This window comes from Botrytis cinerea, chromosome 1 (assembly GCF_000143535.2).
Source record: "Botrytis cinerea B05.10 chromosome 1, complete sequence".
Classification (NCBI taxonomy): domain Eukaryota; kingdom Fungi; phylum Ascomycota; class Leotiomycetes; order Helotiales; family Sclerotiniaceae; genus Botrytis; species Botrytis cinerea.
The window spans coordinates 602,542-857,098 of record NC_037310.1 but is presented as its reverse complement, the minus strand read 5'-3'; the positions used below and the strand labels follow the sequence as shown (position 1 = coordinate 857,098).

Here is a 254,557-nt window from a genome sequence, read left to right as displayed (position 1 = left end):
AAGCTCTCTCGATTGCCAAATCCAGCTCACCGAGTAGAGATTATCACGCTTCTTGCTGCAATGTAACGCCGAGTATGCAGTTAAAATATGCACTTCTACGGAAGCGGTTGAATTTTTCGCTTCTCTCGTTGGTTCTTTCGAAATTTCCCTATCGCCTGCAGCGCTTTCGTGGGCTTCTCTCGACATATAAAATAGATGAAAATGGGTATTTATACCAAAAATAAAATTGTCATTTCAAGTTTGTTTGTCTATCTCTCCAATGGCCCCATCAGCGGCCTTTCGATACTTCTTCTACGGAGTACTCGTCGTATCTAGATACCTTCCTCACAGAGCCTAATCATTTGCCCTTAATCACGTGTTTGGGGTTAGCATCATGTAGGTGCAAGGATTCATATCAGAACCGTCAGGATAAAAGTACCGATTTTGATTACGCCCCAAGTGAAGTGTTTCGAGTGCGTGTATCGAGATGCCCTTGTATTGTAGGATAAAATGAAAGGTTAAATGTAAATAGCGCCATCTGATCATATCACGTCACAACCAAAAACCAGAAAATATGTCTCTCAATATCATCGTCAGCTCTTTTTCGTTCTCGCCCTTCACGCTTTTCCCAGATCCGCCCCAATCATCTTTCACAACCCAGAAACTGCCCCAAGTGGAGATAAACGCCCCAGATCATCGACCGGGATACTAGGATTCTTGTTGAGCCTCATGCATCTCATTCTTAAGCTTATTGTATGCTTGAAATATTGAGATTGCCTAATAGTTTTGTGACAAGCGAGAAGGCTCGACTCTTGGTCCTTGGCCATGGCCCGAGCCATTCAACCCCGAGAGGCGTCCTTGAGTGGGTTCATCACGGTAAGATTCTTCATCATCATCACCTTCCTCGATCAACCGTCTTGTTTCTGCCCTGTTGTCTTCTTCTGGCGCTTCCGTATCACCACTCGTTACGCCGTGAATGGATCGAGACCAGTGCGAGCGTCTCCAGAAGGAGGTGGTAAGCAGATTTGTGATAGAAATCACCTGTATTTTGATGTTAGAAAATGAATGATACCTTTTATTTGCCACAGTCTAGACTCTAGAATGGGTTTCGTTGCCAGCGAAATAATCCTGTCTAACCTGTGCATAAACAACTTTTTATGCATGCTGAAAGTTTTGAGAATATTCGAGAACATTGGTAAACCATGTGGAACTCTCTCGCCACTCGTAACATACAAGTGCGACTAATAGATGAGACTATCGTATGTAGCATAAATCTAAAGGGTAGGCATCTTAACACAATAGAAAGGAAACGTACCTTGATGGTGAAAATAACGATGGCTACAAGCAAAAGTAGGCCAGCATTTATCTGCTCCGCTTGTCTCCAGGGGCCTAAACAGCTTCTGTGAGAGCTGTTAGATTGATATCTTGAATATGTCATCGTTTGAGAGTGGAGCAATGAACTCACTGCGAGCGATTCGTCAAAGCCGCACAACTCCCAGGGCCCTTGGGATTCTTGATCGGCGAGGCCATGTCAGCCAGAGAACGAAGACCGCAACAATTCAACGCGTCTTGAATTGCGCTTATCTTTCTATCGTCTTTTGAACTGAACAGACTATGCCATGCATCTTCCAACCCACAATGTAACGATTTTGGTGGTATCATATATGTCAGGGCGAGAGTAGCGACAATAGTTTCGTAGACCAACTGGAAACCAATAACAGCAATTAGGGGCAGCGTGAGTTGATTTTGCTCCTTCTTGTTCGCTCGCTGGATCAATCCAACGGCACCTTGTGTAGATATTCCAGTGACGAGCGGCAGAACGACGGTGAACAGCGCGAGAGCTTGGGAAATAGGAAGGGAGAGGGCGCGGATTTGGGAGTAGGCATAGCTAGCGAGTATGTATCAGTCCAAGACCATTGACAAATATACTTTGGAGCTCTCTACCCAGCTACAGCAGTCAAAATAACTAGAAGCTAGATAGAATTAGTTCTGCTTTGAACATTCAAATTGGTCGTGATGGTGCTCACAAGTGGCATCGCCCACGGTATCAACTTCTTAGCAACGTCCATGGCGGATATCAATCAATGACTATCGAGGAGAAGCAAGCTCAACAATTCACCGAGGAAAATCACAAAGGCTGATCAAGAGTGCGCTCGCACAGTGAAATATAATGGAAAAGCTAGAGAGGCTAGAAAAGCAACAAGATAAGATTGATGTTGGAATGGTAGGTAGGGCTGTTTATGTTTATAAACACGGCTTGATATATTCTACGAGAAAATAGAATCGAGAGCCAAACAGAACAAAACAAAACAAACAAAATGGTTAGATCGACTGTTTTGGTGTTAGCAGAAGATTACTTGTTTACTTGCTTGTTCTTGTTGTTGATAAGGAGGGGTTACTGGAGTTGCATTATACCGACGTATGATTGGATTGTCCTCCCTCTCTCCTCTCTCCTCTCTCCTCTCTCCTCTCTCCTCTCCCCTCTCCTGTCATCCCCCTCCCCTCTCCTCTCCTCCCCTCCCCTCCTCTCTGCTTCCTGCCTCCTCCTTCGTCTCTTGACTGTAAAAGAGGGGAAATCCAATGAAAATCCAATGAAAATTCCAAAATCCCAAAATCCAAAGCTCCAAAGCTTCAAAGCCAATAATTTGCCCCACCACCACCACCATTACCACCAGAAACCCTAACCAAAAGAGAAGACGCCTCTCTCAATCCTGATGGGCCCCTTCCAATAATCGATTGTTACTTTGAACTATTACTATTACTTACTATCACTATCACTATCACTATCATTATTGCCTTCACTACGCGTATTACTTTCACCATTGCCGCTATAAACTTCCGCGCGTTTACCCAAAGACACACTCCAGATGGACGCATGTGCGAGAAGTGCATAACCTTATTTACCAGCCTACATAACACAACTACCTAGGTAATAGTAATAAAGAGTCGACAAGTTAAATTCGTCCACAAAAACATATCACGTCACATCAAGCCAAGATCAAACTCAGTCATCATATCCTCCATCCATTTCTCTGCACGCAACCAAATATCCAGACTCGTTCACATTATCGCAACTCAAATACCCTTCAAAAATGGCGGAGTCTACACAATCGCCCGTCGCAGGCCAAACCTCCCCGAAAAGTCCTACATCTCCAGGAAGATCGAGCATACCATCTGCCATGCAGGCGATGCCCGATTCCCGTCAACAAAGCTTCGAAGAAATCTACGGACCTCCCGAAAATTTTCTGGAAATAGAAGTATGCTATCGCAGTCCCATTCTATGCTATGCTGCACTATACCTGCATCCCAACCCCCTCCCCTCTCTCCTCATCCCAACCCCCTCCCCTCTCTCCTCATCCCAACCCCCTCCCCTCTCTCCTCATCCAACCTCCCCTCACAAACAAACAAACAACCAACTCACCCCTCCCCCCTAGGTCCGCGATCCCCAAACCCACGGCATCGGCCGCAGCATGTACACCGACTACGAAATCAACTGCAGCACCAACATCCCCGCCTTCAAGCTGCGCAATTCAACCGTCCGACGCCGCTACAGCGATTTCGAATACTTCCGCGACCTCCTGGAGCGCGAGAGTGCGCGCGTGACCATCCCCCCTCTGCCCGGAAAGGTCTTCACCAACAGATTTAGCGATGATGTGATTGAGCATCGCAGAGGGGGCTTGGAGCGATTCTTGCAGATTGTCGTTGGTCACCCGCTCTTGCAGACGGGTAGTAAGGTTTTGGCTGGCTTTGTACAGGGTGAGTGGCTCTCGTCCTTTTGACACATTGTGCTATTCTATCTCCGGAGTCTCGGACTCGGAAATGGGGTCGCTTTATAATGAAGGAGCTATGTTAATCTATGAGTGGCAGATCCAAACTGGGATCGGAATGCCTGGTGAAGTCGTTGGGAGGATGCGGAAGTGAAGACTCAACATGTTCCACGAAAACTCAAGAAACGACGTCCGAATACCATGGGAAAGACGATATCAATGGTACAAACAATGTCCTAAGCTCAAGCTCCAATGCAGGAAACCTGAAATATGATAAGATAGCTTACAAAGATGGGAGTATGGTAATTTCATACTCAAAATGGGGTGGGGGAAGGGGGGTGTTAGCCGTAGTTTTATTTCGATTTTCTCACATATACCAAGGGCGTTTAGCTGGTGGGTGGCTGCATTTCGACCATCTTGGGGAAATGGTTGCTTGCACAATTTAATTGCAGGTTCTGTTATATCAGCTACATCAGAATCAAGCAAATTGAAAATATCTGATATCATAGACCCATCTTTATTGCCTGTGCAACATTGCTCTGGTCTATATGAGTCTTTGGAGCGGAATGTCCTCCCTACTATGGCCTATGTATATGCAGATACAATATGCTGATGATCTATCAACCCACATCCGTTTCCACAAAGCGCCATAGATTTCATAATGTACATTGTATGTAGCCGATCCTGCCTGAAGTGGAATACCATAAGTCCTGATAGTCGTCATGTGCCGCTTTTTTGATACAAACGCCATCGTAAAACCCTATTCATGTGTTGTACATCTACCCAGTTCATCCGTGTCTTCCTTAAGATGAAGCTGGCTTTTCCAGTAGTTTCAATATTCCCTCATACATACCGAACATGATGGCAGCACTCGGCACTGTTCGTAATAGATGCGGCGTTAAGCCTCCATATAAAGCAACCATTCCCTCTTCTTTCCAAACGAGGTTAAAGCATTGAACGAGTCCAGTGTATTTGGGGCGTCCATGGTCTAAAGGAGCTTGTCTTAGGCGTGTTCGTAGAACCTACGTGCATTGTTAGCATATCATTTACCAAGAGGTATAAACTCGAGCTCACCTCATGAGGATAAGTCGCAAGTGCTGCCACAAGTTTTGCAAATCCCGCTGCTCCTAGGCTTCCAGTCCATTGTATTGAGTGGTCCAAGAGATTCCTGGGCTTCCCACTCAAGGTTATTCTCTCCTCTCTCTTCTCCAAACTCTTCTTCATTTGTTCATACAAGACCCATTGTAACGTACTTTCCGTAACACCCAAATAACTCGCACTCATTCCCTTATATAAACCCCGTATTCCCTCTCCCTTAACAACCTGCTTGATACAATCCCAGCTGTTCTTGTACTGTCTCTTGCCGACATCACCTGCTCTCTCAGCCACATTCTTATCTAGTTGCAATCGGGTTTTGATTAACCAAATAGGATTCGTAACCGTACTCGTCGTGATTCCAGCAGCGGCTGCCGCGAGACAAACTACCCAAGCTGATTCCACCCCACCATTATACCCCGCCAATATTCGCTTTCCGTTACCCACGACGAAAAAGTTGATTGACCTCGCAGGAACCACACCTACAAGATTTGGCCCCAATCCCTTGAAGAGCGCACGATATCCTTCAAGTCTATGTACCGACCCGAGTATCTGAAAAGTTTCACGGAAATGTAAGAGTCCGCTACGTAAGGGCGAGAGATGTGCATGTGGAGAAATCCCCTTGGCCAGACGACTCTGCGCCAGTTGTGCTTGGTAGAAATCGGATTGCAAGCGCGTTTTTAGGACATCGAGAGGTGCTGTGAGAGCTGCGGCTGTCATTCCCCCCACGCTGTAGTCAAAATTATGTTAGTGTTGGATCTTGAAGCATCAATTGTTAAAAATGATGGAGGGGCAAATCTTACCCTCCAGCAACGAAATGCGCCCATGACTTAGCAACTGGAACTGGTTTTACTGCTACTTTTGATACAAATCCTGATTGTGAAGGACCTAGATCTCCATTCTCTCTAGATTGTGTCAAATGCAGCTCGTGCAGTGCGCGTTTGCTGCGATCCTCTGTGGTGTTCATGAATGTATCTGTGGAGAGAACTTTCCCAGTTCTCTCTTCTCTCTAGCCTGTGGCGGATTTTTTAATTTTGGGGAGCTGGTTATATTATGTAGATGATATCATGTTAAACAAAAATACAATGGCAGCGAATTAAAAGTAATTGACCAAAGTTTGCTTAATTAAAATAAATGATTTGTAGTCCCTATGGCAAAGTTGATAATTCTATGATGTCTTTGGAAATATTTCTCTAAAGGCGGTGGATAGAAATCGGCATTAAAATCTCGATTAGATAGGCGGGCTGGCTTCGGCTCGGCTGCATGCAATCTAATTGCTAATAGTGCATTCTCACTCGATTAGACGTTTTCTTTTCACTGCTCAAAGATAGGTGAAACAAAATTGAAGAAAAAATCCCGAAAGTTGATGTTGAGGAACTATTAGAAGATATTCATACAAAAAGAAGCCATACGCCTGTCGTTGAAGATTTAGCCATGCCAGCAGCCCAAATAAGATAAAAGTCCGTGTACCCATTCCGATCCTAGCAGCCCCCTTCGCCCCGAGCGCAGCAACACCCCCTAACAATGCAGCCAAAATTTGTGTATATCGTGGTTACAGGTCCCTCATTTAATCTTCTTCTTCGTCTTCGTCTTCGTCTTCGTCTTCGTCTTCGTCTTCGTCTTCGTCTTCGTCTTCTTCTTCTTCTTCTTCTTCTTCTTCTTCAAAGTTAGTGACCACTCGAATCGTACTCTCATTGGCATCATCAGACACGCTGGATCGTCTAGTAGAACGCCTACTTCGTGCTATACTTTTCGATACACTTTCTCTCCTCGTTTCTTTACCCCTGTGAATTTTCTCGGGCGAAACGAAAGTCAAACTTGCGCTGCTCGAAGAGAGCTTCATCTGCTTCTTTCCGTATGTTTTAAGTGAGCCTGATGTGGATTGGCTAACGTTAACTGTTTTCTTGGTAGAGCCAACCATATGACGAGCGGTCGAAAGTCGCGAAGAGACTGTTTTTTTGACTGTTTTTGCAACATTTGTGGTAGCTGTAGATATAGATGATTTGACTCCTGTAGCTGTCTTCGTCTTTCGCTTCTTTTGAACCTGGGCATCTTCGTCGTCTTCGTCATCACCAATCATCTGTTGAAGCTTTCGCTTACCGGCCTTAAGACCAGCTTTAACAACATCTTTAATGGTGGTGGCCTTGATGACCTTTTGGTCCTTTGGTCGAGGTCCCAATACACCGCGGCAATTGTCACTACCACAGCGACATGCTTGAACATTTTTGGCCGAAAATGGGTCAAAATTGTAATCGTAGGTGAGCTCATCACCAGTCATAATAGGATTGTCGCCAGCGAACAGAGCCATACGCGGCTTGCCCTCCACAATCCACTTCACCATTCTGCAGTTTGGTCTGCAGGAATGGTTAACAAATCTAGCAATGCTACCTCTGGTCGCATCAATGATCATGTTCTGATCAAATGACATTAGATAATAACACTATTGAATGATAGTTAGTCAACTGATTTTGTACTGGAAAGTGGAATGGGGTAATTACATCATTATCTTTATAATCCTCATTCATGCGTCTGTCACATTCATCTTCGGTGATAATCTCCCCTGTATACTCAACGATAATCTGGTTTGCGTTGAAGCAGCGATTACTTCGAACTCCATAACCACGATCAGCTGTTTTGATAACTTCAACGCCAATCTCATATTTGTTGCCACCTTTTCGGAACGAATTGCCTTTGCGACGATTAACGAGCTCGGCGAATGCACGGTTGGTACAACTATCTCGTCCTGCGCCACAATTGGTATCGTCGCACTCGTAAAGCATGATTTTATTTTGGCAATCTTCATCACAACCCGCATCGGGTTTACAGATACACTTAGAGAAGAAACTATCAAACAAGCTTGACTTCTTCCACATTGAACCGGCTTCTCCAATGAATCGATCTATATGAAGAATTAGCATATACACGAGAGCAGTTAAATCCATAAAGCTTACTATGAGAAGTCTTGTACCACTCCGTAGGTTTAGGTTGTCCTGGTGGGAGTGGAGCACAAATATCGAAAGGCAATTTGAAATCTCTTCCAACGTGTAGTAATCTTTGGCCATTCCACAAGGGTAATGGCAGGGCTTTGTTTGGCTTTCCAGTCCACCTGAAAGGGGACTTTGTATTTCCAGAAGAACTGAACCAATCGAGATTGGCTGGATCCTGTCCCGCGTAGAGCCCCTTGGTTAGCCAAGCTTTCTCTTTCCTGCCTTGCGCTACTTTCTTTGCTGGGGTCTTGGTAGGCTCCGGCTCGGAGACTTGAGATTGGGGCTCCTCTGCCTTCTTCTTCTTCCTTGTCGACTCCTTTTTTACAAGCTTTCCATTGCTCCAGACTTCTAATACGACAGGCTCTGTTTCGATTTTTGCAAATTCCTTCGTGTCTGCGAGGTTTCTGAGCTCCCGCTTTGCCTTCTGAAGACCGCCTCCCATTTCCTTTCGATCCCTCTTTCCTAGTATGCTGATCTTCTTCGTGAGCCCTTCCGCCTTCTCGCCAGGTGTTGATCGTAAAGATTTTCGTCGAGAAAGATCCTCCTTCTTAGCAGCAGTACTTTTAGAACTTTTGAGATTGGTCTTGCTGGCTGACTTGGGCAGTTTCTTGACTGACCAAGACAAGTCCAGAGCATCAATTCCCTCACTAACTAACTTTTGTGCATTCTTTCCTACAGTGTTTGCAGACGCATTTGCCGGACCCAATGCATCAGCCAATTCACCTCCTGATATAGTTTGTCGCCGTGCTTCATTGTTCAGAGCGCTCTTCTCCTTCAAAAATTTCTTAGGGGTGTGTACGGCTGTGCCGGCAAGAATCTTAGCATTGTAGGTTCCGACCTTTGCGCGGGCTCGCTGACTTCGTCTATCTGTATGTTCGGGTGCGATTGATGCCTCGTCGGCAATGGGCTCAGGCTTGCCGGTGGCAGAAGTGACACTGACATTGTCCCCAATGCTGGTTGGAGGTGTAGATGTAGAGGAATTTAAGTTCGAGGAGTCGTCGACAGTGATTGAAGTATCGATTGATTCCGATGAAGGGGCACGCGTTATTTCGTGCTTACTAGAAGAGCGAGACGATGCGCCCATTCTATCCAGTAAATTGGAAAACATATTGATCAAATTGTGTCGCGTTATTGTTGTAGCATTAATGTATGTTATGGAGAAGACGCGAAAGTTGACGAGTAGGATCCACCAGGCTGTGGCTTGCTCTCTCTCTAACTCACAGCGAAAACTGATGAGTAAGAAATGCAAGGTTCTTAGTGACAAAATTATTGACTAGATATTGGAGACATCAAAGAATTATGAGGGTACAATCGCGACGTTGTTGGATATAACGAAGTAAGAGTACGATTTGTGGTGTTGTGGTGTGGTGGTGGTGGCTAAAAGGTTGTATTGAAGAAGTGGAAGAGAGAGAGAGAGAGAGAGAGAAGAGAGAGGGGACAAGAGGTATTTTGTGGCTGGGCCTAAATGAAGACCACTCGGAAGTGCCAATTATATGTACAAGGGGCAACATTCCAAAAACGATATAACATAAACTAATCACCTAATGCAAGGGAATATACTATTATCCTAGAGTATTTACTTTATCATCATTATCTAACTTATATTCTAACTGTCTAAAAGTCTTCCTTTCCTTTCAACTACTTTCAATGCTTCGGTCAAGACCTTTTTAGCTGAGTGGTTTCTTTGCTGTGGAAGATATGGTAGCCAAGTCCGTGTGATATTACATTGACATACACTTCAACACGTATTGAACCATTTTCCCGTGTAGTGTCGCATTGTTAATGTCTTCTGTTTCATTGGTTTCCATTGAAGTCACAGTCAGGGACTACCACTTTGATGCTATGTCGCTAGCCTTTCACAACGCCTTAATGAATGTTCGTCTACATCAATTAGATCCGGAATTATGTGAGTCTGTTCCTCATGTTCTATTTTCTATCGTAGTTTCATTAAGTAAATGTTGGAGGACTGCGAAGTGTCTAGGTCAAGTATATGGTCGGATTAGCGAGGGCTTCCCGATTGTGGTTTGTGAAGGTAGTCAACACTTAACAATTTCAGGAACATCGACTAATTTTGAGATTTTTAAAGTTGACCATTCCATTGATACTTTTTGAGGCTTTGTATATATGCAATATAAACTTTCTTTATCACAATGGTCCAAAAGAAGATTTGTATCACAAAATTACTGTGCAAAGTACTACCCATACGAACCCGGATACATTGCATTACCACTACCTGCTCAACGTGGCCACCTGTATATTTCCACGGGCCGTAGGAACAATCATCTTCCTTCGGGAATGCCATTGCATGAGCGTAATGAGATTATGACGCTGTAAATCATTCAGGAGATCTTGGTAGCACTTTTAACACTCCGGAGAGTGGCCCGACCTCGGGATCGCAAACTTATTCGTGCACCTCTTACTACATATTCAATCCTCTCAGGATGCTTTCTCAATCCTCCCGTGCAATTAAGTCACGGAAATTCCAGCGCTTGCTTGGGACTCTAAAACTGTGGTATTGGGATTGCTTGGCATGTTATTTTACCTCACGTCGATATGAACATTTCATGGCTTTCAAAAATCCAACTGCAAATCGACAGCAAGCGTATTCGGGAGCCACGGAGTCATTAACACATCTCCAATACTCAATTCGGATGTATGAAGGAGTTTATCTGCATTTAGATGATCTCTTTACCTTTCACATCTGAACTGCAGCCTCGGTCATTGAAAGACTTGAAGTGTTTGAACCGCAACACAAACGCCTATTACAGGACTAGACTTCCTGCCTGAGATGAAGGACACTAGAAGATACAGTGGAATGACTGCACGGAGAGGAGGTAGGGTAGAGAAGGACGTTTATGTCTGTTTATTTGACGGTCATATCAGGGCGCTTGTCAATATCCTCCAGAGAAATACTTGGCGAAGCAATGAGAATGAATGTTTTTGGGTAGTAGCAGACTAGGTGAGTATGGCATCTCAAGTATGTTAAAATGTGCTCTCTAAATAAAGCTACTTTTGTCATTCCTTCTGCTCCGTTGTATTTTCACGGGTTCGTCTTGGTTTATTGGGTGTTCTTCTCGTTTATGGAGGAAAGAGCAGGGCTGAAATGAAGCTCTACCTTCTCTACAAGTGCTGAGTAGTATTCTCCGTAGTCGGATCTAGAGTCTTGCTAGGAGAGACTTCAAATTAGTCCGGGTACGATATTCAAAATGACTCAATCGGTTGAATTCAATCCTAACATTGGCTTGCTAATTCGAATTGTCGGAGACTCCAATATCGAGAAAGTAGAGTATCTTTCAACCTCCACCATCAACACCCTTATTATGACGCTCTGATCTCTTATAGAAAGAGCTTCGATTATCATTTTTCGCACCCTCAGTCATAGTCTCCCTATGTCTGCTTTGAGTTTCCCACGCCAGGGTACCGAATCGCATGAGGTCTCTGCTGTCAGTGTAAATCGACCAGGTAGATCACTTATGAGAATTCCCATCTATCTCCAACACTCACGCATGTCTTCTCGTAGCTTGCTAGTAAGATTATTGGAACTATTATCATACCTTTGGGTTCCTCTTCGCATAATACTAGAGGTAGTGGTCGATTATCCCAGCCCATTTTTGATACTGAATGCCTCACTTCACAACATTCCCGAAATGAGTGGGAGTATACAAATTAAACCATATGACAACATAGTGAGGGGTGAAAATATTTTCCCAACAAAGAAATAAAGCAGCATTGCTACCCAAGCTCATAAGGGACACGTAAGGAAATTCGAAACGTGACTGCCAAGTAGTCACTCGGTGAATGTAGATTCAGTAGAACGAGTTCATATACGGTATGAGTATCACTGGACTTTGTCAGATGATATATCCTCCATGACTAGAAGTCTTTGGGCAGCGGTCATATAATCGACTTAGCATTGTTGAGATGTATTGTGAAAAGTGCACATTGTAGTATGAAATAACATATTCTAATCAGCTCGCATACAGCATTTGGTGGTAGAGACGAGGATGAAGGGGTGGAATTCGGATGCCAAAATATCTTTCCGGTTGTGAACGCACATATTTCCTTTGCTCTAAAGGATCAGAGCTACTCGCTTTGAGATCTTCTACGTTGGAAATTTGACTTTGCCACCACATTTTTCCCCCAACAAGTCCATTCCCTTCAATATCTTTCCAATCATCTATTGGAGTCCAGACACTGGCATCATAAACACTCACACTATATCTCGAAGGTTTTCCAACCCTATATATTCCCATCATCTCACCCAATTCACACATAGCATTTGCTCGAACCCAGAACGACTTTGAATCTCACAGCTGAATACCATTCCACCAGACCATCAGATCACCAACCTCAACCACACTGTCGTCCTCGACCCCGCAAGATGTTGCGTGAAAAGAATGTGGAGCTTAATCCTCCAGAAGCTCAACAGTGCAATTCCTCCATATCTCCCGATTTCTCAGTATATCATACAAATAAATCATCACATACGCAACTGCTCTGAACTCACCTTAATCGATAAGTTGCAATTTTCCCATGGAAACACAAGGAGCACAGCAAATTGGCTATTGTTGTTCAGCCAAGAACTACTTCGATTATATCTTTCACCAACCAGCACCGCCAAAACTAGCATATTCCTACTATATCTACGATATTGAAGCTATTCCCAACTCTCCACCTAACTCCACAACAGCGCCATCGCCCACAGCACCCAGTATCACAAACGAAGCTCAACGCAACCATGGACCATTATTCCCGAGCCCACCTATTATTTGCCGACCCTGTCTTGTCCCTCTCAACATCTCCCCAGCACCCCAAGCATACCTACACAGACAAATGCACATCCAGTCCCCCCTGCACGCACACGAGCCTCCAACTCACCGACTCACCAACTCTCATCAATCTACTTCATCCATCGTCTCCCCAAACCCACCCACCACATAAACACAACCCCGTCTCCAAAATCCCCTCATCAGCCCATCATCCATTTCTATCCCACAACTACCAAATAGATGACCAATTTACACGTATACTACCACACCTACCACACCTATCACATCTACCACATCCGCCGCACCCACAATACTCATATCATCAGCACATCTCATCGCACCACCTTTCAAGCCAGCAAGTCCGCAAACACATACACACACACACACACACACATACACAATACACACGAAATTTCAACATCGCCAGATACACCAACCACACTTAAATAAAAAGCCAATACATATCACATCCCGTCCTGAAACTAAACCAAACCAAACCAATCCAACCTGGCTCAATCCAACCCACAAAAAAATCAAGGATGGCCTATCCAAGTTGTCCTTTATACAAACCACATCACATCACATCGCATCACACCCCATCCAAGCACAAACCGACAAATACCATCTACAAACATTCAATCCCAGAGGAAAACCACCTTTCAGATGCATCACCTCATCACCTCATCACCTCATCATCCCATCACCCCGACTCTCTCGCCTGCGTCAAGACCCAGAAGCAAAATCCAAAGAAAAAGTCAAGTAGCAAGATATCACACATAAGTATACAGTACACGATATCACAAGTAAAGCAAAGTAAAGCAAAGTAAAGCGAGAGAACAATTGCCTATTAGGCATTTATGTATGTGCTTTACTCTCGTCCGCCTGTGGAAATACCACGATGAAGATGGCTCCCACCAATGCGACCAAAGAATGTGCAATACCAATGACAACGAGTAGGAATGATATGCAGGCAGCTGCTGAACACTCAGTAGCTGTATAAATATTAATTCATAATTTACATAAAACATACCCCATCCTCAAGCCGGAACACCATGCTCCTATGTTTTGAAATCCTTCCGTTAAGACGTACGCATACAATTTGAGAAAAAGATCTATCTCCACGAGTCAATCACTTTCATACTAGCGTGGAGTTCCTCCTCGTGCTCAGTTCAACCATTAACCTATTTTTTATCCCCAAATTTCTGGTGAATCGCCCGAATTTGCTCCTCTACATTCACATTCTGCATCATTTCATATCGTGCTCTGTCTGCTTTGTCCACCGGAGTACCATCATAACCATTCGCTGCCTTCTTTCTTCGAGCGGCTTCTTCTTCTGTTATATGTTGCCCTGTAGCTCCATCAAAAATATCACTTCTTTGACTCGCTAAACGTTTGAGATTATTAGCGACATCTTGCGTTGAGAGATTAGTTGTTGCATAGCGGCTCTCTGCCTTCGCTTTCTGTTCCTTCCACCTAGGATCCAGTAATTCAACTATAAAAGTGTTAGCCGGTTGAGTTCATCACAAGATTTAGAGTGTTATCTTACTTCTCATATGAGCATCAAGCTCATCATAAGGAATTTGTTGATTACAATTAGGACAAAGAGCCATTTGTTGCTTATTAGCAGCTCTTGCGGCAGCTCTAGGAACGTAGTTCTCTTTGATTCTCATAGGTGCAGCGCCACCCTTAGCTTCAGCCTGTGCTTGTTGAGCACGAGCTCTAGCCTCAGTTCGCTCTCGTATCCTCTGTTCTTCTTCATCCTCATCTTCGTTATTCTTCTGGCGTGGGTCTTGGTATTGTGGCTGATATGATGGTTGAGGCACTGGTGGTGGAGCCATGTTATATTGTGGTTGGGCATATGATCCATCGAATATTCCATCGTCTCCAGGCATGGCTTCTTCAATGCGCATGTGTGTCGAGTTGATAGACATTTGTGCCTTTTGGTCCAGAGAGGCAAATTGAAGTTCGTTCAGTGATGTTGGTGGAGGTAAGTTCGTCTGATCATCAGCCTCCGTGAACATAACAGTCTCTACCACGACAAAGTCGTGCCAATCGATTTGTGCATATGTAAGCTTCTCCTTCTCAACCGCCTCCTCCTTCTTCTGTTTTTGCTCGTCTTGGAATTTGAACCACTCTGCTCTTTGCTTAGCTCTACCCAAAACGTGAAATTTATCGTCTACATTCGCCTGCAACTCTGTGATTCTCTCCTGCTGCATCTTCCCGCCTTCTCCGTCCATACCGCTAGCTCGCAACAACATAGTATATTGATCAATCAATCGCTGGAAGAAGTTATGTAAACTGTGATTAGGCCTCAAGAAGTCGAACTGATAATTCCCCGTTTCTCTCTGGGATAGTGTTGTCATAAATTGTCTACCGTTTTTCGCAACGAACAGAGCGGTTAGTCGGACCACTTCGAGATCCTGTGCACTGATATTGGGCATGCGCGCAGAGAAATGGAACTCGGGTGGTTCAGGTGGTCCTTTAGGCTTCTCTGCTTCCGCCGGCGCCTCTCCAGCCCTCCCTGCCGCAACTGCGGTTCCCCTGCCTTCTTTAATCTCGCTGAGTCGCCATAAGTAGTATGCATTGTATGCATCATTGGTGCTAAGGAAGGAGAATTTGGGGTTGGTTCTTTCTTTTTCCCTGATACGATCTGAGATTGTTAGTCTGGTGTTGGTACAATGTATTCAGCTCAAGAATGCCTCACCTTCGAAATTAATTCCATTTCGCGCAACATAGCCTGCTGTCTTCTCGAGAATAGCTATTACAATGTTAGATAATACTCTCTCGATGCTGATCTCATCGCGTACCTTTGATTTCTTTTGGTGGTAATACAACACCTTGAGGTGGTTTTATTTCATCAAGAGCTGCAACAGCATCTGCGACTGAAGGGGCCATATTGATTACTGCGACTAGTTGTAGATGCGGCTTTTGTTTCTGTTGTTGTTATTTCAATTGGTGGTTGACTTCTGCATCTACAAGAAATGCGACCAGCAGCCTTACACAACAAATCTAGCCCTGCAACAGCCCCGAACAAAAGCTCAAGACGGAATTTAGTTTGACCGGCATCCGAGGTTTATCCTGGCACCACACATTCCTACCCCACGATTGGTTGGCGCCCTCAGATGAGGAAGACTTGGGATTACACATTCGTTTTAGACATTGGAAAAGTACTTCCTACAGTGCTTACCCACTAAACCCTGATCAGATTAGAATGCGTGCATATCTTGGAGAGTCTTGGAAATATATTGATTTTCGATTTTCGAACTTTTACTCTGTGAAATGACAACTAATCGAGAAGCCATTTCTTCAATCTCTACATCCAGTGCTTTAGTGGCCAGCGAACCTATTCCATGCTACTTTACTCGCTCACTTCGGTCCACAGCTGATCACCGATAATCACAATTAAAACAGGATTGGGCCAAAATGTTTACACAAGAAGCATATCATATGTCTTCTATTATCCCATAGCATTAATCTTATTTTATTCCATAGCACCCATAGCAATTGTGGCATCATACATGCCGACAACCCAGCCATTGCTATTGTCCCCCTCGTAATCCATTATTATGTACAATAAGCAAGGTATAGTATGTACCGCCGATTAACCCATGCAAAATAACGCCAATGCATTTCAACCGGCAATGAGCCATTAGAACCATGTAGAATTCCATCCCTCCTTTTGCCAAACTCCAAAAAGACTCAAACCCAACAATTATTAATCATAACATGATACTGAATGCCAACTCGAATTGGGCTATTAAAAAGCTCCAGGTATGGCGATTGAAAGCTTTTCTGTGTCGTCACTGCTTGCGATAGACTCCTCATTGTGTAATGAGGGCTCGGATTGTGCCGTTTCTACGGTTGCGTTGTGAACATCTTCCGTGTTCCCTGTTTTTTCTGGTTCAATGTGTTCCACTTCATTTGCATCATGAAAATCTTCTGCATTGCTGATTTGTTCCGTGTCTTGGTCTTCGTCTTCGTCTTCCACTTCAGTTTCATTTTCGGGAATCACAACACTAGAATCCTCTGCAACTTCCGATTCCAATTGTTGTTTGGGTACCGTCGCCGGTGCTGCTTCCTCCTCTGCTTCCCGATCCTCCAACTCAGAATCGACTGTTGGAACAACAGACCTCTCTACTTCCTCCCGAAGGGGACTAGGGAGGATCTCTCCATCACCTGACCTTCTCCCAAAACCGGTTACGTTGACGGGCGAGAGCTCACTGGTTGGTGTAATGTCCCTGGGTATTATTTCGATAGACCTGTCCGATTCTCCACTGATCTTGCGTCTTCTTTCCTCGTCACTTAAGCGAGGACTCCTAGATGACTCTTGATTCCAAGATTGTACACATGGAATGACCCCGCCGCCAACACGGCACCAGAACATCCGTTCTCTTAACCTAACACTCTCTTCCCAGGCGGATTTGTCAGACTCCTCATCCTCACCTCTCCAGTGACCTTCTTTAAGAACACGTAAAAAGCTCATAAACCCGCAAGTTGAACGAACGCGTCCAAGACAATATAGGCATAGGGGGTACCTTTGCGCATTGTCGCTCTCGCTCGTTCGGAATCTATGGCTTCTGATATGTTCTGGGCCTTTTCGGGCTTCGCCACAAAGAGAGCAGGGGAATGCATATGGCTTTATAGATGAAGGCATCGGTTCAACAACAAGCGACCCTTCACATACTGCATTTAGGACTGTCCTTCGAGCGAGCCAAGAAAGTCCTGGGGCATTATCGAGACGAAGCGTGGGCTCGATATCTTCAGCGAGAGCTCGTTTATAAAATTTCGTTTCCTTCAATGGGGTCAGAGAATTGGGACCATCTCTTGAGCTCGAGCTCACATTTGAGGCTGGTGTAGTTGGTGTTGCGGGGGAGGATCCAAATGTGCCCAATGTTGAGATGGAAGATGTTGACCCGTTGTTTGGCGCATGTGTTGAGGATCCAGTGTATGCTCCCAATCCTAACCCTAAACCAATTCCTCCATAAGATCCACTAGAAACGCGACTCCCAACCACATTCCTTGACATACGCAGTAGAGAGATAAAATCATCGTAAGCTCCAAGGTCAGTTCGAAGGACTGGTTGAATTAGGTGCAAGAAGCTCGTGGGATATGAAGGCGAGACCGGTTCTGGAATGGAAGAAGATTGTATTGAGTCCGAGTTGTGCATATTCTCTTCTTTGCGATCGGTTTGATTTAAAGCTGGAGTTGATGGCGCAGTGCCATTTGTTTGGTTTGTTTGATCATCCTGTTCCTCGGTCATGTGTTCCATAACTTGCTTCAATTCTGCCAACTGTTCTTGTTGTGACTTTAGTAAATTCTCTGCCTCTTGAAGTTGTGCTTTTAATTGATCGTTCTTCTTGTTTACGATATCATATTCCTTCTGTGCTTGCTCTCGAGCCGTGATGACCATCTGTCCATGTCAGCTTTTATTACATCAAAACAGCATACTCAGACCAACCTTGTTCGCCTCCTCAAATAAAGCCGTGGTGAGGTTCTCCAATTCTAGCTCGATACTCTTCTTTTCTTTCTCGACTTCCCTTCTTTTATTCCTCTCTTCCGTCAGGGTCGCATTGAGTTTAGCCTTCTCGGCTTCAGCTATTGAGCTCCGTATTAGTACTCTATTCGACACTAAGGCTTTGTGCTCTCGATTTTCCCGTTCAAGCTGTTTCGTTCGTTCTCTTGAAGTCTCCAGCTCATGGCGAGTGGCGCTTAGACTATCGTCGAGAGTTGTCTGTTGATTTATGGCGTTTATAAGCTTTTTGCTCAGGGTTGTAACCTCGTCGCTCAAATGTGCATTGCTCAGCTCTTGATACTGTTCTTGGTTCGCGACGGGGCCGTCGATTGTGGGTGACGAGACTCTACTCCGAGGGTCCGGAAGAGTGCTCAAATTCTCCTCATGATCCATATAGGGAGCGAAATTCCTCGGCGTAGGTATTCCAGGGGCGTTTGATACTGTCGCCATCGTAGGCAGGGTGGTCGTCGATATGGATTTCGTTATCGTCTTGGTAGAAGAACCCGAGAGAGAGCGTATATGTTGCAAGGACCGGCGATGATTATATTGAGTCCATCCAGCAATGTGGATGAAGCTGTACGATTGATTGCATTGTTAGTTGGTGTTGATGTTGAGCATGATTTAATAATTAAATTTTTCTCTTGCCCACATGAATGAATGATGTTGATCCAACCAATATGGGAGAGTCAAGTCCAGCGTGATGTGTATAATATAGCAAACTTACTCGGACATTTGATTCTTTGAAGAGGCTTAGAGCCTCGTTCCCGATTAGAGAGCCACCAAAGAAATCCGAGTTGACGATTATTACGTAGTCGATTAGCGGCAGTAAATGTGCCTAACGACCTAAACCAGGAAGGTACTTTGGGATTTCGGAATCTTTGCTGATGCTTTTACGTATTGGCTCGACGAAAGGTGGGAAAGACGCAGCAAGAAAGGGATTGACGCTTGATAAAGTACAGTACAGGAAGAATAAAAATTGGGTGAAAGGGATGTGAGAAGGAAAAGAAAGAAGAAAAGGCGAAAAGGAGAGCGAGAAAAAAGAAAAGGAAAAAAAGCAAAGTACTTAGATTGAATAAATTATTGTTACTCCGTGGAAGGGAAGGGAAGGGAAGGGATGGGAGAGGGAGAGGGAGAGGGAGAGGGAGAGGGAGAAGCAGAGCGAGCGTGGAGAGAAAATCAAAAGTTGGGAGAAGGCATAGCAAGTGCTCGCACCGTATTATCGAGGCATGGTATAGGTAGGTAGTATGGTCTGGTGTATTTGATCGGGCTGTGAATTTCCGATAATCCAGACAATAATAAATCTCTTAGATTTGCCAGGAAAGGAAAACGGCAAACGACGCGGCGTCATACGTCTAAACGCTGGACGATACGACCCAATCAAATCCGCACTCGGATGGGGGAAGCAAGAAAAGGGCAAAGTTAAAAGAGGAAAAGCAGGGAAAAGGGAAAAGGGAACAGAGGACACCGAGGACGCAGAGGACGAGGAGAAATATAATAGTGTCATGGAATGATCAAAGTACGATTATGCGCGTGAATGTGTATGTGTGGAGGGCGAGGTTTTAATTATCGTGCAATTACCTGGTATGATTACGATAGGGGGCAGCAGAGAGAAGCATTCATCTCCTGGCATTCGATTTCAAAGGGTCCGTCTGTCTGTCTGTCTTGGTATCTATCTATCTATCTATGTATCCATCCATCAACTAATCAATCAATCAATCAATCAATCAATCAATCAATCAATCAATCAATCAATCAATCAATCAATCAATCAATCAATCCATCAATCAATCCATCCATCAATCAATCCATCAACCTATCAATCAATCCATCCATCCATCCATCCATCCATCCATCTCTCTATCGATGATTCGACCCTGGGGTTCTCCAACGAATGGTATGCATATTTGACTTCTTTGACTTCTTCAGACTTACTGCATGCATGCAAGTGGTGCGCATCGTACATCGTACATCGTACATCGTACTCCGCACTTCTTATTAGGGGTTGCTGCAGAGGGGGGACAGTCGGTACGAGGGAGATAGGCAGGTGGTGCAGTCACCCTATCTAATGAATCAATAGAATAATAAGAACAAGCCAGTGGTATCAATAGATAGATAGATAGATATCAATAGATGTCAATATCACTCGCTACCCTCCCTCCCCTACCTGGTATCTCAACAATTGCAATCAGTCAATCAATCCATCAGTCAATCAATCCATCGATCAATAAATCATCATCCCTGACGCTTCCAAGACTTTTGTGAACCTTCCTGTATCACATTTTCCATCCGCCATGCTTACCTGTGTCAGGCTGTCAGCTCATCACTCATCAGATGGAGAGAAGGAAGGCTCGGAAGGCACGCGGTCCCTAGCATCCGCTATCTACCACCTCAGGGATTAGCTTTATGAGGAAGGTCTGAACTCAGAACTCCCGAATAGTTTGGTCTCGCATTTCTTCTTTTGCCGGCTTTTCCTCACGCTACTCCCGCAAGTCAAAGCAACATCTTGCTTTCTGCTATCCTTCCCTTCAGCCTTCAACTCTGAAATGGGCAGGCCGAGATTCTCGAGCGCTTGATCCTTGAGGGCTGAGGGCTCGATCCTCGCTACCACTGTCTTTGCCAGAATGATCAAAACCTCGCGCAGGTTCCTTTTCCATACTTATTATGTGATGAAACACATATAAATACGCGCCTCCCTTCAAATTATTACCGTGGCTATGCAGTACCCCCCCCCGCAAATTCGTGCACCAAGAAGGTTAAGTTGTACGCGGCTGAAGCTCTCGCCTCCTCGGTCGGTACCCATCTCGTTTGGTGCATTGTCATGACAGGTGCAAGGTGTAGATCATCCACCACCGATGTGTGGAGTACAGCTCTTTAGATGATACACATATCCAGGGAATTACATTGTTAGTTGAATTCTACTGCCGGTATGCTGTCGGCATTACTATTCTCACGCAAATCACATTTATTTGAAGCCCAAGCCAGGGAACAAGAAAAGTGGTGGTATAATTTTCATTCTCTCAACACCTAAACTAGGCTATGAACCATCATGTAAAACTGTACCAATCTAGACTCTACATTGTGAGACAAGTATAGGGAACTCAGAGTAGATCTGGTTAATGGCGTGCATCATAGAAAGAAAGGAAAAGGGTAGGGGGGATTGTAATGTATTCAAATGAGGCTGCATCCAGAACAGAGGAGACTCTGGATGATCAAACGCCAAACTCGACTGGGGTTGTTCTTGGAACACTTGTGAGGGCTTCGGAGAAGTGGGAAATCTTCTACCTAAGCGTGACAAATACGGCTCCGGAGGAATAGAGAGATGGGGGAAGAAGACATAGAAAAAATTGTTGTTCACTGTAATTTGCTGCAAACACATGACCATGCGTAACATCGAATGCTGTTGGAAACCTTTCAGATTCTTGAAGGTATTGCACATATGTAATTTTTATCATGCAACGCTAGAAGCCTCTGACCCTCATTGTATCATATCCCGCAAAGAAACCCAAACAAACCCCAGCCCAGAGCTTAGATAGTCGTCTCGTATGCGATTGGTACAATTGTCTCTGGTACGTTATCCTTCATCGAAATGGTTCTGGCCTCTCTTGGCATGGCTGGCTGTCTCTTCAAGTGAACGTGGGTACCGTCGGTCTTCGATTGCTTCTTCAACTCGGCGTTCTTCTTGACTCTGCGGACGAACTCCTCTCTTGAGCGGGAGAGGGAGACGTGCTCGATTCTGAGGTTGACACGCTTCTCGATGTATCTGTGCTTAACCTTCTTGTAGATAATAACACCAACGGCGCTCTTGGTGACGTTGTAGACGACACCAGTCTTTCCGTGGTAAACCTTGTGTGGCATACTGAACAGAAGTCAGTACACGAATTCGTCCTCCAAAATCTTCCACCATCTTCTCGCAAATCTCTATGTCGACTCTCCCCAGGGATTTTAAGTATGATTGATGATTTTGACTAACCCCTTTTGAACGGCACCGTTTGCCTTGATATCAACAATGTCACCGACCCTGAGAAATAATTAGTATTTTGCGACATTTCGAAATTGCGTAGAAATGGACTTCTACATACTTGTATTGTCTCAAGTAGGTCGACAACTTGATCATACCATGATCCTTGAAGTTTCTGCTGAATGCATACTGAAAATGAGTTAGTTATTGCTCTCGAATCCAAAATTGTCGTCGTCGCATCGAGTTCAAAGCCGTGGCCGTAGCAATCCTCTCCAAATGCTACAATTCAATGAAAAATAATCAACTCACCCGAGTACCGGCGCGGAGACCTGCTGGGTGACCCATTTTGTCGATGTAGGATGGGTATTCGGAGGGAGGTCGAAGTTATTCAGAAATTGTCGATAATCTTTCTATTGCAAATTGACGCTGGTATCGGCAACTCCAACTTTCAAAATTCTTCGCTTAATTTTGCGCCTTCCCACTTTGGTGGTAGCTCGGGTCAAATGCCCTAATTGAAATTCCGGAACATCGAAAAATTACAGGAACAAAATTTACAGCCAGCGATCAACAACCTCACGACGACAATCGACTCGACGTATCAGCAAAAATGGCTCCGTACGTATTGTCCATATTCTGAAGCTTCAGGTTTACTTCGATTGATTTCGAAATTATCTGGAGTTTTTTTTGGCCTTTAATCGAATTGCTTTGGAAATATCATTCCAATCGCAACAAGGCCAATTTGAATTTACTTGCTAATATTTTTGAACAGACGTTCATACTCCAAGACCTACAAGGTCCCACGTCGTCCGTAAGTACTCCGTCAATTACCTGTGTGCGCTTTGTAATTTATGCTGACAATTTTATAGCTTCGAGAGTGCTCGTTTGTAAGTGGACCACTGTTCTAGAGCTTGCTCTGTTCATGTCACTGATTATTCCCTAGGGACTCCGAATTGAAGATTGTCGGAGAGTATGGTCTCCGCAACAAGCGTGAGGTCTGGCGTGTCCAGTTGACTCTCTCCAAGATTCGTCGTGCTGCCCGGTATGCGAAGTTCTTCCATTCGAGATGGTTTCCATGTGCTAATGTATTCTATACAGTCAATTGCTCACCCTTGACGAGAAGGACCCAAAGAGACTTTTCGAAGGTAACGCCCTCATTCGTCGTCTCGTCCGTGTCGGTGTCCTCGACGAGTCCCGCATGAAGCTCGATTACGTTTTGGCCTTGAAGATTGAGGATTTCATGGAGCGTCGTCTTCAAACCTGTGTCTACAAGCTCGGTCTTGCCAAGTCCATCCACCACGCTCGTGTCCTCATCCGTCAAAGACACATCCGTGTTGGTAAGCAAATTGTCAACGTTCCATCCTTCGTTGTCCGTCTCGACTCCCAAAAGCACATCGACTTCGCATTGAGCTCGCCATTCGGAGGTGGACGTCCAGGACGTGTCCGCAGAAAGAAGGCCAAGGCTTCCGAGAAGAAGGATGATGATGCCGAGGAAGAGGATGAGGAATAGAGGAACATTTTGATACCAAAATCTTTCCTATTTACATCATGAGGGTTACAATCTAGCAGGGGTTAGGGCCGGTTACACATGTAAAGCAGACATCTCAGCGTCGAGCTACAAAATGAAAGCCGTATTCCATGATGAATTATTAATGATCACTTTTTTTTAATGACTTTGTTGTTTGAGCAATATACGATTCAGGGAACCAATTATGACTTGAATAAAAAAACAAATATTGGTGTACGTTTAACACTGCTACACAATGGTTTATTCAAGTACCAAAGGCTATCTTTCGATTTGTACTTCATCCAGCAGATTTGTTTTAAAAGGTGAGAACGATTTGAGATTAGATGGCAAGTGATGATTTCCATATTCGAATAAAATGTCTAATTATTTATTATTAAATCTGCTGATCAAACTAAGTCATCTTTCCCTATGAAAGCATTCATTGGGTCGTCGGCTGCTATACGCTTCTTCTTCCATGCATCCATATCCTCCTCAGAAACACCAGAGTGCATCTCTTCCGCAGTACGTTTTTTCGTCTGTTGTGTGATAGCGGTAGGCTTTTCCACCTCGCTCTTTACTGTTTCGACCTCTTCTGTGTCCTCATCCATCAGGATACCTCCTATTCGAGCACGCTCTGCATCTTGAAAGGCACTTTTACCTGCCTCTCCAACACAGTAACTGTTCTTGACCAGCGAATGGCAACAAGAATAACCCCATTTGAAGTTAGACCACCAACTTCCCCATACAGATGTGTGATTGTTGGGGAAAACGTCCTCTGGGTATTTAGACTTCGCAGAGGCCTTTGGTGCTCCCTTGATACCACCCGTCTCATCATATTCCACATATTTTTCAGACTCCATAACTGCTGCATCCCTAAGTTTTGCAGCCATGGGATTGCTGTCTCCGCCGTATTTCTCCAAAAGCATTTTCTTGTGCGCCTGTCGTTTAGCCTCAGCTTCTTCCTTCTCCTTCCTTCTATAGTACTCGCCAGAAGTAGGGTTTGCTTGCAAATGTTGCTTTGTATCACCAGCCTTTTCCTGAGACTCCCAGGCGTACTTCTGTGCCTTTTCAAATTCGGCGGCATCCCCAGAAGCTTTCAAGAATCCTTCTTCCGCAACCAGCGCCGCAGCAGTATCAGCAGTCGCTCCACTGTCCACCATAGATCTAGTCTTTGGGTCGTACTTCGCCGAGTCTAGATCCAAATTCAACAGATATTTTGCCGTATCCTCGCGTATTCTCAACTGCCTTGTCGATGTACTTTGATGCCTGCCCATATCTGATTCCTCGGCGTATTTTGCGCCATCATCGTCGCCATCCTCATCAACTTCTTCTCCATCCTTGCTATGACTACTCTGTAGTTGCTTCTTCAGTTCTTCTAGCTGCGCATATTCATCTGTGACGGTCTTGTACTCTTTCGCATCGTATCCATTCCATCGATCTCTCTTCGCATCCCATCCCAAATCGACGTCCTGAACAACTTCATCTGCCTGTATATCCTTTCCAGTCCATTTGGCACCTTTTGCTCTAGGTCTGTTCAAACAATCTTTAGCCTTGTGTGTCATTGCTCCGCAATTTTCGCATGCGCCTTTTCGAAACTTGGTGGCTGCAGGACCTAATTTCTTTCCACGATCATACCATTTTGACTGATCTAATTGGGCCTTTTGAAGACGCTGATGCTCGAGGTAATCGGTGTTATCATCGTCGCCGATATAAAATGGCTTCTTTGCAATAAAAGCTGGGATATACTCGTTCTGGTCCTTGTTTGCCGCAGATTGTTCAGGCTTTCGAGGTTGTGTACCTGCGGGAGGCATTTTGAAGGTTTTGCTATATCTCAAAAAGAGGTCTGTTGTACCAATTCTTGGTATTTCAGTAACAGTAGGTATAAAAGTCGATGATATGGTCGAAAATGTATATTAAGACGATTAAGTATCATGCAATAATTTGGTCTTGGACTAAAGAGAATAATAGGTAGGTGGATGTAGGAAAGAAGGGATGTGAATCGATTGATAAACACCATTGAGTATCTGCGATAAGGTGTGTTCTGTCAGCACTTTGGATCCAAGCCTCTAATCACATGACTTGGCGTAGCTTTGTGATCGCGTTCGTGTTTGCGCCACTCAGTTGTGGTATGGGAAAGAGAATGAAGAGAACAGGAACGGCACTTCCTACGGTTTTCCTTTTTGTATTTGAAGGTATAATGAGAAACGCGAAGTCATGAAAACTGACAACATCGACTCTCGCTGGGTGCCTCCATTCTAACACGTCCATGGTTGCCATGGACCTCTTTCGAGTACGTCTCAATTGCATTGATCATTATCAAGCTATACCTTCTCAATTTGACCCTCGATTGAAACGAAATATCGAACCTTCCGATCTTTATAAAGAGCCCAAAGTGCCTGTTATTAGGGTATTCGGCTCGACGGAGACAGGTCAGAAGGTCTGCGCACATATTCATGGAGCATTTCCTTACTTATATATTGAGTATGAAGGCTCCCTCGATCCCCATGAAGGTTTGTCTCTATTAAATTCTGAATGCTGTATTGGTGACTGATAAGTTTGTAGTTGGAAGTTATATCCACAGACTTCATCTTTCAATCGATTATGCCCTGGCTGTGAGCTATCGTCGCAATGCATATGATGGAAATGCCAAATTTGTCGCACGTATTACCTTAGTAAAGGCGGTTCCATTCTACGGCTTCCATGTTGGGTACCGCTTCTATCTTAAGATTTACATGTTGAATCCCGTGGTAATGACGCGTCTCGCGGACATTTTGCGTCAGGGTACTGTTATGAAGCGGGTATTTCAACCATATGAAGCCCATCTTCAATTTCTTCTTCAGTGGATGGCGGACTACAATCTTTATGGATGTGGATACATCGATTCTAGTAAGGCTACGTTTCGAGGTCCAGTGCCTCTATATAATGAAACTTCCTCATCAATGCACCTTTGGCATGACCGCTCAATACCTGATCAACTCATTACGAATGACGTGTATCTCCCCAGGGTCAGCCATTGTTCCTTAGAAGTTGATATATGTGTTCAAAATATTCTCAATAGGCGGGATGTCAAGCCACGTCCGCTCCACCATGACTTCGCTCAAAACCTTGGTCCTTTTGCTCCCGACGAGAAGTTAGTGCAAAGCATGGCAGGTCTTTGGAAAGATGAAACCCGTCGTCGAAAGTCTAAGATTCCAAATGCAACGGCTGGTAGTAGCCCATTCCCAGCTGAGGTAATGTTTTCAATGTCAGCAGACCCTCGAAATTCTCAGGGTGGTGGATGGATGCATGAAGGCGAGTATAGGGAATTGGTTAAGACGCTCATTAAAGAAGAACGGAAGAGAAGCGGCCATTCAAAACCAACTTTCAACAATTTTGTCAAACCAAAGCCCTTCGAGAGTTCTGTGAAAACTAGCCTTGAGTCGGTGGAAGACTTGTACCCGGATAACCTTCGGCTTGCTTTTCAATCGGTGTATGATGAACAGGGCCATGGCAATTTGCATAGTCATCATGGAGAAAGAGAGGTGGACGACACCCTTATCATTGAACTTGCAAACGACCAAGAAGGAATTGAAGACGATTACGATTCTGATGAGGATATCATGAGAGAGATTGAGCTTTCCCAGAAACGGAAAGGGGATCACATTGACGAACACATACCCAGATCTCAAACAGATACAATGTTTGGTGACGAAGCTTGTTCCAATGCTGCTTCATCAGATGAATTACAAGCAATTCAGCAGCTTAAGGAAGGCAAAGACCATCAAAATTCTGTACACTCCCAAACAGCCTCTATCGTAGCAGATGCTTTGGCCTTCAAGTCTGCACAAATCAGTCAGCTGGCTAGTGAGATTGATTCTGATCATGAGAGCAGTCACAATTACATGGGTCAAGACATTAATCCTGAATGGAAGAGGTCACAGTTAAAACAAGAATTTCCGGACGCGAAACGGCGTAAAATCAGTAAAATGGCTCAACCCTCATTACAGTTATCTCCTAAATCTCCTCTGGGACCAAGGAATGAGCATTTAAAGCAACGAACCAGCTTCGAGCTTAGGCCGCCTGGTGCTAAGTCTTCCTCTCAAGATTCGCTCAATTTCCCCGTGACGAAAGACTCGCACGACTCGAGCACAATACTGAAACTCAGTCAAAACTTCGGAGATGTAGGTACTTCTACAGCAAAGAAGCACGTTTCTTTTCTTCCCAATCCAGCATCGACTCCAAACAATTTCGTAAAGACTGTAAGCATACCAAACTCCACAACGATACCAAGACCGATACAAAAGCTAGGTTCCTCTGTTCAAGATAAACTGTTCAAGGGAATCAAAGACAGCTTTGGAACTAGTAACGATTCATTACTGCTGGCACATCACCAATCTCCTCCATCAGCCCATTCTGTTTTTACAACGATGTCAAATTTCAATCTACCCCTGATTCTCCATCAAGATGCTTTTTATAGCAGGGAAGAAGATGTCCCTGAGCGACCTAGGGAATGGGCGGGTAGAGAATTCAAACTTGGAAGTACGAGTGTGCCATTCCTTCCTGACTTTGATTCGTCTGCAACCTCAGATGCAACTTTTGGGCTTGGATCTGTTGTTCTCCCCGACAGAATCAAAGACGAAGAATTGTATCATCATCGGCGTCGCGAGTGCAGTCTTCGAGCTTGGACTTTCACAGAAACGCCGCCTAGTTATGCGAAAGTGCACATCTGGGCTCGTGATGAGGATTCTAAGACTAATAATAGTACACCCGAAAAGCCGAAGAGGGGCGCACCATCCAAGTCGGCCAGCAAGCACCGAAAGGAGGCGAAGCTTTCACAAATTGACGGCCCAACTCAAAAGAACCCGCATGGCTTCAAATATACACAAAACGGAAAGACTATTAACGTTCAACGTGAGGCTCAATACATGAGCGTCATGAGTCTAGAGGTTCATGTTAACACACGAGGGGGTTTTGTGCCCAATCCCGAAGAGGATGAAATTCAATGTATTTTCTTCTGCTTTCAAGCGGACGATAATGGTATTGAAGGTAGCCCCTCAAAGTTGGGGATCGCTGTCTTGTCCGCTGATGAAAACAACGTTGCCGAGAAGATCTCCAATCAAGTTCCATTCGAGGTGCACGCAGAAACTTCTGAACTTGATCTGCTTGTTCGTATTGTCGAAATTGTGCGGGAGTGCGATCCAGACATCCTGACAGGTTTCGAGGTTCACGGTGGATCTTGGGGGTATCTTATTGAACGCGCAAGAACGAAATACGACTACGATCTTTGTGATGAGTTCTCGCGTATGAAAGATCAATCTTATGGACGTTTTGGCAAGGATAACGACAAATGGGGTTTTGATAATACATCCACGATTCGTGTTACAGGCCGACATATAATCAACATCTGGAGGGCGATGCGAGCCGAGCTGAACCTCCTCCAACATACATTGGAAAATGTGGCTTTCCATTTACTTCACCGGCGGATTCCGCACTATTCATGGGCCGATCTAAGGAACTGGTATACCAATGGGACGGCCCGAGATTTGTCTAAAGTGCTCGCATACTATGTGTCCCATGTAGAACTCAATCTAGAAATACTTGAGCAGACCGAATTGATCCCGCGTACAAGCGAACAAGCACGGCTTTTGGGTGTTGATTTCTTCTCGGTTTTCTCTCGTGGTTCACAATTTAAGGTAGAGTCTCTGATGTTTCGTATTGCAAAACCAGAGAACTTCATCTTAATATCTCCTAGCCGAAAACAAGTGGGTGGCCAAAATGCTTTGGAATGTCTTCCCCTTGTCATGGAGCCTCAAAGTGCTTTTTACAGTAGTCCATTACTTGTTCTTGATTTTCAAAGTTTGTATCCTAGTGTTATGATTGCTTATAATTATTGCTATTCGACGTATCTAGGACGAGTCGTAAATTGGCGAGGCACTAATAAAATGGGTTTCACTGAATATACAAGGGAGGATAGGCTGTTGGAGTTACTAAAAGACCACATTAACATTGCTCCCAATGGAATGATGTATGCAAAGCCAAACATTCGGAAGAGTCTCCTAGCCAAAATGTTGGGGGAAATCCTCGAAACTCGTGTTATGGTGAAGAGTGGGATGAAGCTTGACAAGGAGGACAAAGCGCTACAGCGGTTATTAAATAATAGGCAGCTTGCCCTGAAACTTATTGCCAACGTTACATACGGATATACATCTGCATCGTTTTCTGGTCGCATGCCATGCTCAGAGATTGCTGACAGTATTGTTCAAACCGGGCGAGAAACACTTGAAAAGGCCATTGCACTTATTCACTCGGTCAAGCGATGGGGTGCAGAGGTGGTTTACGGAGATACCGATAGCTTATTTGTCTACCTGAAAGGTCGCAGCAAAGATGAAGCATTCGATATTGGAAATGAGATTGCAAAAACGGTCACCAACATGAATCCACGTCCCGTCAAGCTCAAATTCGAGAAGGTGTATCATCCTTGCGTGCTTCTGGCTAAGAAGCGATATGTGGGCTTTAAGTACGAGAGCAAGTCACAAATCGATCCTGAGTTCGACGCGAAAGGCATCGAGACCGTACGACGTGATGGCACTCCAGCTGAGCAAAAAATCGAAGAAAAAGCTCTCAAGATACTCTTTCGCACAGCTGATCTTAGTCAAGTAAAATCCTATTTTCAAGAACAATGCGACAAAATCATGAAAGGCTCTGTATCTATTCAAGACTTTTGCTTTGCGAGAGAAGTCAAGCTTGGAACGTATAGTAACAAAGGTCCACCACCTGCAGGAGCTCTTATTAGCACCAAAAAAATGTTAGAAGATGCACGAACAGAGCCACAGTATGGTGAACGAGTTCCATATGTGGTCGTCACGGGCGCTCCGGGAGCTCGATTAATTGATCGTTGTGTCGCGCCTGAAGAACTTCTTAATAGCGATCACAGCGAGCTAGATGCGGAATACTACATCTCTAAAAATCTGATTCCACCACTAGAACGAATCTTCAACCTTATGGGTGCCAACGTCAGAAGTTGGTATGATGAAACGCCCAAAGTTCAGCGCGTTCGCCGACTCGAGGTTAATCTGGATCAAGGACAACTTGGAGAGCTGGCAATAAACAAGAAAACGCTCGAGTCATACATGAAATCATCATCATGTCTCGTTTGCAAGGATAAACTTGAGACCGAAGGATTTCTCTGCCCTGAGTGTCAGTCCAATGCTCCTGAGTCGATGCTTTCTCTACAGACTAGACTCAACATTGAGGAAAAGAAGTTTCTAGACATCCAGAGCGTTTGCCAGGGCTGTTCTGGTTTATCTCCACTAGAGGAAGTGAAATGCGATAGTATGGACTGTCCTGTATTTTATACAAGGACGAGACAGAGGGCGAGACTGAAAACGGAAAGGGCCTTCATGGTGCCAGCTATGCAAGCTCTATCAGCAACTTTGGAAACGGAGGTAGATTTCACAAACCTTGAGTGGTAATTAGCAGTTTTTTTGTTTATTTTTGCAATCAGAAGACTTTCAATGATCTCGTATTATAATTGCAGAGGCATGATCTTAGAAATATGATATTTTAAAACTACCAAAGCAAATGAATGCTATGAATGATGGATATTGATTGGTGTTGTAACTTGAGAGGTTGGCCGGCCTGCTTCTACTTCTTTCTTTCCTGCTCTTGGATATACATAGAAAGAGTTGGTGTAAGACAGGATAAGGATAGTTTACGAAATTTAGAATGAAAATTTTGCAGTATAAAAAGCGAACGTGGGTGAACTACAATTATGAAAGTGTAATCAATATATAGCACTGAAAATATCTTGTTGGCATCACCATATGATAAGAATGACTTCATATGTACTTGCTATAGGTATCAAGATAATGCATGTTCAAATGCAAATGTAATCACAGACAACTGACTATCATCGGTATCATATTATGTAGGTACTTTTTAAATCTGACGATTCTCAGACAGTTGTTGTAGCTAATGTTTTGGAGAGGTGGATGAAAACACAACCCCCGGTGAGCATTGATAATGGATTAAATCAAACTTTTTGTCCAAGCTCTACAATATTCCCCTCCTTCACTTATTATTGTTAGCTTGCTACCAATCTAGTCCTCTCAAACCTACTTAATAAGTTATCTTTCGATTTGCATGCCGGATGTGAGACATTGCATGAATGAGAGAAACAGCCTTTATCACCACTAGGAAAATCATAACTTTTCAGTTATTTCTTTTTATAATCAAATTCACTGTCCACAATTCTCTAGAAAGGTAACCCAAGGATTGTCCGGCGTTTACAGGTCTGACGTCGCCACATGTTTTAGATGCCTTGCTTTCTTTGAATTGTTAAACATCATTAACTTCCCAAATGCTGTTTCCTCCCACACTACACCCGAATTTACCTATTTGATCTCATGGAGATGGTCCGTTAATTACAACCCTTCCGTCTCTATACATGAAGGCGACATCATAATGGGAGGTTTAACATGGTTTCTTTTCATCTATTGCTTAGGTGGTCTCACATTTCTTCCTCTCGTCGTAACAGCCGTATTACTTCACGCATACTTGACCTTTCCAGTTCGCGACGACGCCGAATCACGAAAAGATTACGACCCAATATCTCGACCTGGTGATGATGTTGATGCTATCAAATCCGCACAGAAATCCCTGGGTGAGAAGTTTCAACTTCACAACAACCATGAAGCGGATGTAGCTGCTGGATATTTTGCTATTTGCAGGGAATACTCACCAGGCGGAGTGAATGGGAAGCCGCCGGAACGAACAACACCCACTGGATCGACTACAGTCTCTGCGCCCAGTCCCAGCGTTTATCAGAGCATGTATAGAAGCCTGTTTGAGAGAAAGACAAGTAATGGTCCATTAGATAATAAGACAGCGGGGAAACCACAGAAAAAGGGCGGCAACGTGTTCTACGTGGTCTTGAGGTAATTCCCGCGGAAGATCTCAATTTCTCCGACTATTTAGGGCATACTGACGATTATGCTAGGCATGGGCATTTAATGCTGTTTGATGATGATGAGCAACTCGAAGTTCGTTACGTAGTGTCTTTGGCACATCACGATGTTAGCATATACTCGGGACTAAATGATATTACACCAGAAGGAGAACTGTTCATTAAGAGAAATGCCATTTGCTTGTCAAGGAAGCAAGGTGTTGGAGAGATGACTGCCGATGGCAAACCATCTCAACCCTTCTATTTATTTTCCGAGAATTGTTCTGATAAGGAAGATTTCTATTTCGCGCTTCTGCGGAACCAAGAGTCGGACTCGAGCCCAAAACCACCGGTCCCGTTGCAGTATGATGTGAAAGATATCATCACTCTTGTCCAGAGGCTGCACTCATCCGAAGAACACCTTCAGACCAGATGGATTAATGCTCTAGTTGGCCGGATATTTCTTGCGCTTTACAAGACACCAGAAATTGAGGATTTCCTTCGCGCAAAGATCACCAAGAAGATATCAAGAGTCAAAACCCCTAACTTTTTAAGGCAAATTACTCTTCGCAATGTTGATATGGGAGAGGCAGCACCAGTGATCACGAATCCACGTTTGAAGGATTTGACCGTAGATGGACAGCTTATTGTGGAGGCTGATATTCGCTATACAGGTAACTTTCGTCTCGAAGTTGCTGCCATAGCTCGTCTTGAGCTTGGCGCCCGCTTTAAAGCTCGAGAAGTAGAACTACTGTTAGCAGTTGTTTTGAAGAAGATTGAGGGGCACATTCTCCTCCGAATTAAGCCGCCTCCCTCAAATAGGCTATGGATTACATTTGAAACAATGCCAAAGATAGACATGTCAATAGAGCCCATTGTAAGCTCACGGCAGATTACATATACTTTGATTCTTCGCCAGATCGAGAATAGGATCAAGGAAGTCATCGCTGAGAGTTTAGTCTTCCCCAATTGGGATGATTCGCCATTTGCCAGTACTGTAGACAAGCTATGGAGAGGTGGCATCTGGGCAGATGACCGACGCGCGGAACGTTCTCAAGATGCCGAAACTCTTGCCGCTGAGGATGGAGACGTAGAAGAGGTAGAAACTCTAGAAGCCGAGAACGACGAATCTACAACACCTGCGCCACAGATAGAAAAGAGCTATAGCGCTCCTGTGCTTGATACCAACCTTTCTAGTACGATGCATTCACGCAAAGGCATAAAATCCACTTCGAATCTTGTCAGCCCATTGTCTGGTAGCTCTTCTACTGGGGTTGATGTGCGACCTTCGACGGGCGACAAGCCACGAGCCCTTCGTTCGGGATCCTTCGCTAACGCCTCTTCTCCGGTGGTCACTACTGACATAACTAACGCGGACGCATTCAAGCCTTCGAGCCCTCCCAACGGAGATCACGCGGCAATTTCTATGGCTAAATTATCCGCAAAAACAGAACCCGCTGCACAAATTCCTACCGAGTCTCCCAGTCGACCGAAAAATGTTAAACTGAGTAGCAGCCATTCCTCATCATCTTCGAGGGGCTCCTCACATTCGGAGAAAGCGTCTATGAGCAATTCGATACCGCAAGCTTCTTTGGAGCCATCATTGCTCACTGATAAGTCCAGCATAAATTCTTACCCCTCGAGTCCTGCGAGTTTGAGTACTGCATCAATAAAGTCAGAATTTTCGACTCCTACAGGGTTGGGTCCTCCGAAGCGTGAGAATACCACATCTTCAGCAAAATCATCAACGTCGGAAACTAAACGATTGTCTCTTGCCGCTGTTACCAACGCAGCGGCAACAGCTAAAACCTGGGGTGTAAGTTTATCATGATTTCCCCTCTGATCATTGCTTAGCTAGTGCATCTACTTTATGACACTACATATCGTCCATCCTAAGTATGCTTATGTTCCTTGAGTGCAGGCTAACATTGGCTTTACAGTGGAACGCTCTCCAACGACGTAATGAGCATAGGGGAGGCAACTCATCAGAGTCAACGGAGCCAGCCCAGCCGCGCGTCATGGGCCGTGGACAACCGCTACCTCCTCCCGGAGTTCCTTTACCTCTACCAGACAAGAAGACAAAAACAGCCCCTATCCCCGTGCCTAAGCGGAAGCCAATGCCTCCTCCTGTTTTGCAGCAAAGACACCAAACAGAATCACCTACCAGACGTCAGCATCACACTACTCCGCCACCTCCTTTACCCAGACGCAATTCTCGGAAGAATGTTGATACTGGAGACGATGGTCTCCTAGTTGTGTCGGCACCATCAGAACCAACGACGCCGGTAACTGAAGATTCACCTCAATATATGCAGCCATGGGTAGATGACGTGGACGAGACGCTGGAAGAACACCAACAACCTAAGACTGATGTTCCTTCGCCCGCTACTTCCGTTGCTCGTGAGCCACCCCAACTTCCAAAGAGGCGGTACCCACGTCGGGTCGCCTCAACTAGCCCTGAGGAAGATGGGCATAAGTTACCCTCGTGGATGGCAGCACAGGAGCGAGAGGCTCGGACTAAAAGCACTTTTGTTGATGAAGACGTAGGTCTTTGAGTATGATATTGGGGGTTTGGCTTTTACCTTGATCTTTCGAATAAGTCTGGCGCATGAGTGGCGCAGTATAAGTACAAATTTGTTGGGTTCATATAGGAAATGAGGACTTGGTTATCCTACATTTGGCACGGCGTTGTATGGTTCATAGAAATGACATGTAGGGACTGGACGGACATATGCAACGAATGATGAGATACCAGTAGCAAAGTAATCTCATAAATACAAGCATAAATACAAGATTACATCACGACAATTCAGTTCTAGTAGTAATACCTTTTATTATCATGAGATGAGATTGCATTAATATAAGATTATTGACTTTGCAAGAACATTAGGGCGTTTCCTGGGCGTGCATCATTCATTCGTATGCAACACTGCACAGCCACAGAGAGCTCCATGGCATAAAATTGACCGCCCCATTACGCAGCTCCACTAAAACTTACCCCCGTACAAGCAAGCTGCCGGCCAGTACCAGAACAGTATTCATTATCAATATCTCGGTACAACACCTTCATCTTATTAATCTTTTGGTGTTTCCGACACTTCAACCTAGATAATTCTTTTCATATTTACCCTCTCTACTATTGTACATTTTGCGCTCTAGACGCTCCCAACCATGTCGTACGCGACATCTGCCAGAAACGTGGATCATACCAAGTAAGTTTGCGGGAATTTCGGGCTTCTCAGGCTTTCTATCCCCTATTATTGGCAAACTATGAACTGTACTGACTTTGTTACATTCGATCAGATCCGAGGCAGAACTTGCGATCAACATTCGAAAAGCTACAAGCATCGAGGAGACCGCGCCGAAACGCAAACATGTTCGTAGCTGTATTGTTTACACATGGGACCATAACAGCTCGGGTGCCTTCTGGGCTGGTATGAAAGTGTCAGTCTAAAACCCTTTTGTATATGCATTGCAAAGGCACCATACCGTGCATCAGAACTTCATGAGACTCCAATTATATGAAGAAATGGAAGAAGACGGAAATGACTAACTTCAACCCGTTTTCACAGACAACCCATTCTTGCAGATGAGGTCCAAACATTCAAGGCGTTGATCACCGTCCACAAGGTTCTACAAGAGGGTCACCCATCGACTCTGCGTGAAGCCATGGCGAATCGAAGTTGGCTCGACAGTTTGAACAGAGGCATGTCTGGCGAAGGTATGCGGGGTTATGGACCTCTGATAAAAGAATATGTCAACTTTTTGATGTCCAAATTGAATTTCCACCAACAGCATCCTGACTTTAATGGAACATTTGAATACGAGGAGTACATCAGCTTAAAGGGGATCAATGACCCAAATGAAGGTTACGAAACCATTTCAGATCTTATGACTTTACAGGACAAGATCGAAAGGTTCCAGAAACTAATATTTGCGCATTTTCGAAATGGAGGTCACAACGAATGCAGAATATCGGCCTTGGTTCCATTGGTCCAAGAGAGTTATGGAATCTACAAGTTCATCACGAGCATGTTACGGGCTATGCACACAAGTATGTTAGGAAGCTCACATCTAAATATCGTATTCTGACGTGACATGCAGCAACCGGTGACGAAGATGCTCTTGCGCCCTTGAGAGAAAAGTACGATTCCCAACATCATCGCCTTGTAAAGTTTTACTACGAATGCTCTAACCTTCGATACCTCACAAGCTTGATCACTGTGCCAAAGCTACCGCAAGACCCACCCAATCTCCTTTCCGAAGATGATTCGGCTCCCAGATTACCCCAGCGACCGAAACAAGAGATTGAGAGACCAATCTCGCCTCCAAAACCAACTAGGACAGAGGAACCCGATGAAATCGGCGAGTTCTGGAAGAGTGAACAGGATCGACAGAACAGGGAGTATGAGGAACAACAGAGAGTGCTAGCGGAGCAGCAGAGACAACAAATGCTAGCGCAACAGCAAGCACAACAGCAAGCGCAACAGAACTATGAGGAACAGCTGCGTCAACTGGCTGAACAGCAAAGACGAGAGCAAGAACAATTGATGTTGCAACAATCTCAACAACAAACTTTTGGTCGTATGGCGGAACTCGAACGGGAGAACTTCGAGGCTCGAGCACAGTATGCAAACAATCAACTTCTGCTACAACAATATGACCAGAAGTTAAAAGCACTAGAGAATGAACTTGCACAGCTGCAAAACAGCTATGGGCAACAGATTGGAAGTAAGGAGGACCAAATCAAAGCTTTACAAGAGCAAGTCAACACTTGGAGGACTAAATACGAAGCACTTGCGAAGCTATACTCACAATTGCGACACGAACATCTCGATTTACTTCAGAGATTTAAGAGTGTTCAGCTGAAAGCAGCTTCAGCTCAGGAAGCAATCGACAAGCGGGAAAAGTTGGAGCGAGAGATCAAGACCAAGAATCTTGAGCTCGCTGATATGATCAGAGAAAGAGACAGAGCTTTGCATGAGAAAGACCGTCTCACCGGTGGTAATCGGGAGGAAGTTGAGAAGCTTAAGCGCGAGCTTCGTATGGCTCTCGATCGTGCCGACAATTTGGAGCGAAGTAAGGGCAACGAATTGTCCACGATGCTTTCCAAGTACAATCGTGAAATGGCAGATCTCGAGGAGGCTCTTCGCAACAAAACCCGAGCATTACAGGATGTCCATGCCAAATACAGTGAAGGTGGCTCAGATGCCGAAAGACTGCTCAAGGACAAAGAAGACGAATTGGAGGTTTACAAGCAAAGTTTGGACGACGCACTGATCAGACTCAATGAGCTCGAGATGTCGAAAGGCGACACTGATCAGGCCTTGGATGGAGAGATTGATGCTATGCTCCTCTCAAATATTGACAAGATCAACGACATCATCGATTCAGTACTTCAGAGTGGAGTCCAGCGTGTTGATGACGCTCTTTACGAGCTTGATTCTACTATGCAAGCTGGTAACCAGAATGCAACCCCATCTTATGTCCTTTCGCAAATCGAAAAAGCTTCAGCAAGTGCTACCGAATTTGCCACGGCATTCAACAATTTTATAGCGGATGGTCCAAACAGTACTCATGCTGAAATCATTCGAACTATCAACGTTTTTGCCAGCTCCATTTCCGACGTACTTAGTAATACCAAGGGTCTCACAAGGCTTGCGACAGATGACAAGAAGGCCGACCAGCTTACCAGTGGTGCACGCCAATCAGCGCAGTCTACAGTTACATTTTTCCGTGCCCTACAAAGTTTCCGACTTGATGGCATGGATCCAATGCAGCGAACTGAGGTTGTCATCAATAGCAACAATGAGGTACAGATCCATTTGCAACGCTTGAACAAACTTGTAGACACATTTGCGCCAAACAGCGGTAAACTTACAAACAATAAAGGCGACTTGGGAGACTTGGTTGACAATGAGCTTACCAAGGCCGCTGATGCAATTGCTGCTGCCGCTGCACGTCTAGCAAAGCTCAAATCCAAACCCAAGGATCAATACTCAACGTACAAACTTGAGATACACGATTCAATACTTGATGCTGCCATTGCCGTTACAAATGCCATTGCCAGATTAATCAAAGCGGCTACTGTTACTCAGCAAGAAATTGTTCAGGCTGGTCGTGGCTCATCATCCAAGACAGCTTTCTACAAGAAAAACAACCGATGGACTGAGGGTCTCATCTCTGCCGCCAAAGCAGTGGCTACATCAACCAACACATTGATTGAGACTGCAGATGGAGTTCTTTCTGGGCGCAACAGTCCGGAACAACTCATTGTAGCTTCCAATGATGTTGCAGCCTCCACAGCTCAGTTGGTCGCTGCTAGCAGAGTCAAGGCCGGTTTCATGAGCAAGAGCCAAGAGAGCCTGGAGCAAGCTAGTAAAGCTGTTGGCGCAGCTTGCAGGACTCTTGTCAGACAAGTGCAAAGCATGATCAAAGATCGGGATCAAGATATTGAAGGAGAAGATTACGCCAAGCTTGGGGCGCATGAATTCAAAGTCAGAGAAATGGAACAGCAGGTAAGTTTCCCCGTATGGAACTTTTTTTGTATTACTAACATTTATGCTCACAGGTTGAAATTTTACAACTCGAAAACAATTTGTCGGCGGCGAGGAAGAGGTTGGGTGAGATGCGAAAGATATCTTATTTGGAAGAGTAGATATTATGGCAGTGGTCGACGATGGCTCCCTATAGGCCGGCTGAGCATATCCGCTTTGGCGGAAGGAAGCAAAAAGGGTGTATAGTTATTCTTTTAATAAGCGTGTGATATCCAGATTTCGTAGCAGTCCATTCATGGAAGATGATGGCACTTGTAGGGAAGAAAGACATTCGTGAGAACACTTTTGTTACAGAAGCAAAATGAATCCTCTGGGTTTTTTACATCGCCTTCTTCACCTAATTATCTTTTCTGGGGATATCAGAACCTGAAGAGATTTGGCCTACTATCAATTATCTAGTACGTGATTTAGAAACTTGACTTAAGAGTAATGGAATGGTAAGTTCGCAAGTTTAATGGAAGGCATGTATTTTAAATATCCAAGATAATATCGTTGTACCAGCAGGAAGTTTGCAAGGATCTGATTGGCTCACGATGCGTGTTGCTTGTTAGACACTATCATTTCCACCCATTCAGCTTGAAATGCCCCTGATTCGGTGCCAGGGTTGCGGGATAACAGCAGACGAGTGTTCGAACTCGGGCTTGAAGATTGGCATTCTACACTTAATTTTGTGATAAGTGAGGTTTGGAATATTTTAGACTGGATGAGAATTGACACCCAGACTTTCTGCATGTTAAGATGAGAATTCCCAAAACATCATGAGATTACCAAACATCGAGAGGTAAATTTGCACGACATCAGGCGTGAGTAAATAATCAATGCTCTCGTAACATTAAGTGACTGTTCATCTCTTATCATCTCGGTTCCTAGTATGTACCCCTATCATTAAAAAAAAGCACAAGCGGTTGCAATTCAGTTCATCTCAAACCTCATCTCAAATCACGTACTCGTATTTCATCCTTGTCACTACCAAGTTTTAACTCCCCACACTTTGAAAGAGACTAATGTCTACGAAAGGTAAGCACAAGGTTACATACTCGCATTAGTGGAACGCTGATTTAGTAATTGGTGCTTGAGTCTCCACATGCTTATTTTCACGACATGTAATTCTTGGATGTGACAATAAATAAAATGTGGGAGAAATACACCCACCTAACATCGCCAACTATCAAGACTCATCACATATCTCATTGCACATGTTTCACAGAGAGGGAGAGAATTTGTTTAAGCAGAAGAAGTATGATAATCCATCTCCAAGTTCTTTCAAAGTTCTAACAAAAGATAACTCTTTGTAAAGTTCAAACAAGCCTTTTGAGAAAGAACCCCCAAATTTAATGCGATGTTAATGGACCAACCGAAACCTTTAGCCATTTTGGAAATATACAAGACCGGCGAGCTTGATGCTTGATAGGTCAATTTAGGAGTATATGCCATTTCCAACCTATAAACAAATCGAAATGAAAACTATGCACTGAAACCGAAAACTATATACTGAGAATGAGAACTACATATTCAGAATGAAACGAAGAGGCTTGAAGCGTAATAAGAGCTTTAACTTCTGCCATCAAAGTAATTGAAGAACCCGGGGAAAATGCACCGAGTACCTTATCTAAAGACGTGCTGCGCCAGCGAGTATAAACGTCCATCCAACTCCTTAATTATTGAGGTAGCTCCATGCTGGAGTGTGTTGATCGTGGAGCCGAGATAATTAACATCGGTGCCACGAAAGTTCGAACAAATATACAAAGAATTAGAAGTCGGCAAAGACTAAAACAGTCAGTATGGTAAATTTAAGTGCTTGATAGAATTGGCTCACGTGGTGGTGAAGGGACATCTTCAGGCATGTAGAGACCGCCTGCGTCAGTGAGAGAGGTGGGGTTGAATTGATCGAATTGAGTGTGAAGTGCACTGAGGTCGATAGTACCACTGTCGTGACCCCAGTATCCAGCCATCATACCAGTGGACCAAGGAGGAGGTGGTGGCAGTGAGCCAGTTAGTGATGCTGTTGCACCTGGCACTAGAGCGGGAGGAGTGTAAGCAATAGGCTGGTCGAAAGCCGGCTTGGGGGGTGGAGCAACTATGACACCTGAAGGCATCTCCCAGGCACCATATGCATTCTGAGTGGAAGCAATGTGCTGTGTAACAGGGAGAGTGCCTTGAATAGCCATGTTGGCCATTGGATGCACACGGTTCCAACCTTGAACAATGCTGGCAGCGGTCGCAACTGGCAAGTAGCCTTGAGTGCCACAAAAGGTGATGATGTCCAAATCTGTTAAGAGAGTTCTGGCGATGTGTGCTGGAAACGAACCGATCTCTGGTGGAGAAGTCTGGCGAAGACAGACAGTCCCTTCTTCATTGGTTTCGAATGTCCAGTTGAGGTCGGAAAGGTAATCGTCGACAGTTAGGATACCAATGTGGGGGCACACGAGAGCAAGGAACTCGGATACGGATCTCCTAACACCAGCATCTCTCATGAGGGTATAAGCGCGAGCAATGATGGACCATTTGGCGTGAAAAGGATCGCGACCCCACAAGACACTGAGGATAGCAGACTTGTACTTCTGCGGAATATTCCCAAGCACCGTCAAAATCATGTAGAAGGCTAAGCAGATGTTAGACCTTTGAAAAACAGTTATTGGTCGAGATACTTACTACGAAACAATATATATGAATTGACCGAGCGCCGAGGAGCCTCAACCCATGCGGTTTGTCTCTCATTCATTGCAACGTGTTGCATGCCACCCTCGGCCTCAGAAATGAACGGAGCTGAATGATATGTCAGTGACTGCATGGCATCGTTGGCTCTTCTGCATTTAGCTGCTGGTTTTGAAACACGGTATTGGGTAGTCGTTAACTTCTTTTGCTGTCGCTTGTAGGTGTGCTTCATCGTGGTTTTGAAGGGAGCCGTCATGATGTATGTGTGGTGGCCCTCAATTGAAGGGCAGTATGTGCAAAGAAATATAATCAAAGGGTCATCGAAGCTTTGTTCGAGAATCGATAAAAAATTGTTGTAAAGTTATAGAAATATTCCTGGGATATTGCTGCAGGAGATATCTTATATGGTTTCTGTGTGGCTGGAGTCGGCTAACAGATCTGTCTCAAAAAAAAAAAAAACTGATGTTAGTGAAAAGTGAAGAAACAAAGAATCTCTCATTCCTTTCACATTATGAACGCCGAGTATATATCACGTGTTCGCATAATTCAAGACATGCGAAGGTGAGGTGTTTTGTTTTAGAAATGTTGGAAGCATTTGGTTTTCATCGAACGAGCTAAGGAACTTCCTCATTCATTGTTTCTATCTTGTAGCCCATCATGAATCGATGGTAGGGTATATTTGCATTCCCGGTAATTACTGGATTTTCCTGCCATCTAAAGCTTCGTTGAACAGCTTCTGTTAACTTCTCAATCCTCAAAATCCCATTTTTGTCGGTCTCCGGCCTGTCTCCAGTCTTATACTGCACGTAGTTTACAGCCAGAGTTGAGAATCTTGAGTATTCCATATGCTCGAATGCTTCTCCAGGAGCAGGAAAATCATCCAAGGTGTCCTAGATGAAGTTTTAATGACACTTCTAGTTATCGAGGAGCACCTCACTATTAGACTTACGTTCACTTTGCTGTCAGTCAGTTTCTCCTGTGAAACATGCATTAGCGTTTCCACCTCCTTCATGCACACGACATATTTGATATACTCACAATTCTAAATTGCCTTTCGTAAAGTTCATACATGGTCGTGATCCTTCGAATGATATTGTCGCCAATATGTGGAATTTTCTGCTGAATTCCAACCCAGCCAGGGGGCATCACAGGTGAAGAATTCTCCAGCCATCTTGTCCAAGGGTGCTTTCCATCTGCTCGTCCTGGATAAAAGAAAGGTAGATCTTTGGAAAGTTCTTTCTCCTTCTTTCGCATTTTCTTTCGGGTGAGTTTACCTTCATTTTTCAAGACGATAACATCCCGTAGATGATCTACAATTTCTGCTATGCGACTCATCTTTGAAGTGAACTGACGCTCTTGTACCAAAGTTGAGAAGAGTTCGGGCGACTTTTTCAGTCTTCGACATTCGCCAAACACGGTGTTAAGATCATGGAAAATGTTGGCATACTTGGTGGGTAATGGATCGTCAATTGAGTCAAGATCTGTATGTCTGTAAAGACTGTGAAATTCCCAAATCAAAACGCAACAGTCTGTGACAAGGGCATCTAGAAATGCAGGGTCGCACGGTATTCCGGGGACATTAGCAGCTAGCACGATTAGAAAATTTCATACATTTGGCTACTCATATTGACTTACTTGCTTCAACTCCTGCATTGAAACGACTGTAAGTTAAAGATACTGAACTATCTCCCGTTCCCCTATCAGTCAACAGTTCGCCTTTCTCTAGTGCTGCAGCTAGCTCGATAAGTGTTGCGTCCAAAAAATTTGATGGATCCTGTGTGTTGATCTTATCACGCTTCCAGGTCCTAATAGCGTTGAGAGGAACTTCACGAGCAGATCGATGTTTGTTGCCCAATAAGATCCGTTTTCTTCTGCATGCTTCCCGTCGAATTTGTAGACGAGTTCTGACTTTCATGTCGGAGCTGTTGTACTTATCGTGAGGTGTCTAAATGTTGTGTTGCTGGGTTTCAACATGTCGAATTTATTGTTGGGAGATTCTCGCCAAACTACTTTATTGATCGCAAGGCGGCCAGAACTATCACGTGTCCAACAAGTATCTGCTGTCCAAGAAAAGAAATTCTAGAAACTCTACCACCAAGTAATTGACCCGTAGTCCACGAAATCGACATCTTCCACTATAAAGTTCCTACCCATATTCGAATTCCTACAGGGGGATATTGAGTCAAGTCGGTAGGACTTGATGTTCACATGAATCTTTCCAATGTGTCGTAGCATCGACTTTAACCTGAGCATTCTAGAATTTAATATGATGACCAGCCAATGGGTATGAACTTCGCACCAACAGAAGCTTGGCAAACGGTCCAGCAACAGGATCTCTACACCTTCTTTTCCCTTCAACAACAATACTAAGTATTCACTTCTCTAATCTCACGAACTCGTCGACTCTTCACGACGTGGCCTGTGTTTCACGACTTACGACTTATGGAAAGGAGCTGGAACTTGGACTTTGGTGTCCTATCATTACTGCGATCATTACTGCACTCATTACTTGTACATATTTTTCTTCATTCCTTTTTTTTTCATTCATGTTTATATAGTTTCTCAGGTCTATAAACTTCTTTATCGACTTGTTCCTCTGGAATTACGCCTGTGGAATGCACGGGAATGGAATCCAATTCATTGGATGGATTGTGAATACGGATTTGGTGAATGGTTGGAACTAAAAGCTGTACTTAGATCCTGCATACAGTTTATATGGTCTATACTATATATACAGAAAAGATTTTCTACATTTCATGATACTCTCTGGTTTCTTCCTACTCTGTGACAATGAATTGTACAGTTTTTTCTCTCGATGTGCCTTCGATGACACCATTCATCATTACGAAGATCTCATCATTTTCCTCTTCCTCTTTATGCTAGCCATCACCATTCACTTTGATTTTCCGCGAGTATTCAATTTGTGCGATTGTGCGTGAAATTTGAGAGAGCTGGTGAATATTTTTCGCTTGTCCTAATCCCGGTTCTCGTAACTAAGGAGGCTGGTATTTGAAGGGATGGATATCAGAGTGAATACTTATCCAAGCGAATGGCCATCAAAGCGAATTATTCCCAAAGTGAATTGGCAAAGTGAATTAGTATCAGGTGAGCTGGTATGATAGTGAATTATGATCTCAGTGAATTTGAGAAGCGAGAATTTTTCTTTCTAAAGGGGTGAAGACTCATCTCGGGAACTTCGTGCAAATGTCGAAAGCCTCACTCTTTGACAAGGCTAAGACATTAGATTTAAGAAAAAAGAAGATGCAAGTTGAAGTTGGCCTTGGGATATATAATGATGTGTGTGAGATTCGTGGTCTTTGATATGTATTCATGTTATATTATACAATGTCTACCTCTTGTTTCCCTTTATTGACTACTTATGAAATGTAGATACCAAAGTAGATCGGAATGTGTGTGTACATGGATATTCTGAAATTATGTTATTATGCTATTGGTATGACAGGTAAGGTAAATGTCTCCTTTTTCCCGCCACTTGTTCCTTCTGGCCTTCTGCGATGGTTCCAATCCAAAGTTTCCAGTCTTAAGTTTCCTTCCCATTCCACTCACTACTCCAAATGAATGTGTTACAGCGCCACTCTGTATTCTTCTCTTGTTGCCCTGATGGACCCAGAGGTCGAGGACACATGTAAAAAGATCTGCCACGGTTGATGCCTTGCTTCTTCGTTATGTGACTGATACATGGCTCCTTGTGTTCGCATTTAGGCGGAATGCGTTTAGTCAATAGCTTTGACCAAGATTCTTTCGCTACTATGGGGTCATGTACTTCTTTATCCTGTCGTGATTTACATGTCTTCTCAAATTCTTCGCCGTTATCTGTATCTTCCTCGGCCTTGAGGTGCGAGTCATTTTCTATAATACAGCCAGAAAGACACTCTCGATCTACCGATAGCGTCGAAGCTGCAGGCGTTGCTGTCGAAGAACTGCTCGTAGATAGGGAAGGAGAATTTGCTGTATGCGCTGTATGTGCTACTGGCAGCGTCTTAGGTTTAAAGAACCCCATCAGACTACTTTGTCCTTTTCCCAATTGTCCCTTATTCCCCTTTCCACTAGAAGGTCCGTTGTTTGTTTTGACATCTACCTTGCTGCGTTTCGATGGTTGTGATACTGATTGAATTGCATCGCTGGACCTTTTGACTGGCGATGATGTGAGAGACTTCGTCAGAGAAGTTGTTTTAGTAGGAGATGCTTTGGGCAGGCTACCATTATTGGATATGTTGAGTGACCCATCTGTTTGTGCTGACTCTAGTATGTTTCCAGCATTGGACAAATTCGAGGCCAAAGTAGCGGTCGTCAAGTTGGTAGGCTTTCTGGTGAACATATCGCGAATGCTCTGACGTCGATCAAATTCTGGAATAAGTTTGGCAGAGGTTGGCAGTAGATCCTTCATCGACCACTCCCTCACTCTCACTCCATTCTTAAACATATCCTTACTCATGACATCGCGGATATCAATCTCAACACCATCCGATTTCACCCTAGGCTTGAAGGTAGCGAAAACGGGACAATGATCCGAGCCCATGAGCCCCTCCTGAATATTTGAATCTTGAAACCAATCTTTCATATCCTCGCTGCAAAGGACGTAATCAATCCTCGAACCAAAGTTTCCAGGCCTAGCGTTCATCTTTTGATCCCAGCAGGTGAACATTCCCTTCCGTGTGGGATGAAAGCCGCGGCATATATCCCACATGACTTGTGGCTCTTTTCCTTCATCTCTATCTCCAATTACCTTTCCTCCGACGAGCAGATGATTAAATAGCCGGCGAGCAGGTGTTGATATGTATTGCTCCACTGTTAACCCTTCTTTCTTCAATTTCTCTTCTGCATTGGCCGTATCAATTTCTTCTCTAATAATGTTAAGATCCCCAGTCAGGAAAACACTTTTCCCTAGAGCTACAAGATTGCGTACTCGCGTATCAAGGGCATTCAAGAAGCCAATGCGAAACTCATCACGAGTTTCGTCACGGGTTGCAGGGCAATATACACCAATAAGAATGAACGCAGGGAATTCTAGGATAACGCATCTTCCCTCCGAATCCAGAGTTGCGGCATCGAGGAAGTAGTCCTGGAGTTGAGCGCCTGTGGGGTATCCCCCGATCTGCTGATCCTTGGGGAGGTCACGGAAGCTGGTTGTGGAGTTTGGAGGAGTTAAAACTCCGGTGATACCCTCCTCAGCACGTATTGGGGCGCACACTGAGTTTCTTGTATAGATGGCAACTCCGGAATATCCTAATGTCATGATGTGAGTACAAATCCAAAAAGTAAGGAAATCAGCATACCTTTCTTGTACTTCGGAAGACTAAAGTAGACGTCCCAACCTGGCACTAAGACCATGTCATCTCTGAGATCCTTCCGCTGAATTTTGGTCTCTTGCATCACTAAAATATCAGTCTCGAGGATATCGAACATTGCCTTGCACATTGATTAGAGTGCATTTCCACAATGGATATCATTTATGACTGCTCACAGAAAATGTCCTCTTCTCGCGCCATGGTTGATACCCGAATGGATTCCTGCACAGTTTTTAACGTCAGTTTACAGGACATAGTCAAGTGTTTTAGTAAATCAATCATTTTCGAAGCTGCAAATCACCAACCTGATGCCATTAACTGTCTCTTTGTCAGTGATACATAATCGTGATTGCTGTTACGCGCGCTTACCATTCCAAGTTGTAATCCTCAGCCCATGAATACTATCATTGATTTGGTCCATAATTGCTATCTATTGTTAGCATTAATCGTTTGTTTCCGTAGCAATATGATGGAGTTGAGGGAGCAATCTCCAGGGCCCAGATAGAGAATCTCGATACGGGATTCGCAAATGCATCTCCCAAGAATTGAAACAAATGTGATGATTCTCTGTGAACGATGCACAGGAAAGAGAAACACAAAGACTACCTAGTAATTTATTGACATTACTCCATCCTCACTTATCCAGGACTTCACGCAACAATAATTCGTACCTGCACAAGATTCACGTCTCCACGTGATAGCAGTCCAAAGCTATCTACCGAATCGGGCGATTTCCGATGACCAAATATATGCCTGAGGCATTCACGGTAAGTTCTCGTTTCCAAGGTGGAGATACTCAAATTGGCAGCAACATACGATAATTCTACAGCGTCGCGGCGCATAACTACACTACAACCTAGACACAATCGCAACCACCAAACAACAAACATGTTCTCTGCACGAGCAACCCGAGCAGCCGCCCAGCGCGTCGCCCGCCCTCAATCTATCCGAAACCCATTCCAAAGACGCTTTGCCAGCAGCGAGAGCACCTTCACTGGCGCCGAGAACAACGCTTTCAACCGTGAGCGTCAGGCTGTCAAGGACCATGCTGCTGCTACCAGTGGTACGTAGAAACTGTGCGGAATTCAATGGCGGCAATACTAACAAAAGCCGCAGATCTCTGGAGGAAGTTGTCAATCTAGTAAGCTATACACCATATGGACAAGTGCGGGGGTTAGGAGACTGGCTGGGAATGATATGGCAGGCAGGAGATTAAGGCTGATTATTGGGGCAGTGCTACGATTCCTTGCTTGATCATCGCAAGTGTCAATGCTAAGATCTTGTGGGATGAGCATTGGGCTCATTGGGATCACATGGAGCCTTTGGAGGAGAGACCTGAATACCCATATCAAAACATGAGAACTAAGAACTTCTTCTGGGGTGACGGAGACAAGGTAAGTTGACTTGCCCATTGTATTTTTGCGATATTCAGTACTGACCGTATTCGTAGACACTTTTGTAAGTTTTTAACTAAATATATTCCGAGAAAGCGAGATCTAGTGGACCTCATGATCGATTGTATGAGATCAATACTGACAAACAATGCGTGATAGCTGGAACGAGAAGGTCAACTACCACAAGAAGGAGTAGATTTAATGATCAGTGTGGAATTGGTGCCTGCTCTGTTACTTCACTGAACAATGGAGGGGAACTTCGGGAAGACGGGAGGTTGAATATAGAATGGCATTCATTAGATGTAGTCTAGTTTTTTGATCGTAACAATACTTCCCATCATCATTTGCATCATGACTTTTTCTACCTCAAGCTCTCACCTATCCACGCTTGACTTGATGATGTATGAGCTCAAATATTAGATATGCACCGCAGTTCTCTGTTGCTCTAGGTCCAAGAAAGACGAAGCATAATCATTTGCCAGTGTTTTGTCTCCCATAGCCATCATAACCATTGCCTTCTTAGCCCGTGACTCACATTGCCCATTGATATCCCCAATAGCACAGAATTCCTTGAAAGCTCTATCAAGGAACTCCAAGGATTTTGTTAGATTCTCCGTTCTTCTTGGATCACCTGCTGCTGCTTGTCCTGCCAATCCCATGAACGACTCTGCAAGACAAGAATAGAGCTGCGCGCTAAGTGAACAATTTTCGCATTCCAATGCTCGAGGAATGATGGCGGTGACGATTTGACAGGCAGCTTGAAATTCAGAAAGTGCGACTAAAATATTGGCCACAGCTCCCATTGCGGCCCAAAGCGCTGGCATCAAGCGTGCTCGCCATGCTATACTTGCTGCACGAACCGCAACAGAAAAGCCCTTTTCTGGGCGACCAGTCCTGCTTTGCAAAAAAGCTTTCATCGTCAGTATCTTAACTCGCAGGTTGATATCATCTCCGTGTTCCTTTAGCGAAGAGGCCAGTTGCTCCAATTTTGACAACGCGGCACCAAAGTCTGCTCGGCGAACAAGGTAGTCAATGTGAAGGGTGCTGATCTCGAAGGAGAGATCCGAGTCCGCTTCAAGACCATCGCATTGAAGTAGCTGAGTCAGAATGTGATCAGCTCCCTCTAGATTGTTGGTATGTAGATCATGCTTGAGACGTAAAATTCCACGATACCTCAGCCAGTACTGATTGGCCTTCCATGAACGCAAAGAGTTAGAATCCAAACCCTCTAGCCTCTCTGCCGCTTGGTCATATGATCCTCGTTCCATTAGGTAATGTGCTATCCGGCAAGTAAACCTCAATGTATCATCAAACAGGCCGTACTTAGCATGGCATCGGAGAAATATCTCACTATACTGCTTGGAGAGACAAACCAGTCCTAGGCGACCCCATAAGGAAGACTGCATAGCTGTTTGTGGCCCCATCATACTCTTCATACCTTTCTCCGTTACCAAATGGGAACTCTTAAGTATGCCTTCAAAAGCACTCGCCACACTCTCGCCATTCGACAGTGTCAACTTTGCCTCACTGAGCAGTGAGGAGCTCCAGAGTGTCCACATACCAGTCTCTTTAGCTTTAATCCGTAGGAACGCAAGCCCCTCTTTCTCAACACCTAGCATACTCGTTGAGCCAGAGCTTTCAATGATGTCTGGATGTGCCTTTCCAAAATGATATAACCAATTCAGAGCAAAATTCAGACATGCCATATCCTTGTTCTCTCTTGCGGTAGAGACAGTCTCCAGCATTGCAGCCACCGCCTCATCATAACATTCGAAATCAGCTTGAAGAACTGCAAGATTCATGAGAGCATATTGGTAGAACAACCGATCTCGATTTTGCATCGTGTAGTCAAAATAGCGATGAAGACTATCAAAAGACGAAGGGTAGTCGCCGGATCTCCAGGCATCTAGAAAGCTAATGGGCCATTAGCTTATGGTGAGCATTGGGGTTGTGTTATACTAACGTCAGGTAGTGAGATAAACTGGGCGTGATAATACTATCGTCAAGGAGGGATTTGAGCTTAGATTTCACCTCTATCGGCATCCTTGTACCCAGTTCTAAAAATTATTAGAAATACTCAGATAATGAATCCCAAAAACTCACTCTGCATCTGCTCCACGTGAAATTCGAGAAGCTTTTCCACATCATCAGTACTCACCGACCCAGCGGCGTTCTCCTCCTCCAGACCACCATAAGCTATGTGAGCCAAGGTTTCGGTCTCTTCAAGCCCCCAATCTTCCTCTCCTTGTGTAAGCACTTTATCGCCAGCCCAGATCCCAACCGCACGCCCTCTCCTAGCCCAGTACGCCTTTGACGGCTGTCTCCATCTCATGAAAGTCGTCCACAAGTGAAGCACATCGCCGAATTTTAATCGTTCAAATTCGATTTTAGCTTTTCGTAAAAAGCTTCCAAAGGGAGATATACGAGATAGTAATATCATATCACCTGAAGGTGGAGGAATCCCCATTTCACCATCCTTCTTAATGTCCTCCCGGGACTTGGCCAAGAGATTGTTCAGCCTCGCGAAAAATTCATGCAAGGCATCTAGACTGTCAACTTTCCATAGCTTTGCAAGAAAATGATCCCACAACGACCGCCCTGGATGCCCAGAAGCTGCGCTGTGTTGTTTGAGTAAAGTCTCGAAGGCTTCTAGGTCGAGGATTGGATATTGTGGGGTAGAGGCTTTCCCTGCTTGCTTGACCGAGCTTGATGGTAGCAACTGTGCAAGAACGAAAGACAGTATAGATATTGTGGAAGATGTTGAAACGATACCATCTGTATATAGCTCAATGAGTATGAGCAAACCGATTTTGGAGGGTGTCAAATAGCGTGTCATGGTCAAAATAATCCGTCGAATATTTTACACATTGAAGGGCCAATATCTGATGTTTACATGCCACTGGAAGTAGAAAATTGTTGTATCAAGTAAGTTTAAGAGAAGGGAGACCTGGATTTGGGGAGACCTGGATTTGGGGATATCTTTATTGTTACGGTTTGAGGAAGGAGGGAAGACGCGCCGAACGCGGTTGTCGCAAGGTGTTGCTGGGTGGGCTAGCCAGTGTAAATACTCCGAATGACTTACAGATAGCACAACTACTGTACGGTTCGTTGCTACGTGAAAATCATGTTCTTGAGTCAAGAATTTGGAAGGTCATTGAGAGATTTATTGAATAATTGAGTAGATTCAATTCACAACCTAGTAATACAACGCGCAAAGCAAAGACATTTGGGAGGGACGTCATTGCGTAGATGCAGCAGAAACTCTGGCTCCAATGGGTATAATGAGCCAGATCAATCTGAATTCGATCGAATCCATTGACTTGATTATGAAATTGGTCATGAAGTAGTCTTGTCAAATTTATCTTCACCCCATCTGATTTTCTCGCCATGTTTGCTCTTCAATTGACCTTCTTCCTTTCTGCCATCCTCTTCGAGATCCGCTTCACTCAATCCATTGGTGGCCCAAATCCTTTCCACACAAAGCTGGAAATCACCAGGAACTCTATCAATTAATCCTATCCCTACCGTCCGTACCTTTTGTCTCAACATTTCACCTTGCGGTTCTACGACAACACCATGGTTCGTCCGTACAAACTCATTCCACTTAATTAAAACTGTTTCCCACTCTCCGGGGCTTCGTGCGTATAGCCTATGTTGATGTATATCCGTAGGCACAATTGATTCCGTTTGTATGTTCACAAAATACTTCCTCCCGTCACTTTTGATGCGTAGGGCAAGCAGTCCATACGCATCTATGTTCCATAGTGATTTCCCGAATATCGTCGATGGCTGATCAAGAGTCCTCCAAGCCGCATAGCCACTTCGCTGTATTTGGGGCCTGTTCGGGGGTAGGTCTATTGAAATATTTCCATGGAACTTAACATGCCCATTCTTGTTTTCGGAAGGGCTAGGGTTTGGGTTATCGGAGGGGGGTACCCAGTCGAAATGCACTTTTGAAAAGCCTCCCGTATCAGCATCAGAGAAGACTTTACAGCGTTTCAGAGACTCGGGACTGTGGAAATTTGCGAGATGCAATGGAGATGTAGCTCTTCTTGTGCCTTCTGCAGTGAGTGCTAGAGGAAGTAAGTTAAGTAAGTTTGTCTATATTGAGAGTTGAGCTATCTGGAAGATTTACCACTTATTGACAAACGTTTAAACTCATCTACACTTCGGCCAAAGAAGCCCTTGGAAAGAGGGGGAGTGACCCTCATGATGAAGCGTTTTGATATTGTTTGTGTGTGATCAATGAAGAATAGGATTGTCAATTGTGCTTGAAGAACCCTATGTGTGTAGTGGTATACCGGGTGTTTGCAGTTGAAGTAAGTTGAGTAGTGTATCGCTGTGAATATGGCCTACATTTGGCAATTACCTAGGTAGTATAATAATAAAGCTTTGATATTTGCTCCCAAGCTCCCCTCCCGATGATCGGCCGTCTTTGAAAGTCTCTCATGGTTATTTTGGCTGTTGCTTCGAGTGCACGTGCTAGCTGTTTGTCCTACTCTGCTGCTTGTGCTCGGAGGAACCTCGGAACAGGAGGGGCATTTCAATAAAATTTATAAATGTGAATTGAGTCAGAACACTAGAAATACTTAGACTTTACATAACACAACTACATCATAACAAATCCTACAATACACAACACTACTCAAAATCACCCAACAATGACAGATTCAGCTCTTACCACATTGACCCTTGATGGTCTCACAAAGATCGCGGAAGGGAAAGTTCGAAACCTCTATGAAATTGATGAGAAGACCCTTCTGTTCGTTGCATCAGATCGCATTTCAGCTTATGACGTGATTATGGAAAATGTATACTTTCTTGTCTTGTACTAAAGGACCAGAGCTAATGATATATATAGGGTATCCCCTCCAAAGGCGCACTCCTCACTCTTCTTTCCGCGCATTGGTTTGAGGTCCTCACAGGTCTAATCCCCAATCTCAAAACTCACTTCCTGACTCTCTCCCTTCCCTCCTCCATCTCCTCATCCCAAAGCTCACTTCTCCGAAACCGATCTATGCAAGTACGTAAGCTCAAGATCTTCCCTATCGAGGCCATCGTACGCGGTTACATTACCGGTTCCGCCTGGAAAGAATATCAAAAGTCATCCACTGTTCATGGTATTCAAATACCTGCAGGCTTGCAAAATTCTCAAGCTTTCCCTCAAGGAGCTATCTATACACCTTCTACCAAAGCCGAAGCTGGCCAAAATGATGAGAACATCCATCCTTCAGAGGCAGCCAAGATTGTAGGTGAAAAGTATGCGCAGCGCATCGAAGATTTGGCAATCAAGCTATACACTACTGCTCGAGATTATGCTGCAGAACGAGGTATCATTATCGCGGATACCAAATTTGAGTTTGGATTGGACGAGGAAACCGACGAGGTCGTTCTTGTAGACGAGGTTTTGACACCCGACTCGAGTAGATTCTGGCCTGCATCCAAGTACGAAGTTGGAAAGGAACAAGAGAGCTATGATAAACAATTTTTGAGGAATTGGTTGACGACCGAGGGACTCAAGGGCAAACAGGGAGTTGCAATGCCAGAGGACATCAAGTCGCAAACAGCTGAGAAGTACCGCGAGGCATTTGAGAAATTGACTGGCAGAAAATGGGCAGATGCTCTCAAGGAAGGCGAGTCTAAATGAACGTACCTTGCATGAATAAATAGACAGCAATGAGGTATACCCCCCGGAAATGCTCTTAGATAACATGACTCTCTTAGCAATATCACGCTGATCTAAACACAAGTCTTGAATTACCTATACTCTGTTGTGATTTCTGCAAAGAGGACATGACAACTGTAGGAAGTCTACGGTCGTCGACTATTTCCAAAGGCAAATGCATATGAAGAAATCAATATCTACCAAGTAAGTACTAGGTACTTTGTAGATGATAAATCCAATATAATGCTAGGTAGATATCTCTCAAGAATGTTCAAGGTATCGTTCTTTTGCTGAGAGAGAGAAAACAAAAATCAACGTTCGCATTTTTCCTTTTTCTTCATTTTATTAAATGCAATTCCCGCGGTATCTACAGCCGCAAAGTGTTCTAATACAATTGAGTTGTTTTCCTTTTTTGGATGCCACAATTGACATGGCATGATCTTGAAATTTGTAGCCAGATTCGATGGCTTCATACATACCAGGTACTACTAGATACCCAATATTCAATCCACACCGGAGAGCTGTTGGCGGGGATCGATGAGGAGTTCAATGCTACCGATGGTAGTCTCGATTTCGATCTTGCTGCCTTTTTCCCCGCGGAATTGATTCCCGCATTTACGCGGAACCACCTCCCCCATGAAGATGAAGAGCCTCAATATTTTATGGTGTACATGCATTCACTACCTAGATAGATATGTATGAGTTCCATGTCAAGATGTACTGGTTGAATTGTTGTTCAATCGCCTTAGGTAGGTAAGGGGCTGGGGATAGAAAGAATGTTGGAAGATTAAGAACAGATTTCCTATGCAAGCTTCCATCTGTTTTACCAATATCACCATGGGGGGTCGATTGTGTGTCAAGGTATATGGTATGTCAGGTGACATGTGCTCATCAATTGGAGAAAGGAAAGAGCATTGGGAGCTGCACTCCCGGGTAGATATCTGTCTATAAGAGGTCTCCAGATGGCCATTGGACGGTCCTCTTTTGTAGAGCCTCGGGCTACTTTCGCCTGGGTACTACTCTATTGTTATTTACGGCGGGATCAGGACCAAAATCAAGATGAAGAACCATTTGATCAATGATCAGCCCAAGGAGTGGTGGAGGGAGTAGACACTTTGTGTTAAGTCTGAGTGTCTATGTGTCTATGTGTCTATGCGACTGTGGGTTTTGTGTTTATGTGTTTATATGTTTTTGTGCTTCTGTGTCTGCTTGGGTATGTGAACGTAGGCACTAGACTAGGTAGATACTGAGTCCTAGGTAGGTAGGTCCTGAATAGGTAATCACTCGCGCACTCACTCTTCACTCATCACTTTGCTCATATTTATTCCCGGTTGGTCGTCCCTTCCCCTTTCAAAGATTCCCTGGGGGAATATTTCCGTGCCATTCCCGCACTGCCCCTCTCTCTCACTCTCTTTCTCTCTCTCTCTCTCTCTCTCTCTCTCTCTCTCTCTTTCCTTCCATGCTAACTCGGGCCGTTATATCCACGATTGGTCTATCCAGGTACTTATGCCCGCTTAATTGTAGACCATCGCACTTTCGGGAAATCCATACAAATATAAATAGAGCTTCAAATGTGAATCTGTTGATACTTTCCTCTTCCCAAAAACAACACACCTTTTCACACCTACCACTGTTTCCCCCCCCCCCCCTTTCTCCTGTTTTCTCATTCATCTCGACTCTTTCCATACAATCTCTTCATCTCTTCTTCTCTTCTTCTCTCCGAAAATCTTCTTTCATCCTTTCTTCTCCTCTCTTTCCTCTTTCGCCGGTTTCTGTACACCTTCCACCCGCTCTGCTGTTCATAACAGAGCACAATTGTTAAGCTACATCTGCACAACGCTTGTCACACTTCTACTTTTTCAATTCACAATTCCTACCCTTTCTTCTTCTCTTCTCGGTATCCAAGCTCCATTCGATCATGTCGCCTGCTACTCCGTCCTCAACTGGCGGTGGTCATGCCCTTGGTATGCACTCAACCTCATCCACCTCCGGTTCAAGTTACGATGCTTCGGGTTCGCATTCTGCACTCTCTTCTCAGATTGAGCCATCGCCTGCCAGTACAAATGGTACTTCTGCTGCCAGTGATTCTGGTATTCCTTTGACTCCCGACAATGATGGTACGTGTTTCTTCTCCTCTCGCCTCCTTTCCTACTTTCCTCCCCCTTCATCAAACATATTCCTTCAATGTCACATCATGTATTTCTTTTTTCTTTTTTCACTTTTGCAAGACACCACCTCCCCTTCATGTTCTCATACCAAAATTCGCACCATTTTGAGAGCATTCAATATGTCTTTGCTCAAAAGGTCTGCCAAATTGTATGGATCATGTATGCGTTATATTTGCATGATTCTTTGTTATTTATATCTACGATTCCGGCTTCATCTCTCGTAATCACCAGAATCCTCTCGTCTTGGTTTAATCATTCACATACTCTTGCTAACATTTTCTCAAAGGAGCACTTCTTACCAACGTTGCTCATCTTAGCATTGATGATCAGAGTGATGTTGGAGACGATGTCAGATCTTCCGGTCACCACTCTACCAGTGTTTCCAGGAACTCCAATCTGTAGGTCCCTAAGCTCACATGCCTTCAGACTCTTCATCCACTAATATTTCCAGTTACTCGCCACCATTTGTTCGCAATGGCTCTCAGAGTAATGCTGATGATCCATTTCAATCACCAAGCAAGAATGGCTCAAAGTATCGCCACCATGAGCAGCATACTCCCAAGGCTCCAAGACATTCTCAGAGAGATATTCATGGCTCTTGGCGCTCAAGAAGCTCGAGCAACAGCTCCGAGATGTCTCCATCAAAGTCCAAGTCAAACCACGCTGGTACTGTTGACACCAACTACGGTGAAACCAAGCGCAAGCTCTCCTTTCATGTTCAAGAGCATATCTCAGAGGAAACCGACAATGCAGGCAATAGACTTAGTGGATATACAGTCGTCAAGGCTGAGGATGCACAAGCTGTCTACCCTCCTTCTTGTTGCGTCTTCGTTGCAAAGTAAGTTTTCTACCTCCCCTTCTTTGGTGCTTTCCTTTTTTTTTCTTCGCCATTTTCATAGATGATTTATACTGACATCTCACAGTCTTCTTCAATCCGAGAATGAAGACTCTCTTCAAATGGCTGTAACTCAAGTCTTCCGCGAATATGGTCCTGTCTACGTCAAGATTCGCCGTGATGGCAAGCATATGCCTTTCGCATTTTGCCAGTACACTGTGGGTTGCTACCAGGCCGTACTTCTTCTTTTTAGAGCTAACTATTACTAGAAGCAAGAACATGCCGAGAGAGCCATCAAGGAAGGCAGAGGTCGTTTGATCAAAGGTCGTCCATGTCGCTGCGAAAAGGCCAAGGCACATCGTAAGTCAGCCGTTCTCTACAATTTTGTTTGTACTGACGCTTCTCAGGTCTCTTCTTTATTGAACGCAAGTATGGCTCAGTCGTCACTCCGGGTGAAGTCAGAGACCTTCTTAAGGGCTTTGGCAAGATTGAACTTTGTTACACTGCTTCTCACGTAGAGCGTACTGCACTTAACCTCAACGAAGGCGTCATCGTTCAATTCGAAATGTATGATGAAGGTCAAGATGCTCAATCTGTAAGTTCAACTTTGATACTTCACACTCATGGTGCTCATGCTAACCTGTTCCTAGGCTTTCCGCAACCATGATCTTTACAAGCTGCAACCTATCGCAGGCCTTGCAACCCCTGCTCAGCAGTCACCACCTGCCGCAGAAGTTGATGCTACCAAGGCATACTTAGCAAGATATGACGTCGATCGTCGCTCGATTTTCGTTGGCAACCTTCCATTGGGCACTTCGGAGCAACAAATTCGAGGCATCTTCGAGCACTATGGTGACATTCAAGACATCAGTCTACGAGAGAGCGCATCTAAGTTTGAACGTGCGTTACCCCCTCTTTGCTGAATGTTCGCAGACTGACCCACCGCGTTTTTAGCAGAAGAGAAGTTTGCTTTCGCTTTTGTCGAGTTCAAGTCGCCAATGGCAGTTGTTAATGCTGTTAATGCAAAGGTAAGCAAGAGATATCTTTTAAATTTTTTGATACTCAACTAACATTGCCATAGAACGGTTTCACTTTCGGTGGAAAGTCTCTACGAGTTGCTCAAAAGGACTCTGAGAATGGTGGTAGCAGAGGCAGATCCTCCAGGTCACAGCCTTTGTCTTCCACCCGATCATTCCAGTCTCCTCGTGTTGATCGACTTGAAGAGCAACAAGTTTCCCCATCTGCTCAGATGTCTCCAATGGCTTATGCTTCTCCTTACGGTTACACTGCTTACAGTCCATACTATGGTTATGCTGCTCCCTCAACTGTCTTCACTGATGGTCAAGGCCATTACTACAGTAGTGCTACATCGTACTCGCCAGCACCAGCATACTACCCAGGCTATCCTGCTAGTCCTGGATATGGCATGCGAAATCCAGCAGTGGCAACTGACTTGACCGGCAGCCCTGCTGCTCCGTCACCATACTGCAGTTATGCTCCATACCAACAATATGCACCAGCTCCATACTGGGGTATGCAAAGCCCATCAGCTGATCAATTGGCTTCGTCTCAACAAGCATACTACCCGTATTCACCTGTTGATGTTGGTAACAAGGCTCACGATGATCGTTCGGCAACTCCCACTCCAAGTGGACATGCTGCGGTTGTTGAGTAATCATCCCACTATCAATAAAACCCCTCTATCAGAACTATTATTCGCAGTTACTGCCATGGTGGTACTCGTTCTTCTTCATGATATCTGGGTAGCGCGTTTCTTCATACTCTCTCGGTTTTATGGCATTAACACTGGTGGCAACCAGGTTGTGTCTTGATTTTTACAACTACTGATTCACGGAGTTGATGGTATTTCTTCATCTTTGCAGAGATTTGGCTTCATTTACTGTTGTACAGGATTCTTGTCTACGAGTCAATCATGAAAGAGCATTGTGGCTCCTGGTCTATCATTCATATGTTGGCCATCTCCCTATTGATTCTCTTGCTCCTTTGGACAAGATAGACATAGGATAGAGTCTTTTCGATTTGAACAAACTATGTACCATCAATCAGCTACATCTAAGCTTAGGTAGAGTGAAATAAAAGTATTACCATTGTGAGCGCAGTTCAATATTGTAGTGATGATATACATACGATAGTGATCAGTGAAAATTATATGATGATGCGGTATTAGACAAGTGCTTTGAGCATGATGCTACAGCGTGTAGATTCTCATTCATTTTAAAGCCTCAAATTTGTTTCCAAATGATTGCGGCATAGTTACATCTTGCTGCTGTGTGACTTTCGGCACAGTCTGCGTGAGTTGGCCTCTGAGACAGGCGACTAGGCTATGTACTCTTCATCTGTGCCCCGAGTCGAACCGTCAATTAGCGAAAACGTAGGCAGACTCATACGGAAAGCTGTTCAATTCCCGAGGCTATAAGCGTTTGACAAACCATCAGCAAATATAAGTGCTGAACGGATCAGTCCTTTTCAGTGTGTTGTAGTAGGGGATTAAACACGTGCCAATCTTGGGTTGTGAAATAGAAAAACCCATGTCACTCACCGAGAGAGAGAGAGAGAGAGAGAGAGAGAGAGAGAGAGATCTAGGGGCTGAAAGGCTGTGGAAGAGCATTGGAGGTTTGTGGTGGTAAAAGATGATTTTAGACGAAGAGGATGCGAGGATGTTGTTAGAGGATGATTGAAGGATATGAAAGGGGGGAGAGAGGCGGAAATGATAAGCGCATGTTCTGGAAGATGGAAGCCACTGGACCAGTCTCTGCTGTCACTAAAGTAATTTCCTATCTGTCCCGGGCTCAAAGCTGTCTACGTCTTAGATCTAGAGAACTGCTGTCTTGATTGTACTCCAGTTCGTCATGACAGCCTCTTTTGTGAGAGCAATATGCTTAGCCCCAAGTATCTTACACGTCCCTCCAGTAGACCGTTGCGGTGAGCCATGATATTTCATACTCACTCACGTCGAGTGAGGTTTTAAATATTTTAGTCGCTTGTAAGAACTTTGAAAGGGGGATTTATGTACAATACAAGTAGCTAACCCCCACCAATATTTTACACTGAGACAGACAGATGCATATTGTACAGCTCTGAAATCACCAACTCTCACTCCTAGGCCATCTTCTCCCATTCATCAAGATCCTTCAACGTAGTCCCCCTCGTTGTACCCCAGACCTGCCATTCTGGGTCTTGCCAATTTCTATAGATCTTCTGCACAACCACATACTCTACGACGTCCTTCTCAGTGCTCCCTGGCAGCTCCTTTCCTTTGTTATCCCTCAATGTCATCTTTTGTCTACTGGAAATTCTGACCACCGCTTGTCGTATCACATTGCCATCGCCTCCGGGTATCATGACGGCCTTGGTCGACATAATCTTAGGTCTTCGGTTCATCTTCACAAGGTTCCATGTCACCTTTTGCCCTCGTGGCCTCGAAGCTATGCGCTGCGCAAAACTCTCCAAAAGTCCATCGGCACACATTCTGCGCAAGCGTCCAATATCGCCAGCAGCAAAATTTTGGTACATTTCTCTGTACAGAGCTTCGGCTGCGGGTACTATCGAACCGCGCTTCAGTTGCACCTTTCTTCGTACACGCCCGGTTTTAGGAGACATCCATTTGAACGCAATAGTGGCAACGGTATCCCAGAATCGGATCTTGAGTCTCTGCCATTGGAATTTCAAAAGTCCTTTGGGGTGTCTAAACAGAGAGGGGCTGCTAGCTGCTATGAAAGTATCTTGGAATTTGTTAGATCGAGAGTTCAGGAGGCGCAGGGGTTAATTGAGACGGACGTACTAGGTAGAAGGCCAACGTCGGTTGCCATTCGCGTTCCCCCCATAGCTTGCATGCGCATTCTACGATCGGGGTGCTGCGCAGGATTGGCGGGAGATGCTTGTCGGGGGGTTATGACGGAGAAATATCGAGGGTTGGAGAGGGAGAAGGGACTCCGAGGGGTGGGGAAGACATGTCTGCGGAGAACTTGAGCCATCGAAGCCGTATCAATTCGAAGGGGGAGAGACAAAAAGCAGAAAACTGCGTGGGAGGTTTCTCGTAAAGATGGCACCCCTCATACCGTCAAAACGCTGTAACTTTTTTGATAACGAGAGAATATTCCGACAGCCTTGGTGGCTGAATGTGGCTGTGCGGCTTAGAAAGACAGATTGACGAGGCTGAACGAGAGATGGAATTGGGTGGCCTTGCTTGCCCGTTATACTTTCTTGGAAGAATCTACCTGGGTATACTTCCAACTACCATTGATTTTACATCGAATTTAGGCTATTCTGCCAATTGCTAATATTTGTCCCAATCGTCTTTGGAGTACGAGATTTTGATTTGTTCTGCCCAAACCAGCTGCGCACACCTTGTCTCATCTACTGACATAATATTCCAGTAGGAAACCCCTCACCCAAGTACCTCTTGCATTCCCAGCTATTGCAAAGCGGCAGCATATGCCGTAAACACTCCTCCTTCTGGCTTCCACCCGGCGTCGTTCGCACCAAGCCCCCTTTCCTGCGTCCCCCTCTGAAATCCCACCTACCACCATATCTACACCTCCCTACAAACCGAACCTGCACCCCGCCGACCCAGAAGGCAAAACTTCCGTCCTACACCCTCGTGTCGCCGTACTTCTTGGTGTAGCTAGAGTTTGGCATTTCCCGCTCCTCTTTTGTAGATTGCTTAGTATCGCTCCGGCGATCTGGTGGGGGTCACGATGTGCATTAACTTTTATGAGGGAGTTGCTGTGGGATGAAATGAACGCTGTAGAAGCAAGATGGACCATCGAAAAAAGATTTAGGGTTGTTGAAGTCTTTTTGGCTGTTCTGGTGAGCAAATGTTCTATCTTGCGGAAAGAAGGGTCTGGTGCCGTTGTCCTTTCAGTGCTAACTTTTGAAATCAGTGGGTATGGATGAATTTCTCAAGACAACTCGAAAGCCTCCCAATTTGTGACAGGAGACATCATACATATGCCGAGATAAAACAAATGCTAATACGCTCAAAAGTGTTTCTCATCCGCGTATCTTGCCTTCTTCTTTACGGATTGTTTAATGTCTAGATGGTATGTGCAATCTTTCAACACCGCTCATTTCCTAAAGGCACGACCTGAAGCTAGAACATATCATGTAACTAAATACTTAACATATCAGGTTACTTAACTACACTCCTCAAGGTATGGGCATTTTCATAGAAATGATGGAAAACTTGACTAACTATCACACAGCAACGATTGTCCGTCTACTCACCATCAACTTGATAAATGCATACACCACATCGTGGATTCTCTATCTATCAGGGGGTTCGGGCGATCCACGCTTACTGCTGCCGGCTTGGATTTGTATAGCTAGTGTACGTGCCGTCACTTGATACTCTTCCGCGTTTTCTGACCATAATACAGACACTAACATTTCTCTACCACTTGACTCATCCACGACTTGCGATACGGAAGGAGACTTCCTTGTCGATTTCTGTTTTTTCAATCGCAAGTTTCATTAGCATGGTCAGTTTACTATCTCAGTTGTACCTTTCAAGGACGGATCTTCCACCGCTACCCTTGATTCTGCATATGGAAGAGATCTGGGGGTATGTCAAGATAGGGATGAATTTGATAGTTACAGTATAAGACATTCAATAAATATGATAGTCACTATTCACAGGCATGCAACTCAAATGAAGAATGGAGACATGTAATGGGCCCATATGCCTTTATGAATTGATATCTTTACTACGCCAATGAGGCATATCGGATGAAATTTACAGCCAGGTGCACTGAGCATTCTGATCTGAATAGCGTGAAAAGAAAAAGAATGAAGACCCCGCTATGATAGAAATAGCAAAGTTGGAACATTCATATGCAAAGCCCTCCCTTATTACCGCCCAGCGCTTTCTGTGTTGAATGCGGGGGATGATTGGGAATATCTCGCCGACATGTTTATAGAGTCTTTCGCAGCGATGGTATAGATTGAGCATGCAAGCAACCACATATGGTGATGGGAGCTTACAAGGCCGCGATAGCTCGTAACGTGTGACTGACGATTTTAGAAACCGTGGACCTGAAGTAGAATTAGATTGGAAGGAACATGACAAGTCTTGTGACATTGTTATCTTACCTTGATGGTCTTGGCCTCAAGCTCTAAGCCATCTTTACCAGTAAGGAATTCTTGCACATCTTTGCGCTGGTCTCCTTGAAGCTGGATCACGTCACCCATGATGACATCGTTGACAATGGTGCCATTGCAAGCTGTTACACACGACATTAGTAATCGATACCTCGTTGTTTGTCTTGTATGAGACTTACCAAACTTCTTCTTGATAACCTTGAGAATCTTCTTCTGGTCAAATTTCTTGGGAAGTCCTTGAACGGTGGTCAAAGTCTTTCGTCCATTACGCTCTGTAATTAAGATTGTCAGTGATCAGTGTGCAAGCCTCGCTTTTATGTTTTTGGCCCAATTTTAAGGGGTGTGAAAAGAGTTGACATACGTTGGATACGAATATGGATATATTCTGCGGCCTTTTGGTCTCCGGGTTCTTCGTCGGCTTCGGCGAAAGGATCTATATTCGCGCCAATGTTAGAATATGTAATAGAGATTTATGTAACGAGAGACAACTCATGCCGAGATGTGATTGATTTAATCGACAGATGACAATGAGAATGTGCCACGATAACATAGATTGATTTCCTCACCAAAGACTTTCAAGTTCTCAATTTGAGTTCCACCAGGAGCGGCCTTTGCGGACTTTGCTGGCTTGGATGTTGCGATAGGGGAGGAACCGTTCGCGTTCAACGACGACTTTGTCTCCCCTGAGCCTTGGTCTGGTCCTGGATCTCCGGCGGCATCGGCTTCAGCGAAGGAGTCTATAGGAGATGGTTAGTGAAAGCACCAAAGGCGATGAAAGATGGACATGGGAATCATCAGTTGTAGGTATGTAGATGAAAGTGTATGCGCAAGAGTCTTCTCGTGATGTCTACTTCTTAAAGCTGAGAGTAAAAGGGGGAAGAGGGAGGGCGCGTACCGATCGTCTTGAGATTTTCGATGGACATAAACTCGAGTGTGCCTGGTATCTGTGGGACTGAGATACTATTTGATAAAGTTGATGGAAAGGATATAGACTTTGTAAAGGGATGTAAATGGATTTGATTTCGAGTTCGAGTTCGAGTTCGAGGTGGGGTGATTTAGATATTGGTGGTTTTGGAAGGGTTATGTAGTGTTGTAATGTAAGAAAGGCGGTCGGTTTTGTTGTTTAAATTAAACGGGGGGGTTTTGTGATTTGTGGCAAGAGAGGCGGGGCGAAGCTCAATGATCAAATTGGGTAAGTGTCGTACAAATACAGTTAAAGTGGCAAGTCTGGTGTAAAAAAGAGTCATCCAAATGACTCTTTTTCTCCAATGACTCCTTCCAGAATGATGAATAATTGGTACGTGACCACTGCCGCTTTAGAGGAGTATCAGGGGTCCAGTGATTAGTCAGCACCGCCGTTCGCTGTATTGTCTTCTCAAGTGGATGGATGGAGTGCGTCCCCGAGCCATCGTCAAGACAGTAGATAGAGAGAGATAAGCACCTGCAGTTGTGAAGCTACGAAAAGCCAAATGTAACCTGGTGAATACTTGATACAGTATCACCGTGTCAGCCATATAGCACGGAGTATCGATGTGTGCATCCAGTATGTACAGTATATGCTCGGTAAACTGGACATTCTTCGATGTTTCCTACATATTTCCATGCCACATAGCTATCGTCGATTTCCTGAAATTGATACTTTGTTGTCTCTGTTGCACTACCACCTAGGTATCCGTTGAACATTGTAAGATCTTACAGTTTCGCATACTGCTTCCTATCCAATATGCATATTGATTCGTCTTCATAAAAGCTTAATTCAATCACTTCCCTACAGACACTCCTACACACTTGCGAAAAGAAAATAGATTGCAATTAGTCCATGTCGATTATATGTACAAGCAAATGGTACACTTTGCTGATTTACCACCTACCAATGCTTCAACCCTTGCTCCAATACCAATATGTTAATTAATACTTGAAGAAGTCACCATTGACTACAATGTCAGGCTTTTCCCCTCACGCTCTTTCCTACCGATCTATCATCGCCTGATCCCCATTCATTACAGACATCACCGTTCTCATTTTCGTCTCCGCTCTTCGAATGCGCACTATATGCCATGAGTTCTCGATAGGGGCTCTACCCCATGAACACTTCTATCCGTGTAACCAGTTATCGTCCATACGGAAGTTGCTTCTGTGATCCATTCGTAATCTGCGACTATTATGCTGATTGGGCTACTGGGGCAGCGGGAGGTGGAGGGAGAAACATTGGAAGATAAGTCTGGGGAGCGTAAATTAGCCAAGTGTTACCTCCATGGTGGGTTTGTGAATGAACTTACAATAACAAGAGCCATCACTGCAGCACAAGGAGATTAGTATGGGTTGTCAATGCAAATGTGAGAAAACAAATATATCTTACGTGACATTCCCACCGAGAAGTATGCCGGCTGGGAGGAGGTCTTTCTCGTCTCTGGAGATTCACCTAACCAATTTTGAATGGCGAAAAGAACCGAAGCCCTGTTGTTAGTTAGCATATATAAGGATGGATACCAATCTTGTCCATTGAATCGACGCACCATCCGATGAGCTTGTTGCGAGTGAACATTGCTGCCATTGGTAGAGTGCTACCTAACGTGCCACTGAAATCGCTGGGAGATTCTTTTACAGCTGGAACTTGGTAGGGAATAACTTGAGGTGAGCTGTCAGTACTTGTGTGTAAGATCACATATTTATCAGATGTAGAGCAAGAATTGGCAATGAATAAACACATACTGAGATCACCTCTCCGCATGTCCTTTCCGGCCGCCATGTTTGTTGAATGGGGTGGTCGTGTGGTTGGTATGATTAACAATGTGCGATATATCTGGATGCTTCTTTGCACAACGTAATTGATGAAGTCTGGCAGATTTTGGGTTCGAGATAGTGTGAGAGACTGTGCTCTAGGTTTGTCATTTCATGTGAAGCTAGAGCTAGGCATGCACATGGGTTAATAAGATCTGACCTGTCCAGGTAGAATTGGCTCGACCAATCCGGGGTACCAAACTACGAACACGGACCGTACACGATCACTTTTTGACTTTTTGGGTCTCTGTACCTGTCTCTCTCACTCTGTTCCGCTCACACCCACCTCGCCTCATCTAAACACATTATTTCCGGCCATCCTTCTCTGCTGTATATCTTCATCCATACAATACCTATGCTATCCTGCAGTGTACGACGACATAGCTGAACATAATACCATAAAACGACAAGATACTTCTACACCCATCGTCGCTTTGACACGATTATAGCCTTAGCTTCTACCAAGAGAGAAACTGCGCCTGTGCGACGTACCAATACCCTATCATATCATCTAATCATCAAATCTCCTGCGGCGATTTTCGACCCAATTCAATCACTTTTGGGTCCTGATAACCCAAATATAATTGTAAAATCTCTCTGTACACACGGCACATCTCATACATCACTTGCGCAGCCTGTTCATTATTAGAATCTGATTACATTAAAGTCGCAGGTGTCGGCCACGGAATGGCGCAATCATGACCACAAAACCCCTCGTTGGGTCACAAGCCCAACGACAGTCGCAAAGGTCATTGAATTCAAATATTACCTCGAGGCCCTCTCCTCAGAGGAGCTTATCGTCTACTTCTCCAACTCGAAGGCACAATGAAGCGCTCATAGACTTAACGCTTGACGTGCCGGATTCTACATCGGCCCGTTATGGGCAAACCTCGAGAGCCGGAGGGTCGCGCTTGAAGCAGGAAATTTCAAATGATTCAAGAAGTTCTGTTCAGGCGGATGAATCAAGCTTGGCCCCTTCGAATTCGATATCAAATAGGCAGTCTTTGCCTTCGCGCGGTCGGCCGCAACTTCACTCCGATATACTTCGCATGAGAGCTTCAAAATCCATTTTACTATCCGATCAAACCCACAGCCAAACACCTGCAAAACCGTTTGCTTTTCCTGTTAGGCCCGGACAGCATCCTCCCCCTTCTCTTGGCAGGCCGAGCCCATCGATTGGGCCTACCGGAAAGAGAGATGCTCGCCCAAAGCCTTTTGTTTTAGAGGTTCCTTTGGCCGCACCTTCTTATTCACCGAATGGTATGCCCAGCCATGGATAGGCAATATCCCCATACTATGATATCTCTTTTAACTTTTCAATAGGCCATGCAGATTTCTTTCCGTGGAACGGCAATCATGCAGAAGATCAGTTCTCCGAGCCTGTCATCCGCCAAGGCTTCTTCGACAAGTCGCAAATGTCACAAAATGAGACAGGTTCCGCGAAAGCCTCCATATACCCATCTTTAAAACACAAAAGTGGCCTGCAAACATTATCCTCGTTATTTACAAGCGTTCTAGCTCAGCGAAGGGCCCATGGAAATATCACAGCCGACTCAACCTTCAAGCCTCCGCCGCGTGTAACGGTTACAGATACAAAGAGAGAGATATGGCTTAAAGATCTAGCTAACCCGACCATATCACTCCGTCGCCTCAGTCGATCGATTCCTCATGGAATTAGAGGCAAAGTACTCTTGGAACACGCCCTCAATAAGAACATTCCCATCGAGCGGGCTGTCTGGTTAGCCAAATGTGTTGGTGCAAATGAACTGCGGTCTTTCAAGAGAAAAGGTGCAGGTGGTGCCTTTGCTATGGGAGGAGAAGCGAAATGGGTGCGAGATTTCACGGTTTCTGTTGAACAAGTGTTGGAAAACATTATTGGGTCGTGTGGAGAAAAGGACTTTCGTCGCAGGATCTATTATGCGTAAGTATATCTCTCTCCAGTCCTTGCGCATTTACTTACGAACATGATAGGATTCGTTTGGCGGCCCATTTTCATGCTGAATGCCTTCTGGATCGCGAGCATTACATAGATTGGATATTATCTTCCCTAGAGACGACTTCTCAAGCAAAATTACCAATGTGGCTATTGATTGCCCAAATGTATTGGGAAGATATTTTGAAGTATCGGAGGTTCGGACGACGATTCACAACTGTTTTGTTGAATCGCTTTTCGGAGGTATGACATCAATATTCATTTGTCCCTCATACACAGCTGACAGCATTTCTCCTTAGACAATCAAACATCCAGATGCTGATATATTGGGACCTTTGATTGGTCGTCTACGCATACTTCTAACTAAATTGATGACTTTAAATCCGGACAACTTTGTCTCTCCCGAGATTTGGTCCAAGCACAGGGAGGTCCTACATGCTTACCTCAGCTACTCGGACGAGCTTCCCATATCTGTTTGGGACGAGATCAATCGCCGCAACATGCGACTTACTACTCTGGCTCCTGAAGCACAGCATCCTCCTCAACAACGCCTTTTTGATATACTAGACAAGTCACTTTTCGCCCTGTTCACACCCGAGATCATAGATATCTGCTGGCAACTTGATGATGACAAGACGGCCCTTGTTCATGCAATTTTGGATTGGTCGACATCATGTTACAGACCCGGGCATGCAAAAGTATTTATTGGTGCTCGTATTATACGGGCTTGGAGAAGACTAGGCACAGACACGACTGCGGTCACGCTATCGTTCCTTGATTCCAGTGCTTGCGAAATTGGGCGTAACAAGGCTTCGTTTTATCACCTTGTTTCCGAGCTAGTGAGATCGAACGACTTTTGTATCCCGACATATCTTCAGTGGTTGATTAGCCGTGGTGGTATACACGATCATTCCGACCTGGCACCAGACGGTCCTTGTGGAACGAGGCTTCTTGCAGAACTGCCAATCCAAAATTTGAGCGAAGAAATGGCTGGGTTGCGCAGGTCTTTACTTTATCGTGCCGAATACCCAATAGACACTGAGGACCGCAAGGTAGCGGCTAGCATTTCCAATATAAGCAACGCCTTTCGAATGATGCCAATAGCTTCAGAACGGCGATTGCCTCAAGTAGACCGGTACTTCAGAGACTTAGATGATATTCAATCGCTGAATCGCACAAGCAAATCCCACATTGGGTCTTGGCTTCTTCGAGAAGTTGAACTACAGATGCTGCCGTCAAGCAAACCATTAAATCAATGGGGCAATCCATCACCTGCAGCTCATGATGCTTGTGGACTCACGGCGGCTGCGTTTGTCATGGTGCGAGACTTCCTGGAATCTGTAGATGATTTCACTATTCTAGCCGAAGTGATAAAGATTGCCACGGCCTCAGCTGATCCTCAAACTATCTCGTCGTGCGCCGACACACTTAATTTACACGCCGAGGTATTTGCTGGGATTGGAGCAACCAAGGACCTATTTGATGTCCTCATTAATCGTGCACGCTCGTTTGCAGATGATCGTGACATTATGCCACGAGCTGTTTTAGGATCCTTGTTAGATCTTTCATTCAAAATGCCCGAGCATCAACTGCTTACCGCGCAACTCGCTCGCCAACTTGCTCTGAGCGATAGAAAGTGTGTCGCCGACGCTTGTTCTCCGGTATCAGATCATGTGGCAGGCGGTTCACAAAACAACGAGGTTGAATTCGTAGATGAAATCGAGAAGCTTCTTGCTAATGGTACAAGTATCGATCGAGGAACCATGGAACGGCTTTTCCAAAGAGTAACTCATCATTTATCGATCTCGTTGGATAAGTCACCAGAACAGCAGCGAAAGTGTGTATCATTGTTGACAACTTTAAGAGATTTCAATCCTCAGCCATTTGATTTATTGATGGCTAGCTGGCTGCCCTATATTCAGAAGTCGGAACAACGGCCCAGCATGGTGAAAATCTGGGGCCCGATGATAGGACTGGGTTGTTTTTCCATGAAAGATCTAGTTGATGCCAGCTTAAAGAGTGAAAAGGACGATTCCAACTCAAGCACGACAGTGTCCATGGAACTATTGGCTTTAATTGCGACCCCACTCAGCCTACCGGAGATCTTGACCTCAGACGAAGCATATCGCGTCCGGATTGTGCAAAGTCGTATGCCTATTGACAACCCTGAACTTACATTAACGGTTATCCGATCCGCAATCGAGGCATGCTCAGCAGCTGTCCACAATATGCAACCTATCACTTTTCAAACTTTGAATATCTTGGGTAGCTCAGCCATGCATGACTTGCTTCAGACACTAGTCTTGGTTGGCGGCGATATGATCGGCAGAATTATGGTACATCCTTTGTTATCAGGAACTGCCAACCAAGAAGCTTCGAAAGTATTGGGTGCCTCGATTAACAAGCTTCTTGTGCCTACGTATCATATAGAGACTTTCGATATTTCAGTGGGCGATGCATTGAAATCTGCGAATTATCTTAATCTTCCATTTTGCCAACTGAAGGTGGCCTCCACCTTTCGCTCGGGAAAGGTTCCCCAAGCCATCTCACGAAACATGGTCTCTCCTCATCTCGACGACCTTGACCGTGCCGTTGAGTCTGCTATAATGGCGGGAGGTACGACATGGGCTTGTATTGTACCATCATTGGATTTGACTGCCGTACACCATTTACGACGTGGTGCTGAAACCCAATTGCTTCGGCTCTTTCATGCTGCCAAAGCATCGGGCTATTATGATATTTTAGAGGAAGAGCACCAGTTGTCGAAAGCAGAAAGCTTGATGGTCATCCTCGATTTGACTATTGACAAGATATATACTGAGAAAATCAACACGTCACATAGTTCGCAAAGTTGCTTTCCAGAAGTTGTGACTTTACTTAACAACGCCTCGCAATGTTTTGCCAGCGCACAGCCAAACAGCTGTAAGGTTACGTACCTTACGAAGTGGCTACCATTGCTATTATCTTTCACAACCTCTCAAACAGTAGCATTAGAACCTTCAAAAGTCGGAAATGAACATCGGGGAAGAGCAATTCTATGTTTGACAGCAATCTTTTTGGATTTATATCGTTTCAAAGCTAATACAAAAACCCAACATCTACCATTACAGCAGTGCTTCGACCTTATTCTAAATATGGTAGATGTCCTCCCTGACGATATTCGTCAGCAATGCAGTCGAAACTTCCGAGATACAGCCTCGAACCCAATCACTAGCTATATTTATAGTATCATGGCACCGCCATCTGACTGGCTGCACATTTATCAATCCGGCACAAAAGCTACAGCTGCTGGAAGGAATATCAGTAATACAAACACAGATCACGCAAGGGATTCGAGCCGCCAGTCATTTCCTTTTACAATGAAACGTTGGGAGATGCTAGGAGAACCAAGTGCTAATATGGGAGAGAATGATACAAGTCTTAGTTTGACATTGTTTGCAAGCAGGAAAGGAGTCAACTAAGGGTCGGTTCTGTTTATAATTTTATCACAAATCGCCCTCGATTGAACCAAATGGTAGATACATGAAGAGCTTATTTTAAATCAATAATGTATTCAATTAGGACTGCCCCACACTGTTTTACATCTACAGTGGACTGAAAATGACGCCCTACATGATCTTTTCGTGATCCAAAATTAACGAGTATTGAAACCTTGGTACCCTTTTGATTCAATAGTTGCACCAATACTGGCATCAGAGCTGAGCACATGACCCTACAAAATCGATCGTGGTGTAGACCACCCCCTGACGTACACTCGCTTGATAGACCGTAAATATTTGTCAACAGGCCCGTGCCTTACAATAATAGTATTCGAAATACAGTGGCATGTACTTTCTTTAGAATGTCTTGTCGGCAAATAGAGGTCTGATGCTAGGAATTCCCTGCCCTTGTTTCTGTTCCAAAGGCAGGTTCATAATATGAGCAGCTATGGTATCTCGTTAAGAACTCTTCAAGTCAATCGACAATCTTCTTCGCCTCAGTCGTCGTCAAATATCTGATAAGTGTTTTTCAAAATAGTGTCAACGACACGAACCTGCCACCCAGCATCTGACATGTTCGGTCCTGAATTAGCACCCATGAGTGTAGGGCCAAATACTATGGCCAAGTTGCTTGCAGTCATCCTGTTAGATGCCGAACTCTCCTGTACTCTATTTAAATGTAAAGTCAAGGCTCGAAGAGTAGCGTAATTGGGATCAGGAAGGCCATTGATGATCGCATGTAGAGAGTCGCGACGGACTATTTCATCATCATGCTCTGTGCTTACGTTAGTAGGAAAACGGTCAAATGCGTAAATCTTAAAGATAACTTACTTGCAGCCTCGATAAATGCAGGATATTGCTCGATAGTCAATAAAGGGTCTGGGAGTTCGCGGAAGAACTGTTTGAGAAGACCAGCCACACTATTGACATCGTGAAAGAAGCTTTCCGGGTTACGGAAGTCCACCTTAGATGCGTCTGCGGATTGTTAGCAAGATTGCCTCAAAAAACCAACCAAATTGTCCAACTTGCCGTTATCGAACATTGCCTTGATCTTCATTATATGAGATGCGGTACCAGATAGCCGGTATATTCCTTCGACCTCGAGCCCAAAGAGGTCAACTGCTTGAATACACTGGTAGACAATCATTGGAACAGCAGAGCCATCTCTGTCAAAGAGTTCCTCGAGGCTGAGTCCAAACACTGGTTTCAAAGGTGCTAGATGAGTGCTGTTGCCTGGAGCTGGAGCCGATCCCGCTCCGAATAGTGGTGCCGAGGATGGGCCATGGGACACTGGTGCATGCGTTGTAGGGTTTTGTGGTGTCTGTTGTATTGGTGTCTCGTTTTGAGGTTGTGGCTGAAATGGCAAGGTTGATATCTGGGGGGGGCCATCTGCACGAGGTGACCAGGTATTGAAGTCGGGAGAGGTGGATATTGGGTTAGTGGGCGATACAACAGGTGCAACGATGTGTTGCGAAAGAGATGGGCCATGGCTAAAGCTTCTTTCGCGCTGGTGAGTTGGGGGACTGCTTTGATTAAAAGGTTGGCTCATATGAACTTGGTGAGATGGCTGTGGTGGTATTACGGGTCCTTGTCGAGCTTGGAGAGCGTTGGGATCCGATTGTCGCTGAGCGGTATTTTGTGCGGGTTGCAAAACCTGTATTAAAATTAGCCGGGCGTAAATAAATGCAATTAGGAATCTTCATAGCTAACCGGATTACGCTCATATTTGATTTCCGTGATCCGGGACTGCATGTTACCAGAGAAGCTACTGATGTAGTTGCTCAGGTCTTTAACATTATCAATTGCGTGAACAACTTCACGGAGACTGCGATTTAATGTCCCTTGCTCTTTTCCTTTGATAGGGCTTATATTCAAGCCATTGCTCAAAAGTAGCTTTTCGTTAAAGGATGCTGTTCAATACAATTAGTGTTATGCGTAGTGTTGCTGAGCTTTCATGCCTTACCAAACTTCTGCATCTGCAATGTCAATGCAGAGTCGCATTCTTGAATGAGATCTTCTAGAGCTTTCACAGCCTCAGGTCTTGATTTTGACCAGAGCTCGGTTCGTTGGCTTTGCGCAGCTTGTACCTTGGACGCATAATCTGCATCGGCAGCCTGGACTTTGCGAAGAAGGTCCTCTTCATGTTGCGCTGCCGATTTGGGGCCCTTGAGGCCAAAAATCTTTCCTGGTTGCCTGTCCCCAGTGCGAGCTCTATCATACTCGTCTGCCAGAGAGTCGTACTTCGCCTTCGACTTCTTCATGGCAGCTTCGGTATCAGCAGCACGTTGTTCTGCTGCCAACCCAGTATTCTTCCAATGCTTTCTGCCCTTCTCTATGTTCGAAGCCATTTCGATAAGATCCTCATGCATCTGATGTAGAGACACGCCAAATTGAGCCCCATTCTCGGCCATTCGCTCGTGTATAATGAGGACCTCTTCGTATGACTGTAGAAACGATCCGTGTCGATGCTCTGGTCTGCGAATATTATCCCCGGTTGCCTTACACAGCTTTTTTAAACCGTTCGAATGTTCCTCTTCCATGATGGACCGTTTCTTGAGGAAAAGTGCGAATTCCTGTTCCGCAAACGTCAGCTCCATATCCACGCAGGCATTGAAAGTCAGAGAAATACCTTTGCGGAAGCAATACTTTGTTTCAGTCGGGTTAACAAGGTTGATATTCCAATCTAACGTCATGGACACGGTTAGCTTTCCTACAACAAATGGAAGAACCTCTGGCAAGTCACTCACCTCCGAGCTTGTGACATCTTGAACTGCTTTTGCGGTTGCATCTTGAGGGGTGGCAGGTCTTCCAGTTGTCTCGCCCTGGTTGCCGCCATTACCAGCAGCATTGGACGACGATGTTGTATCGAGTCCGATGTCCCCTCCAAACGACATTTTGTAGATGAAAGATGCGAGTTGCGATCAAATGGCTATATGAGACTGTTGTATTTGGGTACCATGGAGTGTTTTCACTTGTAATGGTAGTAATTCTGTCGTCAATTCTGTTGTTGGGGGGATTTAAAGTTCCTTAGGTATGTAAAGGCAATACTCGGGAATCTACGAAATACCGATGTGGTTGCTGTTACGAGTGACCGGGACCAAATGCGACTGGATTCCGTGCAACAACGATAATTGTAATCAATCATAATTGACTTGCTTAGGTAGATAGAGATTCATTGAAGAGATTTGATTTTGTAAATATATCCTCAATAATCATTGATATCATAGGAATTTGACACTCTTCTGATCGAGAGACTTCAGGTAGGTAAAGATCGAGGAACTCGAGCTCCGGCTTCTATTGTTCGAGAATTCTAATTGTCTAATCGAGAATACTCGAGTAGGTTTATGTTTGTTTGTTTGTTTTTTTGTTTGTTTGTTTACCTATTTTATTTTATTTTATTTTATTTTATTTTATTTATTTATACATGTATGTATAATGATTTGCTCCGTACTAGAGTAGTGTGTAATCCTCATTGCCTCATTGAGAGCCTCTTTCAAAATTAGCACGCCTATTAGTATAGTGACTGCCTTCTTAGTACGGGATTCTTATATTGACTACCGGCATCTAACTATCGCTAGCAGTAAATATTGGATTGCTCAACTACCTCGACTACTACCTACTAGCTGCACTTCCGCCCTAGCTCCTATTTAGAACCAAGAAGAGCATGCTCACCTAGGTAGTCTCGTCGAGATGAACGTCAAAGAGCCCTCTTGGCTGCGCTCGATGCCGTCGAATGGATAAGCTGGGACCTGCTTGCATGAACAGATACCTGCTCTTACCCACTCTCAAGATGGCGTGCTTGGGCATTGAGTAACCCCAACATAAATACGACTGTCAGTCTGCATTTCATCTATAAGGGCAGACTGTGGGATTATGGGCCGTCTGAATGTCGTAGTCATTTAGGACACAGATCGAATCTTGTCTCTTCGGCAGCGAGAACATATTTGAATCTCCTCGCAAATTCAATGTTACGATCCGTTGCATTGCTTCATCGAAACGGCCCATCTACCGGTAGCTAACCCAACATCCTACGGACACTTGAAAACAAGTTTGATGGAAGTGCAGGTCAAAGTTAGAATTGTATCTCGGGAATCCGATGGTTCCGGTCATCTTTCAGTGTAGGTACAATCTTTAAAATGCCTCTCACGGACCTCAAACATATTAGGCGTGGTTCTGCCGTTGCATCAAGGATTGCGTCGCGAGCTACGTGAATATCACAAGGTTGATACCAAGAAGTCGGATTTCTCAGCTCCTGTGACTACTCCTGTGCATTGGATTCATCATATTATATCGAGGAATAATTGTACTCAGATCTACAGGCTCTCCGTTTCCGGTGAGCCCGAATAGTAAGGTACGTGATCATCCACGAACCCTTATATTCGATAGATGATGGACACTCAGCATGAAGATTATGCTTGTCGGACATCAAGTTCTGCACGAAAATTGTACAGTAGCCAGAGTTGTCATCGGTGCATATATCCAGGGTCGGATTTTGTCTCAAGGGGCGACTGGACGATTTGAAATCCTCGAACAGATGACGAGACAGGATCAGGAGGAGCGTCCATTCTTTTTGCTGAGATCAATGAGGAAATCAAATTACGACATGTTGGAAGAGAGTCTACTAACCAAGTAGAAGAGTCGACCGGCGTCGGCAAGATAAATCTCTCTGGAAACTGGCATATATTGTTGATGATCAGATTATTCATCTGTCATGCTCTGGGTGTTCTGTTCGTTGCAGATTCTACTGCAAGATATCACCGACATACCACACGGTCAAAATTGCTCCTGGATAGATGAGAGTACCCACACAGAAGCAAAGCATTAGTTGTGTCAGTGCCAATAGGTTATCTGGTTTGGCGTGACCGGATTGGGCCAAAGTGGCCGGATACTTGAAGGTGCAAAAGCCCCTTTTCGGCTTTGGCTCAAGTCCTTACACTTACCTACCAATTGAGGACGATACATATCACAAGCTTTTGTAGGTGCGTGACTTCCAACTACTTGTTTTCTCGCTAGTTTTATGTACAGAAGTATGGTTAACACCCGCATTTTCAACGACAGGCAATGATTTTCGAGTCAAGTCTGAGAATCTGCAGGCGACAGGAATGTGATCTCTCGATTGCGACAGAGATAATGGCGTATAGTCTGGCGTCTTCCAGTGGTGGAAAGTCATAGCATATCACTTGTCGTTGTGCCTTGGACTTATCTGTCGAATTTCAAGAAAAATTTGCCACTGGCTATAGATCATTCTATCTATCCTAAGAGTTCGAGTGATACTAAATCGAATGAATAGGAAGCACGTATGCGTGATATGATGACATAATTAATACGTCTTCAACAATTTCTAGGAGTGTTTATGGAAGTCGGATATTGTTGCTGACATGAATACCTCGGCCAGCTCACGCCGAGCTCGCCTTTACATGATGTGCAGAAGCGATACCTATATAAATGTTTGGAGGATGGCGATGCATCTACGCCGACTTTCCCCAATCTGGGCTCCTAAGATACATCAAAAGATCGATTTGGAAAGTATTAGTGGCTGAGAAAAGAATGGAGATGCCATTTAGTTAGAATAGGGCTTTTCTGTACTCAAGGATTAGATATGCAGCTAAATGGTTATAATTTCACATCTGGTGTCCCAACCATGACAAATACAGATGATTGATTTAAACCTTTTGTAGACACCTCTCAAAATTTGGAGAGCAAAGATAGCAGCAATCACATCTAAGATGTATCTCCTTCAGAACATGACTTTCACTGCGAGACAAGGACCACGAATCCATAGCTTTGGTAGCACATATGAACATGCTTGGAAAATGGAGTGCCGTGTGTATTTCAAGTCCATAGTATTAATCAAAACTAATTCACGCGAGCAGTAGAGCCTCATATCAAGCACATCTATGACATCTTATACACTCGAGACCATTGTTACAGATATTACCATCCCAACACCGCAGTTAGACACACAACTTTGACCAATATTTGGAAAGTTCGAAATCTAGTGTCAAATCAGAACTTTCTAAGCTTTCCCAGAAGCTTTTCGTGCGCTTATCTATCAATCATGAAGGATTATCTACATTATAGATTAGAAATTAGAAATTACTCTTTTGGTTATTCTGACATTGCGCAACGCATATCAATACGCAAAATCCATCGAACACATATATGTTATTCTGGTCGATCAAAAAGATGCTGTCAATCTCCTGCCCCAATACAGAAGTCCGGGGGAAGACAGTCCGAAACATACTCCTCATTCTGACAGTTGCATACGATTATATGCATGTAGTATTCAGCTACTCCGTCGACAATAGCAAAACCAATACCAAGAGGCTCCTTCTCCTTCTTCTTTGGTGCAGAATCCTGGAAGTTGTCAGCATGGTGTGTAGCTTCCTCGGCCAGAATGTGGCGAACAGGTTGCAGCAAAAACTGGGCGTTCACGATATGTGAGCATGTAAGGGTCTATATAAATACGACCTAGGTAACTCTCAACTTTCCGTCTCGTCGTCCCAGCTGGCTTTCAATCGACTTCATTCTCTATAACATTAAAGATTTTTACATCTTGAAAAATGGTGATTCACCCGGACGCTTTCCCAGACAATGTCTCGCCAGAAGTCAAGGCATTACTAGAAAAATATTTCCAGCTCTCCAACGCGTCGTCTTCGCACAATGATCACGAAGCAAGTATGTTACTCTTGATACATGTTACGCGTCTACTAAATAAAAGTGAAGATGAACAGGAATTCGCAGAGCTCTTTGTGAACGATGGCACGTATGAACTTGCAGAGGAGCAAAGCGTGGGGCGTGACGGTCGGTTCCTTGTCTTTAGTCATTCTGTTCATTGATTAACTAACCCAGCCATGTAGAAATTATCTCATTTCGCAAAAAGCTTTTTGCCAACATTCCACACCGTGAGCATCCAGTCGTGAGGATCTTCACTTTTGGGTCAGATGATATGAACCTGATGTGTTACGGGACCGTTGGGTATAAGATATCCGACGAACCGGTAAATATGCAAGAGTGGGCAGCGCGATACGAGATAGTCAGGACTGGACCCGGCGACTTGAGGTTCAAACATGTCCAAATCATAATCGTGAGTGTCTCTAGCCGTGACGAGAGCGTACAAGCAGAAATCGATAGATGACTGACAAGCTTTCACATAGAGCCCCGCCCGGGATTCTTGAGAGTCTTGAAAAGGAATGAAGGGATCCGGAAGACTGTGAGAATTGCTAGCCCAGTGAGATCTGCTTTCAGGAGAAGAAAAGAGCTTTTGGAATGTAGTCATTATTTTCGCCGTGCCTTACAGAATACTTTCTATAACCATGACCAACGAAATGCGCTGTGATAGAAGCATCATAAAACAAGACCAAGCAAACAAACTCTCGTATACTTTGGGCTTCGGTTCTCAGCTATGTCTTCGACTCGTAGCTTGAATATTATTATTATAACTACTAGCCAACTTATTATATTGCTTTAAGATCGTAGACCTGTAATGAAAAGTGATTGATATATATCTATCTGAGTAGGCCCTTCATTTGTATGTAAGCAGCTGTTATCTCTATTTGTGATTGAATTCAAAATGAAATCGTAGATAAGATCTATTGAATGTTTAAAATGAATTTTAAACGTATTTTTCCTTGAAACTTAATTAATTTTCTATGAATTAAGACACTATCATCATAATAGAAATACAGATCATATGGTATAACTTAATGAATTCATAAAATCAAACAAGATTAAGTTATAAGAGTTCCAATTACAGCTAATCGCACTCTTATAATAGATGTAATAGAATCCCTATAAAAACCAGATTTTCTCATACAAATAAAAAATAAAAAATATTTGTATTTTTATTACTTTTATCATTTTGGAAAAGTACGTACTGTGTATTGTACAATAATAAAACAGTATAATATCTCTATGTTTTATACTTTTAGTTTCAATTTTATTAAGATAAATCTTAATTTTTATTGAATCATTATAATCTATAAAACCCCTATATATTTTTTTAACAATAATATCAAAATTTATCTTAATTTCAATTTTAATCTAGAGTTATTATTCGAATCAGAAAGTTTCGAACAGACTTATTACAAATTATGAAAATCTAAATAAATCTTAAAAAAAAAACTTATGAGTTGTTAAACAGATTCTTTTAATAAATCAAATATTAAATTAGTTGTAATAGTCATATGTTTCTTATGTATAATATACTAGGATATTTTTTGAAACTTGAAATCTAAATGTAATAAATCTAAATTTGAATTCTGAAATGGAATTACATTTAAATATACAATCTATAATTTTCACTTATTACTTACTCTAAGCATAAACAAAAACTCGAAATCATTCTATTTGCTAAATTTGAAATTCATTAAATTTATAAATCTATTTGAAAAATCTTATAATTTTAAAATTAAAATCGGAATTTGTACACTTTTCTTGGTATGCATGTAAATTTCGATTAAAAACATTAGCGATATAATTAATAAAAAGCAATTCATTAAATCTAAAAATTATTAAAGTGGAAAATGTTCGGATATTTTTAATCAAGATCAAAAATTAAGCCAGATTCTGAGTTAAAATCTGTGTTCAAATTAATTTAATATATTAAAAGAAAATTTGTTTCATCTTTATCTTCAATAAAGATTTGTTGACAAATCTGGAATATTAATTAGAAAACTGTTAATAATCCTAGTTTTTTTTTAAAAATAATGAATAAATGAGGAATTATTGATCACAACAAATTATTTTGATATTCTTGAAAATGCATAATATTATTTTTGTATTGTTAAAATTGATTTAAATTCATTCTAATATTATTTAAATTTAAATTCTAATAGATTGAATTTTATAATATATTTTAACTTTTTATAAGTTCTAGTTTACTAAATAATTCTTTTGAATCTTAAGTTTTAACTTCCAATTCAAACTACAGAATCAAAATTCTCGTCATAGACTTTCTTAAAAAAAAACTCGAATTCAAATTTCGAATTATTAAGTTTAATTTATCGTATGATATTTTGTATTTAAATCTTGGAACATTCTTTGGAAATTTGAATAATACTTTTAAAATTGTAGTTATAAAATCTGAATAATGTGAAAGTAGATTTGGATTTATTTCAATAATCTAAGATTAATTAAACTTACTTTCAGTAATACATGAGTGATTTACTATAGAACTACGGAAATAGTAATATTTTATAATCACCGTATTTACATTCCACTTCTTGACTTTTAATTTTCTAATATTTGATATATAGAGCGTTTATATTTATGTTTTCGATTAATCAGTTTCTAAAGATAAAAAACCTTGGAATGTTCTAAAACCTGTTTATCATTGATTTTTAATAAATGATTATAGAGCTCCATAATATTGTGTTCAGTTTTTACAAACAAAATAAATTACAATCATTTTTAAACATCTAATTTATTTTAATCATTCAAAAATTCTAATTTTTTTATATAGGTATTCAATTTTTTTTCTATTTTTTCTTCAAATATCACTCATGTTTAACAAAAAATAATATTAAATCAAAATTTAATTTATAATGATTAAATGTCTGGTTAACTTTGTTATTATTTTGAGTTCTTTTCATACTTATATCTAATTTGATCTCTTTATTATTATTAGAATTATCTTATTGAAAATACTTACTATACTTATAAAAAAATTTGAGACTAATACTTGTTTTAACAAATTTATTAACCATGTATACAGTAAAATCCAAAATTAAATGAAATTTGTCATACATATTTCAATTGGATTTTTTCGTTTGAAGAAAGGATGTAAAGAAATCACATTTCTTTACATAAATTTTAGAATCTGAAATCAAACTTTGTTTTTAAACTATAACTACTTACGTGTTATGGATTGAATTATTATATGTATATAGTCTCTAATATCAATATTAGAATACTGGCCATATTATTAATATTTTAATTGTTTCAAAAGAACATTGTCATAAAGTCAAGGTTATTATTAAATATTGAAGCTGATTTTTTTATTAAAAAAAATAGGCTAATTTTATAGGATTTATAAATCGCTAAGTATCTATAAAAATTTAAAATAATTTGAATGCTTTCGTGTTTGAATTTGTGTATTTAAATTTACGGTTTTCTTTTGATATTATATTGAATTAGTAAGGAACTTGAAAATTGAATAAATGATAGCTTTTGGTGTATTTTTACTTAGTGTGTAGTGAGTGATGGTCCCAACTTTTACATTCTCAAAATTTGATCTCAATATTATATAAATCCTTGTATTTTTGTAGATACAGCTTTGAAAAAAAAGATTAATGACATCAAATCATAAAAACGTAAATTTAAACTTAAATAATATTTATATCAAATTGAGCGTTTCAAAATTCCGTAAATAATAATAATCATACATAATATTATGTTTATATTCTTAAAAATATTAAATGATTTTGAAAGTAATAGTCGACTTTTCAAGCAGCCAGCTAGTTCCTAGTTGAAAAAACGAATATCCCTAAAAAGCGAACTAATTCTATAGATTTTTGAATATGAAATCTATTAAAATTATTAGGTACATTTCACTACAAGTCAAGTCCATTTTTAATACACAGCGTTCAATTTTTGGACGATTTTAGAAAGATTTATATAGTTCTATACAACAAATCAATAACGATTCAACGATATTAAACCCTTTTGAGTTTTCCAAAAGTTTATAGTATTATTAGTGAGGTTCAGATATTTTTTTTTAATAAAAATCGTTAAATCAATCTACTACCAAATCTCACAAAGACAATTCGCTTTTCCCGATTAGAAACCAGTTAGTCATTTATAAAAGCCTACTATTATTTAAGATATTTTTCTTTCAATAGTCTCAATGATCATGCCAGAAGAAACTTATCCAGAAACTTCAATTTTGTGAACAACATTAAATTTGGTTTAGATACAAAATACAATGATTCTTATCTTCAACTTTGAATGAATCATAATAAAGAACGTTTTATAATAATGTTGAAAAAAATACTCGAAAAAATACAGAAAATAAAATTATCTTAATGAACGAGATAATCCATAAAATTTTTATATTAACTATATATATCAAAAACGAAATTGTTTATAAAAAAAGAAACTTCAACAATAATAATACTACCTACTGCTACACAAATGATTTCTAGAATGTTGAATATTATTTCTTAAATAATCGTAATAAATCTTTATTGAGAAATAAAAATGATAAATAACAGATCAAATCAATGATATCTAACTCTGATACGGAATATCTGATTTAATTTATATGAAAATAAAATTATAGAAAACATACTAGGAAATTCATTTAAGAATATATCTATCTTTATAAGATAAAAACCAATATATCAAAAACCATTTCAAATCCAGGATAATATATCAATCTCATTGATTACATGACCTTATTTTACTACAAGTAAAAACTTACAATTACAAGTCAAAATAGAATCCAGCTTATTAAAACTAAAATCTAAAATAGAAGCGGATTCATTGGAATTTAAATTTAAAAGTATAATAAGAACATTGTAGCTTAAATAGTAGAATAGTATGAACCTACTTGAACTTTAATTGTGTATTATTATATTAAAAAATGAAAAATGATTCAAAAAATATATTATATTGTTTTCATTTTTAACATTTTCAAGGACTTTAAAATGTCATTTTTTAAAATGTATTATATCCTAATGTGACATAGTAGTTATTTCCATTTGATAATTAAAATTCTTATATTAGTCCTGCTCAATAATATTAATGAAGACAATATTTGAGAGAATCAAGTTTATACTATATTTATCTAACCTTACAAATCAAGATATCAAATGTATATATAGACTCTCTTCTATCATTATTGGATAATAAACAAAATTCAAATTTTCATACCTAATTTACATTTAGAACTCAGACATATTGTATAGAATATTGAAATTGTTGTCAATTGAATAATGAATAAAAGATTAAAGAGCATAATACTGAGCTTGTTAATTTGTTTGAATCTAATAAGATAATACAGATCAAGAACATTATTATTGTTTACATTAATTTCAAGGGAATCTTCATTGTAAATGGAATATTGTCATTAAAACAAATACAGAGATCAATATCCTTGTATGCAGTAACTGTGAGTCGAATAACTTATAGTTTATAGATACATATAACGGCTATTTATTGGAGATTTGAGATTGTCCTGTTTCAGTGAGTGGATAAATTCTTTTTTCCCTTCAAAACTTCGAGATCTCTGAACGGCTTTGAATTAGATATAACCAAATTTAAATAAATGTTTTCAAAAATATCTATTGCCTTTATTACAATTATTTTATTTAATAAGTATATTTCTGTGATTATAGCGAAAAGATTTATGAACTTACAACAATTAAGAACTCATAGAAATTTTTTATTTCTTTATGATAGACTAAACTAATTGTTTGATTCATTTTAGAGAAAGATTTTCATATTTTTCGTTGACGTGATTGATTAAATTTGACTAGTAAATTACAGTTTTCCCTCAAATTCTGGATGTTTTTTTTTTTTCAAAAGAGACTCATTACTTTTATTGATTTTATATAACACAATACTTTAAAAGGAGATTCATACCTGTATGTAAGAATGAATTGAAAATATTAAACCAATTATATAAAGCCTGAATAAAGTATTTTATCATTGTTCAATTTGTTCTACGAAATCAAATTATAATATAAGTAGCTTATTTTAGAATAAGATTGAATGAAATGAAAACTGCTTTGTTTGAGTCATTTTAATTAAATAGATTAATTTTTAAAATAATGTTTTAATCTTTTAATATAAAATTCTAATAGTTTTTACATCTCTTTTGCAATGATATTATTCATATTTAATAAGCATGTTTTTAAGCTAGAATCTAATTTGTATTAATTGATAATTTAATAAGAGGCTTTGATTTTTTTGATTGTATTTATGATTCTCTTCTAATAATCATACTTTGCTTGTACGCAATGTTTTCCTATTAAAATATCTCATTTATTATAAGACTGATCTATTTAAAAGCACTAATACAACAAAACTCGGATTGATAATCCTTTAATGACAACTACGAGTACCTGATATTTTGTATTCTAAATCAGTTGTAAATAATCTTTTATATTTATATATTACTTTATTATCATTATTCTTTTAACAATACTAATTAATAATATCAAGTAGATTTCAAGCTATTTTTTTAGATTTTAACCTCTCATTTTAGGGTCTCAAAACTTTCGATTATCAATGAAATTATATAGTTTAAAAACCCCAGAAGAAATGAGATAAATTAAGATGATTTTTTTGTTTTATAATTAATAAAGATATATTTAGTTAAAAAATACATTTATTATTCATCATTTCAGAATAATAACATACAAATATCAATATAAAATTAAACAATTATGTATTATAATATTGTTATTAATACAACTTATCAACAATTTTATCGAATTTTATATTATACAGTCCTTTAAATATAAGACAGTATACCACTTGCTCTAAAAATTATTACTATTTTCAATAAGATTATTTTGTATTTACGTTAATTGAATTTTATAGTTTCATTTTAGTAATTATATCGAAAAGCAATAAAACATAATTCCGTGTAAGTTTATTTAAATTAATTAACTTTTAAAACCTATTGCGTTTAAAATCTTTAAAATTACAAAAATTGAATGCTTATATATTAAACAGAATCTTACTGTGAAGCCTGATAATTAATAATATGTTCTCCAGTTATTTATTTAATTATATGATTTTAATAAAATACGGCTCTTAAATCTTTCTAAATTATTTAGAAATCTTTTATTACAATAGACAATATATATTTTTGACAGTTTTTCTTTAAGAAAATATAAATATATTTTAAATAACGGCGTTTTAATGTAGAAAATAACTAACATGTAAGTTAATAAGATTATTTAGATTTTTTTTATTTTAAATTGAGAGATTCTTTTACTATTATTAATAAAAGGATAATAATTGTTTATTATAATTCTATTTTCTCGAACCATTATATTTTAATATTTGATTTATCAACTATTTATTATATAATCGAATAATAAAGAAGGGAAAATACTTTTAGCTACCGAAGCTATCGAAAAAGACAAAAAACTTCGAGTTCAATAAACTTTTAAGCTATATAACATTATATATTGAATATTTATTCAAAGAATAAATAAAACAACTTTTATAATTGAATTTCGATTATGAAATCTAAAACTTTTTAAATAAAAGAGCAAGTGATTATTTTATGTATTTTTGATATAGATTCGAAAGGTTTCTTTTCAAAATTTAAGAAGATGGAAGATATAATGAATTATATCTTTGAATCGAAAAAAGGAAACGCTATTGAAAAGCTTTGGATATATCGATTTATAGAGCAACATAAAAAATTGAAGATGTATTTTAATTACATTTATGATTTTCAAAAAGCTTTTTACAAGGATTTTAAGTTTTTTGAAAAATGGTTTCGATTAATTGCGAATATGTGAGTGAGATATAGCATTTTGAATAGAGATTTTGATAATTTCAATGAAATAGGTTTTATAATGAGGATTATATGTATAATAATGATTATTATTGATATTGAGAAATGTAGTAGAAGTAAATCAATATAATTAAACAATTGAAAATAAGCTATGATAATAATATATGAAAATAAAAAGAATAAAACAATTCCTTTACTTTTAATAATTCAAGTATAGATTAATTTTTCTTATTAGTTTATCAAAATTGGTCTTTTTATAGATTAGATTATTAAGTTTATATTTAATAAATGGATAAACAATGGAATAAATTTAAAATAATTGAAATATTTTAACAAGTATATTAAGAATCGAAGAAAGAGCAAATATCGAATACTAATATTGAATAGATATGAAAACCATAAATCAATAGTTTTCCAAATATATTATAAAGAGAATAATATTATGTATTGATTTTTTTTAGTAACCTGAGATGTTCATATAGTGATGAAATTGATAGATTTATCAATATATGTATTGATTCTATTTTGAAGGTTGAATTCTTTATAGCTTTTAAAATTGTATACAAAGAATCAATCATTTATTAGAATGTAAAATCAAAATTCCGGGGAATAAATTTAATATCATTTAATCTTGAAATTATGTTCTTGAAATTAGATATTCGAATTCGTGTACCTACTATTCCTTTTTGGAATCTAGATTAACAAATCTCTTCAAGCTTTTACAATTCAATTATTATTGATTAAATCTTAAATAACTTATTATCAATCAGTATTTTTTATATTTTTATTTGAAACTGTATTAGCTTTAATTAAAAATATGAAGCAATTAGTTTATAAAAACATATTTTTGAATACAAAAATTCGTATACTTCTAATAGTGAATAAAGCATTGCCTAAGTAAATATCGATGTATAAAAAAAACTCAATTATATTAAAGAGGAATATTTAATAAATAAAAAGCTTTTAATATAATATCTCAATATAAGATTGATATTCAGATTTAATACAATAAGTATCAAAATGAGGGTAGATTCAATAAGAGAGCATCTGTTATTCGATATTATAATAAATGCGGAAAGACAAATGACAAAATAAAAATTTATCAAAAAAATATAATATATTCTAAATTATTGAATTCTTAATATTTTTAATAAATCGATTCAATTGTTGTTGAATAATATGCATTTGAAAGTGTAAATTGAGGTAAAAGTGATACATACACTAATATAGTGCACACACTGATATACTACGTTATGTGATATCAGTTACATTACTAATCTTTTTCTGCGAATTATGTTAATTATTTTATTATTCCAAAATATAAGAATAATAGATGTAATGACTCTATTTCTAAAAAACTAGTATTGTTGAGAAGATTCTAATTTTTTTTTCAATCAAATATTAATACAATAGATAATATTCCAAGGTTTTAATTTAAGTAAATTAATTTGAAAATATATATGTTTAGTTTGACAAAAAAGCTCTTTAAATATTAAGTTAGTTTAACATTAGCATATGCAAGGTTTTAATTTATAATATTCTTAGATAAAAAAAAATTCAAAGATTGTATTATCAGATTTCTTTTAAAGGAAGTAGAATGATTCGTTTTAAATTTTATAAATAAAAATATTATAATTAGATTTCTTATTGATCTTAGGTTCTTTGCCGTTTTAAAATAGAATATTGTAAAACTTATAATAATTAATATAACGATAAATTTTTCTAATAATATGATTTTTAAATCGATTGAATAAATATGAATAAGAATGTTCTCAAACATGCTACATTATTTAAATTAAGATATTCAAATTCAATCAATGTTATTTATATAAAAGAAACTTGAAAAGAAATCAATAATAAAGCTGAAATCAATTTGTAATTCATTACTATGTAATAGTTGGTTTTTAGAATCTTTTCAATATTAACTTTTCTTTTTACTTTCACATATTTATTTGCAATGAATATTTATTATAAATTAATATAAATATTATAGTTCTATGTGCATATAGATAGCCTAGAATAAATAAAATCGTAAAATATATAATAAATTTGAATTTATAATCTATTATGATAACCAGTTGTATCCAAATATTGAAGAAATCAATTGGTCGAATAGATTGTATTTTAAATATAATTTTCTTTAATAAATATTTTGTTTATATAAATCTCCATTAAGAGGAATCTTAACATTGAATTAGATTATAAAATATAAATCAAAAACATATTAGATCAAGATTTTATTATGTCTAAGTAATGATATTATGAAATTCATAAAAAAATATAAATGAGATTTTCAGATCTTATTAATATTAAATTCATTAAATTCATTGATTTATAAGTTTTTCTCAATATAATAATTATTTATAGTAAAATTTATAAAAAACTACATTGATTTAAATTTTAGTTTTGAATGATTGCATATGTTTATTAATAATATCATAATAAATGATATAATGGATAAAGTGAAAGATCTACATCCTATAATTATAAATTACTTTAATTAATAATTCTATAATGAAATATAATAAAATTAAGATTATGAAGATTTTTAATATATTTTCGAGAATAAATGGAATTATTAGGTATATCATTTCTTGAAGTATATTGTCACGACGCCAACTACATGTTCTGTAGTTGCGTTAGGTACGGACTACTAGCGTGTCCTACTTCCTATAAGTAGGGCCTCCACTCTTTCATAGCTCTTTTACCCTTATGGTATAATATAAGTCTTTACTCGTACCTTCACATATATTAAAAGCCAATTAGCTTTAACGTGGTTTATCAGTGAGTGGGTCATATCAGTGAATGGGTCATTTGAAAATACATCAAAATTAGGCCTTTTTCAATATTCTTATTTTGATAATTAATCATTATTTTGAAAAAAGAAAAGAGCTTTCAATGATAATAAGTGATTAGCTTCTTATAAATCTAGTTTTTTATAAATATTTTTATTATATTCTAAAAAAAGTAGAAATTGTTACGATTTTCGTTATAAAAAAGTTATTCTTATAATAACTATTATAATAATTTGATTTTTCAATAAATAATTGATTTTTATAATATTTATATAATTAAATCTCAATATTTTTCGGATTTTTTCAAACTATATTATTAAATAAAGAAAGTGCATGGTTATGTACAGACGAATTTTGTATATAAAATGAGATGACTTATTCACTGATATGATCTGCTTACTGATAAACTATGTTATTATATATAGTTTATATAGTGAATAGATATCTTTCTCTTTTCTTTCTTTCATAAATTTAAAAGGTAACAATGATAAGTATACTTTTCAAAAAAAAGTAAAGAAGAGATATTCTTTATTTATTCCTAAAAATTTCTTATATTTATCTTTTATACATTTAGATAATTAGAATTTATAATTATATAAGAAAATGAGCAAATTTTATTAAACCCGTTTCGATGTTTAATATAGAAGTATTTCTTATAGAAAATATTTATCGATCTAATTAATAGTGTTATTTATAATATTAAGATGATAGTATTACAGACTTGAATTATTGTTATAATGATAATAAATATATAAAATGTTCTTAATATTCAATTCAAGTTTTTTTTTCTAAATAAAATAATTAAATAAAGATAGTCTCTATTTTTGTTCAAATTTAGAACCTCTTTTCTTATTGATGAATTAGTTAAAGTTCATTTTAAAGACTTTACAATATCCAATTATAAAATGCAGCAAATTACTCTCACATGCCTTAAAAATAATCTAATTTCTTTTATAATCGAAGTTTGAATATAAAATCAAAATTTCCCTTTAATTAAAACATTTGTCATATGAAATACATAACATTTAATTATTAATACAAAGGAAAAGATCATAAAATAATGGAAAGAATTAAAACAAAATTAGCGTTTCAATATAAAAATTCAGATTATATAAAAAACTTCGTATCATACTATAAAAAATAATAAAAAGGTGTATAAAAAGTTTAATGAAATAAAGAGATAGCAGGGAATGAAAAAAACGAAAGGTAAACAAAGAAACATAATTGCTATAAAATAATAGCAAATAACTATGACATTATATAAGAATAACAAATACAATAAAGAAAAAGAAATGTAAAAATTATAAGATCAGTACCTATATATGAATGGAATATGTATTATTAATTCACAAACTGGATATAAATCATTTTTTTATAATCGGGTTTGAAAATGAAAATATCACAAATTATAAATACTACAGTACTAACGCACTGCTACTAGCCGCTCATAAAAATCACAACTAAAATAATCGTTTTACTACTTTTGATTTATATAAAATCAGTTACTTTGAATAAATACCTAATTTTATTTGAATTTCGCCATAAACATTATGTCGCTATTAATATTTAATAAAATCAACTTCTCAAAGCTTTTTGAAATTATTTGAGCTGTTATTTATATTATTGCAAAATGGATTTATAAAAGTTCATAATTTTCGCTTATTTTACTAGTAAACTTAAGTCATTTTGATAACTTTTTCTTTTTCTAATTTCAGTTGTATATTATAAAGTATACAAAATTATTGAAAAATCAAATATAATATTTCTATATATTTCAATGAATTTTTAATTCAAATATATAAATTTGTATAAAACAAATTTAGTTTTAATATTATTAAAACAATAAGATAACAGTAGTGAAACGACTATTTTAGGTGCGATTTTTATGAGCGCCTAGTAGTAGTGCTCGGTGACTGTATACGAATACAATATGGAGAATTTGAAGAATTTGAAGAATATTTAGAGAAAAACATACCTATCGTTATATCTTTTTCAATTTACTTTAATCAATACAAATGAATTTAGTTTATTGATAGTTTAGCTTAGCTAGGTGAATCGATTCTGAATTTACTACTATTCATAGATAGGTACTTCGAAGAGATATAATATTATAATAGCAGTTTCAATTGCTAAATTGAATTTTATTCACTTTGTAAAAAGACTTCAAGAATGATAAATCGCAATTTTAAAGAATTTGAGATACGGGTTTTAAAACTGATATAAAATACAGTTTATATTATGAAGTTTCATAACTAATATATATGAACTGTTAAAAAGCTTTTATTATTACGAAAAGATATATATGAATACCTCGGTAAAAATGGATCTACATCCAAAACTTGTAAGAATAGTTCAGAATTATTATTATTAATTATATTATAATTACAATCTACTCATTTATTAAATACACAAAGGTTCATATTCATTCAATTAAAAATACACTTGTCATATTTAATAGGATACTGTGCACAAAGATATAATTATTCAATGCACATAACCCCTGGGATTAAAAAGTGATTATTGAATTTATAAAATACTTGTTTATTTAATTATCTAATGAAATAGATCTTTTCACATTATTATTGTTCCTATTCAACTTGAATTCAATATGAAAATTAAAAGTAAAAACAAACTCTATTATTGATATTAATTTCAAGGTAAGCTTTTTCATTATGAATTCAAATGATGAGTATTTTATCTCTGTATTTCACTAAAACTATTTGAACAAAAATTAAGCTGGTGTTATATTTATTTTTATAGAATATTCTATCAAAGTCTTATTTTCTTTACCTAGGTGTCTAGGTAGATAGCATTACATTTCTTCAAGACATCAAATTCTTAAATCAATTATAATGTAGATTTATGTAGATTGAAGATTGTTTTTCATTAAAATTTATCAACTTCGTTTTATAGAAATAGTGAATAATTTTTTATATTGTAAAAAAAAGGTGTTTTATATTCATACAAATAAAGCATTGCTAAATGATTCAGTGTTTCTCTTTTGAAATAATTTGATTACCTAACTTTTATTGATTTTCAATAACTCAATTAGAGCATCTGCATATTTCAAGAGAAATAGTTTAAATCTTGCGAATTTTCATGTACGAATTTTTTTAATATTCTGAAAGATTATTTTATATTAAATTATTCGAAACTTATTACTTTCTATTCTTTAACTTAATGATATCATGAAAGAAGAATACTTATACTTTTTACAAATATTCATTGGTTACCTATATTTACACAGGAATAAATTTTGGGGTTATATAAGGGTTCTTTCCACTAAACAGCTTGTTACAATTAACTCATAATAATACTATTATCATCACTTTATTATTACTATTGTTATACCATACTCTTTACATCACCCTTGAATAACATATTTATAATACGAAACTATAAACATTTAAAATTGACTAAGAAATTCATTATGCTTCATTTACGTGTTCTAATTAAAGGTTTTCAATACTATACGTAGTATTCAATACCTACCTAGGTAGGTATACAAAGTCATCTGTATACTAATTGTTCTTGAATTAAAATTTTATTGATATAATGATTTCTACAAATACAATTTGAAATATAACAATAAAATCAGTAATTGAAATTTCAAATTAGTCTTTGTCATACTTTAATACTTCTTTATTTTGAATAAACCTATAAGTTTGACTTCCACTTTATTATAATATTTATAAGCAAAAATATATGAATAAACATGTCCTTTCTTAAAAAACGGTTGATTCTCTAATGTATTGATATATCAATATTTTTATTTTAATATAAGTTAACAGAATACTCTTTCTTAAATATATGTTAATAATTTCTCAATAATTCACAATCGAAAAACACTATTCATCAATTCTATCAATCAAGAAAAAGAAATCCAAGTAATTGTCCTAAAACTTGTTATCAATCATAAAGATATATGTATATCCATGTAAACTTCAAAAGCTAATTATCGATAAGTCATAAGAAGAGGTTATTTAGAAAGGTAAGATCGTTTATAGCATAGCTATATACTATAAATATATCACATTTTCATATGATAAAATATTGAAGTAAAAAAAAACGATTGTAATAACTCTTCAGAACGCTACTTTGATGAATTATTGATATGTTAATAGATTTATGATTCTCGTATTTAAACTCAGTATTACATATTTTAGCATATGCATTGTAATCAAATCAATGATTCAATTCCATTACATGTCATGAGAAAAGGATTTAACATCTTCAAATACGACATGAAATATGAATATGTAATCATTAGAAATTCAACAGATTTTACAGATTTTCTCATATTGTTATATATAACTTTAACCAATATATGAGCTATAAATGAATTCATTAATATTAAATTTGGTACAATAATACCTATCTTTACAATTTGTTTCAGTATTACACAAACATTGATCATCAATGAGTTGTTTATACTTATGTTATTAATGTTCAATACCTAGGTAATGAGATTTAGTTTTTATTTAAAAATAACTACGATTAGTAGTTTTTCGATATGAAAAAAGATAACCGACATTTCTATGTTTTATATACTCATTTTTTTGAAACGATATTCTGAATTGAATGTAGGCATGATTGACGAATCATTTTATTTTATTGATAATTTAAATTAAGGAAAAAAATATCGTTCATCTTTATCGTCAAAATGAAAATACTAAAAATGCTAAGAATATTAGAATACCTATGAACTCGATAGTAAAAATATAGTTGTAATAAAATCACATGTTAAATTATTCAATAACATTAATGGAATTGTTGTTATTCCCTTTGACTAATTACAAGCTTCAAGATATTTAAATATATCAAGTGAGAAAATCAAGCATTTATTACAAAAAATGATATTATAGTGTTGTAATAAAAAGAATTTTATCATTAATCTTTTCCCTCAAAAAGCTGATTATAGATTAAATGTTTTATAATATGAAAAAGAAAAGTTAAGTATATGATAATGTTTGCTTATCACCTTCAAAGAAAAACGCATAATACCTAGGTATGTGTAAGATACTCATTGCATATATAAAATATTCTTGCACAAAATTATAAGGATTATCATGAAAGCGATATAGCTGTTTTATGATATTATCAAAAAGTCTATTTGTGAATATAATTTTACCTATATTATATCAATTTTTAATAATTTCTTATTCAAGATTGCTGAAAATTACGTCGAAAACCCAGTTCGTGATTTAAATAAATTATATTAAAATTAGATTCATGAAAACTTATGACTGAAAAACATATATGTATCTGAAAATTTAATCTGAGAGATAACAATAATTGAATTCTACATTATTACTATATCTTTTTAAACATAATCTAATTTTCTTTTATTGTTTAAAGCTTGATTTCAAAATATCTAATCTGAAAGTTAATCTTCGAATTTCAGTTATTTCAAAGAAAATTCTGGGAACCCTTAAATATTTTTTAAATCCTGCACAGATTCTGATTTTTGTATTTTTTTATCATTTAAACCATTTTTTTGACAATGATATCAATAAGATTCCAAGCGATCATCTTCAAATTTAAAAATAGACTTTAACATTTTGAAATGTTTTTATTTCAAATTCAATAACATTTCATTTTACGTCTCCAGATCTTTACCAACATTAATATACCTAATGAAAGAAGTTTCACAACAAAACTTTTGTCTAATGAATCTAATACCTAGGTAAAATAATCTCTAAAATCAATTACATTCACATTCACCTCATAAAAGTATCCGTCTATATATAATGATTGGTATAATCTTCTATTTTTAGCGAATTATTAAATATTAATGGTATTTAAATACAATTTAATAAACTTTCCAGAAGCAAACCAAGATTGAATCATAATTAATACATAAAAACAAATATTTTGATGTGTCATAATAATATTTAATTCGTCACAAAACCCCATTTGAGATTTATAGAGATCATGGTATTATATTCAATTTGGATTATTAATTCAATTCTATTGAATTAGTGACTTATATATAGTGATTCATTTGTTTCTTCAACAAATCACTTTCTTGCTATTAAGAGAGAATCCAATTACTTTTATATGACTAAAATTACCAGAATTTACTGTCGTACCTAGGTATCATTTATATTCTATAGTTAGAAACTTCAATTTTAGATCAAATCTAGAATTATAGATTTAAAATTGTTATTTGGATTCTTTAAGAGAACTTTTTACTTGAGAGATTCAAACAATATTTATAAATCTCCTCAAGAAAGAACAACACCTATCTACTTAATAGACTAAGATTCGTAATTGAAGACTAAAATCGAAAAAAAAAAAAACACTTTATTGAAAAACTGAAATCTTTAATTAAAAATGAAAACTTATTGTAAAATCCAATGCATCTGAATTAGAGTTAAATATTATAAAAATAAATTTAGATCGATTTTGATAACATCAGAGTAGTACATTATTGCTTCTTTTATCATTGAAGAGAAGTAGATTTCATCATTTAATAGCATACTCGATAAAATGTAGACGTCTTGACTTGAATATGAATGGAATAAAAGGAGTTTAATCTCATTTATTGACTTTGGTTAGCATTATTATCAGAAAAATCATGTAGGATAATTCGGAATACAAAACAAAAATGACTATTATTTTCAAGAAAAGTTTAATTTCATTGGAATAATATTCTTAAGACGTTCTAAGAACACAATTAAAAAGATTCATCGAAAAAAAAGAGGAATCAACAAATCTTTTCTTTCAACTTTCAACTTTTTGTTTACAGGAATATAATTGAAATAACGTGGTTTTATGAGTATGTGTACAACTTGAAAATTCACCAAAATTCACATTTTAATGACCAATTAAAAGAACGGATTCAAGAAGTTTGAAAAATGATATACTCAGAAGTCTAGTTTTTATTCGAATTATCTTATTGTTTATCGTAAAACATCAAAATTGTCACAATTTGCGTTATAAAAAACTTTTTTAACAATAACTCTTATATCAAACAGAATTTTGAAGTATTAATTCGATTTTTGTAATAGTTATATAATTATATTTTTTATTTTCAAATCCTGTAGAATTATATTATTGAAAAAAGTGCACGGTTATGCACAAGCAAATCTTATATGCAAAAATGAATAGCCCATATGCCACTAAACCACATTACATGTACTATAAAATTAAAAGAGAATTTACCTTTACATCTTTTAGCTTCTAATAATACATTTTATAATAGAATCTATACTTAAATAAATAGATTCTAGTCTTGTGAAACTAAATTCTATCTCCTCGTTATAAAATCTGTCTTCCCGCTATTTATTATAGAATCTAACAATTTCATCATAAAATCCATCTTCCTATCACTCATCATAAAATCTATTTTTACCTTTCTATTTCTCACTACAAAATCTAAATTTATCTTCCCGTTTGTTATTGACTATTGAATCTATCTACAATTGTAGAATTTAAGTGACAAGTAGTATTTTATTGAAAAAGTAACCTAGTTAATTATAGAAATAAGTTGGGTTTGAATAGAAAAATAATTACTGACAAAGCTGATCTCCTTTGTATTCACTCAGTATTATGATATAATAATAATTATTGCATTAAAATTATTTATTATAATCATACTTAAAAGTTACACTAAAATACTAAATTGAATTAAAGTTCTGAACTTTATAAAGGATCAAAAAACTTTTCTAGTAAGTTTAGAGATTCGAAACTATAATATGAGAGATAAAAATATTTAAGCTTTTAGATTCAATAGAAAACAATCAAAATAGAAATCAGAAGGAGAATCAGAAAAAGAGTTATGAAATATTAGATTTCTAAGATTTATGTGATTTACAAAATTTATAAGATCTATTAGAATGATGATATAATAAAATAATATTCTTATTCGTATTCTCCTTTATATTCTTATTTAACTTTCTATTATTAACTGAGGTACTTTTATACGTATATTCTGACTCAGATTTTAGTTCGGGTTATACTCGCATCGATCTTTTTTTTTTATGTAGCCAGGTATACTAGATACATTAGATTTAATATTGTATGTATCGAATATGATTTTGAGTTTAATGTAACATAGTTTATCAGTGCGTGCACCACTCATTTTACATACAAAATTAGTCTGTGCGTAACCGTACACTTTCTTTCTTTATTAATATAATTTAATCTTTCCTAAAAAACATTATAATTATTTATAACGTGGTTTAACACGGGATCGCCAATATCACCAGGTCGCCATTGATTTTTACATACAAAAAACGTCTGTGTGTAACCGTGCACTTTCTTTATTCTTGAATATAATTTTATAAAATCTAAAAGTGTAAGATTTAATTGTATAAATATTATAAAAATCTGATGATTTATTGGAAGTTTGAATTGATATAAGAGTTATTATTAAAACAATTTTTTTGTAACGAAAATCGTGACAATTTTGACTTTTTTCGAAATATAATAGAAATATTAATATAAAAGCTAGATTTTTCAACAAGTGATTTCTTATTATTATTTAATATTTTTTTTTAAAAAAACATAATGATTAGTTATTAAAATATGAATATTAAAAAAGACTTAGTTTTGGTATATTTTTGAAAGGCGACCCAGTGATATTGGCAACCCGGTGTTAAACCACGTTATAAGTAATAAGCATTTCTAATCAATCATTAGAAACTTGATTCAATATAATAGGTATTTTAAAAAAGGTTTTGTGTAACGAAAATAGTGACAAATTTAATCTTTTTTAAAATATAATGGAAATATGTTTGTATAAAAATTATGTTTCTGAATATTTAAATTAACATTAAATTCTTTTCACATATTTTCTTCTTTTCCAAAAATAATGATCAATTATTAAAATATAAATACTAAGAGAGCCCTGATTTTAGTATAATTTTGAAGTGGTGCACGCACTGATAAACTACGCTATAACTAATAATTTTCGACTTTCTTGTGATGAATATGATATAAAGCTTAATAAAATATTGAGTCTAATAAATTTGAAATAGTGAAAATATCAACTTTTTTGAATTTCTTTGTAGAATAATCAATAGTATTTAAAGACTAATACTGAGTTTTCTCCATAAACATAGGTAGATCCTAATTCAAGATCAAATTTAGATTTAGATTTTAAAAATTAGTTAAAGTAAATTTATTTAGAGTTATTATATACTTGCTTATGAATATATCCTTAAACTTACCTTCTGATTGATTTCATTGATTTGATTTATTGATGTTATTGATATAATAAAGCTTGTTTGAAGGATAAATACCTAGGTGTATGGTTTGAAAGCTCTTAATCGTTTTAATTTAATAATTATTTTTTCAATTCATTTATTAATTAATTTAAAATCAAAAATGAAATTGAGAGAAACTTATACAGTTTGTAATATATCGTTTATAATTGATTATAAAAATTCTTTGGTTATGGTGATGTATAATTATGTACTTCTATAGTAAAACTATTCTTGTAATCAAGCATTTGTAAAAAAAAAATCAATTTATCAAAAATAATATATTGATATTAGAGTAGAACTGTTTTGGTTTAATATAAATCTCAAATTAATTAATAAACTAATTGAAAACGCCATAATTAAATCAAAGCAATTTAAAACTTTCAAATTATATATAATTATTTTTAAAATAAGCTCTACTATATTAATAAGACTGATCTATTGAGAGAAATACTTGAGTATGTATATGTTTAAGACTATATTTGTTTGAAATTGGTGTCAATAAGAATAAAAATTAGAATATGTATATACTATTATTCGTACTAGATGTCTACGAAAAAGCATTCGAAGTTTATAATTTCGAAAGATTTCAAATTTACTATAATTAATAAGAAAAAGAATGTTCTACGAATTTGTAGTTTGATTTTTCTTCCCCAATGACTAGTAACTATAAATATTGAATAACTCATGTAGCAAATCAATCTCATATTTCTCAAACAGTGCCCATTCAGCTATTTTTAATTTCTCATTTATTTTCTAACATGTTAATAAAATCTATGTTCATTTAGAATGATTTTGAAAGACTATTTTATATGCTTAATAACATTATTATAACCAAGGATACTTGATTATATATATAATTATCATAAAATGAATAACTCTGTATTAAATAAAAGTTTTGATTTATAAAAAATGTACCAAGTATTTCTCTTTTATATTGAGTTTATTAGTATGTTTTCGATAAACTTGTTCTTTAAAATATTTTAAAATCTAGATATCATTTGTATTTTTCATAATTTTGATGAAATTTCAAAAAACCTCAATTTATAAACATTAATTTTTTAATTAATAATGTAGAGTTTTTCATTTTAAGAAGCTACATCGTTTTCAATTATTTTCAAAACCAAACAAAATGAAAGAAAAACTGATTATGGATTTGTAGAAGCAAACCAAATGGAAATGTATTTATAGGTATATTATATAATCATATATTTCTATAACAAGCCATTTTTATATTTGTCGATTCATAAAACTCCTTCTACTTGATCATAAATAGTATATCAATATTAGAATAAAATTGTTCCAATCAATAAAGAAGCTAAATTATTATAAAACAATTTTAATCTAATATATAATCTGTTAAAAATAGATAAACTAATTGTTTAAGATATGTTCTATTAAAGTTTTTTGAATGTTTTTCAAATATATTATTTTTATTATTTTTTGAATTCTAATTGTAAATTTATATATCAATATAAATATCTTATTATAAATTTAATTAATAAGCTATCAAATCAAAATCTCAATATACTTGATTGATTAGCTGTCAGGTTATGCAAGTGAGAACTAGAAAGAAAATTAGAAAAGGGAACTAGAAAGAGAATTATAAGACTTATGAAGTTTTTGAAGTTTTTGAGGTTTTAAGGTATTAAAGTTTAATTCTATGTATAATATTTTTATATAAACTATTATTATTATTATTATTATTATTATTATTATTATTATTATTATTATTATTATTATTATTATTATTTCAATAAAATATAAAAATATAGATGTTATTTATTTTAAGAATTCTAAAAGCTATATAATATAAGTATAGATGTAGATTCTAAATAATACTAAAAATAATTATGAAAAATGTTAGTAAAACTATTATTATTTTCATTTATAAAGAGTTGAAAAAAAAAAGCTTATTATATATATATAATTAAACTTCAAGTAAAGCGAGGATCGGGGGTTCAGAGATTGGCCTTTAATAAGATTAAAGAAATAACATCAAAATTTTGTATATTTCAAAAATAAGAAAAAAAGCTTTCACGAATCCACAGTCTGAAAATTCTTTTTCCCCGACGGCTAGTAATCAGCATTTTGCTTTTAAATTTATATTTATAAGAGTTGTGACTATAGCTATTAATACCCTTTATTAATTCATAATGAAATCTTTATAAAAAATTTATCTTATTATACAAAACTAGATATCTGATAATTTTTCAAATCATTATATCATAAAATTGAAATTTTTTTAAAATATAATTTACTAAATAATAGTTTAGAAAAATGAATGAAATACTTTTAATGATTCTTGTAATTGAAATATAAAATTTCAAATATGAAGTTCTCAGAAAATTCTAATATGTAATACTTTTATTAAATAATATAATCGAATTTTCTGAAAATCTTGAGATTTTCAATCCCAAAACTTTACATTACATCTGAAAAAAAAAATTGATTTTTTTTTTTAACAATTTTAATAATTTTTAATTGATTTTTAATAATAATTATAAAAATTACTTTATATTGTATTAAATTGTTGGGAAATTGAAAAGCTGAATACGTAATAGTTTTTGATATATTTTCGCTAAGAGTACTATGAGCTATGGTCATGACTCTTAGTTATTTTTATCAAATGTAAAGATTAATTGGTCATTTGGACTTACAAAATTAACTCCCGTTCTATTACTTATGTTTATTTCAAAATCATATTTAGATTAATATTTATACAGATTAATATCAGATTTTATATCTTATCAATGGGGATATTCATATAATTATTGTCTTGAAAATAATCAAACCGTGGTATAGAATAAATTGAACTACTGAAGCAGGTTCTTTACATCATAATCTTATTCTATTTTGAATCAAACTATTGCTCTACTAAAAGCTATAACTTTGATGAAAAATGTATTCTCAAAAGAATTTTATGTTTTAATTACTACAGTGGATAGGTATTGAAATCATGAAGAGTATTTTTTTATCTTTTTTGTTTATTTGATAATTGATGTTTCCATTTTTATATACTGAATACCATATTATAATTGTTACGTATGTATTAATGGAACATGCTTTAGTATATTCTTTTTAAAAACCCTAATCTGTTTCAAGACTAATTGATGGATTTTTTCAACTACCTAGGAAACATAATATTTCCATACCTAGGTATCTGCATTTAATGAGACTATGTAATAGCATTCAATTTCATATTCTTTTGAAGATAGATTATAGAACTTATTTGTTTATGAATCATAAAGAATCTCTTCAGAATAATGATGTTATTTCTAGGTATAAATGTAGAATATAGTTTCCTTTTCCTTATAATTATATAATAGGTAACTATTGTGCTCTTAATTTAAATCATGAAAGGTTGGTTAAATTATTTTGATATTAAGTGGTAAATCTATGAAGAATTATAATAATAAATATAAGAAGAATATACTTCTTTATAGATACCCTTTATATACGAAAAAAAACTATACATAAGTCAAAATAATATATATATATATGGAATGTTTAAAGTATATAAATAATTTTCTTCTAATTTTTCAGGATTTTTAAAACTAATTTAATATCACAATTTTCAAAAGTCGTTAAATTTTTATTGATCAGAAGATTTATGTATATCATAATTTTCATAATTCCGAATTTCTGACAAATTTTTTTTATGTATTTTGATGAGCATTAAAAATTGTATATAATTTGAAGAATCGGATTGATTTTAACTGTAATTTGTTTGTGAAAAAACGTTACCTAGGTATATCTTGGAATTAAGGTTTTTCTTCAACTAATGTAAACATTAAGATTGCATTCGATTTATGTTAGTAATTAAAAGTCGAATGATACAAGCTGTATTATATATTGTTTTTTCCTCTTATTATACAGATTTTTTTTTGGAAATGGATTAACCATAACAGTAGTAAAAGTAATATTGATTTACATCTGAGAAGAGCTTCCAAAAGATATTGAAATGTGTTAAATTGAGAAGCTATAATATTGTATTATTTATTGAAGAATCCAAAACTACAAAAGAAAAGATAGACTTTTCAATAAATAGTCCTAAATTCCTAGCCCTCCAATATTATGATTCTATTTTTTATTTCAGAAAGTATTTCGAGGTTGTTATAAATAGCTTTAGGATTATTTTTCATATATCACTACAATTATTAGCTAAATAATTATCATATTTTATTTGGAATAGAAATATTTATACATAAATCTAAGTATTGGAAGATTCCAAATAATCCAACTATTTTAAACAAATCTTAAATTTCTGTTGTAATATTTTTACAAATCACAAATCCTAAAAATTCGAAAAATATCTACTTATATCGAACAAAAACCTTTTTATATATTTTCTAATATTCATTTTTTTTTTGGCTTCTCAATTAACACAATCAATCTTATGTCATATAAGAATATTATGTAAAAATATTACACAAAAATATGGAAGAGATCGGTAAAAGAGTAATCGGACTTCTAGAAGATAACAAGTCAAAAAAGAAAAGGATTGATACAGTTTATGAATTATTAGGAATATTGATGATACAATTTTAGCTTTATAAATTCTAATAGAAGAGATATAGATTTATAGAGGGCGTTACATACAGGCATTGAATCTCCCCTTTCCGAAATGCATTGATACTAGAGTAGAATCTACAATCATAATTGATACTATCATTTCCAGGCTTATGTATCTCATTTATTCGTTTTGGTTACAAAGAATTCATTAGAAATATCGGTGAAAAGACTATATTTGAGAATCTGAATTATGATTTTAAAGTATAATTTCAAGTTCATTCAAGTGATATAATTTTTAAATGTTAATAATACAATTGATTATATTCTTGAGTTCAATGTGAAAGATTACAGTTTGTTCTTCCAGGTTTCCATTTTTGTTGATAAGAAAATGACTTAGCTGTGTATAACTAATTTCATTATAACTGTACCTAAGTCTTGTTCTTTATGTAACTAATAAGTCAAGAAAATGAAAATTGCAATTTAAAGAGATTAAAGATACCTAGGCATAAAAATTCTAATCACTTGTATTTGAAATCATTTGTCAATATGATTTTTTTATTTTTCTATTTTTCAGATTCCAAGGTCTTTAAAAATAAACTATACCATATTTTTATTTTTTGAAGTTTATCAAACGACGATGTAATTTTTTATACAATCTACACATTTGCTAATTTAATTTCAGTTTTATGTTCTTCTAAGAGAATTAGAAATTTAATAAATGATCGAATTCTCCCCAAAAGATGTGTTTTTGATAAAATCTCAGAAATCATTTTTGGAAACAATTCAAAAAATTTAAATAAAGGACTTTGATTTGTTACTGAGATCATATTATATGGGTTCGATATATTATTACTTTATAATTCATAGAAACCCGATAATAGTAATAGTAGTATTGATTTATATCTAAAAAGACATCCCAAAGAATATTGGAATACACTAAATTAAGAAGTCATAATAATATATCATTTATTAAAGGATTCAAAAACTATAAAAGAAAAAAGAAATTTTTTACTAAATAACTTTGAATTCCTAATCCTATAGTATTACAATTCTATTATTCATTCTAAAAGTTATTTCAAATTTATTATATTTAAATTTGTAACTATTCTTTATATATGATTATAATTATCATCTATATAGTACTTTCATTCTGAATATAGAAATGTATTGCTTTGAATAATGAAGGATTTCAAATAATTGAAATCTTTTTCAAATAGATCCCAAATATCTACTCTGACATTCTTACAAATTACAAATTGAAGAAGTTCAAAAAATTACCATTTTCTATGTAAAGAAATCCCTTTCTAACCTCTTTTCAATACCCCTTTCTTTCTACTATATATTGTCTATTCCTCAGTTAACGAAATCGATTTAATGTAATATAAAAATATCAAAAAATTAATAGAAGAACAATTACACCCTTAAAAGATAATAATTCAAAAAAGAAAATTAATAAAATCTGCAGATTGCTTAGAATATCAATAATTCGATCTTAACTTTATAGATTCTAATAAATAAACTATAAGTTTGTAGAAGGCATAACCACGTACAGGTGTTGAGTCTCCGCCCTCTTAGAGATCCTATATAAAAGAATCATTCTGAATTTAAAATTTTATTTTTAATTGATATATAAAGATGATATTTTCTTAAGAAGCCAAAACTGTCACAGCTGTAACAAAATCTTATTACATTTCTGTAAATGTTTTAAAATAATAACTATCAAAAAGATCGTCTAATACATTTAATTATTAAATTTATCAATTCAATTAAATTTATTCAGTACAGTGGAAAGAAATTTGAATAGATTTAACTGAAAAATCGTATCTTAAACTTCTTATTACTTTTTTCTTGTGGCTGAAACTATCATAATTTAAATTAATATCTCAAGTATAAAAACTGATGAAAAGAGTGATTGAATACAATTGGTTTTCAAGTTTTTTTAAATCAACAAATTCGCCTTTTATTGACTATTTTTCATACATTTCTTTCTTGTTGATGAATTAATTTGAACATATTAATAAATGTTTTGATTATGTTTAATTACAAAATACTGTATGAGTTTTCCTCACAAATAAATTCTTTTTTATATCATAAAACTCATTCTATAAGATAGCAGAGCTTGACATACATATATGGTTAGTCTATATTTATTTTAAATTATTAAGAAAATCAAATCTCTGAAATGTAACACTTTTGATTTTAACAAATAAATCTAAAGCCCAATTATCCATATTTTATCTTATATGAATAGTCGAAATTTACTACTATACTACTGATTATTATTCCAAGAAATGTTTAGCTAGGTAATCAAATTTAAAATAATTTACTACCTGATTGCACCTTGGAATAAGACATTCTTTTCCGAAAAAATATCATGAAAAAACCTGTTAGTATTTGAATTATAAAATATAATAATAATAATAATAATAATTTTCATTTTGATTTAGCAGATACAGGCTTTAGACTTGTATTGCATAATTTACTAGAAAATATGACAATAAATCAAATTAAAGTAATCAAATAATTGTAGAAATTATTTTAATGAGTTTTTTAAGATTACTCAAATACAATCTTCCCATTTTACTTAAAATAAATATAATTTATTAATCTAAAGAAATATGTGTTTAATTATAAGAAATAGGTGATCAAAATCTATTCTAATATTATCAAAAACTGAAAAACAAATAAATAACTATCTTCAATTAGAAATATAAATGCTCTAAAAAAATAACTAAAATAGAAACTATTGATTATATTTATTTGATACTATCAATATAGATGTTTGAAAATAATGTAGAATAATAAGAGGAGAAAAGATAAAGGAGAAAAGAAATGTCGAGAAAAATAATATATTAGACGATACAAGATTCTATTAAAAGTAAATTTTGATACAAAATCTTAAATTCAGAGAGAATCTTGATTTTTTGTCTAAAATTCCATTTATAATAATTAACAGGATTTTTTTTTGAAATAATCTACTGAATTTATCGAACATTATGATCAAGTTTTCTTGATGCGTTTTCGATATTGTTGATAAGACTTATCAGAAATCTATTTTATTTTCGTAAACTTATATAAGTTTTTTAGATTATTCTTTCATAGAAAAACTTGGGTTTAAAAAATGGTTTATTTATTTGTTGTAAAAATTTTATTCGATGTTTTAGTATCTTTTTGATATGCCTAGATATTGTTCTAATTTCACTTAGTTAAAAAAAAGAGATTTAAAATTTGATTTCAAAGTTATTACACCTAATTTCACAATCAAGTATTTTTGCAAAATTGCAATCATTTAATAAACTGTATAAATTCTAGGGAGTTCTAGACATTTATATAATTTTTGTTGTATTCATTTACCACAACTTTTTGAATTCTAAAAAAACGAGTTTTTTCTCGGCTTTCTACATTTCAAGATAACGATAAATTTGTTAATGTTCCTTGAATTTTTTCAAAATCTACATCTCTATTTATATCATATAATTTTTAAGATTTGGAAGATTTTAAATTTCTACAAAAAAAACAGATTTGCATATTTCATGAGATAGAATAAATCTGAGTATCTTACTATACATCTTGTTTGCTTATTTACTTTTAATTTAAATAGAGAATTGAAATTACTATTGAATCGAAACATGCTTCTTTTTATCGGATATGAAAACCACAAAATTGAAATATGAATGGAAATCTAAATTTAAATCTGAATTAAAATTTGTTTTGTATTGAGATTAATTTTCGAATTTCTTTATTTGAATTCGCGTTTAGATTTATGTTATATTCCATATTTGCTATTATGTAATACAACAAAACTTGTTTTTTGATCTTATTTCTAACTTGGACATTATTATCCAGCCATGAACTTTTGAATTAATTATAAACACGTTTCTTTAGTTCAAATATGATCGTGAAGCCTACCGTCCTTAAAATGATTAGAAGTATATTGATTATATAATTTCAAACATTTTTAAAAACTATCAAATAAACATATAGTTAATCATTGATAATGGAAATAAAAGTGTAAGAATAACACCACTTAAAAACTATTTATTTATTGTTTGATTAGTTCTTTTCTAAATTATTCCACAAATTACTCATAGCTATTATACTCGTTTTTCAACCTTTTTATTTTGACTCTCTGGTATTTGTTCGGTATATACCTAGGGAAGGTATTTATGCTTTTTTTTTCAACAGACTAACTTCCAGTTATAAAGGGTATTTCAAATGATAAAGGCAAGGAGTGTTATAATGTTTAATAATATTCTGGATGTTGATTTTTAATTTTTAATTTCTATTGAAATCAGCTTTTTTCATTTAGAAAAAATTACCGTTTTGTTTTTTAAAAAAAAAGGTCATTTCAGGGTTATTTTCATATATAACGTGGTTTAACATCAAATGACCCATATCATAGAGTGGCACATTTCAAAATACACTAAAATTGAGCTTTTTCTAATATTTATATTTTAATAACTAATCATTATTTTCAAAAAAAAAAAGAAAAAAAATATTAAATATTGAAAGAAAATTAGCTTTTTATAAATCTGGTTTTTTTTATTTTTATTATTTCTATTACATTTTAAAGAAAAGTAGAAATTGTCACGATTTTCATTACAAAAAAGTTGTTTTTTTAATAACTATTATAATAACTCAAATTTTTAATAAATAATTAGATTTTTATAATATTTATATAATCAAAATTCAATACTTTCAAGCCTTTTCAAATTATATCAATAAATAAAGAAAGTGCAAAGGTACGCACAGACGAATTTTGTATGTATTTGGTGTGGGCCATTCGATGTTAAACCACGTTAAAGAAAATACATTAAATAATTTGCAGAAAAATACAGTAGTTATAACACTATTTAAATTTTAAGCTCATAATTGGAATATTACTATGATGTAACGAGAATTTTCTGGATCTCTTGTCGCTAAAAGGAACAACGCATCCGCTAGTACTCTCCATGAATGTTTCCACACCTTTCAGAACTTACGCGTACATTCATATTACATAGCTCTTAGAATCCTAAAAATTCAAAGGATTTTAATCAATTTTTTCTTTGAATTCAAATATTAGAACTATTTAAAAATCCTAGCTTTTTTAAAAAGGAGATAATCTGTATATTCATTCGAATAGGTAAGCTTTTGTAATTTTTCTAAGGTTAAACATCAATCCATTCAATCTTCAAAATTTATTAAATGTAAACACAAACTCTTAATTTATATTCTTTATTTACTTTTCATTTTTGATTCAAAAAAGAAATCTGGAATGGTCTTGAAGCTAAAAACTGTTTGTTTTATTAAATTCAAAAGAGAACTTTTATATTCAAAACTTTATAAAAGTCATACATTTTTTCATTGAAATTTACCTACGAAGTTCAATTTGATATGATTTGATATTATAAAAGTTTTTAAAGTCTCCAAATTAATCAAAAATATATCAATTTTAATGTTATATATAAGAATATGTAATATCTCATACTATGTAAAAAATAAGTGATTCTTCTTTGATTCAGTAATGATTTAAATTTCTTTTGACATTAGTTTATAGACTATTTTTTCTTATTGTTTTTTCAGTTTTTCGTTTTGATATTCTAGTATTTGATGTACGGGGCATCCCTATTTTTCTGTTTACCAGTTAACTTCCACTTATAACATAAAAATTTCAAGATATTAAAAATTCCTCAAAAATGTGAAATTTATAAAGAAAACTAAGATAAAACTACCAGAAAAGAAAGAAATTGGAAAAATCTTGAAAATTTGTCGATCTAAAACTGGTTTTATTTTAGAATTAAAACATTATCATTTTATACTACAAAGGATTTTTTTATAAAAACAGAATGAATTTAATTATCATATATTAAATCTAAAAACATGTTTCATAAAATTACTATTGAAAACTATTACTTGCAAAGATCATATATTATATTGAAAGATAAATATACACAAGATTATATCTTATCAATTCTTTTTTTGAAAGATTTAAGAACCATTCAATTTTTTCAAAATTGAAAAATCAATGTAATCAAAGTTTATATATACCTATATACTTAAATATTACTTTTTGAATAGAAAAATTAAATAGGGTTAAATTTATTTTTGTCTAAGTATTCAGATATATAAATCCCTTTTCTATTGATAAATTAATTGAAATCTATTTCAAAAACTTTATGATATCTAATTATAAAATGATATATGATATGCTATGATAATCCCCTCTTTCATTAATCTTTTATGTAATACATCTAATCAATCTTTTCTATATAGAATTCAATTATATTTCATTTATAATCATAATCTTTATATTTATAAAGCTTTTAATTTATTAGAAAATAACAATAACATTTTTATTATTAAAATCAAAAATATTATAGGTCAAAATAAAAGAGTTAAAATCTGTTTTATATTTAAAAAAATAATATCATTATTTCTATTATCAAAATTAAAAGCATTATAAATTAAAATTCCCCAAAAAAATTTGAATATTAGATAAACTAGAAATGAAACAATTTTAATTTAAAGTGTATTATTAATGATAACTTTATTTCTAGTCTTATAATTATAATAAATAAGATTGATTTTCAATTAGTCTTATAACATTTAGAAATATAATATGATAAAAACCCAAAATTTTGTAAATGTATTATAAAAATAATTCTAAAGGTTTATCAAAATTGTCAATGATTGATATTAAAACTGAATAATATTTCAAATTTATTAGAAAAGCTCTAATTATTATGATGTAGGACATTCACTAATCTAAAGAATTGCCTACTGTCTTTTATCAAAAAAATACAAGTTTACTTTCCAAAAAGAATTATCATTATGATAAAAAACTGAACTATAGTTTATACTTTGCATTAATATTATTAAGACTAAATATTCTGTTTCTGATAGATGCTTTTTTAAATTTCAAATTTAATAATTTAACTCCGTTTTTTTTAGAAAAATTCAAAAAGCCATGAATAATCTTTTCAATAATAAAATTATAATCTTTTCAAATAGATTAGAATTGCGTATTAATACAAACTAACATATTATATATTAAAATGGAAAATAAACAATAACATGGTTTAACACCGAATACATCATATCACCAAATGCACCACTTCAAAATACACCAAAATTAATCTTTTCCTAATATTTATATTTTAATAACTAATCAATATTTTTTAGAAAACAAAAAAGATTTATTTATAAGAAAATGTTTTTCATAAAAGTATTAAGTTTTTATGTAAAATTTTCTATTATATTCTATAAAAAGTAGAAATTGTTACGATTTTCATTACAAAAAAACTATTCCTATAATAACTACTATATTAATTCAAATTTTTAATAAATAATTAAATTTTTCATAATATTTATATAATTAAATATTACAATTTCAAATTTTAAAAACTTATATTATTAAATAAAGAAAATATACGATCATGTATAGATATATTTTGTATATAAAATTCATGATGCACTCAGTAATATAATGTATTCGATATTAAATCATGTTATATAATTTGAGATTTATTGATTCAACTTTTAAATGTCTAATAATAAAATTACTAATATTAAGTAAGTTCTTAAATATATAACTAGAATTTTAGTAAATTTTAATTCTAAATATATTTAATTACGTATGAATAATATTCCAATAATTCAATATACTCAAATTCAATATTTAACATGTATATTAAACAATTATAACTTTAAATCAATATTAATACTAAAAAAAAATCTTTTAAACACTACAACAACATAACAAAGTCTTTTAACAAATTTTTCGTATATTTTTTTTAAAGAAAAATACTACAGAAATCTTCAGTACGAATAATTATTAATTCATCAAATATATTATGATCGTGAATTTTGGGATTATTTAAATAAGAAACAGCTTAAATATAAGTGCTTACATTAATAAAAGTGAATTCGACTATGATAATAGTCTCTCGAATAAATTTCTTTGTTATCAATAATGAATCACTAAATAAGCCTAAAATTCGTTATTAATTTATAGAATTCGTAATTTATATGTATATTAATAACCTTAGAGTTATATTATCTTTAATTGTAATATACTTAATAAAACGGTAAATATTCTAGTGAATAACTTCTACATCTTTAAAGTTGAATTTGATTACTAGGTATTTTCATGTTATCAAGATTGATTTTAATTTCCTCTTTTACTATTTAGATTCTATAATATTTGACTGAAAATTTTTGAATTCACACATTTAAAATTTATATTATAGAGCTAGAATCTAGGATCATGATTATAAAATTATTGCTCAGATGCTGTTCAGAAAACTGTCAGATAAAATATACTAAATGTTAGAATTTTCACACCTTTTGTCTGAAAAAGATATTACAATTGAAAGCTAGAATTTAGAATTTGAAGGAAATCTTTGATTGAGGGTTAGAATTCATTATAGAATCTATAATAAAATCAACTTTGTTAAAACTAGAACCTAAACACCACAAAAGTTGGTATATAAGAAGCTCGATAACATAAGAATAATATTTCGACTGTTAATCGTATGGAAGCAATTTACTATAAACTTTAATACCAAAGATCGATAAAACATCCTGATAGACTTACAACATCTAATGTAAATATGTTAGGTGAAATCTACTACATAGTCATAGCTAAAAATTCGAAATCTATAAAAACTTTAAAAGATTCCTATTACTATTACTAAGCCTTTTAAATTACTCCTAAATGTTATTATATCGTCAATTTTGAATTTGAGTAAAAGTTTCATTAGAGTATAAATATTTTTTGTCTACTGTTATTATGAAATTATTCCAAACTAACAAATAATGTTATAGTATTAGAAATGTTTTGAAACTTTAATGATAGTGACTCTTTTCATTGATATTATTTTGCTAATTAATAATGTGTTTTTTTTCAAAAATATGCAAAGTAAACTTATGTAATTATAATTATATAAACCACGTTATTACCAAAACTATCACTTTTAGTTTTTATTACATCAAAATTAAAGAATGATTTATAAAATAATTTTTTGAAATTAAAATTTCAATTCTTTTAGAATCAATTGAATAATTTTCCTCAAAATAATAATGATTTGGATAATAATTCAAAGTATAGTTCTCTTTTCAAAATTGATTTTTTCTTAAGAATTCAAAGAAATGAAGAAACAAAAATGTTTATTTTATTTTATTTGAATATGAATTCATATAATATAATGTAATATAATATAATATAATTTCGAAATTTAAATGTTGAATAAAGATAGAAATCAATAGTTCAATTAAATATTATTATATTATTCATAAAATGCAATATATACCAATAAAAGAGAATTCTCATAAATAAATATAAATTACTAAATTTATTTATAATAAAATTTATTTTATTTATTAACTATTATTTTGAAACAATCTGAAAATAAATTAAAAATGTGAAAACTATTTATAATAATAATTCTATTATAAAATTGTTTATAATAGATATTAATATCAAAGTCATATTATTTTTAGCAACTATTCAAATGATACTCCTAATTTAAATAACTTATTTTTATAGTTAATAATTATTAGCTTTACAATTTACAAATATATACTTTACTGTTTTAATTTAAGTTTTAAATATATGAAATAAGATATAAAATTTTGCTTCAAATTTTATGTGAATTCCAATGTCTTTACAATAGAAAATTTAATGAATAAATATTTGAATCATAATAATAAGAGTTTAAAACTAGATTTGAATTGAATTTAAAATTGAAATCTAAATTGAAATCTGGAAACCCAATATTATAATAAGAATTTAAGCCTTTTTTAATATTTGTAATAATTATAACAATTATATTATATTTACTTTTTCAAAGAAACATAATAATAATAAAGACATTTAATTTAATATTCTTAATTTAGTTAACTTGATAATCATATCAATTATTTAATGTTAAGTTTTTTACTAATTGAACAAACAGTAATAATAGAATATATAAATTTCTCGATTAATCTTTTGTTTTTTAAATTATATTTAATCTAATAAAACCAAGAGATTATAAATTCATTAAATAGATAAGTATAGATTATTGTGATTATAATAAATAATACAGTTATTATATAATATATATGCTATAAGAAAGTCATACTATAAAGCTGTGCTAGTACGATTAATACCTTAAATAGTCCTCTTATTAGTTTAATATTAAAGCAGCTTTATATTCTACTTTCATATATATCTTATATGACTTAAAATTTTTAAAAAATAATAATAATCTACTGAAATAGAATTTAAATTAAAAGTGTAAAGATATCTTAATCTTAGAATAATGTATTTATCTAAATCTTTAGAAGAGATTTAAATAATAAAAACTAAAATATAATTCTCCTTTATCTCCTAGACTGCGAGCTACGGTCAGGCTCGCTTATAATGTCTTAATAACCAATTAAAGTATTATAATATATAGTAATAACCTAATATAGCAATATTTTATATATTAATCTCTTAAATGTTAGAAATATAATTATTATAACCGTAGATAATATTTTTGATATTTCAGTTTCTATTTTTTTTTAGAAAATATTACTATCTTAGTCTTTTTGTTAGAAGATATATAAGTTAGTAGTTATATAATTGAGTTAGTCACTTATTCGTTATAAAGATAGGAATAAAAGGGTCTTTTATCAGAATATTTTATTTTATAAATTTTATAATATAGTTAATAATGTACAGTACTTTCATTACTACTAGTTCATTTTCTGAACTTTTGTTATTTTTTCTACTCTTTTAATATAGAATTTTTATTTTTATTTTATTTTATTTTGATTGAAAAAATGAAAAGAATCTTTTTATTTAAAAAAAAACTAAACAATTAAAAACCAAAAAACCAAAAAACTAAAGAATTAGAATAGTTAAAAATTTGAAAATTTAAAAGAATTAAACGAATCATATTACGGGGTCAGTCGGAGGCTGACTGTCTTTCTATTAGAATAGAAGTTATTATTTAATTAATATTAGCTTACTTTGAAAACTCTATATAGAGTTCTCGTATAGTTTCTATAATATAACTCTTTGAGTTGTGTTTCAGTTGTAAAATTTGAATCCAGTATAACTTTATTAAGTTTTAGTAAAATCAGAAACTCTAAATTCCGTTCGTTTGATTCTATTTATTATCTTATGATAAATTAAAAGAAAGAAAAGTAAGAAACAAATAATACTTTAATGAAAAAACCCAAAAAAAATATATATATAAAAAAGAAACAGAAAAATAATCTGACTTAATTTTTCTCTATAGAATTAGAATATCAATATTTCGAATATAAACCGTTCTAAACTAGTATATACTAAATCTTAAATAGTACTTCTAATATTTGAGATGTAGGTATATAGAATATTACTATATATGACTATTATTATATAATCTATGAGTCTTCAAAATAGTTAATTTTATTTATTTTGAATATGAAACATATCAGGAAAAAAACTCTAATTTTTTAAATTTTTAATTAAAAATACATATAAAGCTACAATAAATCTTTTAATTATTATTATCTTATTAATGTTTATTGATAATATATCAGTCATATATACTAGTCTTAATTCACAGTCTAGAGGATAATAAATCATAAATGTATAAATTAATAGATAAAGAATATATATCATTAAAACTAATATATTTATTTCGATTCACTTAGAAGATAAGCATTCTCAAGTAAAGAAAAAGAGAAAATAATAAACATTTATAAAAGAAATAAATATTTAATATTAATTTGTTATCAATAAAAGAGTTAAATATAAAGAATTCAGAAAGAAGCTTATAGTAGAAAAATATTATCTTAAATCTTATCTTTAATATTATTTCTAATAGCGAAAGATTGAAAGCTATATAGATCGATTAGATAAGATTGTAAAGATCGATAAGATGATTATCTGATCGTCGTTTCGAGAGAATAAAAGATATAAGAGATTCTTTATTTAAAGAACAATCTGATTGAGAAAGGGATTTCGAAGAAAGAAAGCTGATTCTAAGCGAAAAAGTATAAGAAGAGGTCTAATCCCTCAAATTGTAGAACAAGAAAAGTTAATCTCATATAATTTTTTAATAAAAATCACGTATTATACTACTTACATATTCATTTAGTCGTTCACTCGAGTCTACTTCTAATATCAGACTAATCATCTCTTATATATTATATATATATCAACCTCTCTATACGCTCATGACTTACGACAAAAAATAAAGTAAACTAGAAGAAAATTATAAAGCTATAGAAAGCTAGAGATTTAATATCTCTTAAATTATAAGTGAATACTTCGCATCTAAAACTAATATAGAAAGTATAGTAAGATTGTTGATAAATATATTAAATTAAATACAAATGAATCCTAAGAAGAAGATAATAAAAATAAAAATTTAGAATTAGATACAAACTGATTTATTATTATTATACGATTACCTTAACGAGAGCTACGGCCGATTATCCTTCACGTGCTTCCATTGGCTCAATACCCCGTAAGCTCAGTGGCGCTAAGAAACCCGTGATTAATGGCTGCATCGTAAGCTTGTAGTTACAGATCTGCCTCATGTCTCCAGTAGCCTGCCGCGCTCAGGCTTCATGCTTTGTCTCAACAACAGATCATAGCAGTCTTGCTCGCTTTTTAACCCATTATTGCGACTTTCCTCGTCTTGCTGTTGATCAAATTACTTTTCACACAATATTGACACACTCATCAATCCGTCCGTCGTCCTTATCAACTCAAGTAAATAATAACCAAACCGTCGGGGTTCGCCATACAGCCAACACGGAATTGAATCAATTCAAACCTTGATACTACTACAGTCAATCAATTCTGCACTTGCTCCCTTAATTGAAAACAACATCCATTACTTTGCAAACCAAGACAACGGAAGAAGGTACATCCTCATGCATTCTCGATCTAACACACCTTGTTCTTCATCCATACAGACCTGTGCAGTCAGTTTCCATTGTGTCCCAAGATCTAACAATCGTGCAGGGCGATCCTACCAAAAAATAACACAACCATCCGACTCCTTCATCCTCGCACACACACCCATCAACACAAGCAAACCCAAGAAATCATCTCAAAGATCGGAAAATGGCAGCACCAGGAACCCAATCGCTCAAGGTTAGATTTATTATATCATTTGGGAATATCGGTATCATAGTTTGTTGAGCAAGGACACTCGCTGACCTTACCTGCGAACAGTGTGTTGTGACAGGAGATGGAGCTGTTGGCAAAGTACTTCTCCAGTTTATCAATGTCATAATCAAATCAACCACTGACATTATTTTTACAGACATGTCTCTTGATTTCGTATACTACTAATGCATTTCCTGGAGAATACATCCCCACGGTGTGAGTTTGCATTCTTGGTTTCAACATGCTGGCCACTAACTCAGCTAGATTCGATAATTATTCTGCCAGCGTGATGGTTGACGGAAAGCCAATAAGCTTAGGCTTGTGGGATACCGCTGGACAAGAAGATTACGATAGACTGCGCCCGCTTTCCTATCCCCAAACAGATGTATTTTTGATCTGTTTCTCGATTGTCAGCCCTCCATCTTTCGATAACGTCCGAGCAAAGGTATGAGTGGAAATCTCCAAGATCCGCAACATATGATCATGTTCCACTGACTCAATTGAATAACAGTGGTTTCCTGAAATATCCCACCATGCGCCTGGCGTTCCGATCATTCTTGTAGGAACGAAATTGGATCTTCGAGATGACGAGCCTACCAAAGAATCCCTTAGATCCAAGCGAATGGAGCCTGTAACTTATGATCAGGCAAGAGTTGTGGCCAAAGAAATCAGGGCACACAAGTATTTAGAATGTTCTGCGCTCACACAGAGAAATCTTAAGAGTGTATTCGATGAGGCAATTCGGTAAGATATTTCCCCCGAAGCATGATAGGACAACGATCAACTGACCATATTAAGTGCTGTCCTGAGTCCACAACAACAAGCACCCAAGCCGAAGAAATCTAAGTGTACAGTTCTATGAAGTCGAATTGAGTTGAGACAACAACAGGCGACGATCTATAGACACAGTGGACTGGTTGGAAGTGGTTTAACTTCTACAATAATCGGAGATGAAGAGTTTCGTGGAGTAAGGTGCGGGGAAATACGAATGGGTTAATACAAGCTTTTTCTGTTTATCGACTTTTTCAATTCTATGTTGTAGAATTTGGCATTATATGGATGTGGTAGCATATATCGATGCAACATGCGTCCCTGAAGATACCGAAGATAACTCTTTTCTGTAGATAGGTCACGATAAATGCATGGAGTAATGAATAAATCAATATGTATCTTGAGTTTCATTAATGCTGAAGATGGATTAACTTCAATTTGTATGCTATTGTAAACGGGTATCATAATTCATCCACCGATTCTTGCCTTTCTACTTGGATGGACTCCACTATCCTCGGCCAATACGTGCTTTACTCCCTGGACTGCTTCTTTCTTGCTAACCTTAGGATTGTCGGCCTGGTGTTTTTGTTAGTAAGTTACAAACAAGCAAATGTACTTTTCGCTCAAGAATGTGCCGTCCAGTAGTAGAACCATATAAAACAGGAGAATCGTTACCTCTTGTGCTTGTCTTACACGTTGCTCATTCAGTTTCACATTTTTCTCTTTGATTTTTGACCGGCGATCTTTAGTGTTACCACCGCCTCCGGCACTATCATAATGGTCAGTTGGAACACGAATGGTGGGTGGAAGAATGCTGCTCACGTCAGCTCAACGTTTAGCTTTCTTGGTGCTGAGATGCCATCATTGAATGTGGATTGGTGAAATTGCTTCAAGCAAGTTTTCATATGATCATAACCTTCGAACTCAAGGAAAGCACAGCCCCTTGATTTAGAAGGATTTCCCTTCTCCGTGAGGTGACGGACCGATGCAGGTTTAACGGCAGCAAAGTGGTTCTTTATTGATGCTGTTGTAGCAGTGAATGGCAGGTTTCCTAACAACATGTAAGTCCAAAAAAGTAGAAACGCTTTGGGAAGAGCATCCCACCGATAAAAACAATGAATCTTGCAGCCTTGCTCTCGGAATTATCACCAGAAACACCTCCTTGCTTCTTAGTCTTCGTACGCTTTTTCTCGGCAGTAATTTGATCGGAGGGTCCAGTAGCATTGGTACCCGGGGCATTTCCTGTCGGAGGTTCTGCCGTCTGCGCTGTGGATGTTGACTTTGCATCAGCCTCCCTGGCTTTTCTCTCCGCTTTTCTCTCCTTCTTAGACTTCTTAGGCGCAGCGTCGGTCTCTGCTATATCTGATGGCTCTCCAAGATGCATGGGCAGTGAAGACGATTCGGCTGAAGAAGTCTTGTTTTTTTTGGACTTGTGATGGGACTCTACGTTCTTATTTGCGACCTCTTCGCTCTGGTCTGAAGCGATGGTTCGGCCAACATTCGCATCATCATCTATGGATCTTTTCCTTTTTGTCGAAACAGCGCCATCGTCATTTGCTTCTGCCTCGATGTCGTCAGGTACGTCGGGAATTGAATTCTCGATCTTGCGCCTTTTGGCTTTTCTTTCGGCTCGAGAAGCCCCGGCGCCAAATCCCATAATTAAAATAGATGTACAAACGGATAGTTGATGTAGGAATTGAAAGAATAGGTGGTTACCAAAATGTCAAAAGCTAGCCAAATAATTTTTGAGTCTCCAGTTTGATTATTTCCCGCTGCGAGAAATATTCTGCCTATGGCGGTGAGAAAGATTAGTCTAAGCTAGCCGATCTAGGCTAGTTCTAAGATGCACGGTAGGAAAAACATTCAATCAATCACTTTCCAATGTTAAAGCTTTGGCAGGGGATTTTATCACAATCTTTTTCGTCGCTTAAAGTACATATTTATGTATATTCCCCCTGACAGAATTCCTACTATTTAGACAAAACACCAAGGATATAGAAGTGCCTTGAACGCCTCCAGACCACCCTCTCTTGTTCTTCTATCCTCGGCTTTGTAGGCAATTATTTAAAAGCTGAGCCGTATCGTCAATAGGCAAAAATACATGAGTGTAATATCAAATACTGATGGATCATGTTATATATATTCACCCTTGTCACTCCACACCACTTGGAAGCCGGCCAACGCGGCCTTCTGTTGAGATCCAGAAATTTCCATCAACTTGCATTTGGCTATCAAACAGCCATGTATAATCCTAAAATGGGAGCCAAGAAAGAGAACAATGTACTTGGTTGTATTTTAAAAGCGTCTCCAGTATAAAGAAGGGGACTAGCCGTGACGAATTCCGGGGCAGTGTTGTAGGTTGTCTGAATCGAATTGAAAGGCGCTGTGGCAGATGCTGTCACCGATGCTGCCACAGTATCTCTCGTAAGGTGCACTATCGGCGGAAGTGATGAAAAGGCTATTGCAGATGCAAATGGGAGAGAACTTTGAATCGGAAGTCCACTGAGTGTTGGATATCCCGCAATTGACTCCGAGTCTTCCATCTTGACACCTTGTAGATATTCAGCTTCTCTTCGGCGCAAGGAATCGTGATTTGAGAGCCTAGGTACTGCTAGAATGACATTGTCGGCAACACCGACGCATCGAGTAATTGTATGATGTAATGCAGAACCAAAATGCGCAGTATCGCATTGGGAATATATGCATTTAAAAACGGACTGCAATAAACCCATTAGTTTATGATATTAGGCATTAGATGCAACATCAGGGCAAAGCTATGGCATGACCAACGTTGTGATATTCTGCATCTTGGCAAAGACATATCTTTTTGTCCAAGCATTCACTGACATATTTGGTGTTTTCCCAACACCGCACTGCACAACCTGCAAATGAACGTTAATGTGATACGCTTGAGTCTTCGAAGCAGCATGCTTACCAGGAGCGGGAAAATTCCCGTTACTTGTAGCGAGATTGTTCACCATCGCTATGGCTACCAGCAAGATGACACGCCTCATAATATGCGTAGTAGATCGGAAACACTCGGCCCCACAATCATAGGACGGCCGCCAAATGACCTTAGACCGCTGCAAGTACCTTTTTTAAGGATCGCTTTATCGAGAAAACAGGTTCAATGAGTGTATGAAGACGGTCGGAGGAGAAGTTGTTGTGTTGAGATAAGTAGAACGAGAACGAATAAGAAAAGGATGAAAAAAGAGTGAAGCAAAAAGGCTTCATACCAGTAGCTCTCATTCGTTCAGACCTTCCTCCTCGAGTGACCACCCAACACGAGCTTGCTATATCACGCCAAAGCTGCACCAGGCGTTTGCACCTTCCTCTGATTATGATTATCTTCTTTTATTAAAAATTCTATTGTAAAATTTTATGAAAGGGATTGACAATTGCCGTCAGTAAAATAAAACTTGCAACTTGTCCGTGGAGCCTTCATATCTCTCCCTGAACAGTTTCTGGCCTAGCCAAGTTGTTAAAGGGACCTGTGTCTCTTTCATTTCAAGTATACCCCTCTTTTTTTGATCAATATGAGAGGCATCGATAACAATTCTCTCCAACCTATCGACAGCAAGCGACCCTTCATCCATCAAATCCTTCAATCTCTGGGGTGTGCCGACAGCGATTCCGGTCCTTGAAGATTTTAGAAATCCAATGGAATCCTTAAGCTTGATGTGTTTTGCAAATAACTTTGCAACTTTCACATCCTTGGTTTGAAATTTCCGTACCGCTCTAGAAAATGTCAGATTAGAACATACACAAATACATGCTTTCAACCCCAATCATGGCAGGAGCGTGACTATACCTGGCGAGATCGGCTGCTCTGAGTCCTGCAGCAGTAACAATGATTGTGTGTGGTGATCCATTCTTCTTCGATGCAGACCAAAGTTTTGTTGTGTTATCAGAGAATTTCTCCAAGAACTCAGGTAGATTGTCGAGACTTCGTGGTTTCGTCCATGATGTAGTATCCTGCACAGCAGCGACTATTTCAAATGCCGATACATTAGCCAAGTCCATAGCATATTCAAGGGTAGGTTCTGTTCACCTGGTATGTATCGATCTTCTAATTCAACGGAACTAAGATCACTTTCGAATCTTCTTGTTTGACTTGCGACATAATCAACTAATAAATGATCATTCATCTTTGCGATTGCATTGTTAAGACCAGCCTCGACATCAATATCCTCGTCATTAAAAGAGGAATGCTTCTTCCTTTTCGCAACTTCGTTAATCTTTTCCTTGGGCCCCTCCTGATCATGATTTCCTCCTCGCTTTCTTTTCTTCGAACTTGTTTTATTGGAAGTTTCAGGTCCAGATCGGGTTGTTGGAACTTTCACATCTTCAATCAAAGGATCCTGAAGTTCAATTTTGCTTGACATTGTGATAGTATGAGCTCGAGCCGGCGCCGATTAGAAGACCTTCGTAGGAGGAATTGCTGTGAAGTTCTGTGTTAAAGGTTCTATTTAGGTTCCTATGTAAAACCCAAAAAACAACTATGGCGATTTTGATTCCGATTCTGGTTGTAGCATACAGAGAATCTATCGGTCGCTTTCTCTTCTTATTTCTCTTTCTCAGCCTTTTTCAATGGAAGTTCTTCATAAAATAATTTAGAGCCTTGCGGACCCACAACTGCACGGCACATCGCTAACGCTAAGATAAGATAAGGTTCGCGTGTACCTGGACGCGTCTTATCTAAACATTGGTATTTCGATCATTGATGTTTGACTTATCATTACGGAATGTTCACTAGGTATATGTTGTATTTATTTCAATACAGAACGAGTGCTTCCGTCAATTTGAAATTCAGTTTATCCAGAATACAGATAAGCATAGTAATTGACATTTTATCTATTTGCTGATAGGAAATATACATCACTATGAGTGGAAGACCCGAAACTCCTTTGCGCCGCACTTCTAGCGCAGGACTATCTCCAGCAAGCGCCAACTATTCGAGAACGCCCAGTCGTGGTTCAAGGTTAGGTGGCTCAGAGCTTAGGAATAAGACTTTGACACCTCATGGGAGAGCAGCTTTGCGAGAAGTCGAGGCTCGACGAGCAGGATTGACCCCAGGAAAGGATAGAAGACGAAGTGGCAGACAGCAGAGGGAAACACCTCGAGATGTATTGAGATTATTGAGCAGGACTTTAGCCCCCCAAACCCGACCGACAATTCCATCACCTCAAAGAGCACCCAGCAATTCCAGAAGACAGACTTTACTTTTGGATGACGACTTTGATGACGGCCCGAATCTTGTACCCCCACGACTTTCCATCCCGCTGGACGACGACAATGACGAAGATGATAATGAGGATGATGAGAGTCTTTTGCTTCCTAGTTTGGCGGCTTTAGAGGACGAAAACTTGACCACGCGATCTATTGAACTTTCAAGAAGGGCTGTCACTGAAAGGCCGAGCAGACTGTTTTCGAGGAGCAGTTTCGGGAGCGTCCGTGGAAGCGACCATTTCGGAAATTTGGACGAAGCTGAATTTGGAAGAGATGAAATGGAAACAAGCTTCTTCAATGCAAATGATTTTGAGAATGATGATTTTCGAGAGATGGCCAACTCTCCATTCTTCGGAAGGTAAGTCCAGTAGCCTTCACTCAGACAAGCCCATTGAGCTGACGCAAGCTAGTGATCGCGCAGGATTACAGGGAGAATTGGAAACCGCGTTGCATCGCCGCTCTCTTCTACCAGGGCGAAGTAGTGATATCAGACCATACGATTCACCGTCTGAGGAAAGGGATGCGACTTTTGTCTTCACAGTTCCACAACCCGAAATACCAGCGCAGTTTGAACCTTCGCCATCACCAGACGATACTCCAACAGGGATGCCCATTATGGACGAAATCTCTTCCCCTGCCAATTTCCAAGGAGATGATTTCGAAATAGATGATGAAGCCATGAATGGTGAGAATGACACTGGAAGACCGCTGGATCTTGAAATGGACGATGAATCGATAAACGGTGAGGATGACACTGGAAGACCGTTGGATCTTGAAATGGACGATGAATCGATAAACGGTGAGGATGAAACTCGAAGACTGTCGATCGGAGCGTTCGAGGACTCACGTTTAAGCGATGGCGAACCCCTTAAAGTATCCGTTCAGAAGGTCACTTCTGAGAATACGAAGAGGTCGTCCCAGAAGCAGGTTAATAAGGTTTCAAAACATGGACTGAAGTACAAATCATTGCCTCTAGGTGTGGTGAAGAAGTATGCAATCAACTTGGCAAGGAATGGAGCCGGCAGAGGGGACAAGTTGAGTGGGGATGCTCTCGATGCGATCATGCAAGCAACCGATTGGTTTTTCGAACAGATTAGTGATGATCTAAGCACATACTCTGAACACGCCGGGCGCAAGACTATTGATGAGAGTGATGTTTTAATGTTGATGAGAAGGTATTTATCTGAACATGACTAAAGTCTTGATACATGCTGAGTGTTTTACAGACAACGCCAAACCAATGCTACAACAACGCCATTTTCACTTGCACAAAGTCGCTTGCCTAGAGAGCTCCTACAAGACGTAAGAATGGTCCCCCCCTTGACCTCGAAAGATCGGCCACGACCAAAACCACCCAGAAAATGAGGAAAAATATGCAATTCTCAAGACCATTCTTTATTTTGACGAACTCGTCGAGCGATGTCTGCAGATGGTTTCTTCACAACCATCCACAGCATAACTGACGTAGCAGCAGCCAAGGCGTACCTGTAAAATTATAGTGTTAGCACACATGGCGACGGGTTTCATTTGACTTTTTCGCCAACCATTAGAAGTACCTACCATGTAAATATGTACTGTGTGTGGTTGTTTCGGAGATTGACTTCTGCCGGTCTTCCTATTGGAATCCCACGAGCAGCGCGATCCCAAGCCATCAAAAGATCAGGTTCTGTGGTTTTGTAAGCTTTATGGCACTTGAAATATAATGAAAGTGCCACCTTACCCATTGTCTCTTCAATCCAAACAGGTTGACTTCCTGTCAACTTAGCCATTTGCTCGACGTCAGGAAAGTAGAATTCTTGTGTCTGTGGACTATTATCTGGCGTGAAATAATTCTTTTTCCAAGGTTCGCGCAACAATCCCTCGACCGTTACTTCACCTTGAGGCAGCCCGTCAGGCCTACTTGTTTGCTTCTTATATTTCTTCTCGATCCAACCCCGGTTTACAAGAACACTAGTGCCCTCACCATCCCGCTCCAAAGGAGTGATGACGAGATAACCATCTTTCCCATCGTGCAATCGAGGGCCAATCAACATTTCTTGATCGTGTCTAAAGTGACCAGTTGCAAAAATTCTTCTGTAATCGAATTCTTTTATTGCTGAAGGATCAATGTGTGGGGGAAGTGGTAAAGGATCACGAACGAGGCGATCCTCAAACTTTGCAATGAGCTTTGATTTCCAATCCAGACGTTGGACTTGCCACGTCCCCAAGGCAAAAGCCGTTAGAGGAATTAAAGCTATTAACCGTGTATATTAGACAGTCGTCTAGGCAATAAGAGTTGGGCAGCTGATGACTTACCTAGAATAATAAGGCCAGGCCCATGCCTTCTTCCTGTGCGAACTAGATTCGGAGGATTGTCTATTATAGATGTGAAATTGGGGTCGTCAGCAGCCTGTCTGGACTTGATGCGGGTTCCCGAGAAATATCGATACTTTGCTGGACATTTTGGGGTTTGGAAGGGAAAAGTTATTTTCCTAGCATGGGACGAGAACGTATAGATACGATTGTAAGATAGAGCTGAGACAGGGGAACGCATATTTAATACGATTGACGCATGAAATCTATACACCACGTGAATATACTAGGTATTCCTTTGATGTTATTACTCTAGTAGATTCTACCAGGTATCTACAAGCACAAGTATGATATTCGCTCCAGCTCTTTTATCGCAGCATGAGGTATGGCGTGCACGTGCAGGACTATTTTTTGAAATTGCCCGACTACTTGTTTGAGCGGCCACCAGCCACACTCGCCACATAAGACCCGCAAGCCACTTGGACTACTAGTGATTACATAATCTGGAGGGTGTCGATTGTCTATCCAGTACCTACTTGGTATATTTATTCACTCTGTCGCTACAACTCTTTCTATCAAGACATCATACCACATCATATCTTCTAGAATTAAAGCAGTTGCAGCCCTGTTAATAAACATCTTGAGTACTAGGTGACTTCTACATTGTTCCACTCACTCACAATCAACAACACTGCAGTAAAGAAGTCAATTGCTTGTACTTCCCCTCAACTATCGTCTATTGACTTGCTCACGTCACATACCTGTGTACATTTTTCGCCCTCATAGCCAGAGCAGGTATTCATAACACAGTCTCCATATTGGCACTTGAAACCGACATACCTCCCCACTTTGGCAAAGTCAACCAAGAAATATATTGCTTGGTGATTTTCGGTACATGATGGCGGCGGCAATGTTTTACACCGGCGATATCAATAGCGGGATCAGCAAGGCTTTAGCGGAGTCTAAACTTGTTGCATGTTTCGTAACGAGTAAATACCATCCCTCTCATGTTTTCATTCGATCGATGTAATGACCACGTGCCTATTAGATGGTAATGAAGAAAGCAAACTCTGGGAAGATGATTTCTTACGAGATTCCGAGGTAATTTGAGAACTATGAGCCCCTTTGGCTTGATACTGAATGGCTTTCTAGTTAAGTTCTTATCTACAAGAAAGAACAGTTTTGCTACGCCTCAGTGCTGGCTCTGAAGAAGCCAACTATCTCGCTGCAATCTTTCCTATTCCAAAAGCTCCAACTCTTGTTGCTATATGGTGAGCGCAATCAACTCATTCTTTCACTCAGTATATCTCCATTTATATGGGTAGGACAGGTGTGACCAGTAGGGGTATAAATCAATCGTGCATTCTTAAAGATGTTGCTTTACCTGAAATGTTCAATTGGCATAGAACGCGCCTTCCTTGTTCATGTTGAAGTGGCATGGATTCTCAAATAGTCACCCTTTTCCCTTATACAGACATGCATCTACTTCTTTTGCACCAGTTCTATTTAGCCCCGCTATTTCTTATACACTTGAATTCAGACAAAAAAAACTTGTGCTGGGAGACTGACCTCTGTGCTAATAGGAATGGAGAACTTAAAGAATATTTAAGTGCAGGCATATCCAAAGACGACTTCCTAGTACGATTCAAGAAGGCTTTGGAGTCTACATCTAGCCAGAGGAATGTTGAGAATGATCGCACTGTGTCACCTAATGGAACGCAAGCTTTGCAGAATCCAGAACAGCGTACGACGGAAGGCCAATCATCGGGTTTTTTACCTACTCATAATTCCAACAATGGCACTATGTCAGCTTCACAATCAGATTATAATAATGCTACTGGGCAACCCAGTACGAGCTCGCATCCCAGAGATCCCAAAGGTAAACTACCCGAAGATTCAAAGGCTGCGGAAAACCACTCTAAACAGTCATCCCAAGCGGCGGAAACCGTTAGTTATGCTGCGATTCAAAAGAAGCGCCAGCAAGAGGCCAGAGAAGAGCGAGCGCGCATTCTTGCACTTGTTGAAAGTGACAAAGCAAGAAGACGAAACGATGCAGGACGCAAGCCTAGCCGTAGTGACCACGACACAGAACAATCAGTGGCATCCGGCGATAAGAACACATCCATTCCAACCACGGCATCAAAGGCACAGGATTGTGCCCTTCAGATCAGACTTTTTGATGGATCTTCCATCCGTTCCAGATTTCCTAGCACCAGCACCATTAGTGGTGACGTAAGAAAGGTAATTTAAAGAAACTTATAAAAGCACCAACGATATTCTCCTGGGGTATTCAACAGCTGCATCATCAACAGCTTGTATATACCCAAAGACAATTGCAATGCTGACGACGACCAGTGGGTTGACAGTCAACAGAAGGACGACGCGCCTTATATATTTAAGCAGGTTTGTACGCCTTTGCCAAATAAAACCCTCTCAATGACCGATGAAAGCCAACACTTGGCATCATTAGGTCTGTCTCCGAGTGCCACGTGAGTAGCCTTTCACTTAGGTCTATACAGCCTTGATCAATGCTTTTGGATGCTAACATAGAGGCAACAGACTTATTATTGTTCCGGTTCAAACATATACTTCTGCTTATGAAGTAACAGAATCAAGTAGCATCTTATCTAGAGGAATTGCTGCTGGATACGGCCTCGGCGCCTGGGGTGTCAATAGGGTATTGAGTACTCTTGGCGGCATTGTTGGCAATTCGGCTACTACATCGGATACTGAACAGATGGTCGGATCTAGCACATCAGTAGGAGGTGGCCGTGCGTCAAATCTAAGAACTCTTAGAGATCAGAATGATAATGACAACCATCATGAGTTGTACAACGGAAATACTGTAAGTTTCCCAAGTTTACACTGCAAAGACCAAGCTAAAAATTGCAACAGCTAAACTTCGAGCCTCGGAGGGATGATAACGACGGGCAAAATTGATCTGCTTGAGATACTCTACTGTTCATAATAGGTAGCTATGCATACTGGTCACGAGATAATATGAGGCATGGGTCATCTTCTTAATTAATCTTCGAGTTTATTGTTGTGGCACGAATTGCAACACGGCAAATATAGTCAGCCATTGATTCGGCATGTATTTGTAGATAGGTGCGTACGTTGTCAGTAATGAATATTCAAGTTGAGCTTTTCAGGCAGCATGGCGTCTTTGTTTTAGATACTCATGCCATTTGCCAATTCACGTTTATAAATAAAACGCCGAGAGGAGACGTAGTTTAAGCGAAAATTCTCATGATTGACGTGGCGGTCCTTCGGCCTAGTTGTAGGTTGTCAACCATTACAGAATATCAATGGGCAAGTATTGAAATCATTTAGTAGTGCAGAACATTGCACCAAGATACAAATTTGTTATTGAGTGTCCATTTATATGGCTGATTGCGGTCCAACGAGCATCAACGGAAAGTTCCTTGTGTAATGTTGCCCAAATCAAACCGATATATTCGCCAGTCGCTCAATGGTGGAGCGACTCTTGGGCTGACTATATCATGCATGTGTGCTTTCCTTAAGCCTCGCGGCTCATTTCAAATGGTCTCGTCTCAAGCAAGCTTTGCGGAGCCTTTATTATGAGGACCGAACAGGCCAAGAAGATAGGCTGAACGTGTCAAGAACAAGAAAATCTTCCACACGTTAGACATTGAATTGCACCGCATCAAAAGCACAGATTGAGAAAGGTCTTACCGTGACTCCTATATTTCCAAAAGTCATCGAATTCCATTGTGTGATATTTCCGACCCTTTCCCATCCCAAGACACGGTAGGTAACAGCAAAATGGCCAATATCGCCCAACCAACAAGCAAAGAGATAGTTCCTAACGACTTTCGCCTCTTGCGTGCCGCTAAGAATGGCAATCTCTACCATGGCCATCAGAAGATATACCATGCCTAATTGAAGTGCAACAGCCCGTGCATTATCACTAATGGATAGGTGACGCGAAATGACAACCTGCTCCTGAATAAACCATTCTGGGGAGATCATTGCAACTATGAACGCAGCCACACTGTATCCTAATCAGTATGTTGATGCCAACGTTGCAAACGTTAAATACAAACTTACAGTAAAATCGGCTCCAAGACGGCGAAGACGAACTTTGGGAAGATGGGCAACACTGAAGCCATGTTTATTGTATGCTGTGTAAGTATGGTGGTGTATTAACGTTGAAATCTTGCTTGTAGATAGAGTAGTACTATGTCAGTGTGTTGAGATTGTCCCCTCAGATGTAGTCGTGTACTGAGGTTGTTCTGCACTTTCGCAACTTGCAATGGGGAAGGGTATCCATTGAAGTGGGCTAATTTTGAAGGTTGTAGAAGTAATGTAGCTGTATAGCAAGTAGGTGAATGTTTTGACTGAAGGAGATTAATAAGTCGGTGTTTGATTGAATGAGGGGGAAAGAGGTTATCTAAGCTCTATGCGAATTCATTAGATTATCCATTCATCGCTGTATCATACAATACCAAGGAATCTTACAATTGATATAATACTATTAATATTAGAACAGGCCAATGTCGATTCTATTATATTATATTATCAAATAGTAAATATAAACTTTTTATTCTTTAGTATCTTATTAATATTCTATAAGACCATAAGCATTATCATACAGCGCTAGCATAATATAGTAAAATGCAGAATCGTATATATCACCAGGATTTTCTAACAAATAAATAACTAACTAATGTATTTATAGAAATTATTAAGTAACAAAGTAGGATTGATTTTCACACACGAGTAACGTGCGGGGGCATTTCTCCTCCGTAATTATTGTGATTGGCGAGAGGCATCATCTAGAACGAACTAGATTGAAAAGCCATTGAAACTTGTTAATAAAGTTCACATCATACATCATACATCATTTCATCCATTTATCGATCATCTATCATCTATCATTTTACTTCCATTATTCTATTCTCCCGTTCTTGTCTCTTGTCTCTTGTCTCTTGCTTCTTGGCCAATTTCTTTTGTATTCGCTACACATCCATTCGTCATACAAGAGAACAAACACAAATTTTGATCGTCTTCACAATATGTCGGTTCAACGACAACATAATGCGTACAACTATTGAGCCCCGTTTAATGTCTATTCTTAATAACGATGCATCTGAAGCCATCACAATCTCCCCCTCCTTAGAACTTCCTCCATTGCACGATCGAAATATTCTGCAAACTTCTCACCGACCGCTTGTTTTAGAACCCAATGCTGCAACACGATCTGGCGAGCCACCCTCACAAGTATCGCAGCATTCCTCATCCGTTGCTCCAATTGACGACAACGAAGTCAATTATCGAGACACAGAAGAGGGTTTGCGGATAGGGAATGCGGCTGTGGGAAAGGACACTAATACAATTGAACGAACATTGGGTAGTTCTTCTCCGCAATCCCTGCGCAAGATTTTAGATGACAATACTGGCGCCGCAAGACCACTACTTCCCAAAAAGCAACAGCATAGGGAGAATGGGAATGATGAGTTTGTTCAACTGCCTAGGCCACCCAAGAAGCAAAGATCAAATAAACAAGTGGTGCCACCGATTATCATCGGCTTACATGAACCGCCCCCTCAGGCTGCTCTTTTTCCGCCTATCGCATCGAGCTCGTTTCACGACAGTCATGGGAGAAACACCTTGAATGCTTTGGCCCCCAAAATCACCGAAACAAGAGAGGATTTGAAACCAGATGGTGTGATTATATCGACGGCCCAGGAAGTCTTGGGCCAGAAAGCAAGTACGAAGAAAAAGAGAAAGGACGTCAAGACAAGGAACAAGTGGTCCGAAGATGAGACGAACAATCTGCTGCTTGGTGTGCATAAGTATGGCGTGGGGAAGTGGATGGATATTTTAGAAGATCCCAGCTTCATTTTCAATAATAGATCAGGAGCGGATTTGAAAGATCGCTTTAGAACTTGTTGTCCAGAAGAACTTAGAGCTGGAAGCCGCAATTCCAGAAACCATAATACCGGTGCTAAAGCAGAGAGTGCAAAAGAACAGCCAACCACGGAATTGGCAACTTTCGACCCATTGACCGGAAGTTTTTTAACTGGTGAATATCAAGAGGCTGATGAGACTGTGTCAAATTCTGGCTCTAATCCCGGGCGAAAGCCTCGAAACCATCGGAAAAAACTTACAGACCTTCAAGAGCTAGGAATAAGAGGACCATTTAAACAGTCGGATAGGAGGAAAAAATCCCCCTTCTCCAGCCAAGATGATCGTGAAATTAGAGAAGGTTATAATATTTATGGGCCTGCGTGGACAAGGATACAGAGAGATCCTCGATTCAATCTTCAGGACCGACAGCCCATTGACCTTAGAGATCGCTTCCGGAACAAACATCCTGAACTGTTTCGATCCGGGGAGGACGATACTACTCGGACAGTGTCGCAGTCTCAGAGTAAGCCTGCACAGATTGAGGACTCGTCTAACACGCCTAATCATGCTACAATGGATCCAACTACATTTTCTTTGAATCATGAGATTTTAAAGGTACAGTTACCATTCATCTCATTCCAATTTCTCCACTTAACAATCATTCATTAACACCAGATAGCCCACCGTAGAACCTACGGACAGCTTGTCATTCTCTCATTCTTTTGAGTGGCCTCAGCCCCCATTCTCTTACATTGGCGAGATGGACATTTCTCGATTACTGGAAGACCAAAACCAATGGACGTCATGACCGATCAAGAGGCCTCGTTGAATAAATTGAGTAAACGGACGCAAAGCCCAGCTACAACGACGGATTCGTTACCATTTCATATAGACCTACGAGTTTTTCATGGCTCATTATACTCGCTAACCCATTTCCACCATGTGTGCATACGACTGCTGTTAGATAGTACAGACACGGATACACGAGTGTTGCGTCATGATTACAAAATGGCAAATTGTAAGAATGGATACCTTGTCTTGTCACGAGTTACAGACCATGATTTCAGAATGTCGCCCCGGAATGGTGAGTGTAGTGAACATAATCGACACAGACTATTCTATCGGCCGCTTCCCTACCTCAGTCTTATAAATATCTACAACTTTACAATATTGAACTCGCATTAATTATACACGCACGATGGGACATTCATTGTACAGAGATACTGTTGCAGCTTTTATGTGGTTTTCATACAAACATTGAAGCATTTCCACAACTAGATAACATTGAAAATAGTTATAACTTTCGAAGATGGCAGGATGTATAATACTGGAAAATTTTGCAAAAAGTCTAATGCGTCGATACCTAATCAGTACTTGATGTACATCGCCTAGCACTACGAATTGCGAATTCCCCTCTGAATATGGCCTAGTCGTCATCGTCATCCTCATCATCAGCATTCGGCAAGAGACTGTTGAGATGTCGAATTCTTTCGTTGCGGCTTGATTGGGCCGGGTAAAGGCGAGGATCATGTTCTAACTTCGCATTTACCCTTAATCCCATTTTAGGCTCGGCTTCATCGTCTTCAGCACCCTCATTCCAAGAATGGGTGGTGACAGTGCCCTGATCAGTACCATAACCGTTCCACGCAGATGCTGAAATTTGTTAGCTGAGAAGAATTAGTGTTGGAAGAGGTGGACCTACCAGCGATCATGGGAGCAGTGGGGTGCCAACTAGCATCTCTTACGACTGTTTTCCACCTCGGACTATTTATTTCATCTATGTCATCATGCCACCCTCCATGCCACCCCCCGTGCCATTGACCAGGTGGGGGTGGCCTTGTATTTTTTGTTGCCTGGAAGACATCGATTTTGCCCGCAAGCGTTGCATCCATATTCCATATGTACACTTTACCATCTTCGCTTCCAGAATAGACATATCTTGAATTGGTACTTCCAGGCGGAGAAAAATGACATCTAATCAGCGTCCGCATTACTCTATGACCTCTGAATGTGACCAAAGAATTATCATTTTTATCGTGGTACCAATCGTCTTCATCATAACGTCCCCAGCGATAATCAAAGTTTGTCCCGGGTCGACGTCCATTTGCCCTGATGTTGGAAAACTGAGCTGAACTCATTACCATACGCAAGTCCCATAGCTTCATGCTCTGGTCCTTACCATTGCTGAGGATATAGCCTGAATTTTTTTAGTGTACCGTTCTGGAACATCGATGGATCAAGAACTTACGACCGTCTCCTTTGCTATCGAGGTACGTTAATCCCTCAATGTGACCAATAAATGCACCCGCTTCTCGACTATCACCCATGCTCCTAGTATCCCACACCTTAATGGTTGTGTCATCTGATCCAGAGTAAAGAATATGAGGCGACGACTTGTCGGCAAAACATACTGCATTGACATCTTCTTCATGCCCAAAAATCCTATGAAGTGGACGACGACTTTCTATGTCATATACAACAATGGAACCTCCTGTAGTTCCGGCAACAAGCTCACGTCCATCACCAGAGAATCGAATTGACCAAATACCAAATGACCCTCGCCGGTCGAGCCTGGGATCTCGTACACCAGTGCCAGGATCACCGAGCTCCAGATTATAAGGATCACCCATATCATTTGGATCTGTCGGAGCGAGACAAACCGTGCTACGTATGGAAGTGTAAGCGAGATATTTGTTGTCAGGGCTTAGTGAAGCATCCGTAAGGGTCCCTAATGACTGTCAATACTTGATATGCTCGATGTACTCTACGGGAGGCTTGATGGGATTCAACGAAGAAGCGGATTGATCATGTGTCAGGGTCAAAATAAGCCATGATACAAGAAGACTGTACTTACATTGCCCGTAAGGGTAGTTTACAGTCTTGTAGTACCGCCACTTATAAGGGTTTGATGTATCATACATGCGGACTTTGAAATCCTTAGTGACGGCAAAGAAGAAGTTGCCGTCATCCGAAAATTGACCTGAATAAACGGGGTCATCATAATTGATTATGGTATCAGCATTCGAAGATGGTAACATTTCCTGGAATTCTATTAGTATGCTGCCTGAAAACATGCCTGCTTGTGTGCCGCTTACTTGTGCCATTGTTTTCCGATTTATCACCTGGGCAGCGAAGTTCCCTGATGCTATTTCTCGGTCTAATATTCTTCTCGCCAAACGTTTTCGTCCCCTGATATGATCATCTCTGCCTGGACTTTGTGCATCATTGGAGCCAAAATCACCCGACGCCATTAGTTCTTCCCCAGCAACGCTTGGCACTTTAGGGAACCTATTTGGATCGGGTGTACTTCTCCTTCGCCTTCGGGGCCACAAGGCGAGCTCGTCCTCATCGAGGTCAGTGGTAAAGCGTATGATATTCCGAACATCCGGGTGGGCGGCCAACACCCGTAGAAGATATCGTGTTCGAGTAGCTAAATGAAATCGGAGTATGAGCCAGATGGTCTGGAGTAAGGTGAAGAATGTGTAGATCTCACTATGATCGGCTGGGGTGGCACTTTCGTCTTCATCGTCCTCAATCTCAACTTGCACATCTGAAAGAAGAGCGACATATGTCAGTAAAACTTTACCACGATGTTATGAATACAGCGATAGTCTAGACTTACCAAAGCCAACTTCATCGTCATCGTCATCGTCATCATCATCGTCATCATCCTCAGCATGCTCTTCGGCATAGTCATCGTCTGCGTTTTCTTCCTCTTCTTCGCCGTCTCTTTCCTCTAATATAAGATTTAAATCATCTCCCGCTCCATTCCCGGCCGTAGAATTATCTGACGGGGAGGCACCTGGTACGTTACTCTGGAAAGACATTGAGAATAGCAGGGCACGAGTGAATCAGCGCGCCTATTTGCCAATGCTTCTTTGGAGCTAAACAACGAACAAGAGTTTTGTAATTGTATTGTATGGGGGAGTAAACGATGTAGATGTAGGTGGCAAAGATAGAGGTAGGTATTCCACAGCAATGCACTACTTGGTGCCCTTCAAGCTCATTTTAGATGGATTTAGATTCCTTGGGAGCTGAGTGACAATGAAGTTCATAACCTGTCGATTAGCGTCAGTAATTGGTATTGTACTATACTGTACGTATCCGATATATATCAAAACCGAAGCTTACTGCTCAAGATGTATCGGTAAAAAGGAATGTGTCGTGATATCATGAGGTGAGGTGACGATGCTTTGTCAGTGGGGTGGAGTAGAGGAGGGTCATTATTCTTATCAGGACCTCGGGGTTTCTTATCTCACGTACTCACTCGTACTTAAATCCACTTAAATCCGATGAATATATGTTCGACATACGGGTCGGTCTATCCAGGTGGGATTCTCAAATGTATCATGAGAATATATTTGAGGAATGTATTCTTGTCCTTGCATGCCACTCCATACGACGGGATACCTTCGCTCGAGGCTGGGCAATTCTCTGAATAGTCGAGTACAACGCTATGCTCTCTTTCAATGGTCTTTTCAATACATCTCGCGCTAGCAATACTAGCTCAACTATGTACTGGGTACGTGTTACTACTTGTTAGTCGACTCTCCTCGATTTTGGTATTGAGCATCCGCTTCCCCAAGCATTGTCATCCATCAACCAATCTTTCTCTACCAAGCAATATCTGTTTCATACCTCAATTCACCATTGCTGCACTTTCTTACTTCTTTTCGTTCACATCTTTCCAACACACCACTCAAGCAGCTTCTGTCAAACGGGCGAACATCACTCCATCATTCGATGGACTTATACAACATCCCTGTCTGGATAAACCAGTCGGTAGTGACCCCTATTATGCGCTTTTGGTCATTACTCATTCGTCTTTCAGAGCGCACCTCCCATCATCTCGCCAATGAGCTAGGCGTCGGAGATGGCTTTGGGAAGCGGCATTGTAAGTTCTCAGACTCCAAGGTAATACTATACTTGGGCTTCAAGGAAATCGAATCTTGAGAATTTATGTCTATTGCCAGCTTGTCCACCAATATGATAAGGAATATATTCATGAAAAAAGCATTTCCTTGCACATCCATACCTACTTGGCTTTGAAGTGGTTTTCCAATTCGAACGCATCGCCGGTGATTCAGATCCAACACGATTCCAAGATAATGAATGCAAAGCGTCCATCAAATCGACACCCCAGCCTTTATCCAGCGTTGTTCACAAGGAAAAAGTCTCACGGTATACAGTGACTGTCTTGAAAACGTCCCGGATATTATTTGATATAGTCTCGTGCAACTTTGGAAATGCAGGACCAATTGTTCCAGACGTAAGCAATGCCAGGAACAGTAACTGCCACCAGGGTGGCCAAATATAATACATCCTTAGATTTTGCGAAAACTCCATCCATTTATACGCCAACATCTCGTCCATCTCGCCCTCGTTCGATTCGGGTCCAATGCCCCCTCCTTCCCACGAACGACCAAGTCACCGTAGTGCAGAATCATCGTCCATTGTCCACCCCCAACTACGCGCCACCGACCAATATGTTGTTGAGTGGTATATGGATCAATTTTACGATGTATCCAACGGCTCCCATAATAAGAAATCCCATAGCTACAGCTCGAGCGATGTTGAGGAACTCGCGACGATCAGCTATGATATGTTAGAATCTAATGACCCGATGAAATCAACAGAAAATTCTGGCTCTTACGCTTTGTGCATTTGTTGACAAATTGAGTACCATCCTTGATGAAGTCTCTTGGAATCTCCATAAACTCTTGAATTTGGTCCGCCATGGCTGTGTAGAAGTCGAGGAGTTAAGGCTGGGAGTAAGGACGTAAATAATTGACTCTTGAGAGTTTCCAATTATACTTTTGTCGAAGGACAAATTTGTGGGCGACGTTCCAATGTTGGATATTTTGAGAGTGTATGATTGACAAAGATTTCGAATTTCGTTGCGAACGAAGCAAATCGATACCAGGTAGTTGGGCGAATTTCGAAGAAGCCAGATAAGGTAGGCTCAAGAAATTAAAGCATGCAGATTGATCCAATGAGAACCTCCAAAACCCGAAAGCTACTAAGAGCTGATGTCGTGCCTCAGGCATCGAGAAAGTGAAGACTCGCGGACGGACGACACGTGAGTGATCACGTAATAATTACCTAAGCCGGCCGACAATGCACAATGCACAATCGACAGGGAACTAACTGGTAACAAATTAGCACTGGCCATTGAAAGGTATTGAAGCTCAGCGGCGCGCGACCACCAACAGTAGCTGAGAAGAAAGAATCAAAGAAAGAAAGAAAGAAAGAGATTCCATTCATTTCCCTTAACTCTCTCCATGCTGATATCATCGTCGCCATTGTCTTCTTCATCGATAACGACGTCTCAGTGCCAAATCTCCCTTTCTTGTTAATTTTACCTGCCCTTTCTCAACCATTGATCTTTACGTCCCCAAGTACGCATCTCCATTAACTTATCACATCTCTCGAGCTGCTAGGATTTCAGCCCATCGCGACACCGCGCCGAACATCGAAGTATTGTATGGAACTCTCGCCGCACAAGCTTCTTTCCATATAACTCGATGATATAGGAACAGATACATCCTGCCTTGATAGTCGATTTTCAATTCATGGTGAACACAAGTACTACACCTCCGGCTCGACCTACAGTTGTCAAGTATTAAACTCGTACCTCAGAGTCCCAACGAGAGACACCAATTGCGAACCTTCACGTCGACTCGAGAATTTGGTCGCACTCAATCAATCTCCACCCGCTCAACCCAACACACCAAAGTCAAGCAAGCAAACCCATAAATACTGGACGTGAAGGCTGTTTGAGGGACGGAATTGTACGGCAAGGCTTCGGTTACTCTGTGCTTCTGCTATTGATGAACAAGGCATTTGGACAACTGACATCTTCATTTCTGCTTTTCAATTTCAGGCTGGATTACAATTTTCTTGCCTCGCCTCTTTCTTCCAATATCTCGGCATAGGAGGTTTAATTATCTGTTGGGCTTCTTTACATCAAAATTCAAAGAGACTGCAAGCACAGAGCTTCGTCTTATATCTCCATTCTGTCTGCAGTTGCCAAAGAAGGCTCTCGGACTTTGACCTCATTTATTGAAGCAATATCCTCCAGGTTTTAGGAGTGTACGTATTCATTGAATTCTATCCCATGTATTTCAGACTCTGCTTCCAATGCTATACATGCGTTGAACTTTACCATCCAATGGCCCTTATTCTGTTTTCACCCGCTGATCCTGTTTCTATCTTCTCACAGAATCCAATTTCCTGTGGCATAACATCAACTCACACTGTTCATAAGCAATACAAAACATCATTTTTTCACCAAATCTCACCCTTCACTTGAAAGTTAAGGTACCTCGTGTGCACATTCAGACGCCATGGCTGATGACGAGTTCGACATTGATATCTATGGAGATACCAACACTGAACAGGATACAATTTTCAAGAAGGACGATGAGGGTGATGTCAAGATTGACGGCGTAGAACCTTCCGTCGCATCAGCTGCCGAAACTAATGGTAAACATGAAGAACAGGATGACGATTATGTAGACATCAAGGTTAGTCATGAGAAGGACGAACTCGCTGAAGGGCAACAAAAGATAAAGAGTACCGACGAATCTGGACGAGATATTCTCAACATTCCCAAACAGGCCCCTCAACAACAAGGTGTAAAGAGAAAGGAAGGCTCCGACGATCGCCCAATCGATCAAGGAGCGACTACAGCCTTGCTCATATCAGAGCTACATTGGTGGAATACCGACGATGATATCCGGGGATGGATCAATCAGGCTCAAGTCGAAGATGAGCTTAAGGAGATGACTTTCTCCGAGCACAAGGTCAACGGAAAGAGCAAGGGGTAAACTACTACACACAGTATCCTTCAATGCCGAGCATCTACTGACTCTCTGCACAGGCAAGCCTATGTGGAATTCACGTCCCAACAAGCTGCAACGGCAGTGAAGCGAAAGATTGACGCTTTCGGCGAAGGCCACCAATATGTGAAGAAGCAGACAGTCGCATTCCACAACCCAAATGTTAATCCATTCCGTACGTTACCCAAAGACGCGCCAGCCCGCGCCACGAAAGAAGGCCAAAACAGTCGATCAAGCTCGGGACCAGGAGGTTACAACAGTGAAAGGGGCAGCCACACTTCAGGTAACTTTGGTGGTAATTTCCGCGGTCGTGGCGGTGGATACAATTCTTCTCGTGGAGGCATGAACATGAATCAAGGAAATTTTAACCGTAACTTTTCAGGTTCAGGAGGATCTATGGGCGGGGGCTTTAATTCTTCAATGGGAGGCGGATTTCAAGGGAACCCCATGGGAAACCAATTTGGTGGATTCAACCGTGGAGGTATGATGGGTGGCATGCGGGGTGGACCTGGGGGTATGAGAGGCGGCCGAGGGGGAATGGGAAATAATATGATGGGAGGTATGCCCATGGGAGGTATGCCAATGGGCGGAATGGGCGGAATGGGAATGCCTATGAACATGGGTAATATGGCACAGATGGGTGGTGCAATGCAAGGTACGTCGAAACAGCTTCTTGCCAACTGAGATTAAATGTCACAAGAGACATACGGGGATTGTTACTAACTCGAGAAACCAGGCGGGAATGGCTTCCAACCTATGCAGCCACACTTCAATCCTGCATTCTTTCAACAAAATCAAAGCGCTGGTGGCGACTGGCAGAATCCACACGGCGCCAAAAGACCAAGACCAGAATGAGGTATAGATAGCGGAAAGGGCGTTGAATTTGGGGACCTGGCATAATTGACATTTGGAATAATGAGCACTTTCAGTTCTTAACTTGTACTTCAAAATAAAGCATAAGCATGTATCATAGAAGTGTAATTCACACGATGAATGTATTTTGAGCTGTCAGATGATTGCTTTTCACCACGCCCCCACCTTCTGTGTAGTAGCACTGTCCCCTTTTGGCCCATCTCGCACGATGCTGCGAGTGCCAGTAATACTTGCTCTTCCAAGACGTCCAAAGTGTATTGCAAGACACAAGATGGCGCATTGCTTGACTGAATGTCAATAGAGCAGTGAGAGCCTCATGCCATGGTTTGGTGGCTTTGAAGGGACATCTCAAGAAGTCCATCACACAAAGCAAGGTGAAATTTGTGAAGTTCAGCATCTAATTCGATGTAACGCTCGATTTAACAACAAAACAATTTGATTCGAGCGTCTGCTCAACGTCTCTCTTTGACCCTCAAGCCCTGCCTGGCTTTCTTCTACCTTCTTGATTGTTTCCACGATCTCCACCTTCCCAGCCATTAGTACTTTCAATAGAACTTTGCCCGCATCCTCCTCAGACACCTCTTCATCCTCAGATCCCTGTACGAATCTTCTCCATCTACCTATCGGTAGACATAGAATCCTGAGGACTACTTGCGTGCGATAACAAATGGTGTCTCGATCTAGGAGGTATTTACCGAGAAATCCCGTCTCTTCGAGGTGCTCTTTTTGCTCCACACTCAGCAATGGTGTTATCCATGGATCCAGAGTTACCTCGTCCCACCGGTTGTCTTCTAATATAAAGCCATACTCGACGAGGAGAAAATCGTTGTTGTGGCTTCCGTATGAAATGTGCACTTCGGAGCCCTGTTTTATGGGTTGCGAGGCCGTGACTAGATTGTTAGGGGTTAGCGACGGCTAATGTGTCTACGGAATGAGTTTAGGCGAAGATTCTATGGAGAGGTGTATATCTCATACAGTTCATGTGATGGGGATTAGGATGACGATATAGGTAGATTAAGTGGTGTGAAAGTAAAGGAATGGTATTGCTCACGTGTGTAACCAGCGCGACTCAAAGTTGCATCAACGGTGGGTTCTGAGCTATGGTTTATGTAGTCTGCGAAGGGATTCAACGCAAGACGATTCTCTTTTGATGGTTGTGGCTTGGATGGTTTGATAGTCGGTGAAAGGTAGTAGAATGTCCTACTGTTGACAATACTATAGTTGTATATGAATTCATCGTAGGTTATGGGGGGTTCAGGAAATGTTTTGCAGATGGCTGTCCAAGCAGAAGTAATGTTCTCCATTTGCGTCATGAGGAGAGCTCGGGATGAGTACGGAAGAAGCTCTTGTAATGAGATATCCCAGAACAAGGGCATGGAGCTATGCATATCCTGTTTGGAAGGGAGGGTAGCTATCCATTCCGGCCCGAGCAGCGAGTCCAGAGATAGAGCGAAAAGAGCATGAACAGCTATATCAGGTGCCAGCGCTGCAAACTGAGAAGGCACATCTGTAGCTTTACGGAGCACCTTTATGGGAACTTGCACCAGAATATCACCTGTCTACTACAGATTAGCAAGCACATGACTTTTCGAAGGGAGTGATATTCCATATAGCTTTTACTTTACCTCGAAGTTCTTGTTCGCGACTAGTCCCAGGCCCTTTTCTGGAAACCGGAAAGGCGAAACGTCATTGATAACGACGCCTTGATTTACGGCCCATTTTGTGAACTCTTGATGTACTTGCATGTCCATGCTCGCACTGTAGTTAGACGAAGGGGCTGCTTGCTGCAGGAGATCTGAAATCGTGATATATGACTGATCCGTTAAGTTGATGTTTTCCACACGCTTCACCTAAAACCACTAAACATAAGCATTTGGTAATAAAACATTCGTACTTTGAGATCACTTATTCAGTGTAAATTCTCATCTATCATTTGTTGTGCGCAAGTAAATTGTAGCATTAAAGTCTTCTTCTAGTGCTGCTTTTGCCGAGAGCTATTTCCCAGAAAGGGCGGCAGGCAATATATGTGAAGCTGATCTACCGCTACTGTACCATCCCACCTCGTCAACGTTGGAGGGGTCAATTCAAAAGTATAATTCGAACATGTCATTGTCTCCTCGTCTATATACCCAGGTGTCCCGCCTTCCCAGGGAACTACTTACAGCTTGCTCTATTACTTTAGCCACAAGAAGCTTCAGTGTATTGCATCGTCCAGCTCCCAATTATCCAGGCCATGTACCACTCACTTCCATTGAGCGGGGTGGTTTGGCTGTGGGCTCAGCAGTAATGGCGTTTTTTAATCCTTACCGTGCAGGTATGAATTGAGCATCTAAAACAACGTTTGCGCTCAACTAATCCGGAAAACTAGATCTAATTGCAGCCTGTGGAGAAGCTACCGCAACACCATATTTCATATACCGTCTCCGCGATGCTATGCTTTCTTCTCCCACCGGTCGACGTATACTTCGCGATCGCCCTAGAATATCTTCCAAGACTCTTTCTATGCCGCGTCTCCGGGCGCTGCCCCCAAACACTGTAGGCAGGTGCTACGCAGAATGGCTGGACCGCGAAGGAGTTTCGCCCGATACACGCGATTCAGTAAAATACATTGACGACGAAGAATGCGCATATGTTATGCAGAGGTATCGCGAGTGTCACGATTTCTATCATGCTATAACGGGTTTACCTATTGTGAGGGAAGGCGAAGTGGCGCTCAAGGCTTTTGAGTTTGCTAATACTCTGTTGCCAATGACGGGTCTGAGTATGTTTGCTGTGATGTCGTTGAAGCCGGCAGAGAGGAGGAGATTTTTTACGATATATGCGCCTTGGGCGTTTGCGAATGGTTTGAAAGCAGAGGAGGTTATTAATGTTTATTGGGAGGAGCAGTTGGAGAGGAGCGTGGAAGAATTGAGGGAAGAGTTAGGCATTGAAAAGCCTCTTGATCTCAGGGATATCAGGCGGATGGAGAAAGAAAGAAAGAAAGCCCAGAAAGCAACTTGAGTAGGACTTAATAGCACAGTAATTTGATACCATGACAGTAGATTTCCCAAAACTTCGCAATATTAACTCCCTTTCCTCGGAGGCCAAAGATTGTCCCAGCATTATGGATTCCATTCCTGTAACATCTTTTCACTAAATATTCTCTAATTTTCCGAACCACAAACTACAAGTCGAAAAGATCATCATCGTCGTCATCCCAAGCACCCTTCCTCCTGGTAACCACAATCTTTTCTTTAGTTTCCTGAGCCTCCGACACACTGCTCAACAAGTCCTTCAATTGCTCTTCCGTAATCTTCGATCTCAGCTGTCCCGATCGCGCCAGCATAATCAAGCGATTTTCAACATCGACGGCTCTCGACTCTTTCACAAGTCTAATGCGACCGAGACGATCTGCCGCTTCGGGTTCGAGGATTTGGGTCAGGATTGATTGTCGAGCCGCCTCTTCTTGCTGCCTGTGACGCAAAAGTTTAGCTATTTATATACGTGTTTGAAGAAGTAAAGCGCACTGTCTGCCGTCTTCCTGTCCTCCACTGCCGCCCGCTGCGCCTGGTCTGCCACCACCACCTCCGCCTTGGGTTTTCAGTTGCTCAAGACGAGCTTTTCTGATCTAAAGAACAATTAGTATTAGGTCGTGGCTCACCCCCTCCCGAGACTTACTTGTGCTAAATCGTCGTCTTCCATATTTAGGGCGTTGAGTGTGTAGCTTTTGTTCTGGTTGAGGAAAATGAGGGGTGTGGTAACTTTGCGATGTCAGCCTTGTGGTACCCAATCTTTGGCGAGTACCATGATTGACAACCCCTCTTTGGGCAAAAATACATCATACCACAACCGTGAATTATAACTTTTCTATTCTATGATAAATTGAATGATTATTATTTTCTATTTAGATATAAAGTTAGTTTGATTATAACATTATTAGTATCAGGTAATTAAAATGAATCTCTCGTGTCCGGAAAGCATCTTCAGATACAAGCTCACTGAGGCCATGAGTTTAGATTTGAACACTCATGATGCTGCATCACCGGGTGCAAAGTAACATGCCACTGGGCTTGTTGCTATACTTCATAAGTCTTGAAGCCTCTTGTCGACTGATCACGGAAAGGTAAAGTAGCGCAATAGGAATTGAGGTTGCAAGAGAGGCATATGTGCATTATTCATTGGTCTATAATCTAAAGTGTCGCTTTTGCGAGTTGACGCGAGTATATAAGATATCTAAGACGTAATTTACAGGTGTTGCTAATTCTAACATAAACGTACACTCCTACACGGTAAAACATACCCAATTCGTTCGCTCAAAAACCTGGCATGGCTTTACACTCCATCTATCTCCGATCAACCACGGGTATATATGAGTTCATCTCTCTCGACTTCATAGCTTGTTTTGCTTTAACCATACTTATGACTAACTCATTTGAAGAGAATGGAATGTTCAATTCTTTTGCTCTCCGAGCGAGATAGCCATTGTAGAAGTCAACGTCCGTTTTCATTCCACTTTTGACGTTGTGTAACATAGATGTAACATTTTTCCCGCTACGAGAAAGCACCGAGTGTATCATGCTCATTAATCTGCGGTTTCCAAAGCGTTTGTTAAGATTTGCAACTGTCGCGAGCTCCGGAAGACTTCTCACAACATACGAGATTTCCCACAAGAGAGACTTCATGGTCAGACTTGCTTGGTAATTGTACAACAGCTGATCGTTTGAACAATCAAAAATGACAGATAACGGCCCAATGACGGAATTGATGACTATGTATTCGAGATGGAATTTCATGAAGTCAGGATAGTTCAAGCCTATGGCTTTAAGATCAGGAGAACGGCTCAATGACATTAACATATATCTTGAAGAGGGCGCCCAGTTATTTGTGAGCTTCCTATCAGAGCTTTGGGGCTGTTGTTCGTTGGCGGGCGCGCTGGTGTCATATTGAGGAATTGTGAGCTTCAGCTCTCCCTGGGTGGTTTGGGCCACAGTCCATAATTGATCCGTGGCAAATAATCCATGAGATAGATTGCCAAGCATGTAATGAGGACGATTCTGCAAATCTGGGAAAACATGTTTGTTAACATCCTCAATCACACCTGCTCCATGTTGCACAAAACATATGGTTGATTGAGGCCGGAGACGATGCTTGATGGAAGTAAGTGCCGCCACTGTCTTGTCGCCGTTCGTCGTGATGATCAGGTTGTCTATCACCTCGTCCGTGTATCCAAATCTGTGCTCGGTGGTACTAATCTCTGACTCGGGCCCAGGAATATTGAAACTTGCGGATAATTCAACATTGAAACCAGATTGCTCCGTTATAATTTCATCCTTGCATACTCTGAGAACCTGACGTGAGTGGTGCCATTGTTGAATCAACAGTGGCCGGTGCATTAGTAAAGTAACAGGTGGCGGAGAGTCCATTTCAACAAGATTATATGCAATGAATTGCCCGATAGGCCCTGTCCCTAGAATATGGATTGTGCGTGATATAGGCATATCATCTCGGTGTGTCGAATGTTGTAAGGTCGGGGTGTTTTGGAGATCGGTGACTTGTCTTGACTGTAAAGCTTCTTGGTCGTGTTGATGAGAAGACATTGTAGGTGACTCTTGGTCGGCATGTTTCACGTTCGTGACTGGGTGACCCTGAGAATGCAAATATTCAGGCACAACATCGGAGACATCAAGATTCTCATGCTCTTTAACGTCATTGTTATCCGGTAGCTCTTCAGTCGACAAGTTTTTGTTTGCCTCCCGTTTCAAAGGTCGATGCGAGTAGGTGAAATCGAACGACGATGGATCATTCCCTTCTTCGCTGTATAGTTTCAACCCCTGCTCGTCCTGTAACTCTATATCCATAGCATATGCATGATCGTTGGGTATAGAATGTCTGTTTATATCCTCTTGATCGGTAATATTTTTGTCTGATATCCCTTCGCTTGGATGTACTCCAACGCTTTTGCTCCCGTAATTCCTAGAAGGTCCGCTGGTAGTGGTATCTCTCTCTGAACCCCAAACGAATGACAAGCTGGCGTGCAATCCTCCTTTCCGCCTCGGCCACCAGTATGTCTCGTTATGTCTCGACCAAGTGCGAGTGGCCACCCGGCCCAGGGTAATGCTACCTGAGAGCCATCGACAGTTTTGAGGGTTTCGAGCAAGCACCCGCCACAGCGGACGACCGCACCTTGGAAAAGACAGGATGAACACTCTCAATGTTTATTAAAATGAACTCATGGCAGACAAGCAGAATCAAGGTGTCTACTCTTTCGTTGCTGCAATTGTCTGCACACGAAACCAAAGCAAGAAAAGGGAACCTTCACGTCCTTCTACACATCCGCAAAAGGGTAAGAAGTTATCTCGCAGTGGACAACGACGGAGAGCAGAGTTTGTCGACCTTCAGTAAAATGAGGCGAAATGTATGCTGAAGTTCCGTTCGGTGAGGGGTGAAGCTAGCTTGAGATATATCTGAGATTTCGGCTTAGCACAGAACAAGACTGAAGTCTATTTACATAGAATATGTAGACTTCGAACATGGACAAGATATAGAGTAATAGTAGATGGGCGTTCAAGTGGGAGGCAAAAGTTGAGTTGTATTGATGTGATGAGAGAGAGAGAGGGTCAAGTGGTAAATATCATTTTACAGTCAAATATTCGGAATCGAAAAAAATGTCGATTAAGCACATTAGCAAAGAATATTTATCGAAAATCCCTGTAAAGGAAAGGTGTAATCCAATTGGAAGACTTCAATTCCAATGCAACTGAATGCGGCCGCTTTTTTCCGATAGCGTCGGAACTTGTTCCTGAAATTTCTAAAAAGAATGGTGGAAAGTTAAAAGTTGAAAGTCGAAAGTCGAAAGTTACGAATACGAATGAACATATTTGACACAACATAATACAATACGATACAACGACCTTGGAATAGAAAACACAAATAACTCCAACAAGCAAAAGTCCATCAGATCTATCGATCGCGCATGCTACGTCAATCATACCCGCCACAACACGCTTGACCAAATTCCACAATGGATCCTACTAAGATTCTTTCTTTGCTCGAGCAACTGGATGACGATATTGACGATATAGAAGATACTGTTGCGCCCTTGATTCAAAAGACTATCCCAGAATTTGCGAGCAAGCTGCCTTTATTGGACAAGGCGAAGCTTTACACTCTTGTCACATATGCCATTGAGTCCATATTATTCTGTACGAGTTTCTATCGTTTCATTTCTGTCGCATTCCGTACATGTATACTAATTCATTTCGATAGCATACCTTCGACTGAACGGCGTCAATGCCCGTGAACATCCTGTTTTCACCGAGCTTACGCGAATGAAGCAGTACTTTGAGAAGATAAAGGTCACAGAGAATCCCCCCGCAACTGCAGCAGAAAGAAACCTCAAATTGGACAAAGGGGCCGCTGGAAGATTCATCAAAGCAGGACTGGTAAGGAAGCTTCTACTCTTTTTCAATTGCCGGGGTTGAGAACCTATGTTAACAGTACCTACAGAGCGGAAATGATAAATATGATCTTCAAAGAGCAGAGCAATTGGCGAAGGAGAGAGCCAAGTCTCATATCAGATTTGAGGAGTTATCAAAGAAGAGAAAGGTGGGCGAAGAAGCAACAGATTCCAATAAGGCAGAATCAAAAACCTCAGATGAATCTGATGGTTCCGGTTCGTCTTCCGGCTCTTCCAATGAACCTGCACCCGCAGCACATAAAAGCAAAAAGTCCAAGACTGCAAAGGTAGCAGCAACACCGGTCGAGCCAACCGAGGATAGTTCCTCTAATTCTAATTCTAAATCCAAAAAAACTAAGAGGGAAACCCAGGAGAAGAAGACAAAGAGCAAATCTAAGAAGGCTAAGAGCAAGAGCAAGAACTAGAAGTATTTGGTAAATAGGATATGGATATGGATATGAAAGTCATCGGATGTATGCACATCTAAAAGGGCGTTTATGGAATTGGCGTAGGGATGATACCATGATTTGTCACGGCAAAATAGGATAGCTTTAGGGTTTGAGTTATTGGGCAATAAGTATCTAGATTTATGAAGGAAAGAAATAATAAATATTCTTCTTCCAAGATTCAAGTTCTGTTGTTCATGACAAAATAAATGCCATCTGTCTATCTCTTTTGAATATCCTCTTCCTCTTCATCCATAAAGTTTGGCCATCTAGAATCATCCATTCCGTATTGCCTGGGCACGTGCTAGGTAGGTAGGTACAGATGGATTAAGGCTGAACTAACCCAACTTGTACTAGCGCCTCTGGAACGGATTACATTCCGGGATTAAATTGTCAAGTATCTCATTGGCCGGTATTCAACAACTTCAACAATTCTCCAGGCAAAATCGTACAATCACACCTAAAACTTTCAATCTATTTCTCTCACTCCATCAACTCAACTAAATATGCCTCGTCAAGGAAGATCAGGAAGGGGAAGCGCCCCATCTCGACCAACTGTCTCGGCCCCAAGCAGACCTTCACCTTCCGCCCAGCAAACCCGGCCAGCAACCACTGCTGCATACCCACCAAGGCCAGCAGGTGCAGCTCCCCCAGCCGCTCCTCAAGCACAAGCAGGCGCTCCACAAGCTCAAGGTTCTTCTGGTCCAGGTTTGCTTGGACAAGTAGCTAGCACTGCAGCGTGAGTTTGCAATGCGCCAGATATCATTTCCAAAGTTAAATGCTGATCTCTTTTGTGCAGAGGTGTCGCCATCGGATCTTCATTAGGTCATGCCATTACAGGTTTCTTCGGCGGTGGATCTAGCGCACCCGAAGCAGCTCAGGACAATGCCGTCGCATCCCAAGGTCAAGAGAAGAACCAATTTGGCGAACCAAACTGTGGCTTCCAGGTCAAGAGCTTTACCAACTGCATGGACGAGAACCAAGGAAACATGTCCATCTGCAACTGGTACTTGGAGCAATTGGTATGGACGAACTTGTAATCTTTCTGGACCCAAGTAAAGCTAACAGTTTCCTTACAGAAAGCGTGCCAGAACACAGCAAGTCAATATTAAGGACCCAAACTTGACGATTATGACGCATGGGGATGGATGTATAATAGAAAAATTAGCTACAACTCAAAATAATGAACCCACTCTACCCTGATGATTTGTCGACCTTTATATGAAAGGCAGAGATTAGTCTTGGGTAGCTCCTCGAGAGCGAGATGTGTTGCTAATAGCTTTGTTGTTTGTATCATTCGAAGGCCTCCAAATGGCAGATTTGACCATCGTATCAGTATTTTTGCAATATGACTTTAACTGATTCCATTTCCAACCCAATTTGTATGTGGCAAAATCTCGTCATATTTACACGAAGAAATATTTTCAGCCTTGCATGCCCGAGGTCGGCACCCCACAGAAAAAATAGTCCAGCCTTACTCTCCACCCCCACTATGATTTCCGTTACATTGTAAACAGTCACACTCTGTAAACCTTTTAAACTGTCATATCTTCCATATATTCGCTTTTTCTGGATTATCGCAACAGATACCAAGATCTCATTTTTCATTGTCAGATCAAACTGCACATCATGGCTACTGAATTCCCTACCAAGCGTTGTGGTTAGTCAACTCAAACATACCCCTCCTCAGAACTCTCGAACTCCCACGACTCTACGTTTATCTTCACTACCTACCTTCCCCTTTGAGCTTCCCGCATGGCATACACTAATTGAGCTGCTCTAGGTGTACTTGGATGCACCGGTTCCGTCGGTCAAAGATTCATTCTCCTTCTTGCTCAACATCCATATTTTAAACTCCACGCCGTAGGAGCTTCTTCGCGATCAGCAGGAAAGAAGTACAAAGATGCCGTCAAATGGAAACAAGCTTTTCCTATGACCGCCGAGATTGGCGATTTGGTCGTTAAAGAATGCAAAGCAAGCGAGTTTGCGGATTGTGACATTGTGTTCAGTGGATTGGATGCTGATGTTGCTGGTGACATTGGTATGAGACCCTCGAATACTTTTACACTTCCTTGTCCTTTGGGAAATTCCAATTATGAGACGACAAAGTTGTTGAGGGCAATGCTTACTTGAACTGTCAATCTAGAGATGGAATTTATGAAGGCTGAATTGGCCGTCTTCTCCAACGCCAAAAACTACCGCCGCGATCCCATTGTTCCTCTCATCGTCCCTACCGTCAACCTTCCCCATTTCGATCTTATTCCCCACCAACGTCGCGCCCATTCCTTAAAGAAGGGTTTCCTCGTCTGCAACTCCAACTGCGCAGTCATCGGCATAGTCATTCCCTTCGCCGCCATACAAAAGGCTTTCGGAGAAGTCGACCAAGTGAGCGTAGTCACCATGCAAGCCGTTAGCGGTGCTGGTTATCCAGGTGTGAGCAGTATGGATATTCTCGACAACGTTGTTCCATTCATCTCCGGCGAGGAAGACAAATTAGAGACGGAGGCACAGAAGATTCTCGGAAGAGTCAATCCTGAAGTCACTGGATTCGAGGATCAATCAGAATTGAAGATTTCAGCGGCTTGCAACAGAGTCGCAGTTCTAGATGGACACATGGCTTGTGTGTCTCTCCGTTTCAAGAACCGCGATGGACCTAAACCTACCGCGGAAGAGGTCAAGAAAGCTATGAGGGAATATGTAAGTGAGGCGCAGACATTGGGATGTCCGTCAGCACCAGAGCCAGCGATTGCCGTCATGGAAGAACCGGATAGACCACAACCAAGATTGGATCGCAATACACAGAATGGTTATACGGTCAGTGTTGGAAGAGTCCGAGAGGATGATAGCGGAATCTTTGATCTCAAATTTGTGGCCTTGAGTCATAACAGTAAGTCTTCTTCCCGCCTTCAATTCTACAATGCTCAAGGACTAACACCATTTACAGCGGTTATCGGAGCTGCTGGTTCTTCGATATTGAATGCAGAAGCTGCAGTTCTTAAGGGCTATATCTAAGGATTAGTTACATACCCAGTTGTTTTAAAAGATAAAAGTTGCATTTACCAATTGTATAAGAAAGGCTCATGCCATTTGAAATTCTATTATGTATCTTCCCTTTGTGTGACAGATGTCTTTTTCTAAATTTCGAATTATGTATATAATGACTTTGAAAGTGTCAGTTCAGTAGAGGAAAAGTGTATATTCTATCAATCGTCCATTCATTCGATCTGCAAATGGCCTGTTAATCCCTCGGCTACGAGAAAACGAAGAACAGGGGGAGAGGCGGTGAATCGCACAACATGTAATCAGACATTTTCACGAAATTCAATCAAAAAGCTCAAATCGGCATTGTACAGAGAGCAATGATGGTATATCATAATTTTCATTAATTCATTGATCGTAAGATTGCACACTGAATGATCCCTCGCTCGCTAGGTTGCGGTAACAAGTTTTCAGATCCGCTCACTTAATTCCTCCCTCGCTAATAAAATAGAAACCCTCTTGGGGGAGTGAAAAAAACCCCCCCCTTGCACACTGAGTCATCCATGCTGTTCCGTCAACATCTCGAGGATTTTTTTGGAGCAAAGCTAAGCTTTGCATCACGAAATAGTGTAATTTCAACGCAGTGAAATACACTTCTGGAAACTCTTAAACGAGCGGTGGGGAGGAAAAATAGAGAAAGAAAGGAAAAGAGAAAGATAGGTAGATAGAAAGTCAATAAAAATCTCCATCAAGTGAGGAGGTTTGAGATTTCTTGGAAAGTTTATGAGAGAGTCGATTGATTAGTCCGCAAAAGCCGAAAGTTTGTCTATCATAGACTGCTCGCGAACGACATTTTCCACGATCTCGACATGTACTTCGGTCTCTTCATTATCAACGAGGCTTTGATCGGACTCGGCTGTGATAACAGGGGCTTCTGGAGAGGAATTTTTGGCTGATGAAGATGGTGTAAGAATTTCCTCGTTAGTAGAATTTGTTGTATTGGCTAATTCTCCGTGCTCTGTATCTTTTGATGTCTGGTTTTGGCTTTGCAAGTTTTGGGGAAGTACACTGTCTTGAAGCGTGGAAGTCTGGTTCATGTCTTTGGAAGAAGCTTCGACTCTAGTAGACTCTGCTCCATTTCCTGACCCTGGTTGAGCAACGAATACAAAGTCTGGCAAAGAAGTATCAGACCTCGCGTCAGAGTCCCAAGGAAAATCATTGTCCGAATTCTCCGGGAATAAGTCAAGAGTTTCACCACGGTGAACAATAACACCGTTTTCTTGCTTGACAAAATCTTCATCCTGCTTAGAGAGCTGCGGCTGACGATTCAGCACTGTGACATGAGGCTTCTCGATGCTGAAGGTAGAGAATCTTATTTTTTCGAAGTCATCTATGGCTTCAATGCCAGTAGCAATTCTGCCCAACTCCTTCTCGAACAACCATGGGAAACTTATCAATGGCATTGATTCAGGTCTCATTCTTCGCTTTGGAACCTTTATTCCGTTAACCGTTCTCATTGTACGACATTCAGCCAATGCGATGTCGAGTTCTTCTTTTGTCACTTTGTACATGGCAGCAACAAACGGCCCCAGGATTGAAAAGTCTTTACCCCCAGCTGTATTGATGCATACCGAGCGAAATCTATCTTTGAGTGCACCGGTGATTACTGCCATGTCTTCCTGAAGCTTATAGTCACTTCCGACCTTTGGTTTTGAAAGGATAAATGTTGACCATACTTCGAATTCAGTCTTGATGTCTTGTTGGGCTAGAATTCTTCGCATAGCAGTGTCATATTTAGTCTTCGTCTGACGAGCGGCCTTCAGAGTGGCATTGTCCAATTCGTAAGCCCTCAAAATACGTTTGTCAAAAGGTTCTTCGTATTGTGGTACGAAATCAACGCTCTCAACCTTGTCGTACAATTGACCAAGAATTTTCTGGGAATGATACTGTTTTGATGCAGGCTGATGGATCTTTTCCATAAAATGTGGCCATTTTGGAGGGGCTAGATATTTTTGCATTGTAGCCGGTTGACCAGTCTTAACGTAGTCAACGGCCTTGGAATGTAGTTCCGCGAGCTTGAGACCTGAATTTGGCATTAGTATCAAAGTAAAATGACAAAAGCAGGAGCGTAATTAAGATGCTTACATTTGGGATCCTTGATACCTTGCTTCTGATAATCAGCCTGTGCCAGATGAGCATGGGCTATACTCGGCAAGGAATCGTTCTTCATGTATTTCACAAAAAACTTTTGCAAGTCTGTCACAACAACAGGTCGTTTAAGCGCTACAGGATCTAAGGCTGCGTAGCTCATTGGCTCACAATTCCATTCTGTTGGTTGGAGATCCTTATCCCATATGACAAAAAAGTCATCACCATCTAAATCGCCACCAGAACACATGCTAGGCACGTCTCTTTCGCCACTTTGAGGGAACACAACGACGTCCCGCAAGTGGTGCAAAGCTGGTATGTTTACGGCTTGGACAACCCTAAGATCACCAGGATGAAGAGATGGATTTCGTCCGACGAGGCAAATTCCTTCAATGACATTGTATTGAGTGGTGTTCTCTCTATCAGGAACTTGGATAAAAATTTGGGGCAACTCGGTTTCTTTGTAAGTCGTACCGTATGCCACTGTTGGCTTGGTATAACCCCTGAGAGTGTTCGTTTCATCAACACAACCAAGCACGAAAGCTCCATTCTCAACTATAATCTTTGCCTTCTCCTTTAGGAGTTTGATCGACCATGCTCTCCATAGATGGAGCAAAGATAGAACAAATGGTTCTTTTTCTGACATGAAACCATTCAATATCATACCAGCAATATTGATGGTCATATGATTATCATCAATGTATCTGTTAAGGAGGCCAAGTGCAATGGCGTTGTTGCTCATTGCACTCTGATAGTCAGAAAGTTGCCTGGATAGCATCTTCAAGAATACTTCATCCTTGACTCCAAGTGCTGAAAGGATAGTGATAGTTTGCCTATTAAGAGTAGCAGAGGAGAATTGTGAACATCGAATGATTTCGAGACCATTGTATGCAGCTGTGAACTTTTGCTGACTTTTGCGAATATGGACTTCATTATCTTTCGCATCAGGAGAAACGACTAATATGCCTTTGCAGCCACCCAGTCTAAATTGAAAAGCCGATGGTGCTAAGTCGACACGTAGCTTTAGTTCAGAAGCAATCATTTGAGCAAGATAAGGTGAGATCTTGCCAACTCCATCAGTGAAGCAGTACCTACCCCTTTCAATATCAGGAATCTTCACGATGTCGGGCGCGGAAAGACCTTTAATAGCTCTAGTTGTTGAGAAACACTGGCCAAGTCTCGCAGCATACTTTGCAACTACATTGATGTGGGAAAAAGTCCCCATCCATTGGCGAATATCGTTGCAAGATAAATTGGCAGATGGACAAAAGAAGTATGCGCCATTCTCTCGAAATTGAGAGTTTCCAAAGGCTAAAAACTCGTAGTGCCTATCACCAATACGAATGCCATTACTGATCACCCTAAAAACTCTTGTGAATATTGCATCATTACGAATCTTATCGGCACATGAATTGATCCGGCCCTGCGTTTATCAATAAGGGAAGCACAGAGGGGAACTGTGAAGGAAACTCACCTCGAACTTTTCATCAGTAAACTGAACACGTAAAAATCGACCTTCTTGGTTCTCCTTCGAGTAGTGTCGCAAAACTCTGTTGGTAGTTTCAACAGTAGGTGAATTGAATAAGATTGAAGTCGGTGTTACTGTAGCTTTTCGTGAAAAGGCACAATAATGGGGAATATCAGTCAAGGCAGAAAACGACAAAGCTTCACTGTTGGTAAAAATAGACGAAGGGTCGTATAGGCGTTTGGAGCTGTAATGCTCGGCGACGTACTCCAGTAAATTCCTTGCCTTGGCTGGATCTTGTGCAGATAATTCGGCTAAGGAATTTATGAACTTTTCGTCTATATTGTATTCATTGACAATCTCCCTAGAAATGCACACTTCCAATTGATATCTTACTTCAAATGGTAGATTTACTTTGACACTGCTTGGATCAAGAGAACGGAGGCCAGCTTGTGTAGTTTTGGCCTCACATGGGTCTATGAGAGACCATAGCTCGGCTTTACGCATTGGCATCAAATTGAAGCTATTCAGAGAGATCATATCGATGTTGAAATCTTGGAGAGCCGCCTGAACCATTTGAAATTTATCTGGGGGACATTGGCCATTATTGAAAGTCCAGCGGTAGGTAGTCCAGCGACCTATACAAGTTAGTTTAGCTCTTGAAATAGAAGTACCTTAAGTATAAATTACCAATATCAATGACTGGCCTCTTCTTGTGTAAAGCGACTGGTTGAGATTCAATGATAAAAGGGTCAAATTCAATATCGGTTTGCCGAAACCAATTATCCCATTGATTCCATGATAGCACTCCTGATTGAGGTGCCTGTCCATCATTCCGCCAGCGGAAGAATCTAGGCGGACTATCTAAAGACATCAAGAGTGAAAAGTTTCCTCCTCTAAGATCAATCTTCTGAATTGACTTCAACTGACCAAAAGGTATAGTGAACATGTATTTCTCACGGCGATTATACTCCCCAACCTCAGATTTACTAGGGAAATCAATGTCACCATGAGTTCGTGGATCCACAAGATGCACTGTGAAATGAGCTTCAAGTTCTTTACGCCTCAGATTCAATGTGAGTGTAAGATCGCCAGGTTCCTGGGATTTCAGAGTCTCCATAGGCATCATACATTCCGGCTCTATCATGACCCCGAGCTGAAGAGTAGAAGAAACAAGTTTCGTCTTTTCAGGGTAAAAAATATTCCTGAAGGGGCTTCTCACGGTTCCTCCTCTTCTTGGGGTAGCATCGAGCCGGATTTTAACATCATAAGTGTTGCCAACCGCAGTGGTGATTGGATATTGACCACTTCGCCAGAAAGGGCTCGGAGCAGGTGAGAATGTCACTTTTCCTCTTTGAATGTTGTCTGCAAATATCTCGACATACACAATGCTACCTTGCTTTTCCAGATTACTGATCAAATCAGATATTGTGGTCCCGGGCTGTATGTTGTCAATGCGCAATACGATTTGATCTGATTCACTAACTTCAGGTTTGACCTGAATAGCTGGGAGTCTGGGAGTCATGGTCGTCGTGGTCGTCATCGTTGCGATTACGAGGTTGTGAATGCAAACATGAAATGAGGAGATCAACCTTGAATATAGAAATGATTTCTGAGTCTGAAGAAAATTGTTAGCTTCGTAGCTTCGCTGGGGATTCCGTGGAAGATGAAGATTCAAACTTTGCAAACCTTTGTCCTGGGTACCGACTGAAACTCCTCTCCCTTTAGCAGAAAAGAAGCTACTTGGCTGGAAAATAGAGTGATACGTAAATCAAGGGTTTGATCTATCAAATGACAGAGGAATCGAATGGTGAGATGTAGTCAACTCGAGAAACGATAGCTTCAGAGAAATCGATGTTTCCGTTCCCTGGCAACTAATGACGAGATAGAAAACAAATCAGTATTACAAACAGAGGCACTGATATTGGCTGAAGGAGAAAAGGAAGTGAGAAGTTGGAAGTTGTTGGAGATTGAAAGTTTGAAAAATAGAAAAAGGAAGAGAAAGGGTTGTGGTTGATTTGGTGTAGGTGGAGGTGGAGTTAGAAGTGAATGATCAACGCTAGCTTCCAAAGAAAAAGTGAACGCGAGAGACAGAGAGAAAGAAAGAGAAAAACCAGACGGAAAGAACGTTTCATCCTCTGTATACCAATGTTTTCAATGCGTTTGTCGTTTGTCTTGTCTTCAACCCAATTTCAAGAGCTGCGCTCCCTAGCACTTGCAAACAAACGACGGAGGTGCAAAAAAGCAAGCATTGAGAAGAAACAAAGATCTTTTCGAATACTCAAATGGCAGAAGATTTCACAAGAAGGGCGGTTTGAAATCCGCGAGGATCATATGCATACCTGATGCATAGAAGTATTGTTGCCAGACTTTGACATTGTATTGAGATGTGAAATGTGATGGAACTATTCCCTTTCCCGTTCTGCGCTGTTCTGCGCTGTCGAAGGATCGAGGTTATACATGCCAAGATACAATTCACTAGGAAATGATCGTTCACCATCGATTCAAACCATATTCCAATGCCTTTCTTGCTTCGATATTCTGTTCTCCTGCTTCTGTTTACTGCATTTATATAATAAAGAGACGATGCAAGAGGAGGAATACACGTACGAGAATCGTGAGCTACCGCGAGAAGATACCCATTAAATGGTGGGGTAAAGGGAATGCGTGAGCCCGTGATGAAGATAAGTGAAGCAGTGGTGAGGGTCTATCTACGCCTTATATTTCAGGCACGATATCCACAGCCTCGCTTAAGATAGCGCACAAATCTGGGAGGAACTTTTGAGAAAGTCTTCAATTTGGATTTTAGAACTTTTTCTTTCGACAACTTCGACGACAACAACCACCCCCAATACTTGTTTCTCCATACACACAGAGACGCAACCATGGGTAGAGGACCGTAAGCACAGCCTTTTCCTTTATTGTTATTTTATTGAGCTGCGAAAAGACCGTGTCGACTTTCTCAATCGATTTGAAATTCAGTCGATTGGTATTGGCAATGACATTGGGAGATATGGGGATTTGGTGATATTGGGACTCGTCGATCATTCGAAAGCTACAATTGCCAACGATGAACTATTCTACGGTCGCTCTGTTCAATCACCTCATCCAATTTTCGCAAAAATATATATATACATACAGCCCAGCACATCTCAGACATTTACTAACATTTTTTGTCGCATAGAAAGAAGCACCAAAAGCGCTTGAGCGCGCCAAACCACTGGCTCTTGGACAAATTGTCCGGTGCCTATGCTCCTCGTCCTTCCGCCGGTCCACACAAGCTTAGAGACTGCATGCCTCTTATCGTCTTCATCCGTAACCGTCTCAAGTATGCTCTCAACTCCCGTGAGACCAAGGCAATCGTTATGCAACGTTTGATCAAGGTCGACGGCAAGGTTCGCACCGATGCCACCTACCCAGCCGGTTTCATGGATGTTATCGGTATTGAGAAGACCAGCGAGAACTTCCGTTTGGTTTACGACACCAAGGGACGTTTCACCGTTCACCGTATCCAAGCTGAGGAGGCCGAATACAAGCTCGGAAAAGTCAAGAGAGTGCAATTGGGCAAGGGCGGAATCCCATTCTTGGTCACGCACGATGCTAGAACGTAAGTTCTGTCAGACATCATTCAGCCGTTGGTCCAAGCTTTGGTCGATCCCCTCCGACACAAATTCTGCTAGATCAACGGTTTGAATTTTTTTATCCCCCCAGAGATGCTAATAAAATTTCTAGTATCCGTTACCCAGACCCATCCATCAAGGTCAACGACACCGTCAAGATTGACCTTGCTACCGGAAAGATCACCGACTTCATCAAGTTCGACACTGGTGTCATCGCCATGGCTACTGGTGGTCGCAACATGGGACGTGTTGGTGTTATCACTCACCGTGAACGTCACGATGGAGGTTTCAACATTGTCCACATCAAGGATGCCATAGACAACTCTTTCGCTACCCGTGAGAGCAACGTTTTCGTCATCGGAGCTGAGAAGCCATGGATCTCCCTTCCAAAGGGTAAGGGTGTTAAGCTCACCATTGCTGAGGAGAGAGACCGCAGACGTGCTCATGCCATCGCTGGTCAATAAATGTAGTACGTTTCGATTTGTATTTGGGCCAGGGGGAGTCATGGAATGGGATATTAAAAATCTCCTTTTGCAATAGGCAAAAGTTTATGAGAAATATGACGACACATTTTAGTATGAGTCGATTTTTTTACCACAATGATATAACCCTCCAAATCCAACTTTAAACGGATGGTTTTTGAACTTTGATTGTGATGTGATGTGTGGAATGTAAATATGTACCTAGGTCGTGAAGATTTCAAATCCCAACCATTATCCACAACACAATCTTGTTCATGCAGGAATGAGCATATTGGTACATTAATCCAACATCTTTTACTCATCAAGAAATTGTTAGGGACCACCGTGCTTGCTGAAACCTCGGTATCCTTGAATACAGTACGAAGACCATCTCCCGCCCGAGTATGGAGTAAGCTATCGTTCAGCATTTTTCTTTCCTTCAACACAATCACCAATTACATCAGTGTATTAATTCATCTTCCATCGATGATTACATTCTTTCTTGTCACATGCATCGATCTAGACACTCGGCAGGACCAAGATTTCGGGTTGGGGGTTTACCGATTTAGAGTATCATGGGAAGCAAGGAGCCGGCCGAAGTGATGTGTGTGTGTGATTTCTGTTAGGTAAGAGGGAGGGACTGGGTGGGATGTAGTGTAGGTAGGTAGGTAGGTAGGTAGGTAGGTAGGTAGGTAGGTAGGTAGGTAGGTAGGTAGGTAGGTAGGTAGGTAGGTAGGTACTTGGGGTATTTGGGTATTTGGGTAATAGGTATGTATGTACTTGGTATGTACTTGGTATGTACTTGGCAAGGTATGGCAAGGGGATTGGGATTGTTTATAATTGGGGGTTTGGGTGATGATGTTGGGGGATGGAAGGTGTGAGGGTGTGTGTGTGTGTAGGTTTTTTTGTATATATATATATATATAGTTATGGGTATGGGTATGTATTGTACTGTATTATTGTGTTGTGTTGGGTTGTATTGAAGTCGTATGTTATGTTATGTTATGTTATGTTATATTGTGTTATATATTATGTGCCAGCTTGTAGTGTACCTATTTAGTATAGTATATCTGATACTCTGGAGTCTGTCTGTATGAAGAAAGGAATTGAGAGAGGAATGAAAGGGAATGGAAAGGCAACAAAATGAAATAAATGTACATGATGTAAATCTAGAGGCGAGAGTGTAAAACTACAAGGGACAAAAGTAATACATTGCATTACATTACATTACTTTACTTTACATGTTGGTATATGTTAATGGTGTTGGGTACGTACCTACATGTATATGTATAGATGTCGGTATATATAATGTCATACATACATACATACATATATATATATATATATACATATACACATACACACACACATACACACACACATACATACACACATACATACACACATACATACATTTATAGACATGTAGGTATATAGCAATACACAACATAGACAAGACAGACAAACAAACAGGCATCTGAGCCGTCAACACTGCATTTGTTCATTTGGGCTAAGGTAAACGTGGGGTAACACGACAGGTTGGGTGAGGGACGGATGGATGGATGGAAGTTCGGATTGGAGATGAGAGACAGAGAGAGAGAGAGAGAGAGAGAGAGAGAGAGAGAGAGAGAGAGAGATGCCTAGGTAATTAGTCTGGAAGTGAAGTCTTGGGTGGAGAGTGGATTGGAGAGTGGATTGGTGAGGAGAGCATGATGAGTATTATTTTAGTTGGATTATTGTTGGCGAGGTGTTAGTGTGTGGGGGGGGGGAAGTGGGATTGCAATATTGTATTGGAGGATTTGGGGAAAGTTTGTATGGGAATTGGGATTGAGTAGTCAGAGTGGTCAGCTGGCAGTGAGAATTTTTGAGTGATGATTGAGGGTAGGGGTGAGGTGAGGTGAGGTGAGGTGAGATTGGGATGCCGTGCTGGGACGTGGTGGTGGTTCTATCGTATTTAGTGGGTAATGTTTCTTGTGCAATGTGTAATCTGTTGTGGTGGAGGCGGAGGTAGAGAGAGAGACAAGAGTAGAATGTAGAGAGTAGAGAATGAATGCATATCTGGGTGTCCGGAGTACTAGGTCCGTATGATGTATGGTGTAGAATGTATGATGCATGTATATCTCCTACCTGGGTATTTGGATGTATGGGGATGAATATGAATATGAGTGTGAGTGTGGGTGTGAGTGTGAGTACGAGTATAAGTCTATGAGATGAGGTTGAGTGGAGAATGGTGGTGATCGTGTTTGATCTCCATGTACTGTGTGTATGTGTATATGTATGTATGTATGTACTGTATACAACTACCTAGCTAAGTAATCCGAGCGAGTTGAGGAATGAAACTCCCGATATAGCACGGGAATTTCATTCAGAATTAGGAAGACAAATATCAATGGAGGATTATTGAGTATTTGTGATGGCAGATGAGAATAAGTCGAATGGAATAACAATTGTACTTGGGGAGTGAAATAGATAACTTTATAAACAATCTAGACCTCCATAGCATGTTATGCTTTGCCACAACGAGGATTTGTATAACTCATGATCCACAACCAAACGCTAGCAAGTACTTATTTGATGACGACTTAGTACTTGTTTACTCGACTTTACTTTATTTTACTTCCTCATCCAAGTCAATTGCAGATTAGAAAAGAAAATGAACACGGTCCACTTCTGTACGATGAAGGAGAAGAAGTCAAAGTAAGTGTCTAGGGAGGTACGTATAAAGATATCCGAATTCTCTGATATATATACACGTACCTATATAAAGTCATCTAGTCAGACGTCAGATCATTAGTTAGTAATGATTTTGGACCTCTTTCTTTTACCTTGATCATTTGATGACTATCATCTTATCCATCTTATTATCTCTTTTCATCTACTGGGCATTACCTTTGATTTCAGCTGAAATCTTCACCATACTCTATCTGGAATATATAATTATATATATATACACATACACATACACATACACATACACATCCATTTCCAGAGTACATCTATATTTACAAGGGAAAAGGCGATCACGGAAATCTTCATTTCTATCCTGGTTCAGATCAAGGTCGTCTCGTTGGTGTATGTCACATCCATCCCTCCATCCATCCATCAATTCCCATTTCTATCTCTAAGCCCGTGGCCATGTTTTCGGTGAGACATCAACCGACAATTATCACGGGGAAATGTACACCATATTTTCGCATTTCTACACCTAGAGTATCTGGTATATCTCAAACAAGACAATTGAGATATCAAAGTAGAAATGCGAAATTAAATCCACATACGCCTTCACAAATATCAACCTCAATACCGAAACCTAAGACCAAAGACAACAAAGGATGGTCAACACAAAATGCTCTTTTGTTGGCGGCGGCCACCGCCGGCTTAGCTTACACGTTTGCTATGGTACGGGAAAGGAATAGGAGGGCTGAGGGTAGGGATTATGCGGATCCAGAGAAGTTTACGGTGCCTAGATATGCAAATATCAAACAGATGGAGATGGTGAGTTTGTTGGTTATGGAACTGATATTTTCGGAAGGGAGACGAGATGGAAATGCGAGGGGAGAAATAAAGGCTGACTAAATTGTGAATATATAGGCCTTGAAGGAAATTCGAGAAGCTACAAACGAAGATACTATTTCCACGGATCCAGAAGATTTGTTGGCTCATGGATAGTAAGTTCAGGGTGTTTTCATCAGCATAGGGAGTCTTCATGATTTCGAAATATCGCTCGTCTCACATGAGAAGCGAAAATATCTTGGCTAGTCACGCCACAGACAGCTTCTTAAATTCCTTGTCGAATTCATGAAATACTCAACTAACCTGAACCAACAGCTCGGAATGGTCATCTACCAATGTCAATAGTTTACCAGTAGCAGTAGCGTATCCAAAATCTACTCAGGAAGTCTCCAAAATCGCTTCGATATGTCACAAATATCGGGTACCAATTGTTCCCTATTCAGGGGGCACGAGTTTGGAAGGAAATGTATCATGTCCTTACGGAGGTGTTAGCGTCGATTTTGCTTTCATGGACCAAATCGTTGCATTTCATCAGGAGGATATGGATGTTGTTGTTCAACCATCTGTTTCGGTAAGAGCCCTAGATTAGTCTTGATTTCCGTCTACCTCTTTCAGTATTTGTAAATTCTAATCTTCTATTAGTGGATGGATCTCAACGATGAACTTGCCAAACGTCAATCCGGACTCTTCTTCCCAGTGGATCCAGGCCCAAGTGCAAAAATAGGAGGTATGGTAGGAACAAATTGTTCTGGTACCAACTGTGTTCGTTACGGTTCAATGAAAGATTGGGTCATAAACCTAACCGTGGTTCTTTCCGACGGAACAATCATCAAAACCAAACGACGACCCCGTAAATCCTCTGCAGGCTACAATCTTAACAGTCTTTTCGTAGGCTCCGAAGGAACCCTCGGTCTTGTAACTGAAATTACACTCAAGCTCGCCGTCGTACCATCAGAATACTCAGTCGCTGTAGTCACTTTCCCTACGATTCGTGATGCGGCAGCAGCAGCAGCTGGTGTCATGCGTGCGGGTATTCAAGTTGCAGCTATGGAAATCATGGACGAAGTACAGATGAAAGTCGTCAATTTATCCAAATCTACTGCTCCTCGTCAATGGAAAGAACTCCCTACCCTCTTCTTCAAATTCTCCGGTACCAAAGCATCGGTTAAAGAAAACATAGCAATGGTCTCCTCCATCGCCAAATCTCATCGCGGCAGCTCCTTTGAATTCGCAAAAGACGCGCGAGAACAAAAGCTATTATGGTCAGCGAGGAAAGAATCGTTGTGGAGTATGCTAGCACTGCGAACAAATGGGAGTGAAGTCTGGAGTACAGACGTGGCGGTGCCCTTCTCGAGATTGGCGGATATCATCGAGTTGAGCAAGAAGGAGATGGACGATTTGGGACTTTTCGCTAGTATCTTGGGTCATGTGGGAGATGGAAATTTTCACGAGAGTATTATGTATGATCGAACGGTGCCGGGGGAGATGGAGAAAGTGGAGAGGTGTGTGAAGAATATGGTGGTTCGAGCTTTGGAGATGGAGGGGACAGTAACGGTACACTACTTGACTTTCTTTATTTTGCATGACCCTTGGATCGAAGACTAACTTAAATGTAGGGCGAACATGGAATAGGAATCGGAAAGAAAGAATCCCTTCTCATGGAACTAGGACACGATACTTTGGGAGTCATGAAATCTATCAAATCGGCATTAGGTAGGTAATCGTTTACCTTTCACTTTTCCCTCTCCTCTCCCCTTTTCTTCTTCAAATCTATTAGAGAGCATACCATATCCCCTCAAATCACAACCTCAACTAACTCAACCCCGCAGATCCACACTGGATAATGAATCCAGGGAAAATCATCGATATCCCCAAGTAAACCAACCTCGCTTCGCTTCATTTTCATTTTCATTTTCGCTTACCTCCCTCCCTTCCTTCCTTCCTTCTATGCTTTGGTTTGGTATGGTAGGATATCGTATAGTATTTATTCGCATGACATAGTACGGTATCGGAAGAACCTTCAGTTCAGTCTGCATCTTGGGCTTGGGAGGGACATAAAAAAAAAAAAAACTCTTCGAGAAAAAGATTTTGCGGAACGGGAATTATGAAAATGATCAGATGTGGAATGGAAATTGCATGGCTATGGTATGATATGGTATGGTATGGTATGTTATTGGCATAGGCGTGGGTATGTGCATTGGGGTGGGAAGGGAGGTGGATGTCTTTTTGCTTGTTGCGTTTGTATCTGTGTTTGAGTTTGAGTTTGTGTTTGTATGTGCGTGAATCTTGGTTGCATGTTAGGGATTGGGGTCTGCGTTGTGGTATTGAGGTATTGTTGCGTTGCGTTGCGTTGCGTTGAATTGCGTTAAATTAAATTGTACAGCATTGCATTGCATCCAAGTATCTGGAATGAAATAAATTGACGATTTTCCTCGTATTCATTTGATAGGTTCTGAAATGGAATGGAATGGAATGGAATGGAGTGATGTACATCATTGGAGTTCGTTCGCTCGCTCTGAAAGAAAAGAAGGGAAAGGAAAGGGGTAGTACTGCGTTGATTCGGTTATTTTGATCTGTGTTGTGTTGTGTTGAGGAGTGGAGGGGGAGAGGGGGAGGGGTGGGGGGGTATGTAATGCATTGGGTAGGATAGGATAGGATAGGATAGGATAGGATAGGATAGGATAGGATAGGATGGGAGAGTGAAATGAAATGAAATGAACTATTGAACGATTGAACGATTGATTGATTGATTGACTGGAGTAGTAATGTATATATGCGGGAAAAAAAAATCCATAGTGAGAAAGAGGGGGAGAGGGAGGGAATTTGTGCAGACGGGACTGCGGGATGGATATCTAATGTATCCATGCATGTATGGACGGATTATCTCTATATCATATTTCCATGTAGGTAGAAGAAGGAGGAGAGCTGAATTTCTTGCTTTTGGTATGGAGTTTGTCTTTTTCTGGCCGTCTTTCTTTTCTTTCTAGTCTATATCTGAGTAGCAATAGAACTTCTGTAAGAGGTGCAGGTCTTGGTCCAGTCACACATGTTCTTTTGATAGAAGTGCAATGTTTGTATCTCTTTTGAGTCTTTCTTAAATGCTTCCTACTGAGATTGAAAAGACCTATCTCCTTTCGAAGATCGTTACGCCTATGCAATATAGCAGATGTGGTTTCCATAATCCCCCTGCTGGATCAATTTCCATATAAGTACCAGATTCCCCCAAACTCCTCGCCTCAAATCGAAATATAATGCACGCAAGTCTTCCCTCAAAATTAATAATCATCTCCACCTCCTCCATCCCCTCCATCATCATCATCATCCTCGCCATTCTCAAAGTACTGCTCCGCATCGTAATCTCCGCCCATGTCCTCCTCATCATCCTCATAATCATTATCTTGTTCCTCCTCAATTTCTTCTTCTCCCAAGTCCTCCTCTCCCTCTGCCCCCTCTACACCCGTCGCTTGTTGAATCTTCGCTAACAGCGCTCGAGTCTTCTCCGAAGGATCTTCCTCTCCCATCGCCGCCAACGCAGCATTGTCCTTTGCAGTCTTTGCTTCTTCCTCTCCACTCAACACGGACCATAACTCCTGCGGATAAAACTCCTTATTAAAATTCATCCCGCTCACTAAAGGAATAGCTCGCTTTTTTCGTTGATACTTCATACTGTATGTTTCGACGCCGAGGAAAGGATCGAAATCCGCTTTGGTTTGTCGTCCATATTGTTCGTTGAATTGCTTTTCTCCAAAGGTCCGGACCGGCGCATCGGTGTCGCGTTTCGTGGAGTGCGTGTAGAGGGGTCCGCGGTGGATTTTGTCGCGGAGCGTGCGGTAGTATTTTACTTGCGTGCGTTCTTGGGGGGTGAGAGGAGATGGTCGTTTGAGATTGGGATGACGCTGAGATATGTGTCAGTAGAGGGTTTTTATAGAAATACATTGAAATGAGAGGGTAGAAATTGGATATAGAACAAGGCTCGAAAGGAGTTGGAGAAGGTGTGACGCACTGGATAATCTTCACTTGGTGTGAAGTCTAATTTCAAGGTAGCATCGTGCTCCCATGTTGCGCCTTTTATACCACCTCCTCTGGCACCTCCTCTACCTCCACGAAAGGCCATCCTATGCTAGATTCTTAGATTCTTGTGACGATTGGCGATTGACGAGTTTCGGTGATTCGCAACCGGGCAGAATGTGTGTTGAGTAAAACTTGGCTTTGTGGTGATATATTGTGCTTCAATTGGCGTGAAATGCTTGCGACGAGTAGTATCGAGGATATATGCGAATCAAATCAGAACTCACAGACTGGTAGTTGCTTGAATAACTTTGGCGCGTCACTTTTGGTAAAAAATTTAAAATTTGGGGATGATGGGAATTTGGTCTGAGCTAGATATTATTCCCCAATATTTTCTGCCATTATTCAAAAGCGGTGAACCTCAATTTAAATGGCGGGGTGTAAGCTGGGCTGGATCTACCTAGGTAATAGCTACACGCTTCTTGGACGCTATACCACCAATAGTCAGCGACAACACTCTTTACTTTTCCACGTCCATCTTCTAATTTCGAATAATCAACAGACTTTAAAATCCTGGGGAGATCTGCCTCAGATTCTCACATCACTGTGAAATACACAATCATTGAATAATACGACGTCTGAGGAGCATATTGTCCAAAATGGATGTAGACGACACCCCCATATTCAAATTGGAGGAGCTTGAAGCTCATCTCCAGGATTTGGTAAAATCTCCAGATACCCCAATCGACACAAAACTCTTTGATGCCGTAGAGCTGCAACTCACAGGTATGTGCCGGTTTTTCCCTACATACTAGAAGAGCTCTAAAGCAAGCTGTCGTGTTCCACAATCTTCACGGCTTCTAATCTCCTTTTAGAATACAACATCTCCCCTTTGATCCCGAAACTACTTCCTACTATTACCCAGATCCTCCTTACCACACAGCAAGACCCTACAGTACTCGCCAGTCTATCAGTAAAGTTATTACAGCCAATTACATTTCCCCAGGCACTCCAGTTGGCTTCCGAAGACGCTTTGATTCTCGCACTTCGATCCCCCATACCTGCTGCGAACATTCTTGCCATAAAAATTATTCAAAAGGCCACCAAAAGCTCCGCAGATGTAGCAAATCTATCTGGTATGAGAGGAGTGGTCGAGAATTATATCCGAACATGGCTTGGCAGCCCTCATGTCGGGGTTGGGGAGAAAGCTACGCAAGTGCTAGGAGAACTTTTAGATGTTGACTCTGTTCGAGAATTGACACATATCACAAATGGAGTAGGAAATATGGATATTGATGCTCAGCGGCCACCCGGACAAGGAGCGCTCTGGCGAAGAATATTCCAAGATGTCGAAATCTACGAAATACTTTTCTCGCTGTGTAGTTTGAAGACTATTGGGAAAGACGATGGTCAATTGGATGAGAAACAAAAGACACTTGCTCAAGCTCGTTTATTGAGAATTCTTCCTCACTTGGTAACCGTGGGTTTTGATTACCTCACGCGCCCAACGTTGAGCCAAGTCGACAAGGAGTATATATCGCCACGGGACGATGGCAAACTCGGGCTACTTTACTTCGCGGCAATGGAAATGGTGGATAAAGAAGACCTACTTATGCACATGACGCTGACCATCTTCTTCTTGGAATTATTGGAGGCACTAAGTACTGTAGAATGGCTCTTCGGCCCGAGACAGACTTATGTTGCTGAAATGATAAGGAAAGCTATGGAGTCAGACGTGGAGTTACGTCAATCGATTGAGGGTGTGACTCTGTCGCCAGAATCAACCTCACAAACGAAAGAATTGATAATTTCTTTAAAGCTACTATCTTAGATATGGTGTTAGTTAATCAAACCATACCATTTGGTTTCAACAGCATATAGAGTTTACAGCTTGGATCGTCGTCTTGAAAACCTTATTCGCATATCTCCCGTTTCTACCGTGTGTAACCTGTGGTTAAGGGGGCATCGCTAGAGAATGATTGACTAATGACAAGATATAATAACGGTCTTATTGGTAATGGAATTGTCGAACAAATGACCAAAATATTTTGGCCACAGCACAACTACAGGTTGCATATGGGTTTGGCTTCTTGGTGCTGCATCTACTTCGTGCTCACAGCATTGGTGTGCGGTTAATGCCGTTAATATCAATATTCCAAGCATTAGCTGAAAGTTGTAGAAAAGAAAATGAACATGTTGCATTACCTTCAATATTACTACCTTTTCACATGTTACGTTCAAACTTGATCACACCAACACAATCAATATATGACTGTTGTTGCAACCGAATTCAGCCTTAATGTATTAGTCAATGAGATAGCAGCACAACTTCCACACAGTATCATGTATTCAATTTTCTATCAATTTTTTAGACTTGTTAGTGTTATTACGTTACCCTGCAAAGTTCTCTAATATGCAAAAAATATACTGCACTACAACTCTGCTGTAGTATCCAAGTTTAAAAATATGTACACTTTTTCTTGGCCCAAATCAATCGATACGAAGCAATCTCGAGACCCGAAGACTTTCAAGAATCGCACCGATTCTTCCATTAAAGTTTGGGAAATATTTTGTTCCGATGGGTCTGGGTTCAAGATGATCAACAGGCATCATTCACGTAATCTAGGATTGCTCGGACGGCAAGAGAGAAAAAAAGAGAAGTGGGTGTGGCGGCCATGTGGGTTTGGTGAACTCCCAAGAATATCAATGCTTTGACACCTTGATAGGAATCGATAGGGATGATAGGTGTTGAATGGACGATCTTGTTGATCAATTTAAGCTTGATTCAACAGCGAGAAATATTGGGGGATCAACACAGGATGATGGGAGTGGACGTCAAGATATCGTATGTATCTGAGTACAAGTAGTCCTGTCGTATTTTGGGCGATAGTCTCTTATTTATCTTTTCTCCAGGAAATTGATGTCGAATCATCAAACCTCGGCGTGATCGAATATTGTACAAGCATTATTATAAGTGCTTACCTGTCTAGGGGGCCCTCAACGGCGCAGTACAGCTATTGGACTTTGTCTAGCCGTGTAGAAATTTTACTCTCTCAAGAATCCTTCACCCCATCTTTCTTTTTAGGCAACGGTTACTCCTAGACCAGGCTGGATGTAACATCAAATGATACCAAGTTAACTAATCTCTTCATTCGGTTATTTGCTGACACCTTTTACTCCCTTAAGATTATCCAACCATGAGCCGACATTGGATTTTGATTGTGCTAATGGATCCTCTTAAGAAAAGACAAGCTTTTTCACGATTAGTGGTCCTATCATAAGGATGAATAGACACGGCCCACGAGTCGGTGATAGCGGTCGGATCGCTTAGTTTTGGATCTTGTTCCTGACTAGTCATCTTTAAAGAGACGGGATATCGTGATCTAAAGAAGGGTTTTTTTGGATGAAACAGAGTAAGCGTCTAGATACAGTACATGTCCCTTTGACTAATAGGGTCCCCAAGAAAAAGTCGAATCATTTTAACCTTTTAAAGTGAAGAGAATAGAACAGGACTCTAGACTTTAGTGTTAGTAGTAGAAATGACACATTTGAACAGGACCCGATGATTCGGACCAACTTTGTGGGAGAACGTTATACCGATCTTACTTTTTGTCAATACTCGGGAAATTATCACAGACTTCAATCCCCACTCCCACAACCAATTGTTTATCCTTATGGAGTAACCATTGCGCGCAAAGTGGATTGAGGGACGGTCGAATTGATGCATTAAGCACAACTGCCCCTCGGGTAAATCAGCCGAATAAGCTACTCCGTTCCTGCAGAGGCCCCCTGGAACGGGCTTATTTCTACAAATGAACTCAATTCATTCTCCTCATTGGCTGTTAGAGCCTCAAATTCCCCGCGCTACCTTGATTTATTTACCTCTCGGGAGATTACCTGCCAAGAATGCCTTGGACGGTCTTCGCTTTCGTTCTTTGCATATTTAGCGAGCTGTATTATGGCCGTCATTGGATACCTCGCATACAATTCGACAATATCTGAGCATCATTTAGCCAGAAATCGTTGTGTAACCCCTGGTTCACGCCGAACCGTTCGATTTTGGTCTCGACAATGACAGGATCAGGAGAAATGTTACATATCCTTGTTCTATACAATTCCTTTTCCCTTTTCTTCCTCTCTTCTCTCTCTCTTTCTTGAATTCTAGACATCAAGTTTCTCATCAACCGGTGACCTTCGTACCGTGCAAACATTTGTTTGCGTCCTGTCTTTGACAACCAAACCAGTTCAACCACATTCTTTACCTGGCTTCGGCCTCTTCACACTTTCATTTTTGCGTATATACTTAATATCTTCTTAATAATGTATCCTTCAAAGTCTTTTACTGTGGCTGCGGCTACTTTTGCGTTAATTGCTCCTGCTGCCGCTCTCTATGATGCATCATCACCTGCAAATTTGGCTTTGTATTGGGTATGGCTTACAACTAGATTCAAAATACTATTGCTGATTATGACGATAGGGCTCCGGACCATCTCAAACCAATCTTTCATATTACTGCGAGCAATCTACAGTAGACATCATTCCATTAGCTTTTATGAATGTTTTCCCAGCACAAGGTGATGGTTACCCAGCCGAGAACTTTGGTAATGCTTGTTATGGTCAACCAATCTTCACACCAGGACCAGGTTATCCATTGGGAGATGTAAACACTTCGAAAGATCAGCTTTACGTTCAGTGCCCAGGCATTCAAGAGGGAATTCCTTACTGTCAATCACTAGGAAAGAAGATACTACTTTCTCTCGGAGGAGCCTCGAACACTTATCAACTTACAGGAGCAGCTGACGGAGAATACTTCGCTGATTTCTTATGGGGAAGCTATGGACCTTTCAAACAATCGTGGTTGGATGCTGGTGGAATTAGACCAATGGATGGTGGTTACTATGGAACTGACTCTAGTGTTCACATTGACATTGATGGATTCGATTTCGATATCGAGTTTGGTCCTACAGGTAAGAGAGACCACTAAAACGTATGATGTCAAGGCTGACATCCATCAGATTATTCCGAAGGTTATATTGCAATGATCAACAGACTCCGAGAACATTTCGCCGAGAACCCATCGAAGAAATATTTCATTTCAGGAGCTCCACAATGTCCATTGCCAGAACCAAACATGGGAGCCATGATTGCTGGTGCCCAATTCGATCTTTTATGGATTCAATTTTATAACAATGCTGCAGCTCAATGCACAGCTCGTCAATGGGCCGACAACTATGCTTTAACTGGACAAGAAGATTCTGCAGAATTCACCTACGATCAATGGTTGTCAACCATCAACAATGGTGCAAGTGCTGGTGCCTCTATCTATCTTGGTCTCCTCGGTTCTACCTTAGCAGGAACTGCATCTGACTACATCTCTCCACTCGAGGCTCAAAGCTTGATCGAGTCTTATCATAACAAACCTCAATTTGGAGGTGTCATGATTTGGGAAGCTACATATTCTCAAGAAAACACAGATGAAGAACTTAAAGGGGATTCTTACCACGGATTTATTAAGTCTTGTTTGGCTTCTTACGCACCACCTCCTCCCACCTCGACATCCTCGATTGTTCACAGCACTACTATCAGTAGTTCCAGCTCCACTTCAGAAGTCTCTATCACTTCCAGTGTCCCAGCATCGACTGAATCATCTGCTGCTACCAGTAGCACTGTGATCTCGATCTCAAGTACTTCGACCTCGGTTTCGGAATCTTCTTCCACTTCAACTTTGACTTCCTCAGAATCTTCTACTACATCATCCTCGAGTTTGTTGGAGACCTCAACTACTTCAACGTCTACTTCTACATCCGTTTCGGAAACCTCGACCGTCACATCCTCTTCATCATTGGAATCTTCTGCTGCACAATCTTCGACTTACTCAGAAGTTTTGCCAACTCAAGCATCATCTGGCTACACCATCCCAGGATATTCTCACAAGGCGACATCTTCTTTGACCCACTCCCAAGTTCATTCCTCAAAGCCAGCTGGAAGCTACACTTTCACTGGACATTCTTCTAAACCTACAAGCATCGCAACAGGCTACACTTCGAAGTCTCACTCCGCCAAGCCATCGTCTAAACCATCTTCCGGTTACACTTCAGTGTATTCCTCTAACTCTACTACTAGTGGAAGTGTTCACTCATCCAGACCATATTCCACTAAGTCTGTCGTCACAGGTACTGGGGTTTCTAGCAAGCCATATCACACCAAGTCTTCTGTGATTGGTACTGGAGCATCCACCAAACCATACCCTACCAAATCTTCCATAGTTGGTACAGGTCAATCTAGCAAGCCACGCCCTACCAAATCTCTCGGAACTGGTGTTAAATCTTGCAAGAGCAGATCCAAGACCAGAACCAGGACCAAGACCAAGACAAAGACATCATCTGCAGGCCCATCAGGATACCCGGCATCGACTTCTTCCGTCGTTATCTCATCTACTGCACCATATGGAAACAGTACTTACAGTCACTCAGAAACTACTCCAGCTTCCAGCGCCACATCTTCAGTTGAGGGAATTACTGTATCTTCAGGTACTGCCACTGAAACTGGGCCAGGATCTAGTGCAACCGACTCAACCGTCGTAGGACCTTCTACAAGCGGTACCAGTGAATTACCAACTGGATCTGCTACCAACAGCGGATCTGTAACATCAGAAACTGGTTCTGCCTCCGCTAGTGGATCTATTTCATCCGGGACTGGCTCGATAACTTCGGCTATTCAATACACTACTTCAACAGCTTATGTTACCACAGTCTATACAATCACCTCCTGTGCCGCAACAGTTACTGATTGCCCAGGAAGAATTGGATCCGTAACCACTGAAACCATTTCCTCTTACACCACTGTCTGCCCTGTCACTGCAACTGCCACCTCAACATCTTCTGCTGAAGGAATTTCCGTATCTTCAAAGCCATCTTCGGCCCCAGGAGTCACTGCATCGCAAACACCATCCTCTTCGGCCCAAGGAAGTGCTACATTGCCAATTACTTCAGTTGTTCAATACACCACATCTACGGCTTATGTAACCTCTGTTTATACCATCACATCTTGTGCAGCAACCGTCACCGATTGCCCAGGAAGAATTGGTTCTGTAACCACCGAGACAATTTCCTCTTACACTACCGTTTGCCCTGTAACAGAGACCAGTGGAAACAGTGGCATTGTTAGCTCCACATCTTCCCCAGCTGGAGGACCCGTTCCAACCACAACAGTTACTTCATATGGAACTTCAACTGTCTACCAAACATCTGTTTATACTATCACTTCATGTGCTCCAAGTGTAACAGATTGCCCGGCTAGATCAGGTCAAGTCACAACTGAGACAATCTCATCATACACTTCCGTGTATCCAATCACTGTTTCTACTGCTCCTATCAATGTACCTACCTCCGGAGCTTCTTCAGCTGCTGGAATCGAAACTTCAGTACCCGGTGTCAAGGTTTCTTCCACCGCCAGTATTTTCACCTCAGCCCCTGCAGCTGGAGCTTCATCTATCGCTGGTGTATCGTCAGCAGTTCCAACCAAGGGTGCCTCTTCAGCTGCTGGCATCGTAACCTCAGTCCCAGTCATCGGAGCATCCTCATCCGCGGCCACCCCTGAAGCCGCATCCCCAACAAGCCTCTACACAACCCTAATCTCCACCCTTATCAATTCTCAAACCACCACCATCTCCGCCATCGTCGCTCCTTCAATCATCACCGTTGTTCCCGTTGCAATCGCATCCCCATCTCCAGCTTCATCGCCATACACCAGCATCGCACCACCGTATGGTGCTGGAAACGGCACCTTGGTCGCTACGGGCACCGCATCGTCGATTACGAGAGTGCCAAAACCAAGTTCGTATGTGGTTAAGGCGGAGGGCGAGAGCACTAGTGCAAAGAGTGGAAGTGTGACGACTCAGATACCGGTGGCGACTCCGAGCGCGGTTACTTTCGAGGGAGGCGCGGAGAAACTGGTTAAAGGGTTGGGTGTGTGGGCTGCTGTGGGTATGATGGGGTTGGTTCTTTTCATCTAGCATTTAGATACTTTATGATGATGAGGGGGTTTATGTTTGCATGTATGTAAGATAGGATAATTTTCTTGGGCGGAAGGGGGATATGTTTATGATAAAAAAATCAATCTATTGATTATTCTTTTGTATGTAGTATTTTTATTTTTGAAGCTTTGATTATGATAAATGATAGATTGTTTTGTCTTTGGTATTTTTTTGCAAATTGACTCTGATTTTCTTGTAACGTTATGTATGTTCTAAATTTTTAGGATATCGTATTGTGTTATTGATAATATGTCGCTTCGTAATGAATAGAAGAGGAAAATATTGACCCTTTTTGATGAAGTTTGGATTCTGCGGAAGAGACTTTGTAAAGAAGTCATCAATAGTTTATTCATTCATATTGTATTGTTTTGCGTGCTCGATAATATCTGGAAAATTGAATGGTTATTTAGATTGAAGACGGCACGGAAATCTTGGAGTTGTTGGAATATAGGCGAAACTTATTAGGTTATTTTGAAGGAGATTGGAAGGAGAAACTTTGGATTAATTGGATTTTGGAAAGGATAAATGGGGAACAATGTAGATGTGGAATGGAATTGGGGAGAGCAAGAGAAGGTGATAGGTTGAGGGGCGGCTGGAATGGGATGAAGAGAATGTAAAAGAGGGTGAGAATGGGCCGGGTGGGTAGTTGGATAGTGGGTAAGTGAGCAGACGGATTGAAATGAGAACAAAGATGGATATTAAAACTAGATTGAGATTTAACTTTTTAAAACCTAGGATATAATGATTGGAGAGGGTTTAGTAAACTAGGATAGGTTGTTTTTAATATGGGAGGATATTTATGTAGTAGACATTTTAATATTCTCGGGGTGGGTTACTGAAATACGGAATGAGATAGCCAAGATGGAAATGAAATTTAACTTGTGTCTGTTATGAGTTGTATGGAACCATCATTAGTTGGGTTAGAGATTGTGAAAATAATGAATTTTCTCTGAAATTACTTGAATAGCACATCTTGGAAGTCTTGAATACAACGTAACGATAGAAATTTTTGGAAATGTAGTTTTTCATATCTGCATACTGTGTTATTGGATGCATGTAGCATTTGCAATACTGAGTGGTAAAAATGTCATTCGGATGAGATATGCTAAATTTATCATCTATCTATTACCAAGGCAATGCTAAGGTGCAATTTTATCAAGTGATATAGTGCTAAGGCTGTGTGATTTCTAAGGAGCAACTGGTTCAGACATAATGTTATCAGATAGTATATTGTAAAAGTCGCGAGGTATAATTAGTGATATCCAGAGCTCCCCATGATATTTCGTAGAGGCGTGTCTATCTACAAGCGATCATCTCACTATTCAATGCTTAATCAGTTAGAGCTCGTTTTTATTTCTCTCAAAATGAATAATTTGTATTGGTTATCAATCATACTTTGTCATCTATTCATAAAACCACCGCATTACTCTAGAAGGACTCTACTCTTTCTTCAAATGATCCCTATGCTCCCTATGCTCCCTATGTTTCCTATGCTTCCTATGCTTCCTATGCTTTCTAGGTGCATTTTCCGCCTGCGCAACCCCCTCGCTTAACAAATTACTCTCGCCATTCTTCTTGAACCATTCATCCACAACATGAGTTGACCATTCCAAAGCTCCTTCAACAGGTAGCCGATCATCATGCTCGATATAATCAATTTCCGTCATATCATCCGTTTCTGACAGATACTCTGATTCTGTTGATGATCCCGGCCCCATCAAATGCTTCGGTCCTGTAATTAAATCTTTCTGGATTTTTGGTTTACCCTGAGTTCTTGAACTACTCTGGAGAGCCACCATTTTCTTCAAAAGTTTAGTTTCTTCAACTTCTTTAGCTTGATTCTCAACCCATGCCCTAATACTTGAGCTATCATCCGGTCCGATCTTCGTCTTTAGATGATTGTATTTCCCGACAGTTCGATAGGCAGGGTGATCGAGTTTGCTAACTTCGAGTTTATGGAGCTCGGAATCGAGATCAGAGATGATGAGTTTGATGATAGGCTTCAAAGGACCGATTTTAAGACATTGGAGATTCTTCTTGATGGAGTGGATACGTGCTTCGCGGCGGAGGAAAGAGTCTCCTAGCTCAGGTTCGATGCGCTCATGTAGTTTGGTGAGGATAACTTTGAGGGGTTTGAGGAGGATAGAGTCGATAGACTGGACGGCTTCGATTCTGCGGCAGATGTTGCACATCTTGTGAAGGTTTTTGCGTTTAGGAGATAGATTGTAGAAATAGGTGACGTATCTCTGCAAAGGGAGGCGGAGACCAATTTTTATGTGTGAGGTATGCTCAAGGTTTGAATATTGAATGGGAACTGTTATTCAGTAATCGAGTGTTGGAGAGTGTTTTTTAGTTGTTATTGTGATTGTGATTGGGGTTTAGAGATAATCAAGTTCAGAAGTTGTGCACTGACTGGGACTCTGTGGAGTTTATAACCAAAATATGTTTACAGCCAAACACAAGCGCTAGATTGCTAAATGTAAGATACGGACATTACGGCTTGAGGTATCAAAAAGATAGTTGTACGTGTTGATAATCATCTTGGATGTTTACGGTTCGTATCCAGACGTGAATCAGAAAGTACGGTAAATTCATCGGATAACAAAAGGGGGGAGATGTCTATGAGTGAATAAGCAACAATCAGCCATTAGCTCTATGTGTGCACAAAAAGACTACAAAAATTCATACAGTAATAATTGGCAGTAGCTGAATGATAATTGAATGTACATCCACTATCTGATAAAAGATAAAGCACAAAACTAATCCAAAATTCATCCCTAAAACACCCAATTCTTCTCTCTCGTAAAATAAAGTCTCTGACACGGGTATATGGTACATCCTCACCACGATTTAAGTTCAAATCCTTCCATCAGACATTAACAGAGATAATATACATGTGAGCTATGAGAACTGAGTAATTTTTTTTCTCTCTTCCTTTTTCAATTATTTTATAGTAACTTTAAACGGTGAGTTATTTTGGTATTTAAGAATGACACGTATGGAAGAAATGAGCGTGGCTTTGAAATCGAGAGAAATGAAGCGCAAGTGCGCTTCTTCATCATTTTGGCAGGTTGAACCGAAGAGATCTAACAACTTGTTGGTAGTAAAATTGTAGCTCATTGTTAATACTGAGACGATTACAGCCCAATAACCTAGAATAATAGTTTTGATAAAATTTGGCAGTCGCGTAAATCCTTCTCGTTGCTGAACTGGAATGGGCTTTGCTTCATCTCAAGTCACAGCGCACAAATTGATCAGTCAACAACTTCAAGAAAAAGAAGAAAAGGTCCATCTATGGCCATCTGAAGGTGAAGAAAATGAAAAAATTCAGGTACTAATGACTCTCATCACCATCACCACCGTCGTCGTCGTCTTCTTCTTCTTCCTCTTCTTTACTGTCACAATGGTCACAGGGACACGATCTCTCAGAGGGAAAAGAAAAATCCTCTCACCCCCCTTCTTTTCTTCAAATCTCTCCACCCATAACACCAGCGTCTCTTCCACCTTACCAGCACAAAACATCTATATATAGTTCGCAATAGCCCCAATCAATAAATAAATTCGATAAAAGACCTTACCTTCATCTCGCAGTCAGCCCATCAACATCCGACTTCAAGAACTCCCCAGAGACGCCAACAGAACCCTCAGATTAGTATCCGGAAGACCATATCAATTCATGAAATGAATATCACCAAACAGTAGCTGCTGAGAAGGTTCATCGCAGGTAATGTTGTTACTTTTCGCTCTTCCCGGTAGTGACGATCGGACTATATTCATTATGCATACAATTCGCAGTTGTAAGAGTCGAATTACCGTCTGATAAGAAGCGGGTTCTGAATTATGAAAAATTTTGATACATTATTTGGAGCCGATCGGGGTATTAGAGGTGTTTGCGATGATATATGCGGGAGGAAAGGGGCGTGTTCTCGGAGCTTGAACTTGGAAAGCTTTCTAAACATAGTGGTTTAAAAGGCTCAAATCAGAACTACTTTCCGCAATTTTAAAAGCCTTTGGCTTAAATAGAGATGTGTGTGAAAGGAATTGAATTTATCACTATTTGATGCAAGCCATTGTTTGCATAACTAATTGAATACATGACTGTAATTAACGCAACCCATCTGAAATGGAACGTAATACAATCACTTCATCAATTTATCAACTCTCTTCTCCAGACTCCTTTCAAACTCACTCACACCCCCCTCTAATACTTTGACTCCACCACCCTTAACGACATAAACCAATCTCCTCCTCTGTTCCTCATCCTCCTCATCCTCATCGTCATCTTCCTCGTCTTCCTCCCCCTCCTTCCACCCCTCTACTACTTTTCTAACCAACCAACGATCATGACTAACAACCACGACACCCCCATTCCACCCCCTCATCACTTCCCCCACCGCTCTGACCGTCCAAAAATCCAAATGCGTCGTCACCTCATCCAGAACCAATAATTGCGGTTCCTTCCACACCAATCTCGCCAGTGCCAACCGCACAAGCTGACCACCAGATAACTTACTAATCGGAACATCCGAGACAATTCGTCCCTGAAGGCCCAAACCATTTAGGATACCGCGGATTTCCTGCTCGGAGAGCACACCGGCAATGTCGGATGTTAGGAGAGAGAGAGCCGTTAGCTCTGGAGTGCTGTGCGACAGAACTTGCAGATCTTCGACGGAGTTTTGAGAATAGTATGCGAGTCGTAAGCGAGGGTGTTTGGTGAGGGTTCCCTTGGTAGGCTTAGCGGTCTCGGTGAGGAGGGAGAGAAGTGTGGATTTTCCGGCGCCGTTGAGGCCGACGATTCCGATGCGGTCGCCCATGTGGATGGTAAGATTGACGTTTTCTAGAACAAATGGTGCGGGTGGGGTGTTGCTTTTTGAAGATCCGGAGCTTGGGTAGCGGAAGGAGATGTTTTCTAAGGAGAGTAACGGACCGGGAAATCGTAAATCAGGTGCTAGAGGTATCATCATGGAAATACCTCTTTCCTCGGGTGGAATCTCAATTTCTTCTCTGGCTGTCAAGTGGTAGCCAGCTAGGTCGCGGTTGAGTTTGAATCGGGTTCCTTTGGCGGATACTTCCATGCCCATTCGATTATCTAATTTCTTTTGACGAGATTTAGCTTGACGGAGTTTATTTTCATCGCCGGTGGCTTTTCCTTGTTTGATGTTTTGTTGGATGGTTTGCTGGATGTGGGATTTTTGTTTCTCTTGAGCGTCGCGCATGCGGGTTAGATAGAGGGTTTTCTCGCGAATCGTGGATTCGTATGTGGAGAGAGATCCACGGAAATAAGTCAGAGCTTGACTGCGCAGAATGATAAGTTCTTGAGATGTGGCAGTGATGAAATCACGATCGTGAGAGACGATTACAATGGTTGGGGGAGTGGGGGTAGATTCCTTGAGGGTTTCGAGATATTTTTGTAACCAGATTATCCCGAGGAGATCGAGGAAATTGGTGGGCTCGTCGAGAATTAAAATGTCAGTTGGTTGGAGAAGGATGGAAGCGAGATTTGTACGCATTTTCCATCCTCCGGATAGAGTGTTGACTGGTTTATCCAGGTTTGCTTTGGGAAAGCCTAGACCAGAAAGAATAATTCGTGCTTTTGATTCAATATCGGCTAGTCTTGTGGGCTCTAGCTGTAATTGTAACTCTGCGAGGAGTTCTGCTGCTAGGTCTGTCTCTTCTTTGATAGTGGCTTCGTCAATCTCTTCATCTTCTTGATTGATTCTATATCATAAATTAGAATTTGGGTGTCAATCTGGCTCGTGGCCACTTACCGTTCCTCGGAATCTGCAACAATCTTCTCAAAGGCAATCAATGCTTTTCTTGCTGCCATGCCACGCGTTCCACTTCTGAGTCTAGCGTCTTTATCTTTCTCGAATAACTCCTTCTTCAGTCTTTCATGCTGTACTTTACGAAAAGCCCGTACAGGTGTTAGTGCATCTCCTTGATTATCAACAGCTTTGGATAATACTAGGAGATTTTGTCAATATCCAAATAGATCATGTAATAATTGGATTTCCAAAACATACCATCAACTTCATGTTGAATCTCACTTCTTGAAGTAGCTCTGTCGATAACTTCTGCTAATACAGACAGCTTACTTCCTCCCTTTTCTTCAGACTCATTACCCCCTTCGTCACCTGTGTCTTTTGAATCTGCATCTGTTTGCTGCAAGATGGAAATCCTAGTTTGTACAGGAATGCCAGGGATCAACTTCTCCGCAATAGCCTTCAACAAAGCTTTATACCAAACCAGTTATTAGGAATTTCATCTCTCTTTGCTCTAAACGGAAAAGGGGAGACATACTCGATTTTCCCGTGCCATTTCTTCCAATCAATGCGTAGCATATTCCAGCTTTGAGTTTCAAACTCGCATTGGATAAAATCTCAAGACCTTCTGCTTTAGATTTTCCCTTTGACTTCACACCTGATTTACCCGAAGATGTAACCGTGATGTTTAAACCTTCAATATCGAGCTACGATATATATATTGATCAGAATTCCATTTATTTTTAAAGAAGACTAAGGCAAAAGCTCGCGAAAAGGCAGATGATATAATTACCTCCTGATAAACTGGATTCTCGATGTGGAATCTCGTTTGTTTACACGAACATAAAATGGTGGTTGCTGATTCTCCTTGAGACAACATTTTTCCTTTTCGCCTCAGTGATTCGGATGAACAATCGATTTTTAAATGAATAAATTGATAGATTTATTTTCAAAACAAAGGAACAAAAAAAATAATTAAAGCTATTACAGTACTGAACCTGATTTTGATGGCATTAAATTCAACAGAGGATGCACTCGTTAAATAGTTGACATGTATGAGTACGGAGTAGAAAATACCAAGAGCCAACAGACCCCCTCAAGCTTCGGTTGCCGCTTTCCGATGTCGATCTCATCGGCCTGACTCACATGTTTCGGATCCAGGAAACCTTATGTAACTTCAACACACAACGTATAGTTGAGCATTGAAATCGAATCAGAGCTTCCAAAATCTAATAGTAACAAGTGATTCACATTCCCGACACAGTCACATCCCTATGAAACCACAAAACCGTATACTGGAGCGACGTTAGGGTGAGTGGTGATGATAGCTTCGAGTGCGTGCAGACGGGTGGGTACGTACCGGGCGTAAAAGGGTAGACCTCGTACATCAAGAGAACTAAACTGTACGACAGAGAGCTCGACCGAATTCTACGGTTCTTCTGGCATGCTAAGGGTATTGATAGATTTGCACAGGCAGATGAATAAGTTCAGAGATGGCTAGCAAGACATTTCGGTTATAGGTATTGCCACTTCGACTGACTGCGCCACTTACTCCTTGTTCTATGGCTGAGCTCCACAAACGGCCACGTGATATTCCCTTCTGCACCCAACTACTCGAACTCATCGCTCTCATGTCCAGCATCTTTGCATGGAAATACCAGATATAGCAATTCTTGATCAGATACAGCACCGGCGAACCAACAGTCAGTACACAAATCCCAAGCATCCAGATGTCCACCCAAAGTCTCAATCCCCTCTACGTCCCTGAAATACTCACCAAGATCCTCTCGCATCTCGATGCCAAAACTCTCCTCTTCTCCCAACGCGTTTCCAAACAATGGGCCGAATTAATTCAAACATCCCCCCATCTCCAAGAGTGTCTTTTCTTCAAAAGCTCTGCCCCAAATGCAGAGTTTACGCTCAATCCTCTACTGGTTGAGAAATTCCCAGCTTGGTTCAATACGATGGAAGAAGAACCATGGATTCAAGTAGGCCATGAAGTTTTTGATAAGTTGGAATGGGGTTCTTCACCCCGCGTTACAATGGCTTATAAGAGATCTGATGCCAGCTGGCGCAAAATGCTACTGTGTCAGCCCCCACTTGAAGAAATGTTGATTAATTACACGAGGTGTGATAACCAGTGGCTTTGCTTCTGGGACGTAAAGGTTGAGAAAAAAGAAGGTATTAGAATGGGTTTGGCGTATGATTACATGTACCAGGCTATGTATAAATGTATATTCGTGGCTGTGGATGGGCCTCTTTACAATCATGAATTTATGTTCGATTGGAGAGAGGAGAGCACTGCAGGGGAAAGGTCGAAGGAGCGTCGCAGGAGAATCAAGGTATTGGTGGAGCAGGGGTGTAGTTGCTGTGCAGACGATTGTGAAGAATGTAGAGATGTACATGGACATCACAGAATCTTCAAAAGCGAGGGATTTGAGAAGGAAGCGGCCAACGAAGATGCATATTTGAAGATGATGCAAGATGAAGGTTTCGAGACTTGTGAGAGATAGGTCTAGGGTTCTCAAAACATCTGGCCATTCGGAGTAAGGGCTAGATCGGAAGATGGAGCATCCTTAATTAAGAAAAGATATAAATGATGAAGTATCACACACGGTCACGAAGTCAACCAATCAGAATACATTCCGCCGAGTTTATCATAGTAATCGATATTTACTCCATCACGGATGAGAATATCGTTCTCGAAGCTCTTCCTATCCGCATCAAAAGAAGTACACAAACGCTCCGTATTCTTAGCCCCAAAACTGCAGAGCCGACAAATTGTAACCCAGAAGTGACCCAACTTCACCAGGACACCACTCAAGACTGTGTCTGTGAACACGGTATCAATAGCCACGATATCAATAGCCGAGGAGGTCCCTCCCCGACACTTTGTCCTCCAAAAAGTCACTGTAACAATCCGTCTATGCTGCACTTTTCAATGATGCGAAGGGTTAGGAGTTTGCTTACTAGTATGGGGGGTTGCAGGTGCGAGGTAAATGTTGGAATAGAAATGGTAATATGTGATCAAGGAAATGAATGTCTGTGTTTTACAGTCGTTTAAAATCGAAAGACATCATCCGAACCATATCCGAGTATACCCAAAAAGTTTGATGTATATGTTCAAACGTCCAGTCACACCAGCACTCGCTGCTACTTCCACCTTGATGACCTCGACTTCACACTATTTCATGGTTTATAAACTCGGACTCCACCGCAGGGGCACTAAATCATCTCGCCATTATAATATCAGCAGTAATAAAGTACATGTATTCTAATTTTACTATCCGTACTTCTACAAACAGTCAAAATTAATGACTGACAGATCTCTCCACCAACACGTGGTCATCGTCCTTTCTCACAACTATTGAACTTCATGTAGAATTGTACAGGAAAGAATTTTGTTATTGCTCTATTCAACTCTCAAACTTTGTAATCTTGCTTCGGTTGCAATTACCTGGGAATAGTTAGTAATTAAAATACTAAGTGAGTGTGAAGGATAAATTGAAAGTAGAACTTACGTCAAGTGCCTGCTGAACCTCGAGGACCTTTCTAACCTCACCCAACCAATCCTTACTCAAAGTCTTTGCCCACCCCTTTAATCCGTTCATTTCTCTAGCTGCACCATCCAAATCGCCCTCCTCAAGGAATGTCTCCGTTCTAGTCAAGATACTTTCGACATCATCACCAGTAGCCAAACCCTTCTTCTTGAACAGAAGCTTGCTTAGTACGTAACTTGAAGCATGACTAGCGACACCAGCCTCTTCAGGTAACAAAGAAGCCTTGCGGACTTCAGATGCAACACGACGGAAACGATCAATGAGGGCAGCTGAGCTTGGAACACCCTTTTGATAAGCGACTGGGTTGATGGATGCAATCGCTGCGTTGACAACTGGATCATCAGATGCAATTTCCTTAAGGGCAGCAAGTTCTCTGGTGAAAGGACGGGGAATTTGAGACTTTTCGAGATTAGCGCGAACGGCTTCAACTGCAACATGAAGATGTTGAGTCTTGAGGTTTGCGTCAACAACAGAATTGAAGTCACCGGTAAGCTTCTCGAGATCATTGACGGTGTTAGTCAACTCGGAAAGCTTTCCGAGGCGGCCTTCACGTTCTTCCTCCACGCGGTTTCTGACATCAGCCAAGAATGCACGCTTGAGTTCAACTGCTTGTTCTGTCAAAAGATTCTTGAGCTTTTGCTCATTGACCTCATTTGCGCGATCGAGCTCAGACTTAAGCTTCTTCTCGTAGTTCTCGTGAATTCTCTTGCGCTCGGCTTCGTACTCAGCCCTGTACTGAATTTCCTGCTCTGCTTGTTGGTTCTTGAAGTTTTGCATGAGTTGCATAGCAGCACGATCGAACTCTCCATCGTGAGACTTAATCTTCTCGTCAGCTTCCTTCAATGCTGCCTCCTTCATAGCCAAGATCTTGCCTCCAACTCTGTTCAATTCCGACTTGGCCTTGTCCATAGTAGATGTAAATCTAGCATTTGCATTGTCGGCATTGACGACTGCAATGATATCATTCATAATCTTAACTAATTCTTGAACTACAGGCTCGTTTCCATTGGGGATGTTGATTGGGTCAATTCGCTCAATTTTCTTGTATGCTCTAGATGGCTCATTGACTTCTGGATCCCTTTGAACATTGCTTGACTTGGACTCTGAAGTGGCGGGAGCAGCAGCTGGAGAGCTCTTTACTGGTGCATTTTCACTCTTAACTTGCTCAACGGCCTTGACTCTATCGGCTGGCTTTGAGTCGTGTGGTGTTTGAACAGCTTCCGATGGCTTCGCCTTGTCCTTCGCCGAGCTAGTGTGACGTCCAGTAGATTCCTTGTTCTCGTTGGCAACCCTCCATGATACGCCACTTTGGCTTGGGATTTTGACCTGTTCGCCGGTATCTCTAGGAGGTCTTGGAGCTCGATTTGCGATCGAAGGGAAACGTTTTCTAAATTCTTGTTCCTCGAAGTAAAGGACCGCTTCTTCTCCGAAAGGTACATATTCGGTAAAGAAGTCATGGAAATTATCATTGATTCGAGAATAGTAAACTCCTCCACCGAAGCCCAATGTAGTTAATAAAAATAATGTTGTGAAGAACTTGCGGAAGAAACGTCTCTTTGGCTTTGGTGCGGGAGGTGGTGGGATGGAAGATGGAGGGGGAGGCCCTGGTGACTTGACTCCTGGAGGCGGGGGAGTAAGAGGGACATTTTCCGCAGGAATTGTGGTAGAAGTTGGAGCTGCTGGAGTTGGGGCGGTATTTGGTGTTACTACTGCTCCAGGTGGTAATGGTTCAGATGTAGCCGCGCTGGCAGATCCTGGAAGTACTGGAGATCTCGAGTCTGTTATACTTGGTTTATCGGCATAACTTCTCTAGAGTTGCAAAAACTATCAGCATTCATATCGCTACTTAATTGTTCGAGAGAGGATATCTTGAAGCTTCATACCATAGTATCCGAAATCACCCGGCTATTTTGTGCTCTCCATTGACGTCCAGGACTGACGACGTTGGATCTGAGACCCAACGCCCTCGAAGATCGAAGACCAACTCGCAGCATGACAGGCTGCGTGGAGCGATAAGTTATTATTGAGGTTGGTGATGTTAAAACTGCGCGTCCTCTTCTGCCAATTACACAATTCGAGATAAAAACACTTTCAAGTTTACAGAAGCTCGGACCACACCACTTTTTGGCTGATGATGTAGAAACTCCCAGGGTTGGAATTCACATTAGCCAAATGTGCAAGGCTACGAAATATTGTCCAAAAAATTGATTTATGAGTATTGAAACAGTTCCTATGGGTGATCAATCTTTAAGCACATATTCTTGTGCAATGAAAAAAATATTGTTTTAAATGCATGGTTCTATTGCATATCGTACATCCCAAATGCCGAAGAACTAGTTCATCAAAAGGAAAAAAACAAGGAAAACCCTCACGCCTGGCAAGCAGAAATCTGCTGCACATCAAACCCCTTCCTACGAGAATTTAGAGACATCAAGGTATTAAAAAACGATTGCTTTCGTAAATGTTGAAGTGGCCACATGTATGCTGCCCTCAACCAAGCAATCTTGTTCGAAAAGGAACACTATTTGTGGAAAGTCCCGACAATAGCTCATTCTTGGTATCAAAGGTTCATTCCACCCAATATGTCCCATGCTCCACCACATATTCATCACAGAGTTTCTTTAACAAGCACATCCTGGGCCTGCTTGTGTTCCTGGCGCTTCGGGCCTAAGATCAACACCCGTTCCCCTTGGACCACCAGCTCTTGGATTTCTTGGGCCGGCTTGATCCAATGGTAATTTCTTTGCAATTGCCGTGAACAATTCCCTTACGTTCTCAGATGTCTTAGCGGAAGTTTCGAAAAATAGTAAACCGGCTTCTTTGGCATAATTCGAAGCGTCTTCAGTAGTAATAGCACGTTTATCCGGTTGCTCCGTAACTAAATCGAGCTTGTTTCCGGCCAAGGCAATGATGATGTTTTCGTTTGCTTGTCGTTGAAGTTCTTTCACCCAAGATTTGGCTTTATCCAATGAGGCCTATCACACTTGTTAGCGAAGTACTTTCCAATTTTCAGTCAGAGAGGCGTACAGCTTGTGTGATATCATAAACAACAACAGCACAGTTGGCATTTCGATAATACATGGGCGCTAGCGACTTGTATCTCTCCTGTCCTGCGGTATCCCATATCTCGAATTTGACTGTGGTGTTTTCGTCGAGGGAGATGGTTTGAGTTAAAAATGCAGCGCCAATAGTACTCTCGCGGTCTGTCGTATGGTCAGCGGTGTGGTCTTTGTTCATCCGGAACTCCCTGTTTGAATCGTATCCAGGCTTTCGATGTAAGAACGAGAGTTGTTGGAAGGCTACTCACAATCATCGAATTGATCCTGGTTTGCAATGTCAGCTCAAAACAATGTCATTGCTTGGAAGTGATGATAAATACCTTGACAAATCGTAAAACCAATGAACTCTATGCCGAATATTAGCATTTAGAATAAACCCAACCGGCACACGATAGCTCATACCTTTCCAACGGCAGACTCCCCTATCATGAAAGATTAGCAACTGATTTCATGTGGATATCAGAAACTCATGGAAACCACCTACCAAGTAACACCAATTTAAACTGCGCAAATCGTGAGTTTCCAGCACGGGAACCTGGTGGACCTCGAGCAGCCATGTTGAAACGTGAATGTGATTGTGGTTGTGAATGAGATTTAATGGAATGGGGTATGTCGTTGGGCAAGTTGTGTATGCTCGTGTAGCACTTGGGCGGCTTTAATTCGTAGGAGGAAGGCGGAAATGGTGGAGGTAAAGTTAAATGTTATCTTGCTTGATCTTGAGAAACAGCGCAACCTGGAAAGTGACGACGATCCTTAATCGCTTCGATTACTGGCACAATCATGATCACGTGGCGCGTTGCTCAGATGCGCTTTGAGCGTCGGCCTATCAAAAGCTCATCATCAAATGCTAAATCCACACTGTATCTGAATCAGTAGGTCGTTGTCAAAACTGGAGCTGATTCTTCCATGCTACCTGGGTACGGGGGAATGATATTAATGAATATAGTAGTTCTAATGAATGTGTCTCAAGTTACTCCTTTTTATATCTGTTTTAATCATTTCCAGCGATTGTGAATATCACGAAGAATTCTACGCCCCGTACTTTGAAACTTTAGATATTGATCTGGAACAGACAGAGAGGGACGAGATTAGTAATAACAGGGGGGTGCTTCTAGGGTATATCCACCAAGTGTTAATTTTAGACATTGCGAGGCTCCAAGCTTCGAGTTAGAGAACAGCTATATCAAGCTTGACTGGATTGTAGATCAGATCGTACCCGCCAGCAGAGGAAATTGTTGGTGAGAATCAGACAACATAGGAACTGCCATCTCCTCTACGATACACACTATCTGCAGGATAGATCTGTCAAAATGGCTAGTTCTTTGCCCTTTAGGGATATCAACGTCCATGCCTCAACATCGCATTACGCATTCACATCACCATCTTCACCCTCGGCACCAACACTTGTAGTTGATCGACCAACAGGAGATATACGACTAAATGATGGAGCACTCTTGGGAGGAAAGCGTGTCTCCAGTATTGCTGGCATCTTGGGCATGATCAAGCTACGACTGGGTATTTACAATATCACATTACACAGGAGTTGGAACTGATTTCTTCCTAGATAAGTACATTGTTGTAATTACAAAGGCACAACCTATTGGAAGACTGAAGGGGCATATGGTATTTAAAATTATCACAACCGAATTCCTACCTCTACGAGAACGAGCGCTTCGAGACCAAGACGAAGACACCTACCTAAACCTTCTTAAGATCTTCATCAAGTCTGCACCGATGTACTTCTCATACTCTTCCGATATTACCAACACTTTTCAGAGGCAATCGCAGCTCGACACATCAGCTCCTCTATGGAAGCGAGCAGACGACCGATTCTTTTGGAATAAGTTCATACAATCAGATTTAATAGATTTCCGAACATCAGGATCTCGACACCAACATGGACAACAGCCAGCGGTGGATCCGTATATCTTGCCAGTTATGTTTGGAATGTTTGAGATTGTTAACACTAAAGTCAAGTCTACCCCATTGACATTTATCTTGATTACTCGAAGATCCAGATACCGAGCTGGAACTAGATACTTTTCTCGTGGTGTAGACGAGGACGGGCATGTTTCGAATTTCAATGAGACGGAACAAGTTATCATTTTGAATGACAATACCAGTGGGCTTGGTGGATTTGCCGGAGGTGCTGGAATGCAGAATGGCAAAGTTGGAGCATCAGGCGACAAGGAGATGCAGATATTGTCATATGTACAAACCAGAGGAAGTGTCCCGGTATTTTGGGCAGAAGTCAACACTTTACATTATACACCGAAACTTCAGATTCGAGGAATAGAGAGCGCCGTTCCTGCCGCTAGAGCGCATTTCGACGAGCAGATCCGAATTTATGGTGATAATTATTTGGTAAATTTGGTAAACCAGAAGGGGCGTGAGCAGCGGGTAAAAGAAGCATATGAACAGATGGTAAAGATTTTGGTTTCGGCGCCAACTGAAAGCAGACAGAGTGATCAAATTACAGATGAGAAATTCCGGGTTGTTGAGCCTAGTGGAAAGAGACAAGAGATGGACAGACTGCACTACGTATACTTCGATTTCCACAACGAAACCAAAGGGTTGAAATGGCACCGAGCACAATTACTCCTTGACCAACTTAACTCTGCCCTTGAAGCACAACAGTATTTCCGTGGAATTGATATGCCAGCTGATATCGACGGTCGTCTCGAAGTTCGCAATCATCAGACTAGTGTTGTCCGCACAAATTGCATGGACTGCCTTGACAGAACAAACGTTGTCCAAAGTATGCTTGGCCGCTGGACTCTCAATCGCCAGTTGACGGATCTTGGTGTTCTCACTCGTGGTGAGAACTTTACAACTGCCGATCCCGAGTTTGAAGTCCTTTTCCGTAAGCTTTGGGCCGACAACGCTGATGTCGTCTCCAAATCCTATTCTGGAACAGGCGCCCTCAAAACAGACTTCACAAGGACAGGCGTGAGGACTAAAGCTGGTGCTCTTCAAGATCTCCAAAATTCTATCACGCGTTACGTGAGAAACAACTTCCTAGATGGACCTAAGCAGGATTCATTTGATCTATTCCTAGGCTATTATCTTCCTAGCAATGCAAATATTGGCTCGCATCTTATTACTGCGGATAGGAGACCATTACTCATTCAAAGCATCCCTTACATCCTCGCCTTCAGCATTTTCTTCGTCTTTGTTGGCCTCTTCACCCCTCGTCTACCTAATGCCGCTGTATTACCGTTGAGAATTTGGGTTTTGGTTTGGTTAGTAGTAGGAGCATGGTGTGCTAATTTCGTTTTTGGCAACGGAATGCTATATGTATGTTCCTCTCCCGTTTTTCAATTCTCCTTTTCCCACACCAATGATATTACACTTCTTCATCTTCTTATTTCCCTTAAACATTTCTACTCACACTTTCTCTACAGGTCAACTGGCCCAAGCTCAACCCACGCCCTTGGGCAACAGAAGGCTATAACGAAGCAATAAGCAACGCACGCAAAGATAAATTAGTCGGTGGACTAGTAACAACTAAGCACGAGCGTGGATTAAGCACAGCTCGTTACGCGAATGCGGAGGAAGGAAAAAAGAGAATCGAGTAGATTTTTTTTCTTTGGTGTTCTTATTTCTCTATTCTTCTTTCTATTACCTAGAATGCTTAAAATTGCATGCAAGCTCTTTAATTACCTATTTGAGATATTTATTGCTGATGCGTGTGATTCCATTTTCTTTTACGTCTGTTTTGTTCGGGGCGCGGGTGAATGGAGAGCGGAAAGAGCAGTGATTGCTATACATGGAAATGTTATTGATAGCGTGGGCGTGCATGAGCGTGTATGCTTTAGATCTGAAAAAATGCTGAACTTTAAAAAAAATTGCATTCTGAGAACGCGATTCAGGAGGAGGGAATGGCTGGACGGGACTGAATGGAATTAGGAAAGGGCTGGGTGGAATGGAAATGGAAATGGAAACGGGAAGGGAAAGGGGTTCAAGTAAACTGTAATTCTATAGTATAGATATTATACAAGGATTTTGGTGATACTATTGTTACTGTTCCTTGTTTTATGTGTTGCGGGCTACAGTGTTGTATTCCGGGTAAGGAGGGGCGTGTTTAGAGGATGGATGTTTTAGAGCCTGCGAGTAAGTCATTGTGCAGAGGTTTTTGGGCAGGAGTCTTGTATGGCGTACGGAACCTAAGGGTCTATGCCATGTTAGATTATATGGTTATGTGGCCCAAATGATATGTTGGCATTAGATATTGGGGCTGTTGACCATGGAGGATGAATAGTATTTGTTCGACTCGGATCTTTTGTGATTTGGAAACTAAACATGCCAGATGGTCGGTAATCGGTATTTAGGAGATTATTTGCGTCTTTGTATTATTACATTGCACGCTAAGTCGTCACTGCAGGTTGGTCGCCGGCAATCCGACGATTTGTAGAGTAAACTTGCCTTGTCGAGAGGTTGAGAAGGTTGCAGCGCTCAGTGTGTTTTCTCTTCATAGTTGTAAGCCAGTGAGTGGGCTTGTAGCAGAAATTTTGGAGCCAATGCAAGTCGCTTACCTATTCCCGCTGGCTAGGTGCAGATGCGAGTATCCGCCTACCGCTTCGCCATTTAACGTCAGGCTCATATAATCAGCGTCCAACCGAAAACGAGTATTCGAATTCCGTTTGTGAAAGTGTACAGGTTACTTCTAGGCGGTAAAGGCTGATATTTGATTATCTGCTTGGTAATTCTTTCCATCTGTGGTTCGTTGTTTCCTCTTTTAACTAATTGATACCAGTCACTTCTTTGTTTCCTCTTTTAACTAATTAATACCAGTCACTTCTTTGTGGTATCTTCTACATTCGAAGCTCTACATTCATTTGAAGCTCTACATTCGTTTGAACCTCTACGTTCCTTCTCACATCTCTCGATTTTCCAAGACTCTTCACTTGCTAGAGGACCGAAACGCGCGCATTCCTGTCCTCCACTCATTTCATCTCGGTTGTACTCAGAATGTATGACTGTGAGCCTTGCGACCGTTATTTCAATAGCAAACATAGCTACGACCAGCACGTTATGAACAGCTCCGCACATCTTGCTTCCGAACACTCTGATGATGGATACTCTTCCAACAATGCAGAGCCTGAGTTTCAGTGTAGTGGGTGTGATTATTGGTTCTGGTCTAGCGTGGCTCGCGAAAATCATCATGTCTCTCAACATGGCCATCGTTATTGTAAGCCATGCAAACAAATGTTCATGAATGAAAACAATCTGATGCAGGTAAGTCGTTACTGAAAAGTTAAAGTCTCTTTCACAATTTTGGAGCCTGGTGATATTCAGTCTGAAATTGAGTTCTAACATCGTCAGCATCAACACTCTAAAGTCCACCAGGGATCGTCAATGAAATGCCCCTTCTGTCCCAACCAATATCCAACCGTATCAGCTCTGATCATTCATCTCGAATCCGGCCGTTGTCCTTCTGGCTCGAACCGCGAAAGAATCAATGCCGAGATTCGTCGTCTAGACAAGTACCACGTAATAACTACACCTCTGATAGAAAATAGCTCCTCTACCAACATCGCCACTGAGCGCTCTTGGAATGGCTTCCACTACGAATGTCCTATGTGCAATCGCGGATTCAGTACCCTGCAAGCATTGAACAGCCACTTAGGAAGTCCGGTTCATGATCAGAGAATGTACAGATGTCCGGGTCGGAGTTGTGGTAGAGAGTTTAGTGTATTAAGTGGGTTGGTACAGCATGTTGAAAGTGAGAGTTGTGGTGTCATGAGGTTTTCGAAAGTACAAAAATCGGCTAGTGATGGAATTGACAGGGTGGTAAAAAATCTGATTGGCAGTTGAAAACTGGCAAGTGAAAAATGTCAACGGCTATCGAATTGAGGGCATGGGAGTCAGGTAACTTCCAGTTGGGGATGATTTGGGATGAGACAGATTCTATGAATTATGAAATTGCAATGGCATTTATCATACTATGGAATCTGGGAAACACGGGAATGATATGATCGGAAATTTTGGTACCATAAGTCTACATGACTACTCATGTCTCCTATGGCACAACTACTTAGCTTTGTGAAAAGATAGCCAGAGATAATAGCAAATACACTTTTATCGCCAAGCTCTCGCCATGCATGTGTCATTTCTTGCGCAAAAAATCTCGAATTACAGTAGTTCAGTCTTTAAACGAACGTTGAAGATCTTTGTCTGTTCTATTAGATGTTAGTTGACATATCAAGGAGCTTCGCTAAATCAGTGTATTTATCTTCTTTTCTAATGCATCTACATCTTCTAGTGCTAAAGCAATTGGTTCACTTCATAGCATCACAGATCCTCTTTCAAGATCATACTAATGAATAGGAAGTTTGTACTTTTCAGCCTCCTTTGTGTCTTGTCTATCTCGTCTTGCGATTGTCTGTTAGCATCTAGTTGAATCAGTATGAGTCTTTTGGTCATTTCTGATTCAAATTCGCTTGATCCGTTGCATCGTTATGTATCTTTTGGTGGGGTGGTTTTCTCGACTTTTTGGTGTTGTCGTTTCTAACAGGTCCCACTGGTACTTCTTATTTAAAGAAGGATGAATTAGCTTGCTCCGTCGAAACAGGAGTAGATGGTTTTGGTTCATGTTGCATTCTCGATATATAAGTTTGAGATAGAGAAAGTCTTGTTCTCGCGATATAGGCCTTTCATCGAGGTCTCAAGAAGAGCAGTCGACCAGTTAGGCCTTGTAAATTCGGTTTATTTGATCCCATTCACGGTGAGATCATAATTCGGAACCTTGCCTCTTCTATTTTAGCAGCATATGCTTGGGTGGAGCCACTTTCCTTAACTTCTGCATGTGTTTTGGTGTGATGTTTCTTCTCGGCGTGTGTCTTATTGCTCGATTTCAAAATATATGTATCATATTGGTATTAAGAGGGTGGTTTTTAGTAAGGCGAAGCATTCTCGTGTGGGAGCGGTTGCTGTCTCGTGAATGTTGAGATTTTATCGATCCTTGCGCAAGAGATTGAGGTCAATCCCAACCACGCAAGTGTTGCTTATGGACTTACATTCATATAATAGATTGAGCATTACTTGGAAGTGCAAGAGTCATTCTAAACATCTCGAATACATCTCAGTAAAAAGAAATTGGTTTCAAAGGATATCAATGTACATGGTCACATGATAGTCATATGACAGAACAGAAGGGTGATGGTAAGAGTACCAAACCCTTGTTCGGGTCAGATTTCTCTGTTGTTGGACCCTTTACAAGTTAAGCTTTGATAGGATCCGAAAGATAGAAGAATGACGTGCAACGACTAGTCGAATAGTGGAAAGGTCTCTCCCAGTCATCATACTATTTCAATATATAGGGCACTAATTATCTTACAGGTCAGGATTATAGAAATCAGGAGTGAGTACGAATTCGGACCTGCGGTTTTTATTCCAATCCCAACTATCAGCTGATTCTTTTCTTAATATCTCATGCTTTTCTAATGTAATGCCCTGGTCAAGTGACTTCTAAAAGGAAAACAATCCACAATCCCATGCAATGCATAAAATACACAGGGAGTACAACATAGAACAGGACTAAACAGGAGTAGCAAGCATTGTATAGCATGACTGACTAACACTATTTACTAGCCACTCAGACAAATAGAACTATATACAACATGTGGCAATGTACATGTGAGACCCATTCTACATAACCTTCCGAAGTCATCATAACCCTGGAAAGTGCGGGGTGGTTTTCAACCACTCAAATTGATAGTTTAGGCATCCAGGCCCGAAAAGCCTAGCCGCCAAGTAGAGCTTTTGAGGAACTCAAAAAGAATTCCATCTCCTCATCGTGCAGCCTCTTGGACTGATACCCCCAGCCCCAATTCCATATATATCGTGGCTTTACCCAGTCTTTAGCTGCCCGAAAACGGTTTGCTAACTTTTGAGACTACTGAAGATTCGGCCCTTTTTCGCTTTTCGCCTCTTACCACTGGTTGTCCGTTGGGAATAATCGTCATTGTGCTGATTGTCATCATTTGTTGCGGTATTGTTTTTAACGGTAATGTAAGATCTCGAAGGATCTACACTCAGCCACCAAGGTAGCTGCGTCTCCGCATTTCGGCTTCTCTGATTATCTCGGCAGAGAGACTTAGACTGGGTGCTAAATGGGCATATCTTTCGATTTCCATGACGACGTCATTGATTATACCGTCGATTGTATCGTGGATGACGAGTGAGTTGATGATCGCGGAAAGGGAGGGGGACATAGTGGCGCCCATTACCAGAAGTGTTTGCGAGACAATACTGAGCGCACCTTGCCAAAGGTATGGCATGTGACCTGCATGGCTGAAAATGAGGTTAGTTAGACTATCACCGTGAGATAATGAAGAGACAGAACTTACTGTGCGCTGATATGCTCTAGTTGTCTAATGGAAGCCTCAAGGCATTTCCGACAATTTTCTCGAACTGATGGATCCATGGCTGCTTGTTCATTGTCTAACACCGCAAGAATATATGGCCTAAAAATGATTGTTCGGCAAGCAAAGTACCGCAGTCTCAATACGGTTTGAACCGGATCCGGAAGAGGGGTTCGGGTATACGAAAACTGTAATGGTAGAGGTAGACTTTCGTACCATTGTGACAGTTGAAAATCAAGCTCGGCCACAACAGGCTCTAAGCTTGATGTCGACGCCATCGAATCCTTCGAGTAAATGAGTTGACTGACACGGTTCAATAGCCGGCGTAGAGCAATCTCGGCCAAAAAGTACCAAAGCTCATCGCGGCCTACTCCATCCTCATCTTCTTGCTCAAAACCCCCTGGCAGCCCTACTATTTCTTCATATTGGACTATCCCGGAATGTGGTAAATCTAACTCGGCCAACAGATCACTTTCAAACAACAATGAATTCCAATACACTCGCTCGCATAATTCTCTTTGGCTTGCTGGTATCCTTCCGGGCGCACTTAAAAGAAGTTGAAGCTTTGTACTTGTACTACTCAATAAGGTCCATGCCTCCAATGGTCTTACAAGGTAAAATAAATACGCAGAAGCAAGAACCGTGCACTGGGCAGATAATACCGTATTTCTCGTCATTAAACTTGGAAGAAGTGCCCAGGCGGCTGCGAAATATGGAAGCCCAGGAGGATCTTCAGAACTGACTGCTCTGGATATGCTCCCGCTGCAACTGGCTTGACCCAATGCCAGTACTAAAAGCACAATACAGCTTTCCGGGCCTTCGCGAAAACCATTGGATAAAGCGACGCGGTAGTGATTTTTCCAATTAAAAGGATTGACGCATGCATACCAGACATTCACTTTGGCGAAGAATGCTTCGATATATGCAGAGGTGTTTGATAAGTCTAAGCACGGCGCTTTGGACAAAGCAAGTGGCTCTCTGGCCATTTCGAGCTGAAGAAGGATTTGAGGATCGTAAGGTCGCGATACTAAATCGCGAATTAAAGGCCATTGGAGTAAGTGTAGTGCAGCGTTTGTGTGAATTTTTGGCATCGTGGAGATGTTAGTGGGGATAGCCCATGTGCCAAGACCTGTGGCAGGTATCATAGAGGCAAAGCCTCCGCTAGCTGCCATTAATAGGTCCTCGCCACTGGCTGTGGTTCCTCCATTGATAGATGGTGATCCGGTTGAGAGAGCAAGATTGGATGTTTGGCCGATTAAGGTTGATTGAAGTAATCCTTCGATCCGAGTAAGGTGCTCCAATATCAGTTTATCTCCGGCATCGAGTTTGATTCCTGGTTCACGATAAATACATTCGGCCCCCAATTCTGTGCAAAGTTTGCATTTGGGCTTGGTGCCATCACATCGTGATTTTCGAGATCGACATATCTCGCACTAGATTTCTATTAGATTTGTTATTGTAGCCCAAAATAGAATACTTACAGCTATAGTAGCTCTTCGTCTAGGGTAGTCAATGCCAGCATCAGTACTCCTTCTTTTTAACGGATTGATTCCATCATCACTGTTCCCATTCTGATTACCATTTCCATTTGTATTTCCATTCCCATTTCTATTTTGGTTTTGATTATGATTATGATTATGATTTTGTCTGCTCTGTAGTGCATTTGTGATAGATTCTCTATCTGCGGAGGATTGTGATAAATTTCTAGCTTTCTGTGCGGATCCCAAGATACCCTCTCGGGAAAAAGTCGCGATACGACGGCCGTTTGGTGATTTTAGAGAGGTTGGAGATGTCAAATCGCTATTTGTTACGATAGAAAGTTGGGGCGAGGAAATGTCGATATCAAATTTGTCCCGAGACATTGAGAAGTGTCTAATGCTTCCGGAGGTAGAGTTGGGAGAATTTCCTTGAGATGAGATTGACATTGCGTTGATGTAAGGCATATAAAGTGCTCATGAAATTTGCCTTGACATTGATGATGTTAGAGTAAGACGAAGGGGTTTTGGTTTTCATAGAAATCAGATTTCGAAAAATATTTTATGTGCAACCCCAGCTCGGCTCTTAAAGTGCGAATGTTAAGGCTTTTGTTGGTTTTGCTCATACTATTTCCTTACGAAAGCATTACTGATTACGTGCCGCGTGAACACGCTTATGGGTGTACAACAAGAGGCGTGAGCGGCGTCCTGCAATGGCCGGTAGAGGACGATTCGCGGCATGGATTGGCATATCAGACGATATGCTTGGGGGTGTCTGGAAATATCACAGCTTTCCATCAACTTGACCCTTGTGAATATTTATGCAGGTTCAGAATCTAAAAATCTGGGGTTCGGTAAAAAGCATCCGGCCGAATGGAGAAGGAACTGATCCCAGAATTGGCGATGAATATGTCAAGGCTGGTTACTGCAGAGTAAAGGAGAGAATGGAGCTGGCGGGGTGTTGAAGAGGTGAGATTCCTTGTAAGATGGATCACATTGCAGAGTGCTTCTACTCTGCATATAAAAATATGGGGAAATGACCAAAGTTGTACAAGATCTGGTCAAGGCAGAAAGGGTATGAGAGGTGCGTAGCATACCCAAAGTGTGTTCCAATAATCGATGGTGGCTTTGATGCCACATGTTTGTTGTATTGTGCATGATGGATCGGTTTGATATCACCACATAAGGGTGTTGTATTCAAGAAAAACAATCGTGTCTGTGGGTAACGTGTTGCGGAGATTTAGACTCCGCAAGCCAAAAACAGGTGAAAAATGAAGGTCTTGATTGGATTTGCAAGACGACGTGCATAAGCGAGAATGACAAGGGGGTCACTTAATTGTACCTGACTCAGACAGTCAAGGGTCACTCGGGTCCTTATGTAAGCAATGTTTAATTTCAACCCACTGAGCGCTTGAGATAAAGTGAAAATAAATTCTATTGATGCAGCGCCAATCTATGTTTTCACACACACGAAATTAAGGACATGAAGTATATCGCCAATCTTGCGAATATATAGTTTCGTCCCTTCTTTGCATTGAGCCTATTTTCACGATCATTCCCGAAGTCTGGGGAAATTATGACGCGAAGCGGGGTTGAATCGCCGCACATCCTTCTACAGAAAGTCTACTGTAGGAATATCTTCATCGCCGCGATAACAATATTCGATATGTGACATCCCCTGACGAACGAGCTATATCGAGCCATCTCCTGAGACGAGATATGACATACGTGCATACGAGATTTAGGAAATCCCTACTTGGCGATACTGAAATTGAAGAATCGGTCGGCAAGAGATACGCAGGTAGCTCGATATTTAGGGAGCCATAATCGATGCACAAAGTCTCCACCAAGCTACTTGCCGGAAAAATATTGCTACTAGGATTCAAGTCTTCAGTTACCTCGGGTACGAGCTTTGACTCGTCAATTGGTCCAAGTGAGTACTATCAAACAAACCCAAAATCTCCTTAGTTGTCTTGTGGATATCGTCTTAGCATCCTAAATTAATTTCATCCGGTAAGCATCTCATCACAATATGCAAAGTTCCAATGAAGTGCACAATTTGCCCAAGCACCCAACTGGACTGCAACAATGACATATCAAAGCTTTGAATCTTGCACAAGTATCTTCGTATCACCACAATCTCACATGGAGACCCACCCATTATCGAACAAAGTATTCCCGCTTGTATAGTGCCGAGAAATGCGATACACCCCTCGAAGTCCCCAATATACGTAGTGGCGCTTGCCACAGGATAATCCATGGGTCTGTCAAAGAACATGTGGTCGGTTGTCCCGATGTATTATTGGACTTCGGATATTGAGATACACATGCGACGCTCTCGGAATGTTCGGTACCAAGATACATACGACCCTATCCGTGCAGGAATACGTTGGTATTGATAGACACAATCGGCCTCCGAGACGAAACTAGAAGGCAATCTATGCAAACATCAATCTTACAGCTTGGAGGACATGCCATCAAGTGTGGTAAAAATTTATAGCCGTCAACTGCGCTACCTAAAATACTGAGAACTTTATCACCAGAGCAAAGATATTTCTCCTTGAAGCGTACAAGATCTTCACGATATTTATCTGCCATTTGACCGAGTCCTTGTACGTATGGTTGATCTAATGCGGAAACACAGTCAGCATGGCGCCATTGTAAGCTGTCCCTGGAATTCGATCTAATCGTAAACTTCGAGATCGATTCAAGTATGATGCGAAGGCCCTTATGAGCAATAGTGGGCCTGGTGTTTGTTGTTCAAGTGGTGAAGCACCGATTCGAGAGTTTGAAAATCAGGACGAGAGTGGTAGAAATTGGTAGGCCTCTATTCTTGATCAAATGTTGATTTATGATTTGACTTCGAATTCCAAATACTCGTGTGTATGAAACGTAGTATGTGGGATGTGAGCAATATTCTGTCCAAGGACGACGGTAGTATTTGCCACTTCGGGGAATTTGTCTAGGTCGAGTAATCGGCGGTTTGCTATCAGATCAATCACATTGGTTGGCTCAACATGAAATACACTTCTAGTGGAGTAAAATACATAGATGCCTAATCATCCAATTTTCACTTAGAATGTCCTTTCCTGTTGCAAAATTTCACATCATTTTCAGTAGCATTCGTGTCGAAAAACTTCCATATCATGCAATAATTTTAATATGTCGGACCAATTGGTTGAACATGTTCTCAAGAAGCACATCGATGCTAGAGTCTTTCAATAATGTGGTCTGCTACCAACGCTGAACTATTTTCTAGTACGTCAATATGCTCTAGGTGCATACCGGCTTTCCTTGGCTATGAGTTAATTTAATTTTGAATGCCAGGACACCAGCCTTGCATGTTCTGCACTGTAGTCATTCCATTAGGTCCTTCAAGTATCGGAAAAAATTCAGCTAACCAAAATTAACATCTAGTAGATCATGGAGCTAGAAGATGCAGCCGTGCATTATGCGAACGTCCTAGCAGAATGAGGGGGTGGCGTACAACAGAATCCACATAATTCTCGCAATAACAACCAGGGAGAATGTTTTCTGGGATGCCCGGACCATTAGGGAACCTGCACTATATCGCAAGGCAAAATTTGCTGAGCCAGCAAGACCAAACGGTGTCGGGGCCACACTGTAGATCTCGAAAGACCTGGGAAAATGAGAATATCACGCACAAGGCGTTCTATCATTCCCTGTCCCTCCACTCTCTTACAGCAATCTAAGAATTTGGTACTCACAAAAGTATTAAATTATTGGGCCAAGATCAACGCGCGTCGGTATGGCTTCTGCAAAGACGAAAAGAGGCGTAATACATATTGTGGCTTGATATCCGAAACGCGCGGGAATACCATTGGCGAATCGGCATGTTGGATATGAGTACGAATATTTTGTTCCACGTTTGTTACTAGCAGATCCCCAGGTTTCGGCAGCGATAGTGATAATCATATATGGCACACAAGACTGGGATATTGCCTAATAGCAGTGAAGCCGAGAACGAATCATCTAAATACTCTCCACTGATCCCATCTAGGCCATACGAGACGCGTCGAGAAGAGCTTGCGCCTGTTTATTAGTTTGTTCTTCATGTAAAGATGCGAGAGGAACGCTGAGAGCCAATATGAGATTAGGATGTCATTGGAATGTTTCAAATTTTTGCAATCATCAACCGGCGACTAATGAAGAGGATACTGCAGATAATATGACTACAATTAATAGGAACCTGTCCTATAAGTCCGTAACAGTAAACAGAATTAGGGCCAAATTAAAGGTACAACCTTTAGACAACATGAGTCCTGCGCCCTGTCGATCTACAAGAAATTGAGAATAGACGCAGGCACAATGATATCATGTACTTCAGAGAGATCAAAAAACACATCTGCAAAATTTCCTCTCGGAAGCTTGCGGAACAACACACTCCCTAATTGGTACTCGGAAGAATGAGATATGTCGATGGAAACCAGCAAGCATAGTTTTCATCATAACATAACATCGCTTTCTTCATCTAGCATAACAAATAGTAACATGATACATAGTATGTCATTAGAGGAATCACAAGGCATATAGCACCAAGTAACGCGTTGTCACGTCTCTAATCTCTATCACATAAAAGCCATATCCAAAGTTTGGTAACAGCTCTTATTGGTGAAAATAAATCCTCTGATATGGCAAAGCCAATCTTAGCCTACCACTTTCAGCACCTAATGACTCGTAAAATTGAAACATTCCTGCAAGAATGGGGGCGTGAATTGTCAGATATGCAATGGGTGTTCGAGGGAGTGCAAAGATCGCACATTGCATTCCGTCGCATTGAAGGTGGATGGTTCAATTTAAGAAAAGAAATTTGACAGGTTGAAATGCTGGTATGATTAACCCTTGAAGAAACCAAGCAGGCAACGAGCAGGTTAAGCACGAGAGCGAAATACGGAGCTTGAGGTTAAAGTATGTTATTTATGGGGAGTTTGTCGGGCTATTGATTGGCTATCATGAGAAGAGGTGGAATCGTAAAAGTCACCTAATGAATTCCCCAGAATAACATGTCTTAATGAAGAAATGAGTGATGGGGAAGGACGGAAAAATAAATTGAACAACGTATAGTCCCAGTAAAGGCTAGTGATGTGGTGTATATGTACCCCGCAATTCCCCAGGAACACATTCTCTCTGTACTCTGTACGAGCACAACCAGCGTACATCCGCAAGTGACACAAATACGATATAAAAACGAGGCATTTCTGGGGTACATAATTTGTGATACCTCTCTGTTACTTTGCTGGAATTCTCGTCTGCAAGCCCTCGATTTGAACGTGGTATTGTGTAAGTAGCAAGGTTGCGTTCATCTGCAACCTAGCCTAATCCTGGTTTCTTCATCTCCATGGCGGTGATTGCCGGCCGGGGTTGTACCTAAGTTTTTGTCTCGATGCATGGTGTGGGTATGCGACGGAAATGCTCCAGGGGACAACGGGGGTATACGGAGAGTGGAGTGGAGGGTTGTTAAGGTTAAGGCTACGCATAAATAGCCTGAGAACTTTATCCGGACGACTTGTCTTCTTTCTTACTTACTATCTAATTTTTCCTTGCTAGTTTTTGCTTGGGTGGGTTTCTTCGAGGGAGCTTCGTGGCATGACCGTACACGTGATGGTTAGCGCTGGGAATATGGGTACGTACCTACTTGATGTATGTATAGTTCGCTGTGATGAGGTACTCGGGCCTCGGCCTTGGCACTGGAAGATGGGGGGTAATCCGAGGTGGGGGATGTAGGTATGTACCTTGGTATCCTCAATCGAGGCTCTTGTTGTTAACTAGGTGCATCGGAAAATATAACGCAAATTCGTTCAGTCACAAGATGTTGAATTTCGAGGAGAGGGAAGAGGGCGGGCGTTAGTTTGTGGCGGTAAATTCCGCCGATCATTGACGGTTGGTTGCCGTTCATCTGATGTTTGGTACTGCAGCTCAGACCATCTTCTTTCGGTACCGAGCTCTCAGGTAGTTCCTGAGCGATAGTCCATTTGGGAGTTCATCAATTAAACGCCAGGGCAAAAGATTACCGGGAATTTTGCAATTTGTGTGAAGGGAATTGAGGCGAGATTGGTAGGAGAGAAAGTCCATTATGTCTATCAGTGGCAAAGCAACAAATATATCGGGGTGGCGATCGGTACCGGTAGACTGGAAAAAAGCCGTCGGCGGTTAAGTAAGGAAGGTGGAGAGTAACTGTTGGCTGAAGCTTCGGAAATATAGAACTAGTTAGGTCAATCATGAATTTGATGCTTCGGAAGATGAGCATACTTCAAGGCCATGTTCTCGAACTTCTCATTTCAGTAATAGATGACTGTATAGATAACAGATGTCGCCTCTGTACGTGTGTTGTTGACAGAGGCCAGCATATGAGCGAGCGCATTTCAGATATGGGCGGAAATCATTGAATAAGATGACATATATCAAAACAAAACACGCTGACGCAACTGTACTGAGATTAAGTATTCGCACTGGCAGACAATTTTTGTGTACAGGCAGGTGTCAAGGATATGTACTGTCGAGTAAGGGTTTTTCTGTCAGAATCTCTCATGTCCTCCTCTGGGTAGTTATAACGCAGCGAGATGACCCACGTTTTAAAATCAGGAGGATCGCGTTGGGGATCCAGAGTATCAACAGAAGCTTGCAGAATATACGAGAATCTGTTGGCCAAGTGATATGCTTGAATCATTTCTGTGACCACCCTTGACAAGGATAGTAGTGTCATATCTCGAGTTCGAATACCATGTTGATGTCCAAACCAAGCGAAAACATACTGAAACTACCAGTAAATAGATTGATGGTTGGGGCCAAGGAGGAGGTAATCCTAAATCCATCCTTTAGGCACCGCTGCGAAAGCACGGTGAGAACGTCAATCTTAGCATGGGTGGACGAGTAAACCCTCTCCCCTTTCCTCGCCCTCACTTGAGAGTAACACAATCTCGGAAAGTGGACAATTATCTGCGAATATGCTGATGATAACTATAAAACCTGACTGCATTTAAACATCGAATCTGCTCGGTGCTAGCGAAGAATCACCTTTCATCTCACGCTCACAATCGCTGGTCGGACTTCACAAGAATCAGAAACATCATTCAATCCACCCACTCTCTACCTCTCTTCACCCGAGAGCACACTGTTTGCATCGACAAAAAAAGGTAAAGCATTCCAGATCGACACAGAACTTTGCAACCCTAGCCGCCCAGTGCCTTTGCAGCGACTTGGTGTGGTGCCCCTAGTGGGAAAGTCTAGAATCTCACACAAGCCAGTTCTTTCCCTCCTATATTATGGTGACCGCGAAGCTTTTGAAATTGATTATTTTTCTCAAACCTCAAATATCCACTTTGTACCAAAATGAGCATCTCTAAGTCCCCAAATGTCACATTTTGCGACGAGCTTTATCTTTCTGGGGAGAATTCATGAGAGATTCTGCAGTTGAGCGTCAAAAGCATATTAGACACTGAGTAGTTGTAAGATGTTGAAGATGTCGTGTTGATTTCTTTCGGGGCCTGTCGTAATTCATTACTTGAAACATTTTGACCTTCATAATGATGCAACATCATAACAGCTCAACATATTAATCTTGTGCTTTTCATTATCACATGACCGAGACCGAGTCACATGGCAATTCACGTATGCAATTAATTCCTAAGTAAGACATTAACCTGCCCTTTGAATACATATATGGTTCTTATCTAAGATTCTAGAGTAAAGTATGAGATTTTCTGACGAGTCTCGAGCATATTTTCTCATAGGTAAAGCTCCTCTTCTTCTTGCTTCCCAAGCACCATTTACTCATTCATCATCCGCAACTCCGCAAACTACAATTTGAAACCATACAAAATAAATTTTCCCTACCATTATCTGTCCATTCTACTACATATAGACTCTCTAGAAGGAACGATTGATTCTTGTTTGGAAGCACCTTCCATTTGGATCCAGTCAAAGGCTTCACGTTCTCTCAAAATCTGAAATCCAAAACATCTGTCTCTGATTCACCTTTCTACACCCTTTCTCGTAGAAATCAAGAGAAACCATCTCCTCCCAGCTTCCACATAGATCAATTGAAGGAACCAATATCGCTTTTCATGATTCAATTTTCATTCCTCTTACAAAGTCGGGCATTTCTGACACAACATTTGTATTGTTGATCGAAGATTCAACCATAAATTCACGGTCCGGAGAAGAAGCCATATTGGCCAAGCAGAAAACTGGATAAGCCACTGATATCGATATTAGAAGAAGTCATGTCGCGAAGTAAGAATGGTTTCAATCTGGGAGACGTTTGCTAATGCGCTGCAGCCAGCATCAAGAACCTAGCTTTTCGAGACGGAAAGAAAGAACAGTCCAATGTCGAGCTTTTGAATCGACAACGGCCAGAGAATATCACACGAAACAAAGTTATGTGGCAAAAAAACATACTTCCTGGAGGCCGAGCCGACTGGGTTATAGTTGGTTTTAGTGCGCCAGTACTCATCGAGAAGAAGATTGAAGCGCAGGTTGATGCCAGAGGGATTTTTGCAGAAAGAAATCAGAAGGATTCTGGAGATCTTATATCTGCCGCGGTTCCAATTGAGCTAACAAGTAAAGTCGAGAATGCTGTACTGGATTTGCTTGCTGGAAATGAATATTCAAGAGAAATGGGTGGAAATACGGTGGTGAAAACGGATGCAATCACCATGAAAGTTGACACCAAAGAGGTCATTACTCTCGATAACGAGAATACATCTGGGCAAAATTGCGGATCGTCAGAGTCTGGCGGAACTTTTGAGAATAATGAGGAGTCTGAAGAAAGAAAGGCTATCTTAGCAAATGGAGCCAAACCGATGCCATTGGAAGGCAGATGCGACGGCAAAGCTCCACCCAGGAAAAAAGAACTTTTCAAGTCTCAGAGTTATACGAGTTCGGCGGCGCCTCATAACTTACCTAGTGTATCTGGGAGAGAAAGTAGAGACATCGAGAGGGATAATAGAGATTTACATTTGAGAACGCAGAGTAATCAGGAGCCAAGAGCCACATGGTTAACTTTAAGCCCCAAAAGACGACTCAGCAATCCTCAGTCACGAATTTCATCATCCGCATCAGCACCAGCAAGGAGACCACATCCTGCAGAAATCATAAGATCATTCCGAAGCAATTTCTCTACGAGTTCGAATAACCTTGGGGCATTGTATTCTCCTGTCTTTAATACACAAAACTCGAAGGCACGCCTTACTACATTGACTTTGCCAAGAACTAACCAATCCATAACGAGAAGACCCAAAACGACAATAACTGTCGCTTCAAGAATGATAACACATGCTTTGGGTGTACGAGCTGTTCCTAAAGTGCTGGAATCTAAATAGACTTTATTTTTGCATGAAGAAACATTTGGAAGGCTTTGAGAAGGCTCGAAAGACTTGTTGATACTGCATGTATCACAATCATGTTGGTGTTGGGTGTTCTTTCTCTTGCAGTCTGAAGATTTGCAGACAATTCCCAAAGACTGCAGGCACAGGGCTTTTAATTGAAGATAGATTTTTCAAAAATAGCAAGAATGATTATTACCATTTAATCCAGCGCTCCTGTTTCGAAATGCACTAGAAATGATGATTATTATAATGTGTCCTGTTTCTGCTTCTCTTTCTCACATGCAACGACCATCAATTTTATTATTTTTAGAAACATTCATCTTTGATTCGATATTGTATAATTCCATTTATTATTATCATTTAACATTGGCCTTTTATCCCTATTTTAACCACAGTCCAAATTCTCATCAAGAAACAATTTCCATCAATCAAGTTTTCGGTTTCAGTATCAGTAACAGTAACTCTGACAACGAATATATACATGCGACGAGAAGTATCTGTATTGCTCATAAATCTGGAATTCTAATACCTCATCATGATGTCAAATACAGACCAGACAATGGCAAAGTTTAGCATGGCATGCTCGGCACTTTTTTATGGTGTTCAACTGGACGGACCCGCTAAGAAGTTTGAGACGCCGCCAGCTGAGTGCCCTTCCGACCTCCAGATTCAAGGAGATTCTACTTGGGCTTACGATTTACCGAGAAATGAGGGTGAAGATACAAAGGGGTTCCAAGATACCGAGAAAAGGGAATCCAGGGAAAAGTCTTCCAGAAGAAGAGATATTAGCAGAAAAGCTGCCAGAAGAAAATTCAATAGAAAACAGTTCTTCAAAGGAATGCATTCCAGATCGAGGGGCCTAAGGGAAGAAATTCGCAGAGAAAATATCGACCAAGGTACCAAGGTTCATAAAGACGCATGCGATCTGTGTTGGGATGATAAGATTGAAGAAGATACGACAGTATTTAGGAATGTGCATAATACAGAAGTTGATATTGCTGAATATGGTGCATGGTCCTTACCTAACTTCCTATGGACACAATTGGTATGACAATATGCCTCGTTGAAATTTCCAGAAAGCTTCAATTGCTAATAGAATAAAGGAAAATAATTATTCTGAGACTACGAAGCTATCCAGGATGTTATGGAAATATTGGGGAAACAACGGTAGAATGTTTACGAACACACCTTTGAATTGTCTCCACGCCGTCACACCAAGAGATGTGATGTCATACACGATTGAAGGGCTCAACGAAATTGTATATTCCAGGGCTGAAGGCCATCCTTTCGAATGCGAAATCTTAAAATACCTCAATTCCGAGACACTTTCTTTCTTTGCACCTACTAAGCGCCCGATTGACGTTGGGGCAGTCGAAACATCAACGTGTCCAATGGTTAATGAAGGATTAAAAAAGTCAGGATCATCTATTTCCATCGAGACAGCTCATAGTCCTTGGAGAAACCTAAGCTCTTCAACAGTGGCAGCCCTTTCTCCATCGCTACAGATAGATATAAGAACCTCTCATATTTACGTCTTCGCAGTTGCGCTTAAATACTTTATCTCCAAGTACGTTTATTCGCGAATTGGCCTCACACCGCATACTTTCTGTAGGCTCAATCAATTCCTAGCCTCTTCAAATGTAACACGAGATAAAGAATGGTACGTTGGACTCTCAGACCGATGTCAATGCAAATTGGAGGTTCATAATTGGTTGGAAGAGTTCATCCATGATATCAGCTTTCAAGATCTCAGAGCAGACAGATTAAAAGATCCCAGACACCACAGTAACTACGCCAAAAACATACATGATGGTAAAACAAAAACTCCCCTTTATGTGATTTCTCGTCTCTATCTAAAGTTCATCGCCAAAGAGTGCTTCGGTGAACAAACCAGACCAATGGGAATGATTCTACTTCAGGCGTTCGCCATGAAGTGGATGCATTACACGACTCTACCCTTTGATGAAGATGACTGGGAGTTCCAGGAAGTCATTTACAATTTATCGCGCATGCCAGTTAAGGATTTGTCGGATTATTTAGAGAAAGTGCTTTGTAAGAGGGTCAAAAGACTTATTTCAGACCCCACGAGTGGATCATCCCTAGTCAGAGACTCAAGCAGCGGATCATACATCCCTAATACAAAACCGCCTGTCACACTTGGGGAGGTCGATGCGCTCCCAGAACTAATTATTCCACTATACTCCGTTGAATCAGACGACAACTCATCTGAGACCGAGATAAAAAGACCATCATCACCTCAGAAAATCGTCATTCTCCCCGAGAAGACGGTACCTGTTCATCGTAATGAGGACGATGATTTATCGCCGCCAATCGCACAAGAAACGCCACCCGATGAGAAAATCCATCCCCATACTGAATCGCCGATATGAAAAGTCAAAGATAGCCCTCAAGTTTTTAGCTTCTCTTTCGATCAGAACGAGGAAGTAGCTGAGGAGTGTATAGAGCTTGTAGACGAGGGATTCGATTGATTTCAGCAGGGCATGTCACGTTTTTTTCAACATCTCATGTATGCTATTGGTAGGAGAAGACATTTTAGAGTACAGCGTGGATCTATTGGAATTGAATGAAACAGCGCTGCTCTTCATTTTGTTCATTTTGCGCGCGGTTCAAAGTAGAATCACACGGGCACATGAGCATATTAGCGGGTTCCTGTGTAATTAAAATTAGTTGAAGTAATAGCGAATAAGAACAAAATTTTGTGAAAAGAAATGATTTTCTTCTGGTAGAATGGATGTTTGTATGTGGGTATGATTGTGGATGCTGAATGAACAATAATGTGAAAGGATGGGGGAACTTCGGGGTTCGTTGTTTAGGGGATTCTCGGTTCGAGTGACCGCCTTGAGTTTGATTGTTTATGCAAAAATGAGTGTCTAGACAGATTGAATTGTTTGTTGGGTGATAAACAAGATAAATCCTTCTAAAAAAAAATTTAAGGGTGGTGTTTCTCAATGCATGAGGCTGGGGAGTGTAAGGCTGTGATTGTGGAATCATGAGATAAGCTGGAGATGGGATGGTGGTGCAAGAATGGACTGGAGAAAATCGCAAGGAATAATGATTCATTTGGTTTAAGTATCACACATAAGATTGATGCAATAAGTAACATATAACAAGAGAGTAACTGATGATTATACTTGGATGCAGATGATGAAACAAAAATACGTTGATATATAAGGTCTCCCATCAGTCACAGGTCTTTCACAAACAATCTACGAGAAATAAACTGTACTGTATGTATGAACTTGGTTTGTGCCCCCTCACAGATAGACTCTGCCTTGAGCATTGTTAAGTTCAATTCAATCTGCAACAAGCAACATCTGATGATTCAGACAAAGAGATATGGAAGATCGTCAATTGTGAGAATCGATGGTACTTGAAGCTGTGGCTTCCCTTTTATGTTTGAACAACTTTGCTTCCCATTTGCAATTAAGCTTGCTATGGGTGTTTTTATATCCAAATTCAATCTGCATTAAGTACCATGTTCTGAGGCTCAGGGAGTAATAATTGGGATATTGCTGTGAGGATCCATGGTACTTGATGAGTTGGGGAGGAAAAGAAAAGAAAGGAAGAAAGAGGGTGAGAAGAGAAGTACTTGAGCAGAGAAAATTGGATCCGAGAGACTAGTACGAAAACAGATCTATCCAATGATAAATAGAGAGGAGAAGAGGCTTAGCAAGGGTAGTGGTCTGATTTTTATCTGCTTTTTCCACGCTAGGGAAGATTGGGAATTCTGCCGTTTTTGAATCCTCTTTGATCTTTAGCACTTCTAGCAATTTCAGATTTCCCGCAAAATATAACAACGATCAAAAAAGTCTTCTCCTCTTCTTCCCCTTCTTCCTCTTCTTCCTCCTTCTTCCATCTCTATACCAGAGATGTTTTCTCGACTCCTAATATGCAGAAGATGATGGAGAGGACGGAGCACAGCGCCAATTAACTCGATTACCATAAGTGCTCGGTCCTCTCGAGGTGAAACCAATTTGAATAGGTATGTGAGATCGAAGACTTCCAACTTTATTCCATCACTGGCCTTCACTCATCATCATACCTATATTAGATGCCAGATAGTGATCGAAATGGTAACTTGCTAACAATTAATTCCACTTCAGCGACGACCTATCTCATCGCCGAAAAAGCATTGGAGAGGCAGGGCAATCACAAGTCCCTGATCTCTCAAAGTGAAGCAAACACAAAAAGGTATGTGAGACCGAAAGGTTCCTCAGACTTATTCTCTCTCCCTTCAATATACCAACATTATCCTTGATCAGTAGGATCTATTATCTACTGGACATGTATACTGAGATTTGTTTACTAATGGTGAAATCTATCTTAGAACTCCCCGTCTTTTTGCGATACTTAAAGCGTAATCGGAGAGGACGGAGCACAGGAACATAATCTCTCAGCTAAAAGAGGACGATCCGCACCTACATACATGGTGTGCTGTGCTCCGTCCTCTCAGAGTGAAACAAATACAAGGTATGCGAGAATAAAATCTTCCCCGCTTACCGTTGTTGTTTGCCATCGTCGTTTTCGACAACCGGGGAAACCTGAAAGTGATCATGTACTAACACCTAATTCTCTTCAGATCTTTGAGAAGATAAGACAACACGCCTAGAGTGACCGACCTCGGTCTCACCAATCGCAGGTGGCGCCGAGATTATCGGCAGGTATGTTCATCCAATCTCTCCTAATTGAAGCTGAAAACTCTACTAACAATATGAATTCACAGGTAATCAGATGACTGGAACAATGCGATCATCGATAAACCATGGTGGAGTGGGAGCTGGTTCTCTATAATTGGAAGAAAAGCGAGTTCTCGGCAAATGGAGAACTGGCTCCTGCTCCTGCCTAGCTTTCTCCATCGATGATGCTATCGTCGATAAGCGGTGGCGGAGTAGGAGCCGGTTCTCTATGGTTGCTAGAAACTAGCAACTATCACAGATTTTGAGGGAACTAGCTCCTACTCCTGCCTAGTTTAACCCACAGGCCTTGGGCGTATTGATGAAAATCATCAGTCACTTGTGGCTGATGATGGCTTTTCTTCTCCGGAAGTGAGCTGACGTGGCTCTCCGCATTCCAGCATTTAGTTTTGACCGATGGCCTTGGAAGTAATGAGTTACAGCCTGTTGCTCGGAGTGAGAACAGTGTTTATAGAAAGAGGAGGTCTGCTGGGAGATATGGTGGTGGTGTGTTTTGTGCGAGCTCCAGGTAGACATTTTCTTTTTGCTCGAGCAAAGTCGATGCTTGCTGACTCTATATTGGTAGACAAGGAAATTACTGGGAGAAGAATTCTGCGTGGAGATATGGTGGTGGTATGGTGGTGTGGTGGTGGGGGATTCAAGTAAGTTTTTTCTCTTGTCCATTCTCCCTTCTTTCGATCCACTCAATTCAACTTGATGTTCGTGACAAGACTAACCCATTCAAGCAGAATACAATGGTGGATTCCGACACAAACGATCTTCGACCAGAGAAATTTGCTAAAAAGGTTCGGACTTCTCTTCCAAGTTCAGGTCAAAAGAAATCTTCCGATTTTCTGGTCTCCAATTCTGTGAGAACGGAACAAAATGATACTACCCGCAATACAAATCCTCGATGACGGTGAACAAATCACTAATGCATCACTGGCTTTAGCTCGTATCCAGACTCCACTCGCTAATATTTCCACCTGGGCCAAAAGCAAAAAGATTTTAGAGTCTTACAACTAACGAGCTCGACCCAGCAAGATCAAGGTTGGAGCCCGCACTGCTGTTTTAAAGATCCTAGAAAGATCAAAGTCGGCGCCGTCTCTGAAGTCATCGTGCTTTATACCCCCGCATTGTAAGTAAATCATTTGATGTCATAAGTGAACAATTTCTGACTGTTTCAGCAGCGCTCTAAAGCCTTGTGCAAGGCTTTGGTTACCAAAAACTGCGAGATGAAGCTACTCCGATGGTTCACCCGCGAGAGTAAACTGACCCAACTGGCCCAATATTGAAATACAATCTGCACGATAAAAGCCAGTTGGTGAGTTATCACAGCAGTTGCAGTTGCTCCCAAGCCATGGGCTACCTTCTCGTCAATTGCAAGCTACTTAATTCATCAACTTGGCTCAATTTTGCTCATCTTTAGCAAACTCAAGTTGCGCGGCTGTCTATCTCATTGGCATGAGCAATTCTGAATCTTGGTGGTTCACAGTTCTTGAAAAACTCTCGGGGGTGCCGATCAACACACGCCCACGTCTCATGGACGAGAGAGCTCAGAAACACGAGGGCCTAGAATCGCGAACTTAAAGCTTTACCACAATCAACACCAGCATGCCATCTAAATGTCATAGGTAGATGACACAAAAAGACTCTTTGCAGACTTCTTGGGCTCGACCCCAAGAATTCAAAGTCATACAGTACAGCCTAGAGGATCTCAGATGGTATGCAAGAACTTGGAGCCGCTAATTTAGGTTCTCATCACGATCAACACCAGCATGCCATATTATTGACATAGGCAGATGATGTTGGCGGTGATTGGAAATCACAATTCAGACCATGAAAATTGTGGCGTGCAATGGTATGCAAGAGCATACTACCGGGACCTTGGAATTTTACCACAATCAACACCAGCATGCGACCTCATACAGGGTGGAAAATGATTGGAGATCATAATCCAAATGCTACAGATTGTGGTGTGGGCATAATAGTCTTGCCTGGTGTTCACACCTACATCGAGAGCTATTTCCTGCGGATCAGACAGAATGCTCCAAATCTTCCGAGGTATCACGATTAAAACCAGCAAGCCATTAAGATATATAGCTTGCAAGCCCGATGCGAAGAGTATGCCAAGTTACAATGTGACTTGGTTCAGCAGCAAATCCGTCGTGTATGCAAGCTAGTACCAAGTCACATTGCAACTTGGCATATTCTATTTTGTTGTCATATTTTTGTACATTAGTTCATTAGATAGTGATGTATCTTGTTATCTTTAGCCACTTCAGCGTGCACAGTGATGATGGCGGTGTTGCTGGTATAAAAAAAATTGAGTGTACTTGTATTTTTGCTGTTTTGGTAGGCACACTCCTAAGAAACTCATTTCCACGCAAATATTTTTGTGATAGATTGGCTAATAGTTTTACAGTGTTCTTTTGAGGGTTGTTTGAGAAGATTGAATCAATTGAGGCAGATGATAGGGCTATAATCCACCGTCAATACTTTGGGCTCTACTGCTCTTGGGAGCATCAGGTCCAACAGAAGCCCGAAAATGATCGCAGAAAATGCGCCTTTCTCTGCTCAATATTTTTTGGTGGGTTCAGAAAATTGCGATTATTATCAAGGTTGCTAATTTATGGATGGTATATAGTTGTATCAAGTTGGTCACTAAGCTGCACGACTTTGCTTATGAATTGTTTCCTCAAAAGCTTCAGTGGCAGCAGCTGAAAAGTCTCGAACTCAACGCGACAATAGGACCCAAGTATCTCCGACTCAAGAGGAATGCAACCGCGTAAAAGCATCAGCCTCCGTCGCAGTCCTCGCGAAGTAGCTACACGACTTTGCTTACGACACGATACCACTGGTGATAGCAAGTACTTAGGGATGGCTGCTGCCAACAGCAATTAGGGGCACCCTCCCCACCCAAATTTATGGGATAACTTGAACAGTGAGGCAATAAAAATTGCAATCAGCAATAATTCTTGATTTATTCTTGAAACGGTACAATGACTAATCTCAAGTATCCGTGTAGCAAGATGTTGCGCAGATCGTTGTACGAAACGATCTCCTCTTCCAAATGCACCCAAGCGTCGTAGGGTCGTGTCTCGCTCAGAGGCTCCTCGCCGTCGCAACGGAGAATCTACCATTGGGCAGCACTAGGATGAGTTAAAAATCATACCCTAGTTACAGCGATTCAACATTCAACTTGCGAAGCCAAATGACAGCGAGACCGAAACTGTTGTCAATTACCGTCGCTCACAAGTACCACTTGTTCCATACAAGAGCTAGCATATTCACTATTCATATAGTGGAAGCGAATATTGTTGAGTGGCGTGATACTGATCGAGCCTCACGCTGTGGGAGATGTAACTGAAAGAAAATCAACTTAATGGAAAGGGGTATCTTTGCATAAGGGCCACATTAGTTGCAGACAGAATAAAAGAGCTTTCCGTTGAACAAGCCAACTATTATTAGCCAAGCCCTTCTCATTGAACAGTGATAATTCGATTCTTGTGCGTTCTCTTTAATTTGTAGCTATGCTGTTGCACGGAACTGGGCAGCATCCTCGCTCTGGGGTACATTGACGAAGAATAAGTTGTAAATATGTTTTTTGTTACCACGATGTATGCCATACATTCAAATTAGTACTGGGCAGTTTCCATGTGGGATATATACCGTAAGTCTTAACAAAATTACTTACCGTAGAAAATTGAAAGTTAATTGACCCAAATATTGCATGACTCGTTGATCATGAGAGCCAGCCAACATGTGAAAGTTCTATGAATTTTTTACATTCTTTGAGTTCGAAGACACTTCAGTACTGTTTCTACGACTAACAGCGATGAAAAGTGTACATATTGCAACCGCACAACAGCTTCCTCATCTACTTGACCTTGATCAAGCAAAAATGGAACTGAGGTAATGGCCGAGAGCGCATACAGCTATTATGAACAAGCTAGCCAAAGTTATACAAACAACTTTGAGTCAACGAACTCCAAAACGTATTTTGAACGCATCAGCGACCGGCCATCATCTCAGTTACCGTCGAGATTAAGGAACAGCTTCCATTCGGATAGTTGGAGATGCCGTCACTCCTCTTACACAAAGCGCATACAAGTGAGGATACTGCAGAGTTTCAAGTGGCCCTCAGGACGTCAAAAGAAGCAATACTAATTTTTATGGAGACTATATCCCAGCTTCATTGTCCCAAGAGATTTCCGTAATTTCCCTGAATCATTGCCTGGTCGCAAGTGCACTGAGCATCTCAATCCAAATTTTCCTGCAACTGCCAGCAATGACAGACCCATTAACTGATGAACGATCGATGAAGCAAGAACTGAGAGGGAGTATAAAGCCTTCAGGTTAATATCTTAATACCATTCCACTAATTTGTTGCTCGCTTTTGATTCTTGCTCTGTTGGAAGTGAAAATTGACCGTCCGTCTTGCGAAGAAGACACCAGAAGGCGCCGAGGCCGCTTCAGTTTCATCAAGAAGGAGTTTCAAGTATCAAATAACTCAATGCCAAGGTCATGAGAACATAAGAAACTCATTAAAAACCAGTCTGGAGGTATGCATACGGGCGATAGCCACCGATGAACGCTTCTCACAACTGCCATCACTCGTGGTCAACACTGAAACAGAAAACATAATTGCGATGAGTTCACCTGCAAAATGATCCCAGTCAGCCTGTGCAAGGTCGAGATCTTTGAAATTTGATCTTCTGATTGCTGAACTTTTGCGGCTTGCTTGTACTGCTTATCAACAAGACTAAACGTGCTTTATAATGCTACCAAAGACCCCCTGCATTCCTTGCTTCGGGTAATTATGTATTCATAACTGGATCCAACGTAGTTATTGATGGTAGATATGGTTGGCCGGAGAGTCATTTGTTCCGGTTAGTATTGATCTATGTCGTGTGAATAGGTGTCGATGATAGCTTAGTTGGCGTAGACGAATTTACAAAGGGCTTGCGAGCTTTTTTGCATGTTGCCAAATTACCTATCAAAGTGACATTTTGTGTTGTATGAAAGGTTCGTGTTATGGAGACCTTGTAGGGCTTGGATGAATGGGTGATCATACAGGTGTCAAGGATTTAGTTTACATCCATGTTCTTACCTGTATTTTACCAATTTTCCCGCACAAAAACACTTCTCTCCACTATGAAACACTGAAATTGTTTTTAAGACGAAGGCTCGTCTTGAGTTTTTGTAACAACTTCACCCAAACATTCCCAAGCCTCGTCAAGTTTTTTTAATCATAGATCTCCGAGAAACGGGGGTATATCCCGGTCATGCTTCTTGCTGATTGGAGTAATTAAGTGAGCATCATGTGGTCCTAAATACTACCAGGACAGATCCACATTTGTTCTTTGAAGGTGTTCTAACAATAACATTAACAGATTTCTATCCCCATAATATAGTAAGGAATCTATTCATCCTGATATCGATGCATGATAGTCGTCTTGCTAAACCCTTTTTAAGCCTCGCTTTCTAATCCTGGATCAACGTCGTCCCACAACTCAGGTAATTTGTTCACTTGGACTAACCATAAGGATAGGGGATAATGGTCTTTGAATTCGGCTTTAGGCAAAGGTTTGTATGCAAGATCACGGGAAGAATTCTGAAGAAGAGAGAATGAGTTAAATATTGTGAAGAAAGAACGTGTAGGATTGATGATTGAGGGACCTGTGAGGAAATGCGTGAATGGAGATTCGGGATAGGGCGTTTCGTTCAAAAGAGTTTTGGTACTGGAAAGATAGTTTTGGGGATCGTGGACGGTTGGACAAGGCGTAGTATACAAAGACTGCAAGTGGTGGAGCGAGACATGCATATTGATAGTGTACCATAGACAAACATCTAGAAAACTTTAGCCTGTATGCTCAAGACATTTCGATCGATAATTCAAAAGTACTAACCAGCGCCTCAATCTATAAGAATAATATCAATTTTCTCATTTTCGAGGGTTTTAAAATTAAGAAGCTCTGGAAGGCTTTTGTGTACAAAGTGGTATGTGGATATCACATCTTCCAACATGTATTTAGCACTAACTTTCGGTATGAGACAATGATCTGCCCAAATAATGGGCTAGTTTCGAAGCAGACACGATTGAGCGACATGAAGAAGGAGAAATCTTCGGTTAGTAAGTCTAAAATCCGAATATATATGACGGAAGTGTCCTGAAACTCAAAGAGCTATATGTTTGATGAATTCGCCGAAATTGATGATCAAACAGCAAAATATTCCAAGAAAAGGAAGGCTAGCAGTCCTTGATGATAGCATATTCTGCGATATATATGTATACTTCTACCGGTCAATATTAGTCTAACTTTATTATTCTGTTGACTATCATAAATAAAACATTACCTAAGTCATATAATCTATCTATCTCGATGGTTAACAAATTTCATATATAGTAGTATCTCAATGAGTAGTTATATCTGTAGACAGAAGCAAATGATAGGTTTACCTTCTTAATAAATCCCTGTGATGACAAAATTAACATTTCAGACAAAAAGAAATTCAATATAAATCCCTATACAAATTTCTATTGTATGTATTACAATATCGATATGTATATATATTCGTTAATAATAAATCAAATCAATATCTTTTGAAACTCATTTATTATTAAATTTTAATAGAAAAAAAGAAAAAAAGAAAAAAAGAGCTGTAAAAGACTTTAGAGATTTGAATATTAGGATTATAGGAAAAATAGACAGAAGAGTATATATATAAGAGCTAGGATAAGATTAAAGAAATAAAAACAAGCAAGTATAAGGGCTAGAGAATAGATGAAAGATATTAGTCAAAAGTTTAAAGAGGAGTAAAAAGTAAATCATTTATATTTTTACTAATTTATTCTATAATAACAAGTTTTACTACTATTCTATACTATATAAATAGAAATCCTAAACAACTCTAATCTATATTCATATTTATCAATTATTAATCGAATTCAATATAAATAAACGTTTTATTGAAAAATAATTGTCTTAAATTATAAAAGTTAGAATTAGCTTTCCAAATTCAAGAAACTTACTAAGACCCTATTGATTAAAATAAGCTTCGTGATATATAGCGACTTACATTAATCAGATTAATTTATCAAAAACGATTTATTCAATATCTAATAAAAGTATTAAAGATTTTGTTGCACTGACGAAGCGTTCACTTCGTCAACCAATGATTCTGCCACCACAGGGTTCATTCACTGATTCATGTTGTTTCATTCCAAAACACAATCCATTCATCGCAATGCTAAACAACTTGTTATATAGGTACACAGGTCTACGTATCTGTGGTTCATGGCTAAACATAAATGAAACTTCGGAAACAAACCCTTTATAACAGTTCATCGATCGGCCTCCTTCTCATCGTCGGTCGTACGCGTTTCCACTGTTATTTCAATCCTTTCTGATTATCAAATCTCATACGAAGTTGCATGGCAAATTTAAGTTGTGAATACGAGAGAAAAAACTTCATCATTTCAAAAATTTCCACCATGTCAATACATAACAACAACAATTCTCAAATTCCCTCCCAAGAAAGCTTTCCTATTTGTCAACGCACATTCGCTTCCCAGTGCTACCTTGTGATTTATTTATTGAAGAAAGAACCCGAACACTTCACCGGAGTGTGTTTATGGAGTGGCTATAGAAATCGAGTTGGCACCAATAGCAGAAGCCACAGATGATTATTGGTTGTGTTGGTTGCTGCTGCCGCTCACTTCTTCTTCTTCTTCTTCTGCTTCTTTTTCTTTGCAGGCTGCTCTGCAGACGAACTAGCGGGTCTTTTTTTACCCGTCGCGTTTCCAGCCGGGGGACTTGAAGCCTGAGAGTTCGGATCTGGAGGATTGGCAGAAACCACTTTAGCCTTCTTACCAACAGGCTTACTTACAGGATCGGGAGGGTTTTTTGCAGGATCGGAAGGGTTGTTTGAAGGATCGGGAGGGTTTTTTGCAGGCTTGGGGGGCTTGTCATAGCCCAAGTTCTTTCTCATTTCAGCCAATGAATGAATCCACCTAACTGGATCAAGTTCAACCCCCCAGGCTCGATCTAATGGCTCAAGATTATCATCAGGAACCCTGCCAATCCGACCTTCATAATCGATTATCCAAGTTGCAGGATTGTTGATGTCGCCTTTACCTAACTCCATCACTATTTCTGTTGCAAAAAAAGGGGGCATCTTAGGCGGACCAGCCTCTTTTGCAATATCTACTAGGACACGTCTCATAGGTAGAAAGTTACCAGACTCAGCCGGTTTACCCACTTGATTCCCCGAAGGTTTAACCACCTTATCTGCCTTTTGATCATGCTCCACAAGCTTTGCTAACATACCGACCTTTGTTCTCCCATAATCTTTTGCGACCATGCCTCGAGCTTTGCAGTGATTTCTTAGGTCTGTTATTTTAAAGTCTTCCACTTTCATAGTTGGTCTATACTTGTATTTGGGATCTGATTTATTGGAGGTACCTAAGAGATTTTGTTTACCAGGCGGCATCGAAGTGCTTGGTGTTTTTTGGGTACCTGAGGCTGCAATAGGAATTCTCTCTGGGAGCTTCCATGCTCTTTCCAAAAACTGAAGATTGCGAGGTTTGACTCTTCCTCTTGTTCCGTCTATTCTTATCATCCGAGGGTACAAATTCTTGAGCGACTCTTGTGTGTCTAATAGAAATTCGCCATCCTCGAATTGGAAGCCTCCCACAAACTTCTTTGCTGGGTCATTTGGATTAGCGTATCTTGCATTGATCTTCGTGGTCGGCTCAATGGTACGGTGAACTAAGAAATCTTGCCATGGACCCTTGTCATCTACTATGACGCCAGTTCTCTTGATTATATTGGCAGCTGTTGCTCCAGCAGCATCGTGTGCTTTCCTGAGAGCGTTCTTCACAATCATTTTCAAACTCTTCAGTGGTGCAATTCCGATTGCCCCGGGGGTTTCAACATCAACCACAAAAAATGGGGTTCTTTGCACCCACATGTAACCGTCGGGTGCATCTTCATCCGGAGCTACCGTTGGCTCTCTAACGAAGCACCCAGAGTATAATCTGAGCTCCCTGGGATCTTGATGGTCTTCAAGGTCGACATGATATCCTTCAACGTCAGCTGTAACAATCCAGACTGGTTCATTCAAATATTCATCTATATCATCTCCAAACCACGAATTTGCTTCAGCAATTAAGCCTTGATCTAAGTCCCTATGCAATGCTTTTAAAAATTCATAAGGGTCAGCAACTACTTTTCAAGAGATATCGAAGAAAAAACGAGAAGTTCAGGATGTGTGAAAAAAAAGGAGAAGAGTCCGTGCATAAAAATGAATGTAGGTTATTCTTCATATTGGGAAATGTCATTGGGTATAGAAAAAGCGCAAAAGGATGAACTGGCTACTAACTTGAGAATCCCATCCAGTGGCTCAAATGTTCGACTTTCTGCATCCGATGAAGTGAGCCCGACTCACTTTCCCAATTGTCATTATAGAGCCACATTATTGGGCGCAGCCCCACTCCAAAATCCTGGGCTGATGTTGGTACCCTGTACCCTATATCCCATACCTTATTAATGGGATCCCATCGAACATTGTAGCCATGTGTGATATGCCCCTGAGTATAGTTTGTTCCGTACGTTCTGTTCAAATGTATGAGAAGTGAGTGGAGGACATTGACATCATAATTGTCGACCATATTTGGTACTATCCCTGTAACCTGTCTCATAACCTGCTCTTCGCTAAGTGGCTCCCCTTCGCTATCTGCAAATACAAGAATATTCTGAGGCCTGAGAAATTCGATAACATCCTGATAAAATTGTGGACCCGACCTATACAATTGCAAGTCTTTGGCAGTTGGATTATCTGCCAGGGGGACAGGTGTGCCCTCGGGAGCCGAAAGATCTCGAAGTGCATTATAACTGTAAATCAGAGCATGAAGACCACAGAGATGACCTCCGCCAGATGTTGATACTGGATGAATTCCCGAAGCCATCAACGGTAATAAGTTTGCCCTGACTACATTATTAAATTGGATATCAACAGGGGCAACTCTGGCAGCAGATGCAGCTGCATCTTCTTCAAGTGGTGGCGCATCTTCCCATGGTCCTGATGGCTTCTGATTTGCCTCATCTCCTCCATATCCTTGTGGCTCATCTTCCGGCCCTGGAAGCGCCAGAAGATTCTCAGCTGCTTGAACTGCCGCTGCTTGATTTCCAACTGCATTACCCGCCGCTAGTAGATCTGCCGCTAGTAGATCTGCCGCTAGTAGATCTGCCGCTTCTTTGTCTGTCGCTGCTTTATCTGCCGCTGCTTGATCTGCCGCGGAAAGCGGTCCAGGTATTTGAGCTTGGGGCCCTCCCGGACCGAAGAATGAGCCTGGTACCCCTGGTGGTTTTTTTGCCCCCATTTTGTGTGGAAATTATCTTTCAATTGGTATATGAAATATGTTTGGCTCGTAAATAAACAGCCTTCACTGGATCTATGCCAAGTTGTCATATCCTAAAGCACATTCTTCATAAGTCGTTGTGAATCAAGATTTTGTATTCATTCCATCTCTTTGTTGGTCTCCCGGACACCCCTTTATTTCGCGAATGCTTCGTTTGTTAGTACAGTCTATAAAGAAAAATTAGAGCATAGATTCCGCATTTGGATAAGTGAAGCGCTGAATTCTTTCAAAGGAGTTGTAAATGAAAGGAAAAGTGGTTAAGATTAATTGTGATTGTGGTGTTAGTCGCTCTTGGCCTTGGCCGATTTCTTCGAAATTTCGATGTTTACTAGGAGTTCATGTTGATTTCGCAGTAATAAGTCACTAAGTAATGTTAGAAGACGGGCTTATCGATTGATTGACTGATGTCGATATTTGTTTCTGAAGCAGAGCAATCCCCACAGTCCGCCAGTCTCTATGGCAAGCCATGATCTTGAACAAAGTTATATATAGCCTTTTTTTTTAATAAAAAATCCCAACCACGCACACGCTATTGGTCATGGTATTTACAAGAGTGAAATACTGGATTTAGTGATAATTGGTTCCCGTTACTTGGCGCAACTTGGCGCAGTTTTGAATTTCACACCAAAATTCAATCATTTGACTTTAGATGGTGTGAGGTGCTGGTAAGTTTTGCTCCCGATAGCTTGTGAAAATAGGTTAATCGGCGACACTAATAATAACAACATTTAAAAATGTTCTCCAAAAATACTTTGTTAGACGAGTAACATATCGTTGATATGGCTCAATACATATTTACGGTAATCTAATTTGATGCACGCAGTATAATTGAGCTCTCTTCATCGTTTTTTTCAATAGCTGTCAACGAGCTATCTTTCCACGTATCACGGCACGAACAACCATCCACAACGTCAGATATAGTTTATAAAAAATTTCACCTGTTTCAGAATCCGGTGGAAGGATAAACGCACTGGCGGGGAGCGGATAGCGTTTTGTTTGAAGGTCCGGCACAATATGAGATATGGGTGGTCAATTCTGTCGCAAGGCGACGGCGCAGTGTAATCACTCCGCCCCCGTTCCGCCCCCGTTCCGCCCCTGATTTGTTATATACCAAAATATTTAAAGTAGCTGCGTTCTTTGGCACAGTGACAAATATTTTGATCTTGGCAGTTCTTTTCTCCACGCTAATATTAATATGAATGCCCAAGAGTCTGGAAATCGAGGCATCTCATGTCGCGAGTCGATTGAGAAAGGAAGTGTCCCTGAAAGATATGCTATTGATCTTAGGGGTATAGAAATTAGTAGGAATGATTCGGATATAGCTGAGCAGCAATATGTCACGGGCATGAAGCTCCGTTTGATTGTATTTTCTCTGACTTTGGCTTGTTTCCTCATGACATTGAGCTCATCGGTCCTGGCAACGGTTTGTGAATAAGTCTTCCTATCCCACGGTTTTCTTTTACTTAATTTTATACTAGGCAATACCACGAATCACAAGTGAATTTCATTCTGTGGAAGACATAGGTAAGACGCAATGCTTGGGGTTTTCATTCTTTCGACTAAAAGTTTACAGGATGGTACGGAAGTGCTTATCTACTTTCAAAGTGGGTTTGTATACTCATGCGAGAGAACCACAGTACTGATTCTTGTGCGTAGCTGCGCCATGCAACCACTAAGTGGCAAACTTTATACCTACTTCTCCCTCAAAGTAAGTCTTAGAATTCTTTAGCAAATGCCCAAATTACTGATGGTTTAGCACACATTCCTTTGTTTCCTTGTAACATTTGAATTGGGTGCATTGATCTGTGGTTTGTCAAAAGATTCAGATATGTTGATTTTAGGAAGAGCAATTCAAGGGTGTGGTGGATCTGGTATTCTTAATGGTGCTCTCACAATTCTTGCTGCTGCTGCTCCCATCTCAAAACGGCCAAGTATCCTACTTTCCACCCTTGCATATTTGTATTTTTTTCTAATCCACATACGAGTTCTTCTTGGTATAATAATGTCTACTGCATCTATCGGACAGGTTATCGGACCTCTCATTGGTGGTGCATTAACTCAACACGCTTCTTGGAGAGTGAGTAAATTCAACGGCTCTTCCGGTGGTTCCTTACTAACGAGTTTTCTAGTGGTGTACGTATAACCTTAATCATTCAAGATAGCCCTAACATCACTAGGCTTCTATCTCAATCTACCCGCCGGCTTTCTAACTGCTCTTGTTATCTTCTTCATCCATATCCCCAGCATTCACAACCCCGTTCGCACTTCATGGTCTTCAAAAAAGAAATTCCTAAACCTCGATCCATGTGGTTTTATCCTCTTCACATCCACAATCATATCCTTTCTTCTGGCTCTCGAATGGGGCGGCTCTTCCTATTCATGGTCATCAGCTACCATTATCGGTCTATTCTGCACTTCTTTTGTTCTGTTTCTGTTATTCCTGTACTGGGAATACAAGTTAGGAGAAAATGCAATGATACCACTCGATATGCTAAAGAAGAGAATAGTGTATAGTGGATGTTTGACGGGAATGCTTAATCAAGGAGGTCTAATAGTAATCTCGTATTATTTACCGGTTTGGTTTCAGACCATCAAAGGGGTTTCGCCCACGGACAGCGGGGTGAGAACGCTACCGACTTTCTTGGCGACTATTGGGAGCTCGATTATAGCGGGGAGTCTGGGTATTTAATTGTTTTCCGCTGTGATGTTTTAATTTTGTGTAAGAGATATGACTGATGTGTGAATAGTTTCTCGACTAGGATACTTTACCCCTTGGGCGATAGTGGGATGTGTATGTTCAGCCATCGGATCTGGTTGTATGAGTTTGCTTAATGTCAATACTGAGGCCGGTGAATGGATTGGCTTTCAGATTTTGGTTGGTGCTGGACGCGGAATGGTTTCGCAAATGGTATGCATGCATCCATCTGTCACTGATCTCTCAATTATACACCTGATGTCCCGTTATTTCTTCCTATTTGATCCTTACAAAGTTACTAAGATTCCCTTAGCCCATAACAGCAATCCAGAATTCTCTTCCTGCCACAGATATTGCCATTGGCTCTTCCCTTGCTACCTTCTCTGGCTACTTTGGTAGCGCAATTTTTCTATCTTTCGCCTCAACAATCTTCACAAATTCTTTGGCGAATGAACTGGCTATATATGTGCCAAATATCGATACAGAAGCCATTGTAGCAAGTGGTGCTACAGAATTGAGGGATTTGGTAAAGGGTGCGGAGTTGGAGGCGGTACTGATAGCATACAATGAGAGCTTGATCAGATGTTTTGTGAGTCGCTTCTTCTCTTAGCCAGTTGGTTTTTCTCGGCCCGGTGGATGTGAGACGAGTGTTTAAAAAATAATGGATGTGAACGAGTAGCTCATGAATCATACATTAGTATCTTGCGGCCGGAGGATCAAGTGCAGCATTCTTGTGCAGTTTTGGATTGGGGTGGGGGACGGTGAAGAAGAAGAACGAGAAGCAGGAAGGCGATCAGGAAGGGTTAGAGGATCCAGCTAAAAACAAGAGTCCGGAGTCCACAGTGATGGAGGGAAAAGCTTGAAAGTTGGCGAGTTTTAGAGCGCTTGGGCTTTAGCCATGTATTTTCGGGATAGCCACTATATATATCTCTTGGATCTTGTCAATAGAATATCTTCAAGAACATGGAATCACATTCGATCAAATTGGGCCCAGACAAAAATCTGTTCTGACCGGGCAGATCTGCTAGCTTCCTGAAAGTTTGCACCTGTATATACATAAGAAGAGCACATGTATCGGCGACCTTGGTTAAATAACGAATGTACAAATCCAGCCCTCATCCCCCCCCCCTCCACACACCTCATTCTTTTCCATTAGTGAAGCAGTCGGCCCATCTTCTCAGTTCCACTCTCATCTTCTCTTGAAGACTAACTCACACCTTGGAATTCCACTGGTAAAATGATCCTTTACGTTGCCAAAGAACTCCTCCTCATCAAACTTTACATTCTTCGGGAACGATACCTCATACTCAGCTATCGATCTCCCGATTACAGAACGCAGTTCCATCATCGCGAGACTTTTTCCGATACAATTGTAAACACCCATAGAGAATGGTAAGTATGCCGCCTTGTTGATGATGAGATCTGGACTCGTTGTCCAACGTTCCGGAATGAATTTGTTTGGATCCTTGAAGTTGCGAGGGTCTAGAATTAAGAGTTAGAAGTTCAGCATGGAGAGAGTAGAAAGAATTAGACATGAATAGAATTGAAATAATTACCACGATGAAGTTGCCAAGTTGCGAGGCTAACAATAGTATCGCCGGGTATATATACCGTTCCAATAGTCAGTCCTCCCTTGGGAGTGACCCTCTGAGAGTTGAACGTAACAGGAGCGTACAATCTTAATACTTCTTGAATGATACCATCAAGTAAAGGAGATGATTTTCCATTAGCAAATGTACCATCTTCAAATACAGATCTCAGCTCTTCGAAAAGTCGAGCTTGATATTCTGGGTAATGGGCAAGGTGAATGAAGATTGTCGTAAGGGCTGATGCAGTAGTATCACTGCCTGCTCCAATGATTACGCGTGAATCCCCGTTGAGGAGAGCGCGTCCAGCGGGAGTGTTTTCCGTATGTTGAATGAGATGACCCACTATATCTGGCTTGGGATTCTTCATCTGTTGAATTGTTAGCCCATCCATAGTTGATCGGGAGGATCTGGAAATCGAACATCTCTTCGTGCCTCGACCTGAGAAGCCGACCAATCATTAAACTCCTTCATTGGACCCCCAATAAAACTTATCACGTCAATGACTGTGAACATCCATGGAATATGAACCACCGCTGCAAGAGCAGACATGCCAGATTGAATGTTATCGAGAACTTTCTTGGCTGCTACTGTTTCTTTCCCATTCAAGAATTCAGTGTGGATACCAAATGCCAATGCACTCATTACATCGTAACTGTATTGAACACATAGCTCATTAATCACCAATGGATCTTCAGCACCTTTTGACAAGCGAGCCAGAAAATGTGTGGTGAACTCTTCGACGCGGGGTCCGTAATCAGTAAGAGCTAGAGTTTAATCGTCAGTCACATGACGTTCGGAGAATAAAAGTGGACAATTCAAATACATTGTTTAAAGGCCAAATCCCAGATCTTTCTTCTTTTTCTGTGGAAGTCCGAGTTTCTCGTCGTATGCAAAGATTCTGGGGATGTCGAGCCATAGAACGGACCTTTGTGCAACTTGGATGAAGCGCCAAGAATAACACTAATGGCTGCAGGATCGAAAAGTATGAGTTCGCGAGGTCCTTGACATGAATCAACTCTGATGCATCAAAAAAGTTGCTTCTTTTGGATGTTATTACCTGTCCTGACATAATCCCCATACTCCTCCTTCAATTTCCCAGCAACTTGGTACCACCTTACTTTTGATTCGACAACTTTTCCTAAACTCCAGAATTTGGAGAGCCTGGCACCAAAGGGACCGGGGAAGTTTCGCAAGGGATGGAAAAAGGCGCGATAAACAAGAATGTTTGTCCACAGCGAAAGAATCGTCGTCGCGACAAGGCTAAAAGCAAGTCTCTGAGCTTGCCAGAATGTTAGGACATTGGCATGGTTATCATGTTGAAGCAGAAGCAGTATCGAGAGAACCACATCAGATGCTATGACCACAAAAAGAATGGAGAATGGATAACGATCAAATTCCCTGTTCCTGACGATGTTGTGGAACAATGCACCTGCTGCAATGGCTGTGACATACAAGGTTGACATTGTTGCTATTGGCGACGGTTTTATCCAACAAACAACCTCGTTGTTAGTTTGCAACGAAGAAAAGCAAAAGAAAAGGGAAAATCAATCATGCAGCGATAACTTGGACCTCAAAATGCGTCGTCCCCAAAAAGGAAAGTGGAGAATGTATGCACGTAAGCATGCACGTTGACAGCAGGCTCTCTTCCGTATGGAAGAGCAATGTGAGTCGTGACCTTTTCTTTTCTTTAGATGACGAGCGAGTGGGGTCTGACTATTTTTCATCACAACCTATCTGGCCGTTGTATAGTCTAGAATGCATTGTTCTTTTTCTTCTTGCAATTCAGCTCGTTTTCATTCAACTAGTATCAACAACTATTGATATGGTGGAATTCGTGAATTCATTTCCGATAACTTAGGCTATGCAGGAGAGAAATATCAGCTCCACATCGGGCCAATCATACATACTATTTCAGCTGAAACCCATGTCGTTATTCGCCTGCCGAGTCCCGGGTCTCACATACTGTCCAATTCTTTTTTGAAAAAAGCAGCATCCTCTGTATCCGACCATTAGACTACCATCTATTGGAAGATGTTGACCGAATTCGGGATGCCGACGGTGATGATCAAGAATCGAAATCCTTTCTTGTTCTGACATATAGTCAAGAATGCGTCCCCCTTTGAATCTACTCTTCATCGAGTATGAACATTCTTCCAAATAACATTCAAAGCACGAAGAGCAAATATGTCAACCGGACTCCTTCCAGCGCCCCCTGGTATAACACCAAATTTCAGTACATCTGCTCTGTCAAGTACCCAGGTAGCTTACATTATTGCATATACCATTACGCTTGGCCTGGCTAGTAGTACTCTTGGTATCCGATTGTACACTAGGATTAGTATCATGAACTCTTTTGGTTTGGATGACAGTAGGTGTTTTGTCTATGCCGGACGACGAGGATGCTGATCTGGGGTAGTTGCAATTATTCTTTCATATGCATGTTCAATTGCATATTTTGCTATCACTATCGATTGTGGGTGACGGGCCAATTCATTGGAAATAGAACAACGACGCTGATTGATGGCTAGGTATGAGATATGGATTTGGTCGACATCTATGGGAAGTTACTGGCGAACAGATGGCGCACTATCTCACAGTTAGTCCACGCTTCTCAATTAATACCCCGTCTTTTACTCACCGACCTAGAAACTCAGCCCTATGGTAGCTACCTACGCTTGGGCCCCCGCATTCACCAAATTATCTATTCTCATCCTGTAAGTTTTTCCCCAGGCAATGTCAGAAAGTCGACGAACTAAGTGCTCCTCAGCCTTTATCGACTCAATCCAAGCAAGTATTTCCGTATAGGTTGTTGTCTCGTCGCCGGGATAATCATAACCTACACTCTCGCCATATCTCTAATAATAGCTATACCATGCGTTCCCACGAACCCCGAGAATGGTGAATGCCTCAACCAATGTGGGCTCTGGCAAGCAATCTTCAACATTCTCACAGATGCAGCCATTCTTTTACTTCCATCACATATGCTGTATCTTTTGAAGTTGCCGCTGAGGCAGAAATTGGCGGTTGCATCGATTTTCTCGACGGGTATTTTGTGTGTTCAATCCCTCTCCTTACTCCTCAAAAACTGTTTGAGAACCCCTTTTCACGTGTATTTGGAAAGTTTTGCTAACATACTTCTTAACAGTGTGATAATAATATGTATAGTCCGCATAACATACATCATGGCGCTTCAGGATAATCCAGATGTGCTATACACTCAAGGTAGAGCAGCAGTATGGTCGTTCGTAACCCTCTTTCTTTAACTATCTTTACTGGACAATCTTGCATCTGATCTAAAACTTCCCGCACACCAAATTTCAAAGACTAACCCAGACTTCAACACCAGATCCGTAGAAATAAACATTGGCATTTTCTGCAACACCCTTGTGGTTCTCCGTCCTTTCATCCGTCAATACTTTCCCGGTCTTTTCTCATCCCATCTCATCTCAGACGACGCTCGTCAAACGCCCGACCCTGAAGCAAATCTCGAATCTAGAAAGCGAAGAATTGGCAAATTGAGGAAGAAGAATTCGTTAACTCTTACAACGATGGATCATCAGATGAATACAATGGATAAACAATCGGGGATAATGAGAGAGTATGAAGTAAGTGTTGAGAGAAGTGGAGGCGAGGGAGCTAGCAGCGTGAATGTCGGGAGAGAGAAGGAGAGAGAAGATGAAACGGAGAGTATGGAGGGAATGATTAGGCGTGTGAATGTGGATGGAAGTGATAGGTTGTAATGGGCGGATGAAAAGGATAATGATTTGATCGATCGCTGGTAGAAATGGAAGGAAAGAGAGGAAAAGAATGAGTCCGCTCACAGACAGAGATAAAAGAGTGTCGCAAATACTTGTGTGCAAAAACAGCAGATTGTCTGCAAGACTCTCATTCGGAACATGGGCTTCAACAAGATACGAAACAAGGAACCCTGATAAGATTCTCGAAAATTCAACGAGGACGATGGGGCATTGCGACTTTTCAGAAAAACAGCATGAAAAGATACAATTGAATAGGATGGGTTAAAAATAGGCAAAACACAAAGCATAAAGTGCTTGATGGGGTAATACCGCGAGTTACGTATTCTGGATTGAATATTTCGCACGAGTACTTAATTATTCGGAAATGGATGGATATGTAATAATTTTGGGGGATATTTGAAAGAATAAACATATTTTTAGGGCAGAGAAAAAGAGATTCAATTTCGAAATTCGAGTAGTATGATGGGTTTCGTGAGACCGGTGTAGTGGCTGTTCCCTTTTTATAAGTATGCAGGTGTTGGGTAATGATAATTCTTGTTTATGATCTTCTCATGTACCACTTGGCGGATTTTTTTGATGTCTGATTTGATTATATATGTTTTTTTCCCTCTTTCTCGATTCTGTATTGTTTCAAAGGAGATAAAATATACGAACAGCTGGACGGGTACGGTTTCAATCACACTATACATAGTTCCAATCTAACAACTGGTAATCACAGATCTATCCGCGCCACTCGACGCTCTAACAGAACTCCGAAATCTAGAAACAAATTCTTTCTTCCAATTTTCCATCTTGATTTTGCCTCGAGAACTTTACCGTTAGTTTGAGGAAACGCCGGGTTGAATCTTCTCCAGTTCCGTCATCAATTGATCCCATACCTTCTTCTGCAACTTCATACCTTCAGGTCCTCTCACAAGTGGGCCGGTCCTATAATTAGCATTAGCAATGTTTACTTTCAGAACAACCCATCATCCACTTTTACACTCTTTCACTCGGACGAAAAAGGAAAGAATAGTAAAGAGAGCTACATACTCAGCCACCAAACAATCCGCCATATATTCCCCATGACTTTCCTCCCCCGCTGCAATTCCCGCCACCAAAGTGCGACTCCCGGCTTCCGTGCTGCGCGCAAGCAGAGCACTCAAGAGCCATTTCTTGAACTTATCAAACCCCTGATCTTCGCGATGGAAATCGGATTTGCAAGCTCCGGGCGTCATGCAATTGGCAATGACTGATGGAGATACAGAATCGGAATCCCGTGTAAGTTTCTGGGCGAGCTCGCGGACTCCGAATACTTGAAGAAGCTTCGTGGTGGCGTATCTGAGAAATGTTAATCTTTGGCCTATAGAATGGGAATTTTCTGAGCTGGTGTAGAGATCTCCGATGTCTTACCTTTCCAAATCGAGTTCGGATGTCTTCTCATCATTCAACGCCTTGAAAATCTCCTTCTCTTTCGCCTCTTTGAACTTGGCAATAAAATGCAAATCCGAAGCCACAATCGAGACTCGAGGTTGAATATCGAATTCCTTCGCTGACTCTTTCAGTTTCGGTAATAGTCCGAAAACCAATTGGAAAGTCCCAATCACGTTTGTCATAACCGTGCTTTCATGGCCTTCCACCAACTTAAAATATTTCGTCATAATCCCCGCATTAGCAAGCACGGCATCGATCCTGGGGAGCTTATTGGCTTTGGAGCAGAAATCTTGGATCGAAGATGGAGATTGCATGTCTAGAGACCAAACTTCAATGCTGGATTCTGGACGGCCGGTACTTGCTAGGATGGATGTTTTTGCGTCTTGACCTTTGGATTGAGAACGCACGGCGAGGATTAGAAGGTGGGCATTAAGACGGGAGACGTGACGAGCGGCTTCGAGACCGAGTCCTGTGTTGGATCCGGTTATGATTATGGTTTGGTTTGTGAAGTCGTGGGTGGGGATAGGGAGGGTGACGAATAATTGGGAATAGAGGAAGGAGGTGAACCAGCCCATGTTGATGATTGGAGTAAGGATACAAGAAAATCAAACAATATGTCCAAGTCCGCAAGTCACTGCCGGTCTCTGATAACAGGTATAGAAGTCTATAAAAGATAGATGAAGGAGGATATAATGAGAACCGAGAGAGGTACATCGTTAGTTGTACATCTATATATGTGCCAACGGACCAACAACAACCAGGGATACATGGTGTCATTTGCGTCATCATACTCAATTTCGTACAACTAGTACTCCTGCAAACACACAGATTACAGATTAACAATCAAAAGCGGACGAAAACACGGACGATATGTCTGAGAAGTACATAAAGTCTTCAGCTCGGATGCTTATGTAATGATTCGAACCAATCAGACAATACTTCGGACGAAACTTCGGACGAAGTCATTTTTGTGCTTAGGATCTAGTCTCGACGAGGTTAGCGCATAGTCATCCCCCTTCTGATTATTCGCCCAAGAAGAAGAAGAATAAACTGCGGAACCATCGTTATTATTTATTAATATCAAATCCCCCTCTTTCATCCATCATGGACGAAAGTTGTCCGAAATCCACCTCTCAAAGGATTTCGTATGAAAATGCCACCTCAATCTCATCCCACCCTTCCAAAAGGCATGCGCAAAGGAACCCATAGTTGTTACGAATGTCGCAAACGAAAAGTTCGATGTATCTTCACGAAAGAATCTACTATATGTGGAAACTGTGAATTAAAAGGTCGAAGATGTACTGAGCAGAGGAGGGAGTTAATACAAGCGGGAAATGTTGATACGAGAGAGAGTCTTAGAGAGAAGATTAAGAGACTCGAAGCAGTTATTGAGGATTATAGGAGGAAAAGCAGTAGTACTGCTCCTGATGTGGTGGATGAGAATGTGAACATTGAGTTGGGAAATGTACGGGAGGATAAGCCCAGTTCGGAGTCCCCTCCGTCAGAACTTGGAGCGAAACGTACACCAGTATCTACTCCGTCGTCCCTTGGAACTGGAACTTCAGCTTCAGTTGATAAAACTTCCTCTCAAGATATCGATCCCATCATAACACTTTTCGATAACGCTATCGTGAGTCTTCGTTTTCCTACTATTCTCAGATGTTCAGCTACTAAGATGTCGGATAGTGGAGAAGCCATAGCTCTGATCTCATCCCCGAGCGTATTTCTAAGCTTGATAAATCTGAAAATCCAGCAACTGCGAGAAAACGTATTTGTACTCGCGAATCATTACTTTCTAGTCTTATATCACCACGGCTCCGTGAAATAGTGATCAGCGCTACGTGTTCATGGTGGTATACATGGTAAGAACATTTTTGGCTCTCAATCATCATTTACTTCTAATTACTGAAATTCCAATAGGAGACCACTTGGTTCCATAATTCAATCATCAACCGGAAACCCAAATTCGACACTTCAAGATTTTATCATTTGGGCTCTTGAATCACCTGATCCATCGATTGTTGGTATAGCAATACTTTGTATTGCAGTTTGTCTTCAACAATTAGATACTAGAATTCATCAATATATTATTCGACAGCTTCCTTCCTTACCCGGTACACTGTTTCAGGAATATCTCGAAAAAGTAGAAAGACACATTGTGAATGATGGGGATTTCGCTAGTACAGAAGAAGGTATTGAGACGATTGTTTTTGCGGCCAAGATTCATAGTATGTAATTTCAACCTTTTTCCTTTGTGGTTGAGAAGCATGATCTTCTAGATTACCACTTTTTGTAACCATTCGTATTTCTACGCCGAAGGAAATCTCAGACCACATTCAAGTTTCGACCTTAGAAGAATTGAACTTTAAGCCGATATTTCACTCATTGAGAGTTCATTGACTCCAGGTTTTAAGTTCAAGTTCATAAAATGAATGGACAAGCAATAATTATCTTTCGAGCGCAGCGAGCTAAGGGGGTTTGGGGGCTTGCCCCCATGAATAAAACGCTGTTGAAAATGACGCTCCGCTGGCCCTCCGGGGGCCACTGCCGTGGAGGCAGACTAGAATATAGAAGATGAAATCGTAGTCCGAACTTCTTCTATGCTAGATTATAGGAATGGACTTCCAGACGCCATATTAACATCTAAGCATCTCTTAAACTCCAAACTTCCCATGGTTCTCTTATGATTTATCTACCGGTCAGTTTAGAAAAAATACTAACTTTCTCCAGTGAATCTAGGTCTCAATAGAAAATGCTGGGTTTTAACCCACCAAGCAATATCCTACAGCCAACTTCTCAATCTCCACCGTCCCCATCTTTCCACCGACAAGAATCCACTTGAAAGAAATCAAAGAATACAATCCTGGCTCTCATTATGCGCAGGAGATGCATATCTCTCACTTCTTCTCGGACTTCCATATGCTGCAGATGGACGTACGATTCCTATCACTCATAATCACGATAACACCACCTCACGATTCCATCACAATCTCATAATCCTCTCCTCCAAAGTCATAGATCGAAACCAACGAAATCTTCACCTCTCCATTTCCCACACAAACAAAATCCAAAATTCCCTCGACACCACAACCCAAACCCTTCCCCCCTCATTCTGGACCCCGCAAAATTCTCTGTCGGAAAATAAAATCACGCGTCCTGAATACCTCGAACAAATCGCCGCTCAATGCTGGTACTACCATCTCCTCGTACTCCTCCACATGCCCCTAATGATGCAATCCTTCCTCAACTCCACCCTCGAAACCCACCGTATCCAATGCCTCTCCGCGGCACGCAATCTCCTCCGCATTTGGCATATCATGCGTTCAGACATGCATGACGCATTCTCCATGGTAAAACTAATCGACTACCAAGCATTCGTCTGCGCAACCCTGCTAATCCTCCACAAGCTCGAATCCGGCAGCTGTGCGGGAGAGGGACCAGAAACACGCGAAACCCCCGATGGAGAATTAATCGCGCGCACGATCGCGACGCTGAAGAAAGCGGGGAGTTCGCTTGGAAATGGGGTTGCGAAACAGGCGGTGCAGGGATTGGAAAGTTTGGTGGGGTTGGGGTGTGAGGGGGATGGGGAGAGGAGTAGGGGAGAGGGATTGGAGAGGGGGAATTTATGTGCCAAAATTGTGGTGCCGTATGTAGGTGTCATTACGATTTCGCCTGGGGAGTATTATAATTCTGGTTCTGGTGATTGTGGAGGTGAGGGTGAGGGTGTTGTTGAATCGGAAACGGAAATACATACGCAAAGTCGAAGTCAGAGTCAGAGTCGAAATCAAAATCAAACCCAACCATTTTTATTCTCGCTAGAGAATAATCATACTCAGAATCATCATCATAATCATGATCCTAGTCATGACGAGGTAAACAATACAAATACAAACACGCAAAACGAAACCCCTCTAAGAGAAACAAGAGAAGTAAATACCGTTACAGATGCAAATACAGATGTACAAACACAAACACAAGGACAAATACAAATACAAATGGAATGGGCCTCGATTGATTTTGACTGGACGAGTAATGTCACGATGGGATTTGAAGATGATTGGGCGTGGTTGAATGGGCTGGGGGGATGATTTTGTTTGATGGGAGGGAAGAAAGGGAAGGTGATGAAGTAGTGGTTCTGGGGAATAGGGAATGGGGGATAGGTCGGGGATGAGTATTATAAATAAGTAGATGGGTAGGATCTCGATGGAGAATGAATGGATGGATGGTTGGCGGATGAGATAAATAGATATGGCGATGTTTTACTACATGAATGAATTTAGTTTAATTGATGAATTGATTAGTCATTTAGTTAGCTAGTTACTTAGCTAATTAAACAGCCGTCGGGAAAAAAAGAATTTTCATATTAAAAAATTATAAAAGTTTCTTTTTTTCTTTTGAATTATTATGATAATCTTGAAACCATACGAATTCATAGACTTGAAATTCTTTTTCCCCGACGACTACTACTAACATAATGTAAGATCTTATATATAAATTCTATTTCTATTTCTATTTCTAATTAAATATAATATAATATATACATATATACATGGGGGCCAGCCCCCAAACCCCCGGTCCTCGCTACGCTCGAGTTTCAATTTTATTATTACTATTACTATAAACTATTCTTATTATAATTATCACAATTGCTACTAAACAATTACTCAACTCAGCCCACTCTATCTATCCAACCCTATATCTATACAAATCATTACAATTTCATAAAAAATCTTATAATCTCCAACTAAACAATTTCAAAATCCACATTGCGATTCTAGCAAAAACCGCGCGGTACGAATATAAATATAAATGTAGATATAGAAATAGATATAAATCCTAAGTAATATTAAAAAAAATAAGAATAATCTCGTATTTTTAATTATAAAGAGTCAAGAAAAATCTCGTATATGTATATATTTAAAATTACTCTATTTGAATTCATTCATTCGAAAACATATACTTTGATTTTTTTTTTCTTTTTTTTTCTTTTTAATAAAAATAAAATAGATTATTTAAAGACCTGAAAAATGTAAGAATACTTTTTTTTTTTCACTTATACTAACGATATTCAAAAGACTAACTATTGGAAACACTAGTCGATTTGAATATTAATATAATTGTATATGAGTAAGATGAAAGTAATTATTAGTTTTATAGTAGAATTATATATATAGATGTATAAGTAAATATAATATCTCATTTATAAATCTCTAAATCACATTTGTTTGTTAATTAGTATACTCATTTTCATTCATTCCTAATAACAATAATATTTCTCAAATAAATGAAATATAAATTCTCGTATCTATCATCTTTACAAACAAAGATATATAGCATCTTGTTAAAAGATTTCCAAATCACATTCGTTCATTAATCAACGAATACATTCATTTCCATTCCTGATAACAATCCTCAAACAAGTGAAATTCAAATTCTCATCTCCATCATTTTCATAAAACCATAAAGTAAATCTATCTATTTCTAGACTTTTATCGATTTCTCATATATAGTCTCTTAAAGGATGTATGTATGTAATAGTGTGACAATATGTAACCCAAAGCCAAAGCCGAAGCCAAAGCAAACAAAGAAAACTCCATCCTATCCTATCCAGAGTCATACACTCATGTTGATCCATTCAAAGTCAAGTCAGTCTAAAAACTCACTGCTTGTATCACGAATTCAGACCAATATCCATCCATTCATACCAATATCCATATCCATATCCATCCATCCCATAACCGTGTCCAAATCAAAATCAAAATCAAACCGCAGCACCCAAAATCTATTCCTTGACTCTTCCCAAAACCTTCTTTCCTGGTTGAAAACCACTCTTTGTCTTTTCAGTAATGGAACCCGCAGAGTTTGTTTTTTGTAAAGCTAAGCGTGCCATTTCACCTTGATCTTGATCAGCGGGTTGAGAGAGACGTCGTGTACGTTCTACACGGTAGGTTTTGGCTGGGAGATGCATGGATGCGAGAGCGGCGGCGAGACCGAGTGCTGAGGCTAGAGGGGTGTTAGATTTTAGGTTTGCGGGAGGGTGTGAGAGGGGGGAAGATGAAGAGGTGGAGAGGAGGTGAAGAAGTGAGGGTTGAGAGGGTTGAGAGGGATGAAGATGGAGATGAAGAGGTAAAGAAGCGAAGTGATGATAGAGAGGAAGATGTTATATCTTGTTACGATGGTGATGATATGATTTGAGGAAGAGGAAGATCAACGAAGAGATGATTGATAGAAAGATAGAGATGAAGTTGTCATGTCATGTTCTGCTATGATGATATGATTCAAGTGACAGAAACCATCACCATCAAGTAACAAAGCGACAAACACAACACAACACAACACCGCGTCAATCCATCCATCATCCATCCATCCCATCAAAAGAAACCCGCAAAAACAAAACTTCTCGCATAAGAAAAGAGTAACTTACCACCAGCAGTAACCACTCCAGTAACAGCAACCATGATGAATGATTTATTGGATTGTGTTGTAATGTATTAGAGAGAGACTGAAGTGATGAGAGATGTCAAATCGATAGGTGGTGAGTGTAGTAATAAGTCGTGAGTCGTAAGTATCTCTTGTATCTCTTGTATTTCTTGTATCTCTTGTATCTCTTGTATCTCTTGTACCTCTTGTATCTCTTGTATTCTTGTCCTGAATGTGATGAATGTGATGAATGTGATGTATCAACCAAGATGAAGAGAAGGAAGAAGAAGAAGAAAGCAGAAAAAGAGACGTCCTCCTCATAAGTACCCTTTCCTTTCCTTTTCCTTCTCCTCAGCCCATATCAAAGCACACCACATCATCCCTCTCTCCTGTTTCAACTGCCTCGCGCTGACTGGTCCGTCGTGCGGGGTAACACCAAGCCACTAAGCACATCTCCACCCGCGCTAACCACGGCACAGCGCCTCCCCAATGCGCAATCTGGGGATTTATGCAAAGGGATAATCGAAAGACCCGCTTTGGGCGAGATTGTATCCACTTAGCTTCGGATGCTGAGGAAAGGATCTGGGGTAATTATGGAGATTGGCTGGCGAGTTGCGTGAGGTGATGTGGTGGTGGTGTGGTGTGGTGGTGTGGTATTATGATGAGGAGATGTTTGGGGGGGGATTGGGATTGGGAATGATTATGGTTTTTGATTGTCTGATGGTAAATAGTAATTAATAAATAAATAAATAAATAAATACATAGATGATTTAATTAATTGGTGATGAATTGATATTTTGATTAGTTATTAGTTATAGTAAAGGAGAGTTTCACGCGTGTTTGCTGGATTAGTAAGCATATATATATCACCAGTCACCAGTAATACGCAAGCAAAGAAATTACAAGGACCTGAGTTGTGTTCCATCGAGTCATTCACATTCATTTTCATATTCATTTTCATATTTTATTTACTCCCATATTTATTCATTTTCATATCTATTTATCCGTCATCTATTAATACCTCCCTCCTCGCACATACATACTCGCGCACTGAAACACCCCTTCCCTTACATGCCTCCGTCCATTCAATCCAGTAAGGGAATGATCGCTCGTTAATATCATCATCATGCGAACAAGTTACATATACGAAGATATCTGCAACGTGATTTGATGGATGATTGTCGCAGAGCATGGAGATACGTCGATACAATGCCTGGTCGACACAAAACTTGTTCTTTCGAGCGAGTCATGTACCTGCCTCGATAAGTAAAGATCGATCGATTGGTTAATGCGAATAGGAAGGACATGTACCGATGTGCTTATTTATGTACTTACTCACTTATTCACATACATATCTACCTACAATATCCAAACACATAAATCCGCCCTTTTCTTTTCATCTATATTTCAAAGAATAGAGTACATCATATCGTATACTCCAGTATATATATATATATATATACATATATATACATATATCACTTCATCATTATATATACATACTTATTAAGTATTCCAATCCTCACACCCATCGATAATCCCCCACACATCCACGAATCTATCCTATCCGGGGCCCCGCAGATTCCCATCCTAATCCTTACTTTGGTCTCACTTATCTTACATGTACATGTACACTTATTACTCGTACACACGTATTCGCACATACACTTACAAATTCCCTTCCCCAGACCCCTTGTCTCACGTTCTATCCTTACTTCTTTCGTTTCTTTCGTTGCTTCCATTTCTTTCTTCCGTTTCTTTTCTCATTTCATCAAACTCTTCACACTCCCCATCTCTATCTCTATCTCGAGCGCAGCGAGCTAAGGGGGTTTGGGGGCTTGCCTCCATCATTAATAACTTTATCAATGCTATTGAATGACGCTTCGCTGACCCTCCGGGGGCCACTGCCGTGGAGGCAGACCTCTCTCTTCCTATTTACGTAAAATTCCAAACTCAAACTTTCGCACCATCACTTCCAAGTCCTACTAAACCTTTTCGCTCTGAACTCTATTTTCTTTCTCCTCCAATAATAAGTTGCTTGTTATGTATAACTACTAATCACTAATCTGTAACTAATAACTGATAACTAATCATGGACAAAGAAATCCAAACACATCGGCGTAAAGTCTAGTAGATAACTTCGAAATAGATTCAATATGAACGTGTAAGTATATATGTGTATATAAGAATCGTTTATCTGTATTTATATTTATATCTATATTCAAATACATACTCACAATCATATTTACACTAAGACTCGTACTCACACTTACATCTACACTCACACTTTACATTTATATTTACATTCAAATGCACTCATCAATTTAGATCCCATTTATCACACAAGAACAAGTATTCTCAATAAAAACACATATACATATACAACAAAAAGAAAGAAACACATAAGAAGCTTCAAGAGAATAAATACGATTTAGATTATACCTATCACACACTACTGATTCAATTTTAAATAATATATATAAACGAGACAGATATATATATATATATGTGTGTGTGTGTGTATTCTCTCTCAATTGGTATCCGAGATCAAATTCAAAATCAAATTCAAGATAAGTATATTCAGGAATATATTCTGAGATGAGATGAGAAAGTGAGATGTGTGTAGAGAGGGATATCGATTGGGTTGATGGATAAGGGGGAGAGTAGGAGAGAGGTTTCTTTGTGGACTTTGATGGCCGGGTGTGAGTAGGTGGGTGCGAGGTGGAGATGTTAATGTTGATATTGATATTGAGTAAAAGGTGAAGAAGTGGAGAGTGAGGAATGGGAAGATGATAATGAGGGAATGATGGTGATGATTATAGTAATAGTAATAGTAATAATGAATAATACTCTATTTAATCTCATTTATTTATTTCTTCTACTTACATCTAATATATATATATATATATATCAAATTTCGAGATATAATATATAGCAAGAGTATAATATAGTGTAATATAACATATAAGATAATCAAATTCTTCAAGTTCAGATAATGACTCTTTCTCTATATTAAAGATATTCAAAAAGATAGTATAATACTTTATAAGTAATACTTATATTATATTATATATAAGATGAGATAAGAATTTATAAATTTCATAATTCGTTTATAGTTATAAGTATTTCATCTCTCTTAAGAAACTCTTCTCAATATTCCTCTTGTTATAGAATATTCACATAAAGACGAGTATTAGAAATTGAGTTTCTTGAATTATTTGTATATTTATATATATATATATATTTAATGAATTAGTAAAGAAGAAATTCATAATGTAAATACTCATCTAGTTGTTCGATAATTATTAATAGTATTTTTACTTCATAGTACAAACTCGAGCGGAGCGAGGGTCGGGGGTTTGGGGGCTGGCCCCCTTGTATATTATATTATATAAAAATATCAAAATATACTACTATATAACAATGAGAGATTTCTCGTAGTAGTATTTGAAATATGATTCTTCTACGATGATAATAGAAAATCGAGTAGTAAAGTTAGAGTTGTATCATATACTCTTATATGTTTACTTTCACTACAAGTAATATTAATCATTATTTTACATTCCAAGTTAGTATTCTGAGGGAAAACACTCTAGTGTGATACTCCTTGTCAGCTATTATTGGTTAATGTTATTCGAATTGCTGAGGAGCTTAGGGAGATGAATGAAAGATTTTGGATTCCTTGTTTATGTATTAAGTCTGAGCTGAGTTATGGAATGTGGGATTTACAACTCAACTCTGGGAATGAAGTCGATATGTGGGGTTTGTGGATATAGGAGAGAGTAAGATATAGGTGAAGATTTTTTTTTTTGGTTATGATGTTCTGCGAATGATTCGCTAGAGTAGTAAGTAGTAGTGAGGAGAGTGATTTTATATTGTTGCTCTTCGACTAAAATTTAAACGTGACTAGAGAATAATTTTGCGTGTGGAATCTCTTTTTGGTTTTGGTTTGGTTTATATATTGCGCTCTCTTCACTTGTTCTTTTCTCGACTGATATACCTACCCAATTCATCAAACCATCCTAGAAACCATGCCTGCGGGAGTTTTCTCACCGAGGTAGCATTCTTCGAATTATTTGGATTTCTAGAAGGTATCTTACGTTTTGGAAAACTCTCAAGAAGGTATATATGTGATGGTTTGGCTTACTTTCGTCTCGAATTCTTCTTCTTATAGCGATGAAAAAATGTTGAAAATAGTGGTGATTGATGTATCTTTGTTGTTAAATTGTATCGTTATGTTATTGCTATCGTATTTAAACTCCTAGACGAGCACGCAACTTGAATCTTCATTTCAATTATTATAGTTAAAATATTAAGTCGAAGAAGCACGGTTCGGATGCACGATTTTGACTTTCATGCTCTTCATGAGTCTGAATTACTTCGTGATGTATCATCATGTTTATGGAAAAAGATAAAACAGTACAGCTTTTATCTTTAGGGGGGAGTCTTAGATGTAGCATATAAGATTTAATCTAGTTTGATCGTTTTCGTTTGATGCTGTTCTGTATGTAGCAGGACATTCTGAACATTCTTCACTTCTGAACAACGCGTATAGGCAGTTCCATAGTTTTGGAAACAAAAGATGAGAGTATATAAAGCTTCTCGTATTCCTCTATAGATAATCCATACAAGCTGTATAAAAGTAACGCCTAAAGAAGGCTAGGAGAAATTCCGAAGCCTAACAATACTAAGCATACTCTCTCGTCACAATTTAGAAGTAGAAAGTATTGCGAATTTAAAGATATTGAGACTGTTAGGAATAATGGAAGGAATCGAGTCTAAATTTTTGTCGAGAGTCAGTCGTAAATTTTTCGATAGTGGAAATAAGATTTCATCTGGGGTTTATGGCAATGAGAGTCTAGCTGCTAGACATGATGTAACATTAAAACTCTCCTTCCTGATCGAGATTTTTTTATGGCACAAGGAGAAGTTTGCATTTGAGTTAATTGTATGTTCATGAACGAGACTTCCTTGAGGAGCTTGCTTCAGCACTGTTATTAATGTTCTTGTTGGCTCAAACTCAATGCACTGTGTATCTATTTATAAAGCATTAAGTATAAAATATGAATAGAGGAGGGAATGATGAAATAGAAGATATTATTCACTAGTTCTGAGATGCCAATATGATATTCTGGGTTGTGAGGACTTATGCTATGTATGATATTCACTGCTATCTAGTGGATCCAAGAACATTCTATCATCTACACAGTAATCCGATATCATGGAGTCGTAGGCCGCTATATATATATATAGGTATACATCCTTCATAATTTCCTAGAGGTTATTCGCTAAAATCACAAGTGTGAAATAAAAGTCTCGAAAGATGATTTTTGCACGACAAATTCCCCGTTTCTGCACAGCGATTTCGGATTTTACTTTCTTCAGTATTGAATAGCAGGGAGAAATTTTAGCTAATCATGTTCTATGAGATGATATTAAAAGCACTTGTTCTCATCGACAATAACAAAACAACTTTACACATTAACAACAACGTCCTATCTCATCACACCTCTCAACTTTCAATACTCTTCAAACACTTAATACCAGCATGCTAGACACACAAGAAACCCCAAGATCTAGTAACATTATTTTCATCCACTTGCGGCAAAATATAGCATTGTAAGAAGATTAATCACTTTCTTGAGGAACTTTAATTGCAAGAGAGCTCTACCAAGAGCGCCATGTTGATATGCAACTTCTGTTCTTGAATTGTGTGTAGTTCTGAGCGGAAGAGACATGAAGAAGTATTTATGTTGATGGATGGATATTTTAGTTGGAATTAAATGAGCGGAAATTCACTAGAACAGCTTAGTCTTAGGGTATACTAAGTGACTTGGCTTGTCGATGATGGGAAAGAGAGACAAACAAGCGATATTGTAAATTTTCAAGTCGAAGTAAAACGGTGAATTCAACTCCACAGAATCTAGACGCGAGAATTAATCCCCAACTTATTATTTAAGAAATATTTAGATCCAGATAATTGATTGCAATGAGTTTACATACGAAGAGAAACCAGTTCCACATGTGAGCACTGAGCTATTTTCGTTTCAGAAACTCGGGAGATACTTTCCACAAAATTCGTACATGATGACAAGAGATTAATGAGGGATATTGAGATAAGTTTTATTATCATTCCATACGTGTCGAAACATATATGTAAGATCTCAATGACAACAAACGTATTACTGAGATTTGACATGAATAAGTTGATTAGCAATAATAAAATTCGTTCATCATCTTATTGAAAACTCCAAAGTATGAAAGACCAAGCTTCCCGTCTACTTCAACAAGTTCCTTGTCTTCTGGAATTCTCCTGCTGGGTAAATTTCACTTGTCCCCGAAAGTTTTAACAAGTCGTTGACATTTGCTTGGCGAGTAGTCTGCTAACTCTATCTTAATTGTGTACTGTATGTACAGAAATAGCTAGTCATATTTATACCAATGAATCCTGTGTGGATCAATAGCTGCATTATTATTAGTGTAATAACTTTCGTATTTTATGATTTCCTATAAATAGTCCATTGGAAAGTCTTATTGGCAATCCAAATTAATCCTTCAGTCAGATATACTAACAGGTTACAGGACGTGTTTCTGGAAAGAACGTCTCAAGTCTAGCAATAGAGTCGTTTTTGTCATTCAAATCCCTGGCTGGGATTTGCTGACGTATCTTGTGGACTCTGAGCCCGGTTTTTTTAATGAATACTGGGTAGTGATAATAGTGATATCAGTGATGATAAATGACCCGTAAAAAGACAGCATTGGACGAAAGTAAACCTATGACTATGATAAAACAGAAACAGTCTCGATGCCTATGGCCTGACTCTACACTATCTTTCTATCCATCCAATAATAACTGACTCGATACCTCAATCACCTTACAAGAATTCACAACCTTCTTTGCCTATCTAGCATGTGAATCATTATAATCAGTACAAAAAGCAAAAAATCTCGCACCTTTTAAGTCTTTCCACTTGATTACTTGATATCTTTATTGAAAAACTCGAAAATTTCGAGAGGACTGTTGATTTATATATCATGAACCAGGTTTTCGATTTATATTTCTCCCTCCCCCCTGTTTAGGTATTCAGTCAATGAGACCACAAAATATTGACCCAAAGCAGTGAATTGGGCTATTAGTTCATTTTTATGAAGCGAAGAGGACATATATGTAGCTGGCACATGAGAATTTCAATAGGATTAAAGTATCCGAGGTGTCACCAGAGGCTCACAAAAGATGACTGTTCATCAATAGCCACGTCGAATCTAGCGGAGTAGATCTTCCACTCGATGGATTCTGATGCTAATGGGTGACGGTAATCGGTATCATTGATTAACCTCTCAAGAAGTTTTGGATTTTTTTATTGCCGTCGAAACTTGACGGTAGTGATGGATGGATACACGCTGTCAAACTGATCAAAATTCAGCATTGCTATCATTTTGACTTTGCTATTTCATACGCTCAATTACAGCACATAAAAGAGCGTAAAGTACCTAACAGAAGATGGGTATAATGTACTTCGATCGAATAATTATATTGTAACCCTAAGTGCACATCTAGAACGAGTCGAAACACCTTCATAGTGTTTCATGAATGTGAACTTTCGCACATCTTGCGCATTTTATAGCACTTCGAGAATCAACAGTGGAGACAAAGTAGTGCCAATTCTGAGAATTCTCTGAAGAGGGGTTTCTAGCTTATTCACTTGAATATTAACATAATATCTATTCAATAATTCATCGGATAACTCCTGCCCGCCAAACACGGAAATTCTCATACCAACGTTCTATTAATCTACCGGATACCCCATCATCAAGTCTCAATCCCTCCAAGACCCATCGTACTCGGTAAACATTCTTCCAAGAACCCCCTCATCGCCACCAGCGGAACACCATGCCTCATCGCTGTATTTTCATCCCACGAAGAATGCAATCCGATCAACAAGCCATCATCAGCTCTCACCAATGGTGCTCCCGAATGTCCCCAATAAGTCCAAGCATCATGTTTCAGGCTTCCAATCTCCGAATTCTCATGCGGATCCTGTCCATGTATCATTCCACAAAAAGATCCTTCTGATACTTCAACAAGATTATACTTCGTTTTCCGACTACCTGAAGATTCCAAATCGTCACTTCCCGGTTGTCCAATACATATGATTGATATTTTCTGCTTCGGAGGTTGTACCGCCAATTTCACGAATGAAAATTCTGGGATAGTATTCTCAATCATATCATCACCAATTTCCATCGTCACAACTTTCAACAGCGCCAAATCACGTTTCTGATCCCAAGCACGACATTCGACTTCAATTGCAAGACCGGTGTAATATAAAAGCCATTGTCGTGGTTTTGCTTTCCATTCTTTCTCTGTCTCGCCTATGCAATGGGAACATGTAATTATCCATCCTGCAGGATCAATACAAACCGCTGTCCCGGCTTCATATTGTGCAAAAATTAACGCTGATGCTAGTAAATTGCGCACGTGAATTCCGGATGGTAAGTCCTTGAGTGTGGATAATGCGGTAGCTTTAAGTCGCGATTGTTTCTTGCGAAGAAGTGTGAGTTCAGCTTGGTTTAGACCTCGTAAGGTGGAGGATCGTGGTATGAGTAGAATCTTTTCGTTTGTTCTTGGAGTGGTCTGCGAGGATTTGTTGGAAATGAATCTCACTGGTTGTTCCAAATTTGCAATCGGTTTGGATGGAAGTGAATCTGTTGTGTGTGTAGTCAGGACTGAGGATCTCAGGATACGTTTGTTGTTGTCCATATTCGCAGTAGCGAATTGGATGGATGCTTGACTTTGACTATATTTGTACAAGTATTCAAACTCAAAGTTTTTTTTTGCAGGTACCGATATCCAATGTCAGCAATGCATTAACACCATTCCCCAGCTTTTCATTATTGAATTGTATACTTTGTGTCGTGATGTCGTGTCAAAGGATGCTTTTGCATCTAGATTTTGAATGGTCGAGATGTATGCAATGTTAGATATGAGTCTGGCCACGATCTTCCTAGGTAGTTTCCCAGGGGCGTTTTACAGACCTAGGTCTGGCCAAAGTCCGATATGCAACAAAACTGTTTTTGAATTTTATGTTTGAGTTGTTCTTGGTTATGAATGAAGTTAATATTGTGAGAGTGTCTCTACCCAGTTTTTAAGCAGCAAGTGCTATAACTTGAGGATATTTCTTATACTTTCACTGGTTACGTTGCCTCCATTCGAAGTGAAGAATACGAATGGGAACGTGCACTAGCTACATGGTGTTTGCGTGTGTCACGTGATAAACGGTAGGTTTTGACGGCAGCATTCCAATCTTGGATGGATAGATGGGTGGTTGAATTCTGATAATCTCTAGACTAAGTTTGTACATCCAACAAGAGTGATTGAGCTCCAGTTGGAAGTTGTTCTAGCAAAAAATGTTGTATGCTTTTGATATTTTTGTCCCAAGCACGTGCACTCGTGTGCATCAAATCTCTTGTCAATCTAGAACTATGAATGAGAACGTGAGTTATCAAATCGCAAGTATTTGGACCACAATTCCCATTACTTATCTGATCCACAATAGTCTATGATCGCAATGATGCTGGCGACAGCAATGTATCAAAGTCCAAGTCGATCTCTAAGCTTTCCAGTGTTCCCCCGCATTTTCATCTTGAAAGTTCCAAGATTTTGCCCCCCGATTTGTCAGTGTACCGTGTGATCTCAGCAGACTTTTTCAAATATCCTCAAAGTTCTTTTTGCTTGTTTTTTTGAGAATCTGATACATCTTATATATAAAATCTCATTTCACACGTACTAATACTAATGCGAGTAACTACAATATCCCAAGCAATCTGGAAAGCTGTCAATTTTACGCCACCACTAGCCGAACTATTGACACCACCAAGCATTTACTGATTCCAAGTTGATACGACAACAAATCAACAAAAATCTTTCATACAATCTGATTTGACTATTAATCTCAGCACTCTGGGGAAAACTCTGGGCAAAACTCTGGGCAACACCCTCATGTGGATGATTCAAATGCGGGGTGTTATGTGGTGATATGTGGCGTAGGCGCTGACAAATTTTGATCACTTTTCTGAAAATATTGATTTTTCTTGTCTCTCCCTTTATACATACCTATTTGGTCGGTCCATATGTAGACCACCTTATGGTGTATCATATTATACCATATAGTCGTACCTAAATCCTACTTACTTACATGCTTACATGCATGTATTTTAGGATTCATCCATCACTCCCGTATCCTACCTTGATGTCCCATCTGTGTTAATCTTTTGGAGATTGTTGATAGCGAGGTTGTATTCCACGTGCCTCATATCTGGCACCCTGTTTATCATTACACATAATGCGTACTTGAAGCGGGATTCCTAATGCATCGTAGTCGACGAGAATGAGGGGTGGTTCGGGGTGATCAATATCTCTCTCGCATTCCATCATTATTTCAAGACAAGATAGACAAATAGAACATCTTGAGAGCTGAAAATTCATTCCTCGGCCACAGTTGTAATATTCATGTGAAAAGCTGGTATTTGAAATTCGATAAAGTTTGACGATGGTAGGGATGAAGATGTGCTAAGGATTTCCTTAGTTTGTATGGGAGTGGAAGATCATTAATTTATGGATTCGGTAGATTTCCGGTTAGTCTTTTCAGATTGTGAAGTAAGCGTGAGCGGGTGACGGTATTGATACATGTGTAGTGGAATACTCTAGCTCTAGTTTTAGTTCTAGTTCTAGTTCTAGTTCTAGTTCTGTTTCTAATTCTAGTTTCTATAAACTGCTGATAGAAAAGATAAGCAATGATGAATTACTCAACTCGCACACACACGAGCATTGAAAGTATTCGCTTGGGAGTCATAGCTAATTTGTGCTATTGCACTACATATCCACTACACAGTATCAAATTTGGTTTTCATTCCGAACAACAGCAATAACAGAGGCATCGGCAGTTGAATTAATGAGCTTTGGCTTTGGCTTTGGTGTTGTTGTTGTTCAATAAAAGATCAAGCTTCAGTAGTGGAGAAGCCGAGATACGGAGCACCGAGATACCCCAACGTGGCGGGGATTGTGGATTTATGGATACCCATCGAACGGGGGGAAGAAAATTGATATTCCATGTCATTCGATTGGTTAATATAGATCTAATTATCAATCAACTGCTGTATCCACATTTTAACAATCTAATAACTTTATCCGACTCAGAAGAAAATCATGTGGGGAAGAGGGGAGAGCATTTTCTTCGAATATTTCATTCCGACCTCTTCAATCTCTTCAAATCTTGATTCATGAACGAGAACAATGTCGAACAAATCAATTGGTTACCCAAGCAAATTACTCAAATTTCAATACCCAAGCCTCCTAGTAAAATGTTGTACTCTACGCGAGTATACGATATTCAAACCAACCAATGCCACCTCATTATCCCAACTTTAGAAATCTTAACGAAAGTTGATCGCTGCCAAAGACAAGGATATATTCCGGGGTAACATACACATTTGCTCAAACCAACATAACGAGCTTTGCCTAATACAAGGACATCGCCGTTCCGTCCATGATCCACCGAGGCTCAATTCTCCAATTCACCGAAAGGAAATTTAAGGTGAGATCTGACATCTGATTGTATAACACATATCCATACGGTACTACATGAATAGTAATGGAAGGCTGTGCATGGTTACAATGTTACATTTCGTGCGTGTTAGTCTCTCGGTAGAAGAGATGGGATGCTGTATGACAGTCACACAACTGAGTATGTATGTCAAGGTATGTCAATCTCCTTCTTAATTAGTACATTATACCGTATCTTTAATTACGCCAAAAAAAGCTTAACAAAGTTGTTCAGCTAAATGGGTATGGATTTATGAGGAATTATCGTGGTACCTACGAGGTTCTCGTGGTACTTTTCGGTCATTGCGAAACGATGAGACCTCAAATCAGCCACTTATAAATCCTCTGGGTTTTATTGTTCGCCATTCATTTTTTATAGACGCGCAAAATTTTCTCACATGCTCTACATATTTTCATTGAAATCGGACATGATTCCCCATGGGGAATTCAAAAGTAGATCCAAGACTTTCACTCGTTACCCTTTCTCTCATATCTTACTTGGCCCCCAGTCAAAAGACCCCTCTCTCTGTACATATCTACAATGTCTCCACATTAGATTGATCCCCCTTCCTTTCTCCACTGTTGATTTTTCAAGAGATATAGAAGTATCAAAAGTTCGCTTTTTTTTTCTTTATTCGACTTTTTCCAAATTTTTGGTCATCGTCATCGTTATAGGGGTATTATATTTCTTTGTTTAATGGTTATGCAACGTCATCTGATGAGATTTATTGGATGACCATTTTACTATAAATTATCATACATCATCTCAAATTCCATATCCATCAAGCAGCGGAAATAACTCCGAGTAATTGATCCTACAAGGAAAACAACTCATTTACGATTTTCCCCAAAACTAGTCGTTGAACATCAAAATGGTAGGAGGATTAGATGATTCGGATAGAAAGGTGGAGAGAGCGGAGGTTGAGCAATATGAGACAGGTCCACCAGCGAAGAGATCATTTGGTGGAAAAGTAAAAAGACATTGTGCTCGATTTTGGTGGATTCATCTTATAATTTTCTGTATATCATTTCTCATCATTGCATTATGTCTGTGAGTATTCCTCCAGATATCCGATATCTTGAGATCCGTACTAACAAGAATAGTGTTTATGTCGCTATGCCTAAGATTGCCCAAGATGGTGTTAATGATTCTTCTCTCGAAATCACTCAACTCAAATTTACAGATCCAACTCCAGATACCATCGTTCTTAGTCAAGTAGGAATACTTCATAGTCCTTCGATGTACACACCTACTCTTGACCCATTCAATGCCTCCTCATATCTAGTCACAGATGGCCAATATGCTTCTTCGCCAATGGTCATCATCCCTCTACCCAAAATCCACGCTCTCCACCCTAAATCCACAATCTCAGTCGAAAACCGAGAAGTATCAATCGTAAGCCTCGATGCTCTCTCCGACTATACCACCGCTGTCCTCTCCAACGAATACGTTACCACAGCCCTCGTTGGAAAAACCAAACTCCACGAAGGTGCCCTCCCCGTCATCACCGTAAACTACAACCAAACATCCACATACAAAGGACTCAACGGTCTCAAAGGCTTCAACGTCACCAACGTCCGCGTCAATCTCACTGCTCTCTCCGGCCCAAATCTTTCCGGCTACGCATATATTCCCAATCCCTCCGATATGACCATCGTCATGGGCGATGTCACCTTGGAACTCTCCACCGCCACGGGAGTCGTCGGTAATTCCACAATAGCAAACATGACATTAGTACCGGGAAACAATACTCTTCCAATGATTGGAACGATGGATCAATCAAAAGTACTAGGAAGTGCGGATCTGACGACCGGAATCGTTGAGTTGAGTATTGTGGGGAAGAGTGCAATTTACAATGGCGAACATTTGGTATATTATGAGAGGGCACTCGCAAGTAATAATTTGAGCTTGGCGTTGAATGTGGTGCAGGTTGTGAAGGACAGTTCCGGGGGTTTGCTTTGAGGAACTGGGGTTTAGACAGGGGGGAGGGAGGATCCAAAGACAGGAGCAGAAGAAAACGGGTGTGGGATTATGGAAATAAATAATTAAAAATTCTCACCTGGTGTGAAGGAGTAGTCGTGTTTGTGTTTTTCGGCGAAGGGTGATGGGCCTACCTTCCTACTTTCCCTGTTGCCACACTGCGAGGGTGGTAAATGATGCGAGGCGGGGGTTGGTTAATCGATCGTGTTTCTTGCATGATTATTTGCTTGCTTGCCTACTTGTTTACTGGCGCGGTCGTGGATTTGAATATATGATACCTACCTACCTACCTACCTACATGATTACCCATATAATTTCGTTGGAATAGAAAAAGATGTTTGTTACTAGTATACTGCTTATTAGTATCATATATGATTTCCAGCTAATTTACTTAACTGGTCTCCAAATCTAAAGACTTGCATTGCGATTACAATTACAATCAAATTGCGTATTTTTTTTCTTCCTCTTTTCTGTTTGATTGGAAGGGGAGGTGAATTTGTGAGGGTAGTTTGCTGTACTTGTGCAGGTATGTGAATATCATGCGTATCCATCTTTTCTAGGTGGCGATTTTTTTCTCGGAAAGAAATTCACGCTTGGAATTGTTTCTGGGGGGGTTGGGGTTAGGAGTAGAACGGGGATGAGGTGAGATGAGAAGTACCTCTTTTCCTTGTTCTTGATTCTCTTTCCTCTCTTTTTCTCTCTCTCAGAAGATTGCTCTTTGGGGTTGTTGTTTCGTGCGAGTTCGGGTGTGGAGTGTCTATGATGCATTATTCATGTAGGTATTTGTTTATCTTCTCTCTCATTCTGTCTTATCATTTTTCTTCATGTTATACTTTATTGCATTCCAGCGCATTCCATCCGTCTATTTGATGAATTGGCAGGCTTGTCTACTTCTTCGAGGAGGGGATAAATGTGTGTATTCATGGGCTTTGAGTATATGAGATAAGATGGGTGGGAAATGGCTTACTTGATTAAGGGGAAAAAAGAAACCCGGAATAAGATTCGACACTTGTCTCTTTGTTCGCTTGTGGCTGGGGAAATTTTTAGTACATGGTATGTAGGGACTAAGAGGGAAGGCTGTGGGTGTTGGTATAAGAGTGAATAAACGGTATGATAAGATCGGTATGAGAGTGGAATCCAAACTGAATGCGGGGAGCAATTTACGGTGGGAAGGGCGTGTGAATCATCGATTCAATGGAGAACTAAGTGTTCGGATAGGGAAAGGGAGTATATATATCCCTTCACATCCTGATTATTGCTCGTTATCTATCTGCCAATGATGAATTACTGAACAAGCTAGTGTCAGGACGCGTAGGACTTCTACGTTTCTGGATTTTTGGGTTGTGCGGTAATAATTCGTCACTACCTAGTTATTGCAGGTGCGGGATGATAAGACAGCTTTAATACCTAGTTAGATATGAGAGATTACTGAAAATAGTTACTTATATTCGTGGGGTTGAACGGAAAGAAGTCTTTTCATTGCCACAGGGATGATTACACAATTCTTCCTCGTGGCGAAGAGAATTTTTTTTTTTTGCTGTTTATTTTGCGTATTGTCAGTCGGTGGATTGTGTCATCAATACTTTTGTACATCAGGTGAAATACCCGATTCCCTACGCTTGGGGACGAGAGACTGCTCACCAGGAAATCTTGATAATTTCAGAACCTATTATCCGGGTAACTTCCTTGTTCCTCTGATCTCCAATGACTGGCCGCCTTAGATATGAAGATTCAGAACGTTGGCGGATACTTCTTTATCTGGTGTTGAGATCTGTGAAGAGATGGATAGGAGGACTTATGCACGCGGAGATCGCGGGCCTGGCGATTGTCATAAACAGAAGAGAGGGAAGTATAGAGACCTATCTTTTAATCAGAGGTTCGACTTGATCCGGATCCTCACGATGTATTAGAGAACAGTTTCTCAAGAAAAACATATGGATATCGTGATCAATACCCGAGTCCACCAACCCACTTCTCAAAAGTCGTAATTTCTTGCCAGTGTGTATATACGATACCTAGCATGGTATCGTTAGCGAAAATTTCGTATATGTATATATATATTTCTCGATCATCGCTTTATGCATTTAGCTATCATAGAGTGTAACGCAAGAAAACGGTGAACAAAAAGTTGCTTACACCCTATTTCACCTGGAGATGCAGAAGTTCTGATCTTTGGTGTGATTCTAGAGCTGAGTTGTTGAATTCCGTGGGTCTGTTAGTAACAGAATTGAGATGGAGGATTGTTAGTGTCTTTCTTTTATTCTTGTCATTTGTTGTCAATAATTAGGATAAATTGACTGTCAAATATACGAAGTCGAAAATTTTTCAACATGCAGATATTGAGAGCTAGAGATGGACTTTAGATGGATCAAATAATCTTGGCATTCATTAATTATATTATCTCAAGGATGCTCTCGTTATCCCAAGGTTTCTTCAATTATGGATGTTGCACTATAAAAAGCTTTTGGGTAGTACAGAGGCAAATAGTAGTATTGGTCATATATTAGCAGGTTGGTTGGATATAATAAATCATTTCTTGTTTGGATAGAGGGATATACTGTCCTGGTATGGAATTTCGAAATTCACAGATGGAATATGTACGTTGGTTGTGTTGCTTCTATTGATGTAGCTGTGAATGACTTTCTGCTCAAACTGCATATCAATGACCACGACATTAAAGTGAATACCCATGCACTTCAAGCAAAAGTCTAGGAATAAGTCTGTCCTGGCGCCACCCCACTACTCAATTAACAGATGCTGCTCCATCATGCGCGAGTGCTTGCTATATATTATCCCCATTTTCCCTATTCCGAACAGCATTGAGCTACAAGAAAGATGACGAACAGGCTTTAGAATTTCCAAGCTCAGCCTCTAGGATCGAGATTGATCTTTCATGAGGGAGTTTTCATGCGAATCTCCTATCCTCACATGAATCATCGTTGAAAAGCCTCTGTCAATATCTTGGCTGCCATTAAAAAGTCAATTCGTGGCAATTGACAGCAAACATTCAGCGAAAACTCCAGATGAAAGTCTCACTTTATCTGTATGTCTGGAATATCCATGGTAATCTACCTGATTTAGTCACTAAACTTCACATTGCCCAGTACGTTAATACATCAATTGTGGTCTCGGTATATTTTCATCGTCTGGTTGCAAGTAGTACTTTGACTGTAAAGTGAAAAGTATCTTACTTACAACCTATAGTCGTCCACGAGTCTTAACTGAATAGACTGATGTAACCTCAGATGAGGTCTAAAGGGGTTGTAGACAATAGGCGCCGGGGACGTGAATAAACATTGTCCGGCTCTGGTAGATCATAGCCAGGTAAACTTCTGATAGAAGACACTTGTGGTGATTAATAAGCCATCGAGCACGAGACACAGAACGGTAAGAGAACCTGACCTGAAACACTAATTCTTGAGATACTTATAGAAGAGATTTCTAGCAATGGCCTCGCCTCCACAGAAGAAGAGTTTTATAGTCAATTATCTGCTTTAGTGGACAAAATGGACTCCGTCATTTCAGCTGCAGGTACTAGCTCAGTGAACTGTCGCAGACTGCGCATGCGTTCATTCCAAGTAGTTGAATTCTTAAATTGGCGTGGCGATTGAAGGGGTTTCTTTCTTGATTCTTCACTACCCATTATTTTACTGTTGCATTTTTCTGCCGATACTCTCATTTATCTTTTCAACAAATCTAGTCTCAAGATTTAGCTTAAACCTAGTCTGGCACCTCATGCACCAAGCGGAAGTTCTGTCAGGATGGCACGGAATCAATTTGATATTTTTCACTTCACAATAAATCAACGCTTCTTAGAAGAAGAAAAGGTTTCGTTTTCATTATCTTCAAATCGTCCGAGAATCAAACCCCTTGCAGTATTGTCTAGTTACTTGCTCGCAGCCAGTATGTTGCCTTTGAGCTGCATCCGAGCTCCATAAAAATCTGATGAATAGAACTCAGAGAACCCAAGACCATTGCAATTCGTATTTGACTCTCTAATTATGTATCTTGTCAAGTCAACACCTCTGGCCTTCCTCGCAAAGATCAAATTGCAATCCGAACCACAAAAGCTAGTCCCCCATGTCACTGATGACACCACAGCACAATCCAAACTTCAAGGGATGATACCAAAGCTTCGCAAAAATACGGACCACCTGTTTTCATTCCGAGTTGTAGTGTCACTTTGGTCTGTCGAATATCTTTGGGGATTCATCATCATGAGATGATATTCTTTAATTCTGCGTAACTCATCTTCTGTCTCTTCCAGCTGTGCCCGCCATTCCTGGAAAATTCTAAAATTTATTCGTCAGTCTGATTCTCATATGATATGTGTAGTCCCTGAGATCCATCAAGAATTATGCGCGGAATTATGCAAGCAGGGGAGGGAGAAAAGATTTCTTCTGGTAAAATGGAAAATGTGCATGAAGATGAACATACTGAAGTCGCGATCGCTCGGTAGGCCATCGACGTTCACTCATGATTTCAATTTGGTAACTGACTTGTCGGCAATTGGAGCGGTTGTCAAAGAGGCAGAGTTCGAGGATGGACAATCGGTCGGAATAGGAGAGGTGGTTGAGCGTGTCGGCAAGACGGTATTTTTGGTAGTCATCCATCTTTTTGGATTATGGAGTATCTGGTTTGGAGGAGTTGAGGTGCCGTGAGAGATTCTGGTCAGAGCTCCTAGTGATAATGGAGGTATAAAGGGTCAGTTGGGTGAAGAGTTATCTTTATTGTAATAGATTAAATGCGACGTGATGAGGACTCGAGGTATTTGGATAAGGAACAAGATTGGAACGTGAGACTTTGAAGTCAAAGTCGAAGTCGAACATATATAGATATAGTTAGGATCTTAATCTCGGGTAATATGTTAACACAATACAGAGCCGTAGTAGTTGTAGTAGTAGTGGTATTATTTAGTTCACTGTACGAGTGAAAGAAACAATGATGATTATCCTACTACTAGAAGTTATTGAAACAAAAGGTGAGAGATAAAAGACAACGAATGATAAATTAGTATGCAAGTGAAATAGAAGAACAGGAAGTAGAAGGAGAAGGAAGATGAGATCACAATTTGTTCTAACTTGTTAAAATTGGCTTGACAACAATATCATTCAAAACAATAAAAGAGTAAATAACCAGGCCCATTTCCGAAATCCTCCACAGAGATTCCATAAAGTTGATACATTGGTATAATGAGATGCTGTAGGAAGAACTCTATGAAATGAATTTAGTAATGATTCTTCCCATAAATTCACTTGATATAATACATCTTTCCAAATATCTGTCTCTGATTTGTTCTATTCTTTACCCCCTTTACAGTCTTTATATCCTTTTCTATCCCAAAAACATACATCAAATTAACACTCACCTAGCCTAATAAGAAACAACAAATATTACACTCACTCTCTTATGAGATCCTATATCTCATATAACAGCTTCTTTAAGACCTACTACCGTAATTCATGGTAATATACAATAATCTATACCAGAGTGATGTATAGTAAAGCAATTTACAGCAAGCTACAGCAATCTATGCATCAAAATCTCTCCTTTTCTCCTCTCAGGATATATCTATCCACTTACTTTCCAATCTCTCAATGATAAATATCTACCTATCATATATCTGCCCAATGAACATACATCTTCATGAATCGTAAATACTTCTGAGAAAAATGAACATTTCAATAGACAGCGCTCTCTCTAGACTTTTGAAAACCCCATATTATACTAAAAATATTTTGGGATCAATGTTACCCTCTTTGAAAAACTAAAAGAGTCATCGATGTGAATTCCCCCTCAAGCTTTCAAACCTGAGGCATTGGTTCGTAGTAAAAGATGAATTTCGCAAATGAAAGTAGATGCCTAGTGCTGCCTATTCCTGCCTATTCCATCATAAATTTTCTTTTCCGTGT

The 254,557-nt window shown here is 40.0% G+C and overlaps 72 protein-coding genes across 85 annotated transcripts; 33 read left to right on the top strand and 39 right to left on the bottom strand.

Moving 5' to 3' along the window:
• Positions 1–202: 202 nt before the first annotated feature.
• BCIN_01g02270 (hypothetical protein) lies at positions 203–2,308 on the bottom strand. Its single transcript, XM_001548460.2, has 5 exons — positions 2,007–2,308; positions 1,924–1,952; positions 1,445–1,867; positions 1,295–1,379; positions 203–1,020 (listed from the first exon to the last, which is right to left on the bottom strand). The coding sequence occupies exons 1-5, from the start codon at positions 2,046–2,048 to the stop codon at positions 757–759; spliced, it is 843 nt and encodes a 280-aa protein (XP_001548510.2). The 5' UTR covers positions 2,049–2,308; the 3' UTR covers positions 203–756.
• Positions 2,309–2,510: 202 nt separating this feature from the next.
• Bcsnx3 lies at positions 2,511–4,231 on the top strand. The gene is made up of 3 exons (XM_024690298.1): positions 2,511–3,236; positions 3,414–3,735; positions 3,847–4,231. The coding sequence occupies exons 1-3, from the start codon at positions 3,072–3,074 to the stop codon at positions 3,873–3,875; spliced, it is 516 nt and encodes a 171-aa protein (XP_024546066.1). The 5' UTR covers positions 2,511–3,071; the 3' UTR covers positions 3,876–4,231.
• Positions 4,232–4,244: 13 nt separating this feature from the next.
• Positions 4,245–6,093, bottom strand: BCIN_01g02250 (hypothetical protein). The gene is made up of 3 exons (XM_024690297.1): positions 5,645–6,093; positions 4,821–5,571; positions 4,245–4,768 (listed from the first exon to the last, which is right to left on the bottom strand). The coding sequence occupies exons 1-3, from the start codon at positions 5,806–5,808 to the stop codon at positions 4,550–4,552; spliced, it is 1,134 nt and encodes a 377-aa protein (XP_024546065.1). The 5' UTR covers positions 5,809–6,093; the 3' UTR covers positions 4,245–4,549.
• A 91-nt stretch (positions 6,094–6,184) lies between these two features.
• On the bottom strand, positions 6,185–9,206 carry BCIN_01g02240 (hypothetical protein). The gene is made up of 3 exons (XM_024690296.1): positions 7,793–9,206; positions 7,340–7,740; positions 6,185–7,281 (listed from the first exon to the last, which is right to left on the bottom strand). The coding sequence occupies exons 1-3, from the start codon at positions 8,934–8,936 to the stop codon at positions 6,409–6,411; spliced, it is 2,418 nt and encodes an 805-aa protein (XP_024546064.1). The 5' UTR covers positions 8,937–9,206; the 3' UTR covers positions 6,185–6,408.
• A 4,369-nt stretch (positions 9,207–13,575) lies between these two features.
• Positions 13,576–15,717, bottom strand: Bcprp21. Its single transcript, XM_001546398.2, has 4 exons — positions 15,405–15,717; positions 15,302–15,355; positions 14,144–15,247; positions 13,576–14,089 (listed from the first exon to the last, which is right to left on the bottom strand). Exons 1-4 carry the CDS (start codon positions 15,490–15,492, stop codon positions 13,779–13,781), a joined length of 1,557 nt encoding a protein of 518 aa, XP_001546448.2. The 5' UTR covers positions 15,493–15,717; the 3' UTR covers positions 13,576–13,778.
• A 203-nt stretch (positions 15,718–15,920) lies between these two features.
• On the bottom strand, positions 15,921–19,199 carry Bcsec2. 2 transcript variants are annotated; one of them, XM_024690294.1, is made up of 3 exons: positions 18,834–19,199; positions 18,056–18,683; positions 15,921–18,007 (listed from the first exon to the last, which is right to left on the bottom strand). In XM_024690294.1, exons 1-3 carry the CDS (start codon positions 18,839–18,841, stop codon positions 16,355–16,357), a joined length of 2,289 nt encoding a protein of 762 aa, XP_024546062.1. In that variant the 5' UTR covers positions 18,842–19,199; the 3' UTR covers positions 15,921–16,354. The 2 variants fall into 2 exon arrangements, with proteins under 2 accessions (XP_024546062.1, XP_024546063.1); XM_024690295.1 differs by lacking the exon at positions 18,834–19,199 and having other exon boundaries at positions 18,056–18,803.
• Positions 19,200–21,104: 1,905 nt separating this feature from the next.
• BCIN_01g02210 (hypothetical protein) lies at positions 21,105–22,494 on the bottom strand. Its single transcript, XM_001546394.2, has 4 exons — positions 22,377–22,494; positions 22,189–22,256; positions 22,080–22,127; positions 21,105–21,965 (listed from the first exon to the last, which is right to left on the bottom strand). Exons 1-4 carry the CDS (start codon positions 22,410–22,412, stop codon positions 21,635–21,637), a joined length of 483 nt encoding a protein of 160 aa, XP_001546444.1. The 5' UTR covers positions 22,413–22,494; the 3' UTR covers positions 21,105–21,634.
• Positions 22,495–22,608: 114 nt separating this feature from the next.
• BCIN_01g02200 (hypothetical protein) lies at positions 22,609–23,827 on the top strand. The gene is made up of 5 exons (XM_001546393.2): positions 22,609–22,682; positions 22,837–22,875; positions 22,934–22,951; positions 23,008–23,106; positions 23,163–23,827. The coding sequence occupies exons 1-5, from the start codon at positions 22,675–22,677 to the stop codon at positions 23,572–23,574; spliced, it is 576 nt and encodes a 191-aa protein (XP_001546443.1). The 5' UTR covers positions 22,609–22,674; the 3' UTR covers positions 23,575–23,827.
• A 79-nt stretch (positions 23,828–23,906) lies between these two features.
• Bcslu7 lies at positions 23,907–25,524 on the bottom strand. Its single transcript, XM_001546392.2, has one exon. The coding sequence runs from the start codon at positions 25,380–25,382 to the stop codon at positions 23,979–23,981; it is 1,404 nt and encodes a 467-aa protein (XP_001546442.1). The 5' UTR covers positions 25,383–25,524; the 3' UTR covers positions 23,907–23,978.
• A 177-nt stretch (positions 25,525–25,701) lies between these two features.
• Positions 25,702–31,366, top strand: Bcrev3. Its single transcript, XM_001546391.2, has 2 exons — positions 25,702–26,081; positions 26,134–31,366. The coding sequence occupies exons 1-2, from the start codon at positions 25,838–25,840 to the stop codon at positions 31,020–31,022; spliced, it is 5,133 nt and encodes a 1,710-aa protein (XP_001546441.1). The 5' UTR covers positions 25,702–25,837; the 3' UTR covers positions 31,023–31,366.
• Positions 31,367–31,675: 309 nt separating this feature from the next.
• Positions 31,676–35,374, top strand: Bcnvj2. Its single transcript, XM_001546390.2, has 3 exons — positions 31,676–32,486; positions 32,549–34,310; positions 34,435–35,374. Exons 1-3 carry the CDS (start codon positions 32,014–32,016, stop codon positions 35,047–35,049), a joined length of 2,850 nt encoding a protein of 949 aa, XP_001546440.1. The 5' UTR covers positions 31,676–32,013; the 3' UTR covers positions 35,050–35,374.
• Positions 35,375–35,509: 135 nt separating this feature from the next.
• On the top strand, positions 35,510–39,771 carry Bcsla2. Its single transcript, XM_024690293.1, has 5 exons — positions 35,510–35,706; positions 35,798–35,938; positions 36,067–36,548; positions 36,599–39,012; positions 39,066–39,771. Exons 1-5 carry the CDS (start codon positions 35,666–35,668, stop codon positions 39,150–39,152), a joined length of 3,165 nt encoding a protein of 1,054 aa, XP_024546061.1. The 5' UTR covers positions 35,510–35,665; the 3' UTR covers positions 39,153–39,771.
• A 901-nt stretch (positions 39,772–40,672) lies between these two features.
• BCIN_01g02150 (hypothetical protein) lies at positions 40,673–42,151 on the bottom strand. Its single transcript, XM_001546388.2, has 3 exons — positions 41,704–42,151; positions 40,868–41,653; positions 40,673–40,818 (listed from the first exon to the last, which is right to left on the bottom strand). Exons 1-3 carry the CDS (start codon positions 41,960–41,962, stop codon positions 40,802–40,804), a joined length of 1,062 nt encoding a protein of 353 aa, XP_001546438.1. The 5' UTR covers positions 41,963–42,151; the 3' UTR covers positions 40,673–40,801.
• A 78-nt stretch (positions 42,152–42,229) lies between these two features.
• Positions 42,230–43,757, bottom strand: BCIN_01g02140 (hypothetical protein). Its single transcript, XM_001546387.2, has 4 exons — positions 43,342–43,757; positions 42,745–43,292; positions 42,656–42,682; positions 42,230–42,596 (listed from the first exon to the last, which is right to left on the bottom strand). The coding sequence occupies exons 1-4, from the start codon at positions 43,619–43,621 to the stop codon at positions 42,321–42,323; spliced, it is 1,131 nt and encodes a 376-aa protein (XP_001546437.1). The 5' UTR covers positions 43,622–43,757; the 3' UTR covers positions 42,230–42,320.
• Positions 43,758–44,999: 1,242 nt separating this feature from the next.
• Positions 45,000–47,667, bottom strand: Bcapn2. Of its 2 annotated transcripts, XM_024690292.1 has the most exons (6): positions 47,622–47,667; positions 47,385–47,441; positions 47,321–47,333; positions 47,192–47,237; positions 47,004–47,136; positions 45,000–46,953 (listed from the first exon to the last, which is right to left on the bottom strand). In XM_024690292.1, the coding sequence occupies exons 2-6, from the start codon at positions 47,434–47,436 to the stop codon at positions 45,248–45,250; spliced, it is 1,950 nt and encodes a 649-aa protein (XP_024546059.1). In that variant the 5' UTR covers positions 47,437–47,441; positions 47,622–47,667; the 3' UTR covers positions 45,000–45,247. The 2 variants fall into 2 exon arrangements, with proteins under 2 accessions (XP_024546059.1, XP_024546060.1); XM_024690291.1 differs by having other exon boundaries at positions 47,385–47,667.
• Positions 47,668–47,818: 151 nt separating this feature from the next.
• On the top strand, positions 47,819–48,736 carry Bccox13. The gene is made up of 5 exons (XM_001546385.2): positions 47,819–48,078; positions 48,132–48,156; positions 48,250–48,409; positions 48,466–48,473; positions 48,569–48,736. The coding sequence occupies exons 1-5, from the start codon at positions 47,904–47,906 to the stop codon at positions 48,603–48,605; spliced, it is 405 nt and encodes a 134-aa protein (XP_001546435.1). The 5' UTR covers positions 47,819–47,903; the 3' UTR covers positions 48,606–48,736.
• A 2-nt stretch (positions 48,737–48,738) lies between these two features.
• On the bottom strand, positions 48,739–51,442 carry BCIN_01g02110 (hypothetical protein). Its single transcript, XM_024690290.1, has 3 exons — positions 50,513–51,442; positions 50,373–50,466; positions 48,739–50,323 (listed from the first exon to the last, which is right to left on the bottom strand). The coding sequence occupies exons 1-3, from the start codon at positions 51,243–51,245 to the stop codon at positions 48,826–48,828; spliced, it is 2,325 nt and encodes a 774-aa protein (XP_024546058.1). The 5' UTR covers positions 51,246–51,442; the 3' UTR covers positions 48,739–48,825.
• Positions 51,443–51,576: 134 nt separating this feature from the next.
• On the bottom strand, positions 51,577–52,843 carry BCIN_01g02100 (hypothetical protein). The gene is made up of 2 exons (XM_024690289.1): positions 52,545–52,843; positions 51,577–52,482 (listed from the first exon to the last, which is right to left on the bottom strand). The coding sequence occupies exons 1-2, from the start codon at positions 52,618–52,620 to the stop codon at positions 51,746–51,748; spliced, it is 813 nt and encodes a 270-aa protein (XP_024546057.1). The 5' UTR covers positions 52,621–52,843; the 3' UTR covers positions 51,577–51,745.
• Positions 52,844–53,001: 158 nt separating this feature from the next.
• On the top strand, positions 53,002–54,388 carry Bcade1. Of its 2 annotated transcripts, XM_024690288.1 has the most exons (3): positions 53,002–53,220; positions 53,271–54,090; positions 54,160–54,388. In XM_024690288.1, exons 1-2 carry the CDS (start codon positions 53,071–53,073, stop codon positions 54,054–54,056), a joined length of 936 nt encoding a protein of 311 aa, XP_024546055.1. In that variant the 5' UTR covers positions 53,002–53,070; the 3' UTR covers positions 54,057–54,090; positions 54,160–54,388. The 2 variants fall into 2 exon arrangements, with proteins under 2 accessions (XP_024546055.1, XP_024546056.1); XM_024690287.1 differs by lacking the exon at positions 54,160–54,388 and having other exon boundaries at positions 53,271–54,157.
• Positions 54,389–55,731: 1,343 nt separating this feature from the next.
• BCIN_01g02080 (hypothetical protein) lies at positions 55,732–59,196 on the top strand. The gene is made up of 9 exons (XM_001546380.2): positions 55,732–56,191; positions 56,529–56,640; positions 56,694–57,080; positions 57,166–57,295; positions 57,347–57,437; positions 57,485–57,672; positions 57,728–57,977; positions 58,032–58,105; positions 58,159–59,196. Exons 1-9 carry the CDS (start codon positions 55,993–55,995, stop codon positions 58,750–58,752), a joined length of 2,025 nt encoding a protein of 674 aa, XP_001546430.1. The 5' UTR covers positions 55,732–55,992; the 3' UTR covers positions 58,753–59,196.
• Positions 59,197–59,695: 499 nt separating this feature from the next.
• BCIN_01g02070 (hypothetical protein) lies at positions 59,696–61,157 on the bottom strand. The gene is made up of 2 exons (XM_024690286.1): positions 60,880–61,157; positions 59,696–60,820 (listed from the first exon to the last, which is right to left on the bottom strand). The coding sequence occupies exons 1-2, from the start codon at positions 61,070–61,072 to the stop codon at positions 60,198–60,200; spliced, it is 816 nt and encodes a 271-aa protein (XP_024546054.1). The 5' UTR covers positions 61,073–61,157; the 3' UTR covers positions 59,696–60,197.
• A 146-nt stretch (positions 61,158–61,303) lies between these two features.
• Positions 61,304–62,747, top strand: BCIN_01g02060 (hypothetical protein). 2 transcript variants are annotated; one of them, XM_024690284.1, is made up of 7 exons: positions 61,304–61,401; positions 61,475–61,907; positions 61,982–61,984; positions 62,085–62,140; positions 62,229–62,251; positions 62,303–62,427; positions 62,477–62,747. In XM_024690284.1, exons 2-7 carry the CDS (start codon positions 61,812–61,814, stop codon positions 62,699–62,701), a joined length of 528 nt encoding a protein of 175 aa, XP_024546053.1. In that variant the 5' UTR covers positions 61,304–61,401; positions 61,475–61,811; the 3' UTR covers positions 62,702–62,747. The 2 variants fall into 2 exon arrangements, with proteins under 2 accessions (XP_024546053.1, XP_024546052.1); XM_024690285.1 differs by lacking the exon at positions 62,229–62,251.
• A 17-nt stretch (positions 62,748–62,764) lies between these two features.
• On the bottom strand, positions 62,765–64,375 carry BCIN_01g02050 (hypothetical protein). Its single transcript, XM_001546377.2, has 6 exons — positions 64,093–64,375; positions 63,764–63,934; positions 63,559–63,630; positions 63,377–63,469; positions 63,189–63,319; positions 62,765–63,131 (listed from the first exon to the last, which is right to left on the bottom strand). Exons 1-6 carry the CDS (start codon positions 64,118–64,120, stop codon positions 63,117–63,119), a joined length of 510 nt encoding a protein of 169 aa, XP_001546427.1. The 5' UTR covers positions 64,121–64,375; the 3' UTR covers positions 62,765–63,116.
• Positions 64,376–64,921: 546 nt separating this feature from the next.
• Positions 64,922–66,168, bottom strand: BCIN_01g02040 (hypothetical protein). Its single transcript, XM_001546375.2, has 5 exons — positions 65,910–66,168; positions 65,714–65,825; positions 65,557–65,654; positions 65,477–65,493; positions 64,922–65,418 (listed from the first exon to the last, which is right to left on the bottom strand). The coding sequence occupies exons 1-5, from the start codon at positions 65,944–65,946 to the stop codon at positions 65,359–65,361; spliced, it is 324 nt and encodes a 107-aa protein (XP_001546425.1). The 5' UTR covers positions 65,947–66,168; the 3' UTR covers positions 64,922–65,358.
• A 51-nt stretch (positions 66,169–66,219) lies between these two features.
• Bcsrb8 lies at positions 66,220–71,484 on the top strand. The gene is made up of 4 exons (XM_024690283.1): positions 66,220–67,238; positions 67,302–67,899; positions 67,950–68,154; positions 68,211–71,484. Exons 1-4 carry the CDS (start codon positions 66,677–66,679, stop codon positions 71,370–71,372), a joined length of 4,527 nt encoding a protein of 1,508 aa, XP_024546051.1. The 5' UTR covers positions 66,220–66,676; the 3' UTR covers positions 71,373–71,484.
• Positions 71,485–71,524: 40 nt separating this feature from the next.
• Bcrgd1 lies at positions 71,525–74,724 on the bottom strand. Its single transcript, XM_024690282.1, has 7 exons — positions 74,138–74,724; positions 74,020–74,073; positions 73,354–73,963; positions 73,101–73,300; positions 72,420–73,044; positions 72,222–72,365; positions 71,525–72,165 (listed from the first exon to the last, which is right to left on the bottom strand). Exons 1-7 carry the CDS (start codon positions 74,282–74,284, stop codon positions 71,888–71,890), a joined length of 2,058 nt encoding a protein of 685 aa, XP_024546050.1. The 5' UTR covers positions 74,285–74,724; the 3' UTR covers positions 71,525–71,887.
• Positions 74,725–77,736: 3,012 nt separating this feature from the next.
• BCIN_01g02010 (hypothetical protein) lies at positions 77,737–78,870 on the top strand. Its single transcript, XM_024690281.1, has 4 exons — positions 77,737–78,068; positions 78,117–78,194; positions 78,251–78,477; positions 78,548–78,870. Exons 1-4 carry the CDS (start codon positions 77,954–77,956, stop codon positions 78,566–78,568), a joined length of 441 nt encoding a protein of 146 aa, XP_024546049.1. The 5' UTR covers positions 77,737–77,953; the 3' UTR covers positions 78,569–78,870.
• Positions 78,871–114,941: 36,071 nt separating this feature from the next.
• On the top strand, positions 114,942–116,670 carry Bcrac. Its single transcript, XM_024690280.1, has 7 exons — positions 114,942–115,260; positions 115,362–115,493; positions 115,575–115,607; positions 115,666–115,724; positions 115,773–115,953; positions 116,020–116,252; positions 116,307–116,670. The coding sequence occupies exons 2-7, from the start codon at positions 115,464–115,466 to the stop codon at positions 116,368–116,370; spliced, it is 600 nt and encodes a 199-aa protein (XP_024546048.1). The 5' UTR covers positions 114,942–115,260; positions 115,362–115,463; the 3' UTR covers positions 116,371–116,670.
• Positions 116,671–116,673: 3 nt separating this feature from the next.
• Bcnop6 lies at positions 116,674–118,034 on the bottom strand. The gene is made up of 4 exons (XM_001545832.2): positions 117,384–118,034; positions 117,102–117,330; positions 116,955–117,048; positions 116,674–116,855 (listed from the first exon to the last, which is right to left on the bottom strand). Exons 1-4 carry the CDS (start codon positions 117,934–117,936, stop codon positions 116,748–116,750), a joined length of 984 nt encoding a protein of 327 aa, XP_001545882.1. The 5' UTR covers positions 117,937–118,034; the 3' UTR covers positions 116,674–116,747.
• A 138-nt stretch (positions 118,035–118,172) lies between these two features.
• Positions 118,173–119,429, bottom strand: BCIN_01g01980 (hypothetical protein). The gene is made up of 3 exons (XM_024690279.1): positions 119,215–119,429; positions 119,070–119,161; positions 118,173–118,996 (listed from the first exon to the last, which is right to left on the bottom strand). Exons 1-3 carry the CDS (start codon positions 119,291–119,293, stop codon positions 118,511–118,513), a joined length of 657 nt encoding a protein of 218 aa, XP_024546047.1. The 5' UTR covers positions 119,294–119,429; the 3' UTR covers positions 118,173–118,510.
• Positions 119,430–119,602: 173 nt separating this feature from the next.
• On the bottom strand, positions 119,603–120,918 carry BCIN_01g01970 (hypothetical protein). Its single transcript, XM_001545829.2, has 3 exons — positions 120,331–120,918; positions 120,091–120,268; positions 119,603–120,017 (listed from the first exon to the last, which is right to left on the bottom strand). The coding sequence occupies exons 1-3, from the start codon at positions 120,662–120,664 to the stop codon at positions 119,684–119,686; spliced, it is 846 nt and encodes a 281-aa protein (XP_001545879.1). The 5' UTR covers positions 120,665–120,918; the 3' UTR covers positions 119,603–119,683.
• An 83-nt stretch (positions 120,919–121,001) lies between these two features.
• Positions 121,002–122,899, top strand: BCIN_01g01960 (hypothetical protein). The gene is made up of 3 exons (XM_024690278.1): positions 121,002–121,866; positions 121,919–122,683; positions 122,735–122,899. Exons 1-3 carry the CDS (start codon positions 121,163–121,165, stop codon positions 122,871–122,873), a joined length of 1,608 nt encoding a protein of 535 aa, XP_024546046.1. The 5' UTR covers positions 121,002–121,162; the 3' UTR covers positions 122,874–122,899.
• On the bottom strand, positions 122,627–124,196 carry Bcshy1. The gene is made up of 4 exons (XM_024690277.1): positions 123,804–124,196; positions 123,229–123,741; positions 123,069–123,174; positions 122,627–122,993 (listed from the first exon to the last, which is right to left on the bottom strand). Exons 1-4 carry the CDS (start codon positions 124,039–124,041, stop codon positions 122,891–122,893), a joined length of 960 nt encoding a protein of 319 aa, XP_024546045.1. The 5' UTR covers positions 124,042–124,196; the 3' UTR covers positions 122,627–122,890.
• A 183-nt stretch (positions 124,197–124,379) lies between these two features.
• BCIN_01g01940 (hypothetical protein) lies at positions 124,380–127,128 on the top strand. Of its 2 annotated transcripts, XM_024690276.1 has the most exons (8): positions 124,380–124,789; positions 124,849–124,901; positions 124,953–125,071; positions 125,384–125,679; positions 125,737–126,041; positions 126,156–126,289; positions 126,360–126,645; positions 126,696–127,128. In XM_024690276.1, the coding sequence occupies exons 1-8, from the start codon at positions 124,696–124,698 to the stop codon at positions 126,738–126,740; spliced, it is 1,332 nt and encodes a 443-aa protein (XP_024546044.1). In that variant the 5' UTR covers positions 124,380–124,695; the 3' UTR covers positions 126,741–127,128. The 2 variants fall into 2 exon arrangements, with proteins under 2 accessions (XP_024546044.1, XP_024546043.1); XM_024690275.1 differs by having other exon boundaries at positions 125,384–126,041.
• An 8-nt stretch (positions 127,129–127,136) lies between these two features.
• Positions 127,137–128,370, bottom strand: BCIN_01g01930 (hypothetical protein). The gene is made up of 4 exons (XM_024690274.1): positions 128,283–128,370; positions 127,872–128,221; positions 127,497–127,815; positions 127,137–127,435 (listed from the first exon to the last, which is right to left on the bottom strand). The coding sequence occupies exons 2-4, from the start codon at positions 127,931–127,933 to the stop codon at positions 127,355–127,357; spliced, it is 462 nt and encodes a 153-aa protein (XP_024546042.1). The 5' UTR covers positions 127,934–128,221; positions 128,283–128,370; the 3' UTR covers positions 127,137–127,354.
• A 257-nt stretch (positions 128,371–128,627) lies between these two features.
• BCIN_01g01920 (hypothetical protein) lies at positions 128,628–130,866 on the top strand. Its single transcript, XM_024690273.1, has 2 exons — positions 128,628–130,289; positions 130,354–130,866. Exons 1-2 carry the CDS (start codon positions 128,862–128,864, stop codon positions 130,480–130,482), a joined length of 1,557 nt encoding a protein of 518 aa, XP_024546041.1. The 5' UTR covers positions 128,628–128,861; the 3' UTR covers positions 130,483–130,866.
• Positions 130,867–130,895: 29 nt separating this feature from the next.
• Positions 130,896–133,872, bottom strand: BCIN_01g01910 (hypothetical protein). 2 transcript variants are annotated; one of them, XM_024690271.1, is made up of 8 exons: positions 133,806–133,872; positions 133,297–133,732; positions 133,168–133,224; positions 132,770–133,104; positions 132,529–132,715; positions 131,923–132,402; positions 131,377–131,871; positions 130,896–131,327 (listed from the first exon to the last, which is right to left on the bottom strand). In XM_024690271.1, the coding sequence occupies exons 2-8, from the start codon at positions 133,499–133,501 to the stop codon at positions 131,101–131,103; spliced, it is 1,986 nt and encodes a 661-aa protein (XP_024546040.1). In that variant the 5' UTR covers positions 133,502–133,732; positions 133,806–133,872; the 3' UTR covers positions 130,896–131,100. The 2 variants fall into 2 exon arrangements, with proteins under 2 accessions (XP_024546040.1, XP_024546039.1); XM_024690272.1 differs by having other exon boundaries at positions 133,297–133,872.
• A 1,000-nt stretch (positions 133,873–134,872) lies between these two features.
• Positions 134,873–135,638, bottom strand: Bcsss1. Its single transcript, XM_001545822.2, has 2 exons — positions 135,328–135,638; positions 134,873–135,269 (listed from the first exon to the last, which is right to left on the bottom strand). Exons 1-2 carry the CDS (start codon positions 135,410–135,412, stop codon positions 135,142–135,144), a joined length of 213 nt encoding a protein of 70 aa, XP_001545872.1. The 5' UTR covers positions 135,413–135,638; the 3' UTR covers positions 134,873–135,141.
• A 247-nt stretch (positions 135,639–135,885) lies between these two features.
• BCIN_01g01890 (hypothetical protein) lies at positions 135,886–138,541 on the top strand. Its single transcript, XM_024690270.1, has 4 exons — positions 135,886–136,766; positions 136,897–137,499; positions 137,557–138,170; positions 138,252–138,541. The coding sequence occupies exons 2-4, from the start codon at positions 137,021–137,023 to the stop codon at positions 138,368–138,370; spliced, it is 1,212 nt and encodes a 403-aa protein (XP_024546038.1). The 5' UTR covers positions 135,886–136,766; positions 136,897–137,020; the 3' UTR covers positions 138,371–138,541.
• Positions 138,542–138,619: 78 nt separating this feature from the next.
• Bcrkm2 lies at positions 138,620–140,319 on the bottom strand. Its single transcript, XM_024690269.1, has 3 exons — positions 140,014–140,319; positions 139,440–139,947; positions 138,620–139,278 (listed from the first exon to the last, which is right to left on the bottom strand). Exons 1-3 carry the CDS (start codon positions 140,137–140,139, stop codon positions 138,779–138,781), a joined length of 1,134 nt encoding a protein of 377 aa, XP_024546037.1. The 5' UTR covers positions 140,140–140,319; the 3' UTR covers positions 138,620–138,778.
• A 73-nt stretch (positions 140,320–140,392) lies between these two features.
• Positions 140,393–141,425, top strand: Bccoq4. The gene is made up of 2 exons (XM_001545819.2): positions 140,393–140,702; positions 140,757–141,425. Exons 1-2 carry the CDS (start codon positions 140,492–140,494, stop codon positions 141,386–141,388), a joined length of 843 nt encoding a protein of 280 aa, XP_001545869.1. The 5' UTR covers positions 140,393–140,491; the 3' UTR covers positions 141,389–141,425.
• A 1-nt stretch (position 141,426) lies between these two features.
• On the bottom strand, positions 141,427–142,299 carry BCIN_01g01860 (hypothetical protein). Of its 2 annotated transcripts, XM_001545818.2 has the most exons (4): positions 142,212–142,299; positions 142,046–142,128; positions 141,895–141,995; positions 141,427–141,840 (listed from the first exon to the last, which is right to left on the bottom strand). In XM_001545818.2, exons 2-4 carry the CDS (start codon positions 142,067–142,069, stop codon positions 141,552–141,554), a joined length of 414 nt encoding a protein of 137 aa, XP_001545868.2. In that variant the 5' UTR covers positions 142,070–142,128; positions 142,212–142,299; the 3' UTR covers positions 141,427–141,551. The 2 variants fall into 2 exon arrangements, with proteins under 2 accessions (XP_001545868.2, XP_024546036.1); XM_024690268.1 differs by having other exon boundaries at positions 142,046–142,299.
• A 212-nt stretch (positions 142,300–142,511) lies between these two features.
• Positions 142,512–145,037, bottom strand: BCIN_01g01850 (hypothetical protein). The gene has a single exon (XM_024690267.1). The coding sequence runs from the start codon at positions 144,223–144,225 to the stop codon at positions 142,711–142,713; it is 1,515 nt and encodes a 504-aa protein (XP_024546035.1). The 5' UTR covers positions 144,226–145,037; the 3' UTR covers positions 142,512–142,710.
• A 145-nt stretch (positions 145,038–145,182) lies between these two features.
• Positions 145,183–146,467, top strand: BCIN_01g01840 (hypothetical protein). The gene is made up of 3 exons (XM_001545816.2): positions 145,183–145,569; positions 145,634–145,809; positions 145,874–146,467. The coding sequence occupies exons 1-3, from the start codon at positions 145,389–145,391 to the stop codon at positions 146,246–146,248; spliced, it is 732 nt and encodes a 243-aa protein (XP_001545866.1). The 5' UTR covers positions 145,183–145,388; the 3' UTR covers positions 146,249–146,467.
• Positions 146,468–146,676: 209 nt separating this feature from the next.
• On the top strand, positions 146,677–147,719 carry Bcmix17. The gene is made up of 3 exons (XM_001545815.2): positions 146,677–147,008; positions 147,069–147,291; positions 147,349–147,719. The coding sequence occupies exons 1-3, from the start codon at positions 146,776–146,778 to the stop codon at positions 147,379–147,381; spliced, it is 489 nt and encodes a 162-aa protein (XP_001545865.1). The 5' UTR covers positions 146,677–146,775; the 3' UTR covers positions 147,382–147,719.
• Positions 147,720–147,763: 44 nt separating this feature from the next.
• Positions 147,764–149,614, top strand: Bchom2. Its single transcript, XM_001545814.2, has 4 exons — positions 147,764–147,929; positions 148,053–148,310; positions 148,416–149,156; positions 149,214–149,614. Exons 1-4 carry the CDS (start codon positions 147,899–147,901, stop codon positions 149,279–149,281), a joined length of 1,098 nt encoding a protein of 365 aa, XP_001545864.2. The 5' UTR covers positions 147,764–147,898; the 3' UTR covers positions 149,282–149,614.
• Positions 149,615–149,629: 15 nt separating this feature from the next.
• BCIN_01g01810 (hypothetical protein) lies at positions 149,630–155,502 on the bottom strand. Of its 4 annotated transcripts, none has more exons than XM_024690265.1 (6): positions 155,204–155,502; positions 154,551–154,735; positions 153,552–154,479; positions 152,871–153,499; positions 151,394–152,819; positions 149,630–151,331 (listed from the first exon to the last, which is right to left on the bottom strand). In XM_024690265.1, the coding sequence occupies exons 3-6, from the start codon at positions 154,402–154,404 to the stop codon at positions 150,049–150,051; spliced, it is 4,191 nt and encodes a 1,396-aa protein (XP_024546032.1). In that variant the 5' UTR covers positions 154,405–154,479; positions 154,551–154,735; positions 155,204–155,502; the 3' UTR covers positions 149,630–150,048. The 4 variants fall into 4 exon arrangements, with proteins under 4 accessions (XP_024546032.1, XP_024546033.1, XP_024546034.1 ...); XM_024690264.1 differs by having other exon boundaries at positions 155,359–155,502; XM_024690263.1 differs by having other exon boundaries at positions 155,472–155,502.
• Positions 155,503–155,669: 167 nt separating this feature from the next.
• On the top strand, positions 155,670–157,102 carry BCIN_01g01800 (hypothetical protein). The gene is made up of 3 exons (XM_001545812.2): positions 155,670–155,760; positions 156,046–156,468; positions 156,594–157,102. The coding sequence occupies exons 1-3, from the start codon at positions 155,747–155,749 to the stop codon at positions 156,943–156,945; spliced, it is 789 nt and encodes a 262-aa protein (XP_001545862.1). The 5' UTR covers positions 155,670–155,746; the 3' UTR covers positions 156,946–157,102.
• Positions 157,103–159,770: 2,668 nt separating this feature from the next.
• BCIN_01g01790 (hypothetical protein) lies at positions 159,771–163,050 on the top strand. The gene is made up of 6 exons (XM_024690262.1): positions 159,771–160,437; positions 160,534–160,610; positions 160,771–161,026; positions 161,098–162,009; positions 162,072–162,168; positions 162,285–163,050. Exons 1-6 carry the CDS (start codon positions 160,078–160,080, stop codon positions 162,332–162,334), a joined length of 1,752 nt encoding a protein of 583 aa, XP_024546030.1. The 5' UTR covers positions 159,771–160,077; the 3' UTR covers positions 162,335–163,050.
• A 277-nt stretch (positions 163,051–163,327) lies between these two features.
• BCIN_01g01780 (hypothetical protein) lies at positions 163,328–164,786 on the bottom strand. The gene is made up of 2 exons (XM_001555602.2): positions 164,459–164,786; positions 163,328–164,351 (listed from the first exon to the last, which is right to left on the bottom strand). Exons 1-2 carry the CDS (start codon positions 164,567–164,569, stop codon positions 163,731–163,733), a joined length of 732 nt encoding a protein of 243 aa, XP_001555652.1. The 5' UTR covers positions 164,570–164,786; the 3' UTR covers positions 163,328–163,730.
• A 161-nt stretch (positions 164,787–164,947) lies between these two features.
• On the top strand, positions 164,948–166,799 carry BCIN_01g01770 (hypothetical protein). The gene is made up of 2 exons (XM_001555601.2): positions 164,948–165,249; positions 165,339–166,799. Exons 1-2 carry the CDS (start codon positions 165,123–165,125, stop codon positions 166,292–166,294), a joined length of 1,083 nt encoding a protein of 360 aa, XP_001555651.1. The 5' UTR covers positions 164,948–165,122; the 3' UTR covers positions 166,295–166,799.
• Positions 166,800–168,619: 1,820 nt separating this feature from the next.
• Positions 168,620–172,674, top strand: BCIN_01g01760 (hypothetical protein). The gene is made up of 3 exons (XM_024690261.1): positions 168,620–168,891; positions 168,941–169,430; positions 169,479–172,674. Exons 1-3 carry the CDS (start codon positions 168,784–168,786, stop codon positions 172,475–172,477), a joined length of 3,597 nt encoding a protein of 1,198 aa, XP_024546029.1. The 5' UTR covers positions 168,620–168,783; the 3' UTR covers positions 172,478–172,674.
• Positions 172,675–173,863: 1,189 nt separating this feature from the next.
• Positions 173,864–174,748, bottom strand: BCIN_01g01750 (hypothetical protein). Its single transcript, XM_001555598.2, has one exon. The coding sequence runs from the start codon at positions 174,688–174,690 to the stop codon at positions 173,938–173,940; it is 753 nt and encodes a 250-aa protein (XP_001555648.1). The 5' UTR covers positions 174,691–174,748; the 3' UTR covers positions 173,864–173,937.
• Positions 174,749–176,509: 1,761 nt separating this feature from the next.
• On the bottom strand, positions 176,510–179,700 carry BCIN_01g01740 (hypothetical protein). Its single transcript, XM_024690260.1, has 6 exons — positions 179,621–179,700; positions 179,054–179,555; positions 178,799–178,967; positions 178,522–178,731; positions 178,267–178,462; positions 176,510–178,216 (listed from the first exon to the last, which is right to left on the bottom strand). The coding sequence occupies exons 2-6, from the start codon at positions 179,138–179,140 to the stop codon at positions 176,638–176,640; spliced, it is 2,241 nt and encodes a 746-aa protein (XP_024546028.1). The 5' UTR covers positions 179,141–179,555; positions 179,621–179,700; the 3' UTR covers positions 176,510–176,637.
• A 162-nt stretch (positions 179,701–179,862) lies between these two features.
• On the top strand, positions 179,863–181,150 carry BCIN_01g01730 (hypothetical protein). The gene has a single exon (XM_001555596.2). The coding sequence runs from the start codon at positions 179,991–179,993 to the stop codon at positions 180,771–180,773; it is 783 nt and encodes a 260-aa protein (XP_001555646.1). The 5' UTR covers positions 179,863–179,990; the 3' UTR covers positions 180,774–181,150.
• A 275-nt stretch (positions 181,151–181,425) lies between these two features.
• Positions 181,426–183,941, bottom strand: Bcmic60. The gene is made up of 3 exons (XM_024690259.1): positions 183,704–183,941; positions 181,782–183,629; positions 181,426–181,717 (listed from the first exon to the last, which is right to left on the bottom strand). The coding sequence occupies exons 1-3, from the start codon at positions 183,812–183,814 to the stop codon at positions 181,673–181,675; spliced, it is 2,004 nt and encodes a 667-aa protein (XP_024546027.1). The 5' UTR covers positions 183,815–183,941; the 3' UTR covers positions 181,426–181,672.
• Positions 183,942–184,025: 84 nt separating this feature from the next.
• On the bottom strand, positions 184,026–185,613 carry BCIN_01g01710 (hypothetical protein). Its single transcript, XM_024690258.1, has 6 exons — positions 185,364–185,613; positions 185,282–185,301; positions 185,200–185,226; positions 185,128–185,143; positions 184,848–185,023; positions 184,026–184,795 (listed from the first exon to the last, which is right to left on the bottom strand). Exons 1-6 carry the CDS (start codon positions 185,434–185,436, stop codon positions 184,442–184,444), a joined length of 666 nt encoding a protein of 221 aa, XP_024546026.1. The 5' UTR covers positions 185,437–185,613; the 3' UTR covers positions 184,026–184,441.
• A 430-nt stretch (positions 185,614–186,043) lies between these two features.
• On the top strand, positions 186,044–188,878 carry Bcsac1. Its single transcript, XM_001555593.2, has 3 exons — positions 186,044–186,394; positions 186,444–188,176; positions 188,284–188,878. The coding sequence occupies exons 1-3, from the start codon at positions 186,190–186,192 to the stop codon at positions 188,455–188,457; spliced, it is 2,112 nt and encodes a 703-aa protein (XP_001555643.1). The 5' UTR covers positions 186,044–186,189; the 3' UTR covers positions 188,458–188,878.
• Positions 188,879–189,672: 794 nt separating this feature from the next.
• Positions 189,673–190,969, top strand: BCIN_01g01690 (hypothetical protein). The gene is made up of 2 exons (XM_024690257.1): positions 189,673–190,117; positions 190,205–190,969. The coding sequence occupies exons 1-2, from the start codon at positions 189,851–189,853 to the stop codon at positions 190,694–190,696; spliced, it is 759 nt and encodes a 252-aa protein (XP_024546025.1). The 5' UTR covers positions 189,673–189,850; the 3' UTR covers positions 190,697–190,969.
• A 1,217-nt stretch (positions 190,970–192,186) lies between these two features.
• On the bottom strand, positions 192,187–195,858 carry BCIN_01g01680 (hypothetical protein). Its single transcript, XM_024690256.1, has 3 exons — positions 194,727–195,858; positions 193,231–194,678; positions 192,187–193,174 (listed from the first exon to the last, which is right to left on the bottom strand). Exons 1-3 carry the CDS (start codon positions 195,186–195,188, stop codon positions 192,916–192,918), a joined length of 2,169 nt encoding a protein of 722 aa, XP_024546024.1. The 5' UTR covers positions 195,189–195,858; the 3' UTR covers positions 192,187–192,915.
• A 6,805-nt stretch (positions 195,859–202,663) lies between these two features.
• BCIN_01g01670 (hypothetical protein) lies at positions 202,664–204,274 on the top strand. The gene is made up of 2 exons (XM_001555589.2): positions 202,664–202,973; positions 203,019–204,274. The coding sequence occupies exons 1-2, from the start codon at positions 202,964–202,966 to the stop codon at positions 204,059–204,061; spliced, it is 1,053 nt and encodes a 350-aa protein (XP_001555639.1). The 5' UTR covers positions 202,664–202,963; the 3' UTR covers positions 204,062–204,274.
• Positions 204,275–204,353: 79 nt separating this feature from the next.
• On the top strand, positions 204,354–206,779 carry BCIN_01g01660 (hypothetical protein). Its single transcript, XM_001555588.2, has 2 exons — positions 204,354–205,112; positions 205,171–206,779. Exons 1-2 carry the CDS (start codon positions 204,603–204,605, stop codon positions 206,455–206,457), a joined length of 1,797 nt encoding a protein of 598 aa, XP_001555638.2. The 5' UTR covers positions 204,354–204,602; the 3' UTR covers positions 206,458–206,779.
• Positions 206,780–216,102: 9,323 nt separating this feature from the next.
• On the bottom strand, positions 216,103–219,626 carry BCIN_01g01650 (hypothetical protein). The gene is made up of 2 exons (XM_024690255.1): positions 218,149–219,626; positions 216,103–217,964 (listed from the first exon to the last, which is right to left on the bottom strand). The coding sequence occupies exons 1-2, from the start codon at positions 219,146–219,148 to the stop codon at positions 216,481–216,483; spliced, it is 2,484 nt and encodes an 827-aa protein (XP_024546023.1). The 5' UTR covers positions 219,149–219,626; the 3' UTR covers positions 216,103–216,480.
• A 360-nt stretch (positions 219,627–219,986) lies between these two features.
• Positions 219,987–222,840, top strand: BCIN_01g01640 (hypothetical protein). The gene is made up of 11 exons (XM_024690254.1): positions 219,987–220,610; positions 220,666–220,711; positions 220,761–220,791; positions 220,844–220,895; positions 220,944–221,118; positions 221,173–221,264; positions 221,317–221,320; positions 221,365–221,868; positions 221,935–222,095; positions 222,196–222,471; positions 222,581–222,840. The coding sequence occupies exons 1-11, from the start codon at positions 220,383–220,385 to the stop codon at positions 222,743–222,745; spliced, it is 1,734 nt and encodes a 577-aa protein (XP_024546022.1). The 5' UTR covers positions 219,987–220,382; the 3' UTR covers positions 222,746–222,840.
• A 6-nt stretch (positions 222,841–222,846) lies between these two features.
• On the bottom strand, positions 222,847–225,059 carry BCIN_01g01630 (hypothetical protein). Of its 2 annotated transcripts, none has more exons than XM_024690252.1 (5): positions 224,529–225,059; positions 224,295–224,471; positions 223,892–224,235; positions 223,439–223,838; positions 222,847–223,364 (listed from the first exon to the last, which is right to left on the bottom strand). In XM_024690252.1, exons 1-5 carry the CDS (start codon positions 224,932–224,934, stop codon positions 223,072–223,074), a joined length of 1,620 nt encoding a protein of 539 aa, XP_024546020.1. In that variant the 5' UTR covers positions 224,935–225,059; the 3' UTR covers positions 222,847–223,071. The 2 variants fall into 2 exon arrangements, with proteins under 2 accessions (XP_024546020.1, XP_024546021.1); XM_024690253.1 differs by having other exon boundaries at positions 224,397–224,471.
• A 155-nt stretch (positions 225,060–225,214) lies between these two features.
• On the top strand, positions 225,215–227,742 carry BCIN_01g01620 (hypothetical protein). 3 transcript variants are annotated; one of them, XM_024690250.1, is made up of 7 exons: positions 225,215–225,839; positions 225,888–225,944; positions 226,000–226,067; positions 226,118–226,185; positions 226,239–226,523; positions 226,617–226,693; positions 226,818–227,742. In XM_024690250.1, the coding sequence occupies exons 1-7, from the start codon at positions 225,656–225,658 to the stop codon at positions 226,823–226,825; spliced, it is 747 nt and encodes a 248-aa protein (XP_024546019.1). In that variant the 5' UTR covers positions 225,215–225,655; the 3' UTR covers positions 226,826–227,742. The 3 variants fall into 3 exon arrangements, with proteins under 3 accessions (XP_024546019.1, XP_024546017.1, XP_024546018.1); XM_024690249.1 differs by having other exon boundaries at positions 226,617–226,712; XM_024690251.1 differs by having other exon boundaries at positions 226,239–226,558.
• A 39-nt stretch (positions 227,743–227,781) lies between these two features.
• BCIN_01g01610 (hypothetical protein) lies at positions 227,782–229,674 on the bottom strand. Its single transcript, XM_001555579.2, has 3 exons — positions 228,622–229,674; positions 228,262–228,549; positions 227,782–228,156 (listed from the first exon to the last, which is right to left on the bottom strand). Exons 1-3 carry the CDS (start codon positions 229,215–229,217, stop codon positions 228,048–228,050), a joined length of 993 nt encoding a protein of 330 aa, XP_001555629.1. The 5' UTR covers positions 229,218–229,674; the 3' UTR covers positions 227,782–228,047.
• A 22-nt stretch (positions 229,675–229,696) lies between these two features.
• BCIN_01g01600 (hypothetical protein) lies at positions 229,697–232,988 on the top strand. The gene is made up of 4 exons (XM_024690248.1): positions 229,697–230,272; positions 230,329–230,504; positions 230,563–230,870; positions 231,373–232,988. The coding sequence occupies exons 1-4, from the start codon at positions 229,790–229,792 to the stop codon at positions 232,728–232,730; spliced, it is 2,325 nt and encodes a 774-aa protein (XP_024546016.1). The 5' UTR covers positions 229,697–229,789; the 3' UTR covers positions 232,731–232,988.
• Positions 232,989–233,909: 921 nt separating this feature from the next.
• Bccpd3 lies at positions 233,910–235,780 on the bottom strand. The gene is made up of 2 exons (XM_024690247.1): positions 235,067–235,780; positions 233,910–234,645 (listed from the first exon to the last, which is right to left on the bottom strand). The coding sequence occupies exons 1-2, from the start codon at positions 235,098–235,100 to the stop codon at positions 234,425–234,427; spliced, it is 255 nt and encodes an 84-aa protein (XP_024546015.1). The 5' UTR covers positions 235,101–235,780; the 3' UTR covers positions 233,910–234,424.
• Positions 235,781–242,564: 6,784 nt separating this feature from the next.
• Positions 242,565–244,252, bottom strand: BCIN_01g01580 (hypothetical protein). The gene has a single exon (XM_001555575.2). The coding sequence runs from the start codon at positions 243,821–243,823 to the stop codon at positions 242,873–242,875; it is 951 nt and encodes a 316-aa protein (XP_001555625.1). The 5' UTR covers positions 243,824–244,252; the 3' UTR covers positions 242,565–242,872.
• Positions 244,253–246,870: 2,618 nt separating this feature from the next.
• On the top strand, positions 246,871–249,087 carry BCIN_01g01570 (hypothetical protein). The gene is made up of 2 exons (XM_024690246.1): positions 246,871–247,715; positions 247,769–249,087. The coding sequence occupies exons 1-2, from the start codon at positions 247,537–247,539 to the stop codon at positions 248,625–248,627; spliced, it is 1,038 nt and encodes a 345-aa protein (XP_024546014.1). The 5' UTR covers positions 246,871–247,536; the 3' UTR covers positions 248,628–249,087.
• A 3,411-nt stretch (positions 249,088–252,498) lies between these two features.
• On the bottom strand, positions 252,499–253,572 carry BCIN_01g01560 (hypothetical protein). The gene is made up of 2 exons (XM_024690245.1): positions 253,083–253,572; positions 252,499–252,937 (listed from the first exon to the last, which is right to left on the bottom strand). Exons 1-2 carry the CDS (start codon positions 253,256–253,258, stop codon positions 252,760–252,762), a joined length of 354 nt encoding a protein of 117 aa, XP_024546013.1. The 5' UTR covers positions 253,259–253,572; the 3' UTR covers positions 252,499–252,759.
• Positions 253,573–254,557: the final 985 nt, after the last annotated feature.

Bases quoted from the DNA above. Each gene is read 5' to 3' on its own strand.
- Bcsec2 (XM_024690294.1), bottom strand. The intron at 18,008-18,055 runs GTTGGTCTGAGT...TGACATGGACAG, and splicing joins TATTTGAGGAGGCGAACAAG to ATGGTCATCACGGCTCGAGA.
- BCIN_01g01660 (XM_001555588.2), top strand. From the start codon at position 204,603: ATGATGTCAAATACAGACCAGACAATGGCAAAGTTTAGCATGGCATGC. The intron at 205,113-205,170 runs GTATGACAATAT...AATAGAATAAAG, and splicing joins ACTTCCTATGGACACAATTG to GAAAATAATTATTCTGAGAC.
- Bcapn2 (XM_024690291.1), bottom strand. From the start codon at position 47,436: ATGGACCAAATCAATGATAGTATTCATGGGCTGAGGATTACAACTTGG. The intron at 47,137-47,191 runs GTGAGCAGTCAT...TCAATGTGCAAG, and splicing joins GCGAGAAGAGGACATTTTCT to GCAATGTTCGATATCCTCGA. The intron at 46,954-47,003 runs GTATGCTGATTT...TCATGACATTAG, and splicing joins TCTTCCGAAGTACAAGAAAG to GATATTCCGGAGTTGCCATC.
- BCIN_01g01780 (XM_001555602.2), bottom strand. From the start codon at position 164,569: ATGGCCTTTCGTGGAGGTAGAGGAGGTGCCAGAGGAGGTGGTATAAAA. The intron at 164,352-164,458 runs GTGCGTCACACC...CACATATCTCAG, and splicing joins CACCAAGTGAAGATTATCCA to CGTCATCCCAATCTCAAACG.
- BCIN_01g02010 (XM_024690281.1), top strand. From the start codon at position 77,954: ATGGTGATTCACCCGGACGCTTTCCCAGACAATGTCTCGCCAGAAGTC. The intron at 78,069-78,116 runs GTATGTTACTCT...ATAAAAGTGAAG, and splicing joins GCACAATGATCACGAAGCAA to ATGAACAGGAATTCGCAGAG. The intron at 78,478-78,547 runs GTGAGTGTCTCT...GCTTTCACATAG, and splicing joins AACATGTCCAAATCATAATC to AGCCCCGCCCGGGATTCTTG.
- Bcsss1 (XM_001545822.2), bottom strand. From the start codon at position 135,412: ATGGCGGACCAAATTCAAGAGTTTATGGAGATTCCAAGAGACTTCATC. The intron at 135,270-135,327 runs GTAAGAGCCAGA...AACATATCATAG, and splicing joins TGTCAACAAATGCACAAAGC to CTGATCGTCGCGAGTTCCTC.
- BCIN_01g01610 (XM_001555579.2), bottom strand. From the start codon at position 229,217: ATGGGCTGGTTCACCTCCTTCCTCTATTCCCAATTATTCGTCACCCTC. The intron at 228,550-228,621 runs GTAAGACATCGG...AACATTTCTCAG, and splicing joins TCCGAACTCGATTTGGAAAG to ATACGCCACCACGAAGCTTC. The intron at 228,157-228,261 runs GTATGTAGCTCT...TGCTAATTATAG, and splicing joins GCGGATTGTTTGGTGGCTGA to GACCGGCCCACTTGTGAGAG.
- BCIN_01g01920 (XM_024690273.1), top strand. From the start codon at position 128,862: ATGCGTACAACTATTGAGCCCCGTTTAATGTCTATTCTTAATAACGAT. The intron at 130,290-130,353 runs GTACAGTTACCA...AACACCAGATAG, and splicing joins TGAATCATGAGATTTTAAAG to CCCACCGTAGAACCTACGGA.
- Bcrev3 (XM_001546391.2), top strand. From the start codon at position 25,838: ATGGTTGCCATGGACCTCTTTCGAGTACGTCTCAATTGCATTGATCAT. The intron at 26,082-26,133 runs GTTTGTCTCTAT...ATAAGTTTGTAG, and splicing joins CTCCCTCGATCCCCATGAAG to TTGGAAGTTATATCCACAGA.
- BCIN_01g01710 (XM_024690258.1), bottom strand. From the start codon at position 185,436: ATGGCTGCTCGAGGTCCACCAGGTTCCCGTGCTGGAAACTCACGATTT. The intron at 185,302-185,363 runs GTAGGTGGTTTC...CTTTCATGATAG, and splicing joins GTTTAAATTGGTGTTACTTG to GGGAGTCTGCCGTTGGAAAG. The intron at 184,796-184,847 runs GTACGCCTCTCT...CAAGTGTGATAG, and splicing joins TTTATGATATCACACAAGCT to GCCTCATTGGATAAAGCCAA.
- BCIN_01g01890 (XM_024690270.1), top strand. From the start codon at position 137,021: ATGGCTGATGACGAGTTCGACATTGATATCTATGGAGATACCAACACT. The intron at 137,500-137,556 runs GTAAACTACTAC...CTCTCTGCACAG, and splicing joins GTCAACGGAAAGAGCAAGGG to GCAAGCCTATGTGGAATTCA. The intron at 138,171-138,251 runs GTACGTCGAAAC...TCGAGAAACCAG, and splicing joins GATGGGTGGTGCAATGCAAG to GCGGGAATGGCTTCCAACCT.
- BCIN_01g02200 (XM_001546393.2), top strand. The intron at 23,107-23,162 runs GTATGCGAAGTT...TATTCTATACAG, and splicing joins AAGATTCGTCGTGCTGCCCG to TCAATTGCTCACCCTTGACG.
- BCIN_01g02050 (XM_001546377.2), bottom strand. From the start codon at position 64,120: ATGTCCATCGAAAATCTCAAGACGATCG. The intron at 63,935-64,092 runs GTACGCGCCCTC...CATCTCCTATAG, and splicing joins CGAAAATCTCAAGACGATCG to ACTCCTTCGCTGAAGCCGAT. The intron at 63,320-63,376 runs GTAAGTCTCATA...CGTGTGTAACAG, and splicing joins GGTTATCAAGAAGAAGTTTG to CTTGCAATGGCACCATTGTC.
- BCIN_01g02040 (XM_001546375.2), bottom strand. From the start codon at position 65,946: ATGGCGGCCGGAAAGGACATGCGGAGAGGTGATCTCA. The intron at 65,826-65,909 runs GTATGTGTTTAT...GCTCACCTCAAG, and splicing joins CATGCGGAGAGGTGATCTCA to TTATTCCCTACCAAGTTCCA. The intron at 65,655-65,713 runs GTGCGTCGATTC...AACTAACAACAG, and splicing joins CGCAACAAGCTCATCGGATG to GGCTTCGGTTCTTTTCGCCA.
- BCIN_01g02070 (XM_024690286.1), bottom strand. From the start codon at position 61,072: ATGGCTCAAGTTCTCCGCAGACATGTCTTCCCCACCCCTCGGAGTCCC. The intron at 60,821-60,879 runs GTACGTCCGTCT...ACAAATTCCAAG, and splicing joins CGACGTTGGCCTTCTACCTA to ATACTTTCATAGCAGCTAGC.
- BCIN_01g01960 (XM_024690278.1), top strand. From the start codon at position 121,163: ATGAGTGGAAGACCCGAAACTCCTTTGCGCCGCACTTCTAGCGCAGGA. The intron at 121,867-121,918 runs GTAAGTCCAGTA...GACGCAAGCTAG, and splicing joins AACTCTCCATTCTTCGGAAG to TGATCGCGCAGGATTACAGG. The intron at 122,684-122,734 runs GTATTTATCTGA...AGTGTTTTACAG, and splicing joins GTTTTAATGTTGATGAGAAG to ACAACGCCAAACCAATGCTA.
- BCIN_01g02150 (XM_001546388.2), bottom strand. From the start codon at position 41,962: ATGACGGCTCCCTTCAAAACCACGATGAAGCACACCTACAAGCGACAG. The intron at 41,654-41,703 runs GTAAGTATCTCG...ACATCTGCTTAG, and splicing joins TTCATATATATTGTTTCGTA to CCTTCTACATGATTTTGACG.
- Bcmic60 (XM_024690259.1), bottom strand. From the start codon at position 183,814: ATGCTGCGAGTTGGTCTTCGATCTTCGAGGGCGTTGGGTCTCAGATCC. The intron at 183,630-183,703 runs GTATGAAGCTTC...TTGCAACTCTAG, and splicing joins GGGTGATTTCGGATACTATG to AGAAGTTATGCCGATAAACC. The intron at 181,718-181,781 runs GTAAGTTCTACT...AACTATTCCCAG, and splicing joins AGGTTCAGCAGGCACTTGAC to GTAATTGCAACCGAAGCAAG.
- BCIN_01g02270 (XM_001548460.2), bottom strand. From the start codon at position 2,048: ATGGACGTTGCTAAGAAGTTGATACCGTGGGCGATGCCACTT. The intron at 1,380-1,444 runs GTGAGTTCATTG...CAGCTCTCACAG, and splicing joins GCTTTGACGAATCGCTCGCA to AAGCTGTTTAGGCCCCTGGA. The intron at 1,021-1,294 runs GTACGTTTCCTT...ATCAAAATACAG, and splicing joins TCGTTATTTTCACCATCAAG to GTGATTTCTATCACAAATCT.
- Bcslu7 (XM_001546392.2), bottom strand. From the start codon at position 25,382: ATGCCTCCCGCAGGTACACAACCTCGAAAGCCTGAACAATCTGCGGCA.
- BCIN_01g02110 (XM_024690290.1), bottom strand. From the start codon at position 51,245: ATGACACGCTATTTGACACCCTCCAAAATCGGTTTGCTCATACTCATT. The intron at 50,467-50,512 runs GTGAGTTTTTGG...AATAATTTTTAG, and splicing joins TCACGTGGAGCAGATGCAGA to AACTGGGTACAAGGATGCCG. The intron at 50,324-50,372 runs GTTAGTATAACA...ATGGCCCATTAG, and splicing joins AGTTTATCTCACTACCTGAC to CTTTCTAGATGCCTGGAGAT.
- BCIN_01g01970 (XM_001545829.2), bottom strand. From the start codon at position 120,664: ATGTCAAGCAAAATTGAACTTCAGGATCCTTTGATTGAAGATGTGAAA. The intron at 120,269-120,330 runs GTGAACAGAACC...CATTTGAAATAG, and splicing joins AGAAGATCGATACATACCAG to TCGCTGCTGTGCAGGATACT. The intron at 120,018-120,090 runs GTATAGTCACGC...GACATTTTCTAG, and splicing joins AGAGCAGCCGATCTCGCCAG to AGCGGTACGGAAATTTCAAA.
- BCIN_01g01690 (XM_024690257.1), top strand. From the start codon at position 189,851: ATGTATGACTGTGAGCCTTGCGACCGTTATTTCAATAGCAAACATAGC. The intron at 190,118-190,204 runs GTAAGTCGTTAC...TAACATCGTCAG, and splicing joins ATGAAAACAATCTGATGCAG to CATCAACACTCTAAAGTCCA.
- Bcade1 (XM_024690288.1), top strand. From the start codon at position 53,071: ATGACAGATTCAGCTCTTACCACATTGACCCTTGATGGTCTCACAAAG. The intron at 53,221-53,270 runs GTATACTTTCTT...TGATATATATAG, and splicing joins ATGACGTGATTATGGAAAAT to GGTATCCCCTCCAAAGGCGC.
- BCIN_01g01650 (XM_024690255.1), bottom strand. From the start codon at position 219,148: ATGGGGGCAAAAAAACCACCAGGGGTACCAGGCTCATTCTTCGGTCCG. The intron at 217,965-218,148 runs GTTAGTAGCCAG...AATTTTTAAAAG, and splicing joins CCACTGGATGGGATTCTCAA to CATTGCATAGGGACTTAGAT.
- Bcshy1 (XM_024690277.1), bottom strand. From the start codon at position 124,041: ATGCGTTCCCCTGTCTCAGCTCTATCTTACAATCGTATCTATACGTTC. The intron at 123,742-123,803 runs GTAAGTCATCAG...CACGGTTAATAG, and splicing joins GCCTGGCCTTATTATTCTAG to CTTTAATTCCTCTAACGGCT. The intron at 122,994-123,068 runs GTAGGTACTTCT...ATAATTTTACAG, and splicing joins ACACAGTACATATTTACATG to GTACGCCTTGGCTGCTGCTA.
- Bcrac (XM_024690280.1), top strand. From the start codon at position 115,464: ATGGCAGCACCAGGAACCCAATCGCTCAAG. The intron at 115,494-115,574 runs GTTAGATTTATT...ACCTGCGAACAG, and splicing joins CAGGAACCCAATCGCTCAAG to TGTGTTGTGACAGGAGATGG. The intron at 115,608-115,665 runs GTACTTCTCCAG...TTATTTTTACAG, and splicing joins GAGATGGAGCTGTTGGCAAA to ACATGTCTCTTGATTTCGTA.
- BCIN_01g01940 (XM_024690275.1), top strand. From the start codon at position 124,696: ATGATGGCGGCGGCAATGTTTTACACCGGCGATATCAATAGCGGGATC. The intron at 125,072-125,383 runs GTGAGCGCAATC...CTGTGCTAATAG, and splicing joins CCAACTCTTGTTGCTATATG to GAATGGAGAACTTAAAGAAT. The intron at 126,042-126,155 runs GTAATTTAAAGA...GACGACGACCAG, and splicing joins TTAGTGGTGACGTAAGAAAG to TGGGTTGACAGTCAACAGAA.
- BCIN_01g01730 (XM_001555596.2), top strand. From the start codon at position 179,991: ATGTCCACCCAAAGTCTCAATCCCCTCTACGTCCCTGAAATACTCACC.
- BCIN_01g01800 (XM_001545812.2), top strand. The intron at 156,469-156,593 runs GTAAGTTCTGTC...TAAAATTTCTAG, and splicing joins GTCACGCACGATGCTAGAAC to TATCCGTTACCCAGACCCAT.
- BCIN_01g02080 (XM_001546380.2), top strand. From the start codon at position 55,993: ATGTCGCCTGCTACTCCGTCCTCAACTGGCGGTGGTCATGCCCTTGGT. The intron at 56,641-56,693 runs GTAGGTCCCTAA...TAATATTTCCAG, and splicing joins GTTTCCAGGAACTCCAATCT to TTACTCGCCACCATTTGTTC. The intron at 57,438-57,484 runs GTAAGTCAGCCG...GACGCTTCTCAG, and splicing joins CGAAAAGGCCAAGGCACATC to GTCTCTTCTTTATTGAACGC.
- Bcnop6 (XM_001545832.2), bottom strand. From the start codon at position 117,936: ATGGGATTTGGCGCCGGGGCTTCTCGAGCCGAAAGAAAAGCCAAAAGG. The intron at 117,049-117,101 runs GTGAGCAGCATT...CCATTATGATAG, and splicing joins AAGCTAAACGTTGAGCTGAC to TGCCGGAGGCGGTGGTAACA. The intron at 116,856-116,954 runs GTAACGATTCTC...CAAAAACACCAG, and splicing joins GTGTAAGACAAGCACAAGAG to GCCGACAATCCTAAGGTTAG.
- Bccoq4 (XM_001545819.2), top strand. From the start codon at position 140,492: ATGTCATTGTCTCCTCGTCTATATACCCAGGTGTCCCGCCTTCCCAGG. The intron at 140,703-140,756 runs GTATGAATTGAG...CCGGAAAACTAG, and splicing joins TTTTAATCCTTACCGTGCAG to ATCTAATTGCAGCCTGTGGA.
- BCIN_01g01850 (XM_024690267.1), bottom strand. From the start codon at position 144,225: ATGGATATAGAGTTACAGGACGAGCAGGGGTTGAAACTATACAGCGAA.
- Bccpd3 (XM_024690247.1), bottom strand. From the start codon at position 235,100: ATGGTTGCTGTTACTGGAGTGGTTACTGCTGGTG. The intron at 234,646-235,066 runs GTAAGTTACTCT...ACACCCCTCTAG, and splicing joins TGGAGTGGTTACTGCTGGTG to CCTCAGCACTCGGTCTCGCC.
- BCIN_01g01560 (XM_024690245.1), bottom strand. From the start codon at position 253,258: ATGGATGACTACCAAAAATACCGTCTTGCCGACACGCTCAACCACCTC. The intron at 252,938-253,082 runs GTATGTTCATCT...AATAAATTTTAG, and splicing joins ACCGAGCGATCGCGACTTCA to AATTTTCCAGGAATGGCGGG.
- Bcsla2 (XM_024690293.1), top strand. From the start codon at position 35,666: ATGTCGTACGCGACATCTGCCAGAAACGTGGATCATACCAA. The intron at 35,707-35,797 runs GTAAGTTTGCGG...ACATTCGATCAG, and splicing joins AGAAACGTGGATCATACCAA to ATCCGAGGCAGAACTTGCGA. The intron at 36,549-36,598 runs GTATGTTAGGAA...CGTGACATGCAG, and splicing joins GTTACGGGCTATGCACACAA to CAACCGGTGACGAAGATGCT.
- BCIN_01g02250 (XM_024690297.1), bottom strand. From the start codon at position 5,808: ATGAACACCACAGAGGATCGCAGCAAACGCGCACTGCACGAGCTGCAT. The intron at 5,572-5,644 runs GTAAGATTTGCC...TTTTGACTACAG, and splicing joins GCGCATTTCGTTGCTGGAGG to CGTGGGGGGAATGACAGCCG. The intron at 4,769-4,820 runs GTGAGCTCGAGT...CAATGCACGTAG, and splicing joins TTGCGACTTATCCTCATGAG to GTTCTACGAACACGCCTAAG.
- Bcsrb8 (XM_024690283.1), top strand. From the start codon at position 66,677: ATGACCACAAAACCCCTCGTTGGGTCACAAGCCCAACGACAGTCGCAA. The intron at 67,900-67,949 runs GTAAGTATATCT...CGAACATGATAG, and splicing joins CGTCGCAGGATCTATTATGC to GATTCGTTTGGCGGCCCATT. The intron at 68,155-68,210 runs GTATGACATCAA...ATTTCTCCTTAG, and splicing joins TGTTGAATCGCTTTTCGGAG to ACAATCAAACATCCAGATGC.
- BCIN_01g01770 (XM_001555601.2), top strand. From the start codon at position 165,123: ATGGATGTAGACGACACCCCCATATTCAAATTGGAGGAGCTTGAAGCT. The intron at 165,250-165,338 runs GTATGTGCCGGT...ATCTCCTTTTAG, and splicing joins CGTAGAGCTGCAACTCACAG to AATACAACATCTCCCCTTTG.
- BCIN_01g01930 (XM_024690274.1), bottom strand. From the start codon at position 127,933: ATGGCTTCAGTGTTGCCCATCTTCCCAAAGTTCGTCTTCGCCGTCTTG. The intron at 127,816-127,871 runs GTAAGTTTGTAT...ATTAGGATACAG, and splicing joins GTCTTGGAGCCGATTTTACT to TGTGGCTGCGTTCATAGTTG. The intron at 127,436-127,496 runs GTAAGACCTTTC...AACGTGTGGAAG, and splicing joins TTGGAAATATAGGAGTCACG to ATTTTCTTGTTCTTGACACG.
- BCIN_01g01740 (XM_024690260.1), bottom strand. From the start codon at position 179,140: ATGTTGTCTCAAGGAGAATCAGCAACCACCATTTTATGTTCGTGTAAA. The intron at 178,732-178,798 runs GTATGTCTCCCC...TTTGGTATAAAG, and splicing joins AAATGGCACGGGAAAATCGA to CTTTGTTGAAGGCTATTGCG. The intron at 178,463-178,521 runs GTATGTTTTGGA...AAAATCTCCTAG, and splicing joins GATTCAACATGAAGTTGATG to TATTATCCAAAGCTGTTGAT.
- BCIN_01g01580 (XM_001555575.2), bottom strand. From the start codon at position 243,823: ATGGACAACAACAAACGTATCCTGAGATCCTCAGTCCTGACTACACAC.
- Bcnvj2 (XM_001546390.2), top strand. From the start codon at position 32,014: ATGGGAGGTTTAACATGGTTTCTTTTCATCTATTGCTTAGGTGGTCTC. The intron at 32,487-32,548 runs GTAATTCCCGCG...CGATTATGCTAG, and splicing joins GTGTTCTACGTGGTCTTGAG to GCATGGGCATTTAATGCTGT. The intron at 34,311-34,434 runs GTAAGTTTATCA...TTGGCTTTACAG, and splicing joins CAACAGCTAAAACCTGGGGT to TGGAACGCTCTCCAACGACG.
- BCIN_01g01980 (XM_024690279.1), bottom strand. From the start codon at position 119,293: ATGAGGCGTGTCATCTTGCTGGTAGCCATAGCGATGGTGAACAATCTC. The intron at 119,162-119,214 runs GTAAGCATGCTG...GTTCATTTGCAG, and splicing joins CGGGAATTTTCCCGCTCCTG to GTTGTGCAGTGCGGTGTTGG. The intron at 118,997-119,069 runs GTTGGTCATGCC...GGTTTATTGCAG, and splicing joins AAGATGCAGAATATCACAAC to TCCGTTTTTAAATGCATATA.
- BCIN_01g01760 (XM_024690261.1), top strand. From the start codon at position 168,784: ATGTATCCTTCAAAGTCTTTTACTGTGGCTGCGGCTACTTTTGCGTTA. The intron at 168,892-168,940 runs GTATGGCTTACA...TTATGACGATAG, and splicing joins CAAATTTGGCTTTGTATTGG to GGCTCCGGACCATCTCAAAC. The intron at 169,431-169,478 runs GTAAGAGAGACC...GACATCCATCAG, and splicing joins TATCGAGTTTGGTCCTACAG to ATTATTCCGAAGGTTATATT.
- BCIN_01g01810 (XM_024690266.1), bottom strand. From the start codon at position 154,404: ATGACGACCACGACGACCATGACTCCCAGACTCCCAGCTATTCAGGTC. The intron at 153,500-153,551 runs GTAATTTATACT...TAACTTGTATAG, and splicing joins GAGGCCAGTCATTGATATTG to GTCGCTGGACTACCTACCGC. The intron at 151,332-151,393 runs GTAAGCATCTTA...TGCCAAATTCAG, and splicing joins AGGTATCAAGGATCCCAAAT to GTCTCAAGCTCGCGGAACTA.
- BCIN_01g01620 (XM_024690249.1), top strand. From the start codon at position 225,656: ATGTCAACCGGACTCCTTCCAGCGCCCCCTGGTATAACACCAAATTTC. The intron at 225,945-225,999 runs GTGGGTGACGGG...ATTGATGGCTAG, and splicing joins TTTTGCTATCACTATCGATT to GTATGAGATATGGATTTGGT. The intron at 226,068-226,117 runs GTTAGTCCACGC...TCACCGACCTAG, and splicing joins AGATGGCGCACTATCTCACA to AAACTCAGCCCTATGGTAGC.
- BCIN_01g01840 (XM_001545816.2), top strand. From the start codon at position 145,389: ATGGATCCTACTAAGATTCTTTCTTTGCTCGAGCAACTGGATGACGAT. The intron at 145,570-145,633 runs GTACGAGTTTCT...TCATTTCGATAG, and splicing joins CATTGAGTCCATATTATTCT to CATACCTTCGACTGAACGGC. The intron at 145,810-145,873 runs GTAAGGAAGCTT...CAGTACCTACAG, and splicing joins GATTCATCAAAGCAGGACTG to AGCGGAAATGATAAATATGA.
- BCIN_01g01640 (XM_024690254.1), top strand. From the start codon at position 220,383: ATGAATGCCCAAGAGTCTGGAAATCGAGGCATCTCATGTCGCGAGTCG. The intron at 221,119-221,172 runs GTATCCTACTTT...TCCACATACGAG, and splicing joins TCCCATCTCAAAACGGCCAA to TTCTTCTTGGTATAATAATG. The intron at 221,869-221,934 runs GTATTTAATTGT...ATGTGTGAATAG, and splicing joins GATTATAGCGGGGAGTCTGG to TTTCTCGACTAGGATACTTT.
- Bcmix17 (XM_001545815.2), top strand. From the start codon at position 146,776: ATGCCTCGTCAAGGAAGATCAGGAAGGGGAAGCGCCCCATCTCGACCA. The intron at 147,009-147,068 runs GTGAGTTTGCAA...TCTTTTGTGCAG, and splicing joins CAAGTAGCTAGCACTGCAGC to AGGTGTCGCCATCGGATCTT. The intron at 147,292-147,348 runs GTATGGACGAAC...GTTTCCTTACAG, and splicing joins ACTGGTACTTGGAGCAATTG to AAAGCGTGCCAGAACACAGC.
- BCIN_01g02100 (XM_024690289.1), bottom strand. From the start codon at position 52,620: ATGAGGGTCACTCCCCCTCTTTCCAAGGGCTTCTTTGGCCGAAGTGTA. The intron at 52,483-52,544 runs GTAAATCTTCCA...TACTTCCTCTAG, and splicing joins TAAACGTTTGTCAATAAGTG to CACTCACTGCAGAAGGCACA.
- BCIN_01g01910 (XM_024690272.1), bottom strand. From the start codon at position 133,501: ATGTCTTTCCAGAGTAACGTACCAGGTGCCTCCCCGTCAGATAATTCT. The intron at 133,225-133,296 runs GTAAGTCTAGAC...CTCTTCTTTCAG, and splicing joins TGACGATGAAGTTGGCTTTG to ATGTGCAAGTTGAGATTGAG. The intron at 131,872-131,922 runs GTAAGTTCTTGA...AAAAAAATTCAG, and splicing joins CGATAGCAAAGGAGACGGTC to GCTATATCCTCAGCAATGGT.
- Bchom2 (XM_001545814.2), top strand. From the start codon at position 147,899: ATGGCTACTGAATTCCCTACCAAGCGTTGTG. The intron at 148,311-148,415 runs GTATGAGACCCT...CTGTCAATCTAG, and splicing joins TGATGTTGCTGGTGACATTG to AGATGGAATTTATGAAGGCT. The intron at 149,157-149,213 runs GTAAGTCTTCTT...CACCATTTACAG, and splicing joins TGTGGCCTTGAGTCATAACA to CGGTTATCGGAGCTGCTGGT.
- BCIN_01g01680 (XM_024690256.1), bottom strand. From the start codon at position 195,188: ATGCCTTACATCAACGCAATGTCAATCTCATCTCAAGGAAATTCTCCC. The intron at 194,679-194,726 runs GTAAGTATTCTA...ATAGAAATCTAG, and splicing joins GACGAAGAGCTACTATAGCT to TGCGAGATATGTCGATCTCG. The intron at 193,175-193,230 runs GTAAGTTCTGTC...CCTCATTTTCAG, and splicing joins CTAGAGCATATCAGCGCACA to CCATGCAGGTCACATGCCAT.
- Bcrgd1 (XM_024690282.1), bottom strand. From the start codon at position 74,284: ATGTCGTTTGGAGGGGACATCGGACTCGATACAACATCGTCGTCCAAT. The intron at 72,366-72,419 runs GCAAGTTGGACA...AACAATCCGCAG, and splicing joins CAAGGCAATGTTCGATAACG to ACGCATCTAAGGTGGACTTC. The intron at 72,166-72,221 runs GTAAGTTATCTT...ACGTAAGCACAG, and splicing joins TGCATTTATCGAGGCTGCAA to AGCATGATGATGAAATAGTC.
- BCIN_01g01600 (XM_024690248.1), top strand. From the start codon at position 229,790: ATGAAAATGCCACCTCAATCTCATCCCACCCTTCCAAAAGGCATGCGC. The intron at 230,273-230,328 runs GTGAGTCTTCGT...GATGTCGGATAG, and splicing joins CACTTTTCGATAACGCTATC to TGGAGAAGCCATAGCTCTGA. The intron at 230,871-231,372 runs GTATGTAATTTC...AACTTTCTCCAG, and splicing joins TTTTGCGGCCAAGATTCATA to TGAATCTAGGTCTCAATAGA.
- BCIN_01g01630 (XM_024690252.1), bottom strand. From the start codon at position 224,934: ATGTCAACCTTGTATGTCACAGCCATTGCAGCAGGTGCATTGTTCCAC. The intron at 224,236-224,294 runs GTATTTGAATTG...ATTAAACTCTAG, and splicing joins GGATTTGGCCTTTAAACAAT to CTCTTACTGATTACGGACCC. The intron at 223,365-223,438 runs GTAATTATTTCA...TCTTAATTCTAG, and splicing joins AACTTGGCAACTTCATCGTG to ACCCTCGCAACTTCAAGGAT.
- BCIN_01g02240 (XM_024690296.1), bottom strand. From the start codon at position 8,936: ATGTTTTCCAATTTACTGGATAGAATGGGCGCATCGTCTCGCTCTTCT. The intron at 7,741-7,792 runs GTAAGCTTTATG...TTCTTCATATAG, and splicing joins GTGGTACAAGACTTCTCATA to ATCGATTCATTGGAGAAGCC. The intron at 7,282-7,339 runs GTAATTACCCCA...ATCATTCAATAG, and splicing joins AGGATTATAAAGATAATGAT to TGTTATTATCTAATGTCATT.
- Bcsnx3 (XM_024690298.1), top strand. From the start codon at position 3,072: ATGGCGGAGTCTACACAATCGCCCGTCGCAGGCCAAACCTCCCCGAAA. The intron at 3,237-3,413 runs GTATGCTATCGC...CCTCCCCCCTAG, and splicing joins AAAATTTTCTGGAAATAGAA to GTCCGCGATCCCCAAACCCA. The intron at 3,736-3,846 runs GTGAGTGGCTCT...TATGAGTGGCAG, and splicing joins TTTGGCTGGCTTTGTACAGG to ATCCAAACTGGGATCGGAAT.
- BCIN_01g01750 (XM_001555598.2), bottom strand. From the start codon at position 174,690: ATGTGCAACATCTGCCGCAGAATCGAAGCCGTCCAGTCTATCGACTCT.
- BCIN_01g01860 (XM_024690268.1), bottom strand. From the start codon at position 142,069: ATGGAAGACGACGATTTAGCACAA. The intron at 141,996-142,045 runs GTAAGTCTCGGG...ATTGTTCTTTAG, and splicing joins AAGACGACGATTTAGCACAA to ATCAGAAAAGCTCGTCTTGA. The intron at 141,841-141,894 runs GTGCGCTTTACT...TTTGCGTCACAG, and splicing joins GGACAGGAAGACGGCAGACA to GCAGCAAGAAGAGGCGGCTC.
- BCIN_01g02140 (XM_001546387.2), bottom strand. From the start codon at position 43,621: ATGAAAGTCAGAACTCGTCTACAAATTCGACGGGAAGCATGCAGAAGA. The intron at 42,683-42,744 runs GTGAGTATATCA...CATGTTTCACAG, and splicing joins ACGAAAGGCAATTTAGAATT to GAGAAACTGACTGACAGCAA. The intron at 42,597-42,655 runs GTAAGTCTAATA...AACTTCATCTAG, and splicing joins TGACTGACAGCAAAGTGAAC to GACACCTTGGATGATTTTCC.
- Bcsac1 (XM_001555593.2), top strand. From the start codon at position 186,190: ATGGCTAGTTCTTTGCCCTTTAGGGATATCAACGTCCATGCCTCAACA. The intron at 186,395-186,443 runs GTATTTACAATA...ATTTCTTCCTAG, and splicing joins CATGATCAAGCTACGACTGG to ATAAGTACATTGTTGTAATT. The intron at 188,177-188,283 runs GTATGTTCCTCT...CTTTCTCTACAG, and splicing joins TTGGCAACGGAATGCTATAT to GTCAACTGGCCCAAGCTCAA.
- Bcprp21 (XM_001546398.2), bottom strand. From the start codon at position 15,492: ATGGCCCCTTCAGTCGCAGATGCTGTTGCAGCTCTTGATGAAATAAAA. The intron at 15,248-15,301 runs GTGAGGCATTCT...TAACAATCTCAG, and splicing joins AAATGGAATTAATTTCGAAG to ATCGTATCAGGGAAAAAGAA. The intron at 14,090-14,143 runs GTAAGATAACAC...ACACTTTTATAG, and splicing joins GCTTGATGCTCATATGAGAA to TTGAATTACTGGATCCTAGG.
- BCIN_01g02210 (XM_001546394.2), bottom strand. From the start codon at position 22,412: ATGGGTCACCCAGCAGGTCTCCGCGCCGGTACTCGG. The intron at 22,257-22,376 runs GTGAGTTGATTA...ACTCATTTTCAG, and splicing joins GTCTCCGCGCCGGTACTCGG to TATGCATTCAGCAGAAACTT. The intron at 21,966-22,079 runs GTTAGTCAAAAT...ACTTCTGTTCAG, and splicing joins AACGGTGCCGTTCAAAAGGG to TATGCCACACAAGGTTTACC.
- Bcrkm2 (XM_024690269.1), bottom strand. From the start codon at position 140,139: ATGGACATGCAAGTACATCAAGAGTTCACAAAATGGGCCGTAAATCAA. The intron at 139,948-140,013 runs GTAAAGTAAAAG...AATCTGTAGTAG, and splicing joins TCGCGAACAAGAACTTCGAG to ACAGGTGATATTCTGGTGCA. The intron at 139,279-139,439 runs GTGAGCAATACC...CTAACAATCTAG, and splicing joins GAGTCGCGCTGGTTACACAC to TCACGGCCTCGCAACCCATA.
- Bccox13 (XM_001546385.2), top strand. From the start codon at position 47,904: ATGTTCTCTGCACGAGCAACCCGAGCAGCCGCCCAGCGCGTCGCCCGC. The intron at 48,079-48,131 runs GTACGTAGAAAC...CAAAAGCCGCAG, and splicing joins CCATGCTGCTGCTACCAGTG to ATCTCTGGAGGAAGTTGTCA. The intron at 48,157-48,249 runs GTAAGCTATACA...TTATTGGGGCAG, and splicing joins TGGAGGAAGTTGTCAATCTA to TGCTACGATTCCTTGCTTGA.
- BCIN_01g01570 (XM_024690246.1), top strand. From the start codon at position 247,537: ATGGTAGGAGGATTAGATGATTCGGATAGAAAGGTGGAGAGAGCGGAG. The intron at 247,716-247,768 runs GTGAGTATTCCT...TAACAAGAATAG, and splicing joins CTCATCATTGCATTATGTCT to TGTTTATGTCGCTATGCCTA.
- BCIN_01g01790 (XM_024690262.1), top strand. From the start codon at position 160,078: ATGTTTTCGGTGAGACATCAACCGACAATTATCACGGGGAAATGTACA. The intron at 160,611-160,770 runs GTAAGTTCAGGG...CTGAACCAACAG, and splicing joins GATTTGTTGGCTCATGGATA to CTCGGAATGGTCATCTACCA. The intron at 162,169-162,284 runs GTAGGTAATCGT...TCAACCCCGCAG, and splicing joins ATCTATCAAATCGGCATTAG to ATCCACACTGGATAATGAAT.
- BCIN_01g02060 (XM_024690284.1), top strand. From the start codon at position 61,812: ATGAGGGAGTTGCTGTGGGATGAAATGAACGCTGTAGAAGCAAGATGG. The intron at 62,252-62,302 runs GTATGGGCATTT...ACTATCACACAG, and splicing joins ACTTAACTACACTCCTCAAG to CAACGATTGTCCGTCTACTC. The intron at 62,428-62,476 runs GTACGTGCCGTC...ACCATAATACAG, and splicing joins CTTGGATTTGTATAGCTAGT to ACACTAACATTTCTCTACCA.